Source organism: Sphaeramia orbicularis, chromosome 18 (assembly GCF_902148855.1).
Source record: "Sphaeramia orbicularis chromosome 18, fSphaOr1.1, whole genome shotgun sequence".
NCBI classification, from domain to species: Eukaryota; Metazoa; Chordata; class Actinopteri; order Kurtiformes; family Apogonidae; genus Sphaeramia; species Sphaeramia orbicularis.
The window spans coordinates 17,161,565-17,449,922 of NC_043974.1; the positions used below are offsets into that span (position 1 = coordinate 17,161,565).

General features: G+C 36.8%; 9 protein-coding genes across 11 annotated transcripts; 7 read left to right on the plus strand and 2 right to left on the minus strand.

Moving 5' to 3' along the window:
* Positions 1 to 245: 245 nt before the first annotated feature.
* mllt3 (MLLT3 super elongation complex subunit) lies at positions 246 to 62,213 on the minus strand. Of its 3 annotated transcripts, none has more exons than XM_030162726.1 (14): positions 62,082 to 62,213; positions 61,194 to 61,374; positions 35,819 to 35,901; positions 35,344 to 35,487; positions 33,899 to 33,934; positions 30,693 to 30,821; positions 26,844 to 27,416; positions 14,518 to 14,587; positions 14,215 to 14,268; positions 12,807 to 12,945; positions 8,216 to 8,303; positions 6,015 to 6,083; positions 5,859 to 5,930; positions 246 to 842 (listed from the first exon to the last, which is right to left on the minus strand). In XM_030162726.1, exons 1-14 carry the CDS (start codon positions 62,091 to 62,093, stop codon positions 711 to 713), a joined length of 1,782 nt encoding a protein of 593 aa, XP_030018586.1. In that variant the 5' UTR covers positions 62,094 to 62,213; the 3' UTR covers positions 246 to 710. The 3 variants fall into 3 exon arrangements, with proteins under 3 accessions (XP_030018586.1, XP_030018585.1, XP_030018587.1); XM_030162725.1 differs by having other exon boundaries at positions 33,899 to 33,937; XM_030162727.1 differs by lacking the exon at positions 14,215 to 14,268 and having other exon boundaries at positions 33,899 to 33,937.
* Positions 62,214 to 67,837: 5,624 nt separating this feature from the next.
* focad (focadhesin) lies at positions 67,838 to 164,822 on the plus strand. The gene is made up of 44 exons (XM_030162661.1): positions 67,838 to 67,877; positions 75,944 to 76,015; positions 78,943 to 79,017; positions 79,376 to 79,530; positions 83,332 to 83,430; positions 99,935 to 100,036; positions 105,172 to 105,382; positions 106,299 to 106,502; positions 109,037 to 109,124; positions 113,878 to 114,071; positions 117,526 to 117,786; positions 125,031 to 125,135; positions 126,848 to 126,949; positions 127,602 to 127,729; positions 127,856 to 127,982; positions 130,505 to 130,639; positions 131,402 to 131,452; positions 133,211 to 133,294; positions 133,742 to 133,877; positions 135,680 to 135,868; positions 138,189 to 138,310; positions 138,417 to 138,509; positions 139,721 to 139,809; positions 140,297 to 140,338; positions 141,752 to 141,860; positions 141,943 to 142,059; positions 144,473 to 144,711; positions 144,791 to 144,880; positions 145,057 to 145,204; positions 146,612 to 146,731; positions 146,849 to 146,971; positions 148,395 to 148,472; positions 150,124 to 150,195; positions 151,330 to 151,432; positions 151,719 to 151,799; positions 152,443 to 152,571; positions 152,650 to 152,765; positions 154,675 to 154,935; positions 155,043 to 155,132; positions 157,446 to 157,623; positions 159,009 to 159,106; positions 160,795 to 161,046; positions 162,181 to 162,256; positions 164,517 to 164,822. Exons 2-44 carry the CDS (start codon positions 75,959 to 75,961, stop codon positions 164,588 to 164,590), a joined length of 5,403 nt encoding a protein of 1,800 aa, XP_030018521.1. The 5' UTR covers positions 67,838 to 67,877; positions 75,944 to 75,958; the 3' UTR covers positions 164,591 to 164,822.
* Positions 164,266 to 192,671, minus strand: hacd4 (3-hydroxyacyl-CoA dehydratase 4). The gene is made up of 7 exons (XM_030162662.1): positions 192,514 to 192,671; positions 187,857 to 187,966; positions 183,321 to 183,448; positions 183,130 to 183,239; positions 177,677 to 177,783; positions 171,991 to 172,122; positions 164,266 to 164,890 (listed from the first exon to the last, which is right to left on the minus strand). Exons 1-7 carry the CDS (start codon positions 192,591 to 192,593, stop codon positions 164,808 to 164,810), a joined length of 750 nt encoding a protein of 249 aa, XP_030018522.1. The 5' UTR covers positions 192,594 to 192,671; the 3' UTR covers positions 164,266 to 164,807.
* Positions 192,672 to 218,198: 25,527 nt separating this feature from the next.
* Positions 218,199 to 238,478, plus strand: c18h4orf54 (chromosome 18 C4orf54 homolog). Its single transcript, XM_030162883.1, has 3 exons — positions 218,199 to 218,222; positions 220,505 to 225,197; positions 238,368 to 238,478. The coding sequence occupies exons 1-2, from the start codon at positions 218,199 to 218,201 to the stop codon at positions 225,185 to 225,187; spliced, it is 4,707 nt and encodes a 1,568-aa protein (XP_030018743.1). The 3' UTR covers positions 225,188 to 225,197; positions 238,368 to 238,478.
* Positions 234,386 to 236,321, plus strand: LOC115438208 (nuclear factor 7, brain-like). The gene has a single exon (XM_030161649.1). The coding sequence runs from the start codon at positions 234,557 to 234,559 to the stop codon at positions 235,964 to 235,966; it is 1,410 nt and encodes a 469-aa protein (XP_030017509.1). The 5' UTR covers positions 234,386 to 234,556; the 3' UTR covers positions 235,967 to 236,321.
* Positions 238,479 to 247,364: 8,886 nt separating the features above from the next.
* Positions 247,365 to 252,146, plus strand: LOC115438912 (tripartite motif-containing protein 35-like). Its single transcript, XM_030162801.1, has one exon. The coding sequence runs from the start codon at positions 247,562 to 247,564 to the stop codon at positions 248,972 to 248,974; it is 1,413 nt and encodes a 470-aa protein (XP_030018661.1). The 5' UTR covers positions 247,365 to 247,561; the 3' UTR covers positions 248,975 to 252,146.
* A 7,312-nt stretch (positions 252,147 to 259,458) lies between these two features.
* LOC115438913 (tripartite motif-containing protein 35-like) lies at positions 259,459 to 273,158 on the plus strand. The gene is made up of 2 exons (XM_030162802.1): positions 259,459 to 261,338; positions 273,075 to 273,158. Exon 1 carries the CDS (start codon positions 259,622 to 259,624, stop codon positions 261,032 to 261,034), a length of 1,413 nt encoding a protein of 470 aa, XP_030018662.1. The 5' UTR covers positions 259,459 to 259,621; the 3' UTR covers positions 261,035 to 261,338; positions 273,075 to 273,158.
* LOC115438910 (nuclear factor 7, ovary-like) lies at positions 271,186 to 273,152 on the plus strand. Its single transcript, XM_030162800.1, has one exon. The coding sequence runs from the start codon at positions 271,359 to 271,361 to the stop codon at positions 272,769 to 272,771; it is 1,413 nt and encodes a 470-aa protein (XP_030018660.1). The 5' UTR covers positions 271,186 to 271,358; the 3' UTR covers positions 272,772 to 273,152.
* Positions 273,159 to 283,162: 10,004 nt separating the features above from the next.
* Positions 283,163 to 286,806, plus strand: LOC115438227 (nuclear factor 7, brain-like). The gene has a single exon (XM_030161671.1). The coding sequence runs from the start codon at positions 283,357 to 283,359 to the stop codon at positions 284,767 to 284,769; it is 1,413 nt and encodes a 470-aa protein (XP_030017531.1). The 5' UTR covers positions 283,163 to 283,356; the 3' UTR covers positions 284,770 to 286,806.
* Positions 286,807 to 288,358: the final 1,552 nt, after the last annotated feature.

The following is a 288,358-nucleotide window of genomic DNA, read 5'->3' on the forward strand; positions in this document are numbered from 1 at the left end:
AACATGTCACACATATGTATTAAGTCTTTTATGGAGTGGAATTTCAAGTAATTTATCTCTTACAGGTCATGGTACACCCTCACACAAACAAGCTGCTGTGGCAGTTTTTGGTTCCCATTGGACATAATTAGCTGAACATTGGATTCAGTTCAAGTTGGCGACACGGCGAATGTCAAAATGCTCAACTGTCACAGATTCAGAGATATGCTCGTTGTGAAGTGCTTCAACAAAGTCTCATTCTGCTGTTTTTCTTTTTTGCCAGTTCAAATACACACACACACCTGCAAATTAAATTCAATAAATAAGACCTACAATGTTGTAAAGCAATGTTGACCATGCATTTGTCACAATGAACAACAAATCAAAAACATACATGGTAACAATATGCACATTCATTAAGAGCAACAAGGTCAGCGCTCCCCACCTTTTTTTTTTTCTTTTTTTCTTAAATCAAGTAAAGTTTTCAAGGCTTTCCAGGTGATCTCCCGATCGACAGGGCTCATCCCCACAACACCTGGCTCTGGTTTCTGTAGTGGGACGACCGCTTCATTCAGAGAGCCCAGTCCAACCAGCAGGCCGGACACACAGCAACTGGACCCAGCCCCAGTCGGGCTTTTGCATTGCATCCAAAGTTTCAGTTTATTCAGGAATAACAAAAAAGTGTGTGTTGTGTGTGTGTAGACAGATCCAGCAGCCAGCTGCTCACAGCCTCAGGACAGACCCGAGGTTTCCAGGTAACTCTGCAGTTTCCTGACTGTACTTCTGTCCAAGGAGCAAAGGTCGAAGTCAAAAGTAGTGTTTGTGATGTGGAAGTGTCCAGTCTCCTCGATGAGGTTCACAATCTGGAGAACAGAATGTACAGCTGGGGTCAATTATGCATTCTCCTTCTTATGTCAGTACACAGTTCACATCAGGCCCTACACTTAAAGCTGCGGGAGACTTTCGTGACCAATTTTTCATCAAATCTGTAAAACAGTCATAGCTTAAGTAATGCAAATCTGTAAGTCTTTCTGTGATTACTCACCTGAATCTCTTGCATCATGGTGAACAATTTGGAAGTGCCATCCACCATAAACAAACCATGTGCTTATAAACAGAGCCGGGAGGTAACTCAGGCATCTTCGGAATTTTGTCGCGAAGTGCATTGTAGGAAACGGAGGTTCATGCAGCCGCCTGACAGCGGCAGCAGCAGCAGCAGCAGCGCCACCATATGATATTATATGGATGAAACAAACACGACGCGGAAAAGGCTAGAGCTCCCTTCCCTCTATGCATATTCCTCCAGCCGTTTCCACGTCGTGATGCCCGAGTTACCTCCCGGCTCCGTTTGTAAACACACGGTTTGTTTATGGTGGATGAAACTTCGAAATTGTTTACCGTGAAGCAAGAGATTCAGGTGAGTAATGACAGAAAGACTTACAGATTCATGATACTGAGGACGTGACTGAGGTTTTACAGATTTGATGAAAAATTGGTCATGAAAATCTCCTGCACCTTTAAACAACAACCAACTACCGACTTTAACTGACTTTCCTGCACTTTTTATACCTGATATTTTAACTTGTTTAGTGGGCTACACTACAACTGACACTTCAGCTCTTTTCTTTAATGTTTCTATCAATATATTTTTATGCACCGTTTTGGAAAAAGTTGACTGAAACCGTAAAATCTGTGAAACCTTGTTTAAAAAATGCTAACTCATTTTATTATGCCTGTAGGGAAATTCAGTCACTGCTTTTTACCCATCCTAATACACACACAGCACCTAGCATTAGCATTAGCACACTTTAGGAGCAGTGAAGTTTGCCAGTGAAGATGCTCAGGGACCAACTCCAGATCTTCAACAGCACCGTGGTCAAGAGTGCTGACAGGAGAATGACCCTATATGTATCTGTTTTTATTGGAGGAAATCAGAGGACCCGAATAATAAGAGATGTTGAGAGAACGTTTAACTCGAACATATTCTCATGATGAAATGGGAAAACATGGCTAGAGACAACATACAATGTGGACTCAAGGGGAGAAAACTAAATATTCCTCAGTCTTATTCATTAAAACAAGCCATCGTAGGTGAAAAACAGCAACAGAATACTCTACTTGTACTCTGTTTATTAAAATTATACCCTGCACCACCTAACTTTCACTCACTTTGATGTCAATCAGCACAAAATTCAATACATTCAAGTTGTTTTTTCCCAGTGTTTTCTTTTTTTTGTCAGATGCTACTGCAACATCTTTCAATCCATCCATTCCATGTATCATGCCGTTTCCTTTAAGACCTTTGTCTTCAGTTATAAATCCTTTTTTTCTAACAACCTAACATTTAGAAATTTAGTGAAAAGCATGTTCACACTGAAAACTGCACTTCTTTTACTGAAGATACTGTTTTTATTCTCCACATCAACCACAATCACCAGATTTGATTTTACATCCAATGTGTAAAATCGTTTCAGAGTCATTTTGGTTTTTAATGGTGACATTCAACTAACTTTGTGAGAAGCCTGTATTCCTGTCGTACCTTCTATTTATTGCTTTGTGAGAGTCTACACAGGGTTCAATTTTGTTTCTTTGTCTACAGAATAAAGCCTTTTTGTGTTCCATTAAAATAGAACTTTCTGAAAATTGTCTACAGAGTGAATAGAAGTGAAAACACCGGCCTTAGACAAAGATGCGATGTAACAGTTTCTTGCAGCTGTCACCTCGTTCTCATTCAACTTGGGTGCTTTATTTCAGGAGGGCGGGTGGCACTGTGGCCCATTTTCTCATTTTCATTGCTGTTTAGGATTTGTTTCAAATGGAACTCTCTTCCAAACTTATGCGGTGTTTGACTGTCTTAAGACATGCCATCTGCATTACAGTGCTTTCTGCGATAAACAACTGTTTTCCAATATGTGGCCCCGCTCTTTGTGCAGGAGAGGCAGTGAGTTAATCATTTCCATCTCTTGTAACAGGAAGTGGAGCCAGTTGGTGAACTCGGCTAGATTAGTTTGATTACTGTGCGAGTTCTGCACGGATGATGTTGTTCTGGATGGGATTTCGTCTTCCCTCAGAGCCAGACCTCTTGTTAGGAGAGCGAGGCAGAACTTGGCAGCAGCCGCTGGCAAGATCCATTAATGCTGTCATATGATAGGTTTCGAGAATATAAGCAAGAAACAGGCAATCTCTTAGGTGGAGAGAGGTTAACCAAATAATTCATAGCTTCCAGATGAAGCTGTAGATTACAGAGGATCTGTAACACATCACGGCTCCTCCTTTAATCCAAAGGAACCATACGGCTGACCAATGGAGTGACAATATGCTGAGATCAGGGGGAACCGGGGAAAACCTCCAACACACTGATGAGGGGGGGTTGTCTTTATTAAAGGACTGATTAAAAAGAACAGTCAACAAAATTATAGAAAACCCAAATCCTCGACTAAACTCTTTCCTAATGTGGTTTAATACACTGCCCGACCCAACAAAAAGTCGCACATGCAATATTTCACTGCACCACCTTTGGTTCTGATTAGGGGTGTTAGAAAATATTGGTTCTGCAATATATCGCGATATTTCATTTCATGATACTGTATCGATATTAAAAACCACTGTATCGATATTTTTTGGTATTTATTCAAATCCAGATATGGCGGAAGTTCATTTTTGTTTTTCTTTATTTTTCATATCTTATTTATTATTATTTAACACTGTTTTATTAAATAATGGTTATTTGAAGCATCCTAAAAGCACTTTTTACTGTCTGAGAGGCAGATGTTCGCTCCTTTGTTGGGATTGCACAAAAATAATGTTCTGATGTTAGTTATGAACTACTGGAATATGAACATTTGAACAGGGTCTTAATCTGTAATGTCTGTAAAACAGAATTTAAGTTTGAACACAGGAACATTTTGTGATATAGCATTAGATCCTGTTGTGATCAAATAAAAATGTGTTTAGTATTTGTGCATATTTCTGGTGTAATTCAATTCTTCAAGGAAATAATCATTTAAAAAAAGAAAAACACAAAATCACCTTTTTAACAGTATCATGATATATCGTGATATATCATATCGTGATCCTAGTATTGTGATTTGTATCGTATTGCCAGATTCTTGCCAATACACAGCCCTAGTTCTGATTAGGGGTGGGAATCAAAGACTGGTTCCGACTTAGAACCGGTTCCAATTGATCAGTTTCATTAGAATTGTACACCTCCAGCATTATCAGTCCTTCTTAACAATTCTCTCGTTTCCCAACATGATGTTTTCTAGTTTTCCCTACGTTGCGTCACAGTACATTGCGTAATTACGTCACCCGCTGACCTGCTTCAACCATGAAGAATCATGATGAGCCACTTTTACACAGAGATCCTGCAAAATAGGTGAGATAGTGATGCCACCTTTTTTTCCATCACTGACCGATTTCCACAGCCAAAGGAGTAACAGTGGTGAGACAGGCTGGACTTTCACACAGCGGACCTGCGTTCCAGAATCAAAGGGGCGGTAACAGCATATAACTTGCACTTTGGAAATACCCTGAGCATAGCGTCTTAGCTAACCTCTCCAGAGTCGGCCAGTCTTTCATCGTTCCACAAATGTTAGCATGGATAGAGTCCTACACCCGAAGTGACAACAGCTCGCAGATCTCAGAGTCTCCCCAGTTCGACATCTTTCTGGTCGCGTTGATATGTTTGTTTACTTCGCGTCGCGTTGATATGTTTGTTATGTGTAATTTAGCATCAATACATTAATAAGAAGACCCAGATGAAGCAAATAACAACAGAATCCATGTAAAAACATTACTGACATCCCCATTTCTTGAGTATAAGTCGACTGGAGACAGGATTTAGGGCGCCAGCATCGAGCAGCCATCAGTGGGATTACACTTTAAGATACTTCCATACTGGCTTCAATTTCAAGCCCTGTTTGCTGCCTCTTGGCATAAATTAACTCCAAGTTGATTTCTCTGGGCCAATCATTTGCCAGAGACTCTTTAGCGTTAACAGAGTGAGTAATCCAGTCCAGCAGAGGCAGAAACCAGTTTCTTCTAAACACAGGAGCAGCTACAGGACATGTTGAATCCATTAGGAGAATACAGGCGGCCAACATCACAATGACAGTGTTTATCACAGCGTTCACAAATCACTTGGCAGCCGAGTGACATTTAAATATGCATACGCCCACCCTTTTGCCATTTTTGCACTAGTTGGTTGTTATACATGTGAGTTTTCTAGATGAAATAAAACAAGGAACGCCGAGCACAGGATTCACTACAACAACAGATGGGAATAATGCTGTGTTTCCACTACATGGAACCGGCTCGACTTGGATACCAGGTACTATTCCTGGAGACCGTTTCAGTTACAGGATACTACTGACTTTATACAGTACCTGGTCATCATTGTGATGCGGTGCGTTACTTCCGTGTCATCTGCTTAGAGAGTTGCTGATAAACTCACTCGTTGCATGTTGTCTCGTCAAGCTCATGCTGAATTTTTACGTCAGCCACCAAAGACTGAATCTCCTCAACTGACCACGGTGTAGTTTTGTGGGCTGCCATCATGTGGATTAACCTACCGCTATATTTATTGTCAACTTCCGCATCTGTTTTTGGTAAAATGGCGGGTCACAGAGATGACTGACCAATCAGTGGTCTGCAGTGTTTACATGTCACGTTTTAGTATCTGTTCCCCAGTCTTGGAACCTCGGTGGAGGTGATACCAAAAAACTAGTACTGGGTACCAGATTCCAGGTCCTTTTTCGTAATGGAAACACAAAAAAAGCAGAGTCGAGTCGAGTCCAGCCGGTACCACATAGTGGGAACGCGGCATAACTGCATCATGAGTTCACACAATGGTGAGACCATCTGGTGGAAGTGCTGACCTGTTGCAGTATGTGACCTTCTCTTAGTGTCATCAGTCGTTTGTGCAGCTCTACCAGCTCGTCCAGGTAAGCCTAGAAGGACAACATGAGTTAACTTCACAGATTTCATCTACAACACTTATCTAACACTGCAAAATAAACAGAAAGTATATGCACCTTGTCACAATCACTGTTTTTGTTCTTGTCCTGCTTGCTCTGCTTGTTGGGACTCTTCACTTCCAGTATCTAAGAGAAAACACAACAAAAGTTTGGATTTGAACCCTCCAGGTGTTGCAAAGCTATATTCATTTTGGTAAAAATCAAGTGGATTTCCACAACCTGTTTTAATTCCTGCTTAATTTGCTACACCTATAATTAGTTACGTCACAAGATTTGCACATATAAGGTCAAGACTTCCGACTAACATTTCTCCAAGTACGCCATAACTGTTTGTCAGCAGCAGAGGTTGTAGTAAAAACCGAAAATATGTCCAAACTTCGAGCCAATTACCTAAAATGTTCAATTGTTGGTTTTATTAACGAACACAAGTGGCTGAACAGGACAAAGCAGCACAGCCAACAACCTGGAGGGAGTGGGGCGTGAAGTGGCTCATGTGCATTTAAAGGGCCAGTGCTCAAAACAACCTTTCTGGTGTCATTACTCTGAAACAGGGTTGAAGATGGACCTGTGGAGTTGAATTAATGAAGAATTCAGACACAAGCATAGCATTTACAGTTTATGTAGACCACAGAAAAATGATTTAAAATGCATAATTCCATTTAAAAAGCAAAATACCAGTCCTTTAAGACTTTCTAAGACAGCGCAGGGACCCTGCAGATTATTAAACTCAGATGAGATAACAGAAGTCACAGCTGATGTTACAGAATGTTGTTTTCTTTATTAAAATGTGTGTATCCTTCAGGATCCTCCATGATTCTGTTGGGTTTCTGCAAATTGGCTTAGAGTCTGGTTTTGACCAACTCTATATATAAAGTGTCATGAGATAACTTTTTTGTTGTGATCTGGCGCTATATAAATACAATTTGATTGAGTGATTTGATTGGTTTTCCCCTGTAAGTCACTTTGGAAAAAAGTGTCTGCCAAATGCATAAACATAATAAACATAAACATGTCTTCAGGTTATTTATTCCTATTACTCCATTGAGAACTTTTGGCTTTTGTGTAACACTGTGCAACAAAAACAAATTCACCGCAAATTGTAATCAATTTTATTTGTTTATTTGCAACATGGAAGCCATAATTATAATGAGAAATTAAATGTAAAGGGATAATTAAAATCCATAAATAAGACACCAATGATAAAGTATGAAAACAATAGGTGAATTAACCCATAAAGACCCAGTAGTACTTTTTGCTCTCTATTAAACCTATCTGAAGTGATTTATCACCACTTATTCTAATATCATCCTCTGTACTTTCCACTGTAAATTATGTATTTTCATATATTTAATTCACTGATCATGTAGATGTTCATAAAAGCTCAGAGTAAAGTTGAGGGTTATATTAAAAACAGAGAAAACTGAAGAAAACATAACTTTTTCAGCAAAGATATCAATAACTGAACATAAACCCAGTGTCTCCATCCACTGTCATTGATCCAACTCCATGGGTTTTACTGGTGAATCAATGTTGTAGAAGATGACAGTTTTTCCACAGTAACTACAGAGCCTCTGAACATCCAAATGGGTCATATCTGATGACCATGAAAAGATGACAAACTGTATTTTACACCAATTATTTACGTGTATTGATAGAATTAGTGGATCAACTGTTATTTAACATTTTATATCAGTAGATGATTTTGGTCACTGGTGGGTGTTTGGGTCTTTAGGGGTTAAAATAACAAAGTACAGTGTAACAATTCAAATGACAATTTAAAATAAAACAAGTAGTGCCAGGCAAAACAAATCCCACCCCTTGCACGTATTGTAGCTTATTTTGGCATAGATCCAGCTGATGTCATCATGTCTATGCATGTGGTTATGTCAGTATACCCACTGCCTTTATATATGTGCCAAATCTGAAGTAAATTGAAACAAAATTGATGTTTTTATAGACATTTGAAATGACACCCATTATAAGTAAATGGGAGATGAAAAAATATTTTAAAAATTCATAAAAAATTTGAGGTTTGACCTACTTTTCCCATCTATAGTGGGTCACTGGCAATCTATAAACCCAATTTGGTATGAATTCAACTAATAGTTTTGCTGCTAGAGTGTTAAACAAACAAACAAACAATACCAAAAACAATACCCTTTGCCTTCCCTTTGGGGGGAAGAGTATTTAGAAATGACAGAAAAATGTCATAATTTGGACAAATTACACAACACACTGCGCCGCTTCCACAGTCTTACCTGGTTATTAGTAGTCTTTAGTAAGGGTGGGGCCTCATTGCGAGAGGGGGAGGAGCTGTCACTCTCACTGCCATCACTCAAACTGACCCTAAACAGCAACAGGGAAACAGCTCAGTGGTTATGGCTCAGATGTTACCAAAGAGCAGCCTGTTACACATCCACATCCTTTCAATCAATGCGTAATAGGCTCCAGGTTAAAGGCACAAATCCCTGCAACATTCAGAGTAAAGTTACAGGCAGATGATGTGAACACTATTTCCTTAATGGCAGCAAAACACAACCTTTGACTGATTTAAATGGACCAACACTTTCAGAGGACACCGACTTAAATACACCCACTAACCTTTACACGTGAATTTTGAAAACTACCCATGATGCAATGCCCTGTGTCAAATGTATTTACACCTGTACTCGGACCATGAAAAATGCATGAGAGGAAAAGAATGAGAGAAATGAAACGCCAGAGTAAGTCTCATGCTGGTAGCTTAAAAAAAAATATGTGGACATTTGCGCTGTCTTTGTGATCCATCGTTCAACCGTACAAAACAACAGCCACATTCATTTTTTGTCCAGCTGAGTAGTTTTTTTCTCTGCTTTTGCCTCCACCATAAAGTGTAGAGCTGAGAGGAAACTGATGTGGTGACTGGGACTTGTGTGAAGTTTGTCATTGTGATCAGCTGCTTTATAATTTAGAGATAGACAGATAAATGCCACTTTGGGATAATCATCAAAGTCTTTCACAGCATCAGTCGAAGATTATTCCACATGGCAAATAAATAAAAAATGTGTTCATTTCTCTTTGATCTGAGAGCAGACGCTGCAATCTGGTGAAAAGAACTGTTATTAAGTGCACTTAACTTTAGTCTTTATTTGGGAGTTAAAATCAGTGCATAACAGAAAAGCAGACATGATTGTGTTAAACAAAAGTTAACATGAGTTTCAGCGACTGTGTCTGTTATTATTACAACAGGGTATCTGCAGGGTTGAAGAAGCCAAGTTTCAAGTTTTCCAAGTTTAACTTTTTAAAGATGTCTTTCATCATGTCTTTGTTGAAATTTAAGACCTTATATTCACAAAAATAACAGTGTAATGAACCTAATAGTTGGTGTCTTGAACCAATCTTAACCAGCTAATGTTCAGTTTCCATTTGTCTATGACTAATGTTTCTGCTACTGTTGTTCAAGCTCATACCTGAACCCACCCATGAATGATTACACTGAGTTACAAAAAAATGTTTTTTGCAAGTTGTCTAGGTTTTTTCAACTGAATTAGGACCATTTTGCACCGCTAAATCCAAAAATGACATCTGTTTTTCTCAATCAGGTCAGGTTTTTTTTGCTAATTTGATTTTGAAAAATTTGATCTTCTCACAAAATATAATAATTAATACCAAAATAAGATTGGTAAGCACACTTTATGAAACTTGTGACTTGATTCCTGTTAGGTACAATGGTGTATTCACTGCAGATGTAGCAGAATATGTCAGGCTTATTTTTGCAAGATCTTCTAGTCGAAGCCATTTCATTCACCTGTAATATTAAAAAAACCATTAATCATAAATTGGCAAAAGTAAAATCTTCAGAACTCGTTTATTGCAAGAAATATGAAAGAATTTTGTATCATATGATGTGAAAATGCCCAAAAATGTAAGCAAAAATGTTAAAAAGCCAATATGTAGCACAGTTCAGAAAGTTGACCTGATTGCGCAAAATTAATGTGATTTTTGGATTCAGCACACCAAAATTATCCTAAATCAGCTCAAAAAACTTAAACAATAAATTTGTTGTTGACCAGTGTTATTGGAGGCTCCAATCATTCCAACCTCTTATGTTAAAAAGCTAAAAACTCATTACAAATTTAACAAATTCTTTACAAAGATCTCCAAAGCAAACATAGCAATATCCAGGGTTTGGACACATTTTTCAAGGTCAAATTCAAGCACTTTTAAGGGTCATTTAAATTTTTTTTTCCAGCGTAGCACCTTATCGCTGGTAGTACTGCCAGTAACGACTAATTTTCTAACGATTACTCTTTCGACTATTTTTTCAATTAGTCAACTAATCTAAATGACTCGGAGGGTGTGGTCCGCGCCACACAGCTCTTTCCTGCAGGTCTGTACCATGTTGTTACCCATAGCAACCAACAGCTTGTAAGTTCACAATGGTGCAGGCTCCCAGATATGTCACGTGATATGACGTATGTAAGCAAACTTTCATTTGAGGAGGCAGAACGTTTGAATGATGTAGCCACGGAGGGGTAAAACTTATAAGATGGGGTCTCTCTCTCTCTCTCTGAGGTGCGGCAATACGGCTACATGTGCCAATGCCAGCACGGATTCCCCAAGGTGCCGTGGCCAAAAATAAATAGGTGGTCAATAGTAAAACGATAAGATGACTACAAAAATTGCCGTCGACTAATTTTCATGGTCAATTACGTTGACTACCCGTGGCAGCACTAATCGCTGGGGTAAAATCCATATCTACTGTTTGGATTGTACGAGGTGGTGCGCTCCCCTGTTCTGTTTTGTTGTGTTACTGCTTCAACTGGAAAATTAGTGGTCTGTAAATGGAGATGCTGGAAGGGCAGTATGGATATAATCACTCAAACTTCCTGCATCTATCCTTTTTTATGTTCTTGAATGACTAAGGCTGTAATTAATGTATGGGATGAACATTTGCCTTTCCAAATAAAAAGATAATTCCAAAAAAACAAAAACATATTGACAGAAATACATATACTCATGATAATTTTTTTCCACTTTTTAACCCTTTCATGCATGAATTACGAGAACCTTATAGTTGAGTTTTTTGTTTTGTTTTTTTTGGAGTGTTTTTATTCCTCCTTAGGCATGAAAAAAACAATGAGATTGAGGGTTTTTTTCATAGATTTACAAAAATGTCCACTCAGCTACACCATGAATTTTATTCTTGAAGCAAAGAAACATGTATTTAAAACCCAATATGATAAAGTGATATGAAAACAGCAAAATGAAACCATGTTTAATGCAGCTAATCTGATGTTTTCTCACATTTTAACATATTCTAATACTAGTTATTACTTATTTCATGGAGATAATATGCAAAAAATAACGATTAACAATTGATTTCCACTCAAGAACCAATCAACAACAGCAAAGTTACAGTAATGGTATGAATTGCAGTTTATGAGATGATGCATAAGTGTCCACTGTGTTGGCTGATATGGAACTAAAACAACTAAACCCATGAATATACAAGAGAACAGCTGGAGAAGAACTGTCCACTGGAGTGACCACTATGCATGAAAGGGTTAATCACAATGACGTATGTTGTAATATGCTATAAACATGTAAAATTATGTTTCAGAATAGCAAAATGCTTAGAAATTAAAAGAGAATACAAAGTTTTATCCAAACAAAGGGAAGCCATTTGGTATTTTTCAAACACACTCGCACCAAGACAAAGGTTCAGATAAAAATGTACCAGAAAGAAATATACCTTTCTTTTTTGACATAAAATTCTATTTTTCAAAATGTATGTATCATCATGTAAGTAGCTTTGGTTAGAAATACAAGCACCTTCAAGCACTTAAATTCAAGCACTTTTTAAACCTTGAAAACACAACATTGAAATTCAAGCATTTTCAAGGATTTCAAACCCTGTGTCTGTGGGATTTATATGACCTTTGAGTTCCATATTTAAGGATTCATCATCAGTTTTAAGGGTAATTAAGGCCAATCTATTTTAAGACAGTATTATGTATCAGCCATCTGCTGCACTGCCAGTAAATAATCCATAGTTCGTCGCTACTCATACCATTTATAATTACATGCCGTTACATGATTCACTTAACATAAAAAGTATTGATTTGTGTAACTCATATTTTAAAACCAAATGTTTCATAGTGATGCTGTATCTTGCATCTGTACTGAATCCTGACCCCAAGTGCAAGTAGACACAAAACAAAACACCAAACCTGCTTTAAAAATCTTGTTACTCTGTTATAATCTATGAGTTTGTGGTTTAGGCACATTAGTCGCTTTTCCATTGACCCTCAAATTGCGCGAATATAACTTGTGCATAAAAATTTACCTAGTGGAAAAACGACAATTTCGCCCTAACTTTTTTTTTTTTTGATGAAACGTTTTTGACCTTGTAAGAGGTGGGTTTTTCAGGCGTACTGAAATTGGTATATTGTGCAAAACTGCAATGGGGAGACCTTTTTGCACGACTAGAGCCATGTGAACAAAAAAAAAAAAAACAGGTGTTGATGGATGTGACAATAAGCGAAGAAAAAGAATTTTACAACAAACATGGCATGGTATGTGTGGACACACCAGGAAACTGAATCATTTTTAAATTTAGTACGGGATAAAGGGGTAACCAGCATTCTAGATTCAAAACAACAGATATTTATGTTCGTCGCCATGTTTATGGAATGACTTCTCGTGACATCTCACTATAATAAATAAACAAATCATCGCATTTGTGATTTAATGGGAAAACTGACATTACGCACTTCTGTTTTTTCAACATTCAATAAATATCAGTAAAGTTTTGCGCATATGTCTAATGGAAAAGCCACTATTGATGGGTTATGACAGTGGCCTCACCTGCGTTGATGATGTGTGAGGTGAGTGTGTGCTGGACGCTCCATGTCAGAGTCCACATCATTATCGTCGTCGTCCTCTGAGTCGTCGTCGTTGTCATCCGAGTGCAGATCCTGCATGACCGACTGCAGTGGGCCGAGCACTGGAGGAAGGAGACCACGAAGTCAGTTCACCACAACGAAAATAATCCAAGTCAAGATGTACATGTACAAACATGCATGAAGCTGCAGATCATGCTGGTGGTGAAGTGACGATGGGGTGGTCCAGTGGAGTCAAATCATACTCGTCTTTTCTTAAAGGCTATTTTTCATCTTGTGGATGAATCCCATGAAAAGACTAAATATAAACCCTGAGCATATTCTGCTTCTCCTCTCTGTCAGTTTCTTTTATTCAAATGAACATTTCTTTTACTCAGTACTTAATGTCCTTGGTGCTTTGTTTTGACTTATTCACTGTAGCCATAATAATTAAAATACTGTAATTATTTCTCCTGCAGAAACATTAATTTTTTTCTCTAAAGGCAGCAATATTTGAGACCAACAGATGACGATTATTTGTAAAAGCAGAAGCATAAACCTTGCAAACTGTGTTTTCAGAAATTACAGAGAATAAAGCTGAAAAATGACTCATGATAAAAAAAATTCTTTTCAGTCAGAACTGATAAAAAGCGATGATTTTTAATGATGAATTTTCCATCAAGAGCAGATATTTAACCACTTTATCACAGCACAGAGCTAAGTAAAGAAAAACGAACAGGATATACCACATTTTCTCCACTCTTACACAGATCTGAAATATTTAGCTTTAGCAGTGTTTGATTTGGAAATTCATGGATGGTGGGGTTCAGACAGTGGGTTGTGTTCTAATTATTTTTTCGTCTGTTTCACTTAAACAGTAAATCGTGTTGTTTGTCATGGAGCTGAATACAGCGAGCAGCTTCGGGAGCAGGTTTTTCTGACATTTTCCAGTGAAGATTACGTGTTCTGCAGACTTATAAACACTCACGTTTCACTGGCAGATGTTACTCTTCGCTAGCATAGTGACGGTGCAGCCAAACACCACACCTGTTTGCACGCTCCATTATAAGTGATATCATTATCTGTTATTGAGCCAGAGAGAGAACACACTTGGGATTTGTTCACACAACTGAGCTTTGCATATTTGCTTATGTCATTTCATGGCAGTTTGCATGTCAAGAGAAACTAACTTCATGATGAAGTGTCTGTGCTATTGTTTTATATGAGCTGTTGCTGGAACGGCCCTACTGGTTGCTCTGGAGGAGTGTGTGGACACCAAACACTGCTGGCACAACTGCATGGTGCATGATGTTTTAAAATGTTCATGCAGATGTGACTGGAGGTGAGTGGGGTGCCAGAATCAAAGCCTCAGAGGTAACGCTAGTCACTGTTACCTGTGTGGGTGGGGGCCGGAATAGCCACCCTTTTCCTGATGATGAAGTCCACCACTGCATCCAGGAGAAATAATCACAGACACACAAGGAGACGTCACCCTCAACATCGACACTGTCCACATTTAGGGCCACACTTTATTATTTATTCCCTATTTTGTTACATCTTTGTCTTTTACATTATCTCATCATATAAACAACAGTTGCTTCAAGCCTCAGCTGAAACAACCAGAATCTGTTCGATCTAAAACCAAATCACATCAGAGATCATTTCTGACTGAAAAAGACAACCATGAGACAAATTACCTTGGCGTTTGTGGTGTGTGGGAGCGAAGCCTGAGCTGGAGCTGGAACTGGCAGGACTGGGCTGTTCTGACTGTGAGGAAGAACAAAAACAAACAGTGGTAAATAAGAGAGCGCCATTCGATCGGAGCAGTCAGCTACCGCTTTTTAACACGAGACATGAGGTGGGACATTTGTCAGACTCTGTCAGCTCTTTGAAGTGAAGCCGGTGGGTCAGGACCGAAGCCAGCACACATTCAACGAATCCACTGAAAACTGACTGGATCTAAAAGAAAACATCCGGGCCACAGTGACTGTTGAGGCCGCAGGTTTGCATCCAATTAACAAAGAGTATCCCGTTAAAATGAAAAACCCACAGTGACACACCAAGACAGTGCTGATCAAAAAACAATTCATTTACAACCCTGATAACTGTGTCACTGAACTTTATCTCAATTACTTTGCCATATTTGTACTTAAGATAAATTTGTGTGTGTGTGTGTTGGGGTTATGTAAGGTAATAATAACCTTGAAATTATGTTGTGAAGTAGTAGTAATAGCTTGAAACTAACAAAGATCTCTAAGCCTCAGTTTACTATAAACCTAGATGATATAACACTTTATTTTATTAAATTACACACAAGGAAGTTAAGCTTTTCTTATAGAGATGAACAAGTGGCTCCAGGCACAACAAACCCTGCCCCTTGTGCATATTGTAGTTTATTTTGACATGAATCCATCTGATGTCATCATGTCTATGTGTGTGCTGATATCAGCATATCAACTCCCTCTATATATGTGCCAAGTTTGAAGTAAATTGAAACAAAATTGACGTTTTTATAGACATATGAAATTTTGCCCATGATAAATAAATGGAAGAAGAAAAAAGATTTTAAAAATTCATCCAAAATTTGAACTTTGACCTACTTTTCCTAAAATGTAATCACATCTATTCCGGGTCACTGGTTATCTATAAACCCAATTTGGTATGAATTCAACTAATAGTTTTGCTGCTACAGACATTTGAAGTTTTGCCCACTATAAGTAAATGGGACAAAAAAAATATTTTAAAAATTCGTAAAAAATTTTAACTTTGACCTACTGTTCCCAAAATGTAATGACATCTATTCTGGGTCACTAGCGATCTATAAACTCAATTTGGTATGAATTCAACCAACAGTTTTGCTGCTAAAGTATTAACAAAGAAACAAACCAAAAACAAAACCCCTTGCCTCCCCTTTGGGGGGCAGGGTAACAATCCAAATTCCCTGAATAAGGTTTAAGGGCAGACTAAACCCAACTTCCTCATTAAATGATTTCTGTTTTTTCCAAAGCTTTAAGTTAAACATCTCTTCTTTCTTTTTCTCCAGTTAATGAGTCCAATCATTCTGTCATTTGTTTCCCTACAGTCTCATCTTTCCTTAATTGTATCTTCAATAATTTGATCATGCAACACGCTTTTATTCCATAGTAACATAAACTATAGCTCCTCTGTTGTAATATTGTAAAATTGTAAATATATTTTGCAGTCGTAAATTGTGAGCAATTGAAGGAAACTATTTTGACTCATATTTTCTCTTGAGTTCATGTAGACAGAAAAAAACAAAAACATTTGGCCACATGATGCAGCCCTAAGGATAATTAACTTTCCCACTTGCTTGCCAACAGTGTAATAATTTAGTGAATGAATACAGAGCAGCTGAATATTTATGATCCCTACCTCATTTACACTTAGTAGGTCCTGACCGCAAACAATGGTATTTTTAATGTATTCGTTTAATCTCTGCAGAACCATAAGAATAGTTTGATAAAGATAGATTTGGTTATTATGGGTGTTATCCTGTGCATGTCTACAGGATTAAATTAGATGGATAGTATGGACAAATGTTGATTATTCAATAAAATCTAAAGACCAGCTGGACATCTGGATTAAGAGAGAGTCTCCAATTGAACCTTAAACTGCCCCAAAAACAACCCAAAATATGAAGAAGTGGTAAAGCGTCCTCTTGCTGCCTCACCATGACAGACTGAACTCCCCACAACTTGACCAAAAATCATGAGCAAGCAAAAATATCATTACAGCTGGACATTTTTTTGTCTTGGTTTTCCTTTCTGGGCTAAAATTAAGACTGCAATTCTGTTTGCATTTGCAAATCAGGATTTCTGTTTGGATCTGGTGGGAAATAACTTCATGCTGGGGAAAAGTCTAAAGATGGAGCAAATTATCTGTTTTGTTTTTTTTTTTTTATCAAGGTCTTTCTTATATTCAAATGTATAACAAGAAACATACAACTTGAACATGAAACTATTGTATCCAGTTCCTATCCAACTGCCCCCCCCCACCCCAACCCATCCCAAGTACTGGACTTTTATTAAGTTTATATACAAATGGACATAATATACTTACATACAAAAATATATAAACCCCCTTCAAATATATGTACAGACACATACATATTATGTACATATATACACGTGCATATAAATAATCGGTATTTTTAACATTCTTTTATATTAATAAACTGTCATACTGTTCAGTAGTTTTGACTGTGATGCCTTATAACATGCTAAACTCTGCAGTGATACCAGGTTTGCACAGGTGTGAAAATAGGAAGAGCTCCAAACGCTCCACAAATTCTTTCCTCCACATTCCTCACATTTACTTCCTTTAAGTGCTTGTGCTCACAGGATGCATGTTAGCACTGAGGGAAAACTGCACCATCAAAGAAAAACTGCATCGGAAGACAGACTTGTCACAATATGCTGGGTGAGTATCAACAATGCTTGATATTTTTATGAGCAGTCTTCCTTGAGAGCACTCCAGACGGCTGCGTGGTCTCTGGTTTTAATCAGCAAAATCATGCTGTGTAATATGAGACTTCATCCGTGGCAAGGCTTTGTGCTTACATTTATTTTTAGAGGCCCATAGAATCAATTCCCTTTAAAAAGAAATAACTTGCATGTATCTCGCCTTGAACTCAATATGAACATTAAAACTACAGTATATAGGCTATACGTTTTATAACTTCATGTTCAGCTGAGTAACAATAAAATATTTTCATTAATAAGCATTTTATTCTAACACACAGATGATCCCTTTGGGCCGCAGACTGATCAATGATTCCTGAATAGACAAACATGCAGTTTAATACTCCTTTTAGTTTTATTTCATATTCTGTTTATTGTGCCACAGTGTTACAGTTTGTTGTATTTTACCTTTATCTTGATATTGTGTTGTGAGTATGTTTTCTACTTCTTTATGTGCCTTTTGTTCATGAAAAAGTTCCAATAAATAGATTTTGTGAAAAATAAAATCAGTCTGATCATAGATGGAGCTTAAACATCTCCACAATACACTGATCTGTATTTTACAGAAATATTTTCATGCAACTTTACATACTTAAGTAAATCTGAGACCACCCTGCACCCCATTCCTGTAAGGAAGAAAATCCAATTCTGTTAACTTTAAATCATCCATGAAGTGATAGAATGAATGATTTGATTTTCCTTAACTAGTTGAGACATTTCTCCTGGTTCTTAAACTGGGCTGAACAATCTCTTTATAAAGCATTTTTGATGATCTAAAAAAAAAAAAAAAAGAAAGTGTTGTTCCTAAACTGAAAATAGGTCTGAGGTCATGAAAAGTTGCCATTTTAGATTATAAAGAGAATTAGATCAACTTTTTTAATCAGATTAATCACAGGTTTGCTGTGGATTAATTTCAATTAATCACAATTAAATATCATTCATTTTTAGTCTATGTTTATCACATTTCATTTTGCATGACCAAACAGACTCAAGAAAGAGGGGAATATATATGCACTTAACATGTTTATTAAAGGGGTCACTTTTATTAGTCTTTGGTTCATTTATTTGTGTATTTGGACCCTAATAGTTCATAAAGTTTGAATTTGAACTCTCCAGATGCTGCAAAGCTATCTTTATATTAATTTTGGTAAAAATTGAGTGGATTTCTACAACCTGTTTTAATTCCTGCTTCATTTGTTACATCTGTATCTAGTTACGTCCCAACATTTGCACATATAAGGTCTAGACCTCTGACGAACATTTCTCAAAGTATGCCATAATTGTTTATCAGCAGCAGCGGTTGTAGTCCATACTGAAAATATGTCCAGACTTTGAGCCGATTACCTAAAATGTTAAGTTGCTGGTTGAACGGGACAGAGCAGCACAGTCAACAACCTTGAGGGGGTGGGGCAAGAAGTGGCTCATTTGCAATTAAAGGGCCAGCACTCAAAACAACCTTTCTGGCGTCATTACTCAGAAATAAGGTTGAAGATGGACCTGTGAAGTTGAATTAATGAAGAATTCAGACCCAAGCATAACATTTACAGTTTATGTAGACCACAGGGAAATGTTTTAAAATGCATTTCCATTTAAAAAAGCAAAATATCAGTCCTTTAACAGTTTCAACAAAACAACTGTTCAGTCATGTGATATTTTATACCCATATTTCCCATTGAGAGGGTCAATGTGGTGTTTAGTGTCTTCCATCTTTATGAGTTTGTTCTGCTCCTTGTCACTACCGGATCAACTGCCCATTTGTTCATACGCAACGGTAACTAAACTGGGACAAACTGCCCCAAATGCATTGGTAGAGATGTTCAGAGTCATTCTGTGCTGTAGATGGGTTAATTGCATTAAAATTGTTATTCAGATTAATCATGATGATGGATTAATCTGTGGTAACGCTTTAATTTTGACAGCCGTAAGATAAATTTATGTGGAAGTAATCAAGTTAAACACTGATAGGGACAATTTTACGGGACAATAATTACTGTTACTTCCCATACATTCATCACATTATACTGATATACTGCATACATTTACTTAAGTTATGCATGAAGAAGTTTCATATTTTCCACTGAGTGGTATCCTTACACTCTACATACTTCATCTAGAATCTCATCACTACAACACAACAAACTGAGACCACATAGTCTTTGGTCAGTCTCTCTTGCCTGTGGATGTAGACGTTTTCAGAGCAGATAGCCTCCTGTTGTCACAGCTTTGTAAACTGCAGCAGGTTAAACATCAACACACCAGGTCATGTCACTCAAAGCAGCAAAAATATAGCCTTTTTTGTGCAGGTGGTAGCCTCACTCACAGCTTGTTGTGGCTCTAAGATGTGCTGGTTTGTGTTTATTTTAACCAGCCACAGTTGTCTTGAGTGGTGCCTTTACAAAACTTATTTTGGTAAAACATTTGCACATAGGGTGGTGAGCTCCGGCATTGAAATGACTTAATCTGTGCAAAAGAAAACAGTTAAAGATATGTTGACTATGTGATGTGTAGGATCTGTAGCTGCAGTTCAGAGGTTGTTATTGTGTTATGTAGTGACGGGACTGAACAGTGTAAACATGCAGACAGCAGAAAGGGAGGAAAATGCTGACTCAAACAGGAATATTCCAACAAAATACTTCCTGTGAGTCAAACTAGACATGTAGTAAAGTCTTGTTTTTAATTGGCCTTTCACACATCACATAAAAAAGGTAAATAACATAACAGCAAATATCAAAATTTTCTAATTTTACCACCAAGAAATGTATGTCCTAAAAGTCAAACAACACATTCTAGTAGGGCTGGGTGATAAAACGATAACGATATATATCGCGATATAACCTTTCCTTGATAGGAATATGAGACATGCTTGATACAATTTCGATATAATTCATTCATCTGTGTTTTGACAGACATAAGAACAGCCAATCATAATCAAGTAGCGCAGCACAGAACCAATCATGCTAGAGCCACGGCAAGTTAGGTTGACGTGCACAGCACAGGCGTAAGAGCAGCTGCAGCACACGTGCTAATGTCTGGGCAGCAGCAGGAGGTAATGAGTGTTCCCTCAGGAGAAAATGTGATCGACAACTCAGTCGACCAGGTTACTGAAAAGTAGGGTGAGAATAGAAGCCTAGAGTCAGACATTCAAAGCATGTTAAGTTTCATTTTCAGTTTTACACCAGTTATGGCAGTTATGGGACACTCCCCGACTTATATACCCCCGGTATTGTTTGGTGAAGATGGACTGTTTTGTTTGTGTTCTCTTCTAAAACCTGAAAGCTTTTGCCTGCTGGTCAGATGTTTACTTTAGTTTTGAATATATGTACCCGTTTTATTGATCTGAAACAGCTGTATAATGTTCTTCGGCACATCTGTCATGTTCAACCTCTGACAGAAAATAAATCATATTTAAATCAAAAACAACCTTCTGATGTCTTCACAACTAACTTATTGGTAATGGAAAATTTAAGCTTGACAAAAATAGTGATTTGATTTATATCGTGATACATATCAATATCGTCTGATATGAAAAAATTATCGTGATATGATTTTTTCCTATTGCCCAGCCCTACAAACTAGTGCAACTCAAATATTTTTAATAGAAGTTCCTTGCCTAGTCTGATATATCTAGAAACATTACTTACCGCTAACAAGTGAGAGGTGGCAACTTTCTTTTTACTGCAGAGATATTGTTAGTGTTCTCCTTTATTTTGACAGGATAATCTTACTGCGGTACAGTAGGAAACCTCTGCTTTGAAAGGGGAATTTAAAGGAAATGGACAAAGTAAATAAGTAGAGAAAACATATCCACTGGCTGATGTATAACTATCGCAATTTATTTTAAAACACTCCATATTATCATCAGTATCAGGCTCATAAATCCTCTGGAGTTCGTTTTAGGCGTAAACCAAAGAACATAAATTAAAATGTAAAAATAATCAGTGATATGTGTACAGGAGGTGGTTACATGCTGCCTGTCTGATGTCGAATGCCTGCTCAGCTCCTCTCAGTTGTAAATCATGAGAGTCTTTAAAGTTCAACTGAGCAGCTTGGAAATACGACAACTCAGGAAACAGTAGAAAGAATCAGCAGAAGAGGAGGAAGGCTGTTAAAAAAAAAAAAAAGTGTTTTAGTTTGAAAATACGTCCAAAAACATAGCTCTTTGTCATCATGGTGCCACTGATAAACTGCATTTTCAAGCAAGGAATTGAATAATTAGTTGTGATTAGCTGACGACTTTCCAGAATTTTTCAACATGTGCTTCACAACAGTGTCACAATGTAAAAAAAACAGCCAAACCTCAGAGCTTAAATCAAGGGTGAATTGAAAGGAATTGTTCACAATTTCAAGGGTCTTCAAGCTGAAACAAATCAGGGGTGAGATAATAACATCTGACAATCTGGACATGTCCATTTCATCTGCAGCCAAGTCTGCTAGTGTGAGCTCTTTCTTCCCCCGAGCCCTGACGCTGCATCCTCGCAACAATTTATGAGCTGTCTACAGATCTAAAAGCCCCGTTTGTGGTGAGAGAAAGAGGGCAACAAACGATTCACGACGATTAGAGATTAGCCAGTGTAGGACAAACAGCTCATTTGATCTTCTGTGCTCAAAGAATGAAATGTGTCAGTCTCAGAATATTAAACTGATTTGGATCTAAACGCAAAAAACGAACAAGAAATAATAAATGACACTCGGGGTGCTACTGGAAACCAGCCCTGCCCGAGAAAACAACACGGTGAGAAAAGATGGGCCGAAGAAAGATGAGAGAAAAACAGTGTGGACAACAGGCAGAGCAGCTTCAATGGTCGTCACCTCCTGCCAACAAACACCACACAGCTGGTCTGTTGGTTTATGGGACAGCTTCTTCAGAGTGCCATAAATCTTGCCACCACTCCTTTTTAGGGCTTTTGTCCCGCTTTACTCAAAGCCACCAAAGCAGCCCTCTTCAAAGACAATCAATAATCTTTAGCCGTGGTTTGCTGGCATTGGTCCGATTCTTCCTCTAACTCTTGGCACAATTAGGACAGCCAGAAAGAAATGCCAGCAAACGAGACCATTTGATTTGCTTGTCTAATTCAGCAGGCGCTGGATAAACAAAACGACTCTAATGTGAATTAAGAAGCCTTTGGGTTTGACACTGTACACCGACTTAAACAAAGGCAGCTCTTTGAGTCTGGCTGCAGCCAAACTGTGAGTTAATGCACATCTTTACATTTGATACCTTCATTAAGCCACATAAGAATTACATGCATTATTAATGTGTTTTCAGTTGCGTACAGTAGCTCATCACTTTACATCTGTGTGCTGTACAAAAAACAGACACAAATAGGTTGTTGCAGTTATTGGCACAGAATGAGATTAGTTAATATTAAGATAATGTAGGTCAAATTTTACTGTTCAGTTCATCCACACAGCTGCTATAGACTATAGTCCCGAAACCAAAAAACTAATTTGAAAAGCATTTAAATATGCAAATCTTAGATGTTAGCAAAGATCATTTTATTATCTGCCGGAACCAAGCAGTTAGTGTGTGCAAAAACTACATTTGGAGAGTAGTTTATATCAGGGTTCCTACAGGTTTCTACAAGTTAAATCGAAGACTTTTTAAGACCTTTTTAAGTCTACTTGGAACAGAATTTAATACCCATTTCGCGGCCATACTGGCAAAAATTTGTGATGCCTAGACTTTAGGAAAATGCATTTATTTACCCCAACGCCTTGATTCCCACCATTCAGAGTCATTTCTCACTGGGGGTTGCAAAGTTAGCGACAATCGGTTCCTAATTTCAGTATAAATTATCAGGTTGCAATGGGTGGAACTGAGTAGATTACCGTTACTTTCTTGGCAGTTTGGATATTTAACGGACACATTTATTTATTTAACCTTTATTTAACCAGGTAAGTAAGCTGAGAACTGATTCTTATTTCCAGTAACGACCTGGCCACATTTAAACACAACACAGCCAACAAGTTTAAGACCTACCATATCAAATTTAATACCTTTTAAAGACTTTTTAAGGTGTTAAATGCAGATTTGTAAATTCAAGCCTTTTTAAGACCCTGCGGGAACCCTGTTATATGGACTGTGGCAGTCTTGACCCTAAGCATCTAAACTTAAATTCAGGAAAATGACAATGAAATAATTTTTGTTTAATTTTTCTTCTTAAAAAGATAATTTGGATTACAATAATTTTAGGAACTGAGGTTTTATGTGAAAAAATCTATTTCATATCATGTACAAATACAAGAAATCCAGGAAGAAATTACAGTAATGACAAGCAACACGTGGCTTCATGGTAGACCTGAACCTGGGCTGCTGGGATCTGTGGTGCTCGCTCTTCCATGTGAACCATGGGGGTCCCGTCATAAACTTCTGACCGAAAACGTACAACTGGCTTCCTTGTGTCTAAAATGTGAAATACCTCTCATAATTTTGCACTAAATGCTTTCAGAAAACAAAGAATAACTTTGTACCGTTACAGAACTTTACTTCCAAACACATATTTTCTGCAATTAAAATAATTTTGGGTATTATTGCAAAATGTAGTTTTTACATGTATACAACTAAACCTCAAAGTGACTAAAACCATAAAACTATCACTATTGAAACAGTGACGACCAAAACTCACCATCGAGCCAAGAGGTGGATGGATACAGGTTTCAGTAGTGACATAAAAATGCTAAATTCTGATTTTATAAAGACTAACTAAGCTTACTGATTTTGGTTTGAGGGATAACAGCGGGAGCTCAGGAAACAGCTCGTGATTTCATAGTTAAATGCTTTTAACTAATTTCTTTGGGTTTTGGACACTAGATTTTTCTGACATTTCAATAAAGAAAAAACTTAACTGATTTATCAACAAAGACAACAATCATCATCAGCTGCTGCCCTAACTTTAATGTTATTTATAACATATCTAAGTTTAGTCCAATAATAATTAAAAAGAGGCATACCAAAACAACCTGAAGTTTAAATATAAATATGATCCAAATGACAACATATGTGAGACACAAGTAGAATTACTGCCTAAAGCACCACAGCCACAATAAAAGTACAGAGGGAACAGTTTTGCAAAGCTTAACAAACCAAAAACTACCAACAGTGATTCTTTAATGGCCGAAATGCATCAAGGTTTAAGTTTAAATAAATCCATGCAAGTGACAAATAACAGTCCATGCCCACAGCTAGTGCATGAACAACAAGTTTTCTCCTGCTAACCCGGCAGCCTGCTTTCCCTTCATGTCATCACCTACTCCACATTTCCTCCTCTGTGGTGTTTCTGGCCCAGTGCTCAGTGGAAACCCTGACATCAAACAGCCGCTCACATGAGAAATGAGAACGGCGCTCTGAGTTGGCCGGTGCTCGGCCACCGGGGTCGCTAGCCTGGGGAGAATCAAACACCTGGCATTTGTCACCCTACATCCCCTTTACAACCAGCTCGACCCCCCCAGTCCCTGTGTGGGGAAACTTAAAAGGAACCACAGACAAAACACAGGTTTTGCGAGTGCTAAGTAATAACTCCCCTGCCTAAACAAGCTGCCCCTACAGAGAAAGGTACACAAAGAGCCACGCTTTACACAGGCAGAGGAGAATAGAAATGAAAACACCATCGTATAAAAGAAAACTGCTCAAAGCTTGGGGATTTAGACCTTTCTTCCACAAATGCATAATGCTCAGCCTTTTTCCTTCTTTGAAAAGCTAAAAGGATTAAAGGGGAACTCTATGCTATTCACTGCCACGTCTCCCCTTTCTCCTCAGGTGTTGTAAAACCATAAATCTTTCTAGTCTACTATTTGGCTTTAAAACAGCCCTTCTTTATTGGGAGGTTCTCCACAAAATGCATGCGACCAGGCAACCCAGTCAAATGTCAGTCTATTCATGAAAAGATCCACTGTAGAGATGAAAGTTTTCTCATCCTGCTCACAAGGTGGTGTACAGAACCTCATGTATTGAAGGTTAGATGTCAGCACATTTTATTCATCCAATACAAACATATTCTCACACACAAAATCCAACTATGTGCCCGTTTCTAGAATCGGGTTTCTAGGTGGACTTGTAAATGTTCCTGATATGATCTCCTTGCTGAGTCTCCCAGACAAATGCATATGAGCTCCTGCTAAGTTTATTGGTGCCCACCCCTTCTTCCAATTCCCCTGCCTGGCCCCCTGGAGCCCACCAGACCACCATTAAAGATGCTTCTTTGCCTGTTGGTCATTTGATTTTATAGCCCTACCAGGCTGATGAAGGTCTGACCACCAACAAATACAACTCTAAAAGTCTGGGAGGAACAAGAGACCTTTCTACTAGCTCTGTCTGTCAACTCCTTAGACAGTAAATTGGCCTGTGAACCAAGTATGGCGTCATGACAATAAGGTCTAGTGGCAGTAGAAACACGTCTACCTTTATGTTTATTTTGTTGTGTTGTCACTCTATGGCAATATTTGATGTTATTTAGATGGTACATGTATGTTGCTCATGCATTCTATTTACTTGTCATATTTAATATTACATTTTTTATTGTATTATTTTGCTGTTATAATAACTTGCAAATATTTGACATTTACTTTTTGGTATTTACCGCTGGCCAACTGTTAAGAACTGTGTTCATTTGCATAATGAAGAAGCATGGTATCATGAGAGTTGTTTTCACTATCACTTCCAAGAAAAATCAATCTGACAAATCATGTTTACAAATGTGCGTTAAAGTTTTACACACATTATGTTGGGTAATAAATGCGTCATCTTACTGACACCACTGATAGATAACTAAATGAAACAGGCCATTTCTATTGGATAAAATTACAGATATCTCTAAATCTGAACATTATAGTTGACATACACAGGTTAAAAAAGGCCTAGTTTTTGGTTAATTTCATGCGGAAATGTTACAAATTATTGCTATAAAGAGATTATACATTTGTTTGTCACTTCACTTTTTATTTATTTTCTGTGCAACAACAGTGTGCAGTGTTTACCACTTCCATTGTTTTATTTATATTTCTAACATGATTAAAGTTGCACAAATGGAGAAAACGAGTAAGTACCTTTTTGTTATGGTGCATGTAATTCAAAATGTATAAAACACATTTTTCATTGTATATAAACTATTTATTAATTGACCATGTGATACTAATGCTAATGTAGATATAAAATCACCTATATGTCAGGATATGCGGTGTGGTCATTGCACATTCCTAATTTAGTATTTAGTACTACATAAAATAGTATTTTAACATGAGGTGATTTAAAAAACAAGTTAAACAGAGTTGACTTGTGTTGAGAATTTCACATTCGGTCCGCTTGTACTCGAGTGCTTACAGTAGTCATCTGGTGAACTGGTGACAGCAGCCTCTAACAATGCTAACATGCAAAGACCAGACAGCTGCTCCTTAAGCCCCCACTGTGGTAAAAAGTCCTTGGTCTAAGTGTGTACATTGAGAGAATAAGCTGCTTTACCCTCAAGACAGACGGAGAACTCTTTTATGGATTCAAATGCAATGAAGGGTTACAGTTATTTAGTGTTTGGAAAAGATGTTCTACTCACATCTGATTTGTTAGACTGGTCCTCCATATCCGAGTCATTGGGGTCCACTATTTCCTGGAATGGAGGAAGTGTCGGCACCTTCCTGCGCTCAGCTTCGTCACCGTCTGGACGTAATTTACTCGTTCGCATCTGTGATCTCTCCTTTAATAGTTTCTTATCTGAATGTTGACTGTCTGACGTCTGCTTCCCAGATGAATCCACAAATCCCTTTTTACGTTTTTTGGTCACGTGATCGTCACCATCAAGGGTAGACAGACGCTTGTTCAGCCCTGTCCCGTGGGTCATCCCCTCAGTCCGATGCTCCTTGGATAAAGACTTGGGTTCCTTGAAGCCCATCTTAGGGTTGATATCTCTAAGTGGCTGGTTCTCTTTGGGTTTCCTGGAAGGTTCTTTGGGGGCTTTGCTGGGTTCCCAGCCAGAGTCTCTGAAGGCACTTTTGGGCTCTTTCAAGTCTTTTGGAGGCTTGTCTTTGTGGTCCTTGGATGGTTTGTGGAGTTTGGAGAAACTGCTGCTGTTAGTGCTGGTGGTGGTGGTGGCGGTGGTGAGGAGGGTAGAACTTCCCTTGGAGCCATCCTGTCAATTCACAACAAATGGAAATGCCTAAGATTTTTTGGTTACTAGCTGTCTAAATAATGACATAGAAAAATGTAAAAGCTATGCAGTAAAAACAGCAAGAGGTTCTGAGTAACACTGAGGAATTAACAAGATTCAGCTACAAAGAAAAAACTTCAGCTCAAAGGATTACGGCAAAGGGAAAAGGGAAATCCCACTTTAGGTCAGTGGGCAAACATAATGGGGCAAGGGCATAATTAGCCACTGTGAAATTCTGTTGTGTGAAGATAGTATGGACTTGCAGTGCTGTTATAAAAACTGACACAAGTGAAGGTAAGAAAAGACAAGTGCCCCAGTTTTAACATGAGTGTTTTGAAGTTTCCAAAGAGGTTTTGAAGTTATTTTCAGTTTACTTTTTTGGTATTACAGGGGTTTATTAGTATAGTAGTTTTTCAGGAAGGGCAGTGTGTGGTTATTATGAGGAAAATCTTTATTTCTAGGAGCTGGCAGGTAAGAATGTGTAACATCAAATGTGACTTACTGATTTACTACTTTCTTACTCCACTCTTAACCATTCATGCAGATCTTTTCTTTTTAAATAAAGTTTGTGATTTTCTGTTATACTCGTCTGTGTTAGTGTTTGCTATTGCTGAGATAGTCCCATTTGGTGTGATTACTTTCTGCACAAATGTGTGCAGAACTGTAAAAGGAATCTGATTTTAAAGATCCTTCATTGTGCACACCTATTTTATTCGTGTACATTATTCAAGATTTGGGTTGTTTTTCATCGAAGCTTTTGTTTAGTTTTTGACTTTTTCTGTTAAGTCTTTCTCTGCTAGTTCTGGTCTTGGTGTTTGTTAACTATAATCACTCTAGCCCTCTACATTTTCAGCAGGAAACATGTTGCCTGTGATTATGATGTCATCTTGCAACTGATGTTGTGTTAACTTTGGGCTTTCAACTACATGTACAACTTGTAAAACGTACCGTCCTCAACAACAAAGTGAGCAAAAACCAGGCAACCAGGTCAGAGAAAGATTAATCCTCTTTCTTTTATATAAGAGAAAACATGCATGCCACCCTGCAGTTTGGCATTACCATCTGTGAAAGAGGCTCCATTCTTAGAGGAAAATCAAAAGGGTCTTCTTACCCCCCCATCTATGGGTTTAAAGAGCAAACTCAGGACTTCTTTTGAACAGTGGTGTTCAGTGGGGTGAAGGGGTCTTTTCAGCCGCCACACATGCGCAACTTTAAAAGTGGAGTGAAGGGCAATGTGGAGAAAGGAGGAAATGCATTCGTTCTAACGACGGGGGCCATTTGTCCCTGGGTCTCACCTCCAGCCCTCTTGTCAATATTTCATCAATGCAGTAAACCCATTAAAGCCGTCTAGACGACGGGGTGTGTTACAACTCTGCCCAACCTCCTCTAAAACCTTTCATTTGGTCTATCTGCCTGTGACCCCGGGACCTTTGGATGTAAAGCTGCCGGCTCGTTTTAAACTCTAGCATGCTCCTCCGCTGCAGTAAAGCCATTTCCCTCCCAGGGAAGCCCTGCGCTAAAACAAAAGTGTTTTACTGCTCTGGACGGGACACAGCGCCTACATAGCCATCAACATAGAGCAGATCAGTGAAGTGGCACGTTTTTAACAAACCTTTCAGCACCATGACGCTGGCAGGTTAGCAGGTGGCCCACGTTTTAGGAAATCTGAACTGGACTGAAGTTAAATCCTACACACAGCCGCTGATCCAAGTAATCTACACCTGAAAGTAAACTACGCTGAAGGCCGAGATCTCTTAACCTACATTACTATGTTTTTACAACTATAATTACTCAGTTATGGTTAAACATTAAACACATTATATACTAGTTGAAATCTTGCATGTTGAATTTAACATGAATATTTTCAAAAGCCTGAATAACAGAGCAGGATATAACTATCATGACTGATCTCGTTTTGATAGAAAAAACAAACTAAGAGACGTATACCAATAAGAAACACTTATTATAATGAAAAGTGCTGCATGGCTTAAATGTTTTAGATACACAATAGGCCATATTAAAAATCTCAGGAAAAATACACTGCAATCACTGAGGGCAGATGAACAAAAGAGCTTGTTGGAATGTTTATTTAAGTGTCCTGCACGTCACACATCTTTTATATAATATAAACTAGAAAAGATGAGTCAGTCACTGTTTTTGGATGTTAACCAGAAAAATTCAACAAGAAGCACAAATACATCAACCCACACAAGATGCAGTATGAAGTGTAAAATATGCATTATTGCACTTCTGCTTTGTTGAGGACATTCAGTTTCAATATGGGACAACTCAAAAAACAATAGGTTCAGTTCATCAAGATGACAAAGACAAAAATTCAATTTTAGTTTATTATAGTTGTTTTTGTGAGGACAAAGTGCAGGTTAAGTTAGTTATTTTTGTCAGCCCTCATTTTTATTTTTTGTCTGTTTATAAAAAAGCTTTTCAGACCTTTTCTATGTTATTTAATCAGTTTTTGTCAGCCGTCATCCTTCATATGCATTATTTCTCAAGTCTGATCTCATCTAAAATATACTGATTTACCCTTTTGACATTAGATTACTTTAGTTGTTGAACATGAGTGATTTATTACAAACATATAAATTTGTTCTTATACTGAAAAAATAATTCACAGTATGTGATGTGGAGAGAGAGGTAGAGAGCGATGGTGTGCGTGTGTGACCTCCGGCTCCCCGAGTAATTCATCACACACACAATGTTTAGACTGGAAACCGTTTCCATGTGAAATGGGCCTCTCCTAACCTGCCTCTTAAATGACACCATTTAAAGGGACTAAAAATAACATAATGGAAACAACATGCCACTTTATTGATGCAGTACATGATTTAAGACATAATAGCTCAAATCTCACATGCGGCTTCTTGTCCCATCTTCATTCATTTTGAATAAGATTATCGTCTGATGTTTTGGTGCATGTGAAGTTTTAAAGAACAGTAAACCTAAATTTATTCATCTTCAGGCTCACAGCTTGACACAGATTTACAGCATGACTTTGAGGCAGTGGAGTAAGTGCTTAACTCTGAGCAGGAGCCAAGATATAGTTTGCTCGAGCCAGAGTTGAATGTCTTTGAAATCCCGGGAGTTTAAATAGCTTGGACGTCTTTCAACCTGCCAAATATGTGGGGATTAGGGCCTGGAGACTTTGAAGGGGTGAAAAGTTTCAGAGGTGGGTGGGGCCGACAGTGGAAAGAGAAGAGAGAGCTTGCTTAGCTCCAGGCTGTACCTGGAAACCACACTGACCTTTGACCCATGGAAGCTTTTGCTCTTCTTTGGGTCGGAGAAGGTGGATGTCAGTGAGCTGTTGGGAAGCGTAGGCAGCTTCAGGTGCTGTCCGAACAGGGAGGTCGAGCCCTCCTGCATTACCATCACCTGCCAGAGGAATACAGGAACATAATGAGAAAACCCCTTGGTTTTATACAGTCAGTCAAATACAAAGATAAAACTATGGTTGAATGGAGTGGACAATTAATGTAGTGGCAACAAAAAGCCAAAATCTTCTTTGCCACTTCTTAAAAACAGATCTGACAGTTAAAGCTTTCTTTGCCTCTATATCCAAATTAAGTTTCAATATTACCTAAAGAGCAACTACTAAGACGACAACAATGGTCAGAAATACTGTTGCTCCCTGTCCTGCTTAATTGAAAGTCTCTCCTCTATGAGCATGTGCTTTGCAGGTGTCCTCACATCACTTCACTACACTTAGCTACGCTTTACAGCAGAAGGTCAGCTTGCGGTAGCAGGACAAAACTAATAGAGCACAGACTGTCTGATTAGCTACCAATACTACAATAACCAATATTAGAAAAAGATTACATGCAAGATTATCTGACAGTCCTAATATAAAGGCAAAATCAATAAATTACTATTTAAATGAGGTAAAAAATGCAAAACCATACTTAAATTACTTTATGGCTCTAACAATTAATATAAGTTGTGGGATAAGTTGTAACTAAGACACATTTAACACAGGATTGGTATAGTTGCAAAAAGTAAAAGATCTTATAAGAAAAAAAAGTTTTCAAAAACAATTAACAGTGCACTTAAACTAAAGCAAGTGCAGTTTTCCTCAGTGTTTCTGCTATTTAAGAATAAAATGGTCTTGCAAAGAATGGAACCTTTAATAAACAATTGTTTCATATCTGACGTCTTACATTCTTTAATCTATTCTTTCCTTTTATTTTACATTATAGAAATAAAAGCATTCCTCTAAACACATGAAAAAATAAATTGACATCAAACTAAACTAAAACTGGCCAATTCCCCAAGATGAAAATAAAACCAAACTGAAAAACTAAAGTAAAAATAGAAACTAAGGTCAAAACTATAACCGTAACAGGGTGATCAAGCTCATTAATGATGCTGTACAGGGTGAGTCAGAAAAAACGCTCTTTCCATTTAAAGAAATTGTACTGCTAAAACGGAAACACTGATTTTTCTTTTGACCATACAGTCATATTGATGTGGTTATTGAGCATGTCTGGTGATGTAGTCATAGATTTATTGCATTGCATAAGAGAGAGAAGGTCCATTGTTTATTGGGCACTGAAATACCTGCCAACACAATGTATGCCACAGTGAACAAACTTGAAATTGACAACAATTACAGGAGTCGGGGCTTTGCTTTCACACTCAGGACATAGGCCTACATGACAGTGCCCAGGGAGTTTTCATCATGGCAAGACCACAGCAATTGCAGGTATTATTTCCTCATCGAGTTGTCTGTTTGGGTCAGGAGAGAGAGTGGCCACCTAGATCCCCAGACTTGACCCCCCTTGATTTTTTCTTGTGGGGGTATCTTAAAAACCGTGTGTATCAGACTGTTCCACAAACTCTTCAGGAACTCCGAAATCGCATCACGGCTGAAATCCAAGCCCTACGACGAACACGAATGGCGAGAAGAGCTGTGTTAGAGATGCGACAACGAGCACAGATTTGCATCAATCTGAATGGTAGCCAGGTTGAAGGTCGTGCCGGACGACTTCGTTGAGACAAAACATTCTGATGGCGAGTAAACATGCTGTAATGGCTGACAATTTCAATTTCATTCACGGTGGCATAAACTGTGTTGGCAGATATTTTGGTGCACAATAAACAATGGACATTCCCTCTGTTATGCTATGCCATAAATCAATGATTCAATCGCCAGACATGCTCAATAACCACATCAATATGACTGTATAATCAAAAGAAAAATAAGCATTTCCATTTCAGTGGTGCAATTTCTTTAAATGAAAAGAGCGTTTTTTCTGACTCACCCTGTAGTGTTGTAATAAAAATGTTTAGAAATCTCATATTTTGCTTTTGAGATGGAAATCTGAGTTCAGAGTGGGAGTACCTGGACGAGGCTAGCCTACATTAGTATAATGACTACAGGCAAGAAAAAGCTGCTTGCCTCAGTCTATCCAAATGTCAAGAATATTAGCGTGACTAAATATGTATTACAGCCTGATGCAATATACCATCATATGTGCGGGCCTATCACAGACCTCTCAACATCACTGTGTATCTTGACTCTTATTTTCCTGATTAAAACAATATAAATTATCTTGTATTTGGTTTTAAAAGTGAAATATAATCTATAATTATTAAATATATTGTGATATTGTGTATCCTGCCTCCATGTTTTTGTCACAAGTGTTTCATAACCACATTTGCTGGAATTTGTGACATTAGGAAAAAAATGAGCACTGATAAAATATATGTATATAAATACACATTTCTGGTATTGGCTCCAAAAATTTGCTTCTGCTCTAAAATTTCAGCATTGGTCAGCCTCTAATCTACACAACAACAACAACAATTTGTGTTCAGAGGGAGTTACACACTGGAATTATTCCTTATCAAACAACATTTGTCTGCCCAGCACTCCTCTCCAGCTCTGTGAAGCTGCACCAGCTGATAATTTCCCCAAAATGATTACCTATTCCACTTAAACTGCCTACATAAACTGAAAATTCAAAGCCAATACATGTTTTGGAAAACAGAATACACAGGGGTTCTGACCTGCTGCTGCAGGCTGCGGACTTCACTCCTATTATAGAAATCAGAACCACTGTTTTTACATTTTAATGGATTCATTTACTGTAATTAAAACACAGCTTTATGGGCAATTTTTGGTCACTTCAAGTGTTCCCTCATGAACTAAGACAGCCTTTTTTAGAAGGTTTCAGAGTAATGACTTGGTGTGCTCATGCCAGTGCCAAGAGCAGCAACTATCTACACAGCCCACATTCACAGCTAAAAGTGCCTGTTTTTGTTGGAATCTCTCGCGGTCATTACAGGGCGAGAACGATGGCCTGAATATGGAAGTAAAGACAACACAGCTGCTTCTGTGGCCGTGACTGAAGGTGAATGCCCTCGCCAGGATAAAAACACTGTTACAACTGCACATTATAGAGGTGTCTGGATGGGTTTTATGTTTTTTCAAGGCATGTTGGAAATCTTACTTTTGAGTCTTCTGAGCTTCGTTTGTGAGGATCCCGCTGCTGTCAAAGAGAAGGAACACAGAAAGGACAATTATTATCTACAGTGCCAATCTGTAAAATGCACATAGTTAAAAACACTCACAAGACATTATATCTAAGCTGTGATTTTAAATTTAGGGTAAAATGTATTGTAAGTCTTTGAAACTGTACAACATTCTGCTTTAGTAGCTTTTAGTGGGAAGACTCTCTGCCTGACTATTGGGACAGTGAGTTTCGACATGGTCTATGTCAGCACTTGAGTCGTTTTCGAGGCTAAGAAGGGGTGCAGGGCAAAGTAAATAGAGAGCACTTAGCTAAAGTCATAAAAACTCCCGACTACAGGGGGCTTGGCTGGGGGCCAACACACTGACTGTACCCGACACTAAGGAAGCATCTAAAGGTAAACTGATGCCACTTTATCACAACTGGAACAAGTACAGAGAGCTTTAATGACAGCATCAGCTGATCTTAGTGCTGGTGAATTACAGTAGAAAAACCAAGGCAATCCACAGAGAATATATATATATCACTTCCGAAACTGTATACAAGATGAGAACACAAAATAACCCTCCAGACAATTTAACAAGGATGAAATAATATAGTCAACTTCCTCAGGGCAGAGTAACAGATAAGAGGGCTGGGTAGGTTACACCTCATACACTGTAACAGAAAGACATTTGGCGTCCACAGCCACACTTCTCCCGTGAAGAACAGCTGCAGTGCGTTAGAGTCAAACAAAGCCCTTTTTTCTCCCAAGTTACAAGGCTTTTTTCCTCTCCAGTAGCGCTTGCAAGCTATTGTCACTTGTAGCTAAGGCCAGGAACATCACCGTGCTTTGTGAGTAAAAAAAAAAAAAAAAAAAAAAAACCCCAATGAACAAAATTTTGCAGATTTCATCAAGTTGAATTTAAGACTTTTTATGATCCATTTCACATCTAACAGTTTTGGTTTTGTTTGATTTAGACTTCTATCAACTTCAGTACAGATGGACAACTTTTGACATGATCTGAACTCATGAATTCCTGAAATCTGTTAATCCAAATCTCATATTGTAAAATGCTGTGCCATTTCCACACTTGAATGTTTCAGTGGAGTCACAATCAGCCAAATTCAGATCTTTCCAAAAACTAATTAAAAAGCTAAACTGGGGTTAATGCAACTTTACAACTTTAAGTTCACACTGGTGTACTGGAGTTACACACAGCAGGGTCAATTAATATCATAAAAACTCAAGAATAAGTAAAGGCAGAAAGGGAAGGTTCATACTAAAGATCTGTGTAATAGCGTGATGGTACAGTGAAGAGCAGAGAACTCCTCTGACTTTCCCTTGTGAAATATATAGAGCTCACAGTTTTCTTCTGCTAGAGCGACGCCTGTGCCTCATTAAGAAATGTCAGTCAGGACCCTGCCCCCCTCAGCACTCCTACCCCTCCGGCTTTCAGTAGCTTCCTACGAAACTCCTCCGTTGGGTTGTTGAAGGTGAGCTTCTCGCAGCGCAGATGATTGACAGGCGGGTGGCCCTCCAGGTGGAGGAACAGGTCGTAATCGAAGCGAACTTTCTTGGGTTCTTCCTGATATTAAGTGGTGATCCAGTCAGAGAGGGGTAGAGCAGAGTAACAATCAGTCTGTCATGACTTTACCAGAATTACTTTGATCAATTCTACTACAGTACATCATGGAAACTGATGATGGCATTTAATGTGGTGTCATGCATGAGATCTCACACATCCTTGAAACAGAAACCATGTAAATCATCCTCACATCTACCAATGTAAAGAAATGCACTGAAAACCTTTGAAAATATCAAGTGCTGCAACATGACAATTGGTAAAAAAAAAAAAAAAATTCAAGTGAAATCTAAGAGGAATTCCAGGATTTATTAATGTATAAGTGTAGATGTACCTTGTTTTTGAAGTAAACTTCAATAGGGAGAATGAAGCCCGCGTATCCAGACTCCTCCACTTTGTAGGGTGGATCCTTGCACACTGAAATAAAAAATGAGAAATTTCTATGAAGAAAGGACATCGACCTTCATGAAATAAAGGCAAATGACAAAACATGAATAGCTCTCAAGAGTACTGCGTGGGTGCAGGTGAAAATGTGGTTGCTGACGTACGTTCATGAATGCTAACAAATCTTAATAACATTACAGTCCAAACACAATCCATAAAGTGAAACTAATCCATAAAGTGACTCACAAACACAATGTTTCTCTCTCCAGTTTGAACAAACCAATCAGGAGAAAGTGGTTAACAACCACACAACTTTTGCCTTTGCATCTGAAAGTCATTCAGTCATTACTGAGTTACTAAACCTGCAGCTCCATCCTCATGAGATCTCATTAACTCCCGTTCCCATCACCTGCGCTGATGTATCAATACAAAAAAAAAAGAGGTTTCCAGAATTAGAATCAGGGCTTTTAAACATGTAAAAAAACCACCTGGCTCATGACATCCCTCCACCTCCACCCCATGGGACTTTAAAGACAAACAAACTCCATTAGAGCTCAGGTGTTCTTCCCTGGAGGTGTGTGTTTGTCAGCCTCTGTCTCCATGGACACGGCTGAAAAACCACCAATTAACAGCACGAATGTGTTTATTGTGAGCACACAAAAACAAGCATTTTTTGCTTATTAAAAAAACATTCTTTTTTCTTTTATTACCGCAGCTTCTCCTGAAAATACATAACTGTCCTACTGAATTTAAGTCTTCAATTCAGTGAGTTCATTAAAAGCTACTTTAGCTGTCAGCTATTATTATCTGTAGTCTACTCACTTCCATGAAAACAATTTTAAAAAAATAATAAAATTTTTAGTTGCGAAAGGGAACAAAAATCATGAGTGGGGGTCTCAGAAGTAAGATGTTATCTACATCTATTATATCAGGTTGTTTTGTGGGGACATTTTAAAGACTCCCTAAACACACCACAGACGTATCACCTCAAATTGGTATGAAACACTTAGGATGTATTTATTTACCCAACAGTTCTCAAGCATTAACTCTACATTATAGTCAAGTCTCTATCCACCAGGAAGATGAAAGATGTGGAAGTTTGCATCTGGTTTTTGTTCTCCAACTCATCAGCTATTTAGTGACGGTGCAGATAAGTGTACGTGCATAGTACACACTGTATTTCAACAGCCGTTTCCCACCACCATCAGCAAGAGAGGTGAGCATACACTAAAACAGTTGTAAGCTGGACAGTTTGACACTGACCAGTAAATCACTGTGTCTTTGTCATGTTGAGAGGAACCACAAAGTTTGGTGCAAAGAGCAACAGCTTTCACATTTCACACAGTCACTTGCTTCAGCTCTTAAAATATCAGTGTTTGAGTTTTGACACCAATTACATCTCTAGCACTAGCATTCAAGATATAAATGTTTCACATCAAAAGTAGGCAGAAACATTTGCAGACTGAGGCCAGGTGGGTATCAACAACACAATGCCATGTTTTTGGCAATATGAATGAATTTTTTTTTTTTTTTCCTTCCCTTTTTGCCCTTAGTGGTGAAACAAAACTTTAACCAATAAAGTCAAAGTTCTCCAAGCATTTGGTTCATTCTATGCTTACTCAACACATACCACTTCACATCAGAAAAAAAAAGTTCTTCAACTTGTAATACATATTTAGCTATCAATGTACTGAGTTTGGTCTTTACAGTTGAATGTCATCATTAATTATGTGCATCTTAAGCTTCATCAGTTCAATTCTTTATTCTACCCTGGATTGGATGGAAATTTGCACTGAACTATCTAACTAACTATCCACAACAAAAATACATGTTTCAAATTATCCCCAGGGTTTTTTGGTTGTTGAGCGCCAATTTCAACCCAGCCCAGTGAAAAAAATTAATAACTGAGGCTTCGGCTACACATACTAATGATGAAGTCTAGCCCCAAGGGTCAAACTTTACTCCAAATTCAATCATTTGTGAATTTTTAGAGCTTCAGGGCTTTGCAAGGTCCCATGAACTTAATAGTTTGCGCCCTTTTCCCTTGAGCCAATCCATAACATGAACTGGGAAAAGTTTTGTTTTCTGAGCGACTGTGTATGGAATGACCTATTAGTATTAACAGAAAAAGCAGCTTAAGAATTTATGATAGTATGAAGTTAGCTGATTATTAAAATCAGCTTATAATACTGTATTCCCTATAAAATAATAGGACCACATTCTGCACTAAATATATTTAGTCTCACATTCAGGGCAGAGACATGCAGAGCATACACTACAAAAAAAAAAAATAAAAGAAAATGACAGCAGACAACTTTGCCTTAAAAATCAATGTCAGTAGTAACCAGGCTTCAGTGTCAATCATTACTGTGCTTACTTGTGTCATTTTGAAACCCCGCCCCTTCAAGTAGCACGAGTGATTGATGGCCGGGTGGTCGACTCTGAGGTCGACCTCACCGTTGGGGCCAAGCCATCCTAAACCCAATACCACTGAGCAAATATTATGGGTTAGAGTTAATTGTGCAAGTGGGTCAGGTTCAATTACACACAGCTAAAAGACCCCATTCAGCACCACACCTTTACATAAACCAAGGGTGAGGAGAAGGAGATCAGCTGAGCCACGTGAAAATGGAAAGGAAAACTCACACTCAGCCACATTAACTGGATACATGTGTTGGTGTATTAGTCTTATTTGCATGAATAACAAGAGAGATCTGAAGTCATGCTAAAAGGTTTGCTGTTCGGTAGGGTTTGGGTTTGGTTTGGGGTGAGATGTTATTTTGAAACTTTTCCCACATTCTTTCCCAGAAACTGTGTTATGTACATTAAAGCCTGACAAATACTACAGTATACTACACTCTACATTCCATACTGATGTTTGATGGTTGGGTAGATCAGTATCTGTCATGTATTTGGTATGGATACTTGGATCCACAACAAATAAATGGCTACCAAAAAAAAAAAAAAAAAAAAAAAAATCACTGCCCAAAAAATTATTTGTCTTCAAGTGTCTAGTTTTGTCTGAGAGGTGAAAACCCAGACATACTGTATTTGATTTACAGTCGTCACTACAATAAATTAATAGATTTCTATGACATAAACATTTACATTTATAGGGTACAATTCCACTCAGTAAATGCAACGATATTGGTTTACTCTATAAACATAAATTAAACTGACTGTGAGATGAGATTTTAGGTGGTTTAACCTCATTTTATTGGTTGAAAAAAAAACCCCACTGATGTCTGAATTCTGTGGGTGTTGAGTCCAACTCATCATTGTCATTTAATAGCATAAGTTACAGCTGTGCAATAACACAATGGTTATTTTCATCTGCAAAATACAACGCCCTGTGTTGTGGGATTGTTGGAAGAATCAAGCACATGCTGATTTGCACTTTTTTGTTCCATCAAGGAAACAGGACATTTTACAGTGGGTACATTCACACACATCTCCTGAGGTGCAGTACATAAACTGTATAAAAATTAGCTCAAAGTGAAAACCAGCAAATATGAAGGAGAAGTCAGTGCTGCATCTTATTTGGGGTTCAGTGCCTCAGGTTGAAAAGGTTAAATGATCTGAAGGAGCATCTGAGAGGCAGAGATGCACAATGCAGTCACTGACCTGTAACAGAAAACTTGCCAGTGGTCACAGAAGCTTTCAAAGAAGAACAGGCCATGTTTATTACCGTTTATTACTGTGCCCTAAGTTTAAGCTGAGATGCCAATCACAGAACAATGCCAGTCACAATGTATTTGCCCTTTCAACACAGAGTGGCTTGTAATGAGGCCAGGCCGGATGCTAAAACAAAAGACATTCCTGGACATTCTTTAACAATACTGGCTTCAATTATCCAGTTTGGTTATGGCTTTAACTAATAATATCAACTAGTTTACATGGTAGTAAAGTATTATACAGTTCAGTAATGTATTTCTTGAATTAAATAATAGGAGCTTTGTATAATAAATAAAAAAAACAAATAGTACAGTAACATCTGGAGTAAGGTCAGCCCATGTTACCAGATCAATGATGCTATGAATACTGCAATGTAAGCAAAGAAAAGATGTGCAGGTTTGCTCAAACAAAAAGAGCATCCCTGATAAACACAAGTGTATTTCACAAAAGAAATTCTTGTCTTCATCACCTATGGTCATGAGCTCTGGGTAATGACCGAAAGAACAAGGCCACGAGTACAAGCAGCCAAAATAAGTTTCCTCCGCAGGGTGGCCAGGCTCAGGCCAGGGTGAAGAGCTCGGACATCCTGGGAGGGACTTGGAGTAGAGCTGCTGCTCCTCCATGTCGAGAGGAGCCAGTTGAGGTGGTTCAGGTATCTAGTGGGGATGCCTCCCTGGGGAGGCGTTTCCAGCATGTCCATCCAGGTGGAGACCTCAGGGCTGACCCACGACACGCTGGAGGGATTATATCTCTCGGGTGGCTTGGGAACGCCTCGGGATTCCCCTGAAGGAGCTGGTGGAAGTGGCTGGGGAGAGGGCTGTCTGGGCTCCTCTGCTGAGGCTGCTGCCCCCACGACCCAGACCCGGATAAGTGGAGAAGACAGTATGGTAGGGTAAATTTGTCTCTTTACAAGTGTAGTCTGTATTATGCTCCAAAAAACATTGTGAAATTGCTATTTTCACACTTTTCTGAAAATATGAATAGACACATACAGCATATTTCCATGCAGAGATCTCATTAGCATGAGCGTATAGCAGTGTATAAAACATCCAGTGGTCGTGATATGAGCTGCTCTAACAATGGTAGGTGGTGATTAGCAGCACAGTAGGGATGGCGTCTCTGGTTGACTAAGCATAGTCCTTTAAAAACAACCTCACTCTACAGTTTTCTGCAGAACTCTTCCTGACCCAGACGACCTCAGACTAATCAGCTAACAACAGGACCCTAGAACCTGACCAGGGTCAAGCTTAATCTGCTAAGATTAAGACCACATCGCAAGAAACATCCACGTTTGTGTTTGAGCCAGCTCACTATAGATTAGAGACTCAGCAGGTGGTAAGGCGGAAGCAGTTGAAGGTTGATCAGGGGTCAGGAAATGGTACACACCACTCACTTCTGATCATGTGCAGTAACTTCATTTGATTAAGGTGCGGCTGATTTGAGGTAAAGCTCAAAAATGTGGTCAGGCTACTGAATAATCATTAACTTACCCAGCTAGAAGGTACATCAAAGATCTGTAAAAAGAACAAAACATAAGCCAGGTATGGACAGATTTTTGCGTTTCTGGTGATATGACCATGAGTGGACAGCTACAAGTTTAGCCATTCATACCTAGGATTAGAATATATCTTGAGAGACCACTTCAGGTGGTTATTTGCCTCCTCTATATAAAAGTAAACTAGTACAAGAATACACATTATTTGAGGAAACAATTCTCATTTTCTAGACCGACACAAAAATGCCTATAAATATGAAAACATGTGATGCCTTAATTATTGCTCAGCTGAGTGGACGGTCCTCCAGTGTGGCCCAGCACACTTTCCCCTCAATGTTATAGATGATTCACCATTTTAATCTTTTTATAATGCAGAATCTTTTTTATTTTGAATTGAAAATATACATTGTGCGTGTATAGGCCTACTATCAACTAGAGGTGGGCGATATATATTGCCTGCTATAATGTCGTAAATGTTGATTTGACGATTTGCAATTTTATATTATCGAGTATTCGGTGGACAGGATTCAGTTTCATGGTGACTCAGCGGCACCAAAACACAACATTGTCTCACATGGAGGAAATATGCAGGAGTCTCTCATCTCAGTGGATGATTTCATAGCAGACGTGGGTCCACATCACTAGTCTGGAAATGGTTCAGTTTTGACCAGACTGATGTTAGTCAAAATAACGTCATATGCAAGCTGGGGCGCTGTAAAGGGGGGTAAACGTGACAAATTCATGTGGAGGGGGTCCAGTGGATACAGGTTAGACATTGTGAAAATTTTGTATAAGATCCGCTGTATAATAGAGGAATAGAAGTCAGACATTGAAAGCATGTTAGGTTTCACTTTCGTTTCACCCCAATGTTGGTTATGTTAGTTATGGATCGCACACCCACGTATATAACTATGGCCCCCTGCCCCCCCATGTTTTGCAGAAGATGTATGAAGCACTTAAAAAAAAAAAAACAAAAGTTGTTGTTCTGAAACGCTGTGTCTATCCATAGATGTCCTTGTAAGCAAGCAGAATTTTACAGCATTTTTTGTAAGAAAAAAAAAAAAAAATCACATTTTAAAGGATATTGTCAGATTATTGTTATCGGGAAATTAAAAAAAATAATCAAGGTTTTTTTTTGTCCATATCACCCACCCCTACTATCAACTATCAACATGATCCTAGCAAACAAAAACATACTGATATGGATGTTAGTTTAACTACATTGACTTAGCCAAATAATTTCAGAAAACTGCATCTGGAATCAGTCATTAACATATACACAAAGGATGGACAACAGACAAACCAAAAGAATCACATCAACACCTAACTGATACACTGCAGCAAGTCTGTCGGAAAAATATTGGACCTAGAATGTCAAAAAAAAAAAAGATACATTATTATGATATACGTCCCAGAACAAATTAATGTGTCAGCTTGGCTTATTTGTGACTGAATCACCCAAATGATGCCCATGTTGATGCCAGGTGCAACTAAAACCACACAAGTACCAAGCCACACCCACCTCAGGGGACCATACACAGATGGAGAAGGATGTAAAGTGAAGTGGGGGGTCGTAGAATCTTAGAGACCCTTGATAACAGAACTAAAACAAATAGCCCACACAGTGGGACGAGGTGCGTCCTCTCGAACTCCTCTGAGAACCATTATATGTGTATGTCAGGACATGTGCTACATCATCTTCAAGCGCAGGAGTCCCCTTGATTACAAGACCCCGGTGGGCAGCTGCATTGTTTTATCACACTGGAGTCATTTTATACTTGGTTTTAAAGATTTTATCCTGCACTGGTGGCCAATCAGCATCCATCTACCATGACTGCCAACTAACCTCACCTACTCCAAATGCAGCATCTTGTTACTACAGTACTACATCGTTTGTGCCCTTTCCATCGATATCTAGAGTAGTTGGGAGCAGCAGCTGTCCTCTGTGGGAAACAGCCAGGCTTGATTTTATCTCTACAGCTCTGCACTGTAGGCTAATATTTAAGGCTTTTCTCATATGTTTCTTTTGGCAATCTACCTCCCACAGCTATGACTAGAATAACTTTCTCAGAGTTCTGTATCTGGACATGTTGTTGGGGGTTCAGTCAGAAAACTGGCTGCACCTGTGGCATCATTGGCTTAATCCTTGTATTATCTTTCTGTTGACTGTGCTATTTTTGTGGTACCGGGTCAAAAGCGACTGGATCCAGGCTTATTTAGGACTGGGTAATAGGGTCAAAAGTGTTTTTGCTGTTTTTAGCAGTTTACTTTTGTCTTCTAGAACTCAAAGGACAACTAAATGCATTATTTGTTAAAAATATCTTTAAACATTGGAAAGTTGTATGCAACGTTCTATCAAAATTTACTCTAACTCATTACAATTTTCATGACAACAGATGTCTTTATGAAAAGCTGTCAGTGTTTCAAAACAATGCTCCAACTCAAATTCAGTAAGTACTAGAACTGCACAATATATCGTTTGAGCATCTTCATTGCAATGTACATGTGTGCAATAGTCACATCGCAGGTCCTGCAATGTAGGAGGCAAATGAACTCAGTGTGTTCTCATCTAATTTCAGCCTGGGTACCTGACACACACTACGACAGCGATCCACCAATCACAATCATTCTTAATCAGTTTGCCGAAGCAGACCACACCCCTGCACATGGAGTGAGTTGCGGGTAACAACATTGAAAAATGAGCAACAAGAGAAAATCGCTGAAAATGAAGACTTAGTGCCAAGAGGAAAAGCAATGTCCGTTATCTGGAATGATTTCAGCGACAAGAAGGATGATACTGAAACACGTGTTCTGTGTTGACAGTGCCTTGCACCTGTTGCCACAATGAGAAATAACACAACTAATTTGTTGGACCATTTACGTCGGCACCACACAACTATTACATCCTCCTACGTATTTTTTCATATCGCAATATATATCGCAGGGTTAAAAAAAATCGCAATGTCAGTTTTTTCCAATATCATGCAGCCCTAATATGTACCCATCTGGAATAATCCATCACCATATGTTTCTGTGATCTATAGTCAAATCTATAGTCAAAAGAACTTAAAATGATGCCTCATTTTATTCAAAAACAAGTTCAAGTAGGAATAGTCTCATGTAAACTGGGTCAACTGACCAATATCACAAAGAAGCATGGGGTATTTAGTGATTGTAGCTAATTTATACATCACGGTTTTATAAAATTACGTCACAGAAGCTATAAGTTTGATTCAATCGTAATTTGCAGAGCATGGCAAGGAAACATCTATGCTATTTCATGGCAACAAGAAGAATGAACTGCATATTTCTGAAATTAAAAATTTCGAGTCAATTCGATCCCTGGACAACTCCAGGGTTATGAATGTTTTGGACCAATGCAGGTATGATGCTGTAGTGGAGATAAATGGAGATCCCTCAGACCTCACATGTTTAGACATACTGAGCAGCATGGATTTCCTATGGGTCCTCTGGTTTCCCCTGCCAGAAAAAAAGGTACATATAGGTTAATTGTCCTGTCAGTGCCCTTGACCACGGTGATCTGGAGTTGGTCCCAGAGTGCCTACAGTGGCAGCTCACTGCTCCTAATGTGTGTTACAATGCTAGGTAATGTGTGTGCATTAGGGTGGGGAAAATGCAAAGCCAGAATTTCCCTACAAGGATGATAAATCAAGTTAATCTTTACTGTGCCAAAACAACAAAAAGCTGATTACCTTGATAGTCTCCAATACTTTGAGTGACAAAAATGGGGCTACACATATTGATTATTTTCATTGTTGATTTGTTTGATTTGTCTATAAAATATCAGAAAATGGTGTAAAATATCAGTGTTGTGCAAAAGTTCAATATGCCATCAAATGCATCGTTTGGTTTACAAACCAAAGATATTCAATTCACTATCACAGAGGAGTAAATAAACTGGATAACCATCAAATTTAAGGAGCTGAAATCTGAGAAATTTTTTTTTCCCTTTCAAAAATGACAGATTTATCAATTATCATAGTATAATACATGATTGACGCAGCTCTGATTTGTCATTACAGTATGAGATCTGTGTGTGAACCATAATATGTAGTCTGAAGAAAGAAAAGCTTACAGAATGTGTGAGCAGTGTGAATAAACTGCAGTACAGGATAACATTCTTCTTTTTTTGTAGTTTATTATGCACTGAGAGCAGGACAAAAATGAATAATATAGGGAGGCATTTAAGCCATTAGCATTCAAAAAATATTCACAGGTAGATACATGAATATCTAGCTATTTTGCTGGTCTGACTAAATAATTGTGTACAAAACTCCTGACAGATAAGATGAGGAAGCACTGAGGTGGCCTTTGACTAAGCTGAGGAAGAAAACAAAAGTAAAATACTACAGATTGGGTGTTATTTGACTCCAATGACAAGTAGGGCGGCGTGTTTACAAGAATGTGGTGATATGATTAGTATTGCAATACAAGGGTTACAATTCAATATATGGCCCTTTCAGGAAAACATATTATAAAGGTCAAAGTATAAAGATCATACCATCATATGGATGTCTGCTGTACTTGGCTGCTGTATAGAAGCACAAGAATGTAAGCAAATCACTTCATAAAATAGACAATTTGTGAATAAAGACTAAAGATACCAATGACCTTTTATTTTATATTGTTGGACTTGGATAAAAGTGTACAAAAATAGCAAAAGGATGAATATGGGTTCAGAGCACCGTGAGAGTGCTGACCATGATAAAGAGCTGTGAAATAGAAAAATAAAACAATTTCCTGATTCATTCACGGTGACGATATTGTTAACACACAAGTAAACACACCAATACTTTCGCAAAACTGTACGAGAAGGTTCTAGAGACAACATGCAGCAGAAGAAGATGTCCAGAGGTACAGTGGTTTAATATAGTTTAACAACGTACAATGCTGTTACTGGCTGAAGATGGAAAGGTCCACGTCCTTGAAAAGTCCAGAACACAGCAAAACAAGATGAAAAAATAGAAATCACAGGTTCAGGGTAGAGTCTCTGCTGGTAAAAACCCCACCATGCACTGACAGAGGGTCAACAGTGAAGATTAGGAGGGATTATTGGATACCTCTATATCATTTTTTTTGTTAACTTTTATTTTTAAAAGGAAAATGTTCCCAACTTTGCATTTAATGTTAGCACGAACAAATCTAGCCAACAAGCAATATCAAAAACTCATTTTTCTACAATTCTACCTTGATCCTTCAAATGATAAATGTAAAAACCTTAGGTACTGAATAGTGGTGTCCCGATCTGGATTTTTTTGCTTCTGATCTGATCTGATTATTTTTAGGATTAGTTTTGCCGCTACTGATCCAATACCGTTAGTTATAGGTTATTATACTATTATTTTACTTGAGATCACAATTGGGCTGAATGTGGAACCTGAACTAAAACAAGTATGACACCTTTGACTCTTAATAAATTTAGTATAATTTTTGCACTTTGCGCTGTTTTGGCCCATGGGCCGTATGTTGGCCACTGCTGGAGCACGTCTATGGACAGGTCCATCCAGGTCTTATATGGGGGTGTGTTTCGTCAGTGGGTTACTCACAGGTCGGGTTGGGTCGAGTCAAATAATTCTACAAAAGCTCCGTGGATTGGAAAAAAAAAACGGACTTGCGCCTCACTACTAGGGATACAACAGTACAGGTTATCCACAGTTCGGTACGTATTGCGGTTCTTGAGTCACGGTTCACGGTTTGGTACGGTTCGGACGCAGAGCCCAGCTGGAGCCTGGTTGTGCACCGAAACATAACTGGGGGAGCCTAAGGCTCATTTATATTCCTTTATTTACATAAATAGATTTGTGAGTTTCTAACATTGTCATGTGTCACTGCCTTCATACTTCCATGCCCCCTGTATGTTGAAATGAGAGTTTCTCAATCGGTCCACCAGAGGGCGCCATTCTTAATTACTATACTGGCCGAATACCATGAAGAAGAGTAACATTTTTTGAGAAGAAGAGGAAGAAAGTCAATAATAACAAACATGGCGACAACAGAGGAGGTTTTACTAATGTGGATACTAATGTCAATACTGAGAAGGGTAGTTGGAAGTAGAGGGACTGAGCTCCATGTCCGTCTCAAACCTGGGTCTGCCGTTTGACACTAATTAGTCACTGGACAAGAAATCAATAATCATTCAACTTCTTTTTTCTAATTTAACAATTTTTAAATTAATTTGAAGTCCATATTTTAGATTCAATTAATATTTCTTGGTTTTTAGGATACTGATAGTTTCCAACTTTAGCATTAGTTTAAGAATGTCTGCAGTTGCATTGTGGTGTAAATAATTTTGTTTTTAATTCAACATAAATACTTTTAGATTTTTGCTGTGTTAAATACGTCACAAGACAAATGTGTTTTTTTTTTCCCCGTACAAACCAAGAGTAAAAATCCAAACAGAGCTAACTTACAGTCATATTAATCAGTATGACAGTAAATCAACTGATGTAATATTTAATTCAATGTAATATAACCACACTCTCTGGTACAGTAAAAGCTGCCACTGATTGTGGCAATCCTTTGGGCTCATTTATCTCACTGATGTAAAGTGAGGTTGTGGTTCTTTTAGCCAAAATATGGCAGCTCTGGTGTGTGGAGGTGCTGTAAATAAAAGACAAATGTTTTATGGCAGGCGCACGTGAGAAAAGGAGTGAAAGAGCTGCCAACAGACAGCCCATATAAACCATGCTTCAATAAACCACTTCCTCCAACCTCCTTTCATTGACTAAACCGAGGGAGAGCAGGCATTTACAGCCCAGTTCCTGTTATTTGGTGGTGGCTACCCCATCTATCGGCGCCCCCTCCCCTTCCCCATCCTTTCATGCCAGCAGCAGCCGCCAGCAAGCAGCTTTCATGCCTCATGCTTTCTTTGTGCTCCACCTATACAAGTAGGTATGATTTCTGAGGAATCGTAAAACAATTACTGCCAAATACCAGAAGCTCTTTGATTTCTGCCAGACACTGCAAGGGGGGGGTCTCGCAGAAGGGGTCTTTGGGCTGTTTGATTACCAAGTGGATTATTTTCAAGCAGAAACGTCAAACTCAACCTCACGATTAGTCTGTAATGAACTCACAAACACTGAAACTGCCCTCCTTCATAAACTGAACGAACGATCTTGATTTTCATTTTAAGATTCTGGGAACGTCTAGGCTGAAAAATCATGTTTTTATAAACACACCATGGCTTTCCACACAAGGATATGGAGCAGTCAGTCAGTGGAGGAAAGTGACCAGCTAAGAACACTATTCCATCATATACATGGATCATATTACAGATTTTAATGAGTTTGTCTTGGTGGTTGCAAACATAGAGTGAAGAATTGAAAAGATAATTTGACATCTTGTATATTTTAACCTACTGTACAGAGCAGTTGACATTTAAAGCCACAAATTTCCCTGAATGATCTGAACTTATGTAATAAAATTATATTTTACGGCAGGAACATCCTTTACATTACATTTTTTAATAAACTGAAACATGATTTGGAGTATTTTACATGAGTTTTCATGACTGGTCACTGGCAAAAACCAGGACATTTTCAAGTGTAAAAATGTCAGTGTGAGGTTGTCATCTTTGACTGTTAATGTGTTTAATGTTCTCATCACATTCTAAAATTGGCTCTGCTGTAGAAAGTACAGTTTAAATACAGCAGACATCATTAAGTTTTTCATTCATCTGTAGACATCTTAATGCTTGCTGCACAGCCAACGAGTGGCACTGGTGTTTCCTAAAGTAGCCTGTCTGTGAAATGGATGCAGTTGGTAATGTGCTTTGTTATAAATTATTTTGCTAATATCTGACACATCTGTCTACTTATGATTCATCACAACATAGGCTCTCTGCAAAAGCACATAAACATTGCATCAGTGCTTATCCAGATGCAAACGCATATTGTTTAGAAGTGGAGGCTAGTGGTCAAAAAATACTCACAGATTAGCAACTTGTCAGCCAAAACTATTTCATTAGAATCTAAAATGAATGCAATAAAGTTGCTGGCTGGAATTTCTGGAACGAGAACTGCCATGACACAAGGCGTGACATTCCACTCACTGAACATTTCTCTTGTGCATATGTATTAAATCATCTAGACTGACATTTTAGTGGAATGGCAATTTCTGCAATTCATTTTCACTGAAAATAATAAAAATGATGTGATTTTTGCTGGGGTCTGCAAGAAAAAAAAAATCTTTTCTCTTAGTGTCTGGAGAATCAAATGCGATTTGTAGCAGGGGTGTCTCTGTGGCTCACCATGCTTCATTTTTAATGGTGTTGTGACATTTTACTTATCAGCTTCTGCAACTTGGACATTCCACTTTATCAAAAATTGATTCAAACGCACCATTGCTAACCATTCAAACCACTTAGAAACTGTTTTTTTATAGTTTATTCTCAATTCTGATAATCCTTTTTAATTTTTCAGTCATATCTCAGGGACCAATTTAATCATGTTTCTTGTCCTACCTCTCAGCAGTGAGCAACTTGCTGATCCTGTCAGGTTTGGATGATTTGTTTCTCAATTACGCTTCGAATGATGGAGGGAAAAACACTTTGAAAGGTTATCTTAACCATACAGAGTACTCTGAACCTCACAACTGTCAGATCAATCAGTAGAGTACTATGGTGTAGTGTCATGATGTCACTGCTGTGTGCTTTTTGACATTTTTTTAACACAATACCAAACCCACATGAGCAGGAAATCTTTTGTAAGCGTATCAATAGTGGTATCATCACAGCTCAGGGAGATCACATTAGCAAAGCCACAGCAAAGAGGAAAGGAATGCGCTGCAGCTTCTGAGCTGTATTTCGGCTCGAGGAGCTGTGTCTTATGTATAGGTCAATGCAGTGACTTGACTTATGTGGTATGTGCACACAAGCCGCAAATTAAGCCTGAGTGGAGGATGAGGGAAGTTAAAAGGTTTCATGCACAGAGCCCAGGAGATGGCCAGAGGCTAACATGTTGGCCCAATCATTAAAGCATCAATCTGTGTGTGTGTGTACACTGCGAGGGGCTTACACTGTCGCCAATCTGGCTAACAGAACGCTCTTTCTTTAAGGAAATGAGATACCCTTCCACTGTTAACACGTTCCCTCAACTCCTATTGTCTACTGTGACTACAGTTACAGTTGTCTCGTCTGAGGGAAGCCTTTTGTAAACCCCAAGACATGGCACGGAAACGTAAAGTTCAGTTGGTGTGGAATGGTTGATATATCCAAGTTTCAAGTTCAGAGTCATAAAAAGCAGCTATGATCCAACTGATAACTGGACACATTGACAAGTCTCATATGGATGTCATTTTTGGTTTAACAGAAGTATTTTCAACGAATACACAAAAATATTTCAACAGACGAGGAGGTCAAGAAAAGGATATTTTAACTGAATTTTCCCACAGTGTTACAATACTGGTTTTAATGATACAGATACTCATGTAGTGTTGAATTACTCTTGTTAAGCAGATGTTTCTGGACCAATCTGCACAGAGGTACAACACAAACGTGAGGCTGAATTATAGGGTTGTACAGGACATTCAGCTGGACATAGGGTTTGGTGATGCAGGTGGAAAAATGTACCACAATTAAGTGTTTCATTGAAGGAGATGTCTCTGACCACTGATAATCTTTCAAGACTTGTCAAAAAAAAAAAAAAAAAAAAAAAAGAGGGAAAAAAAAGAGGGAAAAAAAGGCAATTATTTAATAAGGCACACTGATTGAGAGTAGAAAGTAAAGCCAAGGATGAATCAATAATTTGTGTGTCATTCATGGTTCAGAGGTAGATATTAATTTTCACCAGGACAGCAAAGGTGCAACCAAAGAACACAATGAAAATGACTGCCTGTTTGCGTGCCACTGACCTGTTTATGAGCCAGGGGTTTATTCATGTACCAGTCTTTGCATGTTAATGTGCTGTCATGCATTTAGGGTCAAACTGGAATACTTGTAATAAAGTGAACTCATTTAATAGAGTCAAATTTTTGGACCGTGTATAAGAAGTTTCAATTCTCAAAATCACAATTGTACTACATGGACAAAAATATTATTATTACACAAAGACCTTTTATTACCCACATAAGCTGCATAATATCCTGTTGAAGTGTGACTTTGACTTTGTGTGCCATGACAAACATCATTTCTGATCCATTTTCAGCGCCTTCCTAGCACAATGTTGTTCTAGTTTCCACCTTAAAAAGACCTAAACATAAAAGGGCTGCTGGGTTGTTACACCGGCCATGCAAGCTGAGACACCATCCAACCCCCCTTTTTTTTAAACCTAAAAAACCTTCCGTTTCAAGTGGATTTTTCCTGGAATGAGAAGCGGCTCTGCTCTCCTTCCCTCAAACTCTTTACACAAAGCTCGCCCATTTCTTTCCCATTACACTGTCTTCCATCTTTCCATAAAAGTGACAATCCTCTGAAATATCACAAACACCTTTGAAGAGATGCCATCTCCAGAGTAGATTAAATGGCAGCCGAGGCACCAAATGAGGTGCTTAAGCAGCATGAGCCACTGCCGCCTATTGCCAAAATAGCCCCCCTCCGCTGGTTCCAAAGAGCTTCTTTACCTCCATTTGTTGAAAACGGCATTGCCATTTGGCCGTCGCCATGGCAACACTTCAACGCTGGCCCGTTAACTGCATGGCAATAATGAAGCGCGGTGGCAGCTTTACTGACTGATTCGTCATTAATCTTAATGTGTGTCTGGCAGCTTCTCTGAGCTGCTCCACAAATCACCAAGTGTGGGAGGAAGTTACACTCACAGCCTCTTATTACTTTCTCATTCTGACCGCTATCTGTGTTGTCAAAATTCATAAAAGTGACAACATGTTGATAAGACCTTTGAGCGATAAAGATTCAGCAGATGAGTGTTTGCTTATGTACCATGTGAGCCTGACTGTCATCAGCATCTTTATAAGAGGGAATAAAGTAAGGCTGCACTGATCTGATATTAGGATCGGATATCCGCCCCGATATCAACATTTTAGCTGGATCAGGGATTTGTTAAAGCAACTGATCCGTAAGACTGATCCTTCCACGTGTGACATGGGCTACATCATGCATGCTGAGAGTTGTGTTGAAAGGGGTTGTTGCAAACACAGACAGGCAACGTGGAGCAAACTAAGGGGTCTGTGATATGGAGGTTGTAGTGTAGTTGGGAGTTTTGGCATTTAATGACCACACAGGTTTCTTCTCAAACTCAGCATTCATTATAAAACATGCTGCAGCTAACAGAACACAAACAGGTCACCAGCACTCAGCATCTTGAAAGTGTAAAGGTTTTTTTTCCATTTGTCAACACAATCTAAAAGGCACTTCCTGTCTTGACAGACTTCAAAATGACAGCACTTCCTGAAATTACTTAAAGCGTTTTCTCTTAATAATTATCGGCTTTGTTATGACTCTCTTTTACTATTAACAATCAACTGAAATATCTGAAAATTAATAAACAATGCATCCTTTTAATATATAAACTTAAACCAACATGAACTGCCTGTTTTTTTCTAAACTCAAATAAATTAGTTACAACAGAGGTATTTCAGCCTTAGTACATCAGGTAAGGCTTGTAGCTTCTTAAATCAACAATGATATTGGATCGTTATCAGTTATCGACCGATACGCAAGGCCCCAGCATCGGTATCACCATTGGAACTGAAAAAGTCTGATCGGTGCATCCCTAGAATAAAGCATGGCTGACACAGATCTTTGCTGTTAAATTAAACCTTTAAGCGAAGTCAAGAGTCAGTGATAGGTTTTTGAAATCTGTGCGATAAGGTTTCAGTTGCTCTTTCTTCTGTGAAACCCTGACAGGCCGTTGGGATTCTCTGAAGCACATAACAAACTCCTTCCTGCTCCCGGCCGGTCTGAAGGTTCACACACATAACCTCCATTTATCAACGCAGCTGTCAGTCATGCAAGGCAAGATCCAGGTGGAAGTACATCAGGGCTTTTATCTCGACACAATGGGTCAGAATTTTTCTCAGAGGAGAAATTTAATAATGTATATATTCAAAAAAGGTAGGAAAGCCACTGAAATTGTAGTGTTAGTGTGCTGCCATATGCCTTTGACAAATCAGGTGAAACAGAGAGAAGTAAAAATCATGTTCCACTCCATTTACTTCAAGATGGGCTCTCTCCTCCCAGCACTGTCCCACTCCTCATACTAAATATCAGGTTTCCAAGGATACACAGGATGTAACCAGTCACAGCCACAAATTCTCCCGCTGGCTATAAAAGTCAAAGAAAATGCAAAAACTGTTTTTCTATTCCAAACAGCATATCAAATAGTCACACAGGTTTATTCTGATGTGTTGAGTGGACAGAGAGCTGCAATGTGAAACATGCAGGTGAAGGAAAGGCTGAATTCTCAAGTGTATTGTCCTGATCTGTAGGTGGATGGCTTTACACACTGTGGCCACAAAGAGAACAAAGAAGAGAGCGGGCATCCTTGGCTTGGACTGGCTTTAGTGGACTTCTCAGTGTCAAACACAAAGTGCAAATCAATGTCAGGCAGCTATGCAACAGAACAGAATTTTATAAACCAAGTTTACATCAGAGCATGCGAGTCATTACCGTTGCTTTCAGCCTTTCAATACCACTCACACCCCACTGTTTCTTTTATCCAAGTTGAGATTAGTCGAGACGGTTAATGCTGTTTTCGCCCTGAGCATCTGAAGGAGTGAAAAACTTTACACACAGCTTGAGCAAAATTAGGAGTGGAAATAATTATTTTCACAATTGCCAGCCATTATTGCAATCAATCCACTATTTGTTTGGTCTGTAAAATGTAGCAAAAACAAGGAATGAGAGACATCTTATCAGGAGGCTGGAATCCAAAGGTGATCGGCTAGCAGTAGATTTAATTTGTCAATCAATTAATCCATCACTGCAGCTCTTTTCTAAACGCAAGTGAATAGTCATAACTTTAATGCTGGTACTTTTCTTTTTTAAGAGAATAAATATTGACTCCTCAGTCCTGCCTGTTTTCAGTACAGAGAGCAGCATCTAAGTATGGCCAGCAAAGACCAGAAATAGTCACTGTGCAACAAAGAGGATTCAGTCAGTGTTTTATTATAATTATTATATGACATGTACAAATTTACTGCTGTAGAGTTGTGTTTCTCAAACTTAGGGATGCAAAATGGACCACAGACTTGTTTTTACAGGGTTCTCAACTGATAGACTCAAGTGCAAAATAATCCTATTATACAGCAGTAATTTAAACAGAAGAAGGGTGTTTTTTTCCCCTACTACATTTAATTTTTTTTTTTTGGGGGGGGGGGGGGGGGGGGGGGGCTCTTTCTGTTCAGCTCAAATACTCTGTGCACAGGGCATTATTGCCTTTGCAAACCTGGACTCTATTTGAACTAATGTTGATTTTGACTTCTGATTCCCTCATTCTAAATTACATGATATTGAAATGAACGACTTTATACATTTGGGCTTCACTAAAGCCATCTGACAATGCACATTAGCTCAATTTGTACTAACAGAAAGCTTAAAAACCGTGTAAAAAAATAACAGTTTTGACAGTGGAAAGGTAAAACTATTGTGTTTGCACAAGTTAACATTTGATTTTGTTGGAGACTAGAGTGCAGCACTTATCAACTGAATTAGGTGAATTAGGCAGCGAAAATCAATAAAAATTCCTATGCATTTTTGTAAGTTTTGGGTGCTGGAGAGAAACTTCATTTCAATTTTGTTCCCTTGTTTTGAAGTGAAAAAAAAATGCTGCTGAGAATTAAAATTGAGTTTATTTTAACTACTTTAAACAATGCTGTGTACTTTAACCAACAGTGATGCATCATCCTATAAGATCTGTCCTGAGCTCCGAAAGTGGGCCTGTTTTCAGTTCTGCAATAATACATTTCCTAATAAAATGAAGAGGATTTTAAAGAGTTTATTTAGCCTTAAAAGGAGGGGATTTTTTCCAGCTGATAAAGGAACATTTAATTCTTCTATTTATCGCAAACACTCAAGATTATCAGATGCTATAGCTGTATGGTTTGCAAAAAACAAGAAAGGAATGAAAAATTGTAAACTCAGAGGTAAAAGTAGAAAGTATCGTCTTACACTCGGATATTGGGATATAGTGGAATTTAGGTTTCAGGTTGCATGAAGTGGAAATACTCAACTAAAGAACAAGCAAATTTGTTCAGAAGTAAAGTACTTGAGTAAAAGTACTGGGCTTACATTCCACACTTGGGGTTTGTTTCAACAAGCACCACTAAAGCATCTGAAGACCTAATAGATCAGGAAGTACGTCAGCTCCATAGACTTCAGAGACATTGGAAAAGTCTCATGGCATGTGTCGCTGCATGAGGTGAGCCAGTGGTAAAGTATTCTCCTGCTGGGTTTTAAGCCACATATCACATTTATCAAGACTAGGCTGAAGTGAAGAACGTGCAGAGAGAAAGATGCAACTGCACAAGCCGAAACTCATTAAGCACCGTGTAATCAAAGACCTTTTAGAAGAACCTTTGAGCTTTGAAGGTCCGATATCAGGAGATAGGAATTTGATTTATATAGGGTGCTTGGAGGCATTAGGGTAAATGAATACAGGAGAGGGTTTCCAACATGCTGTATGGACTGGAGCTGTGCCAGAGATGGCTTTTTCTGATCCTTTCACCGTCGATTTAAGAGCTGCATATTAATCAAACAACAATCAAGTTAAGATACTGGTCCTTTCCAGCAGCATAAAGATATTTCTTCTCAATATAAACTGATTTTGAAGCAACAGAGATACAGTAAAGGCCTTTTTTCCCATGAGGATACAGGTCTGGCATTAGAAAGCTACTACATAAATATATAAAAGTTCACTTAGTGTGTTACTTTCCAACCCAGTTAAAGCAGACCTACAGGTTTGAAAGTAAAATGCAAGGAAAAGCATTCCTGGCAACAAAAAGCTCTATGTGTCATCTTTTGTTTTATTTTCCATGAAGTTACTGGACTACATGACTTGGTGAGCGAAGTTAACACCACATTTTCTTTGTCAACAGTCCCGTCTGAGGGATTGCACAGTAAAGGTTAAAGCCAATAAAACTGGAGCTCATAAAAAGAAAAGGTCTGAATCAATGGCCTACAGCTGAGCAAGCACTTTGGCAGTGCATTCAAAAGCATTTTATCATTTGCCCCGTCAGTTTTTTTAAATTCACATGATAATCGGTGAAGACAAACAGCTTTGGCGATGACTCCGGTGATTCTTTCTGGCCCAAGTGTTGCTGATGTTTCTGCTCTGAGTTATATTCATTCAGTAATGCGATCCAGCAGCTACATCATACTGCAGTTTATCAGTTCGCTAGAAGCCAGGTAATAAAAATCGTAAAAAAACAGTCCAAAAGTTTACTGTGACATGACAGAGAAAAACATGAATCCGTGATTTAAGTTGCTGGGGAATAACTGCACAATGAGGAAAATCTGATGTGTGATAATACTGTTCATTATTGTGATGTTATGACTTGCGATTAATAAATAAATGGTGCAGTGTGCATATTAGCTAAACTGTATACGTCCTATCTTTCTGCTGCACTGCTAATATAGAACCCAAACACTAAAGAGTTTATGTCCATTGAATAAAAAAACATAGATAACTTCAAACAAGTTCACAGATTTCTTTTTTCAAGAGTCTTTTCTAGATTTCGGAAGTTCTTCAGTAGGGTGGGATGGGGTTGTGTGGTCATGGGAGATGAAATTTTATTTTATTTGAGCAAAAAATGAGCACTCAAAACTGTTACAGTATTTTTCTAGTGTTTAAAGAAGATTAAAGCGGGGTACACACATAAGGATTTTCTAAATCTGAAGAGATTTTTTTTTATCTGTTACAGACCCCCACACACGAAGATAAAAAAAAAAAAATCAGGCATTGAACAGTTTTGATCGTACTGTGTGTGATGTGCTCCACCACAGCACACCACACACATATCAATTCTGTGCCACCACTGATCTAGAATCTAGTCCTCCAAGCCAGAAATCTCGTGTGATCCAACAAAAACGAAGAAGAAACATAGCAACAACCGGAAAACAGAACATGCCAACATGGAAGAGGACATACGAAAGGAGGGAATGATGATGTTCTTGGGACTATTTTTGGCGGAAAAATCCCAAATTTCTGAGGTCCACCGAACTTTATGTTTCAGGTCAGCCATGCTTGTTTTTTTGTACACCTGCTTCTTTGTTCCTCAGTCAGCTCGCTTCTTGATTGGCTACATTCCATTCCAAGTCACAATTCATAAAGTCATGACTCGGGAGTCATCAGCTTTCCCCACGCACATGAAGATTTTTGGTCGTAAATATTGAACAAGTTTAATTTCTATTTTATTTATTTAACCTTTATTTAACCAGGAGGCCCCTTGAGATAAAAGAGGCACATCAGTACAATACAAATTCATATTTATGATTGTCGGCCCCAACCCATTTCGGAGCTGATTGTCAGGACAAATTCACTCTTAACACACCTCAGACCACAGGATAATCTTATAGGATAATCTCATAGGAGAAAAAATAATCTGGCATTTGCTAACTTTGGTCGGGAAGGGGGAAAATTGGGACAAAAACAGCCCAGTTATCTTCATGTGTGTACCCAGCTTTAAGGACACAGTTGGAGGATTTGGAGGGTCTTCATCAAGAAAACCCTATGTTCATCAATAACAAATATATGTTATGTCAATTTGTGCCATTGTTATCATATCTGTGCACAAAAATGTGGAAAATGGCTCCACATTCGTTTTAGTCTATCAAGCTCCGGTGATCCCCAAAATGGCTTGAGTATGACATCTAACACATAAAATGTCTGCTTACTTTTGTCTTACGTCCTATTTTTTTAAATATTTACTGCAAATCATGCACCCTTTTGTAATATAATAACTGTTCATATTATGGTGACAGAGAAAATGCAATATATCAGTCAGCGTTAGTCTGAAATTGGGACCCATAACTGCTATCTTCCATAAACTTGAGAAGCTGAACGTCTCCTTCCTGTGTCCTCCCACAGTGTCATAATGAACCAAAAATATTTTCACCCTATGGATAAGATAAAACTCTCTAACATCGCTTTGTCAAAGAAAAACTAAACAAAACAACATGTCACATAATATCCCATAAAGCGGACTAACCAAAAACTTAAGAATGACAATAAACAGAAGCAGGGTTTAGTTGAAAGATTTGTGTATATATGCTTGTGTACTTATGTGGAGTTTGTGTTGAAGCCAATTCATTTTTCTGCAAAAATCCTAAAAGCTCACTCATGACTTCTTCATTGCCTCCTTCTCGTTCTTGTGCAGCAGCAGCAACAATCATACCATTCAGTTAGAAATACAGTTAGCTCACATTAACAGAGTACAACGGATGAGCATTTCAAGCAAAGAGACTGATCAATAATCGCTCTTAAGAAGTCATGACTGGACAATAACAGGATTTGGGTGGGGGAATAATTACATCTGCTGTTTTATCAGGTTGTGGTTATACTTTTAAGAGTTTGTACTCTGGAATATGCCTCTAGCAGTGATTGTTATAGTAGTGCCTGCAGCCTGCGTGACAGTAGATGAGCTAAACAAGCCTAGCTAAACTTTGTTACATGTGGCGTTGGCAGACTCATATTCTTTAAGTCAGAAACCTAGTGAACACTGATGAACACTCCTTTCACATTTATCTAGACTGCTATTTGGTTGTGGGTCAGACAGTACAGTCACTTGTCACATATACCACATTCTTGCTGAATGACTGAATGGAAGCCGTTGCTGGTATTTCTGGTTTCCTGCTCTGATACTGGACACATCTAAAATACAAGACTAAAATATACTTGAGATACAAAATGACAGACATATGAAGTAATATACCATGGTAATGCGCATATTAACAAACCATAGTTCAACACAAGACCAGCTCCTGTTTTTGAGTCTCATTGAGTCCATGGTCTCATAATATTAATGCTACAAACCCGTTTTCATGCAGTACTCTCCATTTAACCTGATACTTGGACCAGTTAAAATGTAGGCTAGCTTAAGCGGGGTACACACATAAAGATAATCGGGCTGTTTTTGTCCCGATTTCCCCCCTTCCCGACCAAGGAGGCAAACGCCACATTACCTTATGTCTTATAAAATTATCCTATAGATTATCCTGTGGTCTGAGGTGTGTTAAGACTGAATTTGTCACGATAATCAGCTCTGAAACAGGTCGGGGCTGACAAATCGTAAATATTAAACTTGTTCAATTTTTACAACCAAAAATCTTCATGTGTGTGGGGAAAGCTGACGACTCCCAAGTCATGACTCTGTGAATTGTGACGTGGAACGGAATGTAGCCAATCAAGAAGCAAGCTGACTGAGGAACAAGGGAGAAGGCGTAAATAAAAACAAACATGGCCGACCTGAAACATAAAGTTCGATGGACCTCAAAAATTGGGGATTTTTCTGTCAAAGATAGTCCCAAGAACACCCTCATTCCCTCCTCTTGTATGTCCTCTTCCATGTTGCGTGTTGTTTTCGGTTTTTGCTATGTTTCTTCTTCATTTTTGTTTGCTCATGTTTGATCACGTGAGATTTCTGGCTTGGAGGACTAGATTCTAGATCAGTAGTGGGACAGAATCGTTATGTGTGTGTGCTGTGTTGAGATTATCGGAGCACACCACACACAGTACGATCAAAACTGTTCAATGCCTGATTTTATATCTTCACGTGTAGGGTCTGTAACAGATGAAAATCTCTTCAGATTTAGAAAATCTTTATGTGTGAACCCTGCTTTAGATAGCACTGATATTTAGGCTGTTTATTTAATGACACGCTCAAGCTGATTTGGGTGAAAATTCGCCTATATGCCGAAGTAAGATTCAACTACACCAATAACACCACAGACTGATGTGATACACTATACAGTAGCCAGTGACAACATATTTACGTGTCTATAGACATACTGATAAACTCTAACGTTCAGCAGATTTGCTTCACAGTGATATCACCGCCAAAACTAACGCTAACAAAGCCACTCTCAAGGTGTGGACAGTACAGTGGAACAAAAATCAGGAAAATCCTCAATTACTCATCTTCCTGTGGGGAGAACACGTTGCACATACTGAGGCTGCATCATTTCATCATCATAAACCTTCCAATTATTTTTTGGTCCAATGGCTTAATTGTTTTGTCTATAAAATGTCAAACAATAGTGCAAAACGCCCTCTTGCAGTCTCTCTGATCCCCAAAAAAAAAGAAAAACAAAAAACACATCTGTTCTGACCAACCTACATCCAAAATGTTTCATTTTCTATCCGTAAACCACACAACAGAGCATTAGAGAAACCTGGAAATATTTCACATTTCTACTTAACAAAAAACACAGAAATTATTAACGGTTTTATAGATCTAGTCCTGATCTAGCCGACACTAGTACACCATTAAAAATAAAACTGGAGTTTGTGTTGCATTGATTCAAGACTGTCAGAATAGATGTTATATACAACATCTCACCCAGGGTCACATGGAGTGAACAACATTAAGAATGTATAGATCCGCTTCTGTTGCTCAGACCACATAACTAAATCCAGAACATCAAAGACTTCGTATTCTGCAGCGCTTTGTTTCACACTGAATGGTTGATCAATCCAACCAGCTAAATCCAAGAAAACATCCACAGTGGCTCTACTTGTTGCTGCTTTATCTTTACACTTCTTGCTCTTAAACTACCGTTCAACATCTGAGCTTTGTCTGCTTCATGTCCTTCACTCTTTGACATTTTCGGTCCTGTTTAAAGGAGTGGAAAAAAGGCTGCATCTATGAGGAGTAACATACAGATGGAAGCATTACTTGAGCACATTATGCCACAGTACAAGGGATTTTGACACTTTGCTTTTTCTGTTTTCTTTTCATTTACATAGTACCACCTAATAGAACATTAAACTGTCTCTAAACTACTTCCACTTCTCCTCCATGTACATTTCAGCCATAAATCTTACTTGTACGCTACACAACCCTAGAGAAATCCTTTGTTGCCACCCTGCACACAGATCAGAGGTCAGTGTCAGCCAAAGGGGCTCAATGGCTTGATCAAGGACACATGAGCACCACACATGAGCACCATAGATGCTTGAGTTCCCCCTCCCTCCCGGCTGAACTAAAGAAAACCCAGCCAAACAGAAACAGTAGTAGCTCCTACCTCTTTTTGGTTTAGGGAAGCTTTCGTGTAGGTGAAAAACAACTTTCTCCACAAAGTGCTGAATGTTGCTGTGCTCTGGTCCACGGACAAACACCATCCAGTCGTGGGTGAAGCCTTCCACTGTGGGTTTCTTTCTGACCTGGGCACGATGACCAAGTTCTAGTTTCACCTGAACAGCACCCTGTGGACATCAAAATCATATTAAAAGTGAATGCTGAAATCTGAGTAATATTATTTAGATGGAATTTAATGAAAAAGGAAAACATTGGTATACTGGGAAAATGAATGAAAATTACATTAAAACCAGTCTGGAGTTTTTTGCTTTGTGTCTATTGACCTACAATAGTGTGTCATGTGCAGAAATTCATAGAAAAAATAGCAAATTTATCTTATTTTATTGTAAATTAACACCCATGAGAGAACATGACATGAGTTCTTTACTAATACTCAAGGTCTGCAGCTAAGATGGAACTTCAACACACATCTTTATACTTCATACTACAAAAATGTGTCTCCATTGTTCTGAATCATTAGATAACTTTAAAGATAATGCAGTAAAATCACTTAAGAAAGTTGACATTTTTCCCATATTTAATGCTACCTCATTATAGCGCTTCTGAAATTGTGTTTTCAATTCCTATTGTGAAAAAGTCCTGAACCAAATGTAACAGCAGTCCCGTGTTCAGTCGTATTAAGCCTTTTAATGTATTCATCCAGGAGACAGGATTGGGTCTAGCTAGCTGTACGGCTCGAAAATCCACGTTACGGAGTAAAAAAAAAAAAAAAAAAAAAAAATCCACCGACACCTCCGGTGATACGATAAAAAGCAAAACATCCAAATCCTCCACGAGCCCCGGCTGACACACCAGTCGGCTAACGGCTACTTACCGAACCGGCCATCCTTGAGGCCCCGCGTTACTGTTATTTCATGGAGAATTAGTTGTGAACGAGAGTAGAGGTGAGTACAGTTTGCCTATGACGGCGGACATGGTCTCTTCTGGACTGAAGTCAGACTCAAGACTTTGAAAGGCTCACCGGCGGTCAACGTCCCGCAACAGCGGAAAGAGACTCCGGTATGGGTTTTCAAAATAAAAAAAATCCGACTGCACGTCAACGCATCACAGCAATAAGAGTAATAACGATACTACTACTACTACTACTATTACTACTACTACTAATAATAATAATAGAATACATAAAGTGGACTCTTACTAACAGACATCAGTGACCACCTACTTATTTTTGCTTTATGTAACTGTACTTATAGAAGGAAAAAGGATATCAATAATTATAAATACATAAGAATAAAAACAGAGGAAGATATGACTGCATTAAAAAATGACTTAATGATACAGAACTGGGAGACCATTTACAAAGAAAAAGATACTGATAAAGCATATGAGAAATTTCTAAATATATGTAACTTGTTATATAATAAAATTGTCCTATAAAGCAATATAAGAATATACATCATTGTACTGAGTACAATGATTATTGTAAAACCAAAATAAATTCATTCATTCATTCATACATACAGAATAACTAAATGATGATTTTTTTTTTTTTTGTATAATAATATACATCTCCATTTCTTTTGTTTGTTTTTCTAGTTATCATTTGTTTCCAGCATAGTGTTTGTATTGGTTTTTTTTTGCATGTCTGAAATAAAAATTCATTTATTCAAACTAGTTATTAATTATAATAAACAAACATGACAACTATAATAGTTTTGAGACTATTCTGTAAATAATCTAAAATAAAAGTCTGCTATAAGTGTAACAAATAGTATTTTGTGTTGTGTATTTTACAAAGTCATATCAGCTGATAATGTGTGGTATCTGAATTTACTTTTGGTCTGCAAGACTTAGTGAAAAAGTCACACTGTGATTATTGAGGACAACGTTGCAGTTGTGGTTTAGGTCTACTTGCTTGTCAACTCAACTCAGCCATTCAAACTAAAAATACAACAAAGACATAAATAACAAAATAAATAATTGCAAATAAAGAATGCAGTTATCACTTCTCATTGCTTAGTGTTACTGATCCAAAGTGTCACCATACACACTAGAAGCTTTTGCAAATATGATTTCATTAATAATAATGCTTTTGTTTACTTTATTCAACATCTCAGCAATGACTTACATAAATTTGTTGTACTGTTTTGATTGCCTATGCTTGCTATGTTTTATTTTAGAACCCACATGTAGGTGTCAGTGTCAGTGGTTAGTCTATTTCATTGTTTGATTATTTCATTTCCCCAGTGCTGTGTCATTAATATCAAATCACCAATTTTGATTAGAATCATCCAATCACAATCAGTTGGATTATGATTGGATGTTTAACGTCAAAGGGCCCAGTTACATAGCAGACACAAATCTGTCTGAAACACTGTTTAAGAACTTCAACTTGACTATTCATGACATAGAAGGACAAATTACACATGTGCATCTATAATCCTTCATATTTTAAAGTAGTACAACTGTTCGGTGCTGTTTGTTTTCAGGGCCCAAACATATATTCAGTCCTATAGCAGTAACTTTCCTAATTATCTTTATCTTTTTCTGTTTAATGTTAACACATTCAGTCCCCATTGGTATTATGACGATCCATTGTGTTGATCCCATGGATGTATGACAGTATTACAGATGCCAGATCAATTTTACTGTAAAAAAAAATGCAAACAAGGTACAGTATATTCTGCAGGTATTAAGTTATTGGTAAAAAGTATGGTATTTTATTTTTGTGGTGAAACATATTTGAATATTTCTCCAGAATTATGAATAAACGCTAATAGAAGGTATTGCTACCGTAGTCTTTTATTTTGACCGCAAACGCCTCTCATTTCCGGTTACTCTGTGGTTTAATTCAGAAAACTTGCTGCCTCGAAGGTAACACGCAGGCGCAGTTTGCTGAACCCGCTGGGGCAGCAGGCAGAGCACGAGTGGGAAACAGCCAATCAGAACAGAGCAGACTAGCGTAGCCATCCAATCAGGTCTCAGCAACCTTCCTGTAATTATGTTGCCTTCATGTCCCAGGGGACACCGGTGAATGAAGCATGTGTTAGCAGTTTAGGTAAGGTTGTTGCACTCAAACACAAACATTCATGGACGATCACTGTGAATATAATCACTACTGTAGCAAAAACACGTCCTGATTTTCCTGTTTGATACAGTCTATGGTTGTGGAATGCATTTACGGCATATTTAGTCATTTATCCTTAACAGTACGTACTGAATAATTACTCAATCCAGTTTAATGACCGCTATAATAAGGAATTTTATGTGTGATTAAAAGGTGCTTCAGAATAAAATGATGATCAGGATAAGAGTAAATGGCCAGGCGATAGTGGGAGGACGCTCATTTCCCATGGGATACTGGTTACTGACATACTAAGGAAAATGGACACCATTAGTTTCTTCATTGGCTCAAATTGCCCTGATTTATTTTTTATTTAATGTTACAAAAGTCATCCTATCTAAAGTAAGCACAAAATCGCAAGTGGGTTTTTGTCGTGTCTTTCACATAATTCTTATCTTTCTGTTTTGTTTTTTCTTCATCTTGTTAAATCTCAGGTTTTCATCTTGTTACATCATTTTGTCTTGTTATATCTTTTACGTTGTTCATGTTTTGTTATCCCTTCTGTATCATTTTCATCTTGCTGGGTCTTTTATGTTTTCATTTTATTATGTCTTTTATGGCATTTTCATCCTTTTGTGTGTTTTATTTAGTTTCCATCTTTGTAGGTCATTTTCTTTTAATTGCCATGTGTGAATTTGATAAATGGATCACCATGGCATTCTATTTTTAATCTGTTATGGTTCCTTTAATTTAGGTCAAAATGAGTAATGATGTTGAAAAATCACACTGATGCAAAATAAAAATAATAATAATCACCAATAATTCTCTTCAAGTGCCTTAAAATTTAGTAGTGACACACCTTTAAAATGTAAAGGAGACGGAAATAGTGTAGGGACTATAGGTGAAAAGTTGTCAGAAATATAAATACTCAAGGACTCAAGTGTAAACATCTGACAAATCTACCATGGTATAATGACTAAGCATTTATACCTGCCTCCTACATCTGTCAGTGACTGTAAAAATGAAATTGCTAAAGTGTTCAGAGGAAAAAGGTAAATTTTTACAAAGCTAGACTCTGACTGAAGCTTAGAAGTAAAAGTCAGACTTTAGATAAATGTTTTTTTTTTTTTTTTTTTAATTCATTGTCTAGCAAATCAGTTCTTGACTATTTTTAAGTAGGTCATGCAAACCTTTGAATCATGGGTAACTTAAGATGTTTTGCCAATAACAAATGGCTGAACATTTCATCACGTCAAACCAAGGACCTCGACTCCAAAGTTCCACTAATATGGAAGGATCTTATTAGTACCATGGACACCCCCCCAGACACTAGCTCCAAAAAGCCTTGGCTCCCACAGACTTAACTCTTCAATAAAACTACTAATTAATTAATAATTTTAACCTGGAGTCATTCTGTTCTCAGTTGTTCTTTATAAGGTACACTAACAACATGATCGGATGACTTTGTTACACAGCTGTTCGCTAAAGTTGATCATTTTATAGTGTAAACAGGTACACATCAGCTCCCCCATCAGCCACTGCACTCCCCCAGCTCCGCCCATTTGCCCAATTATGGTCACTTCCAGCTCCGAAAAGCCCATGACTGCCAAAATACAAATTTCTGATCTCAAAACATCAATCCACAAACCAAACCCATAAAGACCCAGTGCTACTTTTGTGGCAGTTCCCAAATGATTTTTTTCTATGGATTTAACCTTTTTAAAGTGATTTATCACCAGTTATTATAATATTATCCTCTGTCTATTTGTGTTTTTTAGGTGAAAATCAGGTATTTCCCAATATTTAATTCACTGATCATGTAGATGTTCATAAAAGCTCAGACTAAAGTTGGGGGTTATTAACCCTTTCATGCATAGTGGTCACGACACTGGACAGTTATTCTACAGCTGTTCTCTTGTATATTAATGGGTTTTTGTTGTTTTAGTTCCATATCAGCCAACACAGTGGACACCTATGCATCATCCTATACACTGACATTCATACCATTACCGTAACTTTGGTGTTCTAGATAAACCTGATCTACACTAACATGTTTGAGTGTAAATCAATTGTTATTTGTAAGACAAAAAGTTTCCTTTTTTTGCATATTGTCTACATGAAGTGAGTAATAACTAGCATTAGATTATGTTAAAATGTGAGAAAACATCAGATTAGCAGGATTAAAATGTTTTTATTTCATTGTTTTTGTCTCACTTTCTGATATTGGGTTTTAAACACATTTCTTTACTTCAAAAATTAAATGCATGGATATTTTTGTAACTACATGAAAAAAAAACAAAACAAAACTCAAGCGCAATTTTTTTTTTCATGCCTAAGGCGGAATAAAAACACTCAAGAAAAAAATCTTGACAAAGGTTCGCATAATTTGTGCATGAAAGGGTTAAATCAGAAACAGAAGAAAAGGAAGAAAAAGGGACTTTTTTCAGGGGGAGGAAAAAAAAAAAAAAAAAAAAAAATATATATATATATATATATATATATATTTATGTGTGTGTGTGTACATATATATATGTGTGTGTGTGTATATATGTATGTATGTATATGTGTATATATATGTGTGTATATGTGTGTGTGTGTATATATCTGTCTATCTATCTATATATCTATATCTATATATCTATATATATATCTTATATATATATATATATATATATATATATATATATATATATATATATATATATATATATATATATATATATATATATATATGTGTGTGTGTGTATGCATGTATGTATGTATATAAATGAACACAAAAACAAATGTTTTCATCCACTGTCATTGATCCAACTCCATGGATTTTACTGGTGAACCAATGTTGCAGAAGATGACGGTGTTTCCACATTCACTACGGAGCCTCTGAATGTCCAAATGGGTCATATCTGATGATCATGAAAAAATGACAAACTGCCTTTTACAGCAGTTATTTACATGTATTGATAGGATTAGTGGATCAACAGGTATTAAACATTTTAGATCAGTAGATGCTTTTGGTCGTCGGTGGCTGTTTGGGTCTTTATGGGTTAAAAATCTTGCTTTCAAAATCTTGCATAAAATTACAAAATTGTTATTATCAAAATGTACTTGATGCTTAAAAAACATACAAAGTAAAAATGCAATGTCCCATAGTTGCAACTGCTGATGTCAATTACTTTTTTGTATCAATGGTAAAAGTCTCAAGTGTAAATAAAGTTGCTTGAAATCAGAAGTAAAAAGTAAATTGTTTCCCCACAAAGAAGGTAGAAATCTGAAGCAACAGAAGGTGAAAATACTCAAATACAAGCACCTCAAAGCTCTGTATGAACTTGAGGCAGGTTTCCATCTAATATCTGACTACTAATGACGTGGTGAGCTGCTGTTATTGTGGTTTTACAGAATGAACAAAAACCTGTAAACTTACTTGACAAAAATAATCCATATTTAACTGTTAAGTCTGCATTTAACGTGTTGATAAGCGTCTTCTTCTCATTTTCCCCTCCAATGATTTGCGCGAATGTATTATAGCACAGACTGACTCCGTCTCTTTTGGTCCTCGTTGCTTACCGTAGTGACATGCTGTCTTCAGATATGAACTGGATCAATGAGGTAAAGTTAGGCACTACTTTTATCACTTTTATTCGCTGTGATTCATTAGGTATTACATCAATCGGATAGTTGCATTAGACAGTAAATTTTGTCTGTCTTTGTATTAAAATGACAGCAGTTACGTAAACGAACCCAGTGATGATAACTCCAGTTAGCTGCTGTTAGCCGATTTGGCTAAGTAAATGCTCCAGTTAGTCGAGTGTGTTTTAGTTTATTAATTTAATAATCCATTTCTGGGTGTAACAGCAATTTGCACAGCAGTGTTTATGCTTATTTACTTTATTTACTGATTTTATATATGCAGACGCGTTAAAGCATCAGGACCAGGACTAGTTTAAGGCAGCGGTGCGGAATCCTACTTTAAAAACTGGTAATATTCCTTTTCGCTTACATCTGAGAAAAACAGTATAATTGTTAAAACCCCAATGAAATCTGTTTTTAGAAGAACAAGATAGACTCTGTAATTCGGCATAATTATAATCCATAAAACAGGTTAAATACAGCGGTAGCAAACACAACTCCGTTCAGTTATAGTGCGTAACATTGCGTTGAATCGTCCTGTAGCCTCTGTAAAATAGATATAAAAAATGACTGGAGTTCGGACCTTCAGGACCAGACGACAAACATGTTAATAAAATGATAGAGATATAATGTTGATTGCCTTTTTAATGTAATTTGACAAAGTTTGTATTACTTTGTCTAAACACTACAGATAATACAGATAATCTAGAGACACTAACACACATTTAATCCAAAATGACAGCAGCATCCATCTGTCACTGGAGATATTAGTTGACTTCCCTCAGAGGAGGAAAAAGAGAACAGCAAATACTATGAACATGGACAAAAAACACTCAAATAAAGCCCTGTCAAACTGAATACACAGAGTAATAAGAGTGTGGCCGAAAGGTGGAACAAAGCATGCAGCTGGAAAACAAAGATAAGCCCAAACAATTTACACGAAAAAAGTAATCATGTCAGTAATATAATGATCTTTTTTTGCATTTGAAAAAACAAACAAAAATAAAACACAACCCAAACTGTTATTGTCGAGGAAAATAATGTGGATAATAAGTGGATTACACTAAACAAGATCAGGTACCTTAGAGGACACTAAAAGGTGTTGTAAATAATGTCTGTGGTTCCCTCTTATGATCATATTTTTACGGTTTACAGTTTCAGGATTGTAGCATAAAGCTGAGAACCACTTCAGACACTAAATTATTTGTCCAAAAGCTGTCTAATTTTGTGTACCTGTATGGTTACACTTAGTAACCATACATTTAACAAAGTCCAACTTTGAAAATCTTTGCTTTTTTTTTTTTTTTTTTTTGAAAATGTCTGATTATTCAGAAAATAAGTGTTAAGCAGGAACACTACCACTACACCTCAAAGACAGAAGTTTCATAAAAACAAAATCAAGAGGAAACATTTACCACACCACAGTGGACAAGTAATTGAGCTGTCCCCCTTAACTTTTTCAATAATTATGAGCATTTTTTTTTTTTTTTTTAGATTAAATTAACATGTTGCCTATATATTTTTATTGTTTAAGTAGAAGGTGGAGAGATGAAAGGAAAACAAATCTTTCTGCATCCCAGTCTAAATGATGCTCAATGATGATGTGGATGTTTTAGTTGTGATCAGCAATGACAGAGCATCAGAACTGGCCCTTTTCTCGTAATAGGCCTTGTTAAAAACGATTTTTTGTAAAACTGAAAATCCCCAAAAGAACACGTAATGTACAACCTCTGAAGTTCCTAAAGCCTCCTACTTCCACTGTCCAATTGTGGATTTTATTAGTTAAGACCCAAAAGAGAAATGTTTTGTCTTTTTAGAACCAAACATATAGAAAAACTGCTTAAATTGCCATAATTAAAATTTTTTATTGACTTTTCCATTGTGAAATGCAGCAGTTTTATGTGTTTTTTTTTTTTTTTTTTTTTTTTACCTTGTTGCTTCTTGTACATTGTTTTTGTCTCATTGCTACTTTGACAACTGATGTTGAGGTCAACATTAATAACATTTTCCAGACAGCACTTCTGTTGTCTTTAGGAAAATAAGTAGAGACACCACATTATTGCTATAATTTCGTTTGCCAATTGATGACCTAGTACAAACACCTCCTAAAATAGACCTGAAATTTTGGAGACACAGTGCTTAAGTTTGGTAGCATTATGTTTTTTCTTCTCTGAAATATTGCATCCAGTTTTACATTGTTTACACACAAAAATCAGCATTTTGTTTAAGCCTTCTACAACTAGATAAATGTAGATACAGACCCCACTGTTCTGGTTGTATAAAAAAGGCAATTTATTGTTCCACAGATTTTAAGCATGTGATGGTATATTCTGTAGAATGTCATGGTTAAAGTTGAAATTGGATGTAAGAATGTCATAGAGGATTGCTAGCCAATAAACTGAATCTCAACTCGTGTATCATGATGCATATTATCACATTCTGGCCAAAACCCAAGTGGATATGAATCTACAATGATTAAAAACACCAAATACTCACAAAAGTAGTCTCATAATTTAACGCTTACAGCTGTGTCTGCGGGACTGCACTCAGCTTTCTGCGTCCTTCTGTCGCTAAGATTTCAGGAGCTCCATCGTGAAAGGCTGTGTCACCTGAAAGGCCTTGAAAAATCCCACGCGCCTGTCTGGCATGTGCAGTGTGTCACACAGTAAAGCCTCAGCGGTATCATTTCTAAAGCACTGTTGGCTCAACACTGTTCACGCATTGTCCTCTCTTCTATTGCTAATGCAGACCTAGCAGTACAGGCTGGCCCATATTGTTTTGCTGTAAGGTAAATATGCTGTAGAAACCACTGGAAAGCTGTTTGGTGTGCAAACACTTCAATGCAAAGTTAGGCATTATCGGTGTTTTAACGTTTAAAAAACAGATAGGAACTTCTAAATTATAGCTGTCACTGAAAAAGATGACAAATAATAGCTGGTGTGTTTTTTGTTTTGTTTGCTGTCAGCACCCACATGTCTGTCAAACTCCTCAAACTAACCAAAACTATTGCCACTCAGGTTTTAGTGCTGACATTAAGGTAGGACTTGAAGATTAAAAGCCTTTTCTACTAGTAAACAAGCAGGTGAGTGTCAGATTCCTGTGTAACTGTGCTGCTCACTTACCTGTTTATGTGACCATGAGGCTGTTTGGCTTTGGGAGTCAGTGCAGGAGCAGGGAGGTGGACAGTACAGCAAAGCAGGCTGGCTTATCAGTTAGATAACGACAGTGCGTTGGGTTGGTTTGGGTTGGGTGCCTGTGTGTGAGGAGGGGGGGTGGTTAGGCTACATGAGGCTCATATTCCCTGTTTATGGTAATGTTAGCTAAGTATATCGGTTTACACGACGTTTAAGGCAAATCCACGTGTTAAAATAGGCACAAAATCAATAGTTAGGATCCACAGGTGACAAAGGCTCACTGAATGGTTCAACGAGGATGAAAATGACTTGAACCATATATTATGGCATCCATCAGTTTTCATTATCACCTATAGGAGAATGTGGACTGATGTGTAAGTGCATGGTCTCCACCTCCATCACCAAAACACTACATCATGGAATGTCTCTCATACAGGGAGTGCAAATTTTCATTAAAATTGGTAGCAATGTACTTTTAAAAAAAAAGTATTTATTTAAGTATTTTATTTATTTGTTTTTTATTTATTACCTCCGCCACGTGAAATGGCGAAGGTTATGTTTTCATCAGGGTTTGCCTGTCTGTCTGTTAGCAAGATAACTCAAAAATTTATGGATGGATTTTCAGGAAATTTTCAGAAAATGTTGATACTGGCACAAGGAACAATTGATTAATTTTTTTTGGGGGGGGTGGGGGGGCTGATCTGCCTTGGTGGAGGTCTGCGCTCTCCGAGTGTTTTCTAGTTTATTTATTTTTTATTGTCTCTCTCTATTATTTTTGTATATCACAGATTTGTTATTGCTTGTACTTAATTGATTTTCCACTGCACAGAGACTTTGTTATAATGTTCTTTTCCCTGCTGTTGCCCCTTCTCGGAGGGCCTTGGGGTTGGTTTGGGCATGGGGGAAAAATTATATAAAAGGCAATGTATAATGTATGCACTGTAATTCCACTTCTTTGTATGTACTGTTGCTAAAAAAGAAAAAAAAAATGTTAGCAATGTAGAACCTGGATGACTAAATCCATCGCATAAATGGAAGTTTGGAGCAAATCCAAAAAAAAAAAGGTGGTGGCGCCGACTGACGAAAAGTAGGAAAACACGGATCATAATTTGGTTTGAGTGTATTTTAATGAATGAAAAGCAGAGTGGGCTTTTGGTCTTAGTGGAGATCTACATGTTCTGGGTGATCCTGTAGTTTTGTCAGTGTTTCCCCATAAAAACTGCACTTATGGTCTGTAGGCCTGAACCATGCAATTATTTGGATGTAATAGTATTATGTCCGTCGAACTGAATCATGTATCAAATGCTAAATGTGTGAAACAGGCCAAGGTGATGATATCAGTGAAGGAGCTGGTGTTGATTACTGGGTGCTGCACACTTGCTGCCAACTGCTTCTAATACAGTATTTTCTTATTTATTGGCCTGAGTTTTAATTTATCCCAGTAATAGGAGGCAACCAGCCTTTATTTGAAGGAAATTTATCTTTGAGACAGACCTTTGTTTTTAATTTCCTCTGTTCAGTAGGTAGATATGATCATAATCCAAGCCTCATTTTGATTTACTCATGTTAGCAAAGTTAAAGGTAGCCTATATAAAAATGTCCTCTTCTCCAAATGCAACACTTCCTTTCTGGTTCCAGTGGATAGAAACCATTCTTCGCTTAACAGAGCTTTTATTTTAACTGTCATCTGTCGTTTGTGCAAGTTTATACAAATAATAATTTCACTGCAAAAGTAAGACACACACACACACACACACACACACACCTGCAGTGACTTAGAGTAGACAATAACACTTCAGATGAGTGATGTACAGCAACAAATTGTGGAAAATAGGTTATATACACTGTTAAATGTCTTACGATCAACTTGTAGAAGTGTACATTATGCTGAAGTGGCAGCACTTTATATGACAGACAACCAAAGATTTATTCATTCATTCTTTCATTTTTTTCTTTATTTTGAGCATTTACAGAATACATGCAAATTCAAAATTTCAAAATCATTAGTCTTCACTCAAAAAGGAGTGGGAAGAAGAAAAACTTTTTTAATCCCATCCCCATTCTCATCGTCAAATCACGTAACATAATGTTTTAAATACTCACTCCTGAAAGATTACCAAAGACTATGTTGTTGTTTACCTGACCTATATTTGAAGTCTACCTTTTATATCGGCTGTTATTACAGACCTGGCTTGTAATTGAATACTGGTTTTTATTTAAGGAAATATAGGACTACTATGTCCTAAATGCAGAGAATGAATGACTTTATATTTCCCTCTTAATACAGGAATACAGGATGATGTAACACTTTCTCTCAAAATTCCTAAAATATTACAATTTAAGGTGGCAAATTGTATTATTTAAGAAGCTGAAATAAGCCAACAGTAGTTCTGTATACAGTTCTTTTCTTTGCCTATCCCAGTTTTGGTAGTATTATACCTACAAAATGAGGGATTAGTTGCATTATGTATTTGAATATTCCTCACTGTAGCTTTCATTTTCATGTGACAAAACGGAATCCATGTTAAAGTGGCCAAGCATCACTGTAAAAACCAGATAATAAAACAGGCTGTAACGCAGTAAGTGGGCCACACCAGTTAAATAATAGCATAATAACTTTTTTAACCACATTTTTAGCTTACCAGCCGACAGGTCGTAAGCTATTGTCGTCATGCGTCTTCGTCTGTCGTCTGTTACAAAAATTTCAATCGTCTTCTTCTCGGAAACTACAATTCCGATTGATTTCAAACTTGGTATACAGCTTCTTTATGATGATGTCAACAAAAGTTGGTGAAATTATTTGGATCCGGATCTGAATCGGGATTTGGTGCGACTTTGAAAAATTTCCCCATTATAAGAGATAGGAAGTGGATCGATGCAATAACTCAGTAAATATAAATGATATCCAGTGTAAATTTCTACAGTCCAGCCCTGATGTGGAGATGACCAAAACATAATGGCCACATGCTGATCAGGATCTTCTTCTGGATCCGGGTGTAGTACAAAAAAGTATGATTACAGTTTCATAATGTTTAGATTTACAAACTAAAATGTGAATTACCTGAACATCCAGAAAGAAAGAAGAAAAACAACAGTTACTCTACAGCTTTACTCTTGTATATTCATGGGTTTTGTTGTTTTAGTTCCATATCAACCAACACAGTGGACACTTATGCATCATCTCATAAACTGCAATTCATACCATTATTGTAACTTTGCTGTTCTTAATTGGTTCTTGAGTGGAAATCAATTGTTAATATTTATTTTTTGCATATTATCTCCGTGAAGTGAGAAATAGCTAGTATTAGAATATGTTAAAATGTGAGAAAACATCAGATTAGCTGCATTAAACATGGTTTCATTTCACTGTTTTTATATCACTTTATGATATTGGGTTTTAAATGCATGTTTCTTTGCTTCAAGAATAAAATTCATGGTGTAGCTGAGTGGACATTTTTGTAAGTCCATGAAAAATTCTGTTGGGTTTCTGTAGAATTGACTTAGAGTCTGGTTTTGACCAACTCTATATATAAAATGTCAAGAGATAACTTTCTTGTGATCTGGCGCTATATAAATAAAATTTGATTGATTGAGTGATTTAATTGGTTTTCCCCTGTAAGTCGCTTTGGAAAAAAGCGTCTGCCAAATGCGTAAACATAAACATAAAAACAGGTTGATTTAAAAAAAAAAAAAAAAATTCAATCACATTGTTTTTTTTTCATGCCTAAAGAGGAATAAAAACACTCAGGAAAAAAAAATCTTGATTAAGGTTCTCATAATTCATGCATGAAAAGGTTAATAGTATTAGATTATGTTTACAGATGTGTACTACAACGTACAGACCACAGTGGATCTACAAAGACACAAAACATTCATAACAGGCACCTGGAAGTAAAAAATATAGTAACTCAAAACAACTCATTGACGCCCTTGACTGTTAATTTCTTGGCAAATTCATCCTCTGGGTCAAATGGACCCCACGGAGGGCTGGTTTTGGCCCACGGGCCGTATGTTTGACACCCCTGCTGTAACATATGCATAGTTATTAGTGAATCCATCAAGCTTTTACTGACTAAGTAAAGAGGGCTCTTAACCTCAAGAGGTGTTGAAAAATAGGCACAACAAAACACCAGGAGCCTGAAAGCTGTCATGTAACTGGAATGAGGTCAACAGGTGGGGGATGGGGGGTCCTGGGTTAGTCTGCCAACTTTTGCCCTGGGGGTCTCTTTAACAGGTTGATCTTGCTGTGAACTTCCCCACCCTGAGAAAAGATCAAAAACCAACACATCTACCACATCCTAAAATTGGCTCCTCAGTCCACCCTTTGCCTTTTCCGACCCCCTACCAGGGAGATGTTTGATGAAACCTAGCGTCCTGTGGTGTGGGAGCAGCTGTGGAGCATCAGGCCGCAGACAGCTGGTGGTCAGTACCTGTCTGAGGGGCATATTGTCCGGTTTAATGAGACAACCTGAGACAACCTGTCTGCTTAGCAACCTGCCAGCTAATAAGTGGGGTGGGATACCAATGACTCGTGAATAATTTAATGCAAAATTATGTCATGGCTACGGGCCAATATTTTGATATCACACGACAGGGATCGGCTTTCAAAGAAGCCCTGAATACCTCCGAGCAGTGATTCTTCTTTCCATTAGCGCTATGAAGCAACAGGTGGCTGCATCACTTGGCTTTTCTTTCAAAGGCCGAGTCGCTGATATGTGATATACCTGGGTTGAATAGGAGGATATCACACCGCCCCCCCCCCCCCCCCCTCCCCCTCATCCCAGAGACTTTTCTTTCATATTGTGATCAAACAAAACGTGAAGTTATTGAAAGTAAAAGAGTAGAAATAACAATACATCCACTCTAGTACGCCTCATCTCTTGGTTCTAATGGACTTCCTGTTGGTTTCAGGCATGATCAGCAGACATGACGGACAGTTTGAAGATACGGTTTGATTTCCCCAGCCCGGTCATACAAACACAGGTGAGCTGCTGAGCCCATGAGTAAACTATACTGTCACTTTAAAGGAAAATTACTTGTCAAACCACTGTGTGATGGAGATTTATTTGTTTAATGCCTAATTTATGATGTTCCAGTCCATATTACTGAAGTAGCTGCTGAACACAGAACCAATTATTGGGCAAGTGACTATTTCTGGTCATTTCCACACACATCACAAGTAGGGATGCACTGATACCAATACCAGTATTGGGTATCGGGTCCGATACTCAGCGTGTGTACTGGTACTCGTACTCATAAAAGTACTCCAATACAACTGCACCGATACCACTTACAGCAGCGTGACAAGTGCAGTGGTAAGTGCAGCAGGTACGCGGCGGAGGAGTAATGTCAGCAGTGTGGAGATTTTTCCAAATAAATGACGCTGATAAAAGTAACACTGATTGAAAGAAACGTATTTGTCCAGTATGGTTAATTAAGAGCGGCGTCTTCAGGTGGATTGACTGAGAAATACTCATTCCAATGCATTAAATGTCAGTAGCAGCACTTTGTTAGACTAATGACAATGATAATAAAGCACATTTTCAAAAGGAACTAAGAACTGTAATGGTATTATTAAGTACTCATATCTGTACTCGGTATCGGCAAGTACTCAAATGTAAGTACTTGTGCTTGTACTCGGTCTGGAAAAAAGTGGTATCGGTGCATCCCCAATCACAAGTCAGTGACAGCAACAGTTCCAGTGAGGACAGTCAACAATCTCAGGTCCAATGTGGTCTACAGGGTCTGTAAGGTCCACCTCTGCATGAACAGTGAGTGTACCTGCTTTGTTAGGTACCATGAAGTTATGGTACTAATGTAAGGAATGATGTTCAAAGGGATAATGTGGATGTGGACAGGGGTCTGGATCAGCACTTATGTTGGTCTAATGTTCTAAAATACATATTCCTTTCACCTTACATGTGTTTTTCTTGCATTTTTACCTCCGCCAAGGACGGCGGAGGTTATGTTTTCTTCGGGGTTTGTCTGTTTGTTTGCTTGTCTGTTAGCAAGATAACTCAAAAAGTTATGGACAGATTTTGGTGAAATTTTCAATAAAGCTTGATACTGGCACAAGGAACAAATGATTAAATTTTGGTGGTGATGGGGGGGGGGGGCAACGACTGATCTGCCTTGGCGGAGGTCTGCGCTCTCCGAGTGTTTTTCTTTTTTATATATACTTTTTTTTTTTTTTTTTTTGCCACTTATAGGTAAGAAACCAAATATGGTAACTTCATTAGTTGCTTTTCCATTGACCTTCAAATTGCATGAATATAACTTGCAGAAAAAAATTTGCCTAATGGAAAAATGACAATTTCGCCAAAACTTTTGCGCTGGCAAGAGGTGGTTTTTCGGGAATAGCGCAATTGGTATATCACACAAAACTGCAATGGAAAGAACTTTTTCCGCAACTAGTCATGCAAATAAAAAAAATTAAAAAAAGGATGTTGATGAACATTACAAGCGAAGAAGAGTTTTAAAAGAAACGTGGCGTGATATGTGTGGATACATCTGAAAACCCAATCCTTTTTTAATTTAGTACAGTATAGAGAGGTAATATAAAATAATAATGAATATATCTGTAAATCAACACGATATTTACGTTCATTGCCATGTTTATGGAATAACTTTTTGTGTCATCTCTCAATAAGAACTAAACAAATCATTGCATTTGTGATTTAATGGAAAAACCGACATTATGCGCTTCTGTTTTTTCGACATTTAGTAAATATCGGTAAAGACTTGTGCATGTGTCCAATGGAAAAGCGACTATTGACCTTGATTTTCTACATAATAATATTTTTTTTTTAATTTCATGAAAGTAATAAAGTCTTGTTACGTCCTCCAATAACACACTATGGTTGAAATTTTTAATTTGAGAGTATTTCTATGAGTGCCCTGTAAAGGGTTAAAGAGCTGAGCAGAGCAAGTACAGTTAGTGTTTATTAATGCAAAGTAACGACCCCCTCCTCTTAATTCTGAAGTTGTAGCTCCCCGGATTCTTGCGTCAACTCCTCTCACGTCTCTCCCATCTGAGGAGAGAGGAGCCAAGACAACAGGCCTTTAACAAAATGAAACATCGTTACCAGGGAGCTGTAATGTTAATGAAATGTTGATTAAATTTGAAATGGTTTAACAGGGGCATTATCTATCTGTTATTTTATTACAATGCACCGCTTTATTTCACAATCTTATTTCATGATAAATTTATGATTCATTTATAATGCAATTCACAAAGTGGCACAGTGTATCAGTGTGTAATGATGCAGGGATATCATGCATTTTTTAGTGAACACACATTAGTTTGATGGCGCATGTTAGATTTGAAATAACTAATACAACCGCAGATTGAGGAAAACCTTCATTATTAAAATCCATCTTGTGGCGTGGTTTGTATAATCCAGATGTGAGTCACACCTCTTTTAGTTGCCACAGGTCTTGTTGCTAAAAAGAGAACAATTTCCAGATAGTGTTTAAGGTTTGAGGAGTCCAGGAGGTGAAAAATGTGGAAATGAGAAGAGTATAATATTTCAGGTTATTCTACTGCCCTGCCCAAAACAAAAACAAAATCACAATAGTTTTAACATTTGTCATTTTTTACAACTTTTTTTTTTTTTGTTTACAATTTTTTTACATTGACTCTTTTTGTCAGCTGTTTTTAATTGTATTGTAAGAATTTGTGTTTGATAAATGCTCACTTACTTCATTAAACGTGCAATATTTATACATAAAATCAAACTGTGTACAAACCACAAATGTTTTCCCTCATTGTACCCAAAGTGTGACTCCCTAGGGCTGATTTTCCAGGATGTGGAGCGACATTTGATTTTGCTTTCTGCATGGAAAGTTGCTCTGTTTGTAACCAGATGAAGAAGTTTCTACAATGGATTTGTTGTTGTCTTGTTTTTCAGACTGTAAGAAGTCTTCTTGCTGCTGTGCTGAAGGAGAAAGGACAAAATGGACAAATCAACCAGGCCTCGATGCAGGTAAGTTGATCCAAAATGATAAAATGACATCTTTAAACCAATGAAACCCAACACAATACACGTTTCATGGGGCTTTACAACGGCAGTATGTGTGACCATATTGTATCAAGAAACAGATTTAAACCTTCCATTATTGATATTTTAATGAAATGCGATGAATGGAATGATGTAGTGTAATATTCAAAGTGTAACTCCAAGTGGCAGTTAGCAGAGACACAAATATGTGTTTGTTTTGTTTTTGTCCTTACCCTTTTATGCAATGTTTCTTACCAAATGACTCTAATTTTCCATTGAAGCCATTTCTACCTGAATTAAAACTGACATTTCCATTCTTCTTTTGTGCCGGTGCTGCATTCAGGGCCCAGCGTTGGAGACTCTGTGGCAGCAGTGCAGCGGTGACTGTGCTCTGGTTCGCTCAGTCTGCTGTGATGCCTTGGTGCTGCTGGTGGATCAGGGTCACGCAGACCTGAACTTCATCCTGAACAGCGTCCTAAACCTCCTGCCCTCTGCCAGGTACACAAGCAAGCAAAAGTTTATTTATGTAGCACATTTCATTCCAGGTGGAAACACAATGTGCTGCTCAAAGTTTGAAGTACGAATATAAGCCAAACAGTTCATTAGGAGAGTTACAGGCATGATTTACATAGGATTAAGATCTCAGATGGTAACTGTAATTATTACAAATTACCTGAGATTCACAGCTAATACTAGACCCATCTAGTCCTAGTCCTATCTCCAAAGATCACATACAGCTCTGGAAAAAAATAAGAGATCACTGCAAAATGATCACTTTCTCTGATTTGACCATTTATAGAGGGTATGCATGTGATGTCACCGCTAGCGAAGTCACCGCGGTTACGTCCACTGAGTGGCAGAAAGAGGGAGATGAGTAGCAGCTTTGGCTTGAATACTGCGAAAACTTTAGAACAATCTGAAAAATGGGCAAGAGCTGTTGTGTCATTGATCACACATATAGGTTTAAAAAGCACTCGGAGCTATCATTTTACCGGCTGCCTAAAGCCAAAGACAGAAGAAGCAGATGGATCACTGCAATTTGTAGAAATAACTGGAATCCAGGCAATGAAACCTGGATTTGTGGTTGCCATTTCGTGTCAGCTAACGTTAATTTATGCTGTGTTCTTGCGTAAAATCATACCTTAAATTACATATCGTTTTGGCTAACGTTACTTATTAGTAAAGCTCTTAATATTAGCATCTGTCATTTAGTTCTATATTTCATAACTGAAACGTTTTTGTCTTCAGTTGTGTGATTCTGAACCTTGTGCTCTACATAATTTGTAAACTAGCTTAAACTGAGGCTAACCTAGTTTTCCAAATAAGGGGGTACTCTAGCACAAAGCTGTTGTAGCTGTGTTGTATCAAGTATTTGACGTGAACTCTACTTAAATCTCCACAGTACCAGTAGATCATACACTCACTTGGGTCAATACTAAGGGTTCAACTCCAGTAAATCAGTAGTGAACTGTGAGCACTACTGCTGGGCCTTTACCTTGGCAATCACCACCAAGAAAATACGTCTGCACTGACATAAAACCTCAAAAACAATAGTATGTTGAATTGAAAGCACTCACCAGCTGTAATCCTCTAATTAACGATGATGAGGATGTCAACAACTCTTTGTCTTTTGTGTGCTTTCAGCCTTTGCATTGTGGATTTTCCCGGTGTTGAAATCAGGTTCATATAAATGTCAGGATACATGATTTCCGGCCACATATCAATGTTTGTAGACCACTTGTTGTTTGGTAGCTTGTATGGATCCATGTCGAGTCCAATTGTCTTTAATTTCATGTTATATTCCACATTTTTCCAGGTCTCGCTGTAGTTACTGCTATGCTCCGCCATGTTGAGCCGGTTTGTTTTTGCCACTCAGTCTGACTTAGAGGGGCGTGGCACAAGGGGGAAGTGATGTAAGTGCATTCCCTCTATAGGTATATGTTTGAGTAAAATGAACAGTTTTGCTTTATTCTCTAAACTACCAAGAACTTTTTCTTTTTTTTTTTTTACCAAATTCCAAGTAAAAATATTGTTATTTAGAGCATGTATTTGCAGAACACGACACATGGTCCAAATCAATAGATACAATGTTTTCAGACCTCAAATAATGCACAGAAAACCAGTTCATATTAATTTCTAAACAACACAAAACTAATGTAGTAACTTGGGAAAAGTTCAGACATCAGGATTTGGTGGAATAACCCTGATTTTTAATGACAACTTTCACGTGTCTTGGCTCTCCTCCATTGCTGTTGGATGACTTTATGCAGCTCCTGCCATAGAAATTCAAGAAGCTCAGACATGTTCCATGGCTTGTGATCATCCATGTTCCTACAGAAGTTTTCAAAGTGGGTTCAGGTCTGGGGATTGGGCTGGCAATGATAGGGTCTTCATCTGGTGGCCCGTCATCCACACCTTTATTGACCTAGCTGAGGCCAGGAGCATTGTCCTGATAGAAAAACCAGTCCTCAGAGTTTGGGAATATTGTCAGAGCAGAAGTCCAGTAGTTTTCAATAGTTATTTTTGGATTCCAATTACTTTTGGGGTACTAATAGTACTGTTTTTGCCTATTGTAAGAAGATAGTGATGGACACAATAGTGTTTTTTATACTTCGTCTTAAATAAGACATGGATCAGGTGTTTATTAAGTAGAGTAAGTTGTGTGTTTGTGTTGGAATTCAACAGACACAGGATTGGAATGGCTGTTATACATGCACACATGCTGATTTCACAGGAAATTGCAGTGGTCTCTGAATTTTTTCCAAAGCTGTAGAATATTAGTGGTTCCGTCCAGTAACTTATATTATAACCCGTTGTCAGATATGCGCCAGTACTAATTCGCTGCTCTGTCCGTCAGCCATGGTCACAGACATGTTGCCTCCTTCATGGGCTGTTCCAGTACCGGTAGTGACGAAACCTAGTTGTTTTGTCCAATTACCTGGGGTGCGATGGACTGGTCACTGACCCCGTGCAGCAGACATTAGTCTAAGATGACATATTATCGGCCAGTCTTGGCTGGGTCACGTCTCTAGGACAATGGTGGAGTGCAAAGCTTAGGGCTGCACAAACAACAAATACCAACATGTGCTTCCCATTCAATCTCACTCACTGACTGCTGTTTGTTTACCTACACTCATCACCTGGAAACAATGACAGGTACGTCACTTCTAGCTGGTAATGGCTGCTCTCCATAGGTTCATTAAAAGGTCCAGTAGGGTGCGTTTATGGTAATTTTTTTTTTTTAACTGAATTTGTGCCTCTCTTGCTTATTGATTGATTGAAATCTTTATTTCAAACATGTACACAGTGAAATCAAAACAAAAATCAAACAATAAAATATCAGTACTGGTATATAAAAGGTTGATAAGTAAACAAAACAAAACAAAAAAAGAAATAAATGAAATGAAATTATACATGCTCGAAAAGGAGTAGGATGATGTGAAAACTTATGTACTCCTACCCCCAATCTCTATTCCTTATGATCACCATATAGCAATTATTATTTTATATGAATATCAATATAATAATAATAATAATAATAATAATAATAATTAATGATGATGATGATGATGATGATGATGATGATAATAATAATAATAATAAAAATAACAACTAGAAAAGCACTTGGAGAGTGCAGACCTCCGCCAAGGCAGATCAGTGCCCCCCCCCCGATCACCACCAAAATTTAAGCATTTGTTCCTTGTGCCAGTATCAACATTTCCTGAAATTTTCATCCAAATCCGTCCATAACTATTTGAGTTTTCTTGCACAAGGACACACAGACAGACAGACGCTGGCAAAAACATAACCTCCTTGGTGGAGGTAATAATCACACATCCTTTTTCCTATATACACTAATATAACTAGAAAAGCACTCGGAGAGCGCAGACCTCCGCCGAGGCAGATCGGTGGGCCCCTGTGGCCCCCCCACCCCCGATCACTACCAAAATTTAATCATTTGTTCCTTGTGCCAGTATCAACATTTCCTGAAATTTTCATCCAAATCCGTCCATAACTTTTTGAGTTATCTTGCACACAGACAGACAGACAGACAGACAAACAAACAGACAAACCAACGCCGGCAAAAACAGAACCTCCTTGGTGGAGGTAATAATCAATAAGTAAAACACAAAGCACAATTAATGTTGAAAGCATGACCAGTACAGGTACACTTTAAATTACAAAACAGTAATTACTAGGTTTGTTGATATTCCACATTTTCCATGATAAAATAAAAGTTGGTAAAATAATCCCATCAATAGTACGACCACTTTCTCAGTGTCTGTTGTTGTTGAACAGAAACGTCCAGGGGCTGCTGAAGGTCATCGGACAGCTGCTCCAGATGCAGGCGGACCAGCGAGACCGAGAAAAAGCCTTCACCTGTCCTTACTCCATCCGGTCAGTCCTCCTCTACAAACACTGCCTCTTAAAGCTGTGATGTTCTGTTGAGAAAATGCACCGAGCTTGAGTAATAGTTGCAGCCCCAATCATCGCTCAATGATTTTCCAAGGGTTAATAGATTGGATTAATAGTCTTCATATTGCTATTTCCTCCTGGAAAAACACCAACCGCAAACACCCAGCTGTCGTCTAAGGCTTATGTGACATGGACACAGCTGCTTCAAATTGATGAGGTGATGATGATGCTCTCTTCGCTGAGCTCAAACCTCTGCCAGCTGACGCTTTGTAACCGTGTTGACCAGATGACTTCACCAAGAGCTGATTGACTGTTAAACGCACTGGCCACTTTACAAGTTGAAAAGCAGCTGAGTTGATTTGGGGTGAGACGGGTCAGTTCACACCGCTGCTATGTGTCCCTGCAAATGGTTCCATAATGTTGGGAATCTGGTCTGAATTCTGTGATGTTTGATTTTCACTGGTATTTAATGTGAACATTGAATTATTGAACCTATTCACCTGTTAACTGTTCACACTTTTGCTCAGCTGCATTATGGATAATTCTACTGCCATTAATTTAATTACTAGTAGTCTCTGTGGAAGTTGTGCTGTTTAATTTTATTTTTTTCATTTTATTTTAAATGTATACAAAACAAAAATGGACATGGCAGGACACACATAAATCACAACGTTAGTCAAATACACTGATCAGCCAGAACATTATTACAGTGTTTTTCAACCTTGGGGTCAGGACCCCACGTGGGGTCGCCTGGAATTCAAATGGGGTTGCCTGAAATTTCTAGCAAATGATAACAATTTTTAAAATCTTACTAATAAAAAATATATGGTGAGTTGACAGAGACGATCACAATCCATAAAAGACATGACAAACTGTGAGTCTGAAACTGAAGCACTGTGGTACTGTTTATCTGTCAAATGTTCATTGTGGTCAGTTTCAGATGCTGCAGCTCTTTCATAATTCATAGTTTGAGTTTTTGTTTGTTCAGTATTAATTGTCAGTTTTGTAAATCCAAGCTGGACTGACTGTACATATCCTGACCAAGGAAAATCAAATTCTCTCTTTGTGCAGTAATCTACACCTGGCTTTTCTGCCTCCATCCATAATAATATACATTATATACAGACTAAATGTTGTCTAAAATGAATGTTTATTTGCAACATAGTATAGCAAACTATTACATGATCAAAAACAAATTAATTTCAGCAAAAATGTCTCTGTTTTGAATGTTTGGGGTTGCCAGAAATTTGTTATGTTAAAATGGGGTCACGAGCCAAAAAAAGGTTGGGAACCACTGCATTATGACCGTTGTGGCGGTTGTGGCTCAGTTGGTTGAGCGGCTTGTCCAGTGACTACAGGGTCAGTGGTTCGATTCCTGGCTCTGACTGTCCAGTTGTTGAAGTGTCCTGTATGCCGCCTACTGTTTGAGTTTATGTGTGAATGGGTGAATGTGAGGAATTGTAAAATGCTTTGGGCACCATGAAGGTGCATAAAATACGCTATGTAAGTTCAGTCCATTTACCATTGACAGACAAAGTCCTATTAACCCATAAGGACTTTTGTGGCACTTCCTTAATGAATTTTTCTCTCTGTTAAATCTTTCCTAAGTGATTTATCACCATTTGTTATAATATGATCCTCTGAATTTTGCATTTTTTCCCAGTGAAAATCATCTATTTTCCTATGTTTTAATTCACTGATCATGTAGATATTCATAAAATCCCAGAAAAAAATCAAAGGCTATTGTATCAAAACAGAAAAAACTAAAAAAAAGTGGCTTTTTCAGTCAAATATATAATTAACTGAACTTAAATCAAGTGTGTCCATTCACTGTCATTGATCCAACTCCATGGGTTTTACTGGTGCATCAATGTTGTAGAAGATGACTGTTTCCACGTTCACTACAAAGCCTCTGAACGTCCAAATGGGTCATATCTGATGACCATGAAAAGATGACAAACTGTATTTTACTTTAATGGATGAACAGTTTAGATCCATAGATGCTTTTGGTTGACAGTGGATGTTTGGGTCTTTATGGGTTAATGTTGATTCTCTCATTCTAATGGGACCTGTCAACGGGTGGATATATTAGACAGCCAGTGAACATTAAACCCTCGAAGTTCATGTGTTAGAAACAACAAAATGTTCAACAGTAGGATCTGAGCAACTTGGACAAAGGAGAAATTGGTGTTTTTTTGTTTTGTTTTGTTTTTTTTTTAATCAGTTTTTTAAATTTATTTTCATTGTGCATCTCAAAAATACAATTTCAACAAATTCACATTTTATGATATAAGATTTTGTGATACACAAAGTATAAACCCCACCCCCCCAGAACCAATGGCAACCCCCATACCAACCCAACCTGGATCTCAAAATACAAAAACCAACTAATAAAATCAAATATATGTATATAGATGAAAGAGAATATAATTTACAGAAATAAACAGAATAGTGATCAGGAAAGTCATAGACAATTATGTTGCACTCTTTCTTTAACCATAAAATAAACACCATCACACATATTAAGCATTTTTCGATTGGCTGCATGCATCCGGGCCACTGACCATTCCATCATTATTATGTCTAGAAAATAATTGATCCATTGTTGCCGTGATGAAGTATGAGGCGGCTGCCATCTCAATGCAAAAAACTGATGTTTCTAAACTGTATGAACAAAAATATTGGGACTCATCACGTCTATAGCTGTAAGATGTCCTGTTCATGCCGATTTGAGCTATAAACATCAATATTTCCTTAAAATTTAAGGGGAGATTTATCTTTCTAAGTGAGATGTGAAGAAAGTAGATGGTTCGTTGTGGTACAAGATTATTATTTACATCAGAACATCAAAAATATTTTAGAAATTTAGTGGTAAAACATTTAAAACCATAGGCATGGATGAAAAAAAACTATGTTGAGGCATTTTGGAAGCGAAGATAATTAAACAAAACTAACCAATGCAATGATATTTATCACAATATAAAACTATAATATGACATTTGTCATTATTGTTTTGTATCCCAGACCCCTGTTAGAAAAGAAACACCTGAATTCAACATATCCTAATACTTTCATTCATATAGTGTAGATTTGTGTGGAATTAAAATCACAGATGTCTCCATTTCTTAAAAGTTACCAAAGGTTTACAGGTAATGCGAGTAAGATGTGAATAGAGCTGAATGTGTCGTAGTGTGTTTTTAAATAACGGTAATTTTGATTTTAAAAAAACAAAACAAAACAGATGATGATGATGATGATGATGAAGATGGAAAAAGCATACATCACCCTCCTCCAAGTCAAAGTAACAAGTACTTAAATAAATAAATCCCAGAACTGATATGCTGATATGATGAGATCACATGTGTGTGCTTATAGAGTATTACAACAGTGATTCAGAATCAAGAACCAGAACTATATTTATAAAAAATATTTCTGGAACTTAGCATCAAACTGATCATAAAAACCTCTACAAGGGAGCGATCTTTATATTTTCAGCTCTTATTTTCCCTCAGAGACAGCATTTCCAGTTGAGGCATCTAATTAGCCATTAGATGCTTTTGGAGTCCATTTTTGCTGATACTGATAGTTTGTAAAACGTCCTCCCTGCACTGAGTAGGTCTCTAAATAATTAAGACATTAATGGTAGAAAAACAGTGATATTATGTACAGTTAAAGGAGAATAGGTAGGTTTATTTTAATCTGTTTAAAGGGGCTTATGGAGTATTTCTACTGTGAAATATTAAAAAATGCCCTGAAATCATAATGAGCTATGTACTTCTGCCAAAGATGGCAGTGATTTGGATTATGGAGATATGAATGGAATATATTTTTTTAGTACTGCCACAAATGACTAATTTTCTAACGATTAATCTTTCGGCTATCTTTTTTGATTAGTCCACTAATCTAAATGACTGATTTAAAAAAAATCAAGTGTTTCTTATTTTGTTGTGCCCATTTTATTTTGAATACAACTCAAGGGCCAAAACATACAATGTCACCTGTACCATGGCAAATGTAAGCAATATAAATAGGTGGTGCGGTCTGTGCCGCACGGCTCTTTCCTGCAGGTCTGTACTATGCTGTTGCCCATAGCAACCGATAGCTTGTAAGTTCAACATGGTGCAGACTCCCAGATATGTCACATGATATGATGTATATCCTCATTCCTACTTTGTACATGCCACACAGACTGCGAAAGTGAAAGTGAAACTTAACTCTCATGTACCTGTTCCCTACCTCCTGAATCTTTGCAAACTTTTATTTGAGGGGGCCGGACGTTTAAATGATATAGGCACGAACCGGGGGGAGGGACTTATTAGATGGGGTCTCTCTCTCTCTGTCTCTGAGGTGGCTGCAGGTGCCAATGCCGGCATGGATTAAATACATAGGCGGTCAATAGTAAAACGACATAACGACTAAAAAAAATTGCCGCTGACTAATTTACTAATTTTCATGTTCAACTACGTCAACTAATAGCAGCAGCACTACATTTTTTACATCGACGGTCCGGTTGATTTCTGTGACCACTAGAAGGAGTGGTGCTTCATTTTGTTGGTCTCTCACGGTGAAGAAAACTAACACCACAGGGCCTTTGACCAAAGCATCAGAAAGTGACCAAATAGTGAAATGGGTCAAATGAGAACCACTAAGAAACAACTTTTAGAGTTAAGGAAGTGATAAAAGTTAGAAGCATTGTTGGTATTTCCTCCACTGGACAAAGCTCTAAATGAACAGAATGGAGTTCAATGATCAAGTCACAGCGTTTCTTCTACAAAGTTATTTTGAGATGTTATTATCTTTGCTAAGTTGTCATTTATTGATCCATGGTTCAGTCTAAACTGTGACAGTTCTGACCTTGTTTGTTTGATTCCAAACAGATCGTTCGTTCAGCTACTGACAAGATAAACTGGACAGAAAACAGAGGTGATTTATGGTTTTACTGTGACTGTTTTCAGTCTATAAACAGAGCTAAGCTAACAGAGCTATAATGTAAACAATCAGCTGATGAGGCATGTGAAGATTATAAGACAGTGTTATTTTGACCAACTGTCAAAATAAGCGTCTATGAGTTCTATTTTGAAGAAGAAAACTCAATGAAACTATAATACAAATGTATGTAAACCATGATCTTTATACTTTATTCAGTGAGTGATACAGTCTGTGGAAGCATAGTGTTGTTGATTTGTTGTCGGTTTTGGTGGTTATAAATGTGTTCTGGCATATGACTTCCCCCCTGCTGATGAGTTTTCAATATAAATATGACACTTGAACTTAAGGGCCATTAGCTGAAGTATATAATACTCCTCATGTGGTTGATCCTTCACATTTACTATAACCTGGGTGTTGTTTTCGTACGTTACCACATCATTACCAGTCAGTGAAGCTTGAAAACAGTCATGTATAGATAGTGAACGTGGCAGCTCTTTGTAGTGGTGGTCAGTCGTATCCTCAGGCAGATGTAACGTGGTGGTGTGCTGCTGCTTCGGCCTCATGGCGCCCCTCCTCCTCCTCCTCCTCCTCCGATCGGCACCTTTGCCAAGATCCCAGGGCCTCCTTAATCAGTTACAGCGGGTGATAAAAAGACTGAACGGTGTCCTTTCTTTTCTTTCTCCTTCCTCCCTCCTGCTCTCTGTGTTTCCCTTCCTACCTCTGATACCCTTACCTCCCTTTTTTTCTTTGCTCCTTCTTATCCTTTCTCCCTCCTTGTCTCTATCCCCACTTGCTTTTTCCCCTTCCTTCCCATTGTCCTTTCCTGTCTCATTCCGTCTTCATCGCTGTCTCCTCTGTCTGCGTCTGTCTGGCGGTCTGAACTTCCCCGGTGGGAAGATGAATGTGTTGGGGGCAGCAGGGTGGCGCCATTGGCCTGGCAGTCTGGCCCGCCATTGGTCGTTCTGGCCTGGCACTGCTGGGTAACTGTAAGTGCTGTGGGATTAATGGAGGATGCACACTGGTGCCCATTGTTGGCCGTCTGCTCACCGCTGCCCCGCGCAATCTGCCACCGAGACACTGAGCGACTTCAGGCCTCAGCAGGACCGGGGAAGGTTTAGTCGGACACACCAGTTTCATTCTCATGTGATCAGTCTGTCTGTACAGCTGGAGTCTGTCCTCATATTCAGTGTATCACACATGCTCAGTCAGGTTCAGTGAAGTATTCATCTGCATGCATTACCAAAAAAAATACCATTTAGAAAACATCACGGGCCAAAAATGCAATAGTGGGCCTGTTTTAAATATTTTTAACCATGTGACCTTTGTGACTGTAGTGGCTAAACAGACTAACAGAAGCTATCTATGCACAAGGAATTACATATTATCCCTTTAACAATGGTAATCTCTTTGGCGCTGCATTTTGTTGTCAATCTTTTTATTCAGAAGTTAGTTACAAAAACATCTATTATTACAATTTGTCCACATTTTGAGAAATAAACACAGAGTGAACAAACCAAAAATACAACAAAGGAAAGCAAACATAACAAACACACAATTTAACAACCCTCATCCACCCCCCCACCCCCCATCCCGGGATTTATGACATATCACACCACATAATTTCTAATTATATTCAGGTTGAGTTATCAATATATTGTTGAAGAGGATACCAAATCTGAATAAACTGGTGTAGTTTATTTAACAGTGAGAACCGGATTTAACTATTTCTTCCAGCCATAATTTAACTGAAGGAACTTCTGATTTTTTCCAGAACAACAAAACAAGCTTTTTTGCTCCAGTAAGTGCATAAGATAGCAGTTGACGGTGGTGTTTATTAAGTTGTGAAAATTGATTAGAGGCTCCAAGTACAACCAAAATGGGATCAGGTTTTAACTCTATATGAAGCATATCTGTTAACCCTTTCATGCATGAATTGTGAGAACCTTAGTCAAGATTTTTTTCTTCAGTGTTTTTATTCCTCCTTAGGCATGAAAAAAACAATGCGATCAAGTTTTTTTTTTTTTTTTTATAGAGTTACAAAAATATCCATGCATTTAATTTTTGAAGTAAAGAAATGTGTTTAAAACCCAATATCAGAAAGTGATATGAAAACAATGAAATAAAAACATTTTTAATGCTGCTAATCTGATGTCTTCTCACATTTTAACATATTCTAATGCTAGTAATTAGTCACTTCATGGAGATAATATGCAAAAAAAACCCTTCTTGTCTAACAAATAACAATTGATTCTCACTTAAACATGTTACTGCAGATCAGGTTTATCAAGAACAGCAAAGTTACAGTAATGGTATGAATGTCAGTGTATGGGATGATGCGTAAGTGTTCACTATGTTGGCTGATATGGAACTAAAACATCAAAACCCATAAATATACAAGAGAACAGCTGTAGAAGAACTGTCCACTGTAGTGACCTATGCATGAAAGGGTTAAAGTTTTAAATATGGTAATCCAGTATGGAATTAATTTAGGACACAAAACATAACTACGGAGAAGAGTGGCTTCTTCAGTAAGGCATTTGTCACATAATGGGGAGACAGTTGGAAAGAGTTTGTGTCGGTGCTGCATTTTGCACTTTACAGCATTCAAATTATTGTAAGTCCTGAATCGTTTGAATTATCTAAAAAACTCAAATGGCATCAGAAAGCTTAGATCCCAGCATTGAGATGGCAACCACCTCATACTTTATCACAGCAACAATGGATAAATTATTTTCTAGATTACGATGTAGAGGTCAGTGGCCCGGATGTATGCAGCCAGTCGAAAAACACTTAGTATGTGGGATGGTGTTTATTTTATGGTTAAAGAAAGAGTGCAACATAATTGTCTATGACTTTCCTGATCACTATTCTGTTTATATCTGTAAATTATATTCTCTTTCATCTATATACATGTATTTGTCTTTATTTGTCTTTATCAGTTGGTTTTTGTATTCTGAGATCCAGATTGGGTTGGTACTGGGGTTGCCACTGGTTCTGGGGGGGTAGGGTTTATACTTTGTGTGTCACAGAATCTTGTATTATAAAATGTGAGTTTCTTTTTTTTTCTTTTGTATTGTACTTCTGAGATGCACAATGAAAAAATATTTTAAAAATTGATCGAAAAAAAAAGAAAGATTAGATCCTGACCTTTCTGACACTTTACAACACTTTACAGCAGCAATGTGGGACTTTATTACAAGTAGAAAAGAAGTATTTCAGATACTTTCCCACAGGCTAAAGAACGCCTGAAATAACAAAAATTATGAAGCCATAATATGGATACTGGATATTCAAGAGCAAAAAGCATGTTTGAGCAGATGTAAAATAGTCGAAAGTTTATTTTTGCAATCTCAAAAAATTTCGTTATGCACATCTGCAGTTGTTTCTGATAATAAATATGCTAAAAACTTCAAGTCAGTTTTTTTTTTTACTTTTTTACTAAAACACACTGTTTTAAGCATTTATCATTTATAGTAATGATAATTAATGGCCAGATATTGAAAGTTAAGTTCTTCCTGAAAACAACGGTGCAAAAGAATTGGCAAAAAAAACAATTCAGACAATTTGTATGCGAAGAAAACAAGAAGACACCTAGGCAGCCTGTTATAATGGCAGTCTTAAAAGAGTTAAAGCCTTAAGAGGTAGCATTTCTACCTTATAATAGCTCAAAACGGCGACAAAAATGTGACTAAAATAAAAAAAGTGAATATTTTCTGGTGAAAAACGCTGAACTTCTGTGTGGGAGTAGGGCTTTAGCTGGTTGTTTGTTGAGTAGATGTACAGATAAGGCAGGTTAAACCAGCTGCTTTTGCATTTTCAAGGTTTGTAACCTCTACCTGAAAGTAATAATTCATCCTCTGAATGTCAGAGGTATGAGGGGCCCTTCAGGATTTTGTGTACATGTCTGTCATCACTTTTCTTAAAGATGGTGTGACGGGATGGGCGGTATTTCTACTCTATGGTTCAGTCAGTCCAACTCAGAAAGGACCCAACCCGGCACAGGAAACAACTGTAAACCTTACCGAGCCTAATATCCTACTGCAATATGTATTAAAAATTAACCTTCATAGATTTAACAGAGCATAATTTTTGCATATTTTATTGTCTGCATAGAACAGTGTTAATATAGGGCCTGTATACATTTATCACAGCTTGGTCTCAATTAAAGTTTCAATATGTGTGAAACTGCATAATTGTTTTCTAATGCAAGGTCTTAAAATGAGAAAATATGGCTTTTTCTTAGCTTTCCAGAGGGCTTAGCTGTTGGGTTTCAGCCTCTTCCCTTAGTTGCTGAAGATTCATGTGCATAAGTGCTGTGAGAAAGTAGAAAATAGAATTCCCATGATTCTCTGTCATTATAAGCAGATCTTTGCACATTTCAGAAAAGCAGATTGAAAATACTCTTGAATTCACATAATCACAAGATTAATTTCCACAAATACAACTTAGGTGGTGAAAAATCTGTTGATGTTTATGGCTTAAATTTTTGGACTAAAAAAAAAAGCCTATTAAAGATGGATAGATAGATAGATAGATAGATAGATAGATAGATAGATAGATAGATAGATAGATAGATAGATAGATAGATAGATAGATAGATAGATAGATAGATAGATAGATAGATAGATAGATAGATAGATAGATAGATAGATAGATAGATATTTGATATTCACTAATTTCACAATATTCAATTCAAGCAAGTCAGTTTATGGATGTACTTATTCCTCTTCATTCCATATATTTCACAGAGGTGGTAAGTGGCCATATCTTCCTTCCTTTCGGTGTGTGTATATACAGGGTGGGGAAGCAAAATTTACAATATTTTGAGGCAGGGATTGAAAGACAGTGTATGACCAATTAGTTTATTGAAAGTCATGAGAATTTATTTGCTGCAAGAAAATGTACATAATAGAAAATGTTTTTATTCTATGTGTCCTCCTTCTTTCTCAATAACTGCCTTCACACGCTTCCTGAAACTTGCGCAAGTGTTCCTCAAATATTCAGGTGACAACTTCTCCCATTCTTCTTTAATAGTATCTTTAAGAAAGTCGACATTGCTTTGTGATGTTCTATTGGTAGCATGTTCTAAAACGCCCCAAATAGCAGAATCCAGAGGGTTTAGATCTGGGCTAGAAGGCGGCCATAAACATGATTCCCAAAAATTGCTAAAGTTGGATTTGTTGCTGTTGTCAACAAGTGTTTTGGTGTTCTTGTGTAAGATTTTAACTTCAAATCATATTTTACTGCATTTCTAACGGTCTTGTTGTCTACCTCAAGTTCAATTGCCATTTTTCTCATGGATTTAGTTGGATCCTTTAGGATTTTGGATTTGAGAGCTTTAATAAAAGCTTTGGTACGTTTTTTGTTGCTTCCTCCACTTCCAGACTTTCTCGTAATAGTTTTGCTCATAGTCATTCTCTTCTTTCCATTATAAACAGTCTTTATGGACACTCCAACTATTTTTTAAATCTCCTTTGGTGTGATGAGTGCATTCAGCAAATCACACACTCTTTGACGTTTGCTTTCCTGATTACTCATATGGGCAAAAGTTTCTGAAAAGGTATGGATAATAGTGTTAGGTATGATTATGACGTCAATATATGTTTGGTTTCACAACAATTGACGTAGTGCCTGCTGAGAAAAAACAACTAAATGTTCATTGTAAATTTTGCTTCCCCACCCTGTACACATATATATATATATATATATATATATATATATATATATATATATATAATGTGTGTGTGTGTGTATATATATATATATGTGTGTGTGTGTGTGTGTATATATATATGTGTGTGTGTATATATATGTGTGTGTGTGTGTGTATATATATATATATATATATATATTTTTTTTTTTTTTTTTTTTTTTCTCTGTGGCAAATATTAACATTTCTGTTTAACAGTGTATTAGTCTGTTTCCAACTCTTCCAACCTTTTGCATATTTGGGATCCTCTGGGGTACAGCCCTGGCATGGGTTGTCTAGTGTTGATTAGGGGTGTGTATTGGCAAGAATCTGGTGATACGGGTTAAACATGACAAATTTATGTGGATACAGGTTAGAAGTTGTGAAAATTTAATGTAGGATCCGCTGTATAATAGAGGAACAGAAGCCAGGAGTCGTTGAAAGCATGATAGGTTTCACTTTCGTTTCACCTCAGTGCTAGTTACGTTAGTAATGGACCACACACCCACGTATGTAACTACAGCCGCTACCCCATGTATATACCCCCCACATGTTTTGCAGAAGATGGATGAAGCACTTTATAAACAAGAGCTGTTGTTCTGAAACACTGTGTCTATCTGTAGATGTCCTGGTATGCAAATAGAGTATTTCAGCATTTTTTTTTTTTTTTTGAAAAAGGTAGAAATTCACATTTTAAAGCAGTGTTTTTCAACCTTGGGGTCGCCTGGAATTCAAATGGGGTCGCCTGAAATTTCTAGTAATTGATAAAAATAAAACATAAAATTTAGTAATTAAAAATATATGGTGAGTTGACAGAGACAATCACAATCTATAAAAGACATGACAAACTGTGAGTCTGAAACTGAAGCACTATGGTACTGTTTATCTTTCAAATGTTCATTGTGGTCGGTTTCAGATGCTGCGGCTCTTTCATAATTCATAATTTGAGTTCTTGTTTGTTCAGTATTAATTGTCAGCCTTGTAAATCCAAGCTGGACTGACTGTACATATCCTGACCAAGGAAAATCAAATTCTCCCTTTGTGCAGTAATCTACACCTGGCTTTTCTGCCTCTGTCCACAATAATATACATAATATAGACTAAATGTCCTCTAAAATGAACATTTATTTGCAACATAGTATAGCAAACTGTTTTAGTTTTAGCAAACTAACAAACAAAAAAAGTCTCTGTTTTTAATGTCTGGGGTCGCCAGAAATTTGTTATGTTAAAATGGGGTCACGAGCCAAAAAAGGTTGGGAATCGCTGTTTTAAAGGATATCGTCAGATTATCGTTATCGAGAAATTTTTCAAAAATTATTGAGATATTGTTTTTTGCCCATATCGCCCACCCCTAGTTGACCATATTTTTGACTTAAACTGTGCTGTATGGCTGCTGTACCATGTGAACAGGATCTTAGTTCCCAGATTTTTGTGGATGATGATAGCATCTACCTTCAGAGTGAGGAGCGGTTGAACTAGAGGAGAAGGATGTGTCTTTTCATCAACCTCTAAACGGGTTCTTCTGTTTTGGGCTTTCTTTGTGAAATGTACTGGTACTTGTTCTGTGATTGAGTGCTTTAGTCAAATTATCAGGTCAGGAGGATTTTTACCCGCCCTATTCGTGAACTTGGAGTTGAGCGAAAAAAAAAAAAAGGAGGAAGGCCGCCGTCTCCACTTCCTGCCTCCTCCTTTGTCTGGCAGCTGAAAAGTGAGGATCGCTGTGAGAGGCTGATGGATGAGAGCTGTATTGAGGCTGAGGGTTCGGAGGCGACCACGGGGAACCTGAGGAGGAGGGGGGAGAGATGGTCAGACAGATTAGAGCATGTGAAGACAAAACAAGAGGAGGGGATTTTTGTCCATGTCTGGGCGACGCCGCGGGCTCGGACACGCTCAGTAGCTTCCATCCTGCACTCAGATATGTGGTGATTGATAGAAGGCATCGGTTAAGTGCTGTCCACACCGTCACACACACCCTGACCCTGTTGTTTTAACCTCTGGCCTGTCTGGGCCCAGTCTTTACAATACTCAGACTTCACCTTGGATTTGACCTCTGTGTTTTGTCAGGAGGAATGGTCTCCACAATAGTTTATTGTTTACAGACAGGTAAGGATGGGATATCAAATAAAACAAGTTTAATGTTTTAGACTCATGTTCAAGGCAAACAATAAAATAATTGCCTGAAAGAGTTGATGCAATTAGGTTTTTTAGTGTCTCTAGTGAACCAACAATAAGCTTTTTCTTTTTTTTTTTTTTTATAGAAAAGTACAAATAAGTCTCATTAGAATCTCTTAAGACACCCTTATAAATAATAATTCTCAAGTAAATTATCAAATATTGAGAGCCCCTTAAATACCTTATCCATGATTCATCAGGTAACATCAGGGAAATAAACATCCTTGACTTTTGGGGATTAGAGAATGAATCTGTTAATTATCCGAACTGTTATTGCCAACAAATCCTAAAAACACTATGTTATTATTATTTTCTGCGGTTGCTTAAAAAGTGTGAAAAATTCTAAAATCCAATAATCTTTAAAACTCATTAGGGAAGTCAATATTACTTTTATAAAGCTGCTTATTTGACAGATTCTAACAAAACTACAAAAGGAAACCAATATAGTACAAATAACCACTAATTATACTTCTCTTTTTTCTTTTGTTCAGAAGACTGGAGTCACAGTCGAAACTGTCAAGCAGGTAACATCTAAAAAACTATACCTTGTCAGAACAAAAGAAAAAAGAGAAGTGTAATTACATAAACAGAAGACAAAATGAACATCTTTAGCCTTGAAATAACCACTAATGCAAGAACACTGACATTAAAACTTTTAATATGAAAGTAAATTAATTTCCTTTCGCAGTCTTAACCTGGTCTTTCACACTTGCCAGTACAGATATAAGCCTTAAATTGCATTCATAAAGGTCGTAAAAGATCCTAAAAACTCTTACATTTAATGTGTTGAAACCTGCACAGATCCTGATCAGTGAAATCATCCAACAAACTGTATCATCTTTGTATCTGTAATCCTGTTTATCTTATTTTTCTGTGTTTTATGGATCCTCTGTTGTCTGAAAATGAATAAAATCACAGCTCTGAGCCTTGTCATTAACCCATAAAGACCCAGTGCTACTTTTGTGGCAGTTCCCAAATACATTTTTCTGTAGATTTAATCTTTCTTAAGTGATTTATCACCATTTACTACAATATTATTCTCTGTATTTTGCCTTGCTTTCAGTAAAAATCATGCATTTTCTCTGTATTTAATTTACTGATCATGCAGATGTTCATAAAACTTCAGATTGTTATTGAGGGGTGTTATATCAAAAATGGAGAAAACTGAAGAAAAGGTGACTTTTTCAGCCAAGATATCAGTAACTGAATGTAAACCAAGTGTGTCCATCCACTGTCATTGATCCAACTCCATGGGTTTTACTGGTGAATCAGTTTTGTAGAAGATGACAGTGTTTCCACGTTCACTACGGAGCCTCTGAATGTCCAAATGGGTCATATCTGATGACCATGAAAAGATGACAAACTGTATTTTACCTAAATTATTTACATGTATTGATAGGTTTAGTGGTTCAGAAGATATTAAGCATTCTAGATCAGTAGATGCTTGTGGTCACCAGTGGCTGTTTGGGTCTTTATGGGTTAAACAAAAAATATGTCTTATGGATGGAAGCAAAATGGAATACTTGTTTTTGTCACTTTAGAAAAAAAAAACATATTTTTATTGTCTCTGTAGGGTGATGGATGGATGGATGGATGGATGGAAGATATCAAACTGAAGCAGTTCTGTGCTCTTTAGTTTTTATGTTGTCATATTGTTTAGACAGATAAGTTTTACAGTGTTGTCTATGATAGTTTAGATGCAAAAAATTACTTTATCATGGCTGGTATTATAATCCCAAGGTTACACTAGTTTTATTTGTCATTAGTCTTAGATTTTCACATTTTTTATTGGGCTTTCCTGGTTTAGGAAGTAGAATTATCAATGCCTTTCTCATTAAAGCAGGAAGACAGTTATTATGATAACTGTCTACATTCATGTCATAAAGGAGTTTAAGTAATTTATCTTTAAAGTGTTCATATAAGTTGATAGGAAGGCCATCAGAGCCTGCTGTCCTACCTGCCTTTAGTGCAGTGTTCTTCAACCTTAGGGTCGGGACCCTACGTGGTGTCGTCTGGAATTCAAATGGGGTCACCTGAAATTTCTAGTAATTGATAAAAATAAAAACTTTCTAATAAAAAATATATGGTGAGTTGACAGAGACAAATGTTCATTGTGGTCGGTTTCAGATGCTGCAGCTCTTTCATAATTCATAGTCTGAGTTCTTGTTTGTTCAGTATTAATTGTCAGCCTTGTAAATCCAAGCTGGACTGACTGTACATATCCTGACCAAGGAAAATAAAATTCTCACTTTGTGCAGTAATCTACACCTGGCTTTTCTGCCTCCGGCCATAATAATATACATTATATCGACTAAATGTCGTCCAAAATTAGTGTTTATATACAATACATGCAAACTATTACATGATCAAAAACAAATTAATTTGAGCAAAAAAAAAAGTCTGTTGTGAATGTCTGGGGTCACCAGAAATTTATGATGTTAAAATGGGGTCACAACCAAAAAAGGTTGGGAACCACTGCTTTAGTGCCTCTATAGCCTGTCAAATTTCAACTGTGCTGAGTTGTTTTTCTGTATTTATTCTCATTTCTTCAGAGATTTGTGGAATGTTAAGCTTACACTGGTCTACAATTTTGTAGAAATGATTTGCTTCAGACATTAAATGTGCTAATTGTTACGTATTTTAATAAGATTAATTGGAAAATAAATGACAAAAGTGCTGGTTTGCTGATGTTTTCAAGGTATATGATTATTACACATATATATTGGTTTATGTACATTTATATAATAGTTTTATAAATCTTCCACTAAATAGAACCTGTAAAGTGAATGCATTCTAATGTGCAGACAGTGGTTTGAAGTAGATCTTGTAGCTCTGAGACAAATATTCCTTTTGAGTCAAACCCATTCTCTTGTTAATTCTTGAGTTTCATATTTTGACCCAAGGCTGTATCTTGGAAAGTTCAGCCAACCAGCATTTTTGACTTGATTTTTCTTTATCAGTGACTCTGTGGTAAAATTTCATTACTTTTATTCTGGAAGCATTTTCCTTGTAGACCAGTGTTATCAAAGAATGTGGATTGGCCATCTATTGTGGCATTATATTTAGACTGATATAATTTTTCATAAAATGTTTTAAATGCCTTATTAATTTCTGTTGGGTCCACTGTACTGTTTCCATTAGCATCTACAATATTAGTCTTAGATTTATTCAGGTTTGAGTTTTTGCTTGTATCTCAAATGGTGCATTCATTCAACTTCTTCAGCCATGATGCCACACATAGATGCATTGGTGGTGTGGATGTATACTATGTCCCGAAGCAAAATAGATTTCATAAAAACCTGAAAAGGATGGCTTCGGACCTGAGCAGATAATTTTGGATCTATCCAGTAGAGATTCAAAAATGCTGAGTAAAGGCATGTTCTCCATAATTTAATTCATTCTGTAGTTTCAGTTATCTGTTTTGTTTAGCCTTTATTTATTCTCATTTGTGTTAAATTTAACAGAAATGTTTTGACATGTTTTAGATTTGTAATTTCATTAGTGTTAAATTACCGATACTGTCCATATTAGACTTTTTTTCCTGCCATGTTTGTTGAGGAGAGCCCCTAGAAATGTGACTAAAAGCTAAAAAATAATAGCTGTATCTATGTTCTGTATTTCTTGATGGAAGTGTTTCTTTCAGTCAGATTTGGTTCAGTGGATCCTCCATATGAATGTGTCCCCGGTCTGTTGCAGGAGCAGCCCCCACCCGTACATCACAGCGCTGGAGAACCGGTCAGACTGCTGGCCGGCTCTGCTTCTGGAGATTGATGACTTCATCCAACGGGCTGCTGACAGGCAAGCAGAGGCCTTGAACCCACCATCCAATCTCCGTCGCTGCATGACTCTTAAAGCCATCTGCGACGAATGCCTGATCCCACATAACTCATCCTTCTACTGTCAGCTGTTAATGTGCAGTAATTGCAAACACATACAGACGCATAATGTGACACATATGGAATGGAGCGTAGATCATTTTCATTGCAGGGTCAGAGTCTGGGGAGGGTTTAGTGTCAGAAATGTTGGAGTTCAGCAGCAGCAGCAAGTCTTTATTTGGAAACTGAAGGAACTACAACAAACACAATTTTTCATGTTAAACTGTATCATATGTTCAAGTAATGTCAAGAAATCCACTATGATAAACAGGCAAACAGTATCTAAGACCCAAGTCAGCATAAGGGTTCTTTATGGACTCTCATTTGTATGTTTAAAAACTTTATTTTGCATAGTAATATAGCTCATCCAGTTAACCACATATGATTGGTTTTATTTCATATCTCAGAGGCAAATTAATAAATGCTATCTCTTTGTTTCAAACAGTATGGAATATACTGTAGATCAGGGGTGTCAAACTCATTTTAGTTCAGGGGCCACATTGAGTTAAATTTGACCTGAAGTGGGCCGAACCAGTAAAATAGTAACATAATAATATAAAAAATAATGTCAACTCCAAGCTTTTCTCAATATTTTACAGTGAAAAAAGTCAAATTAAACAATGAAAATGTTTACATCTACAAACTATCCTTTCAAACAGTGTGAATAACTTGAACAAACTGAAAGCATAAGTGTAATTTTAACAATATTCTGCCTCAGTTTATCATTTACACATGTACGTTATAACTTACAGATCACAGTGGATCTACAAATACACACAACATTTAGTATCAGGCAGAATATTGTTAAAATTGCACTTATTTTTCTTGAGATATTTCAGGTTCTTCACATTTGTTCAGATTATTCACAATTTTTGTGAAATTATACTTTGTTTTATTGTAAATACATGAAAATATTTACATTTACGAAGAGAAAAATTTGGAGTTGTATTTATTGATTATTGTGATAGTATTTTACTGGTCTGACCCACTGGAGATTGAATTGGTCTGTATGTGGAACCTGAACTAAAATGGTTGTTAATTTCTTAATATCTGTTTTTGCATTTCACAAATTAATCCCAAGGGCCAGACTGGACCCTTTGGCGGGCCGGATTTGGCCCCTGGGCCACATGTTTGACACCTGTGGTAGTATATTTACAGTATATCGTGTTAAATTTATCTATTTAAAACCAGATTAGTCTGTTTTCTTAATATTTGATCTTATGCTAATGGTCTGGACCTTTTCTTTCTACTACATATCCTGGGGAAAAAATCCAGGATATATACATTTCTAAGATTTAGGGAGTTTTTACATCATTAAAAACAGAAAAAAGGTTAAAGGTTAAATCACTTTATTATTCCTGCAGAGAAATTCAGTTTTTTCATTTTCCCCATCCCAATACACACACGCACACTCTCACACAGAGTATTTAGCATTAGCATTAGCACTCGAGGACCAAAAGCACTGACAGAAGAGTTAACCTGTTTTAATGGCGTCTGAAACCATTGACAAACTTGCCATTTTTTGGCTTGAAAATATTCACCAGTTAATTTTTTTTTGGTTTATACGACGGAAATTTGGGATAATGGATATTTAAGGAAAATAGTGGACTATTTTATTAGCAGGGCAGGACGGGACGGGGGTGCAGTGGTTAGTAGGGCTGTGTATTGGCAAGAATCTGGCAATACGATACAAATCACAATACTAGGATCACAATACGATATATCACGCTATATCTTGATACTGTTAAAAAGGCAATTTTTTTGTTTATTTCTTCCTTTTTTTTTTTTTTTTTAAGGATTATTTCCTGGAAGAATTGGAATTACACCAGAAATATGCACAAATATAAACACATTTTTATTTGGTCAGAACAGGATCTAATGCTATATCACACAATTTTGCTAATTCGCCTAGTTTCCAAAGGAACTAACATCTGCCTCTCAGACAGTAAAAAGTGCTTTTAGGATGCTTAAAATAACTGTTATTTAATAAAACAGTGTTAAATAATAATAAATAAAATATAAACAATAAAGAAAACCAAAAAAGAAAAATGAACCTCCGCCATATCTGCATTTGAATAAATACCTAAAAATATAGATACAATACTTTTTAATATCGATATAGTATTGTGACATGAAATATCGGAATATATTGCAGAACCGATATTTTCTAACACCCCTAGTGGTTAGTACTATTGCCTCATAGCAACCAGGCATGGGCCTTTCTGTGTAGAGTTCACGTGTTCTTCCCATGTCTGTGGGTTGTTTCCAGGCACTCTGACTTCCTCCCACCATCCAAAGACATGCACTTAATAGGTTAACAGGTCAATCTAAATCACCCGTAGGTGTGAGTATGACAGTGAGTGATTGTTCGTCTGTATGTCAGTCTGTATTTGACCTGTGATGAACTGGTGACACATCCAGGGTGTACCCCACCTTCACCAATTAGCCAGGATAGGCACCAGCACCCCCACAACTCTCATGAGGACTAAGCAGTTCAGAAAATGGATGGATTGATGTTTATTAGCATCTTTTTTTTTAAACCCATAGGGACCCAGTGCTTCTTTGTGACAGTTCCCAAATGAATTTTTCTCTATTTTTAACCTTTTTTAAGTGATTTATCACCATTCATTCTACTCTTATCCTCTATATTTTGCATTGTTAATTGAAAACCATGTATTTTCGTACATTTAATTCACTGATCATGTAGATGTTCATAAAAGCTCAGAGTAAATTCAAAAGTTATTATGTCAAACAGAGAAAAGGGAAGAAATGGTGACTTTTTCAGTAAAATCTATCATTAACTGAACATAAACCAAGTGTCTCCATTCACTTTCATTGATCCAACTCCATGGGTTTTACTGGTGAATCAATGTTGTAGAAGATGACAGTGTTTCCACGGCAACTACGGTGCCTCTGAACGTCCAAATGGGTCATATCTGATGACCATGAAAAGATGAATAACTGCATTTTACATCAATTATTTACATGGATTGACAGGGTTAGTGGATCATCAGGTATTAAATATTTTAGATCAGTAGATGGTTTCTGTCGCCGGTGGGTGTTAGGGTCTTTAAGGGTTAACAGGTCAAATAAAAGCATTAAAACCGACTCTCTGCTTGAAAACCCGAGAAGTAAACAAGGCCCATGTGTTAAAATGTTTTATTGTTGTATTTCAATTCTAAAACCATCAAGGCCATTAAAATAAATATTTTAACATATTGAAAATACTTGCGGTAATATGTTTCTTGAATCATTGAACCTGTTTATATCGTTGCTGTTTAAAGATTAATCAGCCGATAAGAAACTGATAAGGAGGCAAAACAGCAGAAATGTGTTAATAAATTGTGATAGTTCCACTAAACATTAGTCCCTTTTCCATTGATCCTCAAATTGCGCAAATATAACTTGCGCATACAAATTTACCTAATGGAAACAACAATTTTGCCAAAAGTCTCATTTTTCGATAAAAAGTTTTTGCGCTGGAAAGAGGTGGTTTTTCGGGCATAGCGCAAATGGTTTATCACGCAAAACTGCAAGGGAAAGACCTTTTTTCGCAACTAGAGTCAGGTGAATTAAATAACCGGATGTTGACGGATGTTACAACAAGCGAAGAAGAAGAAGAAACATGTTGCGGTATGTGTGGACACACCAGGAAACCCAATCATTTTTTAATATAGTACAAGATAGAGGGGTAGTATATAGTAATAATGAATATATCTGTAAATCAACACCATATTTACATTCGTTGTCATGTTTATGGAATGACTTCTCATGTCATCTCGCAATAATAAATAAACAAATCATCACATTTCTGATTTAATGGAAAAACCGACATTATGCACTTCTGTTTTTTCGACATTTAGTAAATATTGGTAAAGTTTTGCGCAGATGTTCAATGGAAAAGCGACTATTGACAAACCGGATTAGATTAGATTAGATAAAATAGAATTTTATTGATCCTTTGGGCAGAGCCCTCAGGAAATTGAGGTACCAACAGCAGCAAAAGACTGAATGTACATAAGAAATAGCACAAGAAAATATCAATACAATAACTATAAAAAACAGTAGTGAAAAAAACAGGTATTTGCACTTTGGAAAGTAATAATAGAAACAAAAAGTAGCAAAGTAGTAATAATGAAATAGTAGTCATAATAATAATAATAATAATAATAATAATAATAAATAGCAAATTATGTTATATTATTATAATATAATTTAACTAGAAAAGCACTCGGAGAGCACAGACCTCCGCCAAGGCAGATCAGTGCCCCCCCCCCCCCCCCCCCCACACACACACACACACACACACACACACCCGATCACCACCAAAATTTAATCATTTGTTCCTTGTGCCAGTATCAACATTTCCTGAAATTTTCATCTAAAACAGTCCATAACTTATTGAGTTATCTTGCACACAGACAGACAAACAGACAAACCAACGCCGGCAAAAACATAACCTCCTTGGCGGAGGTAACTAGAAGCACTCGGAGAGCGCAGACCTTCGCCAAGGCTGATCAGTGGCCCCCCCGTGGGCCCCCCCACCCCCGATCACCACCAAAATTTAATCATTTCTTCCTTATCCCATTTCCAACAAACCCTGAAAATTTCATCAAAATCTGTCCATAACTTTTTGAGTTATGTCACACACTAACGGACAAACAAACAAACAAACAAACAAACAAACAAACAGACAAACAAACCCTGGCAAAAACATAACCTCCTTGGTGGAGGTAATAATCAAATGAAAGTTATAATACAGTGATAACAGTTAAAGTAGTCATAACTACAAGCACTCGGAGAGCACAGACCTCTGCCAAGGCAGATCAGTGGCCCCCCCACCCCCGATCACCACCAAAATTTAATCATTTGTTCCTTGTGCCAGTATCAACATTTCGTGAAATTTTCATCCAAATCCATCCGTAACTTTTTGAGTTATTTTGCACACGGACAGACAGACAGACCAACGCCGGCAAAAACATAACGTCCTTGGCGGAGGTAACAAAGCTATATAAGTATTCAAGTAATAACTGACCCTTTTGTTTGTCTTTGCTGCAGAAATGAGCCGGCGTACATCACCATGTTGTTTCCCTTTCTGCGGTTCTTGTACTGTGAACCTCAGAGGCAGACCCAGAATGCTCTTCTGCGACACAGTCTCCTCAGGGTGCTCCTGCCTGTCCGATCCCAAACTGAGAAGCACCAGGACAAGACCTCCTCCGTGTTTGACAGTCTGCTTCGATGCCTCTGCCAGCTGGTGCCACACATGCAGGTAACTCACTGATGGAGGCAGGAGAAGGGCCCGTGGACCAGAAACAGACAACACCGGTCCTGACGGGTTAACATCAGACTATAGACTTCACTGTAAACAGAGACGTATACACACAGGATATGGTTATGTTGTATGATCATCATGTTTTCTAATGTGAAGAATGATATGAAAGAAGGCAGACAAGAGAAGACTAAACTGAAGCAAAGGTGAGGAGAGGATACAGGGACTGTTTATGAACTTCCTACATAAGCAGACAGATGGATTTGTCTTTAGAAAATCAAAAAACCTGAATCTTCTGGATCGTCATCAAAAACACAAATGTACAAAAGAAAAAAGTTATGACAAAAAGTTGAAAGCCTTTATACAGATGGTTATTTCATGATGAAGTTCCAACCAATGTTTTAAGAATTTCACCATCTGGATAAAGGCTTTTTAAGTTTCGATCAGCAGACTGTCTTGAATCTCTTCTTTTTCATGTCATTTTTGTGTAGATCAAGCCAACCAGAGCTGATGGAAAGTTGTTTGTTTTGTGTGTTTTTCATATTTTGCAATTTTTGTCACCGCAACATAATGTAACATGAACAGTACTCAAGGTTTTGGCTATGATTTAATGATCATTTAATTTTATTTCCTCACTCGAAGTCCAATATTTCTAACTTTAGTGACTCCTAGTGGTGACATTAAAAAATACGCCCAGTGAACAGCAGTGTCGAGTTTTCTCCGATAAAAAGTTATTGATGCTATAATATGTTGTTGTGTCTGAAGATATTTAAAGAACTTTTTAACATCTCTTTCGCTAACATATTTCAGCCTGTTTCGTGAAGCAACAGCGCCATCTACAGGGAAATGCATTACACCTCAGATGCAATGAATGAAGTGTTATTTTCTTGGGTCGGTGTCGTATTCGTGACGACAGGTTGACAGCGTGGAGGCGGTGCTGGAGCTGCGTGGGTTTGTTGAGGCTCTGCTTCAGGGCCTCGTATCCAGAGGGCAGTGGCGGAGGGAATCAGTCGAGCTTCTTCTGCAGCTGCTTTGTTCCTGCCAACGTTGCCTTAAGTTGAACGGAGACTGCAGACCTCTGCTTCAGCTAATGGAGCAGCTACTACCTGCCTGTCAACAGGTGACACCGAGGGTTTCATAATGCACTTACATATGACACTGGTGGCCAAAATTATTAGAACACTTGGCATATTTAAGAGGTTTCAACTTTTTTTTTTTTTTTTTTTTTCATATTTCATGACATCTCCAAAGTCATCATTATGCTCTATTAAGCATAAAATAGACCCATTATAAGGAGATTTAGGTGATTTTCCTTACAGTAAATAAGCTAGACCTATTTCACTGTCACTAACTGTGTTGTTTCCATTACAGTTTTCCGCAAAATAAAAGTGATATTTCTACAATTTCGACAAAGTATAATTGCTATTTGTAGGTGTTTCCATTAAAGTGTTTGGCTTCTGATGCATGATACAAGCAGAGTCCCGTATACCCGTCTCACGATATGTCGTAGTTCTCGCAGTGAGAGAGAGAGGGGCGGGTGCATCACAATTTCATTCCGCAGGTGCATCTGATCATCCCAAGGCAAAGTTCTTATTTATGGCAGCGACCACGCATAATGGATTTGTGGGAGAGAATTGTACAGAATTCACCAATGAGTTGTGAATCCAGAATTTCCGAAAGACCCGAGCAACATTAAATGAACTGTTGTGTTATTGAACCTCTCGTGGCACCAGACTTTTCATACCTGTGACTAGTAAATATATAAATAAATATTAAGTAAATAATAGTATAGATACATCGGTAAAATTACAAAAAAGAGCTATTAGAATAATGAATAAAGTAGGAAGCAACTAATAATTTATTTATTCAATTTAATATCTTAAAATTGCCGGATATTATACATATTAAAATATTAGAGATGATTTATAAAGTAGAAAATAATATTGTTCCAAATACCATTCAAGAGTTCTTTAAATTAAGACCGAGTAATTATAATTTAGGAATGTGAAGTCCAGATGTATTTCGTTTGTGGGTGTGAAATTATGGAATGGACTTGATGAATTTCAGTTGTTCACTTCTCTGATAAAGTTTTAAAAATGCCTTAAGTATAAGATCACTCAGGAATATTAAGTGGAGATGGTAGATGTATGTTTGTTTGTTATTGATTCTCTTGTTATAATGACAATGCTCAACGATGTACACATTTAATTTAATATTAGTGGTGTGTCAGGTGAAAAGGATAGGCACAAAATAAGATTCTGCTTCTGGCCTGTTCCTTTTTTGGTTTTTGTGTTTATTGTGGTTGTTGTACTGTGTGTGGTGATTGCTGTACATATCAAAAGTAAACCATTCATTCATTCATAAATATGTGTAAAATGTGTTTCCATTACACTTTTGCACAATACTTGTATTTTGAAACATCTCAGAAACTGCCTCATGAGAGCGTAAAAATGTTTTTTGTGATCTTTGACAGCTTTTGTGACATTTCTGTGTTTCCATTACCAGTTTTCTATTGCGCAATTTACATTTTGCACATTTTTGAGGGTAATGGTAGCCCAGCTAATGTCACACAATCATGTTCCTTCACAAAACTATGATTGTGGTTAAATTGGTGGTGATATAGGAGTCTTAGGCCACTGTAGTGTGGTTCTTTAGAATGGACAAAGTCCTGCTCCTTTAATAAATATTAAAGTTAAAAGTGGATTAAAAGAGGAGGATTCAGTTTATCTTCATGTGTGTGTTGCATGAACATAATGAAATGAAATCATGTTTTAGAGGCGAAAAATTGGTTTTAGATCTGTCTGGTGTTTTTTTTTTTTTTTTTTCTAGTTATATTTATTAGATTATATTACATTTTTACAACAACAAGCACAGCAGAACACCTGGTCTATATGAAAATAAAAATATGAAACTGCTGGAAGATAAGCAGAAGAAACAAGAGAGTAGGCTAATCCAAGATAAAGCAACTTGCACACAGTATGGACTTAAAGTGAGGATAAAACAAAATAAAGATCAGACAATCAAGCAGTGCCAGGTGAGATTAGTAGTGATGTTATTGTGAACAGCTACCAAAGATTTTCAGTCATTGATGAGGTCTGTCAGGTGTATTAATAATTTTGTCCACAATTGAAGGTGGAAAATGTGTGTTTTTTGTTTTTTTTTTTTTTTTCACACTTATTATGCATAATATATTTTTATAACCCTAAACAGCGGTGCAACACAACTTTAAATATCCATAGAAAGTCACATCTGATGTAACTTGAGGAAAATCTTAAGAAGGTAGCATCCGCTTTCCCTGAAATGGAGGTAAAACATAGTGTCTTTTTTTTTAAGTCCTCCCCTCTCAATAAGAAACTCATCTTTTCCATCACAAATATCCTGGAATATTCATTATTTAGCAGTGGAATGGTCAAGGTTAGACTGATTCTTGGTTATATCCTTCTTACATGCAATTTTTAGTAAAACCTGCTCTCTTGTTCCACCAAGATAAAAGACATTAACATTGTCTCATTTATCAGAAGTGTCTACAAGACATGGCACTGATTAATGTCCATGTATCCACGTTGTCTCCAGTGCTGTTGTTGTGTATAAATTTGGTGTTTTCTGATCACTGTTGAACATTAGGCTTCCATCTGTGCTGTGCATATTTTGTAGGAGCTGCCACTGGATGAGCTGATGATGGGCGTGGCTCTGCTTCTGATGGAGGCTCCGGTGGATCAGCAGAGCAGCCTCCTCAGTCTGGGTAAAACTGTACTACATCTGAACCGCATACTGAAGTGTATGTGGTAGTGGGATACTGAAGGCTAGATGTTCACTCAGTCCATAGTTTTTTTTATGTAGACAGTTAAAATTATAGGGTTTTGTTTAGTTTTTTGTCTTCTTAACCATGCACCAATTAAATAATAAATAATGAAATACATTAATCTCCTGAAAGGAAAGATGCATTGTACCAGATTAAACTATCAGACATTTTCCATCTACTGTCTCTGGGCTGAAGTAGGTATTTATAGAAACTAAACTGTAGTCTCCCTACAGGTTTAATGACAACCACGAAACAGATACAATAAATTACAACCAGATCCATACTGTTTATTGGTGTATAATACTGTACATAGAGAGCATTTTTTATAAGAACACAGAAAATACATAAAGATAACGATATGCAACACAAAGCATGGATCAGGTTTTCCATTTTGGTTAGAAGTGTGTTGATCCTATAAACCAGGGGTGTCAAACTTATTTTAGTTCAGGGGCCACATTCAGCTAAATTTGATCTGAAGTGGGCCGAACCAGTAAAATAATAACATAATAATATATAAATAATGTCAACTCCAAACTTTTCTCTATGTGTTAGAGTGAAAAAAGTTAAATTACATTATGAAAATGTCTGCATTTACAAACTATCGTCTCAAACAATGTGAATAACATGAACAAGCTGAAACAATAAGTGTAATTTTAACAATATTCTGCCTCAGTTTATCATTTACACATGTACATTATAACTGACAGATCACAGTGGATCTACAAACAAATGCAATGCAATCTACACACAAAAACATTTAATATCAGGCAGAATATTGTTAAAATTGCACTTACTTCTCTTAAAACATTTCAGGTTGTTCATATTTGTTCAGGATATTCCCATTTTTTTTTGTGAAAATATACTTTATTTTAGTGTAAACACATGAAAATATTTACATTTACAAAGAGAAAATGTGGAGTTGTGAATATTTATAGATTATTATGATAGTATTTTACTGGTCTGATCCACTGGAGATTGAATTGCTCTGAATGTGGAACCTGAACTAAAAGGACTGTTAATATCTTAGTGTAATTTTTGCATTTCACAAATTCATCCCAAGGGACTGGACCCTTTGGTGGGCCGGATTTGGCCCCTGGGCCGCATGTTTGACACCTGTGCTATAAACAGACAAAGCTGTGATATATACCTACTGCAACACATCACTGCAACTTATAGTTTAACTGATTTTTAGAGTTCAGAATGTGTTCTAGTAGGTTTTTACTAAAAACCCGAAGCTCACAGACTTATTACAGGCAGCTGAAAATAATAATCAGATACAGATTGACTTTATTTATCCCCAGGGAGAAGTTAATTTTCCATCAGCTCAAGGAAATAAAACAAAACTAAATAAATAATAGGAAAAGGAAAGACAATCTGATGCATTGGGGATGAAGGATCGTCTTAATGATGTCAGTCGTCCACTGCAGCAGCTTCTCTGATTGGTTAGAATGTGAAAAAGAACCAAACTGTCCAAGATGTCCTCCACATTATTCACTGTGCGTCTCTCCACCACAGTCCCCAGTGAGTCCAGCTCGTCTACTGTCATATTAATGAAGTTCTAAAAAGTCAGGTTTCTCCAGTCATCCAAATAAATGGAGACAGGGGCTGGAGCACAGATACAGCATCTCATTGAAAAAGTGCTGAAGCTCAGTAAACTTTATGAAAAAGGCATGAAACAGAAGGAGTCATCATACAAGGATGATTGATAAGTGTGTGGTCAAAAGTTGAAGGAGATGAGTTATGCAGCGCTCGGTGTATTCATGTAGAATTCAGCACTTTGAATGATTACACACAACGGTTGAAATTAATGACATTTGTGGTTTTTCTGTTTCAGATATTTGAAAATTGCAAGTCAGCACTTTCTGAGAAAATGGACAGCATCGGCCCATTGACAAGATCGGTGACGTGATCTTGGCAGATCGGAGGAATAATAAAACCCACCCACTCCTGTATATCTCCCAGGATCACGACCGTGCAGTTATCCACAACGACAACCAATCCATTTTCTCAGAAAGTGCTGAGTGGAAATTTTCAATTATGTGAAACGGAAAATACACAAAAGTGATTAACTTCAAACTTTTGTGTGTAATCATCCCAAGTGTTGAACTGCACATGAATGTAATCAGAGCTGTATAAGTCGCCTCCTTCTGCCTGAAGCCACAAACCTATCAATCACCCTTTGTACTTGCTTATTTTTGACTTTTTCTTTCGTTTTTTCCAAATCGTTAGAAGTTTCCCACCTAAGGTAGATGGCATTTGTACAGTTCATGTCCATCTAGACTCAAACAAAGGAGCATTGTATTTATGTAATAGAAGACTAATATAAATGCCTTGGCAGATATGTTGGCTAATATGATATCTTTCCTTTTTCCATATGTAATCTATGTAGAGTTTTCACCCCTTGGTAAGGTCAAATCGGGGTTGCCGCTAGTGTTGCTTTCATCAATGAAAATTATGACAAAATATCTTCGTCAACTAACCTGTATCGCGTGACGAGAATGAGACCAGACGTAACGAAAATGGAGATCATGTGATGATAACTATAATTAAATGTGTAATACAATGTTGACTAATAAAAATAGGAATAAATGTAGTTTACAAAACAAAAACTGTGATAAAATGTCTCTTCATTTTCGTTAATGAGACGAGACAAATTGACGTTATAATCTTTAGTTGCATTACTGCAGGTGTGCTGTGAAATTGTGAGGTCCACAGGTTACCAGGCGGTTCGCCTCCTCCAGTTCACACCTAAAGTCTGGATGGTTTGCATTCCATCTCATGCTCCAAATGTCCAGGGTCCAAAAAGACCTGTTCCTAGTCCAGATCCGCACGGTAGAGTAGTGCAACCCAAACCTAGCCAGACGGGCTGGGTTTGGATGCAACTGTGTCAGGCACGGTTAGGGTTCAGACAGAAATACAGGCTTTCTCGCCGCTCCTCCTCCTGGAACGCAGAATTGTGACATTTGTCGCTTTTTAATGATGTAAAGGTCAGAGTCAGTGTTAAAGTCAGGGTTCTGCAGTTAGTACATTATAGTCATACATAATCTACTGTGAGATCAGGGTCAGACTTGTAGATTTATTGCTGTTTTTTGATTGATTGATTGATTGATTGATGGATGTATTTATTTTGATATGGATGTTAAAAAAGATAAATAAACAAAACACTTGAACATAAGACATATAATACATATTTGAAAAGGAGTGAGAAGAAGCCAGATTTACAGATTTATTGCTGTTTGAAAAATACTTGGTTCCCACTGACATTTTCATCAAAAATCCTGAGGAGCATCCATTCTACTGTAAACGGACTCAAACCAATCGGCTCGTAAAAAGCTGCTGGAATATAGAACAGACTGCTAAACCCCACTCATGTCCGTCCAACACCTGCAGATCTTTCATTTAGAGGTGTTTCATTTCTAATTGCTTTATGTAATGAATATTGTACCCACATGTAAAACAAGACGAAACTCATTATAGATGATTATATTGCACCTGCCACATGTGTGTTATAACACAGCAGACCTGCATGAGAAATGTAATTTCCTCCTCCATCAGCAATATGTCTGAGCCCAGAGGAAAAATCAGGCTTTTCTCACTACTAAACAAAACTGCTACTGAAATGCTGCTATATTTAATATAAAAAAAACCCTGAACATTCACTGTGAACTTGTTTCAATAAAAATCGCACAGTTGATACGTCGAATCGTAGAATAGAAAACTGAAATTGTTCAAATACATTGAAATTAAAGTTAGAGGGAAATTAATTTTAAAAGTGCTGCTTCACAGGGATCTGTCGTGTTTTCCAATCCCATCTTCCCTTTTATCTTCATATACATGCAATAAAAATAAAAGGTATTTCAGTTAGTGCAACCAGTCACAGTATCTCAAAATTATCTTAATTTGTCCTGTCTACCAGTTTGTCATGAACATGGTGCACTAGAGGAGAGGTTTCCATATAAACCTTATATACAGGGTTCATACAAGTGCTTGAAATCCTTGAAATTGCTTGAATTTCAATGTTGTGTTTTCAAGGTCTGAAAAGTGCTTGACTTTTAGTTTAAGTGCTTGCAATTCTAACTCTGTGATGTGATTTATTTATTTATTTTTCATATTAACTCTGCCAGGTTAGATGCCAAGTCACAGCTACTAACAGAGAGGTGATACATTTAGAAAAATACAACTTTATGTCAAAAAAAAGAAAATTAGCAGGTGGTCTCAGGTCAACTCCAGGTATATTTTAATCTCAATCCTAGTTCTCAATTCAAGATTTTTTTGCTTAATTCAAGCAAAACAATTTGCCAATGGAACAAGTCAAAATTATCTTGATAAGATTTCTTGAAATAAGATTTTCAGGATCTGTTGTCTGAAAATAAGTTCTTATATCTCACTGAAAAGTTACTGTTAAGGTGATTATGTCTTATTTTAAGTGTGATGAGATATTTTGACTAGAAATGAGAAAAATACAATTGGTAAGATTGAGATTTTTTCCACAAGAGCGAGTTACATAAGAGCAGCCTAACAGAACTTCAACTTCTTTTCAAAATGAAGCATTTCAAAATAAAACTAAAAAGAAAACATTATTGTCTCTAAATCTCTTTTTGTGAACATTTCCAATTTCTTTCCAGCCTCTGTAGTTCTAATCTCTGAACCTCATACCCTTCACTGGACTGACTGTCTCTTTTCTTCTTTACAGCTTTGATTTTAGCTCCTGAGCAGATGGAGCTCTCACCCTGGTTGAGCCCAGTCCTGGTTCTTCCTGTGCTGCAAATCCTGTCCTGTTTGGGCCTCACCGAGGCTCTGGCTGACCGACAGACACACAGACGAAACCAGGAACTGGCCAACAGTCTGCTCCACAGCGTCAGCTGGCAGACAGATGAACCCTCCCAGGTAACAATCAAGCACTTTAGTCTCACATAAGGGTCACAAAATGTTTCAACTACAGACACGTTATTGTTGGTGTCTTTTCACAATTGAAACAATATGTATGGTATTTGTTTGTACTTCACAAACATATTAACTCCCGGCCATTTCATGGGCATGAATCTTAGTATATCATGAATTATTTATTAATCTGCAAACACTAAAATTGTATGATCTAGTCAACCTATACACTCTTAAAATATTGTTCAAAGTTAGAAATAACCTCACGTCAAAAGCAATCCAGGAAATGTTCAACATTACAGACAGTTATTATGATTTTAGAGGGACTGAAATATTCACAAAGAAAACATCCTGTCTGTCTGTCAGAGTAGATCTATGAAGTAGAAACTATGGACCTCTCTCTCTTACCTTAAAAAAAACATTTATAAACATCACTCTTGATTGATATATACTAGTCAACATTTGCTAGGGCTCAGTTTTATATTTGCACAATAATTGATGTTGTATAATATTTAGGGTGACTTCATATATTATGTGTGTACTTTGGCTAGTCATGTAAAGAAAAATGGACCAAAAGGTAAAAAAACATACATTTTTATTGCACTTTCAGGCAAAAGGGTGATATAACCCTAGAAATTAGAGTTCACAACAATTACTCTTCCAATTTTGTTTTCACTGAAACCACTCAGAATGTTCTGAAACACATACGGTGTGATGTCAATAATGTGTGTGGCCACCATCCGCATCCGCAGGCTGTACTCCACTGGGAAAATAAACTGTCAAGTTTCCAGAATTACACCCCCGAATATAGCAAAGTTATAGTCCTGATCCCTAGCAAATGTTGACTAGTGTATGAACTTTAAGTCTTAAGTTTGTATGCAACATTTAATATTAATTTCAGCATTCATATTGTTTTCATTGTTGGTGTGAATATGTTGTGTTTGTTAAAGTTGAGAACGTGCTGTAAGATAATGTATAAAGGGTAGACAAAAACACAGAGAGCTTCAGCCTACTTCTTTTTAGTCTAAATGTATAAATTATTTAATTAGTGAAGTTTGTATTATAAATTTTTGTTTCTTAGAGTGATTGTTGGATCTATGGAATGGATGGATCTGTGGACTGCGTTTGTTCTTCAGACTGAAATAAAACAATACATTTTTTTTAAAAAAAGTTTTCATGCTCAAACACTCACTGATTTAATTCAGATTTAAATTCCCAAGACATTGCTGAGTTTTTGAGTGAGTTTCACCGCTTTATTTAAAAATTAGATTATAACACAGGTGTCAAACATGATGAATTTGTGTCAAAAGGATGTCAAAATCATTTCAGTTCAGGTTCCACATACAGACCAATATGATCTAAACTGGACCAGTCAGACCAGTAAAATAGTATCTTATCATATAAATAATGAAACCGCACTGAAAATGTGTAATTCAGAGGCCAATGAGATAATTCAACTAGTTTCACAAACTTACTCTAGGCAATGTAAGTCTATTATTTCTAAGCTCTACCAAGGGCAAGTTGAAGGGCAAAGGAAATGCAACAGATTATATTAAAAAAGATGGGAGAAAGAATTGAATACTGTTATATCATATGAACAATGGGACAATATTTGTGAATCTGCTACTTCAACCTCCTCTTCAGCCTACTGGCGAGAATTTTGATGGAAAAATTCAGTACGGTTCTTTATAACGCCAAAACAACAGTTTAGTAGAAACTTAAATGCTTCTACCTGCTGGAGGGGTTGTGTGGACAGAGGCAAACCACCCACATTTTTTGGTCTTGTATGTAAATTAAAACTTTTTGGAAAGATGTTGGAATAAAAATAGAACAGATTTGGGGTTTTAAATTACAGCAACCTACTTTACCACTATTGTTAGGAGATCTTCCTGATGATTTCACAATAAATGATAAATACCTTCTAAAAATCTTTGGTGCTGGAGCAAAAAAAACCCAAAAACAATCATTTGTAAATGGATTCAATTTGATCCACCGGTGCTGGAGGACTGGTTGAAAACTGTTGATGAAATTCACAAAATGGAGAATTTAACATTTATACTGAGATTACAAGATGAACTTTACATGATAAGGTGGGGCAAATGGATAATTAAAAAAAAAAAAAAAACAATGTGTGGTTTGTCTCATAGTCCTGTAAAATTGTTATATAAACTGCTGCTCTAAAAATGTAATTGTGTAACTTGATTGCTATTTCATAACTGTAACCTAAATTACACTGGTCTACAATTTTTTAGAAATGATTTGCTTCAGAGATTAAATGTGCTAAATGTTACGTATTTTAATAAGATTAATTGGAAAATAAATGACAAAAGTGCCGGTTTGCTGATGTTTTCAAGGTATATGATTAAGTGTTATTACACATATATATTGGTTTATGTGCATTTATATAATAGTTTTATAAATCTTCCACTAAATTGAACCTGCAAAGTAAATGTATTCTAATGTGCAGACAGTGTTTTGAAGTAGATCTTGTAGCTCTGAGACAAATATTCCTTTTGAGTCAAACCCATTCTCTCGTTAATTGTTGAATTTCACATTTTGACCCAAGGCTGTATCTTGGAAAGTTCAGCCAACCAGCATTTTTGACTTGATTTTTCTTTATCAGTGACTCCCATGTGGTAAAATTTCATTACTTTTTATTCTGGAAGCATTTTCCTTGTAGGCCAGTGTTATCTTTACTATTAGATTGTGACTATTATCTATTGTCGACTGATGTTTGCTATGTTGTGTATGACGAAATGATAAATAATTTATAAAAACTAAGTGTCAAAAAAAAAGAAAAAAAGAAAACCGCACATTTTTCTCTTTTAGTGTAAAAAACAAAGTTAAATTACAGGAAAATTTTTACATTTACAAACTATCCTTTTACCAAAAATGTAAATAACCTGAACAAATATGCACAACCTGAAATATCTTAGGAGAATTAAGTGCAATTTTATCAATATTCTGCCTGTTACTAAATGCTTTGTGTATGTGTTGATCCACTGTGATATGTAAATTGTAATCTATATGTGTAAATGATAAACTGAGGTTGAATATTGTTAAAATTGCACTTAATTTTCTTATGAAATTTCAGGTTCATGTTGCTCACATTTTTAAGGAAACTTTGTAGATGTAAATGTTTTCATTATGTATTTTTACTTTTTCTCACTGTTATTATTTTACTAATCTGGCCCTCTTTAGATCATATTGGACTGAATGTGGCCTAAAGTTAGTTCGACAGCACTGGATTATAGCATGAGATTTTTTTCCTCTGCAGGTTAAAATGTATAGTTTGGGTCAAAGGTGTTCAACAACCGATCCACTAAAACAGTTACTCTCAGTTTGAAGTTTGTATTTTTCTGTGCATTGTTCTTTTCTTCTTTTATTTATTGAAACCAATCACTGTCAAATCAATCAATATTTGCTGATTTTATTCTTTGATTGCTCTCTTTTCACCCAGTCTGGACCAGCGTTGTCCCTTCCTCTCACTTCCTGGTACAGTGAGCTCAGCGTCGCTCTATCCACGCTACGCAAAGTTGCAAACGACCCCGGAGCCGCCTCTGATTGGCTGCTCTCCGTCAGCTCGTGCCTGTCTTCCAGCCAGCGCCTTCCCTCCTCCCTCACCCTCATTGTGACCCATCTCCTCATCACGGGGCGGGAAGACGTCTGCCACCTGGCTCTGAACGCCATCCAGACCATCGCTGCAGCCGACCCCTGCCAGGTAGATAATCCACAGAGATCACTGAGCACCAGGGCTGTCGAATAAAACACTTCAAATCAATTAGTATCTGAACAGAACCAACACATACACATTTCAGCTCAGGGACAAATAAAGTCTGGCCTTTCTCAATTTATTTGCACATAGTAGTATGATATTTCATTTGTCTTCATTTTTGGTAAATGTATGATATTGTGTAATATGCCTTAAATGGGCCAATTGAAGTCCAGCCCACTAAGAAAGAAGGATTATTTTCACTGGAGGATTAACCCTTTATGCACTAAGCACTAGACATTATTAAGTACATAATAAGTACACGAGACATTATTCAAAGCAGAGTATTTTTATTTGTATTACACTTGTTCAGAGTGGCCTCTTCATATTTAAACCAGCTTTTTTTTTTTTTTTTCATTTAATTACCTCTGGCAAGGAGGTTATGTTTTCATCGGGTTTGTCTGTCTGTTTGTTTGTCTATTAGCAAGATAACTCAAAAAGTTATAAATGGATTTTGATTAAATTTTCCGGAAATGTTGATACTGGCACAATGAACAAATTATTAAATTTTGGTGGTGATCGGGGCGGGGGGGGGGGGCTGATCTGCCTTGGCGGAGGTCTGCGCTCTCCAAATGGTTTTCTAGTTTTATTGGAAAATGTGACAAAATATCTCCAACATTACCATTCTTACAGATGATATCTATTAAAGCCTTTTCCGTGTTTCATATTTTATACATATACTCAGTGCCAATGAAAACGCAACACTTGAAGATTCTTATATTTTTTTAAATTGACGAGGATTTTTATTCCATAAGCTCTTTGGAATTAATCATAGGCCATTTCTATACAGTAAAAATAAAAAATCACATCCAAATTTGTTGACAAAAAATAAGGATAAAGAAAGAAACTCAAGGACCCCCAAAACCAAAAGTCACAAAGCGGTCCTGGAGGTTCTGCAGCTCAATGTAGCGATCCTGCTGTGGCGTGGTCACACGTGCTCGTCCAGGGCGAGGTCTGTCTGCAGTTGAGCCAGTTTCTTCATGCCTCTGTTGCATCCTGACTATGGTGGACGCATTGCATCCAAAACGGCGCGCCACCTGCCGAGCAGAGATTCCGGCCTCCAGGAGCCCCATAGCATGGCATCTTTGGTCACGTGTCAGTCTAGGCATCGCTGAGTTATTGCAAATGATTTTCGTGCTTTTCAGCTTGCCTTTATATACAGAACATGACCACTCCTTAACTGACCACAGTTCCTTAAGTTGAGCAGTTCATTGCTGAGCAATGACAAAAACAAGTCTTATGAATGCAGACAAGTTCATTCAAGCGTGACAATAGCTCAACCCGTCTCAGGTTGTTAAGAAATTGTCTGGGATTATCTTATACAGGTGAAACTTAAACATATTGATGCAGCTCAGGAACAATAAAACACATTCAGGTGTTGCGTTTTCATTGGCACTGAGTATACAAAAGTCAAAAACAAACATACAGTACCAGTTAAAAGTTTGGACTCACCTTCTCATTTAAATGGCATGAGATGGAGCGCAGATGGCCAACAAGTGCTCAGCATCAATGCAAACTCCTTTTAAGACTTTTGGAAAACATTTCAGGTGACTACCTCATGAAGCTCATTGAGAGAAAGCCAAGAATGTGCAAAGCAGTAATAAAAGCAAAATGTGGCTATTTTGAAGAATCTAAAATATAAAACATGCTTTGAGTTATGTCCCACTTTTTTTTAACTACATAATTCCATATGTGTTCATTCATAGTTTTAATGCCTTCAGTGAGAATCGACAATGTAAATAGTCATAAAAATAAAGAAAAAACAGGTGAGTCCAAACTTTTGAGTGGTAGTGTATGAACTGGGTGCTTACAGTTTTAGTATTTGTCACTTAAAAAGAATCATAGTGTTGCTGTACCTTTGGGTTCTTTAAACATTATAGAAAAAAAGATATGTTTATAAAAAACATAAAACATAGAATAAATACAAGGGAATTGTATAAATGAGGACATTTTTAGAGATGTGATACAAATTCTGGGTGGCTAGTGGATGCAAATTTGATCCATTTGTCCCAAATACGATAAAATTTATCCCTCTGGATTCTGATAAAGTAAGTCCATTTTCCATTGGGTATGGCTTTAGCCATCTTCTTGGAATAGATTTCTTGCTGGCTGCTAAAAGGGCCTGTAGTAGTTTTGTATCCTCTCTCTGTTCTAGTACAGCAACATTGCCAAGATATATATTTACAAAGTCGTAGGTAATATGAACCTTACAGACAGATATCAAAGTGCCGTGGGTACCACTCCAATATTGATGCATCATGGGGCAGTCCCAGAACACATGATAATGATTTACTTCCTTTGATCCACACCATCTCTAACACTCACAAGGACCATTTCTGTATTTACCCTGATGGGGCGTCATAAAATATCTAACAACACGTTTCTAACAATGCTCCAATTCTAATGAGTCTGTAGAAGACCACTGAAACTAGCAGATTTCTTCCCATTCTCTTCTGAAATCCTTATTCCCCCTTCCTTTTCCCACTTATTTTTGATATGGAGAGGATTATCATTTCTTGCAAGCATAAATTAAAGCAGCTTCATGACATTATTTGTTTGTTAGAGAGCACTGGTAAGATTATTTGTGTTTTTTGTGATAGAAAAATCTTGCACAACACTCATAGTTTCCTTTGTAAAAACAAAATATCTTCATTTGTGATCATTAACATTTTAAGATGCTTCTTAAAGAGCTTAAAAACCACCTGTAAACTGACTTGACCTGTAAACTACTCCTCATAACTGTGAATAATCTGTGACTCATGTTGAAAATATTAACAGTTGCCATATAATAGACACATTCATGGTCCCTGGTCCTTGGGGGGGGGGGGGGTTGTGGTTGTGGTTGCACGCCTGTGTTCTTGAGCTCATTCTCTTTGCCGTGTTCACTCTGTCACAGCAGATTAATGTGAGCAACTGATGTGTGGATTTGTTACTGGTATTATTTGGGTGGACGTTGTGTATGATATTCTGTTCATGCTTTCTTTTCTTATATTCATCATTTAATAGGTCTTATGTTTTTTGGTTTTTTTTTTTTGTAGTTTTGTTTGTTTAATTTGTTTTGTCTCTCTCTCTTCTTCCCAGTTTACTCAGTTCTGGTTGTAGTTATTGTTACCATTACAATTATCACCATGGTTGTTACTGTTTGTATTGTTGATATTTTCTTGTGAGGGTCTTCGCCACCTTCTTCTTTCTTGCTCCCCCCCGCCCCATGTCAGGTCCGGCATCGAAATGTGGTTCAACAAAACTCATAATAAACACAGTAGAATATCAAGGGGAGCTTCGTATAGTTTATGAAGTCACCCTTGGCAAAGCAAATTTGTTCAGCACCACAAGGAGCCAGACTACCATTCTGCTGTTAGCATGCCGGACAAGAGAAGTAAAAAAAAAAAATATATATATATATGAAAATAAAAATAAACACATTCTTTAACTGATGAGTCTCTTTTCTGATACTGACTTTTATATGTTAAAGCTCATCAGCAGCAGTGATCTTCTAAACCTCCACTTGCCTTGAGCTGCCGGTTTCTCCGTTGTTACATAAAGAGAACACTTTAAACTGACAGACTTCCCTCTGGTTCCTCTGAGACGGCAAATAGAGTCACAAGCTGCAGGAGATAATGTGAAGTATCACATGGTGTTATCAGCTCCTCATTACCGGGGCTCGTTAGACGCCTCGCAGTATTCCCCCGCTGTTCTAATTGCTCCCAAAGTGCCACTTGGGCCGGTCGTTTGATGCAGCGCTAGAAGGTTATTGGCTTATTTGAATCCATTGGATTTCCCTCGCAGCACCTCACCACCTTACATCTGCACGGCAACACTTTGTAGGTTTACAGTCTGATCACACTGGACTTTAATATCAGTTTTATCCAGAACCTCATTCAGACTCAGACTCAATCTAATGTAGTTTATTTGAATACTATTCTGTTGATTGAAGGAAGGATTGAAAGCAAACCCCTCATTTCTTCTTCTTCTTCTTCACCCCTCCCCCATCCTGCACAGCCATGCAGGTGAATGGGTTACCATGCCAACGCCTAAGGTGCAGGGCAGCCGCAAGTGGTTAATGTTAATTGCAGCGTGCTACTCTGCAGAGCGGTTGCCCACATGTGTCCAAGGAGCGTGACTGCTTTATATTTTTGACTTGAGCACTCAGGGATGATTAACTGTTAACCCCACACTGTCCTTCACTCCCGTACTTTGTCCGTGAAGCATTAATTGAACATGTGATCGGAAATGAGCCGGAGGATCGGTCACACATGACCGTGAGTCAATGAGAGGAGACGGAGGAAGGACAGAACCTGACCTGCAGAGGTTCATCTGTTCATCTTCACCCTGTCACTGCTCATCCTGCGCGGTGAATGGGACAGGATCACTGCAGCCAGCAGATGTTACCTCATAATCAAGTTTATGTCTTAATATAGACTATTACATGTATGGCTTTAAGATAAAATAAGACTGTATTCATCCCACCATGAGGAAATTACACAGTGACAACAGCAAACACAAAAGAAGTGCAGGGAGGACAGTAAACAGAAAATATACACTTGTGAAACAACATATAAAGAGAAAAAAAATCAGCAATTTGTATAAATTTAGATATTATTTACAATGTTTTTTCACATGGCTCTGACCATTATATTTTAGATGATTGTGACTGAACACTGTAATTGTTTTTCTGTTCTTTTTATGCCACTGTAAAAGTATGAGCCTAACATTAGTTAAATAATATGCACTGATCTAATGGAAGATGAAGCGTTATATATTGTTGAAGAACACTGAAAGGTGGAAATTAAACGGATCCATGAGGGTTTTTTTTAAATACTTACAGTGGTGTGCAAAAATATTAGAACATTTGTCAAATCTTAAGAAACTGGTGGTTTATTTGTTCCCAGAGCCTGAATTTCAGTTTTTGCCATTGCAAAAGGTACAGGCAAAGGTACTGAATTTATCAGTCCAGTCCTTTACTCTAATATTTAATGTGGCCCCCCTTGGCAACAATCACAGCAGCGCATCTTTCTGGCATTGTGTCGATGTATTTTCTGAGAGTTTCAACCCCAATGTCATTCCACGCTCTCAGAAGCTCATTCCAGAGAGTTTCCTAAGAGTTTCCTTAGATTGTTGCCAAGGGGGCCACACTAAATATTAGAGTAAAATGTAAAAACAGGACTGGACTGATAAATTTGTAGGTGAAATATTCTCAGTACCTTTGCCTTTACCTTTTGCAATGGCACAAAAGTGAAATTTAGGCTCTGGGAACAAAATAAACCATCAGTTTCTTAAGATCTGACAAGTGTTCTAATATTTTTGCACACCACTGTATATTAGTATGTGAAAATCCACCACATCCCAATGTTCAAGAGGTGATTTATTATCATACATTTGGGCTGTTAATGTAATGTGGTGTTTGGCTTAATGACAAAAGATGCAAATAAAATGTGGTCGGAACAGTATAAGAAAATAAAAGTCCCATGTTTAAGATTTGCTGGAATCTCAGAGGGTCTAATTGCAGAAGTGGAACATAATATTCATAACTGTGTTTTCGTCAGTGTATAATCACATGATGATATGAGTAGTGGAGTTTTTGTTGTAAAGGTTGCTGGTTGCGTTGCTGAGCTGTGTTGTTGCTGCCATGTTTCTGCAACAGTTCAAAACAAACCCTCTGTTGTTCCTCTCTTTGTGGTTGCATCTAGTTACGAGGGACATCTGTCATCTACTGTTATCTACTACTTTGAAATCTGCCACTAGATGTCACTAAATCATACAATGAAACTTTCAGCATCTCAGGGTAGACGCAGTTAAACCACAGCAGTAGAAGGAGTGAATGAGAGGATGTCTGATGGGTAATTAAATGGAATTTTTTGTCTTGCTAACCTTGTCTTGTACTTGTCTGTTTAAATATTTTAATTTTTTTTTTATAAATTGCATCTTTACCCTGTGCTACCTTTTAGGGTGACAATTTATCATCTGTCCAGGGACTACAGATAAAAAAAAGTAGCTATTAGGCTAACTCTTGTACATTTATAGCAACTAAATAAACTAAAAAAAAATATATGGAAATAGGGTGAAAATATGACAGTTCTTTTAATTTTGGTCTAATTTCATCAATTTTTTTATTTATTTATTTATTTTTAAGTCATGTAAATCATCATGAATATGTAATGATTGTGATGACTTTAATTATAAGTGTTTTTCTTGTTAAATCATTGGAGGAAACTTAACAAAACTCTAACTAATAGCAGCTGGAAACTCCACACTCTGTGTCTGTGATAATGTGTTAGCGTTGTAAAAGTTTTGGTATCAACACCGGTTATATTATGAATTTAACTCTTTAACCCATCAAGACCCAAATATACACCAGTGTCTAAAAGTATCTACTGATCTAAACTGTTTAATACCTGTTGATCCACTAATCCTATAAATCCATGTAAATAATTGGTGTAAAATGCAGTTTGTCATCTTATCATCTTTGGACCCATTTGGATGTTCAGAGGCTCCGTATTTACTGTGGAAACATCACCATCTTCTACAACATTGATTCACCAGTAAAACACATGGATTTTGATAAATGACAGTGGATGGAGACACTTGTTTTATGTTCAGTCATGATAGTTTTTACTGAAAAAGTCACTTTCTCTCAAGTTTTCTCTGTTTTTGGTATGATAACCCTCAAATGTAATCTCAGCTTGATAATTAAAGTACATGATAATTAAAAAAACTAGGAAAATATCAGATTTTCACTGAAAAAATGGACAATACAAAGGATAATATTATGATAAATGGTGATAAATCACTTAAAGGTTAAATAGAGAGAAAAATTAATTTGGGAACTAACACAAAAGTAGCACTGGGTCTTTATGGGTTAAGGTAAAACATAGAGATTCTCCTGATAATTTCTCACATTTTATTGTGTTAAAGAAAGCAATCTATACTTATGATAGGTTTTGTTCATTTCAAACCTAAACTCTTTGCTAACATTACATTCTTTTTTCTGTTGTCATAATTATTCTTAAAATATTTCTGTCATTTCTATCCTCTTAAAAGTTTACCCTCTGACCTATACTCAGTGTTGGTTCCTTATTATTTAACATATCAGGTGATGAGCATGTTATTTTGTCGTTAAAGCCAGTTCATCTTCATGAAAACTCATAAAAGCAGAATAAAGATCATCTGACTGAAATGTCTCTATTTGGCTGCAGGTCCCTTCCCTCGTCCCTGTTCTGTTGTTCAAGCTGGGGAAGGCACAAAATCCAGTCCTGGCTCATGCTGTGCTCAGCTGCCTGCCAAACCTTGGGACTCATAAGGTACCGAGCACCTCTGTCCTCCTCTGTCCAGCTTCACGGTCAATCAGTCAGGAAATTAAATATAACCCTCTTCTCTGCATGCATAGTCTCTTATTATAACCAATCCATTCTGTCTAAGAACATGTGTGTTGTTGTTACTGAAGCATTGTTTACACTAGGGATGTAACGATTACCGGTATAATGATAAACCACGGTAAAATTCCCGACGGTTAGTATTACCGTTTAAATTCTAATTATCATGATACCTGTGTTTGATTACTACACTTTTAACACAAACTTCAAATGGAAAGTGCTCGAACAATGGCGATAAGGTGCCATCTTTAACACACATTTGTATGTTTGGCGTGGCATTCACTGTTTTAGACTCATGTTCGTTCAGGTTCCACATTTAGACCAGTACGAGCTAAAGTGGATCAGAATCAGTCAAAGAAAAAACAAACTAAACTAGAAATAATGACAAATACAAACATTTCTCACACCATTACACTAAAAATACACTAAAGTATACAAAAATATGCAAAATTACAATAAAAATATATTTAAGTACACTAAAAATATGCAAAAATACACTAAAAAATACAAAAATATGCAAAATACACTAAAAACAAACTAAAAGTAAGCAAAAATATACTAAAGTGTACAAAAAATATGCAAAAATTCACTGAAAATATACTAAAGTATACAAAAAATATGCAAAAATACACTAAAAACATACTAAAGTACACTAAATATATGCAAAAATGCACTAAAAAATACAAAAATATGCAAAAAATACACAAAATTATACAAAAAATATGCAAAAATTCACTAAAAACATACTAAAGTACACTAAAAATATGCAAAAATACACTAAAAACAAACTAAAGTATACTAAAAGTAAGCAAAAATACACTAAAGTATACAAAAAATATGCAAAAATTCACTAAAAAATATACTAAAGTATACAAAAAATATGCAAAAATACACTAAAAACATACCAAAGTAGACAAAAGATGTGCAAAAACACACTAAAAACATACTAAAGTAGACAGAAGATGTGCAGAAATACACATAAATACATATCTTTAATGAAAATTTTTATGTTTGATGTTTACATGTTAATATTTGAATGTTTCTGCAACAGAAAGTACATTGTGCTTATTATTTTATTTGTTTATTTATTTTATTTCCTTTTTTTTTTTTTTTTTTTTTTTCAAATTATTTCAGGTTGTGTATAAACACTTTTTGAACATTTTGACCACGTTCCAACAATACCATGATAATAATGATAACCATGATAATTTTGGTCACAATAACCGTGATATGAAATTTTCATATGGCTACATCCCTAGTTTACACGGTGGGTCAGAGTTTTTGGACCATCCCTATATTCACAGTTTTATTCAAATGAATGCAGCTCTGAAATGAAGTAAGTGTAACTGCTGCCAGAGGGAAAAAAGTAAAGAATAATGTAAATTTCAGAGTTATAAAAAAAATAGTGGGTGACAGCTTATAACTTTTCTGCAGCAAGGGAAGTGAACTTTAAAAGCTAAAGCAACTCCAAGCAAATCCCTGCCAGTTTTCTGACTTTTGATTAATTTTACTCCTTCTGTCTGTGTAAAAGTGCAAACACCAGAGGAAGACACTCTTTCCTTTAGAAAAAACTGAGGTGTGTGCACAAAACTTACTCCGTATGACTTTAACCAATAACATTGTGTTTTTTACCGTTACAGCTGTGTGTCCCCACGGTGCTGCAGACTCTGCACGTGCTCGCCAGCGCCCCCAAGCTGAGAGCGGTGGCGATGCGTTTGATGACTGCTCTATGGAAAAAACAGGTGTGGCACCGTCCCTTCAGCAGTAAAATGATTGCACATCACAATTCTGAATATGTCTTTTCAGTATATAGCCCCTCTGGTAGTTAGATTAGACAAAGTTCTTTACTTTTATGATGTGACATTTCAGAATACTAGTATAGAGAGTTTATGATTTCTGCTATTATAGTTTTTATTCACATTCTCAGAGGGTCAGAAGTTTACAGTCACAAGATCACGGATGAACTTCCATAAATTGATGTTATGGCTTTAGGAACATCAGGTTGGGTAGACTGGAATCATCTGAGGCTCCATCTCAACTGCACAGTTTCATGCGCCATTATTGCATATAAGTAGATACCTCTGTTTTATGTATAAAGATGAGTTCGAGTATGATAATTTTTACTAGAGAGAAGTGCCGACAAAGAATTCCTTGTATGTGTTTATGTACTTGGTGAATAAATCTGATTCTGATCTGGGTAGGAACCAGTGTTTGTTGCGTGTTATCATGGGAAAATCTGAAGAAATCAACCAATATCTTACAAAGAAATCCTAGATGTCAGCAGTCAGTTTTAAAGACAGAGGGCTAACTCGACTAACAGAGAGAAATTATAGTGAAACCAAATGTCTGAAACTGTGAGAAGCATTTAGCCAAGGTTTGGCTTTTTTGTGCAAGGACCGTGTTTACCCGGAGCTGCAGCGTCTGCTGGGTCAGCAGGACAGCAGGGTGGTGGTGGGGAGGGACGCCCAGTGGGAGCAGATCCTGGCCAGGGCCGCCTGCCTCCGGGACATCTGCCGAGAGAGGTCAGTCGGTCAGAGTTGATAATGGATTGACATATCACTGATATCTGGAGCGGATTGTTAATGTGGTCAATCATAGCTTTTGCAGAGGATATTCATCAGTGTGTGTGTGTGTGTGTGTGTTTTTAGGCCTTACCAGCATGGAGGGGACATGTTGGCTGCCATTACACTCACTCTGAACCAGTGCAGCAAACCAGACCTGGCAACCCCTGCTGCTCTGGCCCTGCAGGGGCTACAGGAGCTGTGTCGGGCTGAGGTCAACCGCACACTCAGAAACTGGAACACCACACTCAGTCATTTATATTCTCCACCATTCATTTCTCACAAAACCTTTGTCAAGCTATAGCTTCAAGCAGGAGGTTTAGTGAATTATCTGGACAAGTTTTCACTGCACATATTGGAGTCAGAATCAGCGAACGCCAGAATAAATCTCCTAAGCATCTGCTTCCCTCATAAACAGACATTTGTTAAGTTGTCTGCAGAGTTTACAGATTCCGGAGTCTGCTTTTGCCACACAGACAAACACTAAAAAGCCGTTCTATTATAGAAGGTAATTGGAAGAAAAAGCTGTAGAGGAAAAGTCATTGCAGACTGTGTTTAAGAGACCCAGTTTGTCACAACCACACAGTCAGAGATGAACAAAAAAAAAGACCTGCAGTCAATTAAAATCCAAGTTTCTGATAACAGCCAAGGATGTGGTCAATGCAAACAATTAAAGATGGGCCCAGATGTGCAGGCTGCAGGGAAAAAACAACTTAACCTTTAAGAATACAGTTTTAGAAGTAATTACTGGTGCTGTGAGTCAGCTGTTTGACATTTTCACAGCTTTGCGATACTGTAATTTACTATTATTTTTCAGTGGATATTTCCACTAAATGTATCCTGTATGTTTTAGACTTCAAGTCGACACAGTGGTGGCATTCAGTTCTTTCAGTCAGATTCACTGTTTGTTCAAATTCAGTCCCATCCAGCTGCTGTTATATATGGTTTACATTAAAGCTCTGGTGAGAAATGGGTTTCTAATTCAGAGGGCACATGAAGTGTAGAGTTTTGTATTGGTGCTGTAGTTATTATTATATTCATTTATTTATCAGGAACAATGGAGTGACACATAGGGCCTGATTAACTAAAGGTTTGCACGTGTAAAAATGTACGCAAACTTGACTATGCACGCAAAAACACATAGAAGCTTATCTACTAACAGGGCACACTGAGGTTTGTGCCTCTCAAATGGGCAAAATAGCTCGCGCAACCCATTTAGCGTGTTTGCTCTGATGGATATGCAGTATGGGTGTTTCTGCCAGAATGTGCAAAATTATTGGGAGGAGTAAATGCAAATATTTATTTAGCACGTGCAATGTGATTTATCAAACCTGAAAGTGATTGCAGTGGGTGATTTTGCGTCTATATTTAGCAGACTTAAAAGTTTTCATTCATCATACATTCATCATGTAGAGCGACATAAAGAGAGACGGTATTTATTTCACTAGTAACACACTTCACCACTGATAAACAACAACAGAGAAATGCCTATTCACCCGTCTGTGTGGAAAAAAGAGCAACTTCAGATTTATGAGTGCTGGCATATCCCAGAGCAGTTTTTACAGTGTACTGTCTCCATGACGACAACTAGTAGCGCATGCAAAATCCTCATTTAATTAGGGCGGTTTTCAAGACTTTGCGCCTGTTGTCATTTCCGCAGACAGTCTTAGTTGATCACCCCTGGCACGCAAATTAATAGCACGTGCATATTTTAGCGCGAGCAAGCACATTTGTGCCCGTTATTTGCAATCTTAATAAATCAGGTCCATAGTGGACATATAGAACATCTGATGTTCTGCACAAAATGTTTATAGCATTTAGCTAGTTTGCAGCTCCTGTCCCTGGTTGGGCTTTTCAATAGAGAAACACATTTACAGTATAAACAACAATGAAATGAAAACAGTATAAACAACATTATAAAAGCCTATTCAGGTGGCACCACTCACACTGACACACATTCACACACTTAAAGAAAAGGAAAAAAGAAATAACTGAGAAACGGAATAACAGTGATACATAATAACACTGGTCTGCAAGGAAAATGCTTCCAGAATAAAAGTAATGAAATTTTACCACATGAGAGTCACTGATAAAGAAAAATCAAGTAAAAAATGCTGGTTGGCTGAACTTTCCAAGATACAGCCTTGGGTCAAAATGTGAAATTCAACAATTAACGAGAGAATGGGTTTGACTCAAAAGGAATATTTGTCTCAGAGCTAAAAGATCTACTTCAAAACACTGTCTGCACATTAGAATACATTCACTTTACAAGTTCTATTTAGTGGAAGATTTATAAAACTATTATATAAATGTACATAAACCAATATATATGTGTAATAACACTTAATTATATACCTTGAAAACATCAGCAAACCAGCACTTTTGTCATTTATTTTCCAATTAATCTTATTAAAATACATAACATTTACCACATTTAATCTCTGAAGCAAATAATTTCTAAAAAATTGTAGACCAGTGTAACATATAAACAAAGCAGAAATGCATAAATATCAAAATAAGAATTATCATAAAATCCACAACATTAACACAGTACACAGGAGCAGGTCAAACTGAGATTTATGCTAAATTATGACCAATTCTCAAACAATTATCAAGCAGCTTTCCAGTTGGGACAGTATTCTGTTACGTGGTTTCATGAGTCCGATTTAGATGACCCAGTGTTTGAGGTTTCTCTTGTAAATGCAGCTGCTGATGTTGATGAAGCCTGTGTTTCAGGTGGTGGATATCGTGTCGACATGGAGGAGTCTTGGACCTGAGCTGAGCTGTGACTCTCGTCCTCTGATGGTCAAAGCCACGGCCGAGCTTCTGGCTCTGGTTCCTCAGCTCACGGTGAAGTCGGAGGCGTACGAGGTACTTTATCGACTACAACACTTCTATTGAATCAACTTTTATGTCTGTTTGTGCTTGTCAGAATGGTTTATAGCAGACACATGCGGCCACATGTGACCCGATAGCTTACCCTGACTCATGAGATCATTAGCAAATTAAAAGTCAATGCAAATATATGTCACTGTAATAGATGCAATTAATACAATGGCAGTACTTTTATTTTGAAGAATCTGCTAAATTAGCATATTTTTGTGTGCATTTCTGTACTTAGTGTAAGGCTTATGCACTGATTAGTTTGTTGGTCAGCTAACGCCAAAAAAAGAAAGACTGATTTGGAATGCAGAGTTTTTAACAAGACATGGACTGTAAGTGTTTCTTCGCTGAAGTCAGAGGTAAATAAAAAGAAAAGGAACTGAGATATGCAAATAAAGGTGGATGGATTTATTGTTTTTCATATAAAGTTAATGTAGAGCTGGTTTTGCACATTTTCAAAAATGTTTTTGTGAATATTCATTCAATAGTTGTATTCTATGCTCCACATTTTCAATGTATTGTTTCATTTACTGTTTTTATAGAGATACATATTGAGCAGAGCTGCAAGTGTATTGATCCGGTCCTTAACAACTATCAAACTTTCTCATGTGGCCCCATAAGAAAATTAATTGCCCACCCCTGGTTTATAGATTAAAATGCTGATCTGATAATTATGGTTAAAAATAATTTGAAACCACTTCAGATACAGAAAGGTATTAAAAGTATTTTTGTGGGTTTTTTTCCCTGCAGAAACTCAAAGAAGAGGTGCTCAGCTTTCTCTGGAATTATGCTGTGAGCAAGGTCTGTGTGCTGCAGAAATCTGCTGTGTGTATTAATACTAATGTATTATTAATGGGATAAATATTTTAATATGTTTGGTGGATTAGAAAATTAGTGATGCTACAAAATGAACTTTTACAACTTCGAGAACAATGAAATGGCAAAGAGACTCAAATAAGAACTAACTAACATATAATTGATTTTACATAAACAATGGATCCACTAATGGTCAGTGATGTGAAAGATGTTACTCATAATACACTATATCTATATTTAGATTTTACAACCCTCATTCAGCTGATTTTTATTTTATTGTTGAGCTTTTCTAACCAAAACCATCTAATAATGAAGCACTGGAAATGTGAATACGCCTCATCCATTGGTTATTATCCACTGAACTGGGCTGAATTTTGCACTGAACATCCAGGAAACGTTAAGGATCATTTACAACATGTATTCACAGATGTAGTTACCACTCAAATCAGATCAATAAATATAAATACTATCTTACTCAATGAAAAATCTTTCTTTTTCAGTGTTTCCTCTAGTTCACAGGACCCAAATGTACAGCCCAGGGGCCAAAACCGACCCGCCAAAGAGTCCAATTCCGGCTGAATTTGTGAAATGCCAAAATTTCACTGTAGATATTAACAATCAATGATGTTAAAATAATTTTAGCTTGATATGATCTCTAGGGGTTCAGACCAGTAAAATAATAACAAAATAGCCTTTAAATAATGTCAACTCCAAACTTTTCTCTATGTTTTAGGGTGAAAAAATAAAATTACATTATGAAAGTGTATTTTAAAAAATGTGAATAACATGAACCTGAAATTTCTTTAGAAAAATAAGTGCAATTCTAGAAATATTCTGCCTCAGTTTATCATTTACATGTGTGCATTACAACTTACAGATCACAGTGGATCTATAAATACACAAAACATTTAGTAACAGTTAGAATATTGACAAAATTACATTTACCTTTCTTTGTTTCTCTTTTTAATCTGTAGATTTAAACATTGTCATAATGTAATTTAATTTTTTCACTGTTATTATTTTACCGGTCTGCTCTTTTTAAGATCATATTGGGCTGAATGTTACTCCTGAACTAAAATGAGTTAAACCCCCCCAGCTCTAGTTCCTTCACTTTCTTATGACCAAATGTTGTTTCCTTGTTGTATTAATATTTTGTCATATCTAGAAGTTATTTGTTGACACCCACATATCTAATAAAACTAGTTTTGCAGCTGAATAACCCACATTTAGAAGAATCATTAGAAATTATTTCATACTATTTAGTTGGAAAGTGTTAATATTCATGTATGTGAATTTGAAATATGCTCTGTTACTCCTTACAGACTAAGTAAAGCATATACATATTTGTATCTGTAAGCACCTGTGAGGGCTAAAAACTAATGATGAAATTCATCTTCTAGAACTAAAAAGAAATCAGAGAAGAACTTTGTAAACTTCCTAGAAATTATCTATTGATTTAAATAAATAAATAAATAAATAAATAAAATCCATATGCCCTGGTTGGGATGAGGCGACGTGATATGAAAAGACTAACGCAATATAAAATGCTCATTTATAACATCTTATTGTACTGTATATAAAACCATCTGTGCAATAGTAGTTTATGCTAAAAAATAACCATAAAAATAAAGGTGATTCATTGCACATTAAAAAATTCCTGATTAAACCGTGCTGTGATCTAACAGCTGAGTCATCTGTGTGTGTTCAAGCGTCTTGTTTGTGTGTGTTTGTGTGTTGTAACAGGATCCAGAGGTGGCCAGCTGTGGCTACAGGGCTTTGGCAGACTTTCCTGAAACCGTCCACACAGTCACTCTGCTTCCTGAGGCAGTAAGAGTCCTGACTCACCCCACACCCTGGAGCTTTTAGTCTGCATTCAACAGTGTTTTTTCCCAACATAAAAGTTACATCAGCCTCTTTTCCCTCTAACACTCTCATATTAATTCTGAACTTGTATAATATAGAATTATTATATTATTAAGTACTATTACATTATTGTGTCTTTTCCATAACTGTCTTTACCCGTTTGTTGTGTGTTTGTCCCTTGGTTGCTTACTGTAAAGCATCTTGGAGTACCTAGAAAAGCACAAGATAAAACCTATTATTATTATTATTATTATTATTATTATTATTATCATTATTATTATTATTATTATGTTTAACCAGGTAAAATCCGCAATGAGATGAAACTTTTTTCCAAGATTTATCTGGACAAGAAAATATAAATGACTAGTACGTGTAGTAACTGTAACTGTATGTGTCCCTGTGTTTCTGTAGGCCAGGCCAGTGGTGAAGCTCCATGAAACTGAAGATGAAGATGAGAGGAAGGAGAAACAGGAAGAAGAGGATCTCTCCGTCCCTGGTTCATCTTATGTGAAGCTGATGGCTCTCACTCACACATCTGTTTTACCAGGTGAATTACAGCATCATACACACATCTGGACAGTTCAGGTGTTAGCAATAAAAACCAGTACATTTCTGTTTTGTACATTTTTTTTTTTCTCTCAACTTGTCCACATGAAGACAACGTTTTAAGTACTGAAATCTCATCCAAAACTCAGATTTCTGTGGCCATGTGGACAGAAAAACAGAGATTAAAAAATAATGCTTTGCGTAATGAATATACACCTGAAGTAACAAATATAGGTAACAAAGATGTATGAGACTGATTCAAAACTGCGAAACTGCAAAATACATTATTACAGAGTACGTGTTGACAACCACTTAACTTGTCTTTGCTGCTCAACTTCATGACAGACTAAAGATTTGCCTCTGCTGCATCCAGTATTATATGAAGGTTTGCAGTTTTAAATCCAACAGAAATAACTAATTGTCTGAACATTTTCTTTTTTTAAAGGAGAAAGACATGTGTTTCCGTGGACCGACCATGGCATTTAAGACGCTACAGTTAATCCTAAAACACAGACATTATTCTAGATTACAGGTTTTGTTTCTTAAGCCTTTATAAGGCACTCATAGAAATACTCTGAAATTCAAAATGCCAACCTTAGTGGGTTATTGGAGGACACAACACGATTTTCTTACTTTTGGGAAATTTTTCAAAAATTTCTTTTGTTATGTAGAAAATCAAGGTCAAAACAGTTACCATATTTGGTCCCTTACCCCTAAGTGGCAAAAAATCCAAGAAGTAAATATTAAAAAATACAAGAAAAACACATGTAAGGTGAAAGGAACATGTATTTTAGAAGATTAGAACATCTGCTTTTGAACATTAGACCAACATCAGTGCTGATCCAGACCCCTGTCCACATCCACATTCTCCCTTTGAACATCATTCCTTACATTAGTACCATTACTTCATGGTACCTAACAAAGCAGGTACACTCACTGTTCATGCAGAGGTGGACCTTACAGACCCTGTAGACCACATTAGACCTGAGATTGTTGACTCACTGTAACTCAGTGTTTTTAAACCTTGGGGTCGCCAGGAATTCAAATGGGGTCACCTGAAATTTCTAGTAATTGATAAAAATAAAAACTTACTAATAAAATATATATGGTGAGTTGAGAGACAATCACAATACATAAAAGACATGACAAACTGAAGCTGAAACTGAAGCACTGTGGTACTGTTTATCTTTCAAATGTTCATTGTGGTCGGTTTCAGATGATGCAGCTCTTTCATAATTCATAGTTTGAGTTCTTGTTTGTTCAGTATTAATTGTCAGCCTTGTAAATCCAAGCTGGACTGACTGTACATATCCTGACCAAGGAAAACCAAATTCTTACTTTGTGCAGTAATCTACACCTGGCTTTTCTGCCTCCGTCCATAATAATATGCATTATATAGACTAAATGTCGTCTAAAATTAATGTTTATTTGCAACATAGTATAGCAAACTATTACATGATCAAAAACAAATTAATTTGAGCAAAAAAAAATGTCTGTTTTGAATGTCTGGGGTCGCCAGAAATTTGTGATGTTAAAATGGGATCATGAGCCAAAGAAGGTTGGGAACCACTGCTGTAACTGCTGCTGTCACTGTCTTGTAATGTATGTGGAAATTACCAAAAATAGTCAGGTTTAACCTGCGTAATTTAGGTGAAAGCTACCGCATGCAATTAATGTGTCGTGTTTACAGTACTAAAATACAAGTGAAAAAAAGTCATGGAATAGCGTTGAATAAGCTGCAGTATTCCACAGATATAGTATGAATCTCTGCATTGTCTGTTATTTCTTTTTTTACCTTTTCAGCTTTTCAAGTTTTCCTCACATCTCTGGTAAAGCAGGAGATGAGCCAGATGCCACGAGGAGTTTATTTCTCTGCTTTGAGACAGGGCGGTCTGCGTTCAGACCAGGGGAAAACAGTCGCTGGAATCCCTGCTTTCATGCTGAAGACCTATGAGAAGAACAAGCAGCCTGGACTGAAGCCTGGACTAGCAGGTGCTCCAGTCCGTTCAGTATTTGTGTGAAGCTTTATGTGTTCCCTCCGGTGGTTTGGGTTCGATTGCTTTGTGTTACCGGTACTGTGTCCAACAAAAAATACAGGGGCTGTTGTATGAGGAATTTGTTGTCCAGAACTACCAATATACACGTTTAAATGAAGCCTTGTAACTGATTTAAGACACAGTTTACACACTACTATTATAACATATAAAGACCCAGTGCTACATTTGTGGCAGTTCCAAAACTAATTTTTCTTTATTTAACCTTTCATAATTAATTTATCATAATTTATTGTAACACAATCTTCTGTATTTTGCATTTTTCGGTGTAAATCATTTATTTTCCTATATTTAATTAAGAGGCTTATGAAAACTCAGTAAACTCAAAGGTTATTATATAAGAATAGAAAAAACTGAAGAAAAAGTGACTTTATCTGCAAAATATATAATTAACACATTCGGGGTGTACCCCATCTTCACCCATCAGCCAGGATGGGCTCCAGCATCCCTGCAACTCTCACAAGAACCAGTCAGTTCAGAAAATGGATGGACTGATGCTTATTCACATCTTTTTTAATCCACAAAGACCCAGTGCTATTTTGTGGCAATTCTCAAATTAATTTTTCTCAGTTTTTAGCCTTTGTGATTTATCACCATTTATTGTAACATTATCCTCTGTATTTGGCACTTTTAAGTGAAAACCATGTATTTTCCTATATTTATTTCATGGATCATGTAGATGTTCATAAAAGCTCAGAGTAAATGCAAAGGTTATTATATCAAAAAAAAAAGAAAAGTGAGGAAAAAGTGACTTTTTCAGTAAAATCTATCATTAACTGAACGTAAACCCAGTGTTTTCATCCACTGCCATTGATCCAACTCCATGGGTTTTACTGGTGAATCAATGTTGTAGAACAGGGGTGTCAAACTTTTTTTAGTTCAGGGGCCACATTCAGCTAAATTTGATCTGAAGTGGGCCAAACCAGTAAAATAATAACATAAAAATATAGAAATAAGGTCAACCCCAAAACTTTCTCTATGTTTCAGAGCGAAAAAAAGTAAATTTACATTATGAAAAGGTTTACATTTACAAACTATCCTTTCAAACAATGTGAATAACATGAACAAACTGAAACAATAAGGGTAATTTGAACAATATTATGCCTCAGATTATCATTTACACAATTACATTATAATGTACAGGTCGACAAACACACAAAAACATTTAATATCAGGCAGAATATTGTTAACATTGTAATTACTTCGTTTAAAACATTTCAGGTTGTTCATATTTGTTCAGGTTATTCACATTTTTTTGAAATTATACTTTGTTTTAGTGTAAATACATGAAAATCTTTACATTTACTAAGAGAAAAAAATTGGAGTATGTATAGATTATTATGATAGTATTTTACTGGTTTGACCCACTTGAGATTGAATTGGTCTGAATGTGGGAGCTGAACTAAAAGGATTGTTAATTTCTTAGTGTAATTTTTCCATTTCACAACTTCATTGCAAGGGCCGGACTGGACCCTTTGGCGGGCCGGATTTGGCCCAGGGGCCGCATGTTTGACACCTGTGTTGTAGAAAATGACGGTGATCTACTTTTTAATAGTTCTGGTTCAGTTATCTGTCCATCAACTGCATCCATGCATCCCCCCACCCCCCACCCCTCTTCCCCAGTCTCTCTCTCTCTCTCTCTCTCTCTCTCTCTCTCTCTCTCTCTCTCTCTCTCTCTCTCTTCTCTTTCTCTTTCTCTCTCTCTCTCTCTCTTTCTCTCTCTCTCTTTCTCTCCTCCTTTACCCTCTATCTCTAACCCTAACTGGTCAAGGCAGATGGCCATCCTCCAGGAGCCAGGGTCTGCTCCAGGTTTCTGCTGTTAAAAGGAAGTTTTTCCTCACCACTGTCACCAGTCACAAGTGTTTGCTTCTGGAGGATTCTGTTGGGTTTCTGTTCTTGAGCGTCTGGTTCCAACCAGATATGTAAAGGGCCATGAGATGACTGTTGTTATGATTTGGTGCTATATAGATAAAATTTGATTTGATTTGTTTCCACGTTCACTATGGAGCCTCTGAACGTCCAAATGAGTCATATCTGATGACCATGAAAAGATAATGAATTGTATTTTACACCAATTATTTACATGTATTGATAGGATTAATGAATCAACAGGTATTGAACAGTTTAAATTTTTTTTTTTTGCCAGTGGCTGTTTGGGTCTTTATGGGTTAAACATATCATTCATTGGAGTTGAATGGTTCAAAGAGCATGTTTTTTATTTCATACCTTCAGAACATTTGTGTACATGTGTGTTTCAGCGGGTCTTCTGCTCTCTTACGAGCTGCCGGTGCAGACCGACCGCAACGGCAAACCCATCGACCGTTTCCTGGTCAGCCGCAGCCGCAGCTACCAGCAGACCCTGACAGCCCTCGTCCACGAAGTACGTCTGACCCCGTCCATCCATCCGTCCTGCTGTCCTCTCGCTCCTCTTTGACTCTCACACTCAGACTTAATGACTCCTGCTTGTTGTGTCCTGTGGTGAACAGGTGAACATTCAGCCGTCCGAGTGGCACCGTGCCCTCCTCCTACCCCAGGCCTGGAGGGGCTTCATGAGCCGGGCCTTCCACGCTGTCCTACAGGTTTGTGTGTTTTTACCGGCAAAGGAAGGGGCACGTTTTTAGGCAAATTAATTCAGAGTGATGTTCCTGAATGACAGGGCTGTGTGGAATGTGCTGTTATGTAGAGTTCTTCTAAAACCCAAATTCAAATGAGGAAAAAAGCATGAATTATGCAGCTCCCTTTGCTTGGAATAAACTGAAATATTTCCTGAAACTTAGGAGACAGATGTACATTAACTTCACTGATCCCCAGGGGGAAATTCACTTTTTCATGTTTTGGCTGACTCATATTCATATTATATTTATATGGTTTCTGATGAATGTTTGTAAAATCTTATGAATATTTCATGACTCTGTAACTCGTGTTGTAGTTTGTACATAATTGTGCTACTGCCACCTGGCTTGGCTTGTGAAAGAATCTTACTAACAGTCTTTTCACCTTTTAAATTAAGGTTAAATATTATGAGTCAGGTCTATTTCAACATCACAACACCTCAGTAGTGAAGACTTCATTACAGATTATTAATACCTGAGTACATATGTGAGAATCTGTGGTAAACATGTTGAAATGCCAATAAATGATTGCTTCAATTAGATTCACAAGGCTGGTGTGTTAAAAATGTAAATTATTTCCTTGTCTTAGCAGTTTTTCCAAACATGATTTGACTTTCTAAAGAGTTCATACAATGGATATTACAAGGAAATAAAGAGCGTGTTTGATGAATTTGTAGATTTTTGGGCAGTTTTATAAGCATAAATAATTGTGGCAGTGTAAATCTGGAAATTAACTGTCATCAGCATAGAACCAAAGTAATTTTTTTCAACAGATTTAAATTAATACATGCAATTAAATTTAGATATTTTTGTATTTTTTATACAGCAAAGATTTTATGAACTAAAAACTCCAAATACTATAGAGCAAGTGATCCTATTATCAGAAGTATTGACCAAGGTCAGGTTTACCAATAAAATGAGTTCGAGTTTAGAAATAACTTTGTAGCATAAAAAGAAATAGTTTTTTTTATTAATTAACCAAAGCAAAAAATTAGGTAAGCAGAATATTTTTTTTTTTTTCTAATTTTGAACAGTTATTGCCTTTCAGAGTAAGAGTTTGGACTAACAGCCTTATAACTAGTTTCTAAATGAGAATCTTATTAGTAACTGGAGCTGTGTGTGAACTCCAGGGCTTCGTTTCACCTTGGTTGTGTTGTCCATTGTGTGTGTGCATTCAGGGTCGTCGTGCTGATTTGGAAATGCAGCAGAAACAAGGCAAAGAGAGTCCGGAGGAGCTGCAGTACAAGCAGCATTGTGCCTGGCTGTGGTGAGAATAATTTATGCACATGTGGGACTGTAGATTCACACAAACATACACTCTTCCAAATTATTAAAGGTAAAGGTGTTCTGATCACTTCCATGGTCAATGTGAAACAACAGCAACTCAGCCATAAAGACCTACAGACCTCCAAACTCTCATTAGCTCCAGAAAAGTGCATGGAATGGGCAGCTGCATCCAAGCCTTACATCACTCAGTGCAATGCAAAGTGTTGGATGCAGTCCTGTAAAGCAGCTGCTACTGGACTCTAGAGCGGTGGAGACTATTCTTTGGAGTGCTGAAGCCCACCTCAATGTGGTAATCTGATGGACCAGTCTGGGTTTGGTCGGTTCTTGCCTGACTGCGTTGTGCCGAGTGTAAAGTTTGGTGAAGGGGGGATGTTTTTATGATCTGGAGAGTGATCCCTCTGTCAGTGACGAAAAGAGATGGTGTGTTTGTCTTCATGAGTTTTCTGTTGTTTTCCCTTCTCCCTCAGGGCCAGAGATCAGCTGACAGACGTCATCAAAGCTGCTACCAAGTAATTCCTTTGCTGTTGTTTTTATTATTTAACCCTTTAACCCCTGAAGTGTCTGTGGTGAGCGTTCTGAATGTATGATTTATTTAAAATATTCTTGAAAACTCAATCCTTTGCTCAATGAGAAAAACTGATAGAATAGACCAGGGGTGTCAAAGTCATTTTAGTTCAGGGGCCACATACAGCCTAATATGATGTAAAGTGGGCCGGACCAGTAAAATAATATAAATAATAGGATAAGAACTTATAAATAATGTCAACTCCAAAGTTTTGTCTATGTTTTTGATTGAAAAAAGAAAAATTCTGTAATGAAACTGTTTACATCTACGAACTGTACTTGAACATAACACGAACAAATAAGAACAACCTGAAAATTCTTAAGAAAAATAAGTGCAATGTTAACAATATTACACCTTAGTTTATCATTTATACATGTTCATCACAACTTACAGTTCACAGTGGATCTACAAATACACAAAACATTTAATAACAGGCAGAATATTGTTAAAATTCCACATACTTCTCTTAAGACATTTCAGGTTATTCACATTATTGTAAAAGGCTAGTCTGCAAATGTTATATTTTTTTTACATTAAAACAAAGAAGAAAATTTATGGTTTTCATTAGTTATAGGCTATTATGATAGTATTTTACTGGTCTGACCTAAAATGATTTTAACATCCTTGACTGTTAATATCTTCAATGTGATTTTTGCATCTCACAAATTCATCCCAGGGGCCAGATTGGACCCTTTGGCGGGCCGGTTTGGCCCCCGGGCTGCACACTTGCACTTTTCATAGACATCTTAGCATGCTCAGTGCACCCTCCGCCACCTGAGGAATAGGGGGCAAAACACAGCAGTGAGTGAGACCGACTTACTATAAAAAGAGATTGTTTGGTTTGGGCTTTTTTTTTTTTTTTTTTTTACACTGTTTCCTGTGTTTTTACAGAGTTTTGACTATTTAACTACTTTTTGGAGTTCAACCAGATGCCAAAAAATAGCTGGACTGATTTAGAAAAAAAGAGCTCCAAAACAACAACTACTAGGCCAAAATTCAAATACTTGTTGTTCTATGTGGTACAGTTCATGTGACACATCCCAAATTCCCTTTGATAATGTACATTCTGGGTGCCTTATTTATTTAAAACCTGCAAAACTTCAACTCCTCTCTTTGTCAATTTCTGTTATTCCACTTTGTTTTGACCCTAAAACACAGTAAAACAAAACGACTGAATAAACCGAACACAAGCACATACTGACAGCAGCTTTTATGACACTACAGACTCAGATTCCCAGTAGCCCGTTTCACTGAAATAATGTCTCAGGGGTTAAAGGTTTAAGTTTATATAAACCTAGGCATCACTGCTCCTGTTCCGTGCCACTTCTAACTCATGTATGTGCTGTGTGGTGTTTAGGGACAGTCCTGTTGTTCAAGGAAACTCCATCCTTGCTCTGAGCGGCCTGGCTGCTGTCCTCGCCAAATATGAGAGCAACCTGCCCTCTGATAACGACGGCAGCCTTGGGGTAGGTTACTCAGACTTGGCATCTAGATCCTTCATTCACATCTATTTAAGGACAACGTAAAACCTCTTACTTGTGTCTGCAGGCTGGACCAGAGTTCGTCCCCACAGCCAGCTGGTTGGCCATGGTGCTGGACACTCTGCTCAGCATCATCAGCAGCAGCTACAGGGCTAAAGGACAGGTCTTCCCCTGGTTCCTACATGTATGCATCATCTCTAATCCTCTTGTTGTCTGTAGTATAATATACCATGTCTTTGCATGACAAAAAAATAAGCCTATCATTGTTACCCCGCCCCCAAAGGGGAGGCAAGGGGTATTGTTAGCTTACCACCTGACAGGCCGTAAGCTATTGTCGTCATGCAGCGTCCATCGTCCGTTACAAAAATTTCAATCATCTTCTTCTCGGAAACTACAATTCCGATTGACTTCAGACTTGGTATACAGCTTCTTTATGATGATGTCAACAAAAGTTAGTGAAATTATTTGGATTCGGACCTGATTCTGGATTTGGTGCCACTTTGAAAAATTTCCCTATTATAAGAGACAGGAAGTGGATCGATGCAATAACTCAGTAAATATAAATGATATCAAGTGTAAATTTCTACAGTCCAGCCCTGATGGGGAGATGACCAAAACATAATGGCCACATGCTGATCAGGATCTTCTTCTGGATCTGGGAACTTACGGAAAATTTAACATGGGCTCTAATGGGGAAAACATTTCAATCGTCTTCTTCTCCAAAACTACAGTTCTCCGAAACTACAATTCCGATTGACTTCAAACTTGGTATACAGCTTCTTTACGATGATGTCAACAAAAGTTAGTGAAATTATTTCTATCCAGATCTGATTCTGGATTTGGTGCGACTTTGAAAAATTTTCCCATTATGACAGATAGGAAGTGGATCGATACAATAAATCAGTAAGTATCAATGATATCAAGTTGGAATTTTAATTTTTTACACATCTGATTGGAATATGACCAAAACATGGGCCATTTCTGTAATATAATAAATACACATAACTGGGTGATAATAAATGGCATCTGGATACATTTCCCAAAGCTTTTAATTTGGCCGGTAAGCTACAGGGCCATTGGTCCTATTTTTTTTGTTTTGGTTTGTTTGTTTATTTTTTAACACTCTAGCAGCAGAACTGTTGGCTTAATTCATACCAAATTGAGTTTATACATTACCAGTGACCCAGAATAGATCTGATAACATTTTGGAAAAAGTAGGTCAAAGTTCCAACTTTTTATGAATTTTTAAAATCTTTTTTTTTCCCCATTTACTTTTAATGGGTGAAATTTCACATGTCTATGGCAGCAAAACTATTGGTTGAATTCATACCAAATTAGGTTTATAGATTTCCAGTGAATGAGAATAGATGTAATTACATTTTGGGAAAAGTAGGTCAAAGTAAAAATTTTTGATGAATTAAAAAGACAAAAAATTTCCATTTACTTATAATGGGCGAAATTTCAAATGTCTATAAAAACATCGATTTAGTTTCAATTTACTTCAAACTTGGCACATATATAGAGGCACTCTATATGCTGACATCAACACATACATAGACATGATGACATCAGCTGGATCGATGTCAAAATAAGCTACAATATGTGCAAGGGGCGGGGTTTGTTGTGCTGGCACCCCTTGTTAATTATAGATTTACATACTAGTATCTTGCCTTTATTCTGGAGCTGCACTGCCGCCTATTTGAGGAGCTGGCAGACTGCACGAACGTCTTCTATCCCCAATGGAGTTAGTTATTAATGCATGTAATGAGCCTCAACCTCCTGTAGGTGTCACTGTGTCCCACTTGTTTACATCAAGGAAGTTTTTACCAGCCTGGCATACACCAGCAGTAGTGTTTATCTGACAGTTGGTCTACACACTGATTTAAATATACTACTTTTACAAATCTGCATTAACTTTAACTCTCATTTTTAATGTGTTTTTGTTTTAATCACACTGTAAATAAACTACAAATGAAACCACATTGGAACAAATAGACAGTAATGGAAACACTGCAGTCCAGTCGATCTACTAGCTGAGTAACCTCTAGTGTTATGATGTCGGCTAATGTGCTGGTACCTGTTATTACAAAATATACTATGAGTATTAGTATAGTATAGTATTAGTATTAGTATATAGTATGAGTAATCAGGTACAATTGTTTCTGTTAATGGAGCAAAGAAAAGCATACTGTCTCGAAGCAATGTAAGTACTCAGTTGAACCACAGTGAAAATAACAAATGTTCCTGTTAAACCTTGTGCAAAAAATGTTCAAAATAGAAACTTTTGGTATAAATGTATTAATGTAGATTCGCATGAGAGGTCAGACAAATGGAAAGTTGATGTAAATACCATCCATCACCTTATATAGTTCTGTATTTACACTGGAAGCCTCACCAAAACGATTGTTATTCGCATATTTTGTACTTTTATTTAATTTTTTACAGTATTTACATGAAATAGGCATTAGATGACATTCATGAAGCTTGTATAAAGACTTAACTGTAAATTGTTGAGACCTGCTGAATCCCTGACTTCTCCTCCTCCTCCTCCTCCTCCTCCTCCTCCTCCTCCTCCTCCTCCTCCTCCTCCTCCTCAGCGTTCCTACTCGGGGGAGAACACAGCCAGTGCCATCGCTCGTTCCTGTGCCAGCCTGGCCTTGTCCCTGCTGGTCCCGGTTCTCGTGGTGTGGCAGAGGGACGGTGTCGCTCAGGTCCTGGCAGCGCTGCAGGCCGGTCTGCCGGGCTCGCCCACCGCCGACGACACCCAGGCCGTTCAGTTCCACTCCGGCCTCGCGCTGGGTATGGTGATGTCCAGCCTCCACCACCAGCGCCTCAGGTACATCCAGACACAGCCAGTCAGTCCCCGCTGAGCTGATCGAACCCCATTAACCCATGCCCATCTCCATGTTTTCCAGTGACGTGTCTGTGCAGAAGGACATGGATTTACTCGTCACCGCTCTGAACGCCTTGGAAAGTTGCTCTTTCAATCCCGACCTGGAATACAAGTCAGTCCTGTGCCTCTAGACATCCACCTCTGTAGTAAAGTGGGAGGTTGAATCCTCTCCAGTCACATCCCAGTCACAGTTACATTCAAACACACAAATGCAGGTTTTTGCCTTTTAAGCCCTTAGGCAGAACAAAAAGCTTCTTCACCTCCATGTTCTCCTGTGTTTTCCCTCAGTACTGGTTGTATTTTGGGCCTTGGTTTGGTGCTGGCTGCGCTCTGCAGCAGTGGACAGATGGACCAACGTGTCCATGTCACTGTAATTCTGGACAAACTACTAGCGCAGCTGCAGGAGAGCAGCGGGCAGGGCCGAATGATTCAGGAGGTACAGTACACGAAAGGCTCGGGCTGCAAAATTCATCCATTCAGACAGTCTTTTTTTTTGTGTGTGTGTTTTGTTTTTTTTTTTTAATTCTCTTTGTTGAAAGAAGTTAAGTTTTTACAAAAATGGAAAAATTAGACGGATACATATAAACTATATACATCTAGAGAGTGGGTGTAGAAAGCTACAAAAACATTTACAGCAGTTCAGTATTGCTTTGGCATACAGGATTTCAGAGTAATGAATCAATATGTAAATAGATAATTAAAAACACATTTCCTTCAGTTAGAGGATTTTGAGTCCATATTCATGCAGTCATCCCAGCAAAATCAGGTCTCAAAGGCCTCACATATCTTACCAATCTTTTCCATTGTTGCACAAAAGAATCCATCTTTAAATTTACAGTTAAGGTTATTCTTTCCATCCTAGAAATTCCCATGGTTATGTGTATCCAATTATTTATTTTCACTTCTTCTTGTGTCATCCATCGTTTTGTCTGTCTTCTTTTAAAATGATCAAAACTAGAAACAACATAAAGATAATTTAGTAAAGAGTAAAGACTAACTGAAGGAATAACAACAACACAAAGTAACTGTGATAACAACTAATATGACTTTTATTAGTCTAATATGAGAAGAGAATAGAATAGAATAGAATAGAATAGAATAGAATAGAATAGAATAGAATAGAATAGAATAGAATAGAAGGGGCTTTATTGTCATTACACCAGTTATGCAGTGAAATTGCAGGTGGTCTCTGGTAGCAGCAGTGGACTTATAACTAAATAACAACTCAAAATGCGGACATATATTAAAAAGTTTGAAATAGTGTGCAACAGAAATGTGTGCAAATTGGAGATATACTGTATGAAAGGGTCAAATTTAAAAATATAGAAGTAGTACAAAAATGTACAAATCTAATAATGTAAACGTACATGTGCCAGACCTGAGGCGTGTGTTCTGTGAGTGGTTATTGTAGATTACAGGGAGGTATGGTGTGTGTTTACTGTCCGTACGACCCAGGAAAGAAGCTGTTCATAAGGCTGGTGATGTCGGATGTTATTGACCTGAAACCCAGAGGGTAGCAAACAAACAATTTACAGTAAAAGTACAAACAGAGGATATACATTTTTGTTTAGGTTAATGCAAACATACACACCTTATTATGTCTTAACGTGTTGATAAAGAAGTGGAGGAAGCCCTCTCCTCCTTGCCCACTTTTATTTATTTATTTATTCATTTGCTTTATTTGTTCTATATTCTACTAAAAAACTTGGATTAGCACCTTCGTTCAACTTGATGTGTGGAGACTCAAATAGTTTTGTATGACCTGCTTTTCCAAATAAATGAAGAATGGGTGAAAAAAAAGTACACGCACAGGGTTATTTTCTTCTTTAAACCTCCTATGCAGGTGTTGGCGTACTCTGTGTCATGCGTTGGCGTGTCGGCCTTCAGCGGAGGACTGATCGATGTGGCCAAAGCTGATGAGATCATGAACACTGTGCGAACACTGACAGAGGAAAGCCAACAGGTCAGCAGCAGTGTGTTGAGTCAAGAGACAAAAATGTCAGACAAGAGCCACATTCACATCTAAACTGAACAGTCAGTGCTTTAGAATGTGGGTCAGTGTTTGTGCTTGTGTGTCCAGACTCCAGGCTTCTCCCTGGCTTTAGGGTTGGTCGTCCACGGTTTGTCGACCTGTGGCCACGGTAAAGCAGAGGACATCCACCCTCGTCTACTGGCCGCTTGGATCAAGATCCTGTTGGCTGAGGTACCTAAATATTCAGCTGTTTGAGTCCAGCCAGCACAGGACAGTATAACTAATCAGAAGTACATATACAGGGGTTGGACAAAATAATGGAAACACCTTCACCTCAAGATGATAATGCCCCAATCCATACAGCTAGAATTGTTAAAGAATGGCATGAGGAACATTCTAATGAAGTTGAGCATCTCGTATGGCCGGCACAGTCCCCAGACCTCAACATTATTGAGCATTTATGGTCAGTTTTAGAGATTCAAGTAAGACGTCGATTTCCACCGCCATCGTCTCTAAAAGAGTTGGAGGGTATTCTAACTGAAGAATGGCTTAAAATTCCTTTGGAAACAATTCACAAGTTGTATGAATCAATACCTCGGAGAATTGAGGCTGTAATTGCTGCAAAAGGCGGACCTACACCATATTAAATTATATTTTGTTGATTTTTTAAGGTGTTTCCATTATTTTGTCCAACCCCTGTACAGTCATAGCTCCCAAAATGCACTGTTTTCACACATCTTTCTTACACCTCAGGTTCTGTAGTCGTGGCCAGAAGTTGTGGCAGTGACCCAGCTTGACTCTTTGCATAAATATGATTTATTTAACAACAAAATTCCTTGGAACTTATAAAATGCTTCAAATTGTTCATCACCGTTCAGCAGAAACACATGAAAAAAACATCATAAAAACCTGAAGCTGTGACTATAAAACTCTATTTCATGTTGGATGACCACAGCCTGATTTATTGTCAAATTCAAGTTTCCTGTTCATTACTTTTGATCTCTACGTGTTCAAGTTCAGATGTCAACTTCAAGGACTTAAATTACAGATGTGTCATTGTAGGTGGTTCCAGACAAATGAGATAACTGTAGAGGTATCTTCTCTCCAAAATAGTGGTATAACATCAAGAAGTTCAGACACTTCTGTTGTCACCATCTCACACTGACTGATGCTGTGACCTACATTTACTAATCAACCAATAGGAATGCAGCATGGTTTAAGAAACTGATCAACGTGCCATATGTTTATGTAGGCCGACGCAAAACAAAAAAAGAACGTCTCAAGCCTTTGTTTTTGCAAAATCCACATCTCTATTAGTCACATCTGTCTTTTTTGTCCTAACAATTCAATGCCAATGTCTACTGCAAGCACTCAGTTCTGGCTTAGCATCATTATTTACCACTATAACAACACAGATTGATCACACACACACACACTGATGATATCATGTTCTTATATATTGACTTGCATCATAGCCAGTTCTGTAAAAACATCAAATTTAATGGCAAATAAAAGCTGATTCAGTCGATGTCGCAGTGAAATCCTGAGGGTCCGTAGGTACCTTCAGGCGAAGACAGTCACTTTTTATTGTTGTTTTTTTAATATCAGTTTTCTCTCCAGTGCACTGTCAGAAATACACTACTTTCTGTTTCAGGGTTGTCCCACTATGCAGCGGCTGGCTGCCATCAACGGCCTGGTAGCTTTAGTTGGCTCTGAGAGTTACCTCATTCAGGTAAGACCACCACTCAATGAATGTTTTTATTCCGCTCAGAGTCGAAGCAAAGGGTTCACATTATGTTTCACACATTCCATTTTAGTCGATTTAGCCTTGGATTTTAGTCGATTTTAATGTATTAATTAATTTATTAGTTATTTATTCTATTGTTATGGCTAGTACTTGTCCTCAGTAACCAGTTTCATTCTTTCTTTGTGATGGAATGTTACGCCCCAGCCTAGGGGTTCACCAGGGCGAACATAAAATGCTCACTTTTGTCCCCTCCCAGCTCCCAAGCACACACGTCAGTCAAAACTAAAGTTCACAGTATTTATTATTATTATTTTTTAAAACAACTAAAGAAGGGTTGGGGGAGGACACAGCTAAAACAACAAACAAAATATCTTCTTTTACAGTTCAAACTAACTTACCTAATCAAAAATAAATGCACGAAATAAAATACAGCAAACTTGCCTAAACTTCCTAACCAAAAAACAGGAGAAAACGGGGAAAACAAAAAAGCCGGCCTCCCCTACCAGAAAAAGGTTCAATTTACAAAAACTATTTACAACTATATACAATCAACTTATCACAGCAGCACACGAAGACTGACGGTCACACACACAGAACACAGGGTTGAGAGCTGGCAGGAGGCAAGAGAGAGAACGAACGGAAGCTCCAGGGCCATTTTTAAAAGGGCCGGGCAATCATGCTCCACTGATCAGCGTCCTGCAACACAAACAGACACAAAAGGGCACAGCACACCTACAGGACGGGGGGAGAACACACACACTAAACAGAAAACACATACGTATACATATAAATAGACAAATTATAACCCAGGGTCATAACAGGAATGACAAATAAACTCCTTTGAATCCCTTTGAATTTGAATTAAACTGACACTTGGCACTTTAGGATGTACAACAGCAGTGGATATTTTGAGTTTTGTAGGACAGGTACTGCACGTAACCAGACAATTTCTCGTCAAATATTTAGTGAAGTTTTGCTGTAACTGGTCATTTCCTCAATGCTCAAAGCTAAAAAGCAATTAATTCTAGGACACTTGCTTGTTAAATTCTGCCAAAAGTAAAGTGAGAGGATTTAGATCTGCTGCTGTAACTCAGAACATTGCACTGCCTACTTTACATATGAAGACTTAACACCATAGACATTACTGTCAACTGTATATTCTGCATATTTGACACTGGACTCACTTTTGGTGTGTGTGTGTGTGTGTGTGTGTGTGTGTGTGTGTGCGTGCGTGTGTGCGCCTTTTTACTTGGCTGCTTTTTTAAAATACTTACATTGTCTTTTACTTTACTGTTTTATACTATATTTTTTTTATTTTTGACTGTATAATTGATGTGTGTATTCTACCTGAGCACCATACAGAATGTACAACCAAATTTCATTGCACTATACTATAGTATTTTGCAATGGCATTAAAGCGTATTCTATTCTATTCTATTCTATTCTATTCTATTCAAACATGAATGATTTTCCTTGGAAACAAATACCTTTCTAAAGCATTACATTCTTCTGCCAAAGTTGCATGTAAAGTTATATATTTGTCCTCTGCAGAACCCTGGTACACACACCGACTCTAACGAAGCCCTGCGTGTTTCTGTCGTTCATCTTTTTTTTAACTCTTTGTCTTCTGTAACAGCTGAAGAGTGAGCTGGAACTTTCCTCACAGCAGCAGAGCCGGCTGAATGAGGTTATTCGGGCCATCACACAGGTACGTCGACATATTTTTTCATCTTTTGTTTTTTCTCCTCTCGTTACTATTCGGCTTGAAAAAAACTGAGATAAAAAGCACTGGGCATATAGTTTGGTTTAAGCCACACAGAGGAGGCGCTATTACTTAATTGTGGGGTATGAGATCTTAGAAAAACAGTTTGAGCAAGCTACTTTTTGAAAACACTTGATTCAGAAGTCCTTTTCTTCAGGCATCCCCCTGAAGCCACGCCTCCAGAGTACTGGCACACACAATGCTTGTTCTCGACGGTTCACGAGCGCTGCACAGCAACAGTTCGTCCGGCTCCAGCCCCAATCCATGCATACCTCATTCAGTCTGCTCCAACCCCCCTGCTCTTACAGAACAGCCCCAGTTCATACCTATCTGACTAACGTTACATTTCCTACTGATTTATATTGGTGACAAAACAGTTTGCTGGTGAACTCTCCATCCTAATATAACTAATATAACCAAGCTCTGGCTCTGGCTTCGTTTCCTGTACAAGTGCTCCAAGCCTCTGAGAATGCACGATTCATGCACGAAGAGGGGGGAGGGACAAATGGCAGTTGAGGCTGATAGACATATCATGTTCAATCATTTCGATTGGGTGCTTAAAATGATTGGATGGTGTTTTTTCAGTCCTGTCTGTTCCACAGGTGACTAAGTTTTTATATTTTTTTGTTAGAGCATTTAATTAATTGGTTGTAATTGGGGTGTGAAAGGGATTTTAAGCAATATAGTAAAAAATGCACCAGGAAAACATCTCGCACCCCACCTTTAACACTTATTTAGTGTTAAATTAATTAAGAGTTTAAAAAAAAAAAAGTCCAAACAATTGAAAAAGTTACCACTGTGGCTTCTAAAGGTGGATGCTCAGATTTCTGTATTTTGTATAATTTTTGGGTTTTTTTTCTTGTAAACATAATAATGTTTGTGATTGTAGTTAACAGGTTGCATGGATCTGATATATGCACTGTTTATTGTTTGTTGTATGTTTGTTAAAATTATAAAAATTTAAAAACTAACTACTGCTATCATGTGGCAGAAGACAACATATCCTGTGCCCAGATGATTTCCATGACTGAACATATGATGGAAGTGGTTTGTTCTTTGGGTTCGTCCTGTCTTGTGCAGATCATAACTTTCTCAGGAGCCATAGGTTTGCAGTCCAACAGCGCCTGTTTGGTCGGTCATTTACATCTGGCCCATATGTCCACAAGTCACAGTCACACAGCAGGTATGAACCTCCAGATCCGGTGTTCTCTTCACACGTTGTTCAACTTACGTTTGCATGAATAATCAGTCCTTATGCATGTTTTCACACTGCTCAATGTGTAAATTCACTCAGAATTAAGATGTAGTGTATAAGCTGCTGTTGACCGTGGTCATGATCTGAGTTCAGCTTTTCCTGATGACAGTACTTGTAACTTGTTTGTTTATTTATTTATTTCGAATATTGCAATAAAATCCATAAATGATTGTATATGATTAGGTGTAAATAAAGATGTGTTCTGTGGTCTCAGTTCCACAGGACTTCAGTTACCTGTCTGAGAGGAGCGTCATCAGATCCATCATCGATTTCATCACTGAGGCCGGAAAGAAAGGTAGGGAGAACATCCTTCTACAGAGATGGATGGATGGATGGATGGATAGACAGATAGATAGATAGATAGATAGATAGATAGATAGATAGATAGATAGATAGATAGATAGATAGATAGATAGATAGATAGATAGATACACACACATGCATACATACATACACACATACATACATATATACACACATACATATATACTGTACATACACACATACATACATATATACTGTACATACACATACATACATGCATGCATACATATATACTGTACATACATACATACATACATACATATATATATATATATATATATATATATGTATACACACACACACACATACATACATATATACATACATACTTATATACTGTACATACACACACATGCATACATATATACACACACAGACATACATACACACACACAGACATACATACACACACACATACATACACACGCGCACACACATACAATACATGCATACATACATACAGATACAAAATGCGCAGTATAAAAAACTAAACTAAAAAAACAATAGTGCAGTGAATTGTAATAAATATCTAAAAATACATACTCTCCACATATTCCACTAAGGATATCGCACATGAGCATTTTTGATAATATTCTCTCTCCCTTTGGGTCCAGGTCCAGAATTCTCCCATTCAGACCTGGTGAAGACAGCGTTAACACCACTTGCATCAGTTGGATCTAGTTTCCAGTACCCACCCATCAACTGGAGCGCCGTCCTGTCTCCTCTGATGAGGCTGAGCTTCGGTACGAGTTTTCATAAATGTGCACTCTCACAGTGACTGAGGTTTAGCAGTGTTAAAGCAGAGCTTCCTTGTGTGACAGGAGAGGACGTGCAGCATCAGTGTATGGTGTTGGCAGCGAGTCAAGCTCAGTCTTCTCAGAGCGCTGCTCTCTTTCTGGGCTCATGGCTCTCACCGCCTCTTGTGCACAGTCTCAGTGTAAGTGTCCATTCATTATAGGGTTTAGAGTCAATGTTTCTAAGGAAGTCTAAGTGATCAGAATGTGAATTTAGGTTTAAATAGCGTCACAGTTTGGGGTCTCATCTCTCTATAATATCACTATTAAAAAATAACTAAAACTACTGGTTCAGTCAGATGTGTGAACTATCCTTGCATCATAATCTGTTGATGTCATTTCCTGTTACAAGTACTTATGATGAAGATATGTTTCATGAGGTCACAATGACATGACCTTTGGCCAACAAAATCTAACCAGTTCACCCTCGAGTCCAAGTGAATATTTGTGCCAGATTTGAATGTATTCTGTCAAACCATTTCTAAGGCTACGATCAAACTGCAAATGTTGGACAAATCTGATTTTTTTGCCCATATGTGACCTGTATCCGATCTGTTAAAACCAGTTTGAACAGCGCAAATCCAACCCAGGCCACTTTCATATGTGGTCCTAAATCCAATACATATCTGATATTTTGCAATGCGACTTTGGTCTGGATGGCCAGGTCACATTTATCCAACCTTTACATAATTGAAATGTGACTAATGTCACAATTTTGCATCCCAGGAGGAGGAGCTGCGGGAAAAACATATCTACTTCCGTAAACACAGTGCGTGCCTGCATGGTCATGTACTAGGTCAGGACCTGTTTTGCACATAGGGGTCACTTCTGGGTCGCATTCAGTTCATAGTCAAAACTGATAGAAGTCGCATTTAATGTGTGATATAAACGAGCACACTAAAAAATCAGATTTCAGCAAAAAATCCAAATTTTGCATTAAGGCCTGCTGTCTGAACATAGTCTAACACATCATTCTTCAAAACGTCCAAGCCCGGAACATCTGAGTAGCTTTCAACTCCAATTGTGTGTCAGTTTTCAGTGACGGGTGTAAAAACAAAAATAAAAAGTAAAAATAAAACCGTGTCACAGCAAAAATCTATTGGTTTTCACCTCAACATATAAAGTAATTTTAAAGTAATCTTCACTAAAAAGCATTTCAATGACCCAGTGACTATTAAATAATAAAACATAGAATTATGTTTATATGATGACCTAAGCTCATAGGAGTTTTGGTCGTTACAGGTTTCAGCATAAGTATAATTCACGTTGTGTGTTAGGGTCAAATTGACTGACATCACTTGGTTGGAGTCTGAGAGGAAAAGACAAACTCAATAAAGGTCGCTAATGAGAAAAAGTTTTGTGCTGGACTAGTATTAATCCATTTCTGGGAACCTGAACCTTTAGGACTTATTGCCCGGTGCTGATATGATTTACAGAGTTGACCCATAAGCGGACCAAAAGCATTTACTGATCTAAACTGTTTAATACCTGTTGAGCTACTAATCCTATCAATACATGTAAATAATTGATGTAAATTGCAGTTTGTCATCTTTTCATGGTTATCAGATATGACCCATGTGGATGTTAAGAGGCTCCATAGTTACCATGGAAACACCGTCATCTTCTACAACATTGATTCACCAGTAAAACCCATGGAGTTGGATCAATGACAGAGAATGGAAAACTTGTTTTTATATTCAGTTACTGATATATTTTGCTAAAAAAAGTCACTTTTTCTTGAGTTTTCTCTGTTTTCGATATAACCCTCAACTGTAATCTGAGCTTTTGTGAACATCTACATGGTCAGTAAATGAAATATAGGAAAAAAACAGATTTTCACAAAAAAAAACACAAATATGAATAGTGATCAATTGCATAAGAAAGGTTAAATAGAGAGAAAAAAAAAATCATTTGGGAACTGCCACAAAAGTAGCACTAGGTCTTTGTGGGTTAATATAAAAAAAAGCCTAAAATGACTCAAAAAAAGGATTTAGTGTAGAACAGTCCAATCAAAATAAGTCAGTTGTTACAGATTGAATGGTTTTCCTGCAGTACCAGACCCGGGCCCACCTGTATGAGACCCTGGGCTCATGGATGAAACATGTTGCAGAGGACAAACTCCAGGTCTATGTGGAGAGTCTGGGTCTGCAGCAGTTCCAGGACGACCTTCGACCCCAGCGTCTGTCCCTGTGCCGCTCCATCCTGCAGGGCCTCGCTCAGGCCATGGCTCTCCCAAACCCTCCCAACAACTGCTGGACCATCCTCTGCTCCACCACCGAGAAGATCTTCAACCTGTTGCCGAACCAAGTCCAGGTAAAACCACTGCACAGCGAGGGTCTAAACATGAACTCAAACCCAACAATACCATGTTGGCTTTAGTAGAAACAGTGAATAGAACGGCTTTTGCTGATTTGTTTCAGGATGCTGAAGTGGAGTTGTACGTGGGAACCTCCAAATGTCTGTCTGAGATGTCCGACACAGAGATCGACAGAATTTCTCGAGTCACAGAGGTACAGTATCAGCTACAGAGTGTTCCATACATGTAAATGATTGGTTTTTATGGGCTGTAAAGGAGATTAGAATTGTCATTTTCAGTGCCAAAAATAAAGTTGAATTGAGTTTATTTATTTGTCATTGTAAAACAAGTTACAACGAATTTGAGGTTGCACTGTAATCCGATCTCAATTAAGTCCTTGACGCTGTACACATAATCTGCAAGACATTGACAGAGAATAACTGCGAAAAACACATATAGTAGGACACTGACTGGAGAGCAAAGACCAGCCATCTTAACTTTGTGTCCGTAAGTATTAGTCGTGGCAACAATTGCAACGCACTGTCGACACAGAACCCGTGTTTCAGTATCATCCTTCTTGTAGCTAAAATACTTCCAGATAACTGACATTGCTTTTGTTTTTGGCACCAAGTCCTTCTTTTCAGTGATTTTCTTTTGTTCGTTGCTCATTCCTCAATGTTGTTACCAGCGACTCACTCCATGAGTAGGGGCGTGGTCTGCTTCGGCAAACTGATTAAGAACGATTGTGAGTGGTGGATCGCTGCGCAGTGTGTGTCAGGTACCTTTGAAATGAGATGAGTTCATTTGCCTCCTACCAAGGTTATAATAGTTTTGGATTTTTAATTATAGTTTAGTTTTAATTAGTTTTGACTTTTTTTTCTCTTATTCAGTTAGTTTTAATTAGTTTTTAGAGCAGGTTTGTTAGTTTTTATTCGTTATCGTTTTTTTCTGAATGCTTAGTTTTAGTTTAGTTTAGTTTAGTTTTAGTATTAGTTTTAGTTATTTCATATATTTTATCTTCCTCATCATCCTATTCAAAGAAATTAGTGAGGCGTGGATATGTGTTACCCTGGACACTTTATTTGGGGGTCGGGTTAGGGCGGCTCATGGACTGAGCAGAGACACAATGTACCGTACAATGTATAAATTCCCTATAGCAGGTTGAGGTGGGGTGCAATCCATACACAACGTCACTTACGTGAAACAATGCGAAGATGTGCAAAGCATGAGAGGAGATGCACAAAGCAGCCAGCAGTTAAAGCAGATAGAAACATATATAAACCAGCTAACCAGCAGTTAAAGCAGATAGAAACATACAGTATATAAACCAGCTAACCAGCAGTTAAAGCAGATAGGAACATATTATAAACCAGCTAACCAGCAGTTAAAGCAGATAGAAACATATATAAACCAGCTAACCAGCAGTTCAAGCAGATAGAAACATATATAAACCAGCTAACCAGCAGTTAAAGCAGATAGGAACATATTATAAACCAGCTAACCAGCAGTTAAAGCAGATAGAAACATATATAAACCACTTATAAACATATATAACCCAGTTCCTCATCAGTCAACCACACCTAAGCAGATCTCTCATCTCTTAATCATCTGCAGTTCCATTATTAGCCAACTTTGCTTCAGTTCAGTTCAGCTAGCTGTAGCTAGTAACATCAAACGTTTTTTAACATTCTAACAGGTTCCATACCTCTGTAATTGGATTAGTTTTCATCCTCCTCTTTTCTCCTCTTCTAAACTGTGCAGTTCAGGGCTTGGAAGGCCTTTTCATGGTGATAAACTCTCCAGTTTTAACCTGGATGCTAGTTCAACACTGACTGTCCTTTAGCTCAGCTCTGTCTGTCACTCACGCGCACACACACGGTACGCCAAAAAAAAAAAAAAAAAAACCCGACCCATGTATCACTACAGTAAACCCCAGACAGGACTGTGCTGCTGTGTCCCAGCTTTAGTCTGTATGTTCCAGGTAGAGTGGGGACCAGAAGACGACTGGAAACCACCAGTGACCAGACATGACAGACTGGGAAGTGTTGTATGGTGTCACCAGCTCAAACTGCTGAAGTGAAATAAATTAATTTCATATCAATCCGACATTGACAAAGACGAAAACGAAGGGAATTGTATCCATAATTTTTATACGTTTTAGTTAGTTTTGTAAGCTCACAATACAGTTTCAGTTAGTTATCGTTTTTTTCTTTTAATTAGAGTTTTTATTTATTTCAGTTAACAAAAATGTTTTTTCAATTTTAGTTTTCGTCATTTCGTTCGTTTTCGTTAACGATAATAACCTTGCCTCCTACATTGCAGGACCTGCGATGTGACTATTGCGTACACGTACATCGCGATGACGACACTCAGACGATGTGTGTGCAGCTCTAATCCTTTAGTTGTATTTCAAGTAAATAAACCTGTAAACCATCAGAATGCAGAGCAGCTAAAGGTGTTTGCATTGTCAATGCTGAAATGTGTAACGATGAAGATATGAAATAATTAAATTCGCTGTTTTTTTTAGACTCAGATGGAAAAGAGCTGCTTCATCCTGGCTTTCCTGACCTCCCAAGGCAGAGTTCCCCTCCTCGGGCTCAACGATGTCATTGCCGGCGTGCTTCGCGGTTGGCCCAGTCGAAGAATCGGCTGGCTGCTCCTGCAAACGTTTTACCAATGCCGACTCGCTGCCAGCTCCAACACAGGTAGAAAACGGACCGAAAACTAAGAACTTCATTCATTCTGCTGCATTCACAACATATAGTATGGTAAAAGAATCGGTGTGTACTTAGTTACTTATGAATACTAAACAGCAAACCAGTATTCTACAACATTCATTTGAGTGTACAAATACCACTGATCTCATTAGCGCAGTGGTTCCCAACCTTTTTTGGCTCGTGACCCTATTTTAACATCACAAATTTTTGGCGACCCCAGACATTCAAAATTAGCCTTTTTTTTGGGCTAAAATTAATTTGTTTTTGATCATGTAATAGTTTGCTATACTATGTTGCAAATAAATGTTAATTTTAGACAACATTTAGGCTATATAATGTATATTATTATGGACGGAGGCAGAAAAACCAGGTGTAGATTACTGCACAAAGGGAGAATTTTATTTTCCTTGGTCAGGATATGTACGAGGGGGGGCTGAAAAGTTCATAGCCTGACTAAGAAGGAGTTTTTCCACAGCAATGAAACTTGGCATACATTAAATTCAACCTCTCCTGATACTAACTGCATGGTTTCCTTCCAGATAAACCCACAGTGGATAAATAATTTAGGACTTTGAAAAGTAGTACCAGAGACATTTGGTGAACCATCCGTGGCACCATGGTCTGATCAAATGGCTGCAGAAAAAGGGGTTAGCCCCCCAGGACATTCATGCTGACATGGTTGCTATTAGGGGATGATGTTCCAGCTTTATTAACTGTACAAAACTGGGAAGCTGAATTCAAGAGGGGTAGGGAGAATGAGGGAGGGGTGAAAAGCAAGCATTTTCATGAAATGTCTGTAGTACCACTTTTCAAAGTCCTAAATTATTTATCCAATGTGGGTTTATCTGGAAGGAAACAATGCAGTTAGTGTCAGGAAAGGCTGAATTTAATGTATGCCAAGTTTCATTGCTGGAATAACTCCTTCTTAGTCATGAACTTTTCAGCCCCCCCCCCCCCGTACAGTCAGTCCAGCTTGGATTTACAAGGCTGACAATTAATACTGAACAAACAATAACTCAAACTATGAATTATGAAAGAGCTGCAGCATCTGAAACTGACCACAATGAACATTTGAAACATAAACAGTACCACAGTGCTTCAGTTTCAGCTTCAGTTTGTCATGTCTTTTATGATTTGGGATTGTCTCTATCAACTCACCATATATTTTTTTTATTATTAAGTTATTATCCTTATCAATTACTAGAAATTTTTAGTATATCTGCCACTGTGACTGTTACAACCACTAGTGGGCACCAGATTAACACAGTTCACATACTGGTTTTATCGCAGACAGTCATTTAATCCTTCATACAAAAAGTATGCACTGTCTTTTGAGTGAGTGTAAACGCTGAGGTTCGTCTCCTTTGTCTCAGGCGTGTCCAAACGACTGGAGTGGCTCCTGGAGCTGATGGGACATGTTCGGAACGTTGCCTACGGTGCATCTGCTGTCACATGTGGAGAAGCCAAACTGGTACGGGACTGTGTCAGGCTGGTATTCCCAGACCTGATGCAGTGTTGTCAGATGTTCACATATGTGTTTCAGCATGTCCAGTACCTGTGGGGTTGTAGAAGCCCTTCAGCACTTTGGACCTCAGTCTAAAATCAGTCACTACTCACTGATTTTTGAAAGTCATCAACACTTTTTCAATTCTTTGTTCAGGCAAGAAAGCATTAGAAAAATAAAAAACTATAATCATCACATACCTAATCAAATTTAGGTTCATTATGGCTTAGATCAGGGGTGTCAAACATGGGGCCAGCCAAAGGGTCCAGTCTGGACCATGGGATGAATTTGTTAAATGCAAAATTTAGAAGAAATTAAGACATTAATTACCTCCGCCAAGGAGGTTATGTTTTTGCTGGCGTTGGTTTGTCTGTCTGTCTGTCTGTGTGCAAGATAACTCAAAAAGTTATGGATGGATTTGGATGAAATTTTCAGGAAATGTTGATACTTGCACAAGGAACAAATGATTAAATTTTGGTGGTGATCGGGGGGGGGGACTGATCTGCCTTGGTGGAGGTCTGCGCTCTCCAAGTGCTTCTAGTATTATCCCTGTTACTAAATGCTTTTGTGCCTTTATAGATGTAAATTTGTAAACTGTAAAAGACATGGATAAATGATAAACTGAGGCAGAACTAAAATTCCAAATTTTTCTTAAATCTTAAGACATTTTTAAAGGATAGTTTGTACATGTAAATATTTACATCCACCAAGGAAGTTATGTTTTCATCGGGGTTTGTTTGTGTGTTTTGTCTGTTAGCAAGATAACTCAAAAAGTTATGGAAGGATATTATTACATTTTAAAGAAATGTTGATACTGGCACAAGGAACAAATGATTACATTTTGGTGGTGATTGGGGGTGATCTGCCTTGGCGGAGGTCTGCGCTCTCAGAGTGCTTTTCTAGTCTCATAATGTAATTTAACTTTTTTCATTCTAAAACAGAGAAAACTTTGGCGTCGTTATTTATAGGTTATGTTATTTTCTGGTCCAGCCCACTTGGGATCATATTGGGCTATAAGTGGCCCCTGAACAAATGGTTTAAAGCACATATTTTTAGTATGTTTAAATTCCTCAATTAAGACTATAAATGACTGTATTATAAATGCTCCTTAATAATAATAAGTAAGTAAGTAAATTTTATTTATAGAGCACTTTTCACAGACAGTCACAAAGTGCTTTATCAAATCAAATCAAAATCACATCAAATTTACAGAAACCCAACAGAATCCTCCAGGAGCAAACACTTGTGACTGGTGACAGTGGTGAGGAAAAACCTCCCTTTAACAGCAGAAACCTCGAGCAGACCCTGACTCCTGAAGGATGGCCATCTGCCTTGGCCAGTTGGGGTTAAAGAGGGAGAGTAAAGGAGGAGAAAAGAGAGAGCGATAGAGATATAGAGAGACTGGGGAGAGGGGGGAGGTAGGGGGAGACACATGGAGTACATGTAACACTGTAAAGTAGCAACTTTACATTGCGAAAAACGAATAAAACAGTACAAATAAAATACAATTAGAATACCCATAAAACACAATAAAAAACAGCGTGTGTTGTTCTGAATACTGACCTGTAATGTGGCCAGCAGTGAAAATGGTATCGGTTTGTATACTGACCAATTAGAGCTGACCTTAACTGACCCTAACCCTGTATTTCCTGCAGGCCACTGACTTCCTGTTCCAGGTTTTTGCTGCCGCTGTCATTTCCTGGGGAGAACACTTCATGCCGCTGCTCTTCGGTATCAGGGCCCAGTGGTTCCCGTGGCAATTGGACTCCAAGCCTCCAGCTGTGCAACACGCTCTGTACGGCGAGGAGTTGCTCACAGAGCACGCCCTGCCGCAATGCCTGCTGGGATTGTCCCACAGTCTGAGCCTGCTGCTGGAGAAAGAGCCGTGGAGCAGTCAGTCACATAAGGTTAGTGTCAGTGATCCCAGACTAGGACTGTGTGACGTACAGACAGAATATCCTGTCTTGGTGCAGATCACAATATTGCACATTTTGAGTTTGTGAAATGACCATAATGGAACACCCATCTCTTCCTGCATTGAGTCATCATCTATAAAAGCTACTTTATCGTTTTATTATTTTTCTCTTACATTTTTTTTTGACATTTAATTTTGTAAAGTTCCAAGAAAATTACAAGATCATTTTATGAACCACAACATACACTACAAACAAAAAGTTAAGGATATTTTTTAATTTTTGGGCTATTTTTTTCAGTTGGGATTCTTGCAGAGCGCTTTTTACTTTTTTGTGTGTGAATTGAATTGAAACATTTTTTTAATGACCAGTCATAGTTTTATTTACAAATGGCAAAAATGACCAAAAAAAAAAAAAACATCCTTAATTTTTTGTTTGTAGTGTAGAATAATCTACACATTCCATATGACTCCATATTGGCCTGTAGGAATACAATTTGAAAGGATTTAACCAGTTATGTTATAAATAAACTTTTTTTTAACCTACCACCACCACCTCTCTTCAGAGGACAACTTTAATTTTAACTTGCACTTAATTGATATTCACATTATCATCCATTCCTTGTGTATCCATATACATTTCTTACCTTTTAGGTTTATCTAAATTTTCTGTTCAGCATGTAGCAAAATATAAAAGGTAAGAAGTCCAGGCAAAATAAGTCTATGGCTGAAATGTGATGCCATGCGTATGGTTTGGCCTAATTCTTGTGTAGATGGGAAAAGAGATTAGTGGTGTTGGAGTGGCTGTAGCATTATTAGCAAAGTGCAGTCTTTTCATGCTGCTGTCATAGGTCCAAGCTCAGTTTTACTTTAAATAAACAAAATTTAAGTGAAAATTAACTTAAGACAAATGTGCCATGTGGTCAAATGTAAAGCATAGTCCAAAAGACAAATGCTGTTATAGAGCATGTGATCTGAAATCACATGCATGAAATAGTGTTATTCTGTCATTTGATCCGTATCATTCTATCACAGCCCTGATCCAGGCAGGGTCACAGATTTCCCAGACTGATACTGTGGCATTAGTGTTGAAATAGATGACGACAATGTGTAATTGTTTGTGTTTCAGTTCATAGACTGGCTTCTCAGTATCACAGAGGGTCCTGAACACAGCCTGTCGGACACAACTATCAGCACAGCCAAAGGTGAAAAACACAAACACTGCAGATACGACACTGAGCAGTTATAGACAAACCTGAAGTGTACAACTACACACAGTCAATGAATTCACTAAAAACCTAACAAATACTTGAGTTACAACAGGAGGCCTGGTGTAGAAACTGTAGAAGGCATAACAAGGACTTTATAACCGTCCCTTCCCCTCAGTCTCTAACAAACTCCATTATATCCCTCAGTGTATGTACCGTACTTTCCGGGCTATAAACTGCACCTGACTATAAGCTGCGGCTGACTTTAAGTCGTACCTGACTATAAGCTGCAGGTGTCCACGTTGTGACATGAGATATTTACACAGAAAGATGGTAAACAGAAAGATTATTTAAATATTTATTTCCATACCTTAACTGTTTTTTTTCCAAACAGTGCCTGTAACACAGCAGTAAAACAGCAGGAACACGGCAGGTTCAAAAACCCAGAAAAGTCATTGATCACTATCTTCATCTTCCTTCTGCTCATTAAACCACTGCAGTCGTCTTCTTCAGTGTTGGAGTTGAACAGCCTCAAAGGCTCCATCACACACCTTCTACGTCTCTCCTCCATTGTTGCTCAATGGCACTTCTGTGCTGCAGCTCTTTTTCCTTCTTTACAGACACATCAATTGCTTTTAACTTAAAAGCTGCAAAATATGCATTTCTTCATGTGTTTTCCATGATGAGGGTTTGTGCATGACACGCAAAATGATTGTTAAAAGTTGAGATTAGAACTTCTCCTCTCCGCATCACCTCTTCCACCTGTCTGTCACACTTTTACACTTCCTGCTAGAGCGCCCCCTGGAGCCCGTTAGCCCGTATAAATCTACACTCGAGCTGCATCGCTGTATAAGCTGCAGGGTTCAAAACGAGAAAAAAGTAGCGGCTTATAGTCCTTAAAGTATGGTAATTAAATTGGGTAAATTGCACATGATGCCAAATACCTGATAACCAACTGAACCTGAGGCCTTTAAACATTGCTTATATGGTGCATTAGTGGCTCTTATGTAATACTCACTGTATCTTTGGGTGAAGTTTGAAGAGATTTCTGAAGAGTGAAGATACAGATTATGCTAATGTTAGCTGGCATCATTCACTCTTATACTTCCTAAACACTAATTAAAGCCAGATCAAAGCATCTTAAAATATTATAGATTCATTTATGCAGTTTAAGACATTTTTAATAGTGAAAGATTGACAAAATTCTAGTTTAACTCATGTATTTAGGAGCTTTTACATTAATAACAATGATAGCACAGGTGTGGTCATGACAAATGTTGAAACAAGTGGAGCCAGGCACAACCAGCCCCGCCCCGCCCCTCGCACGTATTGTATCTTACTTTAGCATCGATCCACCTGATGTCATCATGTCTATGCGTGTGCTGATGTCAGCATAGCAATTACCTCTATATATGTGCCAAGTTTGAAGTAAACTGAAACAAAATTGATGTTTTAATAGACATGTGAAATTTTACCCTTTATAAGTAAGGGGGGATGTTTAAAATTCTTTAAAAAAATTTAACTTTGACCTATTTTTCCCAACATGTTATGAAATCTATTTTGGGTCACTGGCAATCTATTAACCAATTTTGGTATGAATTGGACTGATAGTTTTGCTGCTATAGACATTTGAAATTTCATCTATTACAAATAAATAGGAAAAAAAGAGTTTAAAAATTCATAAAAAATTGGAACTTTGACCTACTCTTCCCAAAATGTAATGAGATCTGTTCTGGGTCACTGGCAATTTATAAACCCAATTTGGTATGAATTCAACCAATAGTTTTGCTGCTAGAGTGTTAACAAACTGAACCATAAACAATACCCCTTTCCTCCCCATCGAGGGATCGGGTGATAAAGTCTCAGTGTTTTGTCCAAGAGTAAAAATACTGTCAAATCCAAGATGGATGTCCTTTACAAAGTGGTCTTGAGACCTAGAAATACTAAACATCAAGTACTTACCAGCAAATAATGCCTATACGCATTCTACAACAAGTAAATCAGGATGCAGTGGGGGAAAGATCTTTTTTAATTAGGAATGGAAACACATTATATACAGTTAAATGTAAACAGGACTGCACAAGTGCATTTAAAACAGATACCTGTCTTCTGGTAAAATGATGTAAAGATTAGCTTCAAAACCCCCAGTACCTTAAACATACCTTCTCCATATGTTCACAAGGACACTGTATACTGGCAGCAACGTAGACTCCTCTTATTATTGTGGTTTTTCTGACAGTCTTCGTTGTCGTTTCAGCTGCTCTGTTGTCTCTGAAGTCATCTGCCGAGTTCAAGAAGAAAACTGTGTGGACCAGAGCCTATGGGTGGTAGTTAGAAGGAGCTCCGACATCCTCACTACTGTCCTTAATAACATGGAGACAGTCGAAGTTCAGACATTTTATTTCACCGAGTGTAAACCGGAACTCCTTCACAAACCGAATGCTGCTCAGTTCTGTCATTTCCATAAAGGTCACGATACTCACACGCAATGTAAAGTCATCTGTGTATAGAAAATAAACTCTAGGGGAAGTGTTCTTCAATAAAAGCATCATTTTTTTTTCAACTTGTTGCTCCATTTGTCCATTTGGTAGCGTCTCTCCTTGACCAGCTGCCACAGCGATACAGTCGCACCTGAAAGAGAAAACACAATAAATTGGTATCTGGACGTCAGTGGTTCATTACTCCCTCTAGTGGTCACATTCAGTCATGGTCATGGGGGTGGCCATGGCTCAGATGGTAGAGTGGGTCGTCCAATAACCGAAGGGTTGGCGGTTCAAATCCCACTGTGGGAGCATTGTGTCCTTGGGCAAGACACTTCCTTATCTCCAGTGCTGCTACTCACACTGGTGTAGGAATGTTCGGTGGTGGTCGGAGGGGGCGTAGACGCAAATTGGCAGCCATGCTTCCATCAGTCTGCACCAGGACAGCTGTGGATACAGATGTAGTTTACCACCACCAGAGGGAGGATGTGAGAGTGGATGAATAATGGATGTACTGTGCACGTTTTGAGTATGCGTTCATAGAAAAGCACTATATACATCTAGTCCGTTATTATTATTACCTCTGCCAAAGAGGTTATGTTTTTGTCGTTGGTTTGTCAGTTTGTCTGGCTGTGTGCAAGATAACTCAAAAAGCTATGGACTGATTTGGATGAAAATTTCAGGAAATGTTGATACTGGCACAAGGAACAAATGATTAAATTTTGGTGGTGATCGGGAGTGGGGGCCCACTGATCTGCCTTGGCGGAGGTCTGCGCTGTCTTTTCTAGAAAAGCACTAGTAGAGCGCAGACCTCCGCCAAGGCAGATCAGTGCCCCCCGACCCCCCGATCACCACCAAAATTTAATCATTTGTTCCTTGTGCCAGTATCAACATTTCCTGAAATTTTCATCCAAATCCGGAGCACTGATCTGCCTTGGCGGAGGTCTGCGCTCTCTGAGTGCTTCTAGTTATTATAGTGACACGGCAACACGTCAGAATTAGGATTAATGCTGCCTTCACGTGCTATCGGGAAGATGATTTTTTCCACTTGTGAATTTGAAATTAGGAGTGCATTGTGTTCAAGTGCTTTTGTTTTGTACCAAAATGAAAAAATGGTCGACTCACAATTTATCGTGACCTGCTACTTGGGTAAAACAGTCTTAGATGTGCTAATTCAGCTGCTGCAAATTGTGTATATTATAAATGTGCAAAGTCATCAGCTAACAGCCACAGAACATTGATAAAAGCATGGTTTATCTTATGCGATGAATCCCTTGTTGCTCTCCACCATGTTGAAAAACACAGCAGCTCTTACATAATTTTTTTCCCCCAGGTCCCCAGTGCAAAATACGACATGAGGGGGCGTTCATGTCAAGGTTATTATCGTTGACGAAAACTAGGATTGTAAAAACATTTTCGTTAACTGAAATAAATAAAAACTATAATTAGAAGAAAAAAACGATAACTAACTGAAACTAGATTGTGTGCTTACAAAACTAACTAAAATGTATAAAAATTATGGATAAAATTCCCTTCGTTTTCATTTTTGTCAATGTCGGATTGATATGAAATCGATTTATTTCCCTCAAGCAATTTCAGCTAGCGGTACCATATGATATTTAACAGTCCGTCACTTCTCATCACTTGTCGTTTTGAGTCGTCTTCTGGTCCCCACTCTACCTGGAAACACGGAGACTAAAGTTGGGAGAAACCAGCAGAGTCCTGTCTGGGATTTATTTGAATATGATGGCGAAAAAAGATTAAAAAAAAAAAAAAACTACGAAAAAACTGAAACTAAACTAAAACTAAGCATTTAGAAAATAACGAAAACTAATAAAAACTAGCAAACCCGCTCTAAGAACTAATTAAAACGAACTGAATTAGAGAAAAAAGTCAAAACTAAATAAAACTAAACTATAATGAAAAATCCAAAACTATTCAAACCTTGGTTCATGTCCAATTTTCCAGTTAATAACTAGTATTTAGCATAATTCCCATAGCATGTGAAGGCAGGATAAGTCAAGTTGTAACCTATCAGTATCAAACAAGTTCTTGGATTCTGTTGTGGGAATGTAAAGTTGCTGCTAAAAGCCAAGCAAGATTAGTCAGGTCAAACGTGACAAGTCAATGAACGTCGAAAAGCTGATCCATCAATTACAAACTTTCCGAATAAACAGTGGTGGGTGTTCTAATAGTATACTGCATTCTTCCTTCTGTCATATTGTGATTATAGGCTGCTTCAGGACTTCAATCAAACATGACTCAGTACAGTTTCACTGTAAAATGACTTGAATCAAGTCCAAAGTTAATAAAACTGTAACTGAAGTGCCCCACCTCTGCAATGAAATACATTCATATATACACAGAACTTCATTCTAAACACTGATACGGTTAGATAATTTTAATATTTTATTCTATAAAGACCCACTGCTACTTTTGTGGCAGTTCCCAAATTAATTTCTCTCTAACTTTTCTTAAGTAATTTATCACCATTTATTATAATATTATCTTCTGCATTTTGTATTTTGTTTTTTTTTTTTTCACTTAAGTTTTTATTGACATTTTCTACACATATATTTAACAACACAATAAAAAACAAAAACATTGCTTGGGTACATTACACACATTTCATTACATTCGCATTATCCAGTCTTTCCACCATTCTGAGCTCTGTAAACAGTCCATTTATTCCACCTCGTATTTTGTATTTTTAAGTGCTAATCAGGTTTTTTTCCTACATTTAATTCATTGCTCGTGTAGATGTTCATAAAAGCTCAGATTAAAATTGAGTTATTCTATCAGAAACAGAGAAAACTGGAGAAAAAGTTACTTTTTTAGTAAAGTCTATCATTAATTGAACATAAAACCGGCATCTCCATTTACTGTCATTGATCCAGCTCCATGGGTTTTACTGGTGAGTAGGGGTGTAATGATATGAAAATTTCATATCATGGTTATTGTGACCAAAATTATCACGGTTATTATTATCGCTGTATTGTTGAAATTGTGCTCAAAATGTTCAAAAAGTACTAATACACACTGAAATAATTTAACCAAGTTGTATTTTTAAAAAAATAATAAAATAATAGTCACAATGTACTTTCTGTTGCAGAAACATTCAAATATTAACCCTTAGTGGTCTGGGCCTATTTTGTCTGTTTTTCAGTCCTTTTGATTTTGCCTTTATATACTATATAAACAAATGTTTACTATACCCATGTTTGGGATCTTTTTTTTCAGCACAACTTCATCTATCTCATCTGTCTATTATTTTTTCACTTTAACCTACTATAAAAACATAAAAGGCCAGAAAACACAAAAAAAATATATAAAATCCGATTTGAAAAATGTATATACTTTATGCATAAATAACACAAAGATGCTTAACGAACCTTTTCAAAGACTTTAAAAGTGAATATTGGTTCCAAATATTAGGTATAGACAATTAAAATGGTAATAAATTTAAACTATACTGAAATATCTGACTTAAAAGCAGATCTTTACATAGGTGTTTTTTCCCCTAAAAGTGTGGTAATCAAACATGGTTATCATGATAATTAGAATTTAAACAGTAATACTAACTGTCTGTAATTTTGCCGCGGTTGATCGTTATACCGGTAATCGTTACATCCCTATTATCTTCTGGATTTTGTATTTTTTCCAGTGGAAGTCATGTATTTTCCTATGTTTAATTGGCTGATCTTGTAGATGTTCGTAAAAGCTCAGAGTAAAGTCCAACGTTATTATATCAAAACAGAAAAAAACTAAAGAAATAATGACTTTTTCAGCAAAATCTCTCATTAACTGAACATAAACCCAGTGTGTCCATCCACTGTCATTGATCCAACTCCATGGGTTTTACTGGTGAATCAATGTTGTAGATGATGACAGTGCTTCCACGGTAACTACGGTGCCTCTGAACGTCCAAATGGGTCATATCTGATGACCATGAAAAGACGACAAACTGTATTTTACACCAATTATTTACATGTATTGATAGGATTAGTGGATCAGCAGGTGGATATAGTGGATAGATGGTGGATATTTGGGCTTTTATGGATTAAGAGGATTGAAGCACATTGAAGAGCATTACTAAAGCACAGCACAATGTCATTCCCATCCAGTCAGTAAAGTATAATTAGGATGTTACTGATTCAAAACTGTTCATGAAAGGCTTAGTTTTTTTTTTTTTTTAATGCAGTCATGCAGAGTACTACTAATAAATGCTTTGTAATAACTAATAAACAGCCAAAATGCTACCAGTACCAGGGTGCTTGTGCAGGTCTTGAAAGTCTTAAAAAGTATTGAATTCTGATACACTGTTTTCCAGACCTTGAAAAGTCTGAAATTTTGTATGAAAGTCTTAATAAAGTATGGAAAAAAAAGTTTCTCTCATAGTTGATTTTAGAGTATGCTCAAAGGCACATAATCTAGTAAGATAATACATGAGGAAAGCATATAAAAAAAATAAAACTAGGGATGATTTCACTAACTGGTCGATACTGGAGTGATTCTAGTGAGACTTGTTTGTGTGATATCCATACACTTTTGTGATTTTCATATGTTTTGAAAGCATTCCTGCGAATTATGCATTTATTCATACACATATTTATTAACCCTTTCATGCATAGTGGTCACTACAGTGGACGGTTATTTTACAGCTGTTCTCTTGTATATTCATGGGTTTTGTTGTTTTAGTTTCATATCAGCCAACACAGTGGACGCTTGTGCACCATCCCATAGTACACTGACATTCATACCATTACTGTTACTTTATGTTCTTGATAAACCTGATCTGCAGTGACATGTTTTAGGGTAAATCAGTTGTTAATTGTTAGACTGTATTTAAAGTTGTTTTTTGTTTTTTTTTCAAACAAAAAGTTGTTTTTTTTGCATATTATCTTCATGAAGTGAATAATAACTAGTATTTGAATGTTAAAATGTGAGAAAACATTAGATTAGCAGCATTAAAAATGTTTTAATTTCATTGTTTCCATATCACTTTCTGCTATTGGGTTTTAATATATATGTTTCTTTGCTTCAAAAATTGAATGCATGGTGTACCTGAGTGGACATTTTTGGAACTAGATGAAAAAAAACTCGATCACATTTTTTTTTTTTTTTTTTCATGCCAAAAGAGGAATAAAAACACTCAAGAAAAAATATCTCCCTGGTAAAATGTCCAAATAAAAGAGGATACACAAGCAAAGGTGTCAGAAAAATGGGCAATGATGACTGGGAGTACAGTTGGTGTCGGCTGCTGCCTTATCGGTACAGACAGCTGCCTGTCAGCCAGCTGAGCCCATAAAAAAGAAAAAAAAAAAAAAATCTCGACAAAGGTTCTCATAATTCATGCATGAAAGGGTTAAAATGGACTTTTCTACTACACACAACAGGTACAATCTCCACCAAAAAAGTAGGCACACAAATATAAAAGTACATAAAGTCAAGGTCTTGGGGAAAAAAGACAGCAGTTTTAAAAAGTCTGGAGCTGTTGTTAGTATAAAGAGCAAGCACCCTGCAATTTGCACACTAATAAGTAGTTAATGGTGGTAGCTTATTAGAAAGGGCTGTAATTTGTGGCACAAATCTGACATTTTCCAACAAGATCTGCAGTCTGAGTTGAGACTTGTCCTTGTCCAAACAGTTTTACTCATCTGGTTGCACAGGTTGAGCCATGTTCAACTCGTAAAATATGAAAGGCAGAAATTTGCTCCATTGCATGTTCATGCATTTCTCACATACTCGACATAACTTTCCTTATACCTGCAAAACTATAGATAGATAGATAGATAGATAGATAGATAGATAGATAGATAGATAGATAGATAGATAGATAGATAGATAGATATTTTTTTTTAACTTGATTTTTTATTTGGTTTTGCTCATCCAAATATATAAGACATTTTACATATACTGACATATATAATCACACATTCCCATGGCACATATGAAAAAAAACAACAAAATCTATACCTACAGTAGATACTGATTACAATAAATCATGAATGAAACATGAATGACAAAAAAATAGAAATAGAATAAATATAAATAGAAATTATATATATACACACATACATACACACAAATGCATATATATACAGGGTGGGGAAGCAAAATTTACAGTGAACATTTAGTTGTTTTTTCTCAGCAGGCACTACGTCAATTGTTTTGAAACCAAACATATATTGATGTCATAATCATACCTAACACTATTACCCATACCTTTTCAGAAACTTTTGCCCATATGAGTAATCAGGAAAGCAAACGTCAAAGAGTGTGAGATTTGCTGAATGCACTCGTCACACCAAAGGAGATTTCAAAAATAGTTGGAGTGTCCATAAAGACTGTTTATAATGGAAAGAAGAGAATGACTATGAGCAAAACTATTACGAGAAAGTCTGGAAGATACTATTAAAGAAGAATGGGAGAAGTTGTCACCCGAATATTTGAGGAACACTTGCGCAAGTTTCAGGAAGTGTGTGAAGGCAGTTATTGAGAAAGAAGGAGGACACATAGAATAAAAACATTTTCTATTATGTAAATTTTCTTGTGGCAAATAAATTCTCATGACTTTCAATAAACTAATTGGTCATACACTGTCTTTCAATCCCTGCCTCAAAATATTGTAAATTTTGCTTCCCCACCCTGTAAATAACACACATGTATACAACCACTTCTGAATGCTTATTTCATTAAAAGCTTAATCATGGGACTCCATCTCTTTGTAAATAGCTCTCCCTGAATTCTACCTACATATGTAACTTGCTCCATCTGATAGATTTCCTTCACTTTCTCAATCCAAATGTTATATGTTGGAGGTTCAGGTTTCAACCACTTGATAGTGATGCATTTAATGGCTGCCGTTAGTACAGTTTGCAAGAGGTATTTTTGGTTATTTCTCTCTAAACTTTCTGGGAGTACACCTAAAATAGTGAACTTAAAATCTTTAGAAAATGTTTGGTTGAAAACTGTGTTCACAGCAGCAAATCTATCATCCCAGAATGGTCAAACTATATTAAAACTAATGAATTATTCAACAGTAACTTTTAATCTATATCCCAATATTTCACTATAAGTTCTTGGAATGTGGAATGGAAATATGAAAACATGTGACATCTTCCATTTTTAGCCACATCTTTAGTAGGGTGACATTTTATTTTGTGTGTAAAAATGTTTCCTGTACAACATTTATGGCTGAATCCATGCTTTTCTTCACTAGATGGGCCTTTGTGTAGTGACAAGTCTTACCTAAAACCAGAAGGGACAGGTATAGCATGAGGTCCACGGAGTCACGGGTATCCATGAACTCTGCTGAATCCTGCAAAGGCGGGCACGGGACTTCTGGTCCCAGGTACAGCATCACCTCATAAATTGTGAAACCTGGAGAAAAGAAAGTTTTTCAATAACATGGAACAAAAACACTCCTCATATCAGGTCATGTAATGCATTCTTGTCCTAAATCACTGGTTGTGGAGCTGGAATAGAATTAAAATGACTAGAACTGACACATGGAATTACAACATAAGGTAAAAAAAATATCAACACTAACTGAAAACAAACGTTAAAAGGGGTATCTGATGGGGAAAAGAGTCAGAGAATTAACTGTAGTGGGTCTGTAGACATCGTGACACTTCAGAGACAGTTCGTTTTGGAGAAATATTGAAACTAAAAAAGTAACATTTAGAAATACCATCCAGTGCATGACATCCCAATTAATATAAATAAATAAATAAATAAATGTAAAGTTACATGTTATAATAGCTGGGTCCTGTGTACTACATCTCATACAAAAGCAGAGTCAGAAATGCTTATAATACCAAACTAAAATCAAAATGTACAAGTAACACTGATGGCAATGCAAAGTACTTCATAAAAAAACACAAAATAAACCAAGAAATATTAAAAAGTGAGTAAAATGGGTGATACAGTATATTTTGTGTCGTTACTAAGGATCTGGCCAAGCGAGTAACTGAGTGAGAAAGCACTGTGCAGCAATACTAATTTTTCCATATCTGTTTTTAAAAATTAATTTAGCAGCAACCATAATAGCTCAAATTGTAGGTCTGAGCAAGTACTTTAACATGCCATTAAGGAATGATAACCAAATATTTAATAAAAATATCAATTTATCATCATTGACAAAGTAACGGAGTGAGGAAAAATATAAGCAGTTATTCAAAGTTTGGGGAAAATACCAAAAAGTGCTGTTCCTCAAGGAAAGTACAAATATTTAGCATATCACACTTTTCTTAATACATGAGAGTACATTATATCCATGAATGAAACTGATATTTTTATTTTTGTTTTAAAAGATGCTGATTCATGGTAACAGAGTGAGATGTTTGTCCAGTGTGATGCACCAGAATAATAAAAATAATCAAAGATTTTATTAAGATACTGATAAAATTATCAGTCTTTTGCCACATATGATTCATTACTATATTTAATACACATCTGTCTGCTGTTTTTATAATAAATAACATTCAAAATTATTATATCATTTGATTATTATGAAATATAAGATTAGACGCAAGTATATATTTATTTACACTTTCCTATTTACATTCTGAATTTATGGTGTATACACTCATTTACAACCTTTACTGTTCTTCATTTACACTGTATTCCAGGGGTGTAAACTCATTTCTTCCAGGGGCCACGTTCAGCCCAATTGGATCTGAAGTGGGCCAGACCAGTAAAGTAATAGCAACATAACCTATAAATAATGACAACTCTTTCTCTTTGTTTTTGTGCAATAAAAAACATTAAATTATGAAAATATTTACATTTACAAACTACCCTTTAACAAAAACCATGTGAATAACCTGAAAAAACGGAAATTTGTACGAAAAATAAGTGCAGTTTTAACAATATTCAGCCTCAACTTATCATTTATACATGTTCATCACACACAATGTTACACAAACACTTGGTAACAAGCAGAATATTGTTGAAACTTTGGAGTTTTGAACTAAAATACGAACATTTACTCATTCAGTTTCTCATTTGTCCAGGTCATTGTTCTTCGAGGTTCAACTGGACTAGTTTTGCTTCATAAGAGCAAAACTAGTCCAGTTGAACCTAGAAAAATGGAGTTGTCACTGTTCCTAGGTTATTAGGCTGTTATTTTACTTTAGAGCAGGGGTCTCAAACATGTTACAGGATAGTTACCTCCGCCAAGGAGGTTATGTTTTTGCCAGGGTTTGTCTGTCTGTCTGTCTGTCTGTCTGTTTGTCTGTCCGTTAGTGTGCAACATAACTCAAAAAGTTATGGACAGATTTTGATGAAATTTTCAGGGTTTGTTGGAAATGGGATAAGGAAGAAATGATTAACTTTTGGGGGTGATCGGGGGTGGGGGGGCCCACGGGGGGGCCCACTGATCAGCCTTGGCGGAGGTCTGCGCTCTCCGAGTGCTTCTAGTTTGTAAATGTAAATATTTTCGTATTTTGTAAATGTAAATATTTTAATAATTTAAAGTTATTTTTTGCACTAAAACAAAGACAAAAATCTAAAGTTGTCATTATATATAGACATAATGTAATATTTTTTTTTCACATCAAACCCAGAAGAAACTAGAAGCACTCGGAGAGCGCAGACCTCCACCAAGGCTGATCAGTGCCCCCCACCCCCGATCACCACCAAAATTTAATCATTTCTTCCTTATCCCATTTCCAACAAACCCTGAAAATTTCATCCAAATCTGTCCATAACTTTTTGAGTTATGTTGCACACTAACGGACAGACAAACAAACAAACAAACAGACAAACAAACCCTGGCAAAAACATAACCTCCTTGGCGGAGGTAAATATGGAGTCATTATTTTTTGTAGGATATTTTACTGTAGATCATATTGGTCTGTATGTGGAACCTGAACTAAAATGAATCTGTGGAATTTTTACACTTTGCAAATTCATCCCACGGGCCAGATTGGAACCTTTGGCGGGCTGCATTTGGCCCCCGGGCCGCATGTTTGACGCCCCTGCTGTATTCTATTTACATGGCAGCAAATTAACCCTTTCATGCATAGTGGTCACTACAGTGGACAGCTATTCTCCAGCTGTTCTCTTGTATATTCATGGGTTTTGTTGTTTTAGTTCCATATCAACCAACACAGTGGACACTTATGCGTCATCTCATAAATTGCAATTCATACCATTATTGTAACTTTGCTGTTCTTAATTGGTTCTTGAGTGGAAATCAATTGTTAATATTTATTTTTTGCATATTATCTCCATGAAGTGAGTAATAACTAGTATTAGAATATGTTAAAAATGTGACAAAACATCAGATTAGCAGCATTAAACATGGTTTCATTTCACTGTTTTCATATCACTTTATGATATTGGGTTTTAAATACATGTTTCTGTGCTTCAAGAATAAAATTCATGGTGTAGCTGAGTGGACATTTTTGTAACTCCATGAAAAACAGGTTGATTTACAAAAAAAAAAAAAAATCAATCACATTGTTTTTTTCATGCCTAAAGAGGAATGAAAACACTCAGGGAAAAAAATCTTGATTAAGGTTCTCATAATTCATGCATGAAAGGGTTAATTAACCTGTTAAACCCTGACCATATTTTCAGGGTAAAAACACCTAAACAGACATACCCAAAGTAAATGAACAATTACTTCACAATAATAAGGTTCATATGGATGTTCTTGGTGTCTATGGACATTTAGAGACCTCACACAATCTATTCCCATCGTCTAAAATATTGTATCTATTACTGTGCCAGAGTAAACTGTAACAAACTAAAAGAAAAATTGGAATTTTTTTTATCCTCGCCTGTTTTTTTTTCAGCTGGATTGACGATGATATGCATAAATTAATTGTTTGTGTCGGAGATTTTTAATAGCGTATATTTCACCCCACAAAGATTAAAAATCATGTTTGAACATTAAAGTTTGCACTAAAATACACTTTTGATGTACTTTTATTAACATTAGGGTCTAAACTTTGAGCAAAAGTTGAAAAAAACATTCATTGTCCTGATTTATTATATTGTTATAGTAGATGAATATTAATATCATTTTTTCGGCCTACGGGCGGGCTGATAGGGCTAAAGGGGTTAAATAAACACAGTTTTAGAAACAAGTGATATATGTCTTTCATGCTGAGTAATCAAAAATATTTTTAGAGAAAAAATAAATGGACCCTGATGTTCACTTTCACTTGGCCAGGCCCTCATGCTCAGTCAGTAAATAAGGGGAAACTATGTTGAAATACTAAGTAAACCTCCACTAGTACAGCTGTATTCCCCCTCAGTTCAACTACAGTAGATGTGACTGAAGCAGTAACCACATGTATTCATTTGTACAACTTGATGTTTACAGATATAAACAGTCATATAATCCAGACCTAACTTTTTGAGTGCAGTTTTTCTGTGTTACTGGTATTCTGTATCAAACGTCTGCTGTCCATTGTGTTTTTCTTTCCTCACACTTCCTGTCTCCACTTCATATCTGCTTTGCCAACTCATTTCCTGTTCTCATTTGCCTGCTTTTACACAAGGCTTTGACACATTGTAAGTGAAGCCCGTCATGCGTTTAATGCTGCTTTAACCCTTTCATGCATGAATTATGAAAATCTTATTCAAGATTTTTTTTTTTTCCTGAGTGTTTTTAGTCCTCTTTATGCATAAAAACTGTGATTTAACATTTTTTTAATGAACCTATTTTTCATGGAGTTACAAAAATATCGACTGAGCCGGACACTACAGGGTGGGGAAGCAAAATTTACAATGAACATTTAGTTGTTTTTTCTCAGCAGGCACAACGTCAATTGTTTTGAAACCAAACATATATTGATGTCATAATCATACCTAACACTATTATCCATACCTTTTCAGAAACTTTTGCCCATATGAGTAATCAGGAAAGCAAACGTCAAAGAGTGTGTGATTTGCTGAATGCACTCGTCACACCAAAGGAGATTTCAAAAATAGTTGGAGTGTCCATAAAGACTGTTTATAATGGAAAGAAGAAAATGACTATGAGCAAAACTATTACGAGAAAGTCTGGAAGATACTATTAAAGAAGAATGGGAGAAATTGTCACCTGAATATTTGAGGAACACTTGCGCAAGTTTCAGGAAGCGTGTGAAGGCAGTTATTGAGAAAGAAGGAGGACACATAGAATAAAAACATTTTCTATTATGTACATTTTCTTGTGGCGAATAAATTCTCATGACTTTCAATAAACTAATTGGTCATACACTGTCTTTCAATCCCTGCCTCAAAATATTGTAAATTTTGCTTCCCCACCCTGTATATGTTTAATTTTGAAGCAAAGAAACATGCTTTTACTGACAAACTATGAAATACATTTTTTAAATGCTGCTAATCAGATGTTTTCTCACATTTTTAACATGCTATAATACTAGTTATTACTCACTCAGATAATATGCAACAAAAAAAACAACTTCAAAAAGAAAACAAAAAAAACGGGCTAATTACAGTCTGATAACAATTAGCATTTCATTTACACTCAAATATGCCACTGCAGATCAGGTTTATCAAGAACAGGAAAGTTACAATAATGCTATGAATTACAGTGTATGGGATGGTGCATAACAGTCAAAACACAGTATTTAAAATCTCTCTTTGGGTACATTTTAGAGACAATTTGACAGATTAGTGTTGCTAAATGACCCACATTTTTACTTTTAAATTCAGTTTTGCTTTAGTTGGACCATAAGGGATCATCCAAAACAAGGAGCTACTGTATATTGAAATAAATGTTGGAATGGCAATCAATTAAAGTTCGCTCTCTGATGGGATATTACTGTGTTTTGACCGATTAGCGTCCACTGTGTTGGCTGATATACAAGTAAAACAACAAAATCCAAGAATATACAAAAGAACAGCTGTAGAATCGCAGTCCACTGTAGTGACCACTATGCATGAAAGGGTTAAGTAGAGGGGTAATATTCACCTTCTATGACCACTGTCACCACGTATAAAGGGATCCAGAGTGTGTACCGGGACCACAACATGAGCGGGGAGGGTTTGGACATCACACACATCACCTCATATGGGTACCTGTTACCAAAACACCACATCAAAGCATTAAGTGTGGAACAGACAGAAGGAAAAGCTCATACTGACATCATTTCCACCCTGTAACCTATTTACATGTAACTATATATTTGCACATTTATGTATAGTTCTTTAATTACACTGGGTTACAAAAAAATGTTTTTGCAAGTTGTCTGGGTTTTTTCAACTGAATTAGGATCTTTTTGCACCGCTAAATCCAAAAATGACATCTGTTTTTCTCAATCAGGTCAGGTTTTTTTGCTAATTTGATTTTGAAAAATTTGATTCATAGAGTTCTCACCCAAAATAGGTTTTAAGAGAAAAAAAATCATTTTCTAACAGGATTCCTATTAGGTACAATGGTGTATTCACCGCAGTTGTAGCAGAATACGTCAGGCTTATTTTTACAAGATCTTCTAGTCGAAGCCATTTCATTCACCTGTAATATTAAAAAAAACATTAATCATAAATTGGCAAAAGTAAAATCTTCAGAACTCGTTTATTGCAAGAAATATGAAAGAATTTTGTATCATATGATGTGAAAATGCCCATAAATGTAAGCAAAAATGTTAAAAAGCCAATATGTAGCATAGTTCAGAAAGTTGACCTGATTGAGCAAAATTAATGTGATTTTTGGATTCAGCACACCAAAATGATCCTAAATCAGCTCAAAAAACTTAAACAATAAATTTGTTGTTGACCAGTGTAATATATTGTCTAGTACAGTGTTTTTCAACCTTGGGTTCAGGACCCCACGTGGGGTCACCTGGAATTCAAATGGAATTGCCTGAAATTTCAAGTAATTAATAAAAACAATTTTTAAAAAAATCTTACTAATAAAAAATATATGGTGAATTAAGAAAGACAATCCCAAAACATAAATGACATGACAAACTGTGAAGCTGAAACAAACTGAAGCACTGTGGTACTGTTTATCTGTCAAATGTTCATTGTGGTCAGTTTCAGATGCTGCAGCTCTTTCATAATTCATAGTTTGAGTTCTTGTTTGTTCAGTATTAATTGTCAGACTTGTAAATCCAAGCTGGACTGACTGTACATATCCTGACCAAGGAAAATAAAATTCTCACTTTGTGCAGTAATCTACACCTGGCTTTTCTGCCTCTGTCCATAATAATATACATTATATAGACTAAATGTCATCTAAAATTAATGTTTATTAGCAACAAAGTATAGCAAACTATTACGTGATCAAAAACAAATTAATGTTAGCAAAAAAAAAAAAGTCTCAGTTTTGAATGTCTGGGGTCACCAGAAATTTGTGATGTTAAAATGGGGGTAACGAGCCAAAAAAAGGTTGGGAACCACCGGTCTAGTACATATTGTTGTTCTAATTTTTTTATCTTAAAAGAGTGTTCTAATATGTATATTTGGTTGTGGTTTTTTTGTTGTTTTTATTATACTTGAATGGAACTTCAAGTGCTCCCCACACAGGTGCCTGATGAAATATCTTAGAACATTTTTACTACTGATCAAATATTGGCTTTCAAAAAAAATTTTTAAAAAGTTAAGGTCGATATTGAAAAAAAATCTATATATCGGGCTGCATGTGAGTAGACGTGTATGTATATATACGAGCTCGTTGTAGACTGACTACCTCCTTGCAGTGTATTCATTTATTTATTTCATTTTATTGTCTCCTTGGTCGTTTTTATGCACTATAGAGATAGAGATATAGATATACACTACAAACAAAAAGTTAAGGATATTTAATTTTTTTTGTCATTTTTTTGGTCATTTTTGCCATTTGTAAATAATAGTACAGTATGTCTGGTCATTAAAAAAATGTGTTTCAATTCAGTTCACACACAAAAAAGTAAAAATCACTGTGCAAGAATCCCAACTGAAAAAAAAAAAAAAATAGCCCAAAAATTAAAAATATCCTTAACTTTTTGTTTGTAGTGTAGATATATATAGATATATAGATATAGATGTACGTGGTCTTTTTTACAGAACTATGTGTTTTTTCTAGTATCTTTTATCCGACTCCCTGAACGACAGCACAAAAGTTCCTATGTGTGTATGTATGCACAAATGGCAAATAAAATCTTTAAAATCTTTTGAATCTACCTCTAAAGATAAACTACTGAGTACATTTGCATTATCAGGATCAATATCTGCATTAAAGAAAAATGCAACAAACAAATGAATTCAATATGATTGTCATTGTGTGAAATCAGAGGAACTGAATAGTAGTAATGTAATCCAGTCGCAAAGAGGAACTAAGGGCATTAAATCTGTCACTTCTCTGAATGAGTTTAGTCACTAACCATCATATTAAAAGGCAAAGTGCTTTTAATTTTCTGTGTCATCCAGCCAATAAATGTCAAGGATATAATAGAAACCAATATTATTTTTGTTTTACTGGGTATAACTGCATTTGGTTCAGATGGCCGCAACAGGAAAATTAACCCTTTCATGCATAGTGGTCACTACAGTGGACAGCTATTTTACAGCTGTTCTCTTGTATTTTCATGGATTTTGTTGTTTTAGTTCCATATCAGACAACACACTGGACACTTATGCATTGTCCCATACACTGACATTCATACCATTACTGTAACTTTACTGTTCTAGATAAACCTGATCTAGAGTAACATATTTAAGTGTAAATCAATTATTGTTATTAGTCAGTAGTTAACAGTTTTTGTAAAAATTTGTGGGTTTTTTTTGCATATTATCTCCATGAAGTGAGTATTGACTGGTATTAGAGCATTAAAATGTGAGAAAACATCAGAGAAGCAGCATTAAAAATAAATGTCTGGTAAAGGTTCATACTGTCTTCCGCATATAATTATTGTAGCTAATTCATTTATCAGACAAATTAGTAAAGAGAGTAAACAAACAACTACCCCGCTCTGATCAAGGCCACCTTAATGCACGGGCTAACCAGGGCTGAAGCCCAGGGGCCAACTGACTTAAGGGGCCTATCATTTTATGGACTCGACAAGCATATAAACTAACATCAATTTGTAATTTGTCAGTTTTCCTGTCAATCTTTTTATACATACTGTACGCACATCTGAAGCTGCTTCTTGATCCCAATTGGTAAGCCCAGCCCCGCCCCCCCATGTGTCAAGAGGTCACGTTCAATTACAAAATGTCGGGGAAGAAGAAACTTAAGAGCGGTGCCCACAAAAGAAAAGTGGCTCGAGAAAAGCATGATCGAGAGTCAGAATTATTAAAGTGCACGCGGTTGAGTTTACGCCTATGTGCAGGTGTATGGGTTCTCAGAATTTATAGTTTCATCTGTTGCTGCTGTTAAATAAATGTTTTTCTCGACAGTCGATGGTCGTTGATAATATTTTTTATCATGAAGTCAAACTTCCATCCATCTTGGTTACAATCTACTCGCTGTTGTAGATTACCAAGATATTATATTTTATAATGAGCTTGTAATTTTGAAGGATGGGACAGGGGGGCCTACAACACCTCCCTCAGCCCCGGGGCCTACCATTAGGTTAAGGTGGCCCTGGCTCTGATACATGAATTACCTAAACTAAGCATTAAAAATGGTTTTTATTTCATAGTTTTCACACAATATATCAGTAAATACATGTTTATTTGCTTCAAAAATTAAACATGCGGTGTTCAGCTGAGCGGACATTTTTGCAACTCCATGAAAAATAGGTTCATAAGAAAATTTTCTTTAGGTTTGTTTTTTTCATGCCTAAAGAGGAATAAAAACACTCAGGAAAAAAAATCTTGATTAACCCTCCAGTATCCCGTTCAGCAAGGCCCTTACTAAGCACCAAGTGTGCCTTTTTCGCACACTTGTGGAATACTGTCAAAAAAATGTTCATACAGTTTGTTTTTAATTCTTTTACACTTTTTTCTATTTCATCAACTTGAGCCGTAAATAAAAATACCAAATACTAAATAACTGTCATATTTTTTAACCCTTTAAATGCCGTGTTTGTAATGTAAACAAACCATTTTTTTTGGATGCAAAAAACAAAAAAATATATATTTTTTTCAATATATTACATAAAAAGTGAATCACATATTATGTGATTTTTGGCATATGTCAATGATTAACAGCAACATTGGTTAATTTGCATTATTATTTTTGGTGCTAGGTCAAATGTTCAAAAATACTAGCAACTGTCACCAAGTGTGCCAAAAATGCACACCTATAAATCAAACTATTAAATATTATATATGGATTTATTTTTCTGCTCTTATTTGATTTTATTTTTGTAAATCCAGGTCAGCCCTAATCATACATATCAAATGGAAGAAATAGTGCGTTTTAGGCACACTTGGGAGACAGATGCTGGTCTTCTAATTTTCTTTTGTTTAAATGTGCACATTTTAGTCGGTGGGCAGAATTTTAAAGATCATGCAAAAATGAACAACTTTTGAATTCTAACCTTATTTAAATTGTGAAAAATAATATGAAGTTTTTTTAAAATGAAGTGCAAAGTGTGCCTAAAAGGTGCACCTGGATACCAGAGGGTTAAGGGTCTCAAAACACTGGTCAACAACAAATTTATTGTTTAAGTTTTTTGAGCTGATTTAGGATCATTTTGGTGTGCTGAATCCAAAAATCACATTAATTTTGCTCAATCAGGTCAACTTTCTGAACTATGCTACATATTGGCTTTTTAACATTTTTGCTTACATTTATGGGCATTTTCACATCATATGATACAAAATTCTTTCATATTTCTTGCAATAAACGAGTTCTGAAGATTTTACTTTTGCCAATTTATGATTAATGTTTTTTTTTTAATATTACAGGTGAATGAAATGGCTTCGACTAGAAGATCTTGCAAAAATAAGCCTGACGTATTCTGCTACATCTGCGGTGAATACACCATTGTACCTAACAGGAATCAAGTCACAGGTTTCATAAAGTGTGCTTACCAATCTTATTTTGGTATTAATGTAATTAAATGTTATCAATTTTGTGAGAAGATCAAATTTTTCAAAATCAAATTAGCAAAAAAAATCTGACCTGATTGAGAAAAACAGATGTCATTTTTGGATTTAGCGGTGCAAAATGGTCCTAATTCAGTTGAAAAAACCTAGACAACTTGCAAAAAACATTTTTTTGTAACCCAGTGTAATTCATGCATGAAAGGGTTAATAATTTAATTTAATAATGTGAAACAAATGGATTATCATCTGTTGTGTTAGACCACACATTGTTTTTCAGATTTCTTGTTCGATAATATTTCTGGTGTTAGTGCCAGAGGAAGGTCAAAGGTCACCGAAGGATTTAGGAGTCAACCTCTAAAGACTATGAGCGATTGTACAGACTGAACAGGCTGATTTAATAACAGCTTTGACCTGGTAAAAAAAATAAATAGAAAGTCTTGTGCGCACCGTAGCATGTCCAGAAGGTTCCATGAGAAGAACAGCACAGACACAACAGGTTTACTCTGCACGTCCTCCAGTTTGACCAGTATTACCAGCAGCACATTCTTCTCCAACACCTGTAAAACCAACCCGTATCAGGCACCGCCCCCTCCTCATGATAAATTATCCACATTTTGAGGTTGAGCTGTGATACGAACATGGATGAAGCGTGGGAGGAGCCTGGCTTTCTCAATCCTGTCTGCGATGTGGAAAAGCTCCAGGATGGAAAACATCTGGCAGAGACCCATCACCAAGGAGACGGAGTGAAATGTGTCCGCCATGGCATCTGCAGAGCACAAACATAAACAGGAGATTATAACACACTCACATTATCTGCACGGATTGAATAGACATTTGACTAACGTATAATTTTATTAATGTTTTATTTTGAAACACTACATATTTTTACATCGCTGTATGCTGATACAAACACAGTGATGTAATATTCTGTCATGTCTGCAATGTTCTGTTTTCCTGTAATATTAGTCATGACTGAAAAAAACAAAAAAAAACATTTGCACTTCTACTATACCTTCAACAATAAAAAGCTGTGTGTCTTATAAATGCACCCGTATTCACTTTTTTCTTTTTTACCAGGAAGTCCCATTGAGATTATCAGATTAAGACACATTTTTGCACAGATTGAATAGGTTTTTTACTAATGTAAAATTTTCTTGATGTTTTATTTTGAAACACTATTTTGCTGTAAAAGTACACAGTGATTCAGATTGAGGAGAAATACACCTGAAAAAGGATGTAATGTACTATTCTGTCATGTCTGCACTGTTCTGATTTCCTGTAATATTAGTCATGAATGAAAAAAAACACACACAAAAAAAAAACCCAAAAACATTTGCACTTCTACTATACCTTCAAAAATAAAAAGCTGTGTCTCTTATAAATGCACCCATATTCACTTTTTTTTTTTTTTTTTTTTAACCTTTATTTTACCAGGAAGTTCCATTGAGATTATCAGATTAAGATGAATTTTCACACGGATTGAATAAGGTTTTGACTAATGTAAAAAATTTTATTAATGTTTTATTTTGAAACACTCCATATTTTTACCTTGCTGTATGCTGATAAGTACACAGTGATTCAGATTGAGGAGTAATACACCTGAAAAAGGATGTAATGTAATATTTTGTCATGTCTGCACTGTTCTGTTTTCCTGTAATATTAGTCATGAATGAAAAAAAAAAACAAAAATATTTGCACTTCTACTTTACCTTCAAAAATAGAAAGCTGTGTGTCTTATAAATGCACCCATATTCACTTTTTTCTTTTTATTTATTTATTTATTTATTTATTTATTTATTTATTTATTTATCTATTTTTTACATTTATTTAACCAGGAAATTCCATTGAGATTATCAGATTAAAATGAATTTTCGCACAGATTGAATAGGGTTTTGACTAATGTAAAATATTTATTAATGTTTTATTTTAAAACACTACATATTTTTAAGCTGCTGTATGCTGATAAGTACACAGTGATTCAGATTGAGGAGTAATACACCTGAAAAAGGATGTAATGTAATATTTTGTCATGTCTGCACTGTTCTGTTTTCCTGTAATATTAGTCATGAATGAAAAAAAAAAAAATAATTGCACTTCTACTAAATCAAGAGCTGTGTGTCTTTTAATTGCACCCATATTCACTTTTTTTTTTTTTTTTTTTTAACCTTTGTTTAACCAGGAAGTCCCATTGATATTATCAGATTAAGACAAAATTTTGTACAGATTGAAAATGCATTTGACAAATGTAAAATTTTATTAACATTTTATTTTAAAACACTACATATTTTTAAGTTGCTGTATGCGGATTAGTACACAGTGATTCAGATTGGGGAGTAATGCACCTGAAAAAGGATATGATGTAATATTCTGTCACGTAATATTAGTCACGACAAAAAAAACACAAAACAAAACAAAAAAACATTTGCACTTCTACTACACCTCCAAAAATCAAGAGCTGTGTGTCTTATAAATGCAACCATTTTCCCTTTTTTTAACCTCTATTTAACCAGGAAGTCCCATTGAGACAAGAAATCTCTTTTGCAGTGAAGACCTGGCCAAAGTATTAGCCGTACAAAGTCAAAACTACATAAAACACATACATGATACACAATGAACAATAAAACAGAACAACTATTAAACCATAATGGCATCAACAAAAAATAACATTCCTCCTTCACTGCATTCTCCGTGATACTTTTAAAATCATTAACAGAGAAGAACGTTTGTAGTTTAGGAGTTTTTTGAAGACTATTCCATAACCACTTTACAAGTATTCGCAGTTCTCTAAACAACGCACAACTCATTTATGGAAGTTGCTCTATTTGTGGCCAAGAAGTGCATTGTGGGGTCATGGAAATCTGACTCCCCTCTTCTAATTGACAGGTGGTTTTTGAGATGAATAGTTGCATCTCCCTGGAAAAAAATCACTTATTATCTCAGAAAACGATATAATACTTTTGAAAATTTGGCAGCCATATTTAGACCATATTAGTACATCTGTTACTCCAAGTACCTAATGTAGTCATTTGTATTGACCTTGGACACTGACTGTTTTTCCTTTTTGTGTGTGTACCAACATACCAACAATCTCTGTACTGTTGGTATGTTAATAATAATAATAATAATAATAATAATAATAATAATAATAATAATACATATATAGCACTTTTTTTTGGACGCTCCAAGACGCTTCACAAACAAACAAAACAACAAGAACAAAGGGGCTCAAGAAAATGCAAGTTTGAACAGTTTTGAGTAGTGATTTGAAGTTTGATATATTTGTATACATTGGATATATAAAACTGAAAATAAAATATAAAAAAGATTAAGCAATTGAGTTTTATAAATGATCCCACTGCTTTTCAAATATGCAAATGAAGTCATACTTTCCTTTCATGTGTAAGTTTGGTTTTTTTCCCCATGATTTCTTATTGTGTTTTATTTCTAAGTACTAAGTAAAGATTACTTTGCTTTGTTGCATATTTGAAATAAACATACATAAATAAATAAATAAATAAATAAATAAATAAATATTCCATGACGATGGTAGGAAAATGCAGTTTTTCCAAAGTCTGTCAGAACTTTAACACATCCTTTTTGTGTCTTTATTTCGATTTATTCTGTTCCCTTCAAGGTTATTATCGTTAACTAAAACTAACAAAATGACGAAAACTAGAATTGTAAAAACATTTTCGTTAACTGAAATAAATAAAAACTATAATTAAAAGAAAAAATGATGACTAACTGAAACTGTATTGTGTGCTAAAAAACTAACTAAAACGTATAAAAATTATGGATAAAATTCCCTTCGTTTTTGTTTTTGTCAATATCGGACTGATATAAAATTGATTTATTTCCCTCAAGCAGTTTTAGCTGCTGGCACCATATGATATTTAACGGTCCGTCACTTCTTGTCATTTGTCGTTTAGAGTCATCCTCTGGTCCCCATTCTACTTGGAAACATAGAGACAAAAGTTGGGAGAAAGCAGCAGAGTCCTGTCTGGGATTTATTTGAATTCAACAGAGAAGAAGAGAAAAGATATGAAAAAAACTAAAACTAAATTAAAACTAAGCATTTAGAAAATAACGAAAACTAATCAAAAAAACTAGCAAACCTGCTCTAAAAACGAATTAAAACTAACTGAATTAGTGGGAAAAAAAAGTCAAAACTAAATAAAACTAAACTATAATGAAAAATCCAAAACTATTAGAACCTTGGTTCCCTTTAACACTGTGTCCAAACAGTTCAGATTTAATCTTTGAGTCACTTATTTTCTATCTGCAAATCAGACATTTAATCATTTATTTTGTTCCCAGTGGAAGCTGGAATTATTCAACGTGTTTTTCCATTCAAACAAAACACCTCTGCTGTCAATATTCAAGTTAAAATCTGCAGAACTTTTGCTTTTCTTGAGTATTTACATTTTATGTGACCACTCTTTCATCCATTTCCAGTAAAAACTCTCCATCTCCACATTTGTGATGAACTGTTCCTCATGAAGTTGAAAATTCTCCCTTAAAGCTGCAATAAATTATTTTTATGTTGATTTATCATGGATGACGTTAATTGTTTTGTCTGTTAAACAATTAGAAAAATTAAACCTATTTGATCCATAATCCAAAAATCAAGTTTTCAGATTTATTTCCTCCTGTTTGAGTAAATACACACATATTACCTTATTATGTAATCCCATTTATCAGTTTAGTCAGTTTTGCTTACATTACCTAAGTGGTTGTTCTTTTGCAATGACAAAGTGTTTTCAATGCACATTTAAAATCAGATTTTTAACCTCTGTCTCATAAAACCAGATATTTATAACAGCTAATCTAATCAATCCAACCATTGTAGCTCCAAAATAAACTTTATATCATCTTGGATTCACTGCAAAACATCCCACAGCTAAAAATAGACCCTATTTTCTTCACATTTTGGAGAAAATGCTATAGATTAAAAGTGTATGAAACATTTCAGATAAGCTAAACCTTAAAGTACAGCAGGGAAATGCAAGGAACACATTAAAACAGCAGTAAAATGAATCCATAATAGTCAAACACGGACAGAGACAATTTTATTTTACTAAAGTTAAAGTCTGTACTGAAGTTTTAAGTGCATTTTGCTGATATTTACATAATCAGTACATTTTCTGGCTGTGGTCAGCTTGTTTCTTCCTTACCTTTACCAAATGTAATAAACCTGGCAATAATGTTTGTCAGGATCCAGGAGTGACCGCAGAACTGCAACATGTTATAGACGAATCTGTAGACATGTTTGCAGTTGAACATTCTGCAAAAACAAAACAAAACAGAGGCAGAGCTGTCATTAAAACACACTTGTGAGAAAAGATGATTCACAGGCGCTGCTTACCAACAGCCTTTTAATAATACAGTAGGGGTGGGTGATGTGGTTTCACCTGTTATGACAAGTTAAGGTATCAGGAGAACAACTGGTACTTCACTTTGTTTATAATAATATTCTCATCTAGGAAATCCAAACACTGGAAGACTTTAAAGGACAAGAGTGGAGGGAGGAAACATTTGCTCATTTCCTTTAAGTCCTGGCACCTTGTTATCGCCTTTTACGAACTGATGTATGGGTTTGATGAGTTCTCTTTGCAGTAGAAGATGTTTAACCCTTTCATGCATAAGTCACTCCAGTGGACAGTTCTTCTCCAGCTGTTCTCTTGTATATTAATGGGTTTAGTTGTTTTAGTTCCACATCAGCCAACAAAGTGGACACTTACACATCATCTCATATCCAGACATTCATACCATTACTGTAACTTTGCTGTTCTTGATAAACCTGATCTGCACTAACATGTTTGAGTGTAAATCAATTGTTATTTGTTAGACAAGAAGGTTTTTTTTTGCACATTATCTCGATGAAGTGAGGAATTAATAGCATTAGAATATGTTAAAATGTGAGAAGACATCAGATTAGCAGCATTAAACATGTTTTTATTTCATTGTTTTCATATCCCTCTCTGATGTTGGGTTTTAAACACATGTTTCTTTACTTCAAAAATTAAATGCATGGATATTTTTGTAACTCCACAGAAAAAAACAAACAAACCTTGATTGCATTGTTTTTTTCATGCCTAAGGAGGAATAAAAACACTGAAGAAAAACATCTTCACTAAGGTTCTCACAGTTAATGCATGAAAGGGTTAAACGTTAACCTTATGACATGAAATGTAAGCAGTACCACAGTTTACAGCCGGAAAAACAGAGTAAAGTAACGCTAGCAACTCAAACTGGTCTTATCTGGACATGAAAATGATAATCCCACTGAAGATGGATGCTTTAGGAGTTAAAGAGCAGTGTAATGGAAACCTCTGAAAACTGTCAGTGAGAGGCAACAGGGCAAAGTCAAGGGAAGATTAACCCTTTCATGGATGAATTATGAGAACTTTAGTCAATATTTTTTCCTTGAGTGTTTTTATTCCTCTTTAGGCATGAAAAAAACAATGCAATTGATTTTTTTTTTTTTTTTTTTTTTTATGAACCTATTTTTCGTGGAGTTACACAAATGTCCACTCAGCTGGACACCATGCATTTAAGTTTTGAAGCAAAGAAATATTCATTAAAAATCATCATCAGAAAGTGATATACTGTGTGAAAACTATGAAATAAAAACATTTTTAATGCCGCTAATTGCTAAACTGCTACTGTTTTATCACATTACATCATACTCTAATATTAGTTATTACTCATTTCATGGAGATAATATCCTCCTGAGACCCAGGAAATTGACAGTTTTAGCTTTTTTACATTAAAAATTGTCTTGATTGGAAACTGTATAATGCAACAGTTTTTTCAGATACATTTTTAAAATTACTTTTATTTATTGATTGATTTTTTTTAAATGGAATGTCCTTTGAAATGCACAGCATTTTTAAAGTAAAACTGTTAAACTTCTGTCCCCTACAGAGGACAAAATGCATTGCTGGGTCTCAGGAGGATGTGCAAAAAAACAAAACAAAAACAAAACTCTTTGCTTCAGAAAACTGTTAATTACAGTCTAACAACAGTTAGCAATTGATTTACACTCAAACATGTTACTGCAGATCAGGTTCATCATCAGCAGCAAAGTTACAGTAATGGTATGAATGTCAGTGTATTATGGGATGGTGTATAAGTGTCCACTGTGTTGGCTGATATGGAACTAAACCAACAAAATCCATTAATAAACAATAGAACAGCTGGAGAATAGCTGTCCACTGTAGTGACCAGTATGCATGAAAGGGTTAACATATGGTCAAAAAATTAAATTACAATAATCTACACCAAACTTATATTTTTGGGTTGGCAATTACTTATATTTTTAGGAAAATGTATTTTGAAATGAGAAAAAATTAGTGAAAAAAAAAAAATTCAAGGAGTTTTATGAGTGTGAATGTTTGGAAAGTGACAAAGTTTTCTGCTGTCATTCATTCATTTTATAAACTCATGAATAAACTAAATTTTTTTCCAAATACATTGATATTTGACTGTTATATTATTTCTATCATATTCTAAACACACAGGGTTTAAAATTAATAAATGCATACTGTATATCTATGCAAAATACATCTGAATATAATGTTAATATTATTTGTATGTTGTAAATATTGTTAAAATGTGTACAATATTGATAATTGAAATAAAAAATGTTTAATTTGATATTTACTTTTGTTGTCCATCTGTGACGCTGTCATTTGTAAAACTCTTGCCATTTAGGTATGTACAAATATTTTTTTTCCTCTAACCAATTATTAGGTTGTAAAATAGAGGGTTTACGGTATACACTGAATACATTTCAGGATGAAAATGTCAAAGGAATTTTATTTTTGAGAACTTTGTAATTTTTGCAAAAAATAAACGTTAATTTTTTTGTCCATTTGTGACGCAGTAGTTTTTGATATTTTTCATTTGAAAATATTTGAAACTAAATTTTGCCCTTTCGGTATGTTTATGATGGCATTTAGACCTTTCCAATTCTGTGTAATATTTGTCTTAAACTTGTCTGGTTCAAAAGTTATGAATCAAAAAGTAGTGGACTGTCCATCTGTGATGCCCTTGACCTCACCCAATAACCAATACATTTTCAGTATAAAGAATATTGTTTGCTTTCACATACTTGAAGTACTATACATTCAGGATAAAAATATTGTCCTCTACATCAGTATAGGACAAGGCAGAACAACACACACAAACATCAAACCCCACCCACCCAAAGGCTCAGAGAGAAGGAAAAACACACGAATAAATAAAAGAAAAAGAAAAGGGGGCACACAGTTAACCCTTTCATGCATGAATTATGAGAACCTAAGTTGAGGTTTTTTTGTTGTTGTTTTTTTTAGTGTTTTTATTCCTTTTTAGGCATGAAAAAAAAACAATGAGATTGAGGTTTTTTTTTTTTTTATAGATTTACTAAAATGAAACATGTAATTAAAACCCAATATCATAAAGTGTTATGAAAACAGTGAAATGAAACCACGTTTAATGCAGCTAATCTGATGTTTTCTCACATTTTAACATATTCTAATACTAGTTATTACTCACTTCATGGAGATAATATACAAAAAATAAATATTAACAATTGATTTCCACTCAAGAACCAATTAAGAACAGCAAAGTTACAATAATGGCATGAATTGCAGTTTATGAGATGGTGCATAAGTGTCCACTGTGTTGGTTGATATGGAACTAAACAACTAAACCCATGAATATGTAAGAGAACAGCTGTAGAATAGCTGTCCACTGTAGTGACCACTATGCATGAAAGGGTTAACATATGGTCAAAAAATTTAATTACAATAATCTACACCAAACTTATATTTTTGGGTTGGCAATTACTTATATTTTTGGGAAAATGCATTTTGAAATGAGAAAAAATTAGTGAAAAAAAAAAAGTTTTTTTTTCAAGGAGTTTTATGAGTGTGAATGTTTGGAAAGTGACAAAGTTTTCTGTTGTCATTCATTCATTTTATAAACTCATAAATAAACTAAATTTATTCCAAATACATTGGTATTTGACTGTTATATTATTTCTATCATATTCTAAACACACAGGGTTTAAAATTAATAAATGCATACTGAATATCTATGCAAAATACATTTGAATATAACGTTAATATTACACTGGTCTGCAAGGAAAATGCTTCCAGAATAAAAGTAATGAAATTTTACCACATGAGAGTCACTGATAAAGAAAAATCAAGTCAAAAATGCTGGTTAGTTGAACTTTCCAAGATTTAAAGGGTTAAACTGACATACCAAAAAAAAAAAAAAAAAAAAGAAAGAAATTTAAATAAAGATTAAAGTCTGATCCATAATGGTTGCATTAATAGTCTGTTTTTTGTAAAGTTATGATACTAAGGGTCACTGACACAAAAGGTGATTTTAAATGTATTTTTTGATAGATCTTAACCTTCCCTTGGCCAGACCCTCACAGATACAATCATGACCTGCTCTCTTTGTGTTGTTTAACTGCTCTTTTTTACATTTATCGTAGATTTGTAAACTGTATTGTGTTGAGTTGAGTGGATTTTTATAAGCTACTGATCTGTGCATGCCTTTTTCTAGTTCTCTAAACACTTGTAATTGTCCTGATTTACAACCACATTACAGCAGATTCTAAACATTTACAGTTTGGTTTTTATGCTGCGAGTGTTTTCTAAGCACACGTTGTGTTTTACATGTAAAAGCTGCAAGTTCTGAGCTGTTAGTGCCTGTAGAATGTGACAGTGAATGAAGGTTTGTATATGAGCAGCCTTTCATTCCTTAACACGCCCTAAAAAAAAAAAAGAAGAGAAAGAAGCATTCCTTTCACACAGCTGGAACAATACTCACAGTTTCATTCCATGCACTTCTTCTTTACTTCCACGTTCGAGGAGTTGCTGACGACCCCCGTTTGATTTCGCAGGGAGCATTTTCAGGTGCAGTTTAGTCGGCTCTTTGCAGGAGTTTCCTCTCAGTTAGTACAGACACCCCCCCCCCCCCCCCCCCCCCCCCGCCCTCCCCTTTACCAGGGAAATGCTGCAATATGAGTGTTCTGTGGTGCTTCAGCCTGGTTGTAATAGGAAGTAGACATTCCACACATGAAAGTGACGTCAGATAGTCCCGGCCCCCTTGAAGAAAAGTATGAATTAGTTTACCAGACAGTTATGAGTTAAACACATGACTTAAAGGTTAGAGTTAGCAGCAAATATAGTAAAGACTGAGAAGGAAAGTGTAAAACATCAACAATCCTGGTATAATATTAGATGTACTAATGTGGCTCAATGAATACTACTACTACTACTGCTACTACTACTACTACTGCTACTACTACTACTACATGCACACACAGTAAATAAGCTAAAAACATGGGTAACACTTTATAATAAGTGCACACTACAGGGTGGGGAAGCAAAATTTACAATATTTTGAGGCAGGGATTGAAAGACAGTGTATGACCAATTAGTTTATTGAAAGTCATGAGAATTTATTTGCCACAAGAAAATGTACATAATAGAAAATGTTTTTATTCTATGTGTCCTCCTTCTTTCTCAATAACTGCCTTCACACACTTCCTGAAACTTGCGCAAGTGTTCCTCAAATATTCGGGTGACAACTTCTCCCATTCTTCTTTACTAGTATCTTCCAGACTTTCTCGTAATAGTTTTGCTCATAGTCATTCTCTTCTTTACATTATAAACAGTCTTTATGGACACTCCAAGTATTTTTGAAATCTCCTTTGGTGTGACGAGTGCATTCAGCAAATCACACACTCTTTGACGTTTGCTTTCCTGATTACTCATATGGGCAAAAGTTTCTGAAAAGGTATGGATAATAGTGTTAGGTATGATTATGACATCAATATATGTTTGGTTTCAAAACAATTGACTGAGAAAAAACAACTAAATGTTCATTGTAAATTTTGCTTCCCCACCCTGTAGTATCCGGCTGAGTGGATATTTTTGTAACTCTATGAAAAATAGGTTCATTAAAAAAATGTTAAAATCACATTTTTTAGGCATAAAGAGGAATAAAAACACTCAGGAAAAAAAAATCTTGAATAAGATTTTCATAATTCATGCATGAAAGGGTTAAAGCGGCATTAAACGCATGACGGGCTTCACTTACAATGTGTCAAAGCCTTGTTTGAGTTTTTGTTTGTATCTCAAATGGTGCATTCATTCAACTTCTTCAGCCATGATGCCACATATAGATGCATTGGTTGTGTGGATGTATACAGGGTGGGGAAGCAAAATTTACAATATTTTGAGGCAAGGATTGAAAGACAGTGTATGACCAATTAGTTTATTGAAAGTCATGAGAATTTATTTGCCACAAGAAAATGTACATAATAGAAAATGTTTTTATTCTATGTGTCCTCCTTCTTTCTCAATAACTGCCTTCACACGCTTCCTGAAACTTGCGCAAGTGTTCCTCAAATATTCGGGTGACAACTTCTCCCATTCTTCTTTAATAGTATCTTCCAGACTTTCTCGTTATAGTTTTGCTCATAGTCATTCTCTTCTTTACATTATAAACAGTCTTTATGGACACTCCAACTATTTTTGAAATCTCCTTTGGTGTGACGAGTGCATTCAGCAAATCACACACTCTTTGACGTTTGCTTTCCTGATTACTCATATGGGCAAAAGTTTCTGAAAAGGTATGGATAATAGTGTTAGGTATGATTATGACATCAATATATGTTTGGTTTCAAAACAATTGACGTCGTGCCTGCTGAGAAAAAACAACTAAATGTTCATTGTAAATTTTGCTTCCCCACCCTGTATGAAGCATTAGTGTGTCAAACATGCTGCCTGGGGGCCAAATCCGGCCCGCCAAAGGGTCCAATCTGGCCCACGGGATGAATTTGTGAAATGCAAAAATTACACTGAAGATATTAACAATCAATGGTGTCAAAATCATTTTAATTCAGGTTCCATATACAGACACATACAGTCCAATTAGATTTCAAGTGGGTCAGACCAGTAAAATATCATCATAATAACCTATAAATAATGACAACCCCAAATTTTCCTTTATTTTTTTGGTGTAAAAAAAGTAAAATTACATGAAAATGTTTACATTATCAAACAATACTTTTACAAAAAATGTGAATAACCTGAACAAATATGAACAAACGGAAATGTCTTAAGGAAAGTAAATGCAATTTTACCAATATTCTGCCTGTTACTAAATGTTTTGTTCGATTGTAAAGTACATGTGTAAACGATAAACTGATAAACCGAGGCAGAATATTGTTAAAATTGCGCTTGTTTTTCTTAAGACAATTCAAGTTGTTCATGTTTTTCAGATTTTTTAGGAAACTTTGTCAATGTAAACCTGATCATAATAGAATTTTACTTTTTTCACAGTTATCATTTTACTGGTCTGGCCCACTGGAGATCCAATTAAGCTGAATGTGGAACGGAACTAAAATGAGTTTGACACCCCTGAGTTAAGCATTAACAAATATTGAATTCATCATTTATAAAGCATATTTCTGACATGAATACTCATTAATATATGGTTTATAAGCACAGTTATAAAGGTTTTACTCATCATTACTAAGCTTATCTACAATGCGCAAAATGATTGTATTTTCATATTTTATAAATTATGGATTCAGAATCAGATACAGAAAACCTCATTTGTAAATGCTTTATATGACATAGATAGTCCACAGTTTAGATGAGCTCACACCATACACTTAATTAATGAGTAGTAAGTGCTTAATAACTACCTGAAATAATGAATTCCTGTATTAAGAACTGTTTATAGGATATCTATTGGAAAAGAAATGTGTGAGTTAGTATAAAATACCTATTACAGAAATGAATACATTTTTAAACATTCAATAAAGTATGAAAATACAATCATTAAGCACATTGTAGATGAGCTTATTAATGATGAGTAAAACCATTAAAGCTGTGCTTATAAACCATATATTAACCCTTTCATGCATGAATTATGAGAACCTTAGTCAATTTTTTTTCTTGAGTATTTTTATTCCTCTTTAGGCGTGAAAAAAACAATGCAATTGAATTTTTTTTTTATGAATCTTTTTCGTGGAGTTACAAAAATATCCACTCAGCTGGACTTCATGCGTTTAATTTTTGAAGCAAAGAAACATGTATTTAAAACTCCTCATCAGAAAGTGATATACTGTGTGAAAACTATGAAAAAAAAAAAACATTTTTAATGACACTAATCTGATGTTTTCACACATTTTATCATACTCTAATTATTCATTTCATGAAGATAATATCCTCCTGAGACCCAGGAAATTGACAATTTTAGCTTTTTTACACTAAAAAATTGTCTTGATTGGAAACTGCATAATACGACAGTTTTTTCAGATACATTTTAAAAATCATTTTTATTTATTTACTGATTTTTTTTAATGGAATTTCCTTTGCAAGGGACAGCATGTAAGTTAAACTGTCAAACTTTTGTCCCCTATTGAGGACAAAATGCCTTGCTGGGTCTCAGGAGGATATGCAAAAAAAACAACAACTTTTGTTTCAGAAAACTGTTAATTACAACAACAATTAGCAACTGATTTACACTAAAACATGCTACTGCAGATCAGGTTTTTCATGAGCAGCAAAGTTACAATAATCATATGAATTGCAGTGTTTGGGATGATGCATAAGTGTCCACTGTGTTGGCTGATACGGAACTAAACCAACAAAATCCATTAATAAACAATAGAACAGCTGGAGAATAACTGTCCACTGTAGTGACCAGTATGCATGAAAGGGTTAACATATGGTCAAAAAATTAAATTACAATAATCTACACCAAACTTATATTTTTGGGTTGGCAATTACTTATATTTTTAGGAAAATGTATTTTGAAATGAGAAAAAATTAGTGAAAAAAAAAAAAAAATTCAAGGAGTTTTATGAGTGTGAATGTTTGGAAAGTGACAAAGTTTTCTGCTGTCATTCATTCATTTTTATAAACTCATAAATAAACTAAATTTATTCCAAATATATTGATATTTGACTGTTATATTATTTCTATCATATTCTAAACACACAGGGTTTAAAATTAATAAATGCATACAGTATATCTATGTTGGCTGATATGGAACTAAAACAACAAAACTTATGATTATACAAGAGAACAGTTGTAGAATAACTGTCCACTGCAGTGACCACTATGCATGAAAGGGTTAATGAGTATTCATGTCAGAAATATGCTTTATAAATGATGAATTCAGTATTTGTTGACGCTTAACTAATGTGCTTATTAATGATGAGTAAAACATTTATAACTGTGCTTATAAACCATATACTAACGAGTATTCATGTCAGAAACATGCTTATAAACAATGAATTCAGTATTAGTTAATGCTTAACTAATGCTTCATATTGTGTACTTATTATAAAGAGTTACCCACACCTGGTCACTTTTCCGTCCATATTCAACTTACCGCAGTGTTTCTACAGGTGCATCTGAGCAGGATCTGATCAGACACACATGCATCCACTTACCACCAGCTCAGGTCATGTGACCACAGAGGAAGTCTGTTTATACCATTAACACTTCCCCTTGCACGTCAATGACCCCATATTAACACAGAATGACACAACAGAAAGTACTCATTGTTTCCTTCATTTACCAGAAATAAGTTTTGATTTGGAACTGAGATACATTGTTTTATTGCAGCATGATGTGGTTTTGTACATGAGTGCTCTTGGGGAAATTCCTGACATGCTGTTATATGGATCAAACCTATTACATCTGCAGCGCAATATGGTACTTCTGCTTATTATATAACTTTTGCAGTGCAATATTACATTTACACTACTATGAAAATGCATCTTGTGTATTTATACTGTAAATACTTAGACTTTTCTCTTATTTCTTTAATTGCAGTGTTTTTATTTATGTACTTACTTATCTTACTTACTTTTTTTTTTTGCTTCTAACTTCTCCTTGTATGTAATGTGCAAATAAAGCAGATAAACCCAATAGAATGCATTGTATCTTTGTTTTTTTTTGTTTTTTTTTTTTCATTACAGCCAGTATGAAGACAGTACATTTAGTGTTTTGTCTGGTCTACTTCATTCTACAGTGATGTGGTACTGGTGGTTAAAAATGGCGGAAAACAGTGTGTAAAACTGTTGAGGTTAGGTCATTTAATTATCATTAAATATAAAAACAGTGTCTAGGAAAAGAGTAGTAAAGCAAAGATGGGCTGAAAGTCAGCAATTTATACTTTCAACACCCTTTTTCTAATCTGACACAATTTTAATTATTTATTTTTGTATTTATTAGAATAGAATAGAATAGAATAGAATAGAATAGAATAGAATAGAATAGAAAACCTTTATTGCCATTACATTACAAAAGTACAATACAATTAACCCTCTAATGCCAAACATATCATATTTAATACATGAGTTTTGAAGCGCTCTACATGATCACTGTGATATTTTTTTTCTTGTAAAACCTGATGTATACAATTAGATACATGCAATACACAGTTAATCCACCAGGGGGGAGGAATTCTTTCAGCAGAGGCCTTGGTGGTGGTGACACTACAAGACTGTCATTAATGAGGAAGGAGGCAGAACTTTGGCAATTTTGAAAAGGAATTACCAATTTGTTGGACATGTTTGTGTTATATTATATTTTTGTTTGCTCAAAATCATAATATTTGAACATTGAGACCCGATGTATCAAATATAATACAAAATTAGACTCATACATGGAAACTGATATTTGAAAAAAAACATTTGTTTGATTATACAGAAGGACCAATAAAGGCTCCAGTTTCAAAGAACTGGAATTTTCTGTCAATGATTTAATGGTTCAGGCTTTACAGGGTTAATAGTGCTGCTCTATATGGTACAACAGACAAAACACACACACACACACACACACATCTAAAACATTCATTCACTCCATGAAATAGATTTGTCAGAGTTAAAAAAAAAGAAGAAGTGTCTTTAACAGTTTTGATTATAAATAATTACTAAACAAAAAGGGGGAAAAATGGCAAAGTAATTCCATATCACTTGTGTGGAAATGTATATTACACACCAGTCTTTGTTTGCTCAGGTTTTGAGTAACCTGAAGAACCTTCCAGAGGGCAAAAGGTCAAGAAGGTAATAGCTGGGATGTGAAGTGTCTTTGGATTTTTAGGATAGCTCACATACCAGGAAATTTTTACATGTTTATTTGTGCACATTAATATAAAAAAACAATGGGGAAGGAAAGGTTTTTGAGTCATCAGTTGCAGGTTTGTGATATTCTCTGAAAATCCCCCCATCAAAATCTATATTATTAAAATCACATCACGTTTCTAACCTGTAGCGGTCGATGAACATCACATTAAGCGTCACTGCTCTTGCTGTTTGATTTGTTCATTCTGAGCTACTGTAGATACATGATCCCTCTATAAAGAACTCAGCTGAAGGTAATGAAAACATAAATGTATCCTTCAGATGAATATACTCTAATACAAACTTAAGTATGAATAATATTATTCTATTTTTCCAAAAAAATCCCAATAAATCCTGTTTGTTGTACTGTTAATGTTTCTCAGCCTATTATACATTATGTCAAACGTATAATATGTATCTTATGTGTCTTTTCATTTATTCTGTCATAACACACCAAAGAAAAAGTCAGTTTTACTCTGCTCATTGTTGCCCTCTGGTGGCTTTTTTTTCCCCACCATAAATATCTGAACTATGTTTCCTTTTTAATCTCATGTGCCATAGCTGTTACACTTCTTCATCATAGGTGTGTGATCTCTTTTTTCAAATCATTCTTACATTAGAATTACTATATTTTTTATTTGTAATAAATGCTACTTCCATTATAGTCTTGTATTCCATCCATCTGTGTATTTTTTGTATTAAACCTAATTCTGGTATCTATCTCTAACCCTGACCCAAAGCTGCCTCCACCCAAAAAATAACCATAAAATAAAATATTCACAACACTGCAGTCAGTAGATGTTTATTCTCTACTTTCTCACACACACACACATGCTTACACACACATAAACTGTCTAAGCTCAGGTTTTTCAGCTGTAGACTGTGACCCAAAAGTGGATCATCAAGTCATTCTGAATGGATTTCAGAGTGTGTTGTCAAAAAAAAAAAAAAAAAAAAAAAATCTGTTTTAAGTGTCTAGACCGGAGATGCTGCTTTGACCAATGCTCATTTTTTTGTTACAACATGTGCATTAGGTTCAGTTATTTTCACTTTCACACTGTATCTGACATTGAGGTGATACTAATTCCCCTATTTCTCCTTTTTCTTCCATTTTCCATTTGTTTTTCTTCCTCTTTTGCTCTTGGTAACAATAGCCATGTGTTACTTCCTGTTTTTGGTCCACAGGTCTGAAAGCATTTTCACTTTGAAAATTGTAAATGTCTAATCCGGACCAAAAACACCTCTTTTGGATGAACCAGACCAGCTGTTTGGTCTGGTGGAGGTCTCACACCTGCACATTTGAGATGAAAGTGTATGAAAATATTGTCCAAATGAGGGATCTGTGAAAGCCAATTGGAAATGTCAGGTGTACATGAAGGTGGGGCAAACATTTGATTGACAGGCAACCATTTCTTTAAGTGCATAAATGACCCTGATGGTAAAAGGAACAACTGCAAACACAAGAGAGCATGACACCTTCACCACTGAAACACTATTTAAAATCAAAGATAAGTTTAGTTTACTTTAAAAAAATAAATAAATAAATAAGAAAAGTGGTTGCCTTAAAAAAAAATTAAGGAATTATTTATGAACTTTTTAAGTACATTTAACTTAAACCTTTCATGCATGAATTATGAGAACCTCAATCAAGATTTTTTTTCCTGAGTGTTTTTATTCATCTGTAGGCATCAAAAAATTATGTGATTGATTTTTTTTTTTTTTTTTTTTAATGAACCTATTTTTCATAGAGTTACAAAAATGTCTGCTCAGCTGAACACCATGCATTTAATTTTTTAAGCTCAAAAACATGTACTGACATACTGTGTGAAAACTATGAAACAAAACCATTTGGTAACACTTTATTTGAAGGTCTAGTTTATAATGCGTTAAGCACACATTCATAAGACATTATAATGCATTTATAATGCATTATAAAAGTCATTACAACAGCTTATGATCATGTACAACAACTTACACCAAGGTCAATAAAGTATAATAAGTGTAAGGCTAATGTATTATAAATTCAGCTTTCATAATGTTTCATACATCCATACAAAGTGACAACAGTGTTTGAAGGAAGAATCTCCAGTCCTGGGTTACAGAACACATTATAACCATCGTAACTCTAGCCAGTTATAAAGACACAGAGAACTGCTGTGACATGTAGTTTCTGAAACTGAATAATGCCTTAGAAACATCAATAATAAGTTACAGGATGACTTTAAGAGCTTTTAGTAAAGTGACAACACTGTATAAGGTTATTAGCAATTGTATGATATTATAACACAAGTATGATGACGTATGAACAGTATCTGCTGGCTCTAAGTAAAGTGTGAGTCAAAAATTATACATCAAAGTGTTTTGAATAACTCTATATTTTCCAAAAACTAAACATTAAAAGAACAGAGACAGTAAATAGAAGTGTTACACGTTGCTTTATACATAAATGAAAATAATGTGGCAGCTCTGAATCTTTGTTAATTCAAACACATATTTTTGAAATCCCTAAAATAGATGGGTATAGGGACCAGTGACAAAACCTAACAAAAGTTTCCCACCTAAAAAAATGAATTCCTTCGCACTGCTTTGATATGGATGTATAAAACATTATGAAAGCTGAATTTATAATACATTATGTCTGCACTTGTAATACTTCATTAACCTTGGTATAAGTTGTTGTACATGATCATAAACTGTTGTAATGACTTTTATAATGCATTATAAATGCATTATAATGTCTTATAAATGTGCGCTTAATGCATTATAAACTAGACCTTCAAGTAAAGTGTTACCAAACATTTTTAACCTCCTGAGACCCAGCAGTGCAATTTTGTCCTCTGTAGGGGACAAAAGTTTGACAGTTTCACTTAAAAAATGCTGTCCATTGCAAAGGACATTCCATTAAAAAAATAAATAAATAAAAATAATTTTTAAAAATGTCTTGGAAAAAAAAAACGAACAAAAAAAACTGTTGCATTATGTTAATGCTGCTAATTTGAAGTTTTCTCACATTTGAACATACTATAATACTAGTTATTACTCACTCGGATAATATGCACAAAAAAAAAACTTTTTTATTAAAAAAAAAAAAACAACACCTCTGTTAATTACAGTCTAATAACAATTAGCAATTGATTTAGATAAATTAAACATTACTTAATTTTTTTTAAGGCAACCACTTTTCTCAAATTTTTTAAAAGTAAACTCAACTTATCCAGGCTTACAGTGTAATGTCCTCTGAATGTGACTTTTATAATATGCACGTTGTTATTTATTGATTATTGATATTGATTTGTGTCCTCAGGTGAGATGAGCTGATAACCAGGCAAAAGCAGCAGACTTTCAACTTTAACTAGCTAACTAACTAACTAACTAACCAACCAACCACCCACCCACCCGACCGACCGACCGGCCAACCAACCAACCAACCAACCAACCAACCAACCAACCAACCAACCAACTAACTAACTAACTAACTAACTAACTAACTAACTAACTAACTAACTAACTAACTAACTCAATGAAAAGCACTGCTGTATATAGAGCTGTTTCTTTATGGAACACTCTTCCTTTAAATATTAGAAACATTTCAAGTAAGAAAACATTTGAAAAAACATGTAAAGTCACTATTCAGGGTTGAGAATGTCTAGTCTTCTTATGTTATCATTTTGGAAATTGCTTTTTTCTGTTTGTTTGTTTTTTGCCTCTTTTCTTCCTCTCCTTTCTTTTTACTGTAACTAGATCTTTGTATGTATTATAACTGGATCTGTTTATTGTGATTTTGCATCCTGAACCTTTTTATTTTTTAGAGGACCCCAGGAGGACTAGCCTGGCATATGGGGATCCTCAATAAAGAAAAAACAAGAATTTCTACAAATTGTACAGTCTGTGATCGGAGCGCATGTAACATTTTTTTTCTCTGTCCTCGTCCACGGTCTGACAAAGGTCCAGTGACAGATGGGATCCACATTAGAGCGGTTATAAAGTATCAGCAGCTCTGGTTATTCGCACTCATGTCCACTCTGAAATTACAGCTCATTTTCTGTATCATGTGCTGCACCGAACAACCCTGGACTGCAAACTCTCCACTCCATTTAACGCCACAGCTGGTTACATGTTTAGGTTGAAACGAGGAGGTAAAACTCACACACATTTCTTCATTTTAATATTTTTATTTGAATACCAGTCAACAGCACGACTTCAGAACTGTCTGATCATGACTGTGATTGGATGTACAACTCCTGCTTCATCTATACTCTCATATTCTTACACATGTCAACATAACAGGAAGGTGTTTGAGCCCTTTATTTTATCATTAAGCATGTAACAGACAAGCTGATTCTCCATATTTGATTTTGTTCATCTTGATTTTAATAAAAATACATTATTTCCACACAACATTATCCCAGCACTGAGTCAGTATCAAATAAAGCACTGAAAACTCAACAATTCAATAATAATCTGAAAGTTCACATTATGTTTAGGGCTTGTGACCTCATTACCTTCAAGTTTGGTAAAAACTGATATTCTGGTAAAAGTAGAAGTACTGTTTCAACTTATTTACTCCAGTTCTGAAGTGTACTTAAAGGGTAAAAGTAAAAAGTATTTCTATATTTTTATTAGCTATTTCTAAGGAACTGAACTTTGGATCGTCCATGTCTGAGTCATTAAATATATTTTCATTAAATAGATAACTTTCTTGTCTGTTACTGTATGTGTGATATGCACTGTTCTATAAATCAAGTGGTCATCTTTTTCCTGTGTTATTGTTCCATCAGTGTAGGGTGAAGGACAGTAACAAGGCTCTTTTGAAAATATAAGAAGAAGAAGAAAGTACAAATGTTTGTGTTACAGTGTAGAGTGAAAGTAAAAAGTCATCAGAAAAACAAATATGCTAGTATAAATACATGAAAGGGTTAGTGAGGTTGCATCCCACCTAAGCAGCAAAGTGATACATATTATTATTATTATTATTATTAATTAGATTGAAGAAGAGTGAAAAAAGGTACCTAAAATGTATTTTAAAGTTATTCAACACAAATATATATTCTGACCAGACAAATTACGCAAGAAAAGTAGATTCAAACTAATATTTGTCAAAACTTGAGTCAAAACTGTTCCACAAAATGAATTTAGATTGTAGATAATGCTTTCAGTTGGATTTATTGACGTTTTTGTAAAAGTTAATATTGTGTCATGTTTCAAGACCTTTAAATCTGTTTCTATACTATTTCACTTCATCTTGGTGCTGCTCAAGATCTTTTAATATTTGTGAGTTTTACGTAAATAACACAGACTGAGTAGCTGATAAGAATAAATGCAGTACATGGAACTCATGCATTAGGTATTACTATCATTAAACTGTTTATTTATCAAATATTAGTTTGAAAAAAAGCATCAAAATTAAGTAGAAATTCAATTACATTACATGCATAATGCATTGCTGTGAAGCCTCCTTACTCTTTCATTATTAATATTAAGTCTATTCATATTTTTTTCTAATTAAAGTGTTTAAAGTTTAATCAGTAAATGATTAAAATATGTCTAATATATGTATACAATATGTATATGTATACAAGCAAGGAATGGATGAACACGTGAATATAAAGTTTGAGATTGTTACTTAAACACAAGCTGTAATTAGAAATAAAATTGGCCTCTAAAGAGGGGTGGTGGTGGTGGGTTAAAAAAAAAAGTTTAATATTGTCAGCTTTTCAACATCATCACATATGTGTTTTTTCTACGTTCAGAGGCGCCATAGTGAACAGAGAAATGCTGTCATCTCCTGTAAAACTCATGGAGTTTGACAAATGACACTGGTTATATATGCTTGCTTTTATGTTCATTTAATGATATATTTTGGTGAAAAAGTCACTTTTTTTCATCAATTTTCTCAGTTTTCATGTAATAACTATTGAATTTACTCTGAGCTTTTATGAAAATCTACATGATCGTGAGGAAAATACCTTGGTAAAATGCAAAAATATAGAGGATAACATTATAATAAATCGTGATTCAATGTAGAGAAATGGCCACAAAAATAATTCTAGGTCTAAGTCTTAAGTCCTTTTAGTTAAGCTGGTTTAACCCTTTATTGGGCAAGTGACTATTTTTGGTCATTTCCACATTCATTACAAGACAGTGACAGCAACATTTACAGTGAGGACAGTGAGTCAACAATCTCAGGTCCAATGTGGTCTACAGGGTCTGTAAGGTCCACCTCTGCATGAACAGTGAGTGCACCTGCTTTGTTAGGTACCATGAAGTAATGGTACTAATGTGAGGAATGATGTTCAAAGGGAGAATGTGGATGTGGACAGGGGTCTGGATCAGCACTTATGTTGGTAATGTTCTAAAAGTCATGTTCTATGTTCTAAAATACATGTTCCTTTCACCTTACATGAGTTTTTCTTGTATTTTTTAAATTTACTTCTCCGATTTTTTTTTTCCCCCATTATGGGTAAGGAACCAAATATGGTAACTTCAGTAACCTTAATTTTCTACAAAATAATACATAAAAAATGAAAAATTTCTCAAAAGTAAAAAAGTCTTATGTCCTCAAATAACACACCAAGGTTGAAATTTTGAATTTAAGAGTATTTCTATTTCTATGAGTGCCCTATAAAGGGTTAATGGACCATGCTTTCACAGTTTTGGTTTAGCCACAGTGTTTCTGTCTTCAGTGTAGTACTTCTAATAACTATACACTCAACTATGCATGTTCAGTTTACTGGGACACCAGGACCAAGAGATTCATACATTCCACATCCTTAACAAATTTACAGGATATTTCAGCATATATACAATTAAAACTTAACTGTGGATACGATCATTTCACTTAGGGCTTGATGTAACGATGTTGACCTCATTAAGTAAATCTTATATCATATATAATTCATCATAAATAATTATGTCATATAGCTGCATGAAGTGTCTCTTGTAACGGTGACAAAATGTAGTAAGTTATAAAATGCAAATGGAAACTGTGCATTTTCAGTATCAGATTCAGATTCAACTTTGATCATCCCACAAAACTTGAAATAAAGCCCACCGTCACGAGTGAAAATGGAATCATGTTAAAGATACAGATGAGCTCAGTGGAAGAAAAACATTTAAAAGAATCTATAAATAAATACAAGATGCTAAAAATGAACACCAGATGATAGGGGTGAAATGGGGGACTAGTGTTTCAGTCACATTTGGGGTCAGTTATGGGGTCAGACAGGGGAATTTTGGCCCCAGTTCTTTTAAATCTATATATAGATATTCTACAGAAATGAAAGCTGGTAAAAGTGGGTGGATGTTTTGAAACACCTTAGTGATCATTCATGCAGATGAGGAGGTGGTCCTCAGTTCTAGTAACACTGGTCTGCACAGGTTCTGAGAAACATAATGTTAGTGCAGCAATGACCTGTAGAGCTGAAGAAAACAGAATATTTCACATTTCCTGATTTTAACCCATAGAGACCCCAACAGCCTACTGATCTAAACAGTTTAATACCTGTTGATCCACTAAGCCTATCAATACATGTAAATAATTGTTGTAAAATACAGTTTGTTGTCTTTTCATGGTCATGAGATATGACCCATTTGGACATTCAGAGGCTCTGTAGTTACCATGGAAACACCGTCATCTTCTACAACATTGATTCACCAATAAAATCCACGGAGTCTGACAAATAACAGAAGTTGGGAACACTTGCTTTTACATTCAGTTATTGATATCTTTGCCAAAAAAGTTACCTTTTCTTCAGTTTTCTCTGTGTCTGATTTAATAACCTTCAACTTTAATATGAGTTTTATGAACATTTACATGATCAGTAGATTAAATGTAACTGTATGAGGTAACTGTATGTTGTAACTATGTGTTGTGTTTCATGCTGTCTCTTGGCCAGGACTCCTTTGGAAAAGAGGTTCTTAATCTCAGTGGGATATTTTTCCTGGTTAAATAAAGGTTATACATACACACACATATATATATATATATGTATATATATATATATATATATATATATATATATATATATATATATATATATATATAAGCAGCAGAGGTGATTTCTCATAGACATAGGGAAGCTTGGCTTCCCCTAAAATTACAAAAATTAAATGGTTAAATATGTTCGGTTGTCTTGACATTTCATTGACTACAAATGTGTTAGAACACGTTCATCTCACAGACGAGTTTGTTCAGAATCAGCTTTATCACAAATCAGCAGACTCGATGTTGTTCACTTCTCATACATTCCCGTTGTGCTGTTTTCTCATTCGATCTCTGCTCAGTGCATTTGTCCATAGACGCTCAGCGTCCATGCACTTCAATGGGACTGAGTGGAACAGTTTTTTTCATTGCCTCAAAACTGGACGGTAATTGGATAAATGCCACCATGTTGTCCCGCCCCCAGACGCTCGGCGTCTCTGGGAGTGAATGGAGCTGTGGGCGGAGCTCGGCTGGGCTGGACACTGGGATTCCACGTGCTGATTGGAGGATCAGTCGAAAGGCTGAATCCCGTTTGATTGACAGCTATTTTGAGATCTACTCCTTCACTGACACAGTTCAGTTTAATACCGTCGCACATTCTGCTGTGAAATCAAGAGAGAAACCACTACGAAATTACTTGTTCATTTCTTGCACTGTAAATAAAACACACTCATTGTACTTCCTTGTCTCAATTTAACATAATTTCAACCTTTTCTTGTTTACTTGGTACGATAAGGTCACTGACCATTTTCTTAAAAAGGAACAGAGGGCCGGACTTATGTTTAAATAACTTCACTTTTTTTTTTTTTTAATGTAAGCCGACAATGAGCTTCCCCTGTCTGAAAGACGAGCAGCCACCACTGATAAGCAGATACAGGATTTTGCCTGAAAAAAAAGCAAAATACAGAAGTTAAAATGATGATAAATGGTGCTAAATCACTCAAAGAAGGTTAAATAGAGAGAAATATTCATTTGGAAACTGCCACAAAAGTAGCACTGGGTCTTTATGGGTTAAGTTGTTGAATAATAATCACACTGTTTGTGGTAAGGTCAAATATGATGGCAACGATGATGATGATGATGATGATGATGATGATAACAGGGATTGAAGTTTGAAGGTTTTCTTTTTCTTTTTCAAAGGGACAGTGCATATTGAGAAACACAATATATGCCAATACGCAAGATTATAGCTAAGGCTAATTTCTATCTTTAGTCCTTATATGAAACAACATAGTTCAGGTAAAACAGACTGCTGCATGTTGTATACACAAGCAAACCTTCTCTTCTGCAAGTTCAGTGCATTTACAGAACACTATACTGCACACTTGGACTGGTCAATGATAGATTACAGAGCTTTGGCCATAAAATAAAGGTCTTTTATAATGAGTTATTAGTTATTATAAAGAGTTATTTCTGGCCAGACAGAGAAAAAAAAGCCCAAAATGTAACAAAAGATTATTACTTTCTGAAAGTTTCACTGAAATATCTGAATTATAAATAACTTGAAAATGAAAAATTGGTATTTATGTGGTAATACGTAAGCAACTCACAAATGTTCAAACTCGTAAATATCAATAATATTCCAAAATAATGAAAATCTAACACTTGAAACTTAACAATCATCTATATAATCAACAGACTGAATACATTTTAAAATTTTTTAGATATAATTTTTCACGTCAAATTTGAGCTATGGCTATGGTGTAAAAAACATGATTGATAAAATCAGTTGTAACTTTTTTTCTACAAGTGATATTTTAAAAAGGATAACAGTTCCATAAAAAATATAGATATTTAGCTAAAAAATGAGCCCACTTGATAAATTTACTTTTTCATGTTGATGTTCAGTTTTGCTTGATTGGCCCCAAAAGCTTCTAAATAGTGTTTGTAACTCTTTATTATTATCCATGTAGTTGTGCTTCACGTTTTCCAACATCTGACATTTGTTCAGGTCAAGTCGGGCCAGAGGTTTATGTCACACATCCTCATCACTGTTCCTGTTTTTACTATAAAACTGTCACACAAACCCGAATAAATACAAGTCAAAAATCCTCCCTTATGACATATCCTGCACATGTCAGGGGGGTGTATCTCCTCTTGCTGAGTGTGCTAATCTTAACAACTTTTTGATTACCCCTCAAAATAAGAATGAGTCTCCATTCGCTGCTGAAGAAGACGTCTCGCTGTACTATGAGATCTTTTACAGGGTATTTCATGACAAGTCATTTACAAATGGGACATTACTGCTGTGGGTTTATTCCTGTCAGCTGCTATGGAGACTCCAGGCCTGTCCTCAGTGCAGTGGTGGAAGCTGAAGTATGTTTTTTTCTCCTTGTTAGCCACTTACGCCGCCTTCTTAATCCTTTCTGACTAATGGCCCATCATGATTGACCGCCTGCTGTTTTAATGTGGACTCCAGGAGTAACAGTATCTTCTCAAGACCTGTAGTCACCAGGCTCAGACACCAAAATAGGAAGCTAAATATATCCTGTTTGTGCGTCTGGGTTTACAGTATTTCAGCTCCGGTCACAGTTTGGAGCAACAACTGAGGTTCTCATACTGTTACAGAGAGTTTGGATTTCACCTGTGAAACCTGCAAACTAAAAACTGTGCTGAGGTCGACACATTCTCACATAAAACTCAACACAAGACATCGCATCAGCCACATCTTATTTTCTGCAAGTCAGAAACAATCCCTACCAACTGTGCTGATTGCTTGAACAAAAATGTGAGTTTGTGCAGCTTTAAAACTATACATTTTATTACAATTTAGGAAGTTTTTTCAATTAATTTTTCTTTTCCACAACTTTTTTCTGTTCCTTGTCTTATCCAGCTGTTTTTTTTTTTCTGAGCTGTTTAGTCCTTGGTGTTTCTTGTCTAATAAAACAAGTTTATTGTTCCATATAAAACTTATAATTTTATTAATGTATGTGATTTTTTTTTTTTTTTTCTATTCAGTAATGCACCTTGTGTAACACATATCGCATCGATATTCTAAATGTGAACCTATCAGGACCTTTTTTTTGTTTGTTTGTTTATTATTATTATTATTTTGTTTGTTTGTTTGTTTGTTTGTTTGTTGTCTTTGTTTTGTGTGTTTTTGTTAATGGAGAAGGTTAGTGTACTCGTCCTTGTTCTTGGGTTTGTTTGCATGTAAAAAAAAAAAAAAAAAAAAGGAAATTGTGCAACATTTTATTTTCAACTGATGCCACATATGATACAATGTTTGTATTGCCCAATTTCTATAAAACTCCAAATAAACAAAGGTTAGGAAAAAAAACTATACATTTTACACAATTTAGAAAGTTTTTTCAAATTAATTTTTCTTTTCCACAACTTTTTTCGGTTCTTTGTCTAATCCATCTGTTTATTTTCTGAGCTGTTTAGTCCTTGGTGTTTCTTGTCTAATAAAACAAGTTTATTATTCCATCTAAAACATATAATCTTATTAATGTATGTGATTTTTTTTTTCTATTCAGTAATGCACCTTGTGTAACACATATCGCATCGATATTCTAAATGTGAACCTATCAGGACCTTTTTTGTTGTTGTTTATTTATTATTATTATTATTATTATTATTATTATTATTATTATTATTATTATTATTGTTGTTGTTATTATTATTATTGTTATTATTTTATTTTATTGTTTGTTTGTTGTCTTTGTTTTGTGTGTTTTTGTTAATGGAGAAGGTTAGTGTACTTGTGTACTTGTCCTTGTTCTTGGGTTTGTTTGCATGTAAAAAAAAAAGAAAAGAAAAAGAAAAAGAAAAAGAAAAAATGGAAATTGTGCAACAATTTATTTTCAACTGATGTCACATATGATACAATGTTTGTATTGCCCAATTTCTATAAAACTCCAAATAAACAAAGGTTGGAAAAAAAACTATACAATTTACACAATTTAGAAAGTTTTTTCAACTGATTTTTCTTTTTCACAACTTTTTTCTGTTCCTTGTCTTATCCATCTGTTTATTTTCTGAGCTGTTTAGTCCTTGTGAAGGCTGAAGGGTGTTTCTTGTCTAATAAAACAAGTTTATTGTTCCATTTAAAACATATAATTTTCTTAATGTATATGATTTTTTTTTTCTATTCAGTAATACACCTTGTGTAACACATATCACATCTATATTCTAAATGTGAACCTCTCAAGACCTTTTTGTTGTTGTTGTTGTTTGTTTATTATTATTATTATTATTATTATTATTATTATTATTATTATTATTATTATCATATTTTATTTTATTTTTTGTTTGTTTGTTGTCTTTGTTTTGTGTGTTTTTGTTAATGGAGAAGGTTAGTGTACTTGTGTACTTGTCCTTGTTCTAGGGTTTGTTTGCATGTAAAAAAAAAAAAAAAAGAAAAAAGAAAAAATGGAAATTGTGCAACAATTTATTTTCAACTGATGTCACACATGTTACAATGTTTGTATTGCCCAATTTCTATAAAACTCCAAATAAACAAAGGTTGGAAAAAAATATATATATACATTTTATACAATTTAGAAAGTTTTTTCAATTGATTTTTCTCTTTCACAACTTTTTTCTGTTCCTTGTCTTATCCATCTGTTTATTTTCTGAGCTGTTTAGACCTTATGAAGGCTGAGGGGTGTTTCTTGTCTAATAAAACAAGTTTATTGTTCCATCTAAAACATATAATTTTGTTAATGTGTGTGATTTTGCATATTTATCATAAATGAAAGAACTATTATTAACTTCCTTTAGTGTTGAGTTTAATAGATTATAAGCAAAATCTTGTGGTGGATTTCATATGTAGTGTACTTTTTTTTTAGGAAGTCAGTGACAATAATTTGTTTTTTGAGCCAGACCAGTACATACAAATCGAATCAAGTAAAAGATGCATAGAATAAAGCACAGATGAAAAACAACAAATAACAGGTAAAAAACAAAACAAAAACAAAAAAAAACAAAGACATGGAGAAAGTATTACAAGTACATGTGATGAAATTCAGTTTAAGAATAGCAATTACATGGTTGGGTTATTTAGGTTTTTAACAGAGATTTAAGGAGATAAAATCCTCACATTTTAGCATTTAACCTAGCAAAACAAAATGAAATTTGTCACTTTTGTCTGCCTTTTTGATATTTCAACAAAATAAATGCCACAAGCAAGAAACAGTGTGTAAAATTCAGCAGGTATAAATTGCTTTTCTACATTCACACAGATATCTGTTAAATGTACAATAGATCCAATACTCCTCAGAGTAAGACAACATAGTGTCAAAGTTACTTTCCTAACAATAAGTCAAACAAACTTAGATTATAAAAAAAACTTAAAAAAAAAAAATTTAAAAAAAATTATGATCATAGTGTCAGTGATATTTATCAATCACCTTCTTTAATTTAAATCAGTTGAATTGTATAATTTATAAGTCTCTTGTATAAATATAAGCACATAACTCAAATTACTTTCCACATGCTCCTCTGCACAAACTGCTTCCACACTGGATAAATATTTAACACATACTGAATAACCAAATTACCAAAATGTGAATATTTCAATATAAACAAGTGATGCCAGGCACAACAAACCCCGCCCCTCATACATATTGTAACTTATTTTGGCATCAATCCAGGTGATGTCATCATGTCCATGTGTGGTGATGTCATTCGGCCATTATAAGTAAATGAAAAGAAAAAAAAAAGATTCTAAAAATGTATAAAAAAATGTGAACTTTGACAAACATTTCCTAAAATGTAATCATATCTATTCTGGGTCACTAGCAATCTATAAAACTAATTTGGTATGAATTCAACCAATGGTTTTGCAGCTGAAGTGTTAACAAACAAACAAACAAAGAAACCAAACTGAAAACAATACCCCTTGCCTCCCCTTCAGGCTTTGGGGAGCGGGGTAGTTAAAACAGAAGTGTGGCTTGTTGTAATTGTGTGTTTTTATCAAAATATATCAATATTTTAAACACAATCATATAATATAGGTGTCATAAATAAGGACCTGGGTCACTGATGTTTGGGATAAACAATGAATCTCTGGTGGAAACCTGCACATTTATAATGGAAAGGAAATATAAAATCAAATGTAAAGAAAAGATATGTAACCTGAAAGGAAAAAAGAGAATGCATGTTTCAGAAGGTCTGTTATGTTCCAGCTGATTCATGTTTACACTGTTGTAGATATATGATACTGATGCAGACCCTGGAAATAAGAAAAGGGACAGTAGATAAAAGGTGCAGTGTGGTCCTAAATGAACAAACTCAACTGTCATCATAGTAGAGTCGTCCAACAGTCATCCATTAAATCATGATGTTATCTTGCTGTCATCAGGACAGAGACATTTGTGTTCCTGTTACTGTAAAACATGTCCAGGGAATCAGTGAGTGCAACCACTTTCACAAGACATTATACTTAGTCATTTGATCTCAGTCCTCATTGAACAAAAAAGGATTAGGAAACATTTATATGTGAAGAATAAAACCATAATATTCAGTAAAAATGTCATTTTCTCAGAAAAAAGTCATATTATCAGATTAAAGTTTGAATATTTTTAGGGAAAAGTTATCAAAATAAAGATACAATTCTTTAAAGGAAAAAAATCTACCTTAACAACAGTCACAGTCAAAATTATCAGCTGAACTCCATAAGTTCTTTCCACTTCGACAAGTATTTATTATATGTGAAAGCTATACTAAAATATAATTGATGGAAATGCTTTATATTAGTCTTTTTAACACAAGCCATGGACTGTTCTTCTGATATTTATTCATCTTTGCACCTTTATTCTCTACTTTTTTCTCATAATATAATTTTTTTTTATGTATTTGTGGCCCTAATCCTCCTTTGTGTCACTGCCTGTGGTCCTTTTCAAAGTTAGTTTTATTTACTTTTAATGTAAATGTCCTCTAATGGGTCATCTCTGGATGTGATAAAATGTGTGGTCAAATACAACACAGCATTTTCTATCATCTAGCTTCATTTCTGTGAATCGCACATTTCTCAGATCCTGGACAACACAGATACACTGACCGGGCCATGAGAAACCTGAAAGATTTAAGCAAATAGTGGTACTGAATGAGAACTGGACATTAAAATACTCAGGAGGTGTCACAGTCCTGCTGGTGGTTGACACAAGCAGAGCAGGGTTTCACTCAGTTAAGCTCAGGTTCAGCTCTGGTTTCAGTCAGGGTCTACTGTATGACACTGCTGGCAGAGGGGGACGTGGGGGAGATGGGTGGGGGGTTGTTGCCTACCAACAGCAGACATCACACACCCCTCATAGCTGCTGAAGCCAGGACGTACGCCAGCGAACCATCACCAGTTATTCATTCCAATTATACCGGACTCTGCACACACTAATAGCAACGTCTCCTCCCATTAAGACCAAGGAGTAACCATCTGAACACAAAAGTCCCTCTGGCTGTCAAATAAATAACTTAGAAATTAAAATCTAGCCGATATAGCTGATCCAGAAGTGAGAAAAATGAAACAAAATGCCTTAAATCATCTGTGAGAATGAGCAAAAAACTGCATCTGTGAGGAAATCCACAACAATAGAAGCGCTGTCCGTGGTGCTGAAGGTTGACCTCAGCTATGTTTTTACATTTCCTCATGCTGATGTTCAATGTAAGGTTTTAACAAAGCCTGGAAGAGTCTGGCAAATCACAACCTTTATAAAACATATGTAGATTTTCAATTTATCTGCATTTGAATGTAACTTCTCTGAATCAGTGCAAAAGAACAAGGCATCTGGTCCAGTGTCTCTACTTCAGTCAGCGGTGCAGACATACATACATCAAGAACACGTGAATATCTTCCTCCCTTTGTCATCCCCTCTAATGGTATTTTTACATTGAAATTATCAACACTTTAACTGACAATGAGATGTTTTGATTATGAAAGAAATGTGAGTTTTTGTTGGGTTTTTTTGCAGGGTGACATGCTTACATTGACAAGACCATGATGAATATGTTTTTCCATTTTTGCTCAATGTTTCCAGCTTTATTTCAGCTGATTATCTGCTAGTAAGTTATTATATATATGTAGGAAGGAGGAGAACTGAAGAATTCAATCAATACAGAAAATAGAAGTATAATATAAATAGAAAACAACAAATATAGCCTCCCTATGTACTTGAAGAAAAAAAAAAAAAAAAAAAAAAGAGCAGGTTGAAGTAAACACTTATTTAGTCTAGTCTTTAGTTTTACTTCTTGCATTAACTAAGTGAGCATAATGGGTGACAGAAGAGCAGCAGAACCACTGTTCAACTCTTTTTTTAATCTCTAGAGTTGAATCACAAAACTTTTCTGTCACACCAGATCCTTTTCCCTTCAGGTGCATTATACTGTGAATATAAATAGTCACTTTTAGTTCCTTAATTCATATATAAGAATAAGAATAAGAATAAGAATAAGAATAAGAATAAGAATAAGAATAAGAATAAGAATTCACTTTTAGTTCCTTAATTCATATATAAGAATAAAAATAAGAATAAGAATAAGAAAAAGAATTCACTTTTAGTTCCTTAATTCATATATAAGAATAAGAATAAGAATAAAAATAAACATAAAAATAAAAATAAGAATAAGAATAAGAATAAGAATAAGAATACGAATAAGAATAAGAATAAGAATAAGAATAAGAATAAGAATAAGAATAAGAATAAGAATAAGAATAAGAATTCACTTTTAGTTCCTTAATTCATATATAAGAAGAAGAAGAAGAAGAAGAAGAAGAAGAAGAAGAAGAAGAACAAGACTAATAGGAATAGGAATAACATTTAAAAGTATAACAAACATCATTAAGATTCCTTGAAACAATGCTTAAATTCACAAATCAGCAAATTAACATCTTGCAAAAACGCATCTGATCACTGCTGATGAGTAGGATTATACAAAATATATTCTACTGATTTTCATCAAACTTAGGGTAGGATGTGAACAAAACATGAACTTGTTATATTTTAGAGGAGATCCATAAAAAAGAAACAGGATTTGGGAATTCTGTCACTTTTTAACTGTAAGGAACCCCTGTTTAACTCAAAACAAAGATGTTTTTAGCCACATTTAGACTCTTAAACTAAACAGGAGTCACGATTTATATATACACACTTTATATCATAATATTCTACTGCTTTGCACGTCTGGTTCGACATAATCTGTATTGTATTGCCTTGTACTTGTGACATGTGCAATCTAATGTAATAATTTTTACTGTAATAATGTTGTAGAGTGAAAATAATTGGACACAATGGGCACTGGCAGAGGTCTGTGCTCTTTTACTGCCCTTCTAGAGACTTTTATATAAAGATTTATCAATAATAAACTGTATGTGATCAGCTTTACTGTGTTTTCCTGATTACTTTTAGCCAGAATATCAGAAGGCACAGAGACTAAAAGCAAAGAGGCTGGAGTTTTGCTGATACACACTGATGTTACTATGGAACAAAAATAGGGTTGCATGTCCTATTTATGTAGGTTACAAGTTAAGGATCTAGACCACAGGTGTCAAACATGCGGCCTGGGGGCCTAATCCGGCCCGCCAAAGGTTCCAGTCTGGCCCGCGGGATGAATTTGTAAAAATTAAACTTCAGATGTTAACAATCAAGGATGTCAAACTCATTTTAATCAGGTTCCACATACAGGACAATGTGATCTCAACTAAAATAATAGCATAATAACCTATAAATAATGACTCCAAATGTTCTTAGTTTAATGTGAAAAACATAATATTACATTACACCTATAAATAATGACAACTCCTTATTTTTCTCTTTGTTTTAGTGTAAAAACTTAGATTAAATTATGAAAACATTAACACTTACAAACTATCCTTTAACAATAAAATGTGAAAAACCTGAAATTTTGTAAGTAAAATTTTAACATTATACTTCCTGTTATTAAATATTTTGTGCCTTCGTAGATCCAATCCATAATATGCATGTATAAATGGTAAGTTGAGGTGTGATATTGTCAAAATTGCACTAATTCTTCTCAAGAAATCTCAGTTTTTTCAGGTTATTCACATCATTTTTGTTTGGATAGTTTGTAAATGCACATATTTTCACAATTTAATTTTGATTGCACTAAAACAAAGAGAAAAATTTGGAGTGGTCATTATTTACAAGTTATTATGCTATTATTTCAATGGTTCGGCCCACTGGAGATCAATTTGGTCTTAATGTGGCCCCTGAGCTAAAATGAGTTTGACACCCCTGCTCTAGACAAAGACATTAGAGCACAGGTGTCAAACATGTGGCCCGGGGGCCAAATCTGGCCCGCCAAAGGTTCCTTTCCGGCCCGCGGGATGAAAGTGCAAAAATGAACCTGAACAGTCCAGGTTGTCAAAATCATTTTGGTTCAGGTTCCACATACGGACCAATGTGATCTACAGTAAAAACAACAACACAATAACCCATAAATAATGACAACTACAAATTTTCTTTGGGAAAAATTATGTGGAAAAAATGTAAGTGAAAAAAATAACATTACACTGTGAAAATATTTACATTTACAAAACTATTCTTTCACAATAAAATGCAAATAAATACATAAATAAAAACAAAGTTGAACAACCCGAAATGTGCAATTTGAACAATATTCTGCCTGTTACTAAATGTTTTGTGCATTTATGGATCCACTGTGATCTGTAGTTGTGTTAACAATAAGAGATGTAATATTGTAGAAATTGTTCAAATTTTAGTTCCAAACTCCAAAATTTTAACAATATTCCGCCTGTTACTAATGTTTATGTAACATCGTGTGTAAATGTACATGTATAAATAATAAGTCGAGGCATAATATTGTTAACATTGCACTAATTTTTCAAATGAAATTTCTGTTTTTTCAGGTTATTCACATCTTTTTTGTAAAATGTAAATATTTTCATAATTTCATTGGGGTTTTTTTTGTACTAAAACAAAAAGAAAAACTTGGGTTTGTCATTATTTATAGGTTATTAAGTCATTATTTTACTGGTGTGGCCCACTTGAGATCAAATTGGACTAAATATGGCCCCTGAACCAAAATGAGTTTGACACCCCTGCATTAGAGGAAAAGAAAAGGAAACTGTGGTGCTTTTTAAGAACTGCTTTTTGTCCAAAACGGCAGAAAATAAACCAGAATATGAGTATGGAGTGGGCTTTAGGAGGACAGTAAAACCTGACACAGTTGTACTTGGGGCCCGTGACATTCAGTGCCCCCAGACTGGCCCCTGCTGAGACAGACACCGCCCCTGTGAGCGCTGCAGCAGACAAACATGCACAGCAGCAGCAGAAGCTCACTCTTCTTGGGGGTGTGTTGTTGCTGAGCTGTTGTCACTTGGGTGTTTATCTGTCTGAAGTGTTACAAAACCCTGCATGCATTCCCCCCTGTCTAACATAGCAACAGTTTGCACGTTTTATCATGGCGCCTATATTTGAGCTGGATGTATATTTTTAAAGTCAGCTGCTAAGGGGTCTGTGGAAGAGAAATGTTGTTTAGCTGTTGTTTAACACTTCTATATTAGAGCAGGTTTAAGCTAATTATCATGGTATTATAACTAATAAGACTTACATAAACATACAAAAGCAATCTGAATTGTTTTTTGGCTGCATTTATTCACTTAGTACTGGTGTTTAGACATTTTTATTAAGTAAAAGCAGTAAACAGTGGAAGCATACTCAAGTATAAAGCACAGACAAGGACAGAAATACAAAGAATTGTCAAAAATAGGTAAAATGGCCCCGTTTATTTGTCGTGTTATTGCTGTTGCACAATAACATCAATAAAATGAAAAAGAATGAACAATTATGTTGTAAATGCATGTTGTTATTTTTCATATTTTACATTTTAAGCATCTATTGCACTGTAAAATAACATATAGTAACAGTTTGTTTGTATGAAATGAGGAAACGTGTGACTGATAAGAAATGAAACCAGCTTGTATTAAGTATAATTGTAGTTTCATTACATTAACGTCTTCATGTAAATATTTCACAAACTCAAACCAGACCATAAGGTGTTCATTATTAACCCTTTCGTGCATATCGGTCACTACAGTGGATGGCTGTTCTACGTCTGTTCTCTAATATATTCATGGGTTTTGTTGTTTTAGTTCGATATGAGTTAACACAGTGGACACTTTTGCACCATCCCATACACTGACATTCAGATCATTACTGTAACTTTGCTGTTCTTGAAAAACCTGATCTGCAGTGACATGTTTGAGTGTAAATCAATTGCTAATAAAAAAATTGTGCATATGATAAAATGTGAGAAAACATCAGATTAGCTGCATTAAAAATGTTATGATTTTGTGTATCACTTTCTGATATTCAAAAATTGAACACATGGTGTCCAGCGGAGTGGACATTTTTGGAACTCCAAAAAAAATTATGAAGGTGGATTTGTTTCTTTATTGCTTTAACCAAAAAAAAACCCCAACATATTTTCATTTAAAAAAAAAAATCACTTCAATCAAAGAAAAAAAAGTGTTCAAATGCATTTTTTTTGGATTGTATTTATTTTTTGCATTCAAATGCTTTTATTTATTTATTTATTTTTAGTTAAAACAATAAAGAAACAAATCTACATTCATAAAAAAAAACAGGTTTCTTAACACTCTAGTATCCAGGTGTGCCTTTTAGGCACACTTTGCACTTCATGTTAAAAAACGTCATATTATTTTTCACAATTTAAATAAGATTAGAATTCAAAAGATGTTCATTTGTGCATGATCTTTGAAATTCTGGCCACCAACTAGAATTTACACATTGTAAACAAAAGAAAATTACAAGACCAGCATCTGTCTCCCAAGTGTGCCTAAAACGCACTATTTCTTCCATTTGATATGTATGATTAGGGCTGACCTTAATTTACAAAAATAAAATCAAATTAGAGCAGAAAAATAAATCAATATATCATATTTAATAGTTTGATTTATAGGTGTGCATTTTTGGCACACTTGGTGACAGATACTAGTATTTTTGAACATTTGACCCAGCGCCAAAAATAATAATGCAAATTAACCAATGTTGGAGTTAATCATTGACATATGCCAGGATGAAAAAAATCAAATAATATGTGATCCACTTTCTATGTAGTATATTGAAAAAAATATTTTTGTGTTTGTTTTTTGCATCCAAAAAAAAAAAAAAAAAAACCAAAACCCAACAACAATGGTTTGTTTACATTACAAACACAGCATTTAAAGGGTTAAAAAAATGTGACAATTATTGAGCATTTGGTATTTTTTATTTGCAGCTCAAGTTGATGAAATAGAAAAACGTGTAAAAGAATTAAAAACAAACTGTGTGAAAATTTTTTGACATTATTCCACAACTGTGCCAAAACGGCGCACTTGGTGCTCAGTAAGGGCCTTGCTGAACGGGATACCAGAGGGTTAAAAAAAAATTCAATCGCATTGTTTTTTCATGTCTAAAGAGGAATAAGAACACTCCGGGAAAAAATCTCGACTAAGGTTCTCATCATTCATTCATGAAAAGGTTCAAACAGGTATTCCATTGTATGCCAGTTTTGTATAGGCTGTAATAATTCGGGGTCAGACCTAACTTTCCTTCCAGCCTAATTATATCCCAGTGAAAGGGCTGAGAAATTCCTCTCTTATGAAAGTTAAAACCTGCTCCTGTGGAGGAGCCTTAGTGGTCCGCGAACCCTGACTTGAGAACCATGTGGCCTAGACAGTTAGTGATGTCTCTGGCCCTTTTTAGATACTCGGCCTTAGGCCCCGTGTCACGGTGAAGTGGAATGTTTGGACCGCTTCCGTGTCATCAGAGTGTCTGTGTAACCGGCCGCAGGGCTCTGCGCGCAGCTCCATCTCCGCCTGCACGTCTGCGCCTCAGTGTGGAATCCCGTGGGGCTCCATCTCTGCCTTTTCTGTCCTGTCAGACACCAAATGTAAGATTAAACCCAAGGGTCCAGCTATGAAGATCGGCCAAAGCTGCGTGGAGACATCGACTCGCAAAGAGGTCAAGGGTCTGCCTCGAAAACCGGCGCACGGAGTCGAGGATGCCCCGGAGAAGCAGGACGAAAGCAAATACGTCGATTTGGAGTTCGTGGACGCGAGGGAAGGAGGGACAAACCCGGTGGAGGAGTCTCGCCTGGGACAGAGAAACCAAATGTCTGTACTTATTAACAGCGTTGGCGCAGGTGTTCCGTGCGTAACGGAACCAAATCAGGAGTTACCATCTGAAACTGACACTGATAAAAATGTAAAAAAGGGTCCCAAAGATGGAGCATGTGTAGAGGATGTTCCACTCTCATCAGCTCCTCCTTGTGTGGACGCAAAGATAGAGGATTACCCCAAACCAGGAGACGAGAGTGAGCGCGTCTTTACGCAACCAGAGGTGATCACAGAGGAAGAAAACAAAAACACATCAGGAAAAACTGAAGAGGAGCAGTGCAGCGATAATTATCTGAGCAGAGGGAGTGAGTCTGATGACTTTGAGGAGGATGATGATGTTAGTTTGGTGCTTTTTGGTGAGTGTGTCCCGTGCGTAACGGAGGACGAGTCCCATTACATTACCACGCACGAGATTCAACTCTCGGAGCTTTCTGACCATGAGGGGGACTACGACCTCGGGACGGGTTCCTCCGCCAGTTGGGACCTTGAGGATGATAATCAGGCGTACTCCTTTGTCGATTACGCTTTTGACGGTGATGGAGCAGCGAGAGGCGGGGGGGCAGCAGTCAGCACTCTGCATGAAAGTGATCTGAGCGACGCTGCCAAGTTCACCAGCTCAGATGAGAGTGCGTCTAAGTCCCAGCAGCAGTGCAGTGGCTGCGGAGGACAGATCCACCTGTCAATCAGAACCACTTCTAGAGCTATAAATGACCCTAGCAACATCCAGGAAAAGGAAAATATCCTTTATCATGCCAGGCGCTCCGGAGACATGAGTCGCTATGTGTTTAGGGGCGTTGATGGGAAGGCAGAGAGTCTGTGTGACAGGGCGAAGTGTTTCATAGCTGCTCCCGGACACTTGCACTTTGGCGGTAAATTGAGGGGAAAAGAGGTCACGGAGTATTCCAGCGGTACGTCCAGTGCTGTCAGCGAACTGGACGACGCTGACAAGGAGGTGCGCAACCTGACAGCCAAAGCATTCAAAAGCCTGGCTTATCCTTACTTTGATGCCATTAATTTCAGCACCTCAAGTGAATCCTCTGCATCAGAGCATGGTATAGGGATAAACAGGTGGTCCACGTTTGTCGACCTGCAGTATGGCAACATGAACATGTCCCAAGGACTGGACCAAAGAGTTGTGTCCCATCAAAACTCAACGGCCTCATTTGAGATAGCAAAAAACATAGAGAATAGAGGTTATAAGGGGATTGCGCTGGCGAGCATCAAACCACCCAGCAGCAAGATCTTCACCCTGAATGGTAACCCCCACAGCGAATCGACTTCAACCAAGAAAATAGAGCTTATGGGGAAATTCGGGCAGGGACACAGTGGTGTGATCACACTCACAGAGACTCTGAATTTTCGTTGCAATGTCAAATCGGGAATGTCTGGGGGAGAAAGACCCCCGAACTTTGCACAAAACGCTGCAGGATCACGTTCCACATATGAAGTTACCAACACTTTGCCAAGCGGCCAGAGGAGAGGGGCCAGCCAGCCGCCCCGTAAAACCATGGAAGACACACACAAGAAAGCCATATTCGCCTCTAGCGTGATCAAAAATGTTATTTCTAAGAAGATGCAGTTTGAGCAGGAGCGCAAAATGGAAAGAGGGGAGATCAGTGAGCCCCATCATGCGCCTTCTCCGTGTTTGGCGCAGCAGGACAGCGACATCCATAAAGGAAAAGGGAGCAGAGAGCTGCACAGACAGAGCTCCAAGTTCTCCGAGACCAGCTCTGACTACGCCATAATGTGCGTGGATGAATTAGGGGACATCGTGGACAGTGGCTCATGTGATACTAAGAGTGACTCTAGGAGAAGGGAGTCGGTTGCTCAAGAAACTAATTTGGAGTCGGCAAATGAACTTGGAATCGATACTAAAAAAGGCGCATTGGAAGCGTCTAAAAGCACGCTGCTTCGGAGCCAAAATAGCGCATTCAGATGCTGGAAGGACGAGGAGCTAGAGTTTCAAAAGGATCATAAAAACGATCAAACTCAGGAGGAGAAGCCGACCTCAACTAACGACAAAGAGGTGGATCAGTACACAGCGCGCAGCGGTAAACTGACCAAAATGTCCCATTTGTTTGTGCCAAGTATCCAACTGCTGTCCACAGACGGAGAAGCAGGACAAAGCAGGAGATACTCGCCTTGTGAAGATGAAGGAGATCTAAAACTACGCTCTGGAAACACTCTATACATTGCAGACCCCAGGAGAGTGACCACATCCAAATCTCCGGAAATTAAAATTAACCTAAGGAGCGTCAGAGACAATAAAACGGAGCCTTTTAGCGTCTCCAAATTACGCGCTCCTAATATAGGCTGTAACACTGCCAACCTGCTCAGAACGGATGACTTCAAGTCCCAGGCGTTGGCCGCAGCTTTGAAGGGTGAGTCCTCTGATAAAGTTCCACATTTCATGGTCAGAGATATTAGAGATAACAGTAATAAGGGGAAGCTGCAGACGCCCATACATCAAGTGAGAGACGTGCGTAAATTGGTTAAAAGCTCCTATCACTTTGTTTCTTTGGATAATAACGAAAATAAACCCAATGTGTCCACTGCTGACAGCCACCTAGAGCTGAAGAAACAAACGCCATATAGAAATTCCACATCTGTGTCTCCTATAGTGATAAAATGTCAATCTGTGAATACAAATAATAATGGAAAACAGGCTGATAGACGAGAGGTGTTTGACGCAGACAGATCCACATCTCCAGAGGGCGCTAAAAGTGCTCCAGTGCAGAAGACAGCAGGAAGGGCACCCATAAGTAACTCATATAATTCAGAAGGAGGTAACGGATTAAAAAGTGACAGCAGAATAGCTTCAAGGAGACCGTCAGATATTACAGATAAAAAAGCCGAACCAAAGATGTCGAACCAGGTGGCTTTTGAAAAACTCCAGGCCGCTGTGAAAACCATGGAGCAGCTGTATGTGTTTGAGAAAAACGAATGGAAAAGAAAGAACGAGCCCCATCCCATGACAGACAGCCACGTGCTCTCACTGATCACCAGCGAGGAGCAAGGAGGTGCAGAGGAGGAACGAGGAGGCTCCATCATGGACAAGACCCTCAAAAGAGAAGCTGAGAAAACACCACCAGCAGCAGCGATGTCTCCCAACACCGACAAAGACCACGCCAAGATGTTTCAGTCTCCGAGCAGCCATGATGAAAAGCTTGTTGTGAGGTCAATGAATGCTCCAAGTAACGCTGGGGGTAAAAACATCAGCTCCAGCCTGAAGACTTCTGCAAACACCACCGCAAAAACCCCTCTACTGAGCTCAGTCACTGCACCGTTCAGCGCCAAAACCTTTACCCCCAAGTCCCCTAAACTACCGGTGTCCCTGAAGATCCGACAGACTAAAGTTGGTGGATTTGAAGGAGTTGAATCGAAGGAAGAAGAGCGGTCCGTGCAGGAGCTTTTGAGCACTTCAGCAGACCATGAGAACTACCTAACCATTCCTGTCAAACCTCAACAAACTAGCAAACAAACCTCGTCCGCTGAGAAAACATCAGTCTACAGCTACCCCGCTCCTGCAGGACCTGTGGGGTCCGGCACCAGGGGCCAGGAAGACAGCCACCAGTCCCCCAAACGTTCAAGTATCGTGATGGAAACACGGTCGCCGGAAACCCCATCAGCCTCCATCTACCACACTGTTCCCCTGACAACAAATCACCCACAGGTGTACTGCTTCTCACCTGCTATAACACCTGCCCCCAGCCTGGACCCCTTCCAGACCACCCAAAGGAAAATGCTCCTGGATCCCACGACTGGAAACTACTACCTGGTGGACACCCCCGTTCAACCCACCACCAAACGCCTCTTTGATCCTGAAACAGGCCAGTATGTGGATGTGCCCATGCCTCAGCCGCCCATGACGCCGGTGCCCATGCAGGTCTCACCCTTGGCCCTCAGTCCTGGAGCATATGGACACACCTACATGATCTACCCCGGCTTCATGCCCACACCTTCTGTGATCCCCGCCCGGACCCTGGTCCAGTCCCAGATGTCGATGCAGTCGGATGCAGAAAGTGGCGAGAAGGTGTCGTCTCAGCAGACTGAAGGCATGTACATGGAGAGTCCTTTCTACATGGCCACTGGGAAGTCTTCACAGGCCACATCCGGGACACAACAGCAGCCTGTGGTTGGCCGGATGCCGCAGGGCTTCTCTAGCATCAAGCAGCCGGTCATCAGCATCACCTCGCAGCAGGGGCCTCGGATCATTGCTCCGCCTTCGTTTGATGGGACGACCATGAGCTTTGTGGTGGAACACCGATAAAGCCAGACAGGTATGTTCTCCAGGTCGATGTCAGTCGTGGAAATACAATGTAAAGTACTGCTACTCAATGACTGTACACTGTAAAAAATCCTGTTGTTTTTACAGAAAAAAACTGGCAGCTGTGGTTTCCAAAAAAAATACTGTAAAAAACACATCCAACTGTAAACATATTTACTCAGTAACATGTATATTTAACATTTTAAACATGTAGATTTAACGCTGGATTTAACTGGTAAATGGACTGCACTTATTTAGCACATTTTCTCCACCTTCATGGTGTCCAAAGCACTTTCCAAATCCACCAGGTCCAACCGGGAGCAATGAAGTGTCTTCCATGGACACTTTGACATATGGACAGTCAGAGCCAGGATTCGAACCACCAACCCTTTGGTTATTGGACGAGCTGCTCTACTAACTCTACCAACCCATTAATTTACCAATTTAAAATGTTACATTGGTAAATGTTTACATTTTTATTATTTTTTTATACATTTATATAAAAAGCAAATACGCCGTTATTTCAACATTATGGTCTTTGCAATTTAAACGGCACCACATTGTATTTCAATTTACAGTTTTATTTTCTAAAAACAATAAAAATACATAATTTCGACATACAAATCTGGTTTTGTTCACATACTCTTCCTGTAAAAACTACAGCTATATTTGATTTAATCGTTCACACAAAAATCTTTTCAAATAAACAACTTTGCATTGTATTGTCACTTACAGTTTTTTTATGTTGCAATTTTACAACTTTTTGGTGTTAATTCTACAGTCATTTTTTACAGTGTATTTAACCTCCTAAGACCCAGGACATGTCAGCAAAGTACAAGCTTTTTTTGTTTTTTAATAAATAAGTGCTTATATTGGAAACATCATGATGCAACAGTTTTTTCAGATTCAGTTTTTAAAATTTTTATGGAATGTCCTTTGTGGTGGACGGTTTTCTTTTCTTATTTTTTTGTATAAAGTTGTGAAACTCTTATCCACAAATGTGGACAGTGCCTTAGGAGGTTAAAGACAAATTAAATGGAAATACATAATTAGAGTTAATTTTTTTTCATTGTATGTAACTTTATACATTTACTTCACTACATGTCAGAGGTAAATAATGTACTTTTTACACCACTATGTTTGTCTGAGAGCTTTCATTACTTTTCATGTTATTATTTTGATTCCTTCTTGAACTAAAACAATTCCTTAAAAAACTTGCAGATTACCTATTAAATACACTATTGCTCATAAAGTTGTAATACTTTAGTTTTCAGACACATTCCTGTTTTTATTCTTGTTTATTCACATTAGTAATAACCTTTGACCCGTTTTAGTGAGTACATACGGAGTCCCAATTATACTTTATCTATTAAGAATAAATCACATTGTCACAGTCATGTAATCAGAAGAGGTAAAAATATTTTATTCCAACTTTAAAGGCAACAGTGTACATTATCACAAATCTAAAAACATAGGCTTGTTTGATGAGCTTATAAGAACTTGACCTTTCAGAGCTACATGATAATGCAGAAATATTCTGCAACATTAATAGATTTAGAAAGTTAGGAAACCCAGTGGTTCCCAGCACTTGTAACTTGTGATCACACAAAGTACTCCTGCATGTTAAATAAGTATTATTACCAAAACTATAAAAAATAATCACTAACTTACAGGAAAAGACAGGAAAAGTTTGCAGAAAATCTAAAAGAATGAACAAAAATATTAATATACTTACCACCGTTTACACTGGTCCATATGGTAACATCAACACTAACTTTTCTCCTTAATAATAATAATAATAATAATAATAATAATAATCTAAAATCTGCACTTGAGTTATACAAATTTTAAAAACAAGATCCAGAAATTTAATCAGATGCGTCCACTATCTTTGTATCATAATCTGTTCATGTACTTATCTGAGATATGAGCAGTTAGGCCCAAAAATTGTTTTGTGGTTGCAACTATCTTGACTTTAGACCACCTAAATATAATCACTTCATCCCTGAGTCAAAGAAATGATCTAAATGTGTCCTTTAGATATCGTATTCACAAGAATAGTTACAGCGGTTTTGACCTTTGACCTTTGACTGCCAAGATCTTGTGAATATTTGTGCCAAATTCTGTGTCATTCTGTTCTAGCGCTCCTGAGATATTATGTTGTAGATTTCATGAGGACAGAGTGATTTACACACCTTCTTGTAGCAACACGTTTGTAAGAAGAGGTGCATTTAGTGCTAATGTGAGCCAGGACTACAACAACTACATTATTAAGAGAACTCATCTCTGCAGACCTAGATATTACCTGAAGGTATTCTTAAATATTTTATAATCAAGTTGGTCACTGTACGCAACAAGTCTGTGGGTAAGAGAGGTTAAAATAGATGCCATTGATTACAATATGAGAATTGTAGGATATCTCAGTCTTTTCTGCAATGTTTTAGTATGTCCTTTGTATTCAGTTCATTATTTATCAAAAGTATGCCTCCAGTCAGGATTTGTGTGATGAAATAGAGCATATGGGTGAATACTAGCTGCTTTTTTTACCTCCTAATTGAGACACTGAATGAACTTAAGAGGTAGTTTTTAAAGACAAATTCTGACAAAATTAATAGCAATGAACATTTTCATTTTCCTAGTTGTATGATACAATTTAAGATGTAAAAAACATCCATTTATTTGCATTTTAGAAAGGATAAAACAGACTGAGACACAGAAACTTTATAAAACATTAGTGCTGGTAGCATTCACTATATGGAGTACTGGACTTTGTAAAAAATAAAAATAAAAAAAATGCTGTTATCTGATGACAGAATGAACGATGTGTTTCAGCAAAAAGTAACTTGAGCTGAAACTACAGTGACTGGAGTGTACATTAATTTATCTCCAATATTGTGGATTCAATAAAATGATAGCTTTAGTGCTATATTTAGAAATAAATACAGTATACTAGTCATGGTGTTTATGATAATTATGGAAGTTATTAATTTTTTGTTTTAATGATCTAATCCACAGGTGTCGGGGGCCTAATCTGGCCCTTGGGATGAATTTGTGAAATGCAAAAATTACACAAAGATGTTAACAATCCTTTTAGTTCAGGTTCCACATTCAGACCAATTCAATCTCAAGTGGGCAGGATTCAGTAAAATATGGTCATAATAACTTAGAAATGATGACAACTCCAAATTTTTCTCTTTGTAAATGTAAATATTTTCATGTATTTACACTAAAACAAAGTGTAATTTCGCAAAAAATTTGAGTAACCTGAACAAATATGAACAACCTGAAATGTCGTCAGAGAAGTAAGATCAATTTTAACAAGATTCTGCCTGTTATTAAATGTTTTGTGTATTTTTTTTAATATTATAATGTAAATGTGTAAATGATAAACTGAGGCAGAATATTGTTAAAATTACACTTATTTTTTCAGTTTGTTAATGTTACTCATTGTTTTAAAGGATAGTTTGTAGATGTAAACCTTTTCATAATGTAAATGAACTTTTTCGCTCTTAAATGTAAAGAAAAGTTTGGAGTTGACATTATATATATATTATTATGTTATTATTTTACTGGTTTGGCCCACTACAGATCTAATTTAGCTGAATGTGGCCCTGAACTAAAATGAGTTTGACACCCCTGATCTAATCATTTGGAAGGTTGGTCACTGTCTTTGTGTCTTTTGAAGCTCATACTCATTTCTTCTTGCAAATATTAGTATCCAATACCTTAATTATAACATATTATACTCCCACTTCTGCAGTGCTGTGTTGTTTAGTTACCCATAACATTTGGGGTTTCCAACCATTTTCAGTTAAAGATGCAAAAGATATATTTAGCAAATATAAACTTATAAAATATATATTGTAAATCACCTAAACATTTATATTTTTACACCACTGTCAAGCTGATGTTTGAGCACATTTTCAGGTTTGCATCCGCATGTAATCTGAAGTGAACAGAGCAACGCAGCAAAAAAAAAAAAAGACCAGTCATCTTCTCTTTTTTCAAAGTGTTTTTATTACATATTGAGTCATCCAGAAAAGCATAAAACAGCCATCGTTTTTTTGTTTGTTTTTTATACCTAAACCCATGAACATTCCCATCCTGTTGCACCATAAAAAAGATGATAATTAACAATAATAATGAATAAATAAAAAATAAGGAACACAGATATTAGTCACAGACTCGTATCAATAAGACTGCTATGGAATAAGTGAGGGATCTACCTCTTTTATGTGATTTAGAACAGGTTGCCAGATCAGTTATCTTGTGCTAGAATTAAGAAAATTAAGTCACACATCATTGGGCCACAATCTCATTATGTCAGTAATAAATGGTGAAATACTGTAATACACAGGTGTCAAACATGCAGCCCGGGGGCCAAATCCAGCCCACCAAAGGGTCCAGTCCGGCCCCTGGGATGAATTTGTGAAATGCAAAAATTACACTGAAGATATTAACAATCCTTTTAATTCAGGTTCCACATTCAGACCAATTCAAACTCATAATAGCCTATAAATATTAACAACTCAAATTTTTCTCTTTGTAAATGTAAATACAACCTGAAATGTCTATAATATTCTGCCTGTTACTAAATATTTTGTGTATCTGTAGATCCACTGTGACGTGTAAGTTATAATGTACATGTGTAAATGATAAACTAAAGCGTAATAATGTTAAAATTACAATTTTTTATCGTTTTTTTCATGTTATTCACATTGTTTGAAAGGATAGTTTGTAGATGTAAACATTTTCATCATATATTTTTACTTTTTTCACTGTAAAACATTGAGAAAAGTTTGGAGTTGACACTATTTACATATTATTATGTTATTATTTTACTGGTTCAGCCCACTTCAGATCAAATTTAGCTGAATGTGGCCCCTGAACTAAAATGAGTTTGACACCCCTGCTGTAATACATCATGAAATCCAGTAGTTGCATTACAGTCAGCAATCACAGAATTATTATTTTGACATTTTTTGTTGTTTTAATGGAAGACAGTGATTGTCATTGGCTGGATTCCCTTCAGAAAACAATAATTTTTTCCTTTTTCTTACATCTTTCTATTATTTTAGTGTTGCTGCTATACTTAAAATAGCAGCCATTACTAATGCTTATTCTAAAACTCCTGTTTGTGTAGATATTTTTGGTGCTTACTTGAGATTTTTTGCCCATGAATATTAAAAATGCACTAAATGTAACTGGCGATAGCATATGTAGGTGGATAATTACCATTAATAGCCACAATAAATGATTTTTTTTTAGTTTAATGTGAATGTAATGGGGAGTTAGAATATATAACACATCCTCAAGGCTCAACATGCATGAAAACCCAAGAGATGCAGCGTTATTATAAAGTTCACAGGCGGCAGCTCAGCACTCTCAAGCTAATCTGTGAACTGTGATATCAGAGCAGAGGTGAAGAGGATTATTCTGATATGAGATTCTCCGATGTGCGAGGTGTGTGGCGCAGTGGACATAGTGAGTGTGAGAGGAGTAAAAGGTCAGGAAATGGCAGGCGTTTGTTGTGAGTATATACACTCATGGCCTCAGCTGCTGCTGGACATCAGCGGGCTGCCTGGCAGGTCAGAGTCGCTGTGGGGTCGGAGGGCTTATTTTAGGACCAGTCATTTGAAGACAGAGAGAGTGAGAAGCCAGGTTCACATGGCCTCTGATCAGCAATTACATAAACACAGCATGCAACATAGCCACGGCCGAACATTTGGAGTTCCCCTTCACATCTGAGAATGAGACCCACATACAGGGCAGCTCAGTTATATTAGTAAAGTAAACAGATAGTCGCTAGTCTGAAAGTCTATGTTCAAGAATCAGGCTTCTGAAGTGGAAGGACAGAAAGGAGGTCAAAGTACCAGTTCAGAGTTGACTTTTGTTTTTCTTTCAGACCTATTTGTAGAGTGAGAGACTCCGCTGACTCAGAACTGCATTTCAGGGATTTAGGAGGAAAATATTCATAAGTATTTCACTGTTGCTGCGACATGCACCATCATTTTAACTGCACTGTTGCTGCATACTGTGTAATTTTATACATATTAAGAATTTATTTTATCATTTTTTCGCATATTGTTTTTATTCTACCCTATTTACCTTTTATATGTTCCATTTTATATTTTATTCTCTTTTTCTTTCTTATGCTACAAAACTGAGACCTGGGTAACTACATTTTGTTCTATCTTGTACTATTGATCGAATGACAATAAAGCTGAATAGATAAATAAAGTCTGAGATTATAATGGATTAGATTTCTATAGGCACCCAAAGCGCTTTATATTATTGATCCATTTGCTCTCACATTCAGACTCTGGTGGTGGTAAACTACATTTGTGGCAGACTGATGGAAGCGTGGCTGTCAGTTTGTGCCAAACGGCCCCTCTGACCACCACCCAACATTCATACACAGTGTTAGTGGCACCGGAGGAAGGTGGGTGAAATGTCTTGCCCAAGACACAAACAGCACATGATTGGGACGGAGCGGGATTCAAACAGCCAACCCTTTGGTTATTGGACGATATGCTCTACCTTCTGAGCCACCGCTCCATGATTACGATTGTAGAGTTCCGAAACATAAGAATTATTGTGTTTTCTTGGCTTTTAAACATATTAATCTGAGCAAAAATGTCTCTGAAATAAAAAACATGTTTAAATTATCATGACACAATACTCAAGTCCATGTTAACATTTACTGAAGATTTTTTTAACTATATTTAGTTCATTTCTGTGTGAATATCTTCACTTCCTGGTTAAATGAGTGTGTATTTGGTTCTGAAAACTCTTGGCAAACCAGTGAAATGAGGCTGTGCTCTCATTGGAGGATTAGAAGATGCCATTTTTGGCATGCAGTAGCCGATCAGAATTGTTTTATTTTCTCAACTTGACGTGATTGAATGATTTTTGCTGATTTGCAAATGGTCTTCAGTGAAATACTGACGCCTTCAGGACTCTAGAATGAACAAAACGGGTGATTGAGACACTTAACCTGCTCTTTAGTCCTGTTCAACCTGTTATACCTCCGTTAACCTCCTAAGACCCAGCTATGGGTTTTCTGTCCACATTAGTGGATAAGAGTTTCACAACTTTACACAAAAAAAGAGAAAAGAAAACTGTCCACCACAAAGGACATTCCATATAAATTTTAAAAACTGCATCTGAAAAAACTGTTGCATCATGATGTTTCCAATATAAGCACTTATTTAATAAAAAACAAAAAAAGCTTGTACTTTGCTGACATTTCCTGGTTCTTAGGAGGTTAAGTCTCCTTCTCCTTTGTGTTTTGCACACGAACTGGATTTGAGTGGAGTATGAGGGTAATTCAGCTACATGGGTAATTCAGCTGAGTGTCATAGGTTTGTCAGATGGGATGCAAGAATCCAACAAGTTAAAAAATATTCTCATTGTTTTTCTTAAAAATACTGAAATGCAGACAGACTCTAGTCAAACATTAAACTCAAAGGCTTATGATAAACATTATCAGCTGACTGAAGCATGAAGCACCACCTACTACAAGTTTCCACTGATGATCAGAGCAGATAAATTCGTAACAGGTGACACCCAGCGTTAAGGTATGTGTGAGTGGGCACCAGGTTTAGTAATTCCTTCACAGAAAGCCCAGAACATGAGTTGCAGTCTCTTGTGGCTCCAGGATGTAGGAATCCTGCACTTGAGCCCTGACGTCTTCTACGATCAGTGTGTAACTGTTGTTCCTCTCGCTGCATGATCTAATAACTTCACTCTCACTGGAATAAAATGGCAAGTTTTGATGAAATTTGGCAGATTTGCTTAGTTCTGTTGGGGTTTGTTGTTAACATTTGCAGAACTCACTTTTACAATACAATAAAGACTCTGTCACCGCTCCGTGGGCTTAATGCCACCAAAGACAAATGTGACTGATATGAAGAAATGCAACATACAGACATTTTTTTCTCTACTCCATAGTGATTGTGGATTGAGCAAGATCTATTTTTAGTGCTGGCTAGTGTTGAGGCCAGGAATGCAACCTGCAACCTCATCATTCTAGATGTCACTAAAGATTACATACTTAACCTTTAATGTCAGTAGTTTTATGTCAGATTGTCTGTTTTGTCCACCCTGGTTTAAAGCTCCAGTGTCATTTTTAAGCCAAGAAAAACATGGCAGACCTAGTTATGAGAGAATTATTTAAATAAATTGTGAAATGTCTTCAATTTTTTCCCTGGTGGTTGAGGCAGTTTTCAGTCTGTAACAGTGAAACATCTAATCTTTGCGTATCACTGTATTGAAATTTATCACTGGTGATGCCTATCACATCATTGTATTTTGTATTGTACAAAGTACAGTAGTAGTCTGAAAGTCTGCATGTTCAAGAGTCAGGCTTCTGAAGTGAAAGGACAGAAAGGAGGTCAAAGTACCAGTTCAGAGTTGACTTTTGTTTTTCTTTCAGACCTATTTGTAGAGTGAGAGACTCCACTGACTCAGAACTGCATTTCAGGAATTTAGGAGGAAAATATTCATAAGTATTTCACTGTTGCTGCTGCGACATGCACCATCATTTTAGCTGTACTGTTGCTGTATACTGTGTAATTTTATACATATCAAGAATTTTTTTTTATTGTTTTTTTTTTTTTCATATTGTTTTTATTCTACCCTATTTATTTTGTATATATTCTATTTTATATTTTATTCTTTTATCTTTCTTATGCTACAAAACTGAGACCTGGGTAACTATATTTTGTTCTATTATGTACTATATTTTGTATTGTACAAGAGACAAGATAGACATTGGCATCTTTTTATATATGAAGCTCTTGTTGGAAAATTGCCCCCCTACATTTAAGGGTGGCTGTGGCTCAGGAGGTAGAATGGTTCGTCAAATACCCGGATTATGTACATTTATACAAAAGATTTATACATTTTCCACTAGAAAAAACATGTAAAGTGACTATATTGTAATGCACATTAATAAATATAAACAGAAATTATAAACATCAATATGAATTACTAAGTAATCTGTTCATGCTTTGCCTTCACATGTGATACTTACAGTAGCATCACTGTCATTTCAGCCATCAATGTGAAAATAAAATTAAAAGAATGCTGTGGGTGACCTGGACGGACTCCACCCACAATCTGACAGGAATTAAGGAAATAGACACACGTCAAATGACAGACACAAGGAGGCAAACATATCCATTTACCTGAGGGAGGACAGAGGAGGAGATTTGGACTATCTGAGCTGTGGATTTAGTGAAATACTACGATCAAACCAGCACTGGCTTCACAAACCGAAGGATAACTTTATAAGAACTGTGAGTAAAAGTGACAGTGAAAGCAACTTTCAGAAAGCTTTAGTTTATAGAACTGAATTTTTGACACAGAATGGCTACTCAGTCAGAAATGGCCTGTTCCTGTCCAATTTGTTCGGAGATCTTCAAAGATCCTGTGGTGTTGTCATGCAGCCACAGCTTCTGCAAGAACTGTTTGCGCAACTGGTGGGCAGAGCAACCACTTCAGTGTCCAGTTTGTAGAAGAAGAACTTCCAAAGACGATCCACCCCGTAACCTAGTGCTGAAGAATGTATGTGAAGCTTTAATGCGTGAGTTGACACTAAAGGACAAGCCTTCTGCACAGACTGAGGCCCTCTGCAGTCAGCACTTGGAGAAATTCAGGCTCTTCTGTCTGGATCATCAGGAGCCCGTGTGTGTGGTTTGTCGAGATTCCAGAACACACAAAAAACACAAATTCAAACCCATCGATGAAGCTGCACAGGATTACAAAGACTGTGTCAAAAAATCCCTTGAACTTTTACAGGAGAAACTGCAGCGCTTTAATCAAGTTAAAGTAGAATGGGATCAGACGGCTGAGTACATTTCTGTCCAGGCTAAACACACAGAGAAGCAGATTAACGAAGAGTTTGGGAAAATGAAGGAGTTTCTGCTGAAGGAAGAACAGGCCAGGATTGATGCCCTGTGGAATGAAGCACAACAGAAGTGCAACATGATGCAGCAGAGGATTGAAGCTTTGAGTGTAGAAATGGTGGCTCTGTCAGACACAATCCAAGCCACAGAGAAGGAGCTGAGAAGTGAAGACGTCTTGTTCCTGCAGAACTACAAAGCTTCAGTCAAACGAGTCCAGGAGCTCCACCCCACTGTGGATCCAGAACTGCCCTCTGGAACTCTGATAGACGTGGCCAAACATGTGGGCAACCTGGACTTCAACATCTGGAACAAGATGAAGCAGATCGTCTCCTACACGCCTGTGATTCTGGATCCAAACACTGCCTCTTCTAAACTTCTCCTGTCAGATGACCTGAGGAGCGTGAAATTTGAAAAACTGGACAATGTGACGGTGCTTCCCAAAAACCCAGAGAGGTTTCAAGACTATTCTACAGTGCTGGGATCTGAAGGGTTCACCTCAGGGACACACAGCTGGGAGGTTAAGATTGGGGGCAATCTGGAATGGTCAGTGGGAGTGATCGAAGAGTCTACCCCAAGGAAGGGGGAGATTAGTAATGGATACTGGGGATTTTGGTTCAAGGATGGTAAATACAGAGCATACTCCCCACCATCTATTGACGGGGTTCTGTCTTTAAACAAGCCTCTCCAGAGGATCAGGGTGCATCTGGACATGAACAGGAAAAAACTGTCATTCTCAGATCCAGACACTGACACAAATATCTTCACTTTCACACCTGCTTTCACTGAGAAGGTGTTTCCCTTCTTTAGCATGGCACATCTAATGCAACTGAAAATATCCCCCATGAATATTACTGCACAGCTGGAGATGTAGATGGTTATAAAGATGACATGAGGCAAACCTGTTTATATTTCTAACTGAACCTCACATCATACAAATAAAATACAATGAATATTACAATAATAATACATTCTAGCTCCAACTAAAGTAGACTTTACAAACAGCACTTTGCTGTTTAGTGCAACAGTTTATCAGTACAATCAGGTTTCAGTGTCAAAAATGTAAACATTCTAATGCTTTTTCTGTTTAGTTATGTTGCACTGCTAGTTTCACCAAGGCACCATCTGATCTTCATGGGGGCGGCCATGGCTCATATGGCAGAGTGGGTCATCCAATAACCGAAGGGTTGGCGGTTTGAATCCCACTCTGTCCATGTGCTGTTGTGTCCTTGGACAAGACACTTCAACCTCCTTGCCTCCAGTGCTGCTACCTCACACTGGTGTATGAATGCGTGTGAATGTTTGGTGGTGGTCGGAGGGGCCGTAGGCGGCACGCTTCTGTCAGTATGCCTAGCTACAGATGTAGTTTACCACCACCAGAGGGGGAATGTGAGAGCGAATGAATAATGGATCCTCTGTACGCGCTTTGAGTATGAGATGGGTACCACAGCAGCAGCACCACATAAACAGATAAATTCTAGAAAAAAGACTGGATAAAAAAGATGAGGCAGGGCAACAAAGAAAAGACAATCATTCAAAATTAAACATTTCAGGACACAAATAATACTTTTGTGGTCGTCACATTCACCACACACCGAAACTGATCTTCTGCAGTTGACCCATCACTAGATCATGGATCACACACTGCAGACTAGCAACAGTGGTGTCGACATGTCAGGCACCGAAGGAGTAAATGGGGGGTTAAGTGCCTTGCTCAAGAGCACATCAGCCAACAACTCTCTGCCTGTCTGGGGAGTCGAACTGGTGACCCTTCAGTCACAAGCTGACTCTCCAGCCTTGTACCTTTAGTTTGAAATCAGTCTTATTATTAGGAAAACATACAGCACTACAAAATAGAAATTATTGATAATTCGTCTCAAATGCATTAATGCTAAAGTTGTGAACCTTAATAATGTAACGGGTAGAAAGTAGAGATATTTGTGTTGAAACCTGGGTAGTGAAAAATAAAAAGTTCTCAGAAAAGCGGTGAAGTGAGGGGGTAAGATATAGTCAAGAAAGTGGTGCAGTTGTTTATTTAAAAGTCTATAAACTGCTTTTATCAGGTGGTAAAATAATCACATTACACTCAGTAAATCTGATTATTGCAGGGATGTAAGGAATTGTGAATTCATCTACATGTGTAATGCATAATTTGTTGTGTTCTTCATCTGAAGTTTATTAATGTAGTTGTGATGGCAAATCATGGTGGATTTTTGTACATTTCAGACTTTATTTTATTTTATTTTTTATTTTTATTTTGGGTCTTAACTTGAAAAAATTTGAGAACTTTGCTTTATACCCCTACACACTAATGCAGATATTTTGTAAAACAGGTATTTTTCTCTATATTTGGGCCTCTTATTCACACATTTTAGGACACAAAAACAGAGATTTTGAAGAAGTTTAGATTATTGTAAATGTATTTGTGTTTATCTGATGGGGCCTTCACACTGGCAGAGCTACGTGCTGGTCGTAGAAGACGATAATGTGGAAAAGTGGAGTAATGTCCTCCTACTTTGGTTCCAAGGTTCTGAGACTCCAGAACAAAGACAGAACCAGAACCATGTCTGTCTGAAAGCCTTATGTGTGGACAGGGAAAACAGAGAACTGAAAACAGCGTCACATCCCATTTTGTGCAGGTTATGTTTCTTATGGTTTTGAGTGATGAAGCTGCATCTGAAACATCAAATCCAAATGTATGAATCAGTGTTTGACCTGCAGTCGATCGAGATCATAAACATTACATGGCAAAAATCCCATACTGTAAAGAAGACACATTGACATCCTGAACCAACACTTAAGTTTATTTGTTACCTAGTTTTTGCTTCACCTTGTTACTGTTATGTCCAGTTTTATCCACAGTTTTAACAGAAATAATGTTTTTTCTGAGCATTTGTACCAGTTTGTAGTCATTTTTATGTATTCGAACAGACATAATATGTAACAGCCAGGTCACATGGACAGAATTTGTTAAAAACTGATGAAAAAAAATATCAAAATTAGTGTGAACAGGGCACCAGCCTGCGTAAAATGTGGATTTAGCGCTGCCCCAGATCAGTAACTTTGTCATTATTAACTCTCTATAGACCCAACAACACCTTTGTTTATCAATGAATGTATTAAAATGTTAGTGATAATGGTATCATTGAATCTGTTCTTCCTGTTTTGTATTATCTATATATTAAATATACTTAGTTATAGATTATATTTTACAAACATATCTAATGAATGTGATGTATCTCACTGTGTGTTTTTGTCTCCTTGGTTCTTAACAGGGCTGAACTCTGGGTGGATGTTGGACTGCTCTGTTTCTTCACTGTACTTTGTCATTTTATTACGGTTTCAGGGTTATGTTTAAAATATTAATGCCACGTCTGATTTTTTTTTTTTTATAGTATGTACAGAGTGTGTGTACGTATGTATTCATTTAAATCAGACAATTCAGATGGGTCACAAGTTAAAGGAAAAAACCTGATGGGAGAGGTCTCTTCTAGTCTAAGTTTATGTATGAAACAGCTGGCAAAAGGTGAAATAAATAAATAAATCAATAAAATAAAGAGATGTAAAAGATTAAGTATAAGATACAATAAATAAAAGTACAGACAAGTATAAATCAGAATGGACCAACGTCTAATTAATACACTTTACGCTGTTTTTTCGTTTAATTTGACACCTTTCTGCACATACACTTATAATGACAAATAATGTAAGGAATTTACTTCAAAATTATTATTTTTGTCAAGAGAATCATGTCTAAATAAACAATTAAAATCACAATCATAACATCAGTGCAATATCCTGCATGTCTCATTTTATTACATTTATTAAAATAAGCCTATTGTTACAGAAATGACTGCATTGAGCAACTTTTATTTGGTTTAGATCAGCTTTATTCTTGTCTGGTCACACAGAAAAAAAACTCCCTCGAAATAAAAAGTATTACTGTATAAAAGTTTTGAAATAAACAAAAAACAGATGGATTTATATGAAACAATGCACCCCTATTACAGTTTAAAGAACAGCAGGAACCTTTAGAGAATATCCTTGTGACATTTTTAATTCATCTGTACTTTCTTTAATATTTCTGACTGTTTTTAAGTGATTATAAAATGAATATTTTTGAGTGACGTATTGATTTATATGTTAAAAAAGCTCTCTGTGGATCTGCTGGCCAGTCCATAAATGTATTATTTTGCAGAATTTGTTCAGCAGCATTACTTTATTAAACTGTAAACATGAAGAATTTGACATTAAGCATTTGTTTCTAAGTAATGCAGTCAGCTGCAGTTTCTAAAAAGTCACTGTTTTTATGAAATGAACATATTTTGAAGAGTAAAAGGAAACTAAAGAACACTGTAGTGCCTTTCTCAGTAAAGACACTGGGCTGAAGTCACTGTTTGGTCTAAATGTTGCTCCTAAATGCATTATCATATTGTTTTTATATCATTATTTGTTGTTAATTCTACATGAACATGAACAAAAGTACAGGGCAGAGAATGAGTTTGAGACTGAATTTGTTATTCAGTGATTAAAGAGAGGTGTATCTGTGAATTTCAGTTTAGTGCAGAGGATTAGTATGTTTTAACACCAGTTATCAACTGGTTCATGACCTTATTTGTACCAGGTGCAGAAATGGTAATTATCATTTGGCTCAGTATTAATAGGCACTAAATGAGCTGAAATTAAAAATACGAAGTGGCTACTGACACAGTACTGTGGCAGGAAATATCATTTGTCTATTACCACAGAGCCAATCAGTACCCTCATTATATCATGTCTAGACTGGTAACTGTTACATCCCAAAAAGTACCAAGTCAATGAGACAGTAAATAGGTCAGTTTTATAGACACTGGAGATTAAGCTGAGTTGATAGCATTTAGGACTACATCATGGAAGACTTGGGTTCAATACCTGGTTGATGTTGCATTTTATTTTTCTGCAGATTTTCAAGGGGGGGGCAACGTTAGGTAAAATCCAACATTGATATAAATTTGCCACTGGGACAACGTTCAGAGTGCAGAATTCGGACCACGCCACTCAAGACACTGACCTGACATACAACTGAGCAGTCATACAGCACATTGCCACATCTAACATGTAGCTCCGCCCACCTTCTCCAGCCTCAACCTCACTGATTGCACAGAGCAAAGAACACCATAAAATATATAGAGCATTTAAAACAATAATTCCTATTCTATACTATATACTATCACTAATTTGTCGTTTCGTCCATCAATTGCCACAGTACTGTGGTAGCAAAATGGAAAAAAGAATGCACTGAAGTATACGCCATATATGACCACAGTACTGTGGCAACAAGAGGATAATGAGTTCATGGAACAGTATCCATGACTGGCTCTAGTACAAATACTAATATTTGATTGGCTCTGCGGAAATAGACAAACTCATATTTCATGCCACAGTACAGTGGCAGGAGGCATTGCCTTAAAAATATTATGTGTGCTGTCCTGACAAACCATAGCATTAGAATGCATTTGTCAATTATTTCTCAAAGTCAGGGGTGTCAAACATATGGCTCACAGGTCAAAACCAGTCGGCCAAAGGTTCAAATCTGGCCCCCAGGATGAATTTGTGAAATGTAAAAATTACACTGAAGACAGTCAAGGGTGTCCAACTCATTTTACTCATTTTATTCTATTATTTTACTAGTCCAGCCCCCTTGAGATCAAATTGGTCTGTATGTGTCCCCCAAAACTAAAGTGAATTTGACACCCCTGCTCCAAGTCTTTCATTCCTGTGTATATTTATGGACATTATGTACGTAATCTTGTTTAATCAGGTCTCACACTAAATTCACATTTGTTAATTTGCCAGAAAGTCTTCAGATGTTTTTTTGTTTGTTTTTTTTTAAACTACTCATTGATTCACTGAGTAAAATCATCCATTTTGGTTTGTTTTTTTGTGTCTGAAATGTTTGTGAATGTGCATGAAGATAATTTGTTTTCTGACAATATGTTGTAAGATTTGTTTTCTAATCTTTCGACTGATAAACCTCCGTATACGTGTAAATATTGTTTTTTCACTTGTCCGATTCTGTGATGCTTTGCAGCTCTGAATCACAGGACAGTAAAATGGGACGATCACTGTGAACTTTTTGGACGGACACTGCATTACATGAGGGTATAAGAAAGTTGATTTGCAAAAAAAATGCTAGGTTTTAGAATGGAGGGAATTTCATTTGGAGTGAAATGAGTGAAAGCACAGCAGGGAAAGGCCATTTTAAATGGATAGAAGGATATGAAATGATTAAAAAAAATTCTACTGTGTCAAATGATGTAATGATGCTTTATTGCAGGTTTTTATTTTGATGAGTTTTCAGTTGTAACCAATTATTTTAAAGTGACTTCAGAAGGTGTTACGCCAGAAGTTATGCAGGTTTTTTTTGTGAAAATTCAATAAAAGTGAAACTCTTTTGCAGATCTCTCGCTTTCATTTCTTATGCCATCAGTTAATGTAGGAAAGTATGACCCACATGTACTGTAGCAAAAATGAAGCTTCAGCTAAGTTTTGTAAAACAAATTGGAGGCTTTCACTAATTAACTGATTCAATATTGACGTTGAAATGTGGTCAGAGGAATCTGTGCTCTCCCTGCAGGAATGTTTTAAATGTACAGATTGGGACGTTTTTATTCAGTCCTGTGGGGATGATCTGGATGCTCTGGTGGATGTCACCAGCTCTTATGATGCTTTCTGTAAAGACATGATTATACCCCGTAAGTGTGTTGAAGTGTACCCCAACAACAAGCCATGGGTCACAAAAAATGTTAAATCTTGTCTGAAGAACAAGAAATTGGCTTTCAAAAAAGGGGCTGTCTCTGACCTTCAGTCAGCTGCCAAAGACTTGAAAATTGAGATTTTGAAAGCAAAACAACACTATAAAACCATTCTTGAAAATAAGATGGCTGCAAACAATTTTGGTTCTGTATGGACATGTATGAAAAGCATCACAGGCCTTCAAAATCCCCAGAGCAGCAGGCAGACTCTTTTAGACGGTTTTAATTCAGACAGAGATTTTGCAAACGCTCTTAACAGTTTTTATGCTCGTTTTAATTCTTTTGATTTTAGTAAGGACATTTTAGAGCTGAAACAGGACTTGAAGGACACTCAGCACTTTTCCATTGAACTGAGCAATGTCAGAAAGGCCTTTAGTACTGTAAAGATGAACAAGAGCCAGGGTCCTGACAGCATCAGTGGTCATCTTATTAAATCCTGCGCTAATGAACTCAGTCCTGTATTTCAGATTATTTTTAATAAGTCCTTGCAGACACAGCATGTGCCCACTCTCTGGAAGGATGCTGTCGTGGTCCCTGTTCCTAAATCCAGCCGTCCAGAAACTTTGAATGACTTTAGGCCTGTTGCTCTTACCTCAGTAGTTATGAAAGTCTTTGAGAAACTGGTTAAGACTGTGATTCTAAAAGGGACTGAACATGAGCTGGATCCAATGCAGTTCTCATACAGGCCCAACAGAGGAGTGGAGGACACCACACTGACTCTTTTAAACATGATTTTTAAACATGTGGGGGGTAAAGGGGCATTTGCAAGGCTTTTATTTATAGACTTCTCCTCCGCTTTTAATACAATCCAGCCCCACATTTTAATTAAAAGGCTTTTAGAACAGTTTAAAATCAGTAAAAATCTGATGGGCTGGATTTTAGACTTTTTAACTGACAGGTCACAAAGAGTGAGGCTTAATGGGGTTTTGTCCGACCCGGTGTTCTCCTCCACTGGTTCTCCTCAAGGCTGTGTCCTGTCATCACTACTATACATTCTCTACACAAATATGTGTCAGAGTAAATATGACAACAGGGCCATCATTAAGTATGCCGATGACTCAGTTAAAGTCAAAAAGGGGAGACCAGTCACGGCCCTGTCATTGGTGACTTTGTCCAGTGGTGTGAGGAGTCCTACCTTCACCTAAACATATCTAAAACAAAAGATATGGTCATCAATTTTAGAAAACAACTAGACAGGCACAGAGTCGCTTTACTTAAAGGTCAGACTATAGAGCAAGTGCTATCATACAAATACCTTGGGACTATAATCGATGAAAAACTGAGTTTTAACGAAAACTGCAGATCTGTGTGTAAAAAGGGCCATCAGCGTCTCCACTGCCTTAGGAAACTGGCACACTTCCACATTGACCGAACCATTTTAACTTTGTTTTATCGTTCCTTTATTGAGTCTGTTTTATCTTTTTGCCTGGTGGCATGGTTTGGTCAGACCTCAGTTGCAGAGAGAAACTCACTGAATCAAATAGTCAGATGGTCCAGTCGCCTGATTTGTGAGTCCCAGTCTTGTCCCGCCTCCCTGTACACTAAGCAGGTACAGAGGATGGTTTCATCAATTCTTTATAATGACTCTCATCTTTTACGAGGTGAATTTCAGCTCCAAGGTGCAAGACACAGCGTTATAAAAACAGCTTTGTTCCTGTCACCGTCACTGAGCTCAATAAGAAATAGTGACATTGCACTTTAGTAACTTATTGCAGTTATTTATTCTGTTTCTTTGCTGTATTTATTATTACGACTTCAAATTTTTACATTTTTATGTTCTTACCCTGATTTTTATCCCAGACTGTTTTTATCTTCTCTGAGTTTTTATTGTGTTTTATTGCATCTTGTTTTTATTTATTTGATATTATTTATTTATTTAATTCTTTTACTTACCCATGCTGCTATACTGATGAATGGTGGAACACTGAACACTTTTTGTCCTGTCTTTTTGTCCTGTCTGTAAGACCGATCAAGTCCCCGCCTAACATGTTCAATATATGTCTTGCTGTAATGCCAAAGCAATCACCTCGACTGCAAAACAAATCTACCCACGGGTATAAATAAAGTAGCCTTGAACCTTGATTTATTACACAACAACAATATTTATCTTTGTAGTTCTTAGGTTATTCTTACTAGTAACATTTTAAAGTATTTCTCTTAAAAATGCACATTTAAGTATGTATGTGATTATTTTATGTGAATTTTATGTCCTTTTGTGGCTAATGTTATAATTTCTTACATAAATGAAGTTCCAAACAGAGTAATAAATGTAACTAATTTCTATGTCTGCTCATACATTTTTATTTCATGTTTTACAATTTGTCAGACCTCTCTCTCTCTCTCTCTCTCTCTCTCTCTCTCTCTCTCTCTCTCTCTCTCTATATATATATATATATATATATATATATATATATATATATATACACTCATGTTATATTGCAGAAATAAGTACATTATCTTTAAATATATTTGCTTCAACCACATAAAAAACACAATGTAATGCTCAAAATGAACTGTACTCCACTACACTGAGATAGAAGCTACCAAACGCAGCAGATAAGTTTTTCTTCATAACACAATTCATTTATACACTACTAATATTTTCTTTCACAGTTAATTTTTTCCCTTTTATCTGGGTTAAGGGGGTATGGACGTGGATGGATGCAGGCTCATGTTGCAGAGCCCTGACTGTACACACAAAGTCTGGTATCTGATCCATATGTCTGCAGTGCATTCCTGCACATCCAGAGCCATAACACACATACCTCTTGTTTTACAAGTCACTTCATGTTGTAATAGAAATACGTTTTACAAAGTGCTTTCTGGTTTGTTCATATAGTATCTGTACATTTAGGTTTGTAAATGCACATACCAAGGACTTTCTTCATGTATCTGTTCAATGTAGTGGAAAAATCTGCAGTCACAAGGTGGCAATATTATGCTTTGTAGAGCACAGTTGGATATCCTTTGGAGAGTCCCAGACATTGATTATTGTGTGTGGGGTTTTTTTAAGAGCCTTGTCATCGGTATACTTATTGCTTAGCAGTCAGAGCAGAGCTGAGGCAAAATGTCCAGGTGCAGACCACACTGTATTTTATTCAGAGATAAAATTCTACACAGTATATTTATACTGTAGTATGTCTATATAATGGATTATTGTAGAACATGAGTACTCATTTCATCTGTTCCTCTGCTCAAATATCCATTACAATTTGTATTTCTGTTGACATTGTATTTTACTGTTCTAAACTTTGGAATGATCTGCCTCTCCATATCTCCAAAATATTCATAATTATTTCACTATTGCTGCTGCTACATGCACCATCATTTTAGCTGTACTGTTGCTGCATACTGTGTAATTTTGTACATATTAAGAATTTATTTTATTGTTGTTTTTTTTATTGTTTTTATTCTACCCTATTTATTTTTTATATATTCTATTTTATATTTTATTCTTTTATCTTTCTTATGCTACAAAACTGAGACCTGGGTAACTATATTTTGTTCTATTATGTACCATTGATTGAATGACAATAAAGCTGAGTACGAGTCTGAGATTATAAGTGTGTTTTCTTGGCCTTTAAATATGTTAATCAGAGCAAAAATGTCTCTGAAGTGAAAAACATGTTTAAAGTATTATGACACAATACTCAAGTCCATGTTAACATTTCCTGAAGTTGTTTTTAACTATATTTAGTTCATTTCTGTGTGAATATCTTCACTTCCTGGTTAAATGAGTGTGTATTTGGTTCTGAAAATTCTTGGCAAACCAGTGAAATGAGGCTGTGCTCTCATTGGAGGATTCGAAGATGCCATTTTTGGCATCCACTAGCCAATCAGAATTGTTTTATTTTCTCAACTTGATGTGATTGGATGATTTTTGCTGATTTGCAAAAGGTCTTCAGTGAAGTACTGACACCTTCAGGACTCCAGAATGAACATAACGCATGATTGAGACACTTAACCTGCTCTTTAGTCCTGTTCAGCCTGTTATACCTCCGTTAAGTCTCCTTCTCCTTTGTGTTTTGCACAAGAACTGGATTTGAGTGGAGTATGAGGGTAATTCAGCTACATGGGTAATTCAGCTGAGTGTCATAGGTTTGCCGGATGGGATGCAAGAGTCCAACAAGTTCAAAAATATTCTCATTGTTTTTCTTAAAAATACTGAAATGCAGACAGACTCTAGTCAAACATTAAACTCAAAGGCTTATGACACCAACGTTATCAGCTGACTGAAGCATGAAGCACCACCTACTACAAGTTTCCACTGACGTTCAAAACAGATAAATTCGTAACAGGTGACACCCAGCGTTAAGGTATGTGTGAGTGGCCACCAGGTTTAGTAATTCCTTCACAAAAAGCCCAGAACATGAGTTGCAGTCTCTTGTGGCTCCAGGATGTAGTGATCCTGCACTTGAGCCCTGATGTCTTCTACGATCAGTGTGTAACTGTTGCTCCTCTTGCTACATGATCTAATAACTTCATTCTCACTGGAATAAAATGGCAAGTTTTAATGAAATTTGGCAGATTTGCTTAGTTCTGTTGGGGTTTGTTGTTAACATTTGCAGAACTCACTTTTACAATACAATAAAGACTCTGTCACTGCTCATTGGGTTTAATGCCACCAAAGACAAATGTGACTGATATGAAGAAATGCAACATACAGACATTTTTTTCTCTACTCCATAGTGATTGTGGATTGAGCCAGATCTATTTTTAGTGTAGGCTAGTGTTGAGGCCAGGAATGCAACCTGCAACCTCATCATTCTAGATGTCACTAAAGATTACATACTTAACCTTTAATGTCAGTAGTTTTATGTCAGATTGTCTGTTTTGTCCACCCTGGTTTTAAGCTCCAGTGTCATTTTAAAGCCAAGAAAAACATGGCAGACCTAGTTATGAGAAAATTATTTAAATAAACTGTGAAATGTTGTCAGTTTTTTCCAGGTGGTTGAGGCAGTTTTCAGTCTGTAACAGTGAAACATCTAGTCTTTGTGTATCACCGTATTGAGATTTATCACTGGTGATGCCTATCACATCATTGCATTTTGTATTGTACAAGAGACAAGATAGACATTGGCATCTTTTTATATATAAAGCTCTTGTTGGAAAATTGCCCCCCTACATTTAAGGGTGGCTGTGGCTCAGGAGGTAGAACGGTTCATCAAATAACCGGATTATGTACATTTATACAAAAGATTTATGCATTTTCCACTAGAAAAAAAACATGTAAAGGGAATATATTATAATGCACATTAATAAATATAAACAGAAATTATAAACATCAATATGAATTACTAAGTAATCTGTTCATGCTTTGCCTTCACATGTGATACTTACAGTAGCATCACTGTCAGTTCAGTTGTCAATGTGAAAATAAAAATAAAAGAATGCTGTGGGTGACCTGGAGGGACTCCACCCACAATCTGACAGGAATTAAGGAAATAGACACACGTCAAATGACAGACACAAGGAGGTAAACATATCCATTTACCTGAAGGAGAACAGAAGAGGAGATTTGGACTATCTGAGCTGTGGATTTACTGAAATACTACGATCAAACCAGCACTGGCTTCACAAACCGAAGGATAACTTTATAAGAACTGTGAGTAAAAGTGACAGTGAAAGCAACTTTCAGAAAGCTTTAGTTTATAGAACTGAATTTTTGACACAGAATGGCTACTCAGTCAGAAATGGCCTGTTCCTGTCCAATTTGTTTGGAGATCTTCAAAGATCCTGTGGTGTTGTCATGTAGCCACAGCTTCTGCAAGAACTGTTTGCGCAACTGGTGGGCAGAGAAACCACTTCATGTGTGTCCAGTTTGTAAAAGAAGATCTTCCAGAGATGATCCACCCCGTAACCTAGTGCTGAAGAATGTATGTGAAGCTTTAATGCATGAGTTGACACTAAAGGAGAAGCCTCCTGCACAGACTGAGACCCTCTGCAGTCAGCACTTGGAGAAACTCAGGCTCTTCTGTCTGGATCATCAGCAGCCGGTGTGTCTGGTTTGTCGAGATTCCAGAACACACAATAAACACACGTTCAAACCCATCAACGAAGCTGCACAGGATTACAGAGACTTTGTCAAGAAATCCCTCGAACCTTTAAAGGAGAAACTGCAGCGCTTTAATCAAGTTAAAGTTGAATGGGATCAGACGGCTGAGTACATTTCTGTCCAGGCTAAACACACAGAGAGGCAGATTAAGGAAGAGTTTGGGAAAATGAAGGAGTTTCTGCTGAAGGAAGAACGGGCCAGGATTGATGCCCTGAGGAATGAAGCACAACAGAAGAGCAACATGATGCAGCAGAGGATTGAACCTTTGAGTGCAGAAATGGCGGCTCTGTCAGACACAATCCAAGCCACAGAGAAGGAGCTGAGAAGTGAAGATGTCTTGTTCCTGCAGAACTACAAAGCTTCAGTCAGACGAGTCCAGGAGCTCCACCCCACTGTGGATCCAGAACTGCCCCCTGGAACTCTGATAGACGTGGCCAAACATGTGGGCAACCTGAGCTTCAACATCTGGAACAAGATGAAGCAGATCGTCTCCTACACGCCTGTGATTCTGGATCCAAACACTGCCTCTTCTGAACTTCTCCTGTCTGATGATCTGAGGAGCGTGAAATTTGAAAAACTGGACAATGTGACGGTGCTTCCCAAAAACCCAGAGAGGTTTCAAGGCTATTCTGCAGTGTTGGGATCTGAAGGGTTCACCTCAGGGACACACAGCTGGGAGGTTAAGATTGAGGACAATCTGGAATGGTTTTTGGGAGTGATGGAAAAGTCTACCCCAAGGAAGGGGGAGATTAACTATGGATACTGGGAACTTTGGTTCAAGGATGGTGTATACAGAGCATACTCTCCTCCATCTATTGACGGGGTTCTGTCTTTCAAGGAGCCTCTCCAGAGGATCAGGGTGCATCTGGACATGAACAGGAAAAAACTGTCATTCTCAGATCCAGACACTGACACAAATATCTGCACTTTCACACCTGCTTTCATTGAGAGGGTGTTTCCCTTGTTTAGCATGGCACATCTAATGCAACTGAAAATATCCCCCATGAATATTACTGCACAGGTGGAGATGTAGATGGTTATAAAGATGACATGAGGCAAACCTGTTCATATTTCTAACTGAACCTCACATCATGCAAATAAAATACAATGAATGTTAAATCATTCTAGCTCCAAATAAAGTAGACTTTACAAACAGCACTTTGCTGTTAAGTGCAACAGTTTATCAGTACAATCAGGTTTCAGTGTCAAAAATGTAAACATTCTAATGCTTTTTCTGTTTAGTTATGTTGCACTGCTAGATTCACCAAAGCACCACCTTATCTTCATGGGGGCGGCCATGGCTCAGATGGTAGAGTTGGTCATCCAATAACTGAAAGGTTGGTGGTTCGAATCCCACTCTGTCCATGTGCTGTTGTGTCCTTGGGCAAGACACTTCAACCTCCTTGCCTCCAGTGCTGCTACTCACACTGGTGTATGAATGTTTGGTGGTGGTCGGAGGGGCTGTAGGTGCCATGCTTCCATCAGTCTGCCTAGCTGCAGGTGTAGTTGCAGGTGTAGGGGGAATGTGAGAGCGAATGAATGAATGATCCTCTGTATGTGCTTTGAGTATGTGTTCATAGAAAAGCACTGTATAAATCTAATCCATTATTATTAATTTTAAGAACTTAAGAATCTTTTATTTGTCAATAGGGTTCATGTTACGGGTACCGCAGCAGCACCACATAAACAGATAAATTCTAGAAAAAAGACTGGATAAAAAAGATGAGGCAGGGCAACAAAGAAAAGACAATCATCCAAAATTAAACAACATTTCAGGACACAAATAATACTTTTGTGGTCGTCACATTCACACATGTAGACGTGCACATGCACCTCACACCGAAATTGATCTTCTGCATTTGACCCATCACTAGATCATGGATCACACACTGCAGACTAGCAACAGTGGGCTCACCATATCAGGCACCCAAGGAGTAAATGGGGGGTTAAGTGCTTTGCTCAAGAGCACATCAGCTAATAACTCTCTGCCAGTCAGGGGAATTGAACTGGTGACCCTTCACTCACAAGCTGACTCTCCAGCCTTTTACCTGTAGTTTGAAATCAGTCTTATTATTAGGAAAACATACAGCACTACAAAATAGAAATTATTGATAATTCATCTCAAATGCATTAATGCTAAAGTTGCGAACCTTAATAATGTAACGAGTAGAAAGTAAAGATATCTGTGCTGAAACCTGGGTAGTGAAAAATAAAAAGTTCTCAGAAAAGTGATGAAGTGAGGGGGTAAGATACAGTCAAGAAAGTGGTGCAGTTGTTTATTTAAAAGTCTATAATCTGCTTTTATTAGGTGGTAAAACTAATCACATTACACTCAGTAAATCTGATTATTGCAGGGATGTAAGGAATTGTGAATTCATCTACATGTGCAATGCATAGTTTGTTGTGTTCTTCATCTGAAGTTTATTAATGTAGTTGTGATGGCAAATCATGGTGGATTTTTGTACATTTGAGACTTTATTATATTTTATTTTGTTTTGTATTTTTTCTTTTGGGTCTTAAGTTGAAAAAATTTGAGAATTTTCTAATGTTCAGTTGAATTTTGCTTTATACCCCTACACACTAATGCAGATATTTTGTAAAACAGGTATTTTTCTCTATATTTGGGCCTCTGATCCACAAATTTTAGGACACAAAAACAGAGATTTTGAAGAAGTTTAGATTATTGTAAATGTATTTGTGTTTATCTGATGGGGCCTTCACACTGGCAGAGCTACGTGCTGGTCGTAGAAGACGATAATGTGGAAAAGTGGAGTAATGTCCTCCTACTTTGGTTCCAAGGTTCTGAGACTCCAGATCAAAGACAGAACCAGAACCATGTCTGTCTGAAAGCGTTGTGTGTGGACAGGGAAAACAGAGAACTGAAAACAGCGTTCACATCCCATTTTGTGCAGGTTATATTTGTTATGGTTTTGAGTAACGAAGCTGCATCTGAAACATCAAATCCAAATGTATGAATCAGTGTTTGACCTGCAGTTGATCGAGATCATAAACATTACATGGCAAAAATCCCATAATATAAAGAAGACACATTGACATCCTGAACCAACACTTAAGTTTATATGTTACCTAGTTTTTGCTTCACCTTGTTACTGTTATGTCCAGTTTTATCCACAGTTTTAACAGAAATAATGTTTTTTCTGAGCATTTGTACCAGTTTGTAGTCATTTTTATGTATTCGAACAGACATAATATGTAGCAACCAGGCCACATGGACAGAATTTGTAAAAAACTGAGGAAAAAAAATATCAAAATTAGTGTGAACAGGGCACCAGCCTGCATAAAACGTGGATTTAGCGCTGCCCCAGATCAGTAACTTTGTCATTATTAACTCTCTATAGACCCAACAACACCTTTGTTTATCAATTAATGTACTAAAATGTTAGTGATAATGGTATCATTGACTCTGTTCTTCCTGTTCTGTATTATCTATATATTATATATACTTAGTTATAGATTATATTTTACAAACATATCTAATGAATGTGATGTATCTCACTGTGTGTTTTTGTCTCCTTGGTTCTTAACAGGGCTGAACTCTGGGTGGATGTTGGACTGCTCTGTTTCTTCACTGTACTTTGTCGTTTTATTACGGTTTCAGGGTTATGTTTAAAATATTAATGCCACGTCTGATTTTTTTTTTTTTTTATAGTATGTACAGAGTGTGTGTACGTATGTATTCATTTAAATCAGACAATTCAGATGGGTCACAAGTTAAAGGAAAAAACCTGATGGGAGAGGTCTCTTCTAGTCTAAGTTTATGTATGAAACAGCTGGCAGAAGGTGAAATAAATAAATAAATCAATAAAATAAAGAGATGTAAAAGATTAAGTATAAGATACAATAAATAAAAGTACAGACAAGTATAAATCAGAATGGACCAACGTCTAATTAATACACTTTACGCTGTTTTTTCCTTTAATTTGACACCTTTCTGCACATACACTTATAATGACAAATAATGTAAGGAATTTACTTCAAAATTATTATTTTTGTCAAGAGAATCATGTCTAAATAAACAATTAAAATCACAATCATAACATCAGTGCAATATCCTGCATGTCTCATTTTATTACATTTATTAAAACAAGCCTATTGTTACAGAAATGACTGCATTGAGCAACTTTTATTTGGTTTAGATCAGCTTTATTCTTGTCTGGTCACACAGAAAAAAAACTCCCTCGAAATAAAAAGTATTACTGTATAAAAGTTTTGAAATAAAGAAAAAACAGATGGATTTATATGAAACAATGCACCCCTATTACAGTTTAAAGAACAGCAGGAACCTTTAGAGAATATCCTTGTGACATTTTTAATTCAGCTGTACTTTCTTTAATATTTCTGACTGTTTTTAAGTGATTATAAAATGAATATTTTTGAGTGACGTATTGATTTATATGTTAAAAAAGCTCTCTGTGGATCTGCTGGCCAGTCCATAAATGTATTATTTTGCAGAATTTGTTCAGCAGCGTTACTTTATTAAACTGTAAACATGAAGAATTTGACATTAAGCATTTGTTTCTAAGTAATGCAGTCAGCTGCAGTTTCTAAAAAGTCACTGTTTTTATGAAATGAACATATTTTGAAGAGTAAAAGGAAACTAAAGAACACTGTAGTGCCTTTTTCAGTAAAGACACTGGGCTGAAGTCACTGTTTGGTCTAAATGTTGCTCCTAAATGCATTATAATATTGCTTTTATATCATTATTTGTTGTTAATTCTACATGAACATGAACAAAAGTACAGGGCAGAGAATGAGTTTGAGACTGAATTTGTTATTCAGTGATTAAAGAGAGGTGTATCTGTGAATTTCAGTTTAGTGCAGAGGATTAGTATGTTTTAACACCAGTTATCAACTGGTTCATGACCTTATTTGTACCAGGTGCAGAAATGGTAATTATCATTTGGCTCAGTATTAATAGGCACTAAATGAGCTGTAATTAAAAATACGAAGTGGCTACTGACACAGTACTGTGGCAGGAAATATCATTTGTCTATTACCACAGAGCCAATCAGCACCCTCGATATATCATGTCTAGACTGGTAACTGTTACATCCCAAAAAGTACCAAGGCAATGAGACAGTAAATAGGTCAGTTTTATAGACACTGGAGATTAAGCTCAGTCGATAGCATTTAGGACTACATCATGGAAGACTTGGGTTTAATACCTGGTTAATGTCGCATTTTATTTTTCTGCAGATTTTCAGATGGGGGGGGGGGGGGTGACTTTAGGTAAAATCCGACATTGATATAAACTTGCCACTGGGACAACGTTCAGAGTGCAGAATTCGGACCACGCCACTCAAGACACTGACCTGACATACAACTGAGCAGTCATACAGCACATTGCCTCATCTAACATGTAGCTCCGCCCACCTTCTCCAGCCTCAATCTCACTGATTGCACAGAGCAAAGAACACCATAAAACATATAGAGCATTTACAACAATAATTCCTATTCCATACTATATACTATCACTAATTTGTCGTTTCTTCCATCAATTGCCACAGTACTGTGGTAGCAAAATGGACAAAACAATGCACTGAAGTATGCGCCATATATGACCACAGTACTGTGGCAACAAGAGGATAATGAGTTCATGGAACAGTATCCCTGATTTGCTCTAGTACAAATACTAACATTTGATTGGCTCTGTGGAAATAGACAAACTCATATTTCATGCCACAGTACAGTGGCAGGAGCCATTGCCTTAAAAATATTATGTGTGCTGTCCTGACAAACCATAGCATTAGAATGCATTTGTCAATTATTTCTCAAAGTCAGGGGTGTCAAACATGGCTCACAGGTCAAAACCAGTCGGCCAGAGGTTCAAATGTGGTCCCCAGGATGAATTTGTGAAATGTAAAAATTACACTGAAGACAGTCAAGGGTGTCCAACTCATTTTACTCATTTTATTCTATTATTTTACTAGTCCGGCCCCCTTGAGATCAAATTGGTCTATATGTGTCCCCCAAACTAAAGTGAATTTGACACCCCTGCTCCAAGTCTTTCATTCCTGTGTATATTTATGGACATTATGTACGTAATCTTGTTTAATGAGGTCTCACACTAAATTCACATTTGTTAATTTGCCAGAAAGTCTTCAGATTTTTTGTTTGTTTTTTAACTGCTCATTGATTCACTCAGTAAAATCATCCATTTTGGTTTGTTTTTTTGTTTCTGAAATGTTTGTGAATGTGCATGAAGATAATTTGTTTTCTGACAATATGTTGTAAGATTTGTTTTCTAATCTTTCGACTGATAAACCTCCGTATACGTGTAAATATTGTTTTTTCACTTGTCCGATTCTGTGATGCTTTGCAGCTCTGAATCACAGGACAGTAAAACGGGACGATCACTGTGAACTTTTTGGACGGACACTGCATTACATGAGGGTATAAGAAAGTTGATTTGCAAAAAAAAAAGTGAGGTTTTAGAATGGAGAGAATTTTATTTGAAGTGAAATGAGTGAAAGCACAGCAGGGAAATGCCATTTTAAATGGATAGAAGGATATGAAATGATAAAAAAAAAAAAAATTCTACCGTGTCAGATGATGTAATGGTGTTTTATTGCAGGTTTTTATTTTGATGAGTTTTCAGCTGTAAACAGTTACTCTAAAGTGACTTCAGAAGGTGTTACGCCAGAAGTTATGGGGGGTTTTTTGTGAAAATTCAATAAAAGTGAAACTCTTTTGCAGATCTCTCGCTTTCATTTCTTATGTTGTCAGTTAATGTATGAAAGTATGAAAGTTTGACCCACATGTACTGTAGCTAAAATGAAGCTTCAGCTGAGTTTTGTAAAACAAAATGGAGGCTTTCATTAATTTAATTGATTCAGTATTTATTACACAACAATATTTACCTTTGTAGTTCTTAGGTTATTCTTACTAGTAACATTTTAAAGCATTTCTCTTAAAAATGCATATTTAAGTAAGTATGTGATTATTTTATGTAGTAGTAGTATGTTTTAGTTTGGATTCATCCCATTCACCACCATTGACAGTTTTAACACGTATGCATAGGAAGCCTGTCTTAGTCATGTTGATGCAGGTATGTGTGCTACATAAGGAGTCTGTGTTAAGAGCTTTTCTGCTGGCACTGAGCCCACATTTATCTGGGTTAGCGGGGTATGGACGTGGATGGATGCAGGCAAGGGGTAGGTTTGATTCTGACATTGGTGGAGACACAGAAGTGCTCCAAGGCAGCACTCCTGAAAGTTGATGTTTTTTTGCATTTGCGATCATAATTTCATGTCATGTAGAGCTGATCAAACAAGCAAACAATCATAGTCAGTCGGTTCTAGCCATTTTGGCACCCTAGGCGAGATATGAATTTGGTGCCCCACCCCACCCCCCACCCCCTTAAAAAACACACACATGCACACAAACACACACACACACACACATACATATGAGGGGGGGCACGAAGAGGAGATAGATGACGCATGAGAGGAGATGCACAAAGCAGCCAGCAGTAAACCACATAGAAACATATATAAACCAGTCAACTAGCAGTAAACCAGATAGAATCACATATAAACCACATAGAAACATACATATACCAGCCAACTAGCAGTAAACCACATAGAAACACAAATAAATCAGATAGAAACATTATAAACCAGCCAACTAGCAGTAAACCAGATAGAATCATATAAACCACTTAGAAACATATATAACCCAGTTCAGCAGAAGTAAACTATATATAAACATATATAACCCAGTTCAGCAGCAGTAAACCACACACCTTAGCAGATATCTCATTTCTTAATCACCTACAGTTCCATTATTAGCCAACTTTGCTTCATTTTAGTTCAGCTAGCTGTTGCTAGCAACATAAAATGTTCTTTAACATTATAAAGGGTTACATCCCTCTATAATTGGATTACTTTTCTGCCTCCTCTTCTAAACTGTGGAGCCTTGGAAGGCCTTTTCATGGTGATAAACTCTCCATCCTTTACCTGGATGCTAGTTGAACACCTGTCTGAATTTCATTTTGCTCCGTTCTGTCTCTGTCACTCACACACACAGTGAACACTGGTCTGGGAGAGCTCACCTGAGAAATTACAGGGGGAGTTGTTTTGTTTTTTTTTCCTCTCATTTCTTTATTTTTAAGACAATTAATGAGAAATTATCATGTTATCAGTTATCAGCCTATGCCATGAACCGACCCTGCACGCATGGACACTCATACGCACGCACGTGCAGGCAAACAGACACCTGTACAAATGTAAATGTAAATGACACCTCTGATATTCAAATCCGTCTAGCTGACGTGACCCAGGCAGAACAAATGCAAACATGTTGACAACTTACGCTGAGCGGTTGGAGATACGAACTGCCTCCTGTCCTGTCCAACTTTTTTTTTCCTGTCCAACTAGTGGGTAACTGTAGCTTTTACAAGTAGATGGAGTAACAGCGCGGACAGCCAATCACATGTACGATAGCAAAACCGCAGAATCAATCGGAGAGTGATAATTAGGTTAGAGGCAGGACTTCTAGTAGAGACCGACTATTAACCCTTTGTGTGCTATAATCATTGACTAAACACTACGGACAGCGGTTGGATTGGTAGGGACAAAACAGTAGTGGCTGGATATTGGTAGGGACATGTCCCTAGCATCCCTACGTAATTCTATGCCCCTGGATGCAGGCTCATGTTGCAGAGCCCTCACTGTGCACACAGAGTCTGGTATCTGATCCATATGTCTGCAGTGCATTCCTGCACATCCAGAGCCATAACACATATACCTCTTGTTTTACAGGTCACTTCATGTTGTAAAAGCAATATGTTTTATAAAGTACTTTCTGATTTGTTAATTTATCTGTACATTTAGGTTTGTAAATGCACATACCAAGGACTTCGTTCATGTATCTGTTCAATGTAGTGGGAAAATCTGCAGTTACAAGGTGGCAACATTATGCTTTGTAGAGCACAGTTGGATATCCTTTGGAGAGTCCCAGACATTGATTATTGTGTGTTTGTGTGTGGTTTTTTAAGAGCATTTTCTTTGTTAGGCCTATTGCTTAAAGCAGTCAGAGCAGAACTGAGGCAAAATGTCCAGGTGCAGACCACACTGTATTTTATTCAGAGATAAAATTCTACACAGTATATATATACTGTAGTATGTCTATATAATGGATTATTGTAGAACATGAGTACTCATTTCATCTGTTCGTCTGCCCAAATATCCATTACAATTTGTATTTCTGTTGACATTGTATTTTAATGTACTAAACCTTAGAATGATCTGCCTCTCCATATCTCCAAAATATTCATAATCATTTCACTGTTACTGCTGCGACATGCACCACTGTACTGTTGCAGCATACTGTGTAATTTTGGACATATTAAGAATTTCTTTTATTGGGTTTTTTTTTTCATATTGTTTTTATTCTACCCTAATTATTTTTTATGTATTCTATTTTATTCTTTTATCTTTCTTATGCTACAAAACTGAGACCTGGGTAACTATATTTTGTTCTATTATGTACCATTGATTGAATGACAATAAAGCTGAGTACGAGTCTGAGATTATGAGTGTAGAGTTTCATAAAATAAGAATTGTTGTTTTCTTGGCCTTGAAATATATTGATTAGTGCTGGGCAGCGATTGAAATTTTTAATCACGATTAATCGCATAGTTTTTTTGGGGGGGTGGGGGGTGGGTTGCCAGTATCAACAGCATGTATTGCCTTTAAGTGATATTTCAGACTCGAAGTACTCCAGTGATAAAAAATAATTCCACATTACAGTGCTAACAAACAACTTTGTCCTTCTCAACCCCACCATTTGAAGACATTTAAAATGAAAATGTCCATGTAAAAGGCTGGTACTTTTCTCCATGTTTATGTCCACACCAGTTTATTTCTGGTTGTGAGTGACTGACAAGAGTCTTAAGCCCACTAATAAGTACTAATACTAATAAGTCCAATAATATGTGATGTTCAGTTATTAAAAGCAAGCAAAGGGGCCCTCTAGTGGTCGGAATAAATTGCACTAACGCATATTTTGTCCTTGCGGTGTTACTGTAGCCAGTTTGGACATAAGAAGGAACTAACAGACACGTTTCTTTCACTCTGTTTGAATGGCCCGAAAAACGTTTGTCTGTGAGTATTTTATGTTCAGTTGTTGTAAGAATGAATAGTATAAAATATCTCTGATGTGAACCTTTGTTGCTGGATAAAAAGACGTAAATCTTAAAATAATCTGTAAATGCTAATTGTTAGCGTGTCTATGGAATTTCTCATTCAAGTTAGCATTGAGCTAGTGATCTTTTTCCCAATCTTTTAAATGTATAATGCCATGTGAATGTACTAAGACAATGAACAGAACTGAGACATATTTTGTATGTATGTTGCAGTTTTACAGTGAGTCTCAAGTAAAAGATTTGGAGAGAAGTTTTCAGCGTCTGGCTTTTCTTGTGAAACCTGTTGTCTATCTGCTGAGCTAATCGCTACACGCACACATGCAGGGGCAGAATAATATGAGTTATAACAAAACGGCATTAACGTGAGATTAAAAAAAACTGTTGGCGTTATTTAATGAATGCGTTAACGCGGTAATTACGCGTTAACTTGCCCAGCCCTAATTCTGATCTGAGAAAATATGTCTCTGAAGTGAAAAACATGTTTAAAGTATTATGACACAATACTCAAGTCCATGTTAACATTTACTGAAGTTGTTTTAACTATATTTAGTTCATTTCTGTGTGAATATCTTCACTTCCTGGTTAAATGAGTGTGTATTTGGTTCTGAAAACTCTTGGCAAACCAGTGAAATGAGGCTGTGCTCTCATTGGAGGATTAGAAGATGACATTTTTGGCATCCAGTAGCAATTCAGAATTGTTTTATTTTCTCAACTTGATGTGATTGGATGATTTTTGCTGATTTGCAAATAGTCTTAAGTGAAATACTGACGCCTTCAGGACTCCAGAATGAACATAACCCATGATTGAGACACTTAACTTGCTCTTTAGTCCTGTTCAGCCTGTTATACCTCCATTAAGTCTCCTTCTCCTTTGTGTTTTGCACAAGAACTGGATTTGAGTGGAGTATGAGGGTATTCAGCTATATGGGTAATTCAGCTGAGTGTCATAGGTTTGCCATATGGGATGCAAGAGTCCAACAAGTTCAAAAATATTCTCATTGTTTTTCTTAAAAAATACTGAAATGCAGACAGACTCTAGTCAAACATTAAACTCAAAGGCTTATGACACCAACGTTATCAGCTGACTGAAGCATGAAGCACCACCTACTACAAGTTTCCACTGACGATCAGAACAGATAAATTCGTAACAGGTGGCACCCAGCGTTAAGGTATGTGTGAGTGTGCACCAGGTTTAGTAATTCCTTCACAGAAAGCCCAGAACATGAGTTGCAGTGGGTGGTCTGGAGGGACTCCACCCACAATCTGACTAGAATTAAGGAAATAGACACACGTCAAATGAAAGAACCAAGGAGGTAAACACATCCATTTACCTGAAGGAGGACAGAAGAGGAGATTTGAACTATCTGAGCTGTGGATTTACGGAAATACTACGATCAAACCAGCACTGGCTTCACAAACCGAAGGATAACTTTATAAGAACTGTGAGTAAAAGTGACAGTGGAAGAAACTTTCAAAAAGCTTCAGTTTATAGAACTGAATATTTGATGCAGAATGGCTACTCAGTCAGAAATGGCCTGTTCCTGTCCACTTTGTTTGGAGATCTTCAAAGATCCTGTGGTGTTGTCATGCAGCCACAGCTTCTGCAAGAACTGTTTGCGCAACTGGTGGGCAGAGCAACCACATAATGAGTGTCCAGTTTGTAAAAGAAGAACTTCCAAAGACGATCCACCCCGTAACCTAGTGCTGAAGAATGTATGTGAAGCTTTAATGCATGAGTTGACACTAAAGGACAAGCCTTCTGCACAGACTGAGGCCCTCTGCAGTCAGCACTTGGAGAAATTCAGGCTCTTCTGTCTGGATCATCAGGAGCCCGTGTGTCTGGTTTGTCGAGATTCCAGAACACACAATAAACACAAATTCAAACCCATCGATGAAGCTGCAAAGGATTACAAAGACTTTGTCAAAAAATCCCTCGAACCTTTACAGGAGAAACTGCAGTGCTTTAATCAAGTTATAGCCGAATGGGATCAGACAGCTGAGTACATTGAAGTCCAGGCTCAAAACACAGAGAAGCAGATTAAGGAAGAGTTTGGGAAAATGAAGGAGTTTCTGCTGAAGGAAGAACGGGCCAGGATTGATGCCCTGAGGAATGAAGCACAACAGAAGAGCAGCATGATGCAGCAGAGGATTGAAGCTTTGAGTGTAGAAATGGCAGTTCTGTCAGACACAATCCAAGCCACAGAGAAGGAGCTGAGAAGTGAAGACGTCTTGTTCCTGCAGAACTACAAAGCTTCAGTCAGACGAGTCCAGGAGCTCCACCCCACTGTGGATCCAGAACTGCCCTCTGGAACTCTGATAGACGTGGCCAAACATGTGGGCAACCTGGACTTCAACATCTGGAACAAGATGAAGCAGATCGTCTCCTACACGCCTGTGATTCTGGATCCAAACACTGCCTCTTCCAAACTTCTCCTGTCAGATGATCTGAGGAGAGTGAAATGTGAGAAACTGGACAATGTGACAGTGTTTCTCAAAAACCCAGAGAGGTTTCAAGACAATTTTACAGTGCTGGGATCTGAAGGGTTCACCTCAGGGACACACAGCTGGGTGGTTAAGATTGGGGGCAATCTGGAATGGTCAGTGGGAGTGATTGGAGAGTCTACCCCGAGGAAGGGGGAGATTAGTAATGGATACTGGGGATTTTGGTTCAAGGATGGTAAATACAGAGTATACTCCCCACCATCTATTGACGGGGTTCTGTCTTTAAACAAGCCTCTCCAGAGGATCAGGGTGCATCTGGACATGAACAGGAAAAAACTGTCATTCTCAGATCCAGACACTGACACAAATATCTTCACTTTCACACATGCGTTCACTGAGAAGGTGTTTCCCTTCTTTAGCATGGCACATCTAATGCGACTGAAAATATCCCCCATGAATATTACTGCACAGCTGGAGATGTAGATGGTTATAAAGATGACATGAGGCAAACCTGTTCATATTTCTAACTGAACCTCACATCATACAAATAAAATACAATGAATATTAAATCATTCTAGCTCCAACTAAAGTAGACTTTACAAACAGCACTTTGCTGTTAAGTGCAACAGTTTATCAGTGCAATCATTTTTCATTGTCAAAAATGTAAACATGCTAATGCTAATTCTGTTTTGTTATGTTGCACTGCTAGATTCACCAAAGCACCATCTGATCTTCATGGGGGCTGCCATGGCTCAGATGATAGAGTGGGTCGTCCAATAACCAAAGGGTTGGCGGTTCGAATCCTGCTCTGTCCATGTTGTGTTCTTGTGTGCTGTTGTGTCCTTGGGCAAGACACTTCACCCTCCTCGCCTACTCACACTGGTGTATGAATGCGTGTGCCGTAGGCACCATGCTTCCATCAGTCTGCCTAGCTACAGATGTAGTTCACCACCACCAGAGGGGGAATGTGAGAGCGAATGAATGAATGATCCTCTGTACGCGCTTTGAGTATGAGTTCATAGAAAAGCACTATATAAACTAATCCATTATTATTAATTTTAAGAACTTAAGAATCTTTCATTTGTCAAAAGGGTTCATGTTACGGGTACCGCAGCAGCACCACATAAACAGATAAATTCTAGAAAAAAAACTGGATAATAAGGATGAGGCAGGGCAACGAAGAAAAGACAATCATTCAAAATTAAACACCATTTCAGGACACAAATAATACTTTTGTGGTCGTCACATTCACCACACACCGAAACTGATCTTCTGCAGTTGACCCATCACTAGATCATGGATCACACACTGCAGACTAGCAACAGTGGTGTCGCCATGTCAGGCACCGAAGGAGTAAATGGGGGGTTAAGTGCCTTGCTCAAGAGCACATCAGCCAACCACTCTCTGCCAGTCTGGGGAGTCGAACTGGTGACCCTTCAGTCACAAGCTGACTCTCCAGCCTTTTACCTTTAGTTTGAAATCATTCTTATTATTAGGAAAACATACAGCACTACAAAATAGAAATTATTGATAATTCGTCTCAAATGCATTAATGCTAAAGTTGCGAACCTTAATAATGTAACGAGTAGAAAGTAGAGATATCTGTGCTGAAACCTGGGTAGTGAAAAATAAAAAGTTCTCAGAAAAGTGATGTAGTGAGGGGGTAAGATACAGTCAAGAAAGTGGTGCAGTTGTTTATTTAAAAGTCTATAATCTGCTTTTATTAGGTGGTAAAACTAATCACATTACACTCAGTAAATCTGATTATTGCAGGGATGTAAGGAATTGTGAATTCATCTGCATGTGTAATGCATAGTTTGTTGTGTTCTTCATCTGAAGTTTATTAATGTAGTTGTGATGGCAAATCATGGTGGATTTTTGTACATTTGAGACTTTATTTTATTTTATTTTGTTTTGTATTTTTCTTTTGGGTCTTAAGTTGAAAAAATTTGAGAACTTTGCTTTATACCCCTACACACTAATGCAGATATTTTGTAAAACAGGTATTTTTCTCTATATTTGGGCCTCTGATCCACAAATTTTAGGACACAAAAACAGAGATTTTGAAGAAGTTTAGATTATTGTAAATGTATTTGTGTGTATCTGATGGGGCCTTCACACTGGCAGAGCTACGTGCTGGTCGTAGAAGACGATAATGTGGAAAAGTGGAGTAATGTCCTCCTACTTTGGTTCCAAGGTTCTGAGACTCCAGATCAAAGACAGAACCAGAACCATGTCTGTCTGAAAGCGTTGTGTGTGGACAGGGAAAATAGAGAACTGAAAACAGCGTTCACATCCCATTTTGTGCAGGTTATGTTTGTTATGGTTTTGAGTGATGAAGCTGCATCTGAAACATCAAATCCAAATGTATGAATCAGTGTTTGACCTGCAGTCGATCGAGTTCATAAACATTACATGGCAAAAATCCCATAATATAAAGAAGACACATTAACATCCTGAACCAACACTTAAGTTTATATGTTACCTTGTTTTTGCTTCACCTTGTTACTGTTATGTCCAGTTTTATCCACAGTTTTAACAGAAATAATGTTTTTTCTGAACATTTGTACCAGTTTGTAGTCATTTTTATGTATTCGAACAGACATAATATGTAACAACCAGGTCACATGGACAGAATTTGTTAAAAACTGAGGAAAAAAAATATCAAAATTAGTGTGAACAGGGCACCAGCCCGCATAAAATGTGGATTTAGCGCTGCCCCAGATCAGTAACTTTGTCATTATTAACTCTCTATAGACCCAACACCACCTTTGTTTATCAATGAATCTATTAAAATGTTAGTGATAATGGTATCATTGAATCTGCTCTTCCTGTTTTGTGGTATCTTTATATTAAATATACTTAGTTATAGATTATATTTTACAAACATATCTAATGAATGTGATGTATCTCACTGTGTGTTTTTGTCTCCTTGGTTCTTAACAGGGCTGAACTCTGGGTGGATGTTGGACTGCTCTGTTTCTTCACTGTACTTTGTCATTTTATTACGGTTTCAGGGTTATGTTTAAAATATTAATGCCATGTCTGATTTTTTTTTTTTTTATAGTATGTACAGAGTGTGTGTACGTATGTATTCATTTAAATCAGACAATACAGATGGGTCACAAGTTAAAGGAAAAAACCTGATGGGAGAGGTCTCTTCTAGTCTAAGTTTATGTATAAAACAGCTGGCAAAAGGTGAAATAAATAAATAAATCAATGAAATATAGAGATGTAAAAGATTAAGTATAAGATACAATAAATAAAAGTACAGACAAGTATAAATCAGAATGGACCAACGTCTAATTAATACACTTTACGCTGTTTTTTCCTTTAATTTGACACCTTTCTGCACATGTAATTATAATGACAAATTATGTAAGGAATTTACTTTACTTTAAAATTATTATTTTTGTCAAGAGAATCACATCTAAATAAACAATTAAAATCACAATCATAACATCAGTGCAATATCCTGCATGTCTCATTTTATTACATTTATTAAAATAAGCCTATTGTTACAGAAATGACTGCATTGAGCAACTTTTATTTTGTTTAGATCAGCTTTATTCTCGTCTGGTCACACAGAAAAAACTCCCTCGAAATAAAAAGTATTACAGTATAAAAGTTTTGAAATAAACAAAAAACAGATGGATTTATATGAAACAATGCACCCCTATTACAGTTTAAAGAACAGCAGGAACCTTTAGAGAATATCCTTGTGACATTTTTAATTCAGCTGTACTTTCTTTAATATTTCTGACTGTTTTTAAGTGATTATAAAATAAATATTTTTGAGTGACGTATTGATTTATATGTTAAAAAATCTCTCTGTGGATCTGCTGGCCAGTCCATAAATGTATTATTTTGCAGAATTTGTTCAGCAGCATTACTTTATTAAACTGTAAACATGAAGAATTTGACATTAAGCATTTGTTTCTAAGTAATGCAGTCAGCTGCAGTTTCTAAAAAGTCACTGTTTTTATGAAATGAACATATTTTGAAGAGTAAAAGGAAACTAAAGAACACTGTAGTGCCTTTCTCAGTAAAGACACTGGGCTGAAGTCACTGTTTGGTCTAAATGTTGCTCCTAAATGCATTATAATATTGTTTTTATATGTTTATGTTTATGTTTATGTTTACGCATTTGGCAGACGCTTTTTTCCAAAGCGACTTACAGGGGAAAACCAATTAAATCACTCAATCAATCAAATTTTATTTATATAGCGCCAGATCACAAGAAAGTTATCTCTTGACATTTTATATATAGAGTTGGTCAAAACCAGACTCTAAGTCAATTCTACAGAAACCCAACAGAATCCTCCTATATCATTATTTGTTGTTAATTCTACATGAACATGAACAAAAGTACAGGGCAGAGAATGAGTTTGAGACTGAATTTGTTATTCAGTGATTAAAGAGAGGTGTATCTGTGAATTTCAGTTTAGTGCGGAGGATTAGTATGTTTTAACACCAGTTATCAACTGGTTCATGACCTTATTTGTACCAGGTGCAGAAATGGTAATTATCATTTGGCTCAGTATTAATAGGCACTAAATGAGCTGTAATTAAAAATACGAAGTGGCTACTGACACAGTACTGTGGCAGGAAATATCATTTGTCTATTACCACAGAGCCAATCGGCACCCTCGATATATCATGTCTAGACTGGTAACTGTTACATCCCAAAAAGTACCAAGGCAATGAGACAGTAAATAGGTCAGTTTTATAGACACTGGAGATTAAGCTCAATTGATAGCATTTAGGACTACATCATGGAAGACTTGGGTTTAATACCTGGTTGATGTTGCATTTTATTTTTCTGCAGATTTTCAAAGGGGGGGCGTAACGTTAGGTAAAATCCAACACTGATATAAATTTGCCACTGGAACAACATTTAGAGTGCAGGATTCGGACCACGCCACTCAAGACACTGACCTGACATACAACTGAGCAGTCATACAGCACATTGCCACATCTAACATGTAGCTCCGCCCACCTTCTCCAGCCTCAATCTCACTGATTGCACAGAGCAAAGAACACCATAAAACATATAGAGCATTTACAACAATAATTCCTATTCTATACTATATACTATCACTAATTTGTCGTTTCTTCCATCAATTGCCACAGTACTGTGGTAGCAAAATGGACAAAACAATGCACTGAAGTATGCGCCATATATGACCACAGTACTGTGGCAACAAGAGGATAATGAGTTCATGGAACAGTATCCCTGATTTGCTCTAGTACAAATACTAACATTTGATTGGCTCTGTGGAAATAGACAAACTCATATTTCATGCCACAGTACAGTGGCAGGAGCCATTGCCTTAAAAATATTATGTGTGCTGTCCTGACAAACCATAGCATTAGAATGCATTTGTCAATTATTTCTCAAAGTCAGGGGTGTCAAACATGGCTCACGGGTCAAAACCAGTCGGCCAGAGGTTCAAATCTGGTCCCCAGGATGAATTTGTGAAATGTAAAAATTACACTGAAGACAGTCAAGGGTGTCCAACTCATTTTACTCATTTTATTCTATTATTTTACTAGTCCGGCCCCCTTGAGATCAAATTGGTCTGTATGTGTCCCCCAAACTAAAGTGAATTTGACACCCCTGCTCCAAGTCTTTCATTCCTGTGTATATTTATGGACATTATGTACGTAATCTTGTTTAATGAGGTCTCACACTAAATTCACATTTGTTAATTTGCCAGAAAGTCTTCAGATTTTTTTTTGTTTGTTTTTTTAACTGCTCATTGATTCACTCAGTAAAATCATCCATTTTGGTTTGTTTTTTTGTTTCTGAAATGTTTGTGAATGTGCATGAAGATAATTTGTTTTCTGACAATATGTTGTAAGATTTGTTTTCTAATCTTTCGACTGATAAACCTCCGTATACGTGTAAATATTGTTTTTTCACTTGTCCGATTCTGTGATGCTTTGCAGCTCTGAATCACAGGACAGTAAAACGGGACGATCACTGTGAACTTTTTGGACGGACACTGCATTACATGAGGGTATAAGAAAGTTGATTTGCAAAAAAAAAATGTGAGGTTTTAGAATGGAGAGAATTTTATTTGGAGTGAAATGAGTGAAAGCACAGCAGGGAAATGCCATTTTAAATGGATAGAAGGATATGAAATGATTAAAAAAAATTCTACCGTTTCAGATGATGTAATGGTGTTTTATTGCAGGTTTTTATTTTGATGAGTTTTCAGCTGTAAACAGTTATTTTAAAGTGACTTCAGAAGGTGTTATGCCAGAAGTTATGGGGGGTTTTTTTGTGAAAATTCAATAAAAGTGAAACTCTTTTGCAGATCTCTCCCTTTCATTTCTTAAGTTGTCAGTTCATGTATGAAAGTATGACCCACATGTACTGTAGCTAAAATGAAGCTTCAGCTGAGTTTTGTAAAACAAAATGGAGGCTTTCATTAATTTAATTGATTCAGTATTTATTACACAACAACAATATTTACCTTTGTAGTTCTTAGGTTATTCTTACTAGTAACATTTTAAAGAATTTCTCTTAAAAATGCATATTTAAGTAAGTATGTGATTATTTTATGTAGTAGTAGTATGTTTTAGTTTGGATTCATCCCATTCACCACCATTGACAGTTTTAACACGTATGCATAGGAAGCCTGTCTTAGCCATGTTGATGCAGGTATGTGTGCTACATAAGGAGTCTGTGTTAAGAGCTTTTCTGCTGGCACTGAGCCCACATTTATCTGGGTTAGCGGGGTATGGACGTGGATGGATGCAGGCAAGGGGTAGGTTTGATTCTGACATTGGTGGAGACACAGAAGTGCTCCAAGGCAGCACTCCTGAAAGTTGATGTTTTTTTGCATTTGCGATCATAATTTCATGTCATGTAGAGCTGATCAAACAAGCAAACAATCATAGTCAGTGGGTTCTAGCCATTTTGGCACCCTAGGCGAGATATGAATTTGGTGTGCCCCCCCCCTTAAAAAACACACACATGCACACAAACACACACACACACATACATATGAGGGGGGGCACGAAGAGGAGATAGATGACGCATGAGAGGAGATGCGCAAAGCAGCCAGCAGTAAACCACATAGAAACATATATAAACCAGTCAACTAGCAGTAAACCAGATAGAATCATATATAAACCACTTAGAAACATATATAACCCAGTTCAGCAGAAGTCAACTATTTATAAACATATATAACCCAGTTCAACAGCAGTAAAGCACACACCTTAGCAGATATCTCATTTCTTAATCACCTACAGTTCCATTATTAGCTAACTTTGCTTCATTTTAGTTCAGCTAGCTGTTGCTAGCAACATAAAATGTTCTTTAACATTATAAAGGGTTACATCCCTCTATAATTGGATTACTTTTCTGCCTCCTCTTCTAAACTGTGCAGCTAAGGCCTTGGAAGGCCTTTTCATGGTGATAAACTCTCCATCCTTTACCTGGATGCTAGTTGAACACCTGTCTGAATTTCATTTTGCTCCGTTCTGTCTCTGTCACTCACACACACAGTGAACACTGGTCTGGGAGAGCTCACCTGAGAAATTACACGGGGGGTTGTTGTTTTGGTTTTTTTCTTCCTCTCATTTCTTTATTTTTAAGACAATTGATGAGAAATTATCATGTTATCAGTTATCAGCCTATGCCACGAACCGACCCTGCATGCATGGACACTCATATGCACACATGCAGGCAAACAGACACATGTACAAATGTAAATGTAAATGACACCTCTGATATTCAAATCCGTCTAGCTGACGTGACCCAGGCAGAACAAATGCAAACATGTTGACAACTTACGCTAAGCGGTTGGAGATACGAACTGCCTCCTTTCCAGTCCAGCGTTTTTTTTCCTGTCCAACTAGCGGGTAACTGTAGCTTTTACAAGTAGATGGAGTAACAGCGGGGACAGCCAATCACATGTACGATAGCAAAACTGCAGAGCCAATTGGAGAATGATAATGAGGTTAGAGGCAGGACTTCTAGTAGAGACCGACTATTAACCTTTTGTGTGCCATAATCACTGACTAAACACTACGGACAGCGGTTGGATTGGTAGGGACAATACAGCAGTGGCTGGATATTGGTAGGGACATGTCCCTAGCATCCCTACGTAGTTCTACGCCCCTGCACTAACGTATATTTTGTACTTGCGGTGTTACTGTCATCAGTTCGGACGTAAGAAGGAACTAACAGACACATTTCTTTCACTCTGTATGTATTGCCCGAAAAACGTTTGCCTGTGAGTATTTTATGTTCAGTTGTTGTAAGAATGAATAGTATAAAATATCTCTGATGTGAACCTTTGTTGCTGGATAAAAAGATGTAAATCTTAAATTAATCTGTAAATGCTAATCGTTAGCGTGTTTATGGATTTTCCTATTCAAGTTAGCATCGAGCTAGTGATCTTTTTCCCATTCGTTTAAACGTATAATGCCATGTAAATGTACTAAGGCAATGAACAGAACTCAGACATATTCTGTATGTATGTTGCAGTTTTACAGTGAGTCTCAAGTAAAAGATAAGTTTTCAGCGTCCGGCTTTTCTTGGGAAACCTGTTGTCTATCTGCCGAGCTAATCGCTACACGCACACAAGCAGGGGCAGAATAATATGAGTTAGAATAAAATGGTATTAATGTGAGATTAAAAAAATTGTCAGCGTTATTTCATGAATTCGTTAACGCGGTAATTACGCGTTAACTTGCCCAGCCCTAATATTGATCTGAGAAAAAATGTCTATGAAGCGAAAAACATGTTTAAAGTATTATGACACAATACTCAAGTCCATGTTAACATTTACTGAAGTTGTTTTTAACTATATTTAGTTCATTTCTGTGTGAATATCTTCACTTCCTGGTTAAATGAGTGTGTATTTGGTTCTGAAAACTCTTGGCAAACCAGTGAAATGAGGCTGTGCTCTCATTGGAGGATTAGAAGATGCCATTTTTGGCATCCATTAGCCAATCAGAATTGTTTTATTTTCTCAACTTGATGTGATTGGATGATTTTTGCTGATTTGCAAATGGTCTTCAGTGAAATACTGACACCTTCGGGACTCCAGAATGAACATAACGCATGATTGAGACACTTAACTTGCTCTTTAGTCCTGTTCAGCCTGTTATACCTCCATTAAGTCTCCTTCTCCTTTGTGTTTTGCACAAGAACTGGATTTGAGTGGAGTATGAGGGTATTCAGCTACATGGGTAATTCAGCTGAGTGTCATAGGTTTGCCAGATGGGATGCAAGAGTCCAACAAGTTCAAAAATATTCTCATTGTTTTTCTTAAAAATACTGAAATGCAGACAGACTCTAGTCAAACATTAAACTCAAAGGCTTATGACAAATATTATCAGCTGACTGAAGCATGAAGCACCACCTACTACAAGTTTCCACTGACGTTCAGAACAGATAAATTTGTAACAGGTGACACCCAGCGTTAAGGTATGTGTGAGTGGCCACCAGGTTTAGTAATTCCTTCACAAAAAGCCCAGAACATGAGTTGCAGTCTCTTGTGGCTCCAGGATGTAGGAATCCTGCACTTGAGCCCTGACGTCTTCTACGATCAGTGTGTAACTGTTGTTCCTCTTGCTACATGATCTAATAACTTCACTCTCACTGGAATAAAATGGCAAGTTTTAATGAAATTTGGCAGATTTGCTTAGTTCTGTTGGGGTTTGTTGTTAACATTTGCAGAACTCACTTTTACAATACAATAAAGACTCTGTCACCGCTCCGTGGGTTTAATGCCACCAAAGACAAATGTGACTGATATGAAGAAATGCAACATACAGACATTTTTTTCTCTACTCCATAGTGATTGTGGATTGAGCCAGATCTATTAGTGCTGGCTAGTGTTGAGGCCAGGAATGCAACCTGCAACCTCATCATTCTAGATGTCACTAAAGATTACATACTTAACCTTTAATGTCAGTAGTTTTATGTCAGATTGTCTGTTTTGTCCACCCTGGTTTTAAGCTCCAGTGTCATTATTAAGCCAAGAAAAACATGGAAGACCTAGTTATGAGAGAATTATTTAAATAAATTGTGAAATGTTGTCAGTTTTTTCCAGGTGGTTGAGGCAGTTTTCAGTCTGTAACAGTGAAACATCTAGTCTTTGTGTATCACCGTATTGAGATTTATCACTGGTGATGCCTATCACATCATTGTATTTTGTATTGTACAAGAGACAAGATAGACATTGGCATCTTTTTATATATAAAGCTCTTGTTGGAAAATTGCCCCCCTACATTTAAGGGTGGCTGTGGCTCAGGAGGCAGAACAGTTCATCAAATAACCGGATTATGTACATTTATACAAAAGATTTATGCATTTTCCACTAGAAAAAAAACATGTAAAGGGAATATATTATAATGCACATTCATAAATATAAACAGAAATTATAAACATCAATATGAATTACTAACTAATCTGTTCATGCTTTGCCTTCACATGTGATACTTACAGTAGCATCACTGTCAGTTCAGTTGTCAATGTGAAAATAAAAATAAAAGAATGCCGTGGGTGACCTGGACGGACTCCACCCACAATCTGACAGGAATTAAGGAAATAGACACACGTCAAATGACAGACACAAGGAGGCAAACATATCCATTTCCCCGAAGGAGGACAGAAGAGGAGATTTGGACTATCTGAGCTGTGGATTTACTGAAATACTACGATCAAACCAGCACTGGCTTCACAAACCGAAGGATAACTTTATAAGAACTGTGAGTAAAAGTGACAGTGAAAGTAACTTTCAAAAAGCTTTAGTTTATAGAACTGAATTTTTGACACAGAATGGCTACTCAGTCAGAAATGGCCTGTTCCTGTCCAATTTGTTTGGAGATCTTCAAAGATCCTGTGGTGTTGTCATGCAGCCACAGCTTCTGCAAGGACTGTTTGCACAACTGGTGGGCAGAGCAACCACTTCATGTGTGTCCAGTTTGTAAAAGAAGATCTTCCAGAGACGATCCACCCTGCAACCTAGTGCTGAAGAATGTATGTGAAGCTTTAATACATGAGTTGACACTAAAGGACAAGCCTTCTGCACAGACTGAGACCCTCTGCAGTCAGCACTCGGAGAAACTGAGGCTCTTCTGTCTGGATCATCAGCACCCGGTGTGTCTGGTTTGTCGAGATTCCAGAACACACAAAAAACATACATTCAAACCCATCAACGAAGCTGCACAGGATTACAAAGACTTTGTCAAGAAATCCCTTGAACCTTTACAGGAGAAACTGCAGCGCTTGAATCAAGTTAAAGTTGAATGGGATCAGACGGCTGAGTACATTTCTGTCCAGGCTAAACACACAGAGAAGCAGATTAACGAAGAGTTTGAGAAAATGAAGGAGTTTCTGCTGAAGGAAGAACGGGCCAGGATTGATGCCCTGAGGAATGAAGCACAACAGAAGAGCAACATGATGCAGCAGAGGATTGAAGCTTTGAGTGTAGAAATGGCGGCTCTGTCAGACACAATCCAAGCCACAGAGAAGGAGCTGAGAAGTGAAGATGTCTTGTTCCTGCAGAACTACAAAGCTTCAGTCAGACGAGTCCAGGAGCTCCACCCCACTGTGGATCCAGAACTGCCCTCTGGAACTCTGATAGACGTGGCCAAACATGTGGGCAACCTGAGCTTCAACATCTGGAACAAGATGAAGCAGATCGTCTCCTACACGCCTGTGATTCTGGATCCAAACACTGCCTCTTCCAAACTTCTCCTGTCTGATGATCTGAGGAGAGTGAAATGTGAGGAACTGGACAATGTGACGGTGTTTCTCAAAAACCCAGAGAGGTTTCAATACTATGTTACAGTGCTGGGATCTGAAGGGTTCACCTCAGGGACACACAGCTGGGTGGTTAAGATTGGGGGCAATCTGGAATGGTCAGTGGGAGTGATCAGAGAGTCTACCCTGAGGAAGGGGGAGATTAGTAATGGATACTGGGGATTTTGGTTCAAGGATGGTAAATACAGAGCATACTCTCCACCATCTATTGACAGGGTTCTGTCTTTAAACAAGCCTCTCCAGAGGATCAGGGTGCATCTGGACATGAACAGGAAAAAACTGTCATTCTCAGATCCAGACACTGACACAAATATCTTCACTTTCACACATGCGTTCACTGAGAAGGTGTTTCCCTTCTTTAGCATGGCACATCTAATGCAACTGAAAATATCCCCCATGAATATTACTGCACAGCTGGAGATGTAGAGGGTTATAAAGATGACATGAGGCAAACCTGTTCATATTTCTAACTGAACCTCACATCATACAAATAAAATACAATGAATGTTAAATCATTCTAGCTCCAAATAAAGTAGACTTTACAAACAGCACTTTGCTGTTAAGTGCAACAGTTTATCAGTGCAAGCAGTTTTCAGTGTCAAAAATGTAAACATTCTAATGCTTTTTCTGTTTTGTTATGTTGCACTGCTAGATTCACCAAAGCACCATCTGATCTTCATGGGGGCTGCCATGGCTCAGATGGTAGGGTGGGTCATCCAATAACCGAAGGGTTGGTGGTTTGAATCCCGCTCTGTCCATGTGCTGTTGTGTCCTTGGACAAGACAGTTCACCCTCCTTGCCTCCAGTGCTGCTACTCACACTGGTGTGTGAATGTTTGGTGGTGGTCAGAGGGGCCGTAGGTGCCACGCTTCTGTCAGTCTGCCTAGCTACAGATGTAGTTTACCACCACCAGAGGGGGAATGTGAGAGCGAATGAATGAATGATCCTCTGTACGCGCTTTGAGTATGAGTTCATAGAAAAGTGCTATATAAATCCTATCCATTATTATTATTAATTTTTTTTCCTTTTAATTGTATGTTTATTTGGAATAAACAGAAAAGTACAGCATGACATCACTTCATCAAAATTAAGAACAAGTGGCATTCCAGTTGTTTTTTTTTTTGGTTTTAGACCAGACAGAGAGTGACAACCAAAGTCCATAGATAAAAGTTCAGAGAAGGATCATCTCAGGTCGTGGGTTAGGCCATGTCAGTCCCTTACACAACCCACTCTCCTCATAATAGTGTAATACAATAACATAAAAAAAAAAAAAAAAAAATGCACTGAGGCAGCAAAGGTGGAGACAATTTTTCACTTAGTTCTGGCTAAAGGCCCAGAACAGACAGAGCCCTTGGATGTTCACAGATTCACTTATAGAAGGTTCTGATATGATTTAAAGTGAAGAAGAACAGTTAACACATAACTATGTACAAAAATTGTGGTGGGAAACATTACCTGCCGCTGCTGTCATAAAAGTAGTATTATTGTTAATTTTAAGAACTTAAGAATCTTTCATTTGTCAATAGGGTGTTATGGGTACCATAGCAGCACCACATAAACAGCTAAATTCTAGAAAAAAAACTGGATAACAAAGATGAGGCAGGGCAACAAAGAAAAGAGAATCATTCAAAATTAAACACCATTTCAGGACACAAATAATACTTTTGTGGTCATCACATTCACACACGTAGACGTACACATGCACCACACACCGAAACTGATCTTCTGCATTTGACCCATCACTAGATCATGGATCACACACTGCAGACTAGCAACAGTGGTGTCGCCATGTCAGGCACCCAAGGAGCAAATGGGGGATTGAGTGCCTTGCTCAAGAGCACATCAGCTAATAACTCTCTGCCAGTCTGGGGAGTCGAACTGGTGACCCTTCAGTCATAAGCTGACTCTCCAGCCTTTTACCTTTTGTTTGAAATCAGTCTTATTATTAGGAAAACATACAGCACTACAAAATAGAAATTATTGATAATTCGTCTCAAATGCATTAATGCTAAAGCTGCAAACCTTAATAATGTAACGAGTAGAAAGTAGAGATATTTGTGTTGAAACCTGGGTAGTGAAAAATAAAAAGTTCTCAGAAAAGCGATGAAGTGAGGGGGTAAGATACAGTCAAGAAAGTGGTGCAGTTGTTTATTTAAAAGTCTATAATCTGCTTTTATTAGGTGGTAAAATAATCACATTACACTCAGTAAATCTGATTATTGCAGGGATGTAAGGAATTGTGAATTCATCTGCATGTGTAATGCATAATTTGTTGTGTTCTTCATCTGAAGTTTATTAATGTAGTTGTGATGGCAAATCATGGTGCATTTTTGTACATTTTAGACTTTATTTTATTTTATTTTTTATTTTTATTTTGGGTCTTAAGTTGAAAAAATTTGAGAACTTTGCTTTATACCCCTACACACTAATGCAGATATTTTGTAAAACATGTATTTTTCTCTATGTTTGGGCCTCTGATCCACACATTTTAGGACACAAAAACAGAGATTTTGAAGAAGAACAGATTATTGTAAATGTATTTGTGTTTATCTGATGGGGCCTTCACACTGGCAGAGCTACATGCTGGTCGTAGAAGACGATAATGTGGAAAAGTGGACTAATGTCCTCCTACTTTGGTTCCAAGGTTCTGAGACTCCAGAACAAAGACAGAACCAGAACCATGTCTGTCTGAAAGCCTTATGTGTGGACAGGGAAAATAGAGAATGGAAAACAGCGTCGCATCCCATTTTGTGCAGGTTATGTTTGTTATGGTTTTGAGTGATGAAGCTGCATCTGAAACATCAAATCCAAATGTATGAATCAGTGTTTGACCTGCAGTCGATCGAGTTCATAAACATTACATGGCAAAAATCCCATAATATAAAGAAGACACATTGACATCCTGAACCAACACTTAAGTTTATATGTTACCTAGTTTTTGCTTCACCTTGTTACTGTTATGTCCAGTTTTATCCACAGTTTTAACAGAAATAATGTTTTTTCTGAACATTTGTACCAGTTTGTAGTCATTTTTATGTATTCGAACAGACATAATATGTAACACCAAGGTCACATGGACAGAATTTGTTAAAAACTGAGGAAAAAAAATATCAAAATTAGTGTGAACAGGGCACCAGCCTGCATAAAATGTGGATTTAGCGCTGCCCCAGATCAGTAACTTTGTCATTATTAACTCTCTATAGACCCAACAACACCTTTGTTTATCAATGAATCTATTAAAATGTTAGTGATAATGGTATCATTGAATCTGCTCTTCCTGTTTTGTGGTATCTTTATATTAAATATACTTAGTTATAGATTATATTTTACAAACATATCTAATGAATATGATGTATCTCACTGTGTGTTTTTGTCTCCTTGGTTCTTAACAGGGCTGAACTCTGGGTGGATGTTGGACTGCTCTGTTTCTTCACTGTACTTTGTCATTTTATTACGGTTTCAGGGTTATGTTTAAAATATTAATGCCACGTCTGATTTTTTTTTTTATAGTATGTACAGAGTGTGTGTACGTATGTATTCATTTAAATCAGACAATACAGATGGGTCACAAGTTAAAGGAAAAAACCTGATGGGAGAGGTCTCTTCTAGTCTAAGTTTATGTATAAAACAGCTGGCAAAAGGTGAAATAAATGAATAAATCAATAAAATAAAGAGATGTAAAAGATTAAGTATAAGATACAATAAATAAAAGTACAGACAAGTATAAATCAGAATGGACCAACGTCTAATACACTTTACGCTGTTTCTTCCTTTAATTTGACACCTTTCTGCACATATAATGACAAATAATGTAAGGAATTTACTTTACTTTAAAATTATTATTTTTGTCAGGAGAATCATGTGTAAATAAACAATTAAAATCACAATCATAACATCAGTGCAATATCCTGCATGTCTCATTTTATTACATTTATTAAAATAAGCCTATTGTTACAGAAATGACTGCATTGAGCAACTTTTATTTTGTTTAGATCAGCTTTATTCTCGTCTGGTCACACAGAAAAAAACTCCCTCGAAATAAAAAGTATTACAGTATAAAAGTTTTGAAATAAACAAAAAACAGATGGATTTATATGAAACAATGCACCCCTATTACAGTTTAAAGAACAGCAGGAACCTTTAGAGAATATCCTTGTGACATTTTTAATTCATCTGTACTTTCTTTAATATTTCTGACTGTTTTTAAGTGATTATAAAATGAATATTTTTGAGTGACATATTGATTTATATGTTAAAAAAGCTCTCTGTGGATCTGCTGGCCAGTCCATAAATGTATTATTTTGCAGATTCTGTTCAGCAGCATTACTTTATTAAACTGTAAACATGAAGAATTTGACATTAAGCATTTGTTTCTAAGTAATGCAGTCAGCTGCAGTTTCTAAAAAGTCACTGTTTTTATGAAATGAACATATTTTGAAGAGTAAAAGGAAACTAAAGAACACTGTAGTGCCTTTCTCAGTAAAGACACTGGGCTGAAGTCACTGTTTGGTCTAAATGTTGCTCCTAAATGCATTATAATATTGCTTTATATCATTATTTGTTGTTAATTCTACATGAACATGAACAAAAGTACAGGGCAGAGAATGAGTTTGAGACTGAATTTGTTATTCAGTGATTAAAGAGAGGTGTATCTGTGAATTTCAGTTTAGTGCAGAGGATTAGTATGTTTTAACACCAGTTATCAACTGGTTCATGACCTTATTTGTACCAGGTGCAGAAATGGTAATTATCATTTGGCTCAGTATTAATAGGCACTAAATGAGCTGTAATTAAAAATACGAAGTGGCTACTGACACAGTACTGTGGCAGGAAATATCATTTGTCTATTACCACAGAGCCAATCAGCACCCTCGTTATATCATGTCTAGACTGGTAACTGTTACATCCCAAAAAGTACCAAGGCAATGAGATCGTAAATAGGTCAGTTTTATAGACACTGGAGATTAAGCTCAGTCGATAGCATTTAGGACTACATCATGGAAGACTTGGATTTAATACCTGGTTGATGTCGCATTTTATTTTTCTGCAGATTTTCAGATGGGGGGGGGGGGGGGGTGACTTTAGGTAAAATCCGACATTGATATAAACTTGCCACTGGGACAACGTTCAGAGTGCAGGATTCGGACCACGCCACTCAAGACACTGACCTGACATACAACTGAGCAGTCATACAGCACATTGCCTCATCTAACATGTGGCTCCGCCCACCTTCTCCAGCCTCAATCTCACTGATTCCACAGAGCAAAGAACACCATAAAACATATAGAGCATTTACAACAATAATTCCTATTCCATACTATATACTATCACTAATTTATCATTTCTTCCATCAGTTGCCACAGTACTGTGGTAGCAAAATGGACACAACAATGCACTGAAGTATGCACCATATATGACCACAGTACTGTGGCAACAAGAGGATAATGAGTTCATGGAACAATATCCATGATTGGCTCTAGTACAAATACTAACATTTGATTGGCTCTGTGGAAATAGACAAACTCATATTTCATGCCACAGTACAGTGGCAGGAGCCATTGCCTTAAAAATATTATGTGTGCTGTCCTGACAAACCATAGCATTAGAATGCATTTGTCAATTATTTCTCAAAGTCAGGGGTGTCAAACATGGCTCACAGGTCAAAACCAGTCGGCCAAAGGTTCAAATCTGGTCCCCAGGATGAATTTGTGAAATGTAAAAATTACACTGAAGACAGTCAAGGGTGTCCAACTCATTTTACTCATTTTATTCTATTATTTTACTAGTCCGGCCCCCTTGAGATCAAATTGGTCTGTATGTGTCCCCCAAAACTGAAGTGAATTTGACACCCCTGCTCCAAGTCTTTCATTCCTGTGTATATTTATGGACATTATGTACGTAATCTTGTTTAATGAGGTCTCACACTAAATTCACATTTGTTAATTTGCCAGAAAGTCTTCAGATTTTTTTTTGTTTGTTTTTTTTACTGCTCATTGATTCACTCAGTAAAATCATCCATTTTGGTTTGTTTTTTTGTTTCTGAAATGTTTGTGAATGTGCATGAAGATAATTTGTTTTCTGACAATATGTTGTAAGATTTGTTTTCCAATCTTTCGACTGATAAACCTCCGTATACGTGTAAATATTGTTTTTTCACTTGTCCGATTCTGTGATGCTTTGCAGCTCTGAATCACAGGACAGTAAAACGGGACGATCACTGTGAACTTTTTGGACGGACACTGCATTACATGAGGGTATAAGAAAGTTGATTTGCAAAAAAAAATGTGAGGTTTTAGAATGGAGAGAATTTTATTTGGAGTGAAATGAGTGAAAGCACAGCAGGGAAATGCCATTTTAAATGGACAGAAGGATATGAAATGATAAAAAAAAATTCTACCGTTTCAGATGATGTAATGGTGTTTTATTGCAGGTTTTTATTTTGATGAGTTTTCAGCTGTAAACAGTTATTTTAAAGTGACTTCAGAAGGTGTTACACCAGAAGTTATGGGGTTTTTTTGGTGAAAATTCAATAAAAGTGAAACTCTTTTGCAGATCTCTCGCTTTCATTTCTTATGTTGTCAGTTAATGTATGAAAGTATGAAAGTTTGACCCACATGTACTGTAGCTAAAATGAAGCTTCAGCTGAGTTTTGTAAAACAAAATGGAGGCCTTCATTAATTTAATTGATTCAGTATTTATTACACAACAACAATATTTACCTTTGTAGTTCTTAGGTTATTCTTACTAGTAACATTTTAAAGAATTTCTCTTAAAAATGCATATTTAAGTAAGTATGTGATTATTTTATGTAGTAGTAGTATGTTTTAGTTTGGATTCATCCCATTCACCACCATTGACAGTTTTAACACGTATGCATAGGAAGCCTGTCTTAGTCATGTTGATGCAGGTATGTGTGCTACATAAGGAGTCTGTGTTAAGAGCTTTTCTGCTGGCACTGAGCCCACATTTATCTGGGTTAGCGGGGTATGGACGTGGATGGATGCAGGCAAGGGGTAGGTTTGATTCTGACATTGGTGGAGACACAGAAGTGCTCCAAGGCAGCACTCCTGAAAGTTGATGTTTTTTTCATTTGCAATCACAATTTCATGTCATGTAGAGCTGATCAAACAAGCAAACAATCATAGTCAGTCGGTTCTAGCCATTTTGGCACCCTAGGCGAGATATGAATTTGGTGTGCCCCCCCTTTAAAAAACACACACATGCACACAAACACACACACACACACACACACACACACATACATATGATGGGGGGCATGAAGAGGAGATACATGACGCATGAGAGGAGATGCACAAAGCAGCCAGCAGTAAACCACATAGAAACATATATGCCAGCCAACTAGCAGTAAACCAGACAGAATCACATAAACCACTTAGAAACATGTATAACTCAGTTCAGCAGCAGTAAAGCACACACCTTAGCAGATATCTCATTTCTTAATCACCTACAGTTCCATTATTAGCTAACTTTGCTTCATTTTAGTTCAGCTAGCTGTTGCTAGCAACATAAAATGTTCTTTAACATTATAAAGGGTTACATCCCTCTATAATTGGATTACTTTTCTGCCTCCTCTTCTAAACTGTGCAGCTAAGGCCTTGGAAGGCCTTTTCATGGTGATAAACTCTCCATCCTTTACCTGGATGCTAGTTGAACACCTGTCTGAATTTCATTTAGCTCTGTTCTGTCTCTGTCACCCACACACACAGTGAGCACCGGTCTGGGAGAGCTCACCTGAGAAATTACACGGGGGGTTGTTGTTTTGGTTTTTTTCTTCCTCTCATTTCTTTATTTTTAAGACAATTGATGAGAAATTATCATGTTATCAGTTATCAGCCTATGCCACGAACCGACCCTGCATGCATGGACACTCATATGCACACATGCAGGCAAACAGACACATGTACAAATGTAAATGTAAATGACACCTCTGATATTCAAATCCGTCTAGCTGACGTGACCCAGGCAGAACAAATGCAAACATGTTGACAACTTACGCTAAGCGGTTGGAGATACGAATTGCCTCCTTTCCAGTCCAGCGTTTTTTTTTCCTGTCCAACTAGCGGGTAACTGTAGCTTTTACAAGTAGATGGAGTAACAGCGGGGACAGCCAATCACATGTACGATAGCAAAACTGCAGAGCCAATTGGAGAATGATAATGAGGTTAGAGGCGGGACTTCTAGTAGAGACCGACTATTAACCTTTTGTGTGCCATAGTCATTGACTAAACACTACGGACAGTGGTTGGATTGGTAGGGACAATACAGCAGTGGCTGGATATTGGTAGGGACATGTCCCTAGCATCCCTATGTAGTTCTACGCCCCTGCACTAACGTATATTTTGTACTTGCGGTGTTACTGTCATCAGTTCGGACGTAAGAAGGAACTAACAGACACATTTCTTTCACTCTGTATGTATTGCCCGAAAAACGTTTGCCTGTGAGTATTTTATGTTCAGTTGTTGTAAGAATGAATAGTATAAAATATCTCTGATGTGAACCTTTGTTGCTGGATAAAACGATGTAAATCTTAAATTAATCTGTAAATGCTAATCGTTAGCGTGTCTATGGATTTTCCTATTCAAGTTAGCATCGAGCTAGTGATCTTTTTCCCATTCGTTTAAATGTATAATGCCATGTAAATGTACTAAGGCAATGAACAGAACTCAGACATATTCTGTATGTATGTTGCAGTTTTACAGTGAGTCTCAAGTAAAAGATAAGTTTTCAGCGTCCGGGTTTTCTTGGGAAACCTGTTGTCTATCTGCCGAGCTAATCGCTACACGCACACAAGCAGGGGCAGAATAATATGAGTTAGAATAAAATGGCATTAATGTGAGATAAAAAAAATTGTCAGCGTTATTTCATGAATTCGTTAACGCGGTAATAACGCGTTAACTTGCCCAGCCCTAATATTGATCTGAGAAAAAATGTCTATGAAGCGAAAAACATGTTTAAAGTATGATGACACAATACTCAAGTCCATGTTAACATTTACTGAAGTTGTTTTTAACTATATTTAGTTCATTTCTGTGTGAATATCTTCACTTCCTGGTTAAATGAGTGTGTATTTGGTTCTGAAAACTCTTGGCAAACCAGTGAAATGAGGCTGTGCTCTCATTGGAGGATTAGAAGGTGACATTTTTGGCATCCATTAGCCAATCAGAATTGTTTTATTTTCTCAACTTGATGTGATTGGATGATTTTTGCTGATTTGCAAATGGTCTTCAGTGAAATACTGACACCTTCGGGACTCCAGAATGAACATAACGCATGATTGAGACACTTAACCTGCTCTTTAGTCCTGTTCAGCCTGTTATACCTCCATTAAGTCTCCTTCTCCTTTGTGTTTTGCACAAGAACTGGATTTGAGTGGAGTATGAGGGTATTCAGCTACATGGGTAATTCAGCTGAGTGTCATAGGTTTGTCAGATGGGATGCAAGAGTCCAACAAGTTCAAAAATATTCTCATTGTTTTTCTTAAAATACTGAAATGCAGACAGACTCTAGTCAAACATTAAACTCAAAGGCTTATGACAAATATTATCAGCTGACTGAAGCATGAAGCACCACCTACTACAAGTTTCCACTGACGTTCAGAACAGATAAATTTGTAACAGGTGACACCCAGCGTTAAGGTATGTGTGACTGGCCACCAGGTTTAGTAATTCCTTCACAAAAAGCCCAGAACATGAGTTGCAGTCTCTTGTGGCTCCAGGATGTAGTGATCCTGCACTTGAGCCCTGATGTCTTCTATGATCAGTGTGTAACAGTTGTTCCTCTCGCTACATGATCTAATAACTTCACTCTCACTGGAATAAAATGGCAAGTTTTAATGAAATTTGGCAGATTTGCTTAGTTCTGTTGGGGTTTGTTGTTAACATTTGCAGAACTCACTTTTACAATACAATAAAGACTCTGTCACCGCTCCGTGGGTTTAATGCCACCAAAGACAAATGTGACTGATATGAAGAAATGCAACATACAGACATTTTTTTCTCTACTCCATAGTGATTGTGGATTGAGCCAGATCTATTAGTGCTGGCTAGTGTTGAGGCCAGGAATGCAACCTGCAACCTCATCATTCTAGATGTCACTAAAGATTACATACTTAACCTTTAATGTCAGTAGTTTTATGTCAGATTGTCTGTTTTGTCCACCCTGGTTTTAAGCTCCAGTGTCATTATTAAGCCAACAAAAACATGGAAGACCTAGTTATGAGAAAATTATTTAAATAAATTGTGAAATGTTGTCAGTTTTTTCCAGGTGGTTGAGGCAGTTTTCAGTCTGTAACAGTGAAACATCTAGTCTTTGTGTATCACCGTATTGAGATTGATCACTGGTGATGCCTATCACATCATTGTATTTTGTATTGTACAAGAGACAAGATAGACATTGGCATCTTTTATATATAAAGCTCTTGTTGGAAAATTGCCCCCCTACATTTAAGGGTGGCTGTGGCTCAGGAGGTAGAACGGTTCATCAAATAACCGGATTATGTACATTTATACAAAAGATTTATGCATTTTCCACTAGAAAAAAAACATGTAAAGGGAATATATTATAATGCACATTAATAAATATAAACAGAAATTATAAACATCAATATGAATTACTAAGTAATCTGTTCATGCTTTGCCTTCACATGTGATACTTACAGTAGCATCACTGTCATTTCAGCCATCAATGTGAAAATAAAATTAAAAGAATGCCGTGGGTGGCCTGGATGGACTCCACCCACAATCTGACAGGAATTAAGGAAATAGACACACGTCAAATGACAGACACAAGGAGGTAAACATATCCATTTCCCCGAAGGAGGACAGAAGAGGAGATTTGGACTATCTGAGCTGTGGATTTACTGAAATACTACGATCAAACCAGCACTGGCTTCACAAACCGAAGGATAACTTTATAAGAACTGTGAGTACAAGTGACAGTGAAAGCAACTTTCAGAAAGCTTTAGTTTATAGAACTGAATATTTGACGCAGAATGGCTACTCAGTCAGAAATGGCCTGTTCCTGTCCAATTTGTTCGGAGATCTTCAAAGATCCTGTGGTGTTGTCATGCAGCCACAGCTTCTGCAAGAACTGTTTGCGCAACTGGTGGGCAGAGCAACCACTTCATGTGTGTCCAGTTTGTAAAAGAAGATCTTCCAGAGACGATCCACCCTGTAACCTAGTGCTGAAGAATGTATGTGAAGCTTTAATACATGAGTTGACACTAAAGGACAAGCCTTCTGCACAGACTGAGACCCTCTGCAGTCAGCACTCGGAGAAACTGAGGCTCTTCTGTCTGGATCATCAGCAGCTGGTGTGTCTGGTTTGTCGAGATTCCAGAACACACAAAAAACACACATTCAAACCCATCGATGAAGCTGCACAGGATTACAAAGACTTTGTCAAGAAATCCCTCAAACCTTTACAGGAGGAACTGCAGCGCTTGAATCAAGTTAAAGTGGAATGGGATCAGACGGCTGAGTACATTTCTGTCCAGGCTCAAAACACAGAGAAGCAGATTAAGGAAGAGTTTTGGAAAATGAAGGAGTTTCTGCTGAAGGAAGAACAGGCCAGGATTTATGCCCTGAGGAATGAAGCACAACAGAAGAGCAGCATGATGCAGCAGAGGATTGAAGCTTTGAGTGTAGAAATGGTGGCTCTGTCAGACACAATCCAAGCCACAGAGAAGGAGCTGAGAAGTGAAGACGTCTTGTTCCTGCAGAACTACAAAGCTTCAGTCAGACGAGTCCAGGAGCTCCACCCCACTGTGGATCCAGAACTGCCCTCTGGAACTCTGATAGACGTGGCCAAACATGTGGGCAACCTGAGCTTCAACATCTGGAACAAGATGAAGCAGATCGTCTCCTACACGCCTGTGATTCTGGATCCAAACACTGCCTGTCCTGAACTTCTCCTGTCGGATGATCTGAGGAGCGTGAAATTTGAGAAACTGGACAATGAGACGGTGCTTCCCAAAAACCCAGAGAGGTTTCAAGGCTATTCTGCAGTGCTGGGATCTGAAGGGTTCACCTCAGGGACATACAGCTGGGAGGTTAAGATTGGGGGCAATCTGAACTGGTCAGTGGGAGTGATCGGAGAGTCTGCCCCAAGGAAGGGGGAGATTAGTCACGGATACTGGGAGATTTGGTTCAAGGATGGTGAATATAGAGCATACTCTCCACCATCTATTGACAGGGTTCTGTCTTTAAGCAAGCCTCTCCAGAGGATCAGGGTGCATCTGGACATGAACAGGAAAAAACTGTCATTCTCAGATCCAGACACTGACACACATATCTTCACTTTCACACATGCGTTCACTGAGAAGGTGTTTCCCTTGTTTAGCATGATACACCTAATGCAACTGAAAATATCCCCCATGAATATTACTGCACAGCTGGAGATGTAGAGGGTTATAAAGATGACATGAGGCAAACCTGTTTATATTTCTAACTGAACCTCACATCATACAAATAAAATACAATGAATATTAAATCATTCTAGCTCCAAATAAAGTAGACTTTACAAACAGCACTTTGCTGTTTAGTGCAACAGTTTATCAGTGCAATCAGTTTTCAGTGTCAAAATGTAAACATTATGAATATTATCTGTCACTCACTACTGACAATCTAAATAACCCTCAGAAATTTTGGAAAGTTATTAAATCACTTTCCGTAAGTAAAAGTGCTCAGACTCTCCCAACCTATGTTTTAAAGGACTCTGTTCCAGTTTATGACGGACAGGAGATTTTAAATTGTTTTAATAAGCATTTTATATCATCTGGCTCTTTGTTTGACTCGGTGGGAGCTGCTCCTGTGGAATCTTACACCCACTTCCCAGTATATACTGGTGAGCCTTTTAATTTCTTACCCTTTTCTACTCAGGAAGTTCTTAAAGCTCTTAAAGCATTGGACCCCAGAAAACCTTCTGGTCCTGACCAAATGGATCCTTATTTTTTAAAGTTGGCAGCAGACTTTATAGCGGAGCCTCTGACAATTCTTTTTAACCTTACAGTGGTAAAAAATGAAATTCCCTCTGTGTAGAAATCTGCATTTGTTCTTCCCTTATTGAAAGGGGGTGACCCGGCGGTTTTAACTAATTACAGACCGATATCGAATTTGTCGGTACTAGCCAAAATTCTTGAAGCTCTTGTGAATGAGCAGCTAAAGGAGTTTTTATATTCTAATGATATCTTATCAGAATATCAGTCAGGTTTCCGAAAAAAACACAGTACTGTCACTGCCGCAGTGAAAGTGACAAATGACATCAGAGTTGCGCTTGATAAGAAACAGCACTGTGCGTCACTTTTTATTGATTTGGCCAAAGCATTTGATACAGTTGACCACAATATTTTAAAACTTAAACTCTGTCAATCAGGACTCTCACAGGATGCAATTGGTTGGTTTTCAAACTACCTGAGTGACCGGACTCAGTGCATCAAATTTACTGGCCAGTGTTCTGACTTTGTTGCTGTTCACAAGGGGGTGCCACAGGGCTCTGTATTAGGTCCCCTCTTATTTATTATTTATATTAATGACCTGGGCATGCATACGCCAGGTGCTAATTTGCATTTTTATGCAGATGATACAATTATATACTGCTTTGGATCAACTCTTATCCAGGCGATTGAATCCCTGCAGAAAGCCTTTGTTGCTGTCCAGTATTCATTAATTCAACTGAAACTGGTCCTCAATGCAGACAAGACTAAACTTATGTTGTTTTCCAATTCAAGGACACCTCCGCAAACATTACCCTCAGTGACCACTCTGGAAGGAAATGTAATTGAGGTGGTCCACACATATAAATACCTGGGGGTTTTAATTGACAACTCCCTCACTTTCAAGCCACATGAGGAAAACCTTGTGGTGAAATTGAGGCTAAAGTTGGGATTTTATTTTCGTAACAAATTGTGTTTTTCTTTTAAAGTAAAAAAGCGTCTTGTTGCTGCAACTTTTTTTTTATCAGTATTGGATTATGGAGATGTTTTATACATGAATGCTTCTGCTCAGTGCCTACAAAAGGTTGACAGTGTCTACCATGCTTCCTCGAGGTTTATTACCAACTGTAAAGCATCGACTCACCACTGTGAGCTGTATTCACGGGTAGGATGGCCTTCTCTGAACACCAGAAGGACCAACCAGTGGTACTTGTTTATATACAAGGCCATACTTGGCCTCTTGCCTGGCTACATCTGTTCCTTAAATGATAAGAGAAATTCTGAAAATTATTCTCTTCGAACAAATGAGTGGATTCTGCTGTCTGTTCAATTTGCCCGTACAGAAATGGGTCAAAAAGCTTTTAGTTGTTCTGCACCTCATGTATGGAATCAGTTACAGAAAGACTGGAAACTAACTGAATTGATTTCTTTGAGCACTTTTAAGTCCAAACTGAGAGTTCTTGAGGCCAATTCCATATCTTGCACTTGCTTTTCTTAATCTGCCTGTACATGCAATTTTTATCATCTGTTTTTGTAGAGTGTGTGTGTATGTTGTATGTATTCTTGTAACTATGTGTTGCGTTGCTGCTGCCTATCTTGGCCAGGACACCCTTGTAAAAGAGGTTCTTAATCTCAATGGGACATTTCCTGGTTAAATAAAGGTTAAATAAAAAATTTAAAAAAAAAATGAACGAATGAATGAATGAATGAATTTATTTTTGGTTTTACATCAATCATTGCACTCAGTACATTTATCGTAATGAACATAAAAACCAAAAAAGGAATAGGCTAGAAGCAGAGGCTTATTTTTTTTTTTTTTTTTTACTTATGCTTTCACTTAATACACTGCTTACATCAACTTAAATGTGTACAGCATCGAGCATTCACACCATAAAAAAAAAAAAAAAAATCAACAACAACAACAAAAACAGATCTACCATCTCAATTCAATATTTCTGAATAATTTTAAGCTTAAGGCACTTTTTCTTTTCTTTTTTTTCTTTTAACTTTGCCAAAGGAGTGGATAACTTAAATGCATCATAAGGTCCATTCCATAATTCCACACCCACAATCCCAGTTCATCTAGACTTCACATTTGTCCTCACTTTAATCCACTCACAAATATGGAAATCTCTGACATTCTCTCTCTTAATTGCAAGAAACCACAACTGGTATTTGAGACAATACTATTTTTATCCCTCATCTTCCACATACCTATTTAGAAACAATTTTTTATACCTCTTTTTAAATATATTTATGTTTGTACTTTCCTTTATCTCCTGTTCTAGATTGTTCCACAAAGTCACACCACAGCTTGTTATGCACATACTTTTCATTTTTGTTCTTACTTTATATTTTTTTAAATTTAGATCTCCCCTTGGATTGTAGCCTCCTTCTCTTGCTGTGAACATTTCCCGGATATTTTTTGACAGTAGATTATTATCTGCGCTGTTTTAAATTTAACCAAATCCATGAATTTCGTTGTGTGATGTTATAAATAGTGGGTTTGTGTGTTCTCTGTATGCTGCTTTGTTTATTGTCCTTACTGCTCTTTTCTGTGGTGTGCATATGGGCTGTAGAGTGCTTTTATAGATGTTTCCTCAGAACTCCGCGCAATAGGACAGATATGGTAAAAAAAATAATGAAGAATATAGAATGTGAAATGATTTAGGATCCAGTATGTGACATATTTTACTCAGAATTGCAGTGCATTTTGCCAGCTTTGTTCTTACATGGCTTATATGAGGTTTCCAGCAGATTTTGTGGTCCAAGACTATACCAAGAAATTTTTTTTCATTTACTCTTTCTATTTGTGTATTATCAATTAATAGTTCTACATGGGATTCCGTTGTATGTCTTCCAAACAGCATCATTTTTGTTTTGCTCAGGTTTAAAAATAATTTATTTCTGTCAAACCACAGTTTTAGTTTATCTATTTCTGTTGTAATTGTCTTCAAAATCTGCTCTAAATTCTCCCCAGAACAAAAAATGTTTGTATCATCTGCAAACAAGACAAATTTGAGTAATGCTGATACCCTACATATATCGTTTATAGATAATA

Coding starts and splice junctions, on each gene's coding strand:
- LOC115438912 (XM_030162801.1), top strand. CDS start 247,562: ATGGCTACTCAGTCAGAAATGGCCTGTTCCTGTCCAATTTGTTTGGAG.
- LOC115438910 (XM_030162800.1), top strand. CDS start 271,359: ATGGCTACTCAGTCAGAAATGGCCTGTTCCTGTCCAATTTGTTTGGAG.
- mllt3 (XM_030162725.1), bottom strand. Junction 14,588..26,843: donor ACCAGTCTAACAAATCAGAT/GTGAGTAGAACA, acceptor TCTTCCTCACAG/TCAGAACAGCCCAGTCCTGC. Junction 14,269..14,517: donor CACACACCACAAACGCCAAG/GTAATTTGTCTC, acceptor TCCTGGATGCAG/TGGTGGACTTCATCATCAGG.
- c18h4orf54 (XM_030162883.1), top strand. CDS start 218,199: ATGGCGCCTATATTTGAGCTGGAT. Junction 218,223..220,504: donor CGCCTATATTTGAGCTGGAT/GTATATTTTTAA, acceptor GGCCCTTTTTAG/ATACTCGGCCTTAGGCCCCG.
- LOC115438227 (XM_030161671.1), top strand. CDS start 283,357: ATGGCTACTCAGTCAGAAATGGCCTGTTCCTGTCCAATTTGTTCGGAG.
- focad (XM_030162661.1), top strand. CDS start 75,959: ATGACGGACAGTTTGAAGATACGGTTTGATTTCCCCAGCCCGGTCATA. Junction 79,018..79,375: donor TCAACCAGGCCTCGATGCAG/GTAAGTTGATCC, acceptor TGCTGCATTCAG/GGCCCAGCGTTGGAGACTCT. Junction 109,125..113,877: donor GAGCAGCCTCCTCAGTCTGG/GTAAAACTGTAC, acceptor TCTTCTTTACAG/CTTTGATTTTAGCTCCTGAG.
- hacd4 (XM_030162662.1), bottom strand. CDS start 192,593: ATGCTCCCTGCGAAATCAAACGGGGGTCGTCAGCAACTCCTCGAACGT. Junction 187,967..192,513: donor GAAGTGCATGGAATGAAACT/GTGAGTATTGTT, acceptor TTGTTTTTGCAG/AATGTTCAACTGCAAACATG. Junction 183,240..183,320: donor TCCTCCCACGCTTCATCCAT/GTTCGTATCACA, acceptor TTGGTTTTACAG/GTGTTGGAGAAGAATGTGCT.
- LOC115438208 (XM_030161649.1), top strand. CDS start 234,557: ATGGCTACTCAGTCAGAAATGGCCTGTTCCTGTCCAATTTGTTCGGAG.
- LOC115438913 (XM_030162802.1), top strand. CDS start 259,622: ATGGCTACTCAGTCAGAAATGGCCTGTTCCTGTCCACTTTGTTTGGAG.